This window comes from Phascolarctos cinereus, unplaced genomic scaffold, assembly GCF_003287225.1.
Source record: "Phascolarctos cinereus isolate Bilbo 61053 unplaced genomic scaffold, phaCin_HiC Scaffold_1;HRSCAF=81, whole genome shotgun sequence".
NCBI lineage: Eukaryota > Metazoa > Chordata > Mammalia > Diprotodontia > Phascolarctidae > Phascolarctos > Phascolarctos cinereus.
This window is the reverse complement of record NW_027555514.1, coordinates 105,286,423-105,553,388: the sequence shown is the minus strand read 5'-3', so window position 1 is coordinate 105,553,388 and position 266,966 is coordinate 105,286,423. Positions and strand designations below refer to the sequence as shown.

The 266,966-nt window shown below is 37.9% G+C and overlaps 2 pseudogenes; one reads left to right on the top strand and one right to left on the bottom strand.

Annotated features, from left to right (window-relative positions):
• Positions 1–46,888: 46,888 nt before the first annotated feature.
• On the bottom strand, positions 46,889–47,416 carry LOC110216151 (small ubiquitin-related modifier 2 pseudogene; annotated as a pseudogene).
• A 51,349-nt stretch (positions 47,417–98,765) lies between these two features.
• Positions 98,766–266,751, top strand: LOC110216152 (ribonucleoside-diphosphate reductase subunit M2 pseudogene; annotated as a pseudogene).
• Positions 266,752–266,966: the final 215 nt, after the last annotated feature.

Sequence of the window (266,966 nt, the reverse complement as noted above, 5' to 3'; positions counted from 1 at the left end):
TCTTTCTCTGCACAATATTTTGGAATTCAGACAATCAAATTCGATGATTTAGCTCGCCCTATGAAAAGCAATATTAAATTACTCAAAGCCCCATCCATCTCTAGCCAATTGTCTGGGCAAACTCTTCCATATCAGAAATCTGGAAGCAAACCTTCGTCATTGCTTCCTCTGTATTGATATATGCTACATGAGGCTGGCACTAACAAAAAGCTGTAATTCCTAGCCTGTGCCCACGGTTTGGTGCCAATGCAAGGGAAGGATCTCTACCATGCCATCTCTTTGCAATCACTATCCTATCTTAATCTAACTCTCACCTGTCAGGCCCTCCTCCAACCCAGTTACCAACGAGCTCATGCCCTCACCCTCCCCATTTGCCCATACTGAGTCCCTGTCAGATTATGGTAGGAACAATAGCCTAACTTCTCTCCCCATGCAAGTAGAGCTAATCTTTCCTTATAAGGTACCAACACTGGGGGCAGCTGGGTGGCACAGTGGATAGAGCACCAGCCCTGGATTCAAGAGGACCTGAGTTCAAATCTGGCCTCAGAGACTTGACATGTACTAGCTGTGTGACCCTGGTCAAGTCACTTAACCTCATTGCCTAAAAAAAAAAAAAAGGTATCAACACTTTCCTCAAGATATGTTTGGTTCAGGGAACTAAAGACTCAAATTGTTGATAACATTTCCTTATTACCCACAAAAAGCTCCAGGGCATTCTGATGTTTGGCTGGTAGGTGTCCTCCATGCCTATCCTGGTTGAATGTTCTTTTCTTGCTATGCTTAAGTAAATCTCCTTTTGTTAATGCTTAAATGACTTACAAATGTCTCATTTTGTTCAAATATCAAACCTAAATTAGCAGGGCACTCGCCTGAGTCAGGCTCAGCACAGAGCACTCTTAACATATATTAACTCATACTCTACTTCCATACTTAACCATTCTCAACTGAAACACATGCACCGTGAATACTACCTCTCTTTCAATACTGCCATGCATAACCAATACCATGCATACCAGCACTATGCCTACATCCTGAGAAATCTATCAGCAAGCTTTTTTTAAAATGACTCCTGTGTACTAGATTCCTAAATATCCACCAGGGGAATACCCTCCTGTAACTACCCCTCAAAAGAGCAAAAATCTTCTTACACAGGGGTAACATCTGGTGACTGTGTTCTCCTCTCAAATCACATGAGTCTTAAAATCTACCCCAGGTTCAAGGTATTCTGTATTAAGTTTTAGGTCTTTTAGAAAGGTAAGGCCCAAAAGTACTGTAAACTAAGGGGTTATCTGATAACTAGGGAATGGCTACACAAATTATCATATTCGAATATAAGGGAATATTATTGTGCCATGAGAAATGACAAAAGGGATGGATTCAGAGGAACCTAGAAAGACTTGCATGAACTGATGCAAAGTGAATTGAACAGAACCAAGGGAACAATTTATACATTGACTGAAACACTGTAAAAGATAACAACTTTGACAGACTTACAAACTCTGATAAATATCATGACCACTCCTGACTCAAGAAGACTGATATGGGACTCTAATTTTTTTTTGGCAATTGTTCCTTTCTGTGAATTTTTAAAAAACGTTTCACTGACATTCTTCTTTCTTCTTTTTTTTTTTGAAGCACTACAATTACCTCCATTTCCCCTCCCACATTACACTCTTTCAAATAAAAGTCTTACTTTTAAAGAGCTAGGTGTAGTAAAATGAACAGATTTATGTTGTATTGATTACAGCTAAAAATTTACACCTTATTCTACACTTCTAGTCCACCACTTCTCTGCCAATAGGTGAGAAGCATGTTCATATCAGTCTTCTTAGGGCAGCTAGGTGGTGCAGTGGATACAGCACTGGCCCTGGATTCAGGAAGATCTGAGTTCAAATCCATCCTCAGACACATGACACTCACTAGCTGTGTGACCCTGGGCAAGTCACTTAACCTCATTGTCTAGCAAAAACAAACAAACAGGGTTTTCCAGACTTCTCAACCCATGAACGCCAAGGATAGCCGAGAAGGTCAGTGGGAAAAGTCTGTTCTGCAGTGGTGAGAGAGGAGCATGGGGTCTCAGCTCCAGTTCCAGAGAGTGCAGCCCCAGGATGGCAGCTGTCTCCTGAACTTCTGGCTCACAGACTGAGGAGGAATCGGGTGGCTGATCAGAGGGGAATTTCAGGGATCTCTCTGCTGGTGCTTGGATTTGGGTCACAGTTCTGGGTGGCCGTCCTGGGGCGAGGAGGAGAGCTGGTGTGGTGGGAGCTTGTAGTGGCTGTGAAAAGGAAACCCTCACAGTTCCAAGACAGAAAAGACTGCTTGTGGTCACTCATAGACCAGAGCACAGGCCAGAAAAGGAGTAAACACCTCGCCCTTGATCATAGCACCTTGGAAGAACTGAAAATTTACAGGTCCCTGGAAGTGTCTCTGAAAATAGCTGCACAAAACCCCTGAAGCTTGGGATAGTACATTCTCCACAATGGAAACAAACCCCTACCTTAACAAAAAGTTTACAACTCAAAAAATTGGCCAGGATCATAAGCAAGCAGCGCAAAAAGAGTCAGACTATATTATCTTACTTTGGTGACAAAGAAGATCAAAAGTACAACCAGAAGACAACAAAGACAAAGCTCCTACATCCAAAGCCTCCAAGAAAAATATGAATTGGTCCCAGGCCATGGAAGAGCTCAAAAAGGATTTTGAGAAGCAAGTAAGAGAAATAAAGGAAAAACTGAGAGTGATGCTAAAGGAGACCCCCCAAAAAATACTAAAGAAAATAACACCTTAAAAAAATAGCGTAACCCAAATGGCAAAAGAGGTCCAAAAAGTCAATGAGGAGAATGCCCTAAAAAGCAAAATTGACCAAATGGAAAAAGAACTCCAAAAGCTTACTGAAGAAAATACTTCCTTAAAAATTAGAATGGAGAAATTGGAAGCTAGTGACAATTTGAGAAATAAAGGCACTGTAACACTAATCCAAAAGAATGAAAAAATAGAAAAGAATGTGAAATATCTCATTGGAAAAACAACGGACCTGGAAAATAGATCCAGGAGAGAGAACTTAAAAATTATTGGACTATCTGAAAGCCATGATCAAAAAAAAGCCTAGACATCATCTTTCAAGAAATTATCAAGGAAAACTGCCCTGATATTTTAGAACCAGAGGGCAAAATAGAAATTGAAAGAATCCACCAATCACCTCCTGAAAGAGATCCCCAAAGGAAAACTCCTAGGAATATTGTAGCCAAATTCCAGAGTTCCAGGTCAAGGAGAAAATATTACAAGCAGCCAGAAAGAAACAATTCAAGTATTGTGGAACCACAATCAGGATAACACAAGATTTAGCAGCTTCTACATTAAGGGACTGCAGGGCATGGAATATAATATTCCAGAGGGCAAAGGAGATAGGACTACAACCAAGAATCACCTACCCAGCAAAACTGAGTATAATCCTTCAGGGTAAAAAATGGTCATTCAATGAAATAGGGGACTTTCAAGCATTCCTGAGGAAAAGACCAGAGCTGAATATAAAATTTGACTTTCAAATACAAGACTCAAGTGAAACATGGAAGAGGTAAACAGGAAAGAGAAATCATAAGAGACTTATTAAGGTTGAACTGTTTACATTCCTGCATGGAAAGATGATATTTGTAACTCATGAGTCCTTTGTCAGTATTAGGGTAGTGGGAGGGGAAAAAAATTATATGTATGTATACATAGATAGAGGGCACAGGGTGAGTTGAAGATGAAGGGGTGATATCTGGAAAATAAAATTAAGGGGTGAGAGAGGATTATACTGGGAGAAGAGAAAGGGAGAAGTAGAATGGGGTAAATTATCTCACATGAAACAGACAAGAAAAGGCTTTTACAGTGGAGGGGAAATGGGGGATGGTGAGAGGGAATGAGTGAATCTTATTCTCATAGGATTTGGCTTAAGGAGGGAATAACATACACAATGGGATATGGAAATCTATCTTACCCTACAGGAAAATAAGGGGGAAAGGGGAGAAGAGAGCAGGGAGTTGATAAAGGGGAAGGCAGACTGCGGGAGGGAATAATCAAAAGCAAACACTTTTGAGGAGGGACAGGGTCAAAAGAGAGAATAGAATAAATGGGAGGTAGGACAGGATGAAGGGAAATATACTTAGTTTTTCACAGTAGGACTACTGTGGAAGTATTTTGCATGACTACACATCTGTAACCTGTATTGAGATGCTTGCCTTTTCACTGAGGGTGGGTGGGGAGGGAGGAAGGGAGAAAATTTGTAACCCAAAGTTTTAAAAACATGTTAAAAATTTTTAAAATTTAAAAAAAAAACAGAATGGTTGAATAAGTTCATAACTCTACCAACAATGTATTAGTGTCTGAATTTTCCCACATCCCTTCCAACATCTATCATTTTCTTTTCTGTCATATTAGTCAATCAGAAAGATGTGAGAGAGTGCCTCAGAGTTGTTTTAACTTGTATTTCTCTAATCAATAGTGATTTAGAGCATTATTTTCACCTGACTATAGATAGCTTTGATTACTTTGTCTGAAAACTGCCTATCCCTATCCTTGGCCATTTATCAATTGGGGAATGACATACATGCTTATAAGTTTGACTCAGTTCTCTATATAGTTGAGAAATTAGGCTTTTATCAGAGACACTTGATGTACATTTTTTTTCACAGTTACAGTGTATTTCCCTCCATCCTATTGTTCCCATTTATCCTTCTCTCTTTCTCTCCTTTCCCCCTGTCCATCTTCAAAAGTGTTTTGCTTCTGACTACCACCTCCCCCAATCCACCCTTACTTCTATCAGTCTCTCCCACCCTTCTCTCCTGTTTTCCTTTTACTTTCCTGTAGGGTAAGATGGATTTCTATACCCAACTGAGTGTGTATGTTATTCCCTCTTTGAGCCAGTTCCAATGAGAGGAAGGTACAAATACTCACACCCAATTCCCCCATCTTCCCCTCTATTGTAAAAGTTCTTTCATATCTCTTTTATGTGAGATAGTTTACCTCATTCTACCTCTCCCTTTCCCCTTCTTCAGAAGCATTCCTCTTTCTCACTACTTAATTTTTTTTTAGATATCCCATCATATTCAACTCACACCTGTGCCCTCTGTCTAAATATACTTCTTTCTAACTGCCCTAATAATGAGAAAGTTCTAGGAGTTACAAGTATCATCTTCTCACATAGGAATATTAAACTGTTTAATCTTATGATTTCTTTTTCCTGCTTAGTTTTTCATGCTTCTCTTGAGTCTTGTATTTAAAAGTAAAATTTTCTATTTAGCTCTGGTGTTTTCATTAGGAATGCTTAAAAGTCCTCCATTTTGTTGAATATCCATTATTCCCCCCCCAACCCCAAAGATTATACTCAGTTTTTCTGGGTAGGTGATTCTTGGTTGTAATCCTAGCTCTTTTGCCCTCCTGAATATCATATTCCATATCCTCTGCTTCTTTATTGTAGAAGTTGCTAAATCTTGAGTTATCCTGACTGCATGATATTTAAATTGTTTCTTTCTGACTGTTTGAAGTATTTTCTCCTTGACCTGGGAGCTCTGGAATTTAGCTATAATATTCCTGGATGTTTTCATTTTGGGATCTCTTTAAGGAGGTGATCAATGGATTCTTTCAATGTCTATTTTGCCCTCTGGTTCAGGGCAGTTTTCCTTGATAATTTCTTGAAAGATGATTCTTTCAAGGGAATTGAATTCTTTTGGGAATTCTTTTTGGAATTTAGGGAATTCTTTTGATCATGGCTTTCAAGTAATCCAATAATTCTTAAATGATCTCCCCTTAATCTATTTTCCAGGGCAGTTATTTCTCCAGTGAAATATTTCACATTTTCTTGTGTTTTTTTTTTTCATTCTTTTGGTTTTGTTTGTTTCTTGATGTCTCTTGTAGTCATTAGCTTCCACTTGCCCAATTCTAATTTTTAAGGAATTATTTTCTTCAGTGAGCTTTTGTACCTCCTTTTCCATTTGGTCAATTTTACTTCTTATAATGTTCTTTTCTTTGGTGGATTTTTATGCCTCTTTTACTATTTGACCTATTCTGTTTTTTTAAGATGTTGTTTCCTTCAGTATTCCTCTTTTACCAAGCTGTTGACTCTTTTCTCATGATTTTCTTGCATCACACTCATTTCTTTTCCTAATTTTCCTCTACCTCTCTAATTTGATTTTTAAACTCCTTTTTGAGCTCTTCCAGGAATTCTTTTTTTTTTCCCTTTAACCTGAGACCAATTCACATATTTCTTTGAGGCTTTGAATTGAGCAGTTTTGACTTTGTCGTCTCCCGAGTTTCTGTTTTGATCTTCCCTGTCACCAGAGTAACTTTCTATGGTCAGGGTTGCTGTTGTTTGCTCATTTTTCCAGTCTATTTCTTGACTTCTAACTTGCTGTTAAAGTTGGGATCTGCTCCCAGGGTGGAGGAGGCACTGCTTCAGGTTATTTGTGCAGCTATTTTCAGAACTCGTTTTGGGGGTCTGTAAGTTTTCAGTTTTTCCAAGGTGGTATGATCTAAGGAGACTCGTATTTACTACTCTCCTGGACTGTGCTCTGGTCTGTGAGTAATCCTAAGCACTCTTTTCTGCCCTGGAACTGTGTCCAGTGTGCAGCCACAAGCTCTGGCGTGCTAATTCTCCTCCTCACCCAGGGATTTCAACCTGGGACTAAGACCCAGGTCCAAGTATGGTCCATGTAACAGAGTCCTACACCAAGTGCCAGCAGAGGGACTCCTGTAATCTCTTTCTGACTAGCTTTCCAGCTCCCTTATCGTCTATGCACTGAGAGCTCCAGCAACCATTACTAATTTAGTTGCCCCCAAGGCCTGCTGCTGGTTTGCTGGGGCACAGCCTGTGCTGAACTGTGCTCCGCTCTCACCTCAGTGAGATAGACCTTTCTTGCTGACCTTGTAAGTTGTCTTGGGCTAGAAAATGGTTTTATCCCATCCTTTCGTCAGTTCTGCCACTCTAGAATTCATTTTGAGGCATTTAAAAAGTTATTTGGAGAGGAATTTGGGAGAGCTCAGGCAAATCCCTGCCTTTTCTCCACCATTTTGGTTCCACTCTCCTTCCCCCATTTTGCCTTTTCAGGACTTCTTCACTGTATTTTTGTACGTCTTTTTCCATTTGGCCAAATCTTCTTTTTAAGGAGTTCTCTTCAGTGGATTTTTGTGCCTTTTATTTTTTAACCATTTTTTTTAAACATTCGGACTCCTCTATTTTTTAAGGTGTTATTTTCTTTATATTTTTGTGTGTGTGTGATTCCTTTGCCTTGCTATTAACTTTTTTCATGATTTTCTTATATCACTGTAATTTCTTTTCTCAATTTTTCCTTTGCCTCTTTTATTTGTTTTAAAAATCCTTTTTGAGCTCTTCCAGGATTTTCTTGAGTCTGTACATGTAACAGTGTTGACTGTGCTCTGGTCCATGAGCAACCACAAGCGCTCTTCTTCCTCCCTGGAACTTTCACCAGGGTCTTTGCTCCACTGTGGTCACAAGCTCTGGTGTATTAGCGCTCCTCCCCACCCTGTGACTGTGACCTGGATCCTCCTACTGGCAGTGCAACAGAGTCCTGCACCCCCTGCCACCAAAGAGTCCCCTGTAATCTCCTTCTGACCACTTGTCCAACAACCTTACCTTCTGCAGGCTGAGTTTCAAAAGCTGCTGCTGCAGATTTAGTTGCCCCTGAGGCCCACTGCTGACTTGCCTGCTCTGGACTGCACTCCACTTTCAACCCTCGTGAGAGACTTTTCCCGCCAACCTTCTAAGTTACGTTTGGCAGGAAAATTGTTTCACCTTGTCCTTTTGTGGACTCTGCTACTCCAGAATTCATTTTGAGGCATTATTTAAAATTGTTTGGAAAACAATTTGGGAGAACTGAGGCAAATCCCTGCCTTGTTTTTTGCCATCTTGGCTCTGCCCTTAGTCTATTCTGGGGGCTCTGTCTTGCCTAAGTCATTCCCCTGGCTCTGTTTACTTCACCCCATTAGGCCACATGGCCTTGCTATTTACTTGGCCTTGGTCATTGTACTTTTCTATTTGTTCTAGGTGATGGCTCCCATTTTGTGTGCTTTAGGTGGTCAGGAGAGAACACAACAGGGATCTATGACTCAAAGTCCAGGCTTGATTATGCAGCCAGCCCCAAGGCCAAACACATCTGGAGGTCATGCCCAATTTGAATGTAAATTTAGTGGGATCAACACCATGTAGGAACTGAGCTAAATTGTACCTGGTCTCCCAATCCCCATCCACACAAAGACCTTGATGGCATAGTATGCCCCTGAGGCGCCTTGTTTCTTCTATGTCTTTGAAATAACTATCCCTTAATAAAAACTGATCGATGTTAAGTTTTAAAAGAAACTGGGACACTACTAACTGACCTCTTATAATGTGGGCTGGAGAGATAGGTAGGAAACACAACCAATGATGATGCCAGCCAATGGCAGTAGAGAAGAGGTACCGCAAGATATAACACAAAACCGTTCAGGGTATCTCAGTACCCTAAGAGGAAGATTTAGATAGCCTGTGTGTCCGAAAACAATCATTACATTTGTATACACTTATACATTCTACCTGTTATCTCCCTTTGTCAAATCTGAACTCTTTAAAGGCAGTGACTATTTTGCTTTGGGGTTTTGTCTGATGTATAGCAGATACTTAATAAATGCTTGCTGCTTATATGATTAGTTCTGTGCTGTGCTCTTTACCCACTCGTTATTTAAAATGCCATTCTATGATGGGCAAGTGGATTTCAGAAAGACTTAAGTGAACTGATGTTGAGTGAGGTGAGCAGAACCAGGAGAACATTATAATTGCACATGTATGGCCTGTATCAGATTGCAGGCTGTCTTGGGAAGAGGTGAGGGGAAAGGGAGAGGGAATTTAGAACTCAAAATCTTTATAAAAGTGAATGTTGAAAACTAAAAATAAATAAATACGTTTTAAAAATTTTTAAATAAAATGTCATTCAACAACAGTGTGATAAGAGAATTTTTCTGCTTTGGCTCTGTTCCCATCTGCTTAAGACAGCAAGGTATGTGACTGACTGTCTAGAGTATGCAGAATTTAGGGGACATCAAACTTTAGCTCCAGTGCTTAACTGGTTAGTGAGAAAGAATTTCTGGCTCAGCTTCATTGCCTCACCTTATCCAAGATGAGCATAATAAGTAACTAAGTATAGCCCCAGTGTTAATGGTGAGTCTGCAAATTCCAGTTATATCCCCAGTTTTTATTGACCAGTTTATAATTTTACTCAATGTAGATCTTCCCTTTGTGCTGCTCTTTGATATATAAATATTGATCTTTCCCTTCTTTCCTCTATAAAATTCCATTGAACCCGTCCTGCTGAGTGAGCACCCTATAGAGAGATTATTTGTACCTGACCTGTGGTATTTAGAGCCTTCCTAGCACGTATTGGTCTGATCAATCACAGCTAGACACACTGTACGATATCATTTTTTTGTCATCTTCCAGGATGAAGGACAACAATGACTAAATAATACGAGGGTACGAAAACCGAGAGCTCCATGAGGGTACTAAAAATGGAGACTTGGAACACACTGGGTTTTGTATATCATGGATCCGAGCACATAATAAACTGATTATTAAAATGTTCCTGCATGTTGAGAAGTATGATTGGCAGCAGTACCTATAGACAAATGCTGGACATTTTTTGTGTCAGCAGTCCTCATTTATGACTACTTTAGCTCTTTTCTTCAAGTTTCCTTTGTTGTTGTTTAGTCATTTTTTCAGTTTCTGATGTCTGACTCTTCATGTTGCCTTTTAGGATTTTCTTGGCAAAGATACTAGAGTGCTTTGCCATTTCCTTCTCCAGCTCATTTTAAAGATGAGGAAACTGAGGCAAACAGGGTTAAGGAGCTTACCCAGGGTCTCACAGCTATTTATTAAGTGTCTGAGGCCAGATTTGAACTCAGGTCTTCCTGTCTCCAGGCCCAGCACTCTATACACTGCACCACCTAGCATAGTTTCCTTTATTGATATTGAGTGCTATATCCATTATCTACAAAGAATATATATATATTATATATACATATATAGGTATATATAAAAGGTAGAAACCAGATACATGTATATTTTATATATTTTTTTTTCTTTAAGTCCTAACACAGGATTAATTTTTGTAAATAGGATTTTTTTTTTATAAAAATAGAATGTTTCTATTATTTACTTCAGAAATCAACACAGATCTTCTAAATCTGTTTTTCCAACATTTTGGTAGAACTCTATATTTTCCTTCTTGTTAGAATTATCTAGATCCGAAATAGGAATATTAATATCTATATAATAATCATTATTAGCAATTGTCTTTTCATGATCTAGTTAGCTTTTTCTTTAAGAATTTAGATGCTAGGGGCAGCTAGGTGGCGCAGTAGATAGAGCTCTGGCCTTGGAGTCAGGAGGACCTGAGTTTAAAACTGTCCTCATACACTTGACACTTACTAGCTGTGTGACCCTGGACAATTGCCTCACCAAAAAGAAAAAAAGAAGAATTTAGATGCTATGCTATTTGATATATATACATATATATGTGTAATATATATGTATATATATACACATTTACTGATATTGTTTCATTGTCTGTTGTATCTTTAAACAAAATATAATTTTCCCATTTTTCTTCTCTTGACTCTCAATTTTATTTGGCTTACCTGAAACTTCTGGTATTTTGTAATCACCTGAAATGTGATAAATTTTGTTTTAGCTCTTAAAAAAAAAGAACCAGGCTGAAGGAAAAAAGCAGTGTGGTAAGCAATTCTGATATGTCTGACATCCAAAAATCCATAAGCAATTGACAAAAAATTTAAATAGTGAGTAGATATGTGGTAAGTGCTCACAGGACATGAACAAGCAGTTTCTATTAGAAGAAACACAAATTATCAATATCAGGAGAAAAAAGAGTTCGCTAATAAGAGAAATTCATATTAAAATAATTCTGAGACATCACCTTGCACCCATCAAAGAGATCAAAAAAAAGTTTAAAATTATAAAATTCAATATTGCCTCTGCAGTGGAAAAACAGGCATGCTATTAGAATTCTAGTTGAGCTCTGAATTGGTGCAATCTTTTTCAAAAGCAATTTGAAATTATGCAATAAGAGCTACAACATTGTGGCTGCTCTCAGCTGAACAATTTTATAGCTCTTATTAACCCAGTGAACCCACTTCTAGGACTATTCCCTAAAGATATTATTGGCAGGAAAAGAAGATTTATCTCTACAAAAATATTCCTAGCAGCAATATTTATGAAGGGATGGCAGTAATTACATTGCTGTCAAGAATGCACAGCCAAAGAAAAATAGGACAAAGATCACATGCCCCCTTCAGTCCTTTCTACCCAGTTCCTGTGATTTATGTGACTGGCATCACGGGAGTGGAAAAGAGAAATAATCTTCTCATTCTAAGTCAATTAAGAATTCAGACTGAAAGAGCCCAAGCAATAACAGGTGAAAAGGTATACATTCAAGAGACAAGCTTAAAATGGCTGCGTGCTTCCCAACCTAGCTGAGTGGATACAGTTGTCTGGGGTATGCATCACAAAAGAGTTTAATAGAGCCCTGGGGCTCTAAGCTAAATTGCTAGTAAATATCTCCTCCTAAAGGAAAGAAGCTGTATCCCAGTTGAAGATCTGAAAATGGCAGCAGAGAGGAGGAGCAGCATGATCACATCTGAGTACTTCAATGGTCCCACAGCCCTGGAAGTATGAGTTTCCCCCAGTTGCTTGTGTTCCCTGCCCTTACATGTTTCCTCAATATGTGTCCTTTCCAACCCCCTCTCTTCAGGGAGAAACTCATATGTATTACTTAAATGAATAGTCAGTGTTCTTTTTTCTTTCCTTCATCTTCTGTGCCCCACCTTTCCCTATGTCACCAATGGCTTGACAGAGGCCAAGATTTTTTCCTACCTTTTTAGATCCTTTTTCTTCTTTGCCTTTAATTCAAAGTGCCACTTGCATTTTTTTTCAAGGAAAGAATCATTCTCCCTGATAACCTTTTGAGTTGAGTCACTTTTCTAAGTGAATCCCTTTCTCTTTCAGTAAAGAAGCTAACTTGTTCTTTGTGCAGACATAGTAGCTAATTGGCAATGGCAAAAGGACAAATATCACAAATTACTACAAAATTCCCTTTGCCCTCCAAAACTTGTTGGAAGCAAGATCATCAATCCCTATTTTTATGATTCTTAGCTCTTTTAGCCAATTCCTGTGGCAAATTGCTTGAGCACACCTGTTAGCCTTACTGCTCACGCAGTGGCCAGGGCCTCCTAAGAGAGAATTTATTTGTTGATTGAAGTCTTTTCACCTTTTCTTGCGAGATGAAGCCTGTTCAAATCTGCTTTTGATTAAAAATTAGCAGGTTCTGCCAAAACCCTGATACCAACAGAAGTTAAGCACAGCTGGTTATGATTAAGGGGGCTTACAGCTGAATACAATTACCTGCCATTTTGAACCTCCTTCCTTCGATTCTCTTTCAACACATTTTAGTTTTCACTTCTACATAGTTCCTTGTCTGTGAGATTAAGTGTGAAAGTGTTTCATAAACTGTAAACTATACAAACATGACTTTTTTGGTTTGCTATTGCATCATGCTTTTCCATTTGATTGTTTTTCCATTTACAAAGAATTCTATTCAACCAGCTAAGAATAAACGATTACTGATCATCATGCTATATTAGAGTAAGATTTTTAAAAATACAAACACCTAGATATAATTAGGTACTTTTCTTCTCCCTAATCTTCAACTGTTATCTGTTCATTTCTATGGAGAGCATCAATTCTGGTGCAACTATAAGAACCTAAGACAAACATTACTAGTTGTGGAGACCAAAATTGTCCAATCTGCAAGAAAAACCACTGAGGCAGAACTCCAAGCCAACAGTACTTTATTAAATGGTCCGTGTCCCCCCTTTAATGAAATGGGCCTCAGATCTTTTTCACAATCTGAGATTCCTCCTTTCCCCCAAGGCCTTACTTATGTAGGGTTTGATACCCAAACATGCAAAAGAAGCATGATAAAATGTAGAATTTCTTTGGTTGATAGCCCTTAATTTTAACCCTCCAGGAGGGCCAGAAATGATGTGCCTGCAGGTAGTCATAAGATGGGCAAGGCAAAGGTCATTTCCAGTGACTAAGTGGTCATAAGATGGGCACCTACTCATGGTTGGACAAGAGAGGGTGGTCCGGAGTTGGGGGACTTTTCATATCACACTACCCATGCTAGGCTTAGACATGGAATTTGAGCAAAACAGGATGAAGACATCTTTGTCAGCATTCTTGTGGTTGTGCAAGTAGGCTTTGTTAACTGGCAAACAGGTTATGAATGTTGGGTTGAAGTTTGAAGCCTACTATAAAGGCCTACTATAAGAACCCATCTTATCTGACAATCCCCATATAATTTATGTAAAAAATATATATTAATACATGGTTTTTTCTTATAGTGTTGTTAGATAACTGACTAAATGTACATTACTAGATGAGTACATCACTAATGATTGCTAATAATCATTACCCCTTATGGAATCATGCTGGACTGCTGAACACTCATTAGAATGGAGTAGAGACCCAAATGAATCATTTCTCACACAATTCTACCAAGCCCCCTCCAGTCTTTCCAATATGAAGCTTCAGAGTAGGATACGTAGCCAATGCTGACTACAAGGGGCGTGATAGTAGTTAAAAGGAATTTTCTTACTGCGATCCAGATAGCACAAAGACCTGGAATAGTGAGTGAATGAATGAATAAAGCATTTTTAAGCACTTACCACACACAAAGCATTCCAACCAAAAATAAGACGATCCCTGCTTTCAAGGACCCTCATATTTTAATAGGGGGAGACAACACACACAGAAGGCAAGATGGAATGATCCCATGGTCCTTAGGGTATAGCAGCAAAACAGATTGTAAGGCCTCTTCTTTAATGTCATTTCCACTGATAAAATATCCATTTCTAATGTTGAACCACTTGACTTTGGTGGCAAGAACTTTCTTTTCTAGTCCTTCTCTAGTTGGGGGTGTAGCACCCGCAGAAGGAGTTGCCAGACTGCATCTCCACAGGGAGTGCTTCCCAGGATGCTTTCTGAGGGCACTGGGATGGAAGTAATGATATTCCTGGGCTGTCTCCATCATGGGGCAAGGGGACATGGTGGTCAAGGTTGTTGTGGTAGTTTGATTCATCTGGCACATGCTGTCTCCTTTCTATCCCTGTGGGTGCATTGCTGCTTCCAATAGACTGGTTTGCCTGTCCTGTATGTGGCAGTTGGTTGGCAACTGATGAAGGTGGCTGATCCATTCTTCCCAGGAGCTGCTTCTCTGTATGATGGTTGTGAGGACTTGGCTGGAAGCAGGACTGGTGGTCTGGGAGTTGCTACCCCTCCCAGAGCTTCTGTGCTGATATGCCTGTTGGTGGCATGTGGTCAGCAGTTCTTGCTAGGGGTGATGAGGAAGGTGGGCTCTCTCTCCCCTCCATCAGCTAGACTGGAAGCAGATCTAGAGACTTGGTGGGCGCTGGCACAAAGGAAACAGGTTCAAAGGACACTTACTCTAAAGATACTTCTATAGATCTCACCCACAAAAGGGGTGAGATAGTCCAAGGCTATGAACCATTTCTACAAAAGATCTGGGACCCCTCTCTAGGAGGAAAGAGACTGCACAGCAGTTGCAATTCAGCAAGAAGCTAGCAAGTTAAAAGCTAGTAAAGAAGTCAAATCAGGGAGTGTCACCAGCAGTTGCAGTTCAGGGCAGCCCTGTAGATGGCAATAGAACAGAGGAGCTAGCCCAGCAACTCACAATTTACAACTGGGCAGAGAAAGCAGCCCAACAGATGATGTCACCAGGTTGGGCAGATAAAAGCAGCAGCTCTTTAAAGAAGCAGCAAGTGGCTGCTTTGAGGGCAGGGAACTGCTGCATCGGGGAGGTAACCCTAGGAGAGTAAGTCATCCAAGATAAGTGCGTTTCCCATCCTGTTCATGTTTATGAGGTTCTCCTTCCCATTGATAGCATGGGAGATTGTGCAAAAGTATGTTCCTATAGGTACAAAAGGAATTTTCCTTGTGATTTAATTTGTCATTGATTTTAATGAAATGCATTTTGATTTGAATTCATATGTTCTTTGGCTTGGACTGATAAAAGAGAAACGGTGGGGGCTTGTGACCTATGGTTTTGAGTAGATGCTGACTCAAACCATACCTTGAACCTGGGTGCAGCTTTCAGGAACACATATTTGAGGGGAATATAGACTACACTAATCAGTCTAACCCTAATTCTCCCCAGGTTTTAGAAAAGCTAACTGACTGAATCCTTCTAGGTTTCTTTGTGCTTTTCTACATTTCTGTAACCTTTTGCTGTTGATTTCTATTCGGAACCAATTTCCTTATGATTGGAGAGACCTGCTTGTCAGGCGATGAAAGAAAAAAGCCCATTCTAAAGTTTTTAGAACTCTGATACCTCCAGTACAAGAGACTTTCTTTGGAGCTACCATGAGCAGGAGTATCTGGACAGCAGAAGATATAATCACCTACATAGATCTCCCTGACCCCAATCTTAAAACTCAACTCCCACAGAGTGCCTCATACGCTAAACTCTTTTCACAAGCTATTGAAACAACTGGGTGGCGAGGTGGTACAGTGGATGGGTCACTGGCCTTGGAGTGAAGAAGACTCATCTTTGTGAGTTCAAATCTGGCCTCAGACCCTGGCTAGCTGTGTGACCTTAGGCAAGTCACTTAACCCTGTTTGCCTCAGTTTCCTCATCTGCAAAATGAACCGGAGAAGGAAATGGCAAACTACTCAGTATATTTGCCAAGAAAACCCTAAATGAGATCACAGAAAGTTGAGGCAATTAAAGAACAACAACAAAAAGCAATAGGCCATGGCAGCTAGGTGGCACAGTGGACTGAGCACTGGCCCTGGAGTCAGGAGGACTTGAGTTCAAATGTGACCTCAGACACCTGACTGACACTTAGTAGCTTTGTGACCCTGGCCAAGTCACTTAACCCCATTGTCTCCTGAAAACAACAACAACAACAACAACAATAGGCCATGGGGCAGCTAGGTGGCACAGTGGATAGAGCACTGGTCCTGAAGTCAAGAGGACCTGAGTTCAAATCCGACCTTAGACCAAACACTTGACACTAGCTGTGTGGCCCTGGGCAAGTCACTTAACCCTAATTGCTTAAAATTTTTTTTAAAAAAAGGAAAAAAAAGAATATACCAAAGCGACATCCTCTCCAGGCCTGAATTCTTCTTTAGCATAATAATAGTTAGCATCTATGTTGTCTCAAGTATTGCTATTAAGACTTTTTATTTTTTTATTATTATATTAAGACTACTATCGATAAAGAAACTGAGGCTGAGTCACACAGCTAGTGAGTATATCTGACAGGATTTGAACTGTCTTCCTAAGTCCGAACACTCTATCCAATGCATTGCATACGTGTAGTCATGCCTGATGGACTCCCTGGATAAAATAAGTCATGAAGACCTGGGTTTGAGTTCCATTTCTGATATGCCAAATGAGTGCCCCAGAGAACTGATTTAATCTCACTTTAGTTTCATCATCTGCAAAATGGGGGACCATAATATTTGCAGTATCTGCCTAACAAGGTTGTTGCTGTAAGGCATTTATTGAAATCAAAGTTGTTGGAATCACCTATGGAGGTGTTCCTAAGCTAGGGTCCGTGGAAGGGTTCATGGATAGATTTCAAGTGATTTATAAACACAGATGGGAAAAAAATTCTATCTTTATTTCAATATAATTGATTTCCTTCATAATTCTATATATTTTATTACATATCTAAAAAACATTGAGAATGGGGTTCTATAAGCTGCACTAGATTACGCAATCAATTAGCATTTATTAAGCACATATAGTATGCCAGGACTGTGCTGAGGATTGTGCTGAGTACTGCGGATAGAAAGAAAGACAAAAAAACAGTCCTTATTCTAACATAACTCAGTGTAATGGGGAAGAGTATGCAAACAGCAATGTACAAACAAAATATATACAGAATAAATTGAGGGTAGCCTCAGAAGAAAGGTATTAAGATTAAGGGTGGAACTTTAGTTGAATCTTAAAGAAAGCCAGGGAAGCTGGAAGGCAGAGAAGAGGAGGGAGATCACTCTAGGACCGTGGGACAGCCAGTGAAAATGTTCAATAGTGAGATAGTGTCTAGTAGGAGGAAAAGCAAGGAGGCCAATGTTGGGGGGGAGGGAAGAGGTGGCAGGTGGTGATAGGGAAGGGAGTAAGGTATAAGAAAACTAGAAAGGTGGGAAGGGGCCAGGGCTAAGAAGGGCTTTAAAAGCCAAACAAAGGATTTTATATTTGATCCTGGAGGTAATAGGGAAACATAAGACGTCACTGAATACGGCATAATGTGGTCAGATCTGCATTTCAGGAAGATCAGTTTGAAAGTAAGTGGAGGATGGGTTGGAGTGGGGAGAGACTCAAGCAGGGAGCCCAACCAGCAGGCTGCTGCGATAGTCCAGGCATGAGGTAGTGAGAGGCCCACCAGGTTGGTGGCATTGAAAGTGTCAGGAAAGAAGGGAGCCTATAATAGAGATGTTAGAAAGGGGAAAAGGCTAGAACTAGACACCTAATTGGACATGGTAGGATTGAAGATGACAAGTACATTGTGAGCTTGAGTGGATGGTTTATAGCCCACCCCACCCCCAAAAGAGAGATCTATATAAAGCTCTTTGCAAAACTTGAAGAATTATATGAATATTAACTATTACTATTCCCTTCTGGAGGAAAGTGGCTGGGGCCACTTGACTCTCAAGAATCTCAGGGGACCATTTTCCTGAGGGAGAGGAGAAGAGAACAGTTGGAGGAGAATATTCCCTTTACATTTTGATCTCCCCTTCCATGCATGTGTTTTTTTTTTGTTTTTGGGGAGGTTTTTAGGCAATTGGGTTTAAGTGACTTGCCCAGAGTCACACAGCTAGTAAGTGTCACGTGTTTGGTCTGAGGGAGGATTTGAACTCAGGTCCTCCTGACTTCAGGGCTGGTGCTCTATCCACTGCGCCACCTAGCTGCCCCTGGCTTATATGTTTTTACCAGACCACCCCACCTACTCAAACCCCATATTTTGGCTGATAAAATGTTTAGAAAAAGGGGATAAAAGAATTAAAAGGTATTAGCACCATGACTGCAAAATTTAGGGTCTGTGCTATGGCAAAGAAGAGTTATTAGCTGCTCCCAGCTTAGCATGCCGTCTTTTTGTGAGGAGACAACGAGGTGGCACAGTGGACAGAGTGCCAGGCATGGAATCGGGAAGACTCATCTTCCTGAGTTCAAATCTGGCCTCAGACACTCATTAGCTGGGTGACCCTGGGCAAGTCACTTAATCCTATTTGCCTCATTTTCCTCATCTGAAAAATGAGCTGGAGAAGGAAAGGACAAACCATTCCAGTATCTTTGCCAAGAAAACCCTAAATGGGGTCACAGGGAGTTGGACATGACTGAATGACAGCAGTATAATTATGTGAGGGGGTACTATGTAGATGAGAGGTCTAAGGAGGAGGAAGAATGGAACCTACCACTAGTAATTAAAAGACTGTCCCCTACTATGGAGCTTTATAGAAGACCTAGTTGCTTAGAGAGAGTGACTCAGACTCATGAAAGCCTAGGAAGGGTATGGCTACTTTATTTGGGATTGCCTGGAAACCTTCCCTGATGTAGGTATTCCTCTGTAAGTGGCATCAGAACTACGAGTGGTATCTGTTTCTGTTTCTCCTAGACGCCATGTGCTGTGGCTTAACAGATGCCTCCTCATTGCTGGGTATTAGCTTTCCAGTATAAGCAAATCTATGGTAATAAAAGCTTCCTGAGACAGCGTGAGCCATATCTCTGATACAGCAGCAGTCTCAAATCCTCCCCATCAACCTAGAAGCATGTCTGAATATACAGACAACCAAAGGGATGTAGGAGCAGCCCCATTACTTGACAGGTAAGAAAGCTGGGCCCCAGGAATGTTAAGCTTAATCTCTAAAGCTCCTTTGATCTATAAATCTTATGATCCCTAAATTTCTAAGTGATCTCTAAAGTTCATAAAGCAATTATTGGTAGAATCGGGACCAGAAACGAGTTCTCCTAATTTGTTACAGTATTCTTTATAGTTGGCTGCATTCTTTCCTTCTTAGTAATAGTTAAAATTTGTTAAGAAAGACAACAAACATTTATTTTCTTTAGAAGCTTACTTCATAGATTATCACCTTTCAAATATTATTAATTCTAATATTATTAATCCAATATTATTAATTATTAATTCTAATAATATTAATTCTAAGTTCAGCTTTTTGAGAAAATTACTTTTCTCCTTAAAAAATAGATAATGACTGGAGAAGCTTGTGCTATAGGTACGCACAGAACGTTTCATTGAGGTGTACCCTGGACGAATTTTATTTTTTAACAGAAAACATTAATAACTCAATCATAAAGGACATTATTTTCACCATAAAACTAAGTAAATTAAAACGACTTTTTTAATTTAAAGATAAATTTTTATTTACAAAAAAATGGAGATACAAAATATCAAATTTTTGCTCTTGTAATAAGGATATTCCATAAGAATACATTCAATTTTTGTGACCTTCATCTTTAACCAAATGAGCCATCAAACAGATTAATATTCCTTGATTTTCCTGTCCTAGAGAAAGATGTTGTTCACCACATTTTAAATTCCTCAAGTACATCATTGTAATTCACACCTTTGGGCTTCCATTTTCTGAACTGAGAAACGAGAGAATCGGCCTAGAGGGCCTGGAAGGGCTTTTCCAACTTTGAATCCATGATCCTGTCTTGCTCAGTGTACAAAATCATGAATGTCAAGGCTCTCATATTCAAAACTAAAAGAATATATCATGTAATGCTTTTTTTAAAGTATTTTTTTTGCAGGTGACGGGGTTGAAACATAATAGTGTGTCATCCAATATACCTTACAGACACACCTTTGCCTGACAAGCAGTATGATGTCAATGAATGGGCATTGACCTTGGAGTCAAGGAGACCAAGTTTGACTCCCAATTCTGATGCTGACTAGGGAGCTAACCTTGTCAAATTCACTTCAGTTCTTTAGGCCTCAGTTTTCTCATCTGTAAAATGAAGCACTTGGACTAAATTAGCTCAGACCTTCCCTCTAACACTGAAATGCTATGATTTTAAGCCTGTTCACTAATGAAGGCTCTAAACTGCATTACAGCAATATATATATTCCTGAGTCCAAATCAGGCCTCAGACACTTCCTAGGTGTGATCCTGGGCAAGTCATTTAACCCTGTTTGCCTCACTTTCCTTCTCTGTAAAATGAGCTGGGGAAGGAAAAGGAAAACCACTCTAACATTTCTGCCAAGAAAACCCCAAATGGGTCACAAAGAGTCAGACACAACTGAAATGGCTCAACAACAATGCCCAGATTATAGGGCTGTTCTGAGAGGTACACGAAGGTCCTGAAAGCTGAATGTGCAAACCTCAAAGGGATGATAGACTTGCATCCTAAAACTGGACTCATCATCCCCAAACTGGAACTCGTTAATTCTCTCCCTAAACCTCTTCCTAATTGCCCTACTTCTGTAGTGGTGCCATCTTTCCAATCACTCAAGTTCACCACTTCTCCCTCAACTCCCACGTTCAATCAGCTGCCAGATCTTGTCACTTCTTTTTCCATAACACCTCTCACACAAATCCAGTTGTGTCAGCTCAGTGGCTGCTGCTCTGATTTAGGCCCTCAGCCCCTCTCCCCTGGGCTATTGCAATAACAGCCTCCTCTCCCTGCCTCTGGTCACTGCCTTACACAGTCCATCCTCTATGCAGTTGCCAAATTGATAAAGCACAGATCTGTCCAGGCCGCTCTGCATCTCCAGAAGCCTTTATGGCTCCCTATGATATCTAGGATCATGTGCCAACCCCTTTGCTTGACATTCAAAGTCCTTCATAATCTGGCTCCAGCCTATCTTTCCAGAGTGATTTCACATTACTCTTCTTTCATGCAATCTCTGTTCCAGCCAAACTGGCCTTCTGGTTTTCCTCTGAGTACTTCTAGCCATCTGTTCCTTTACATGGCTGTCCCCCAAGCCTGGAATTCTCTCCTTCCTCACCTCCACTGGCTATACCAGGTTTTTCCTGACCAAATCCCTTCCCCCGCATGTTAGCTGTCTTCTCACCACACCACATCCCCCCAGATTACTATGTTATGTACAGTATTTTTAGCTTCCTCCAAATTACTCTATATTAATATATTTTGCCTTCCTTTGCAGGCAGGTCTTAGGTTCTTGTTTATGTTTTCTTTCTGTTCCTAGCACATAGCACACATTAGGTAGTTAATAAATGCTTGCTCAATTGACAAAAGAGTTACACTGAATTAGCAAAAAAAATCTAGTAGAGGTTAAAAGAAGCTAAGAGAAAGAAGCGATTTCATATATTAATACAGTGATTCTCAGTACAGGTTTTTATATATACCAAGACATCTACATTTATCTTAAGAGCCTGCCTGAAATTTTCAATATTTTTTTCAGAACAAGATCATTTTTGACTCATTTTCATTTAAAAATAAATAATTGCTAGAAGGCACTTTTAGCCTAGATGACAGTGTTAGCCCTGTCCAGACTGGGTGTTCCTTTAAAAGGATGGATCTAACGTATTACAGTCATTTTCCAGCTGGCAATCTGTGCCTTTTGCTATTGTAAGGTTTTCTAGATTATCAAAGTTCCTGATTAGAATGCTAAATCCACCTTGACCAGATGACAGAGATTTGCCCTTGGTACAGATGCCAGCTTCCATAGTATTATGTTCCCCAGAATTGGAAGTTACTTGCAAGGGAAGAAGGGAAGCCATCTTGCCCTCCATCACTGCCTAATTTGGTCTTCAGGCTTTGTTCTTCTGCCAGGGAATATTCCATTCTCCTCCACGTACCAGGTTTCAACTCTAAAGGAGTACCGAAGCCACTGTAAATGCTCTGGACATTAACCCCATCCCCCCAGGACTCAGAGGGGCTGCCTGTTCAGCCTGACAACCGCCAGGTGGCATGTGGTGTCTGAATCCAAGACAGGGTAACCATGGTAACCGGCTACCATTCCAGGTCTGCAGCTGCCATCTTTTATCCCAAATGAAGGTTTTGTGCACGCTAGGGGCTTTCTCTTTGAAATGGCTGTTCTGTGTGCTTTTCATCCCTCTCTTGGATAGACTTCCCACTTCTGGGAGGGGAATTGCTGTGGCTGTGAGATGATAAAACACTGGCCATTGAATCTATCTTCTGTGCCTTATTGATTTCGTATCTGCTTAAAGCAAGCTCCATAAATGAGGTCCTGTGAGAAGGCCACACCTTCCTTCCACAGCTGGCTTTCTCTGAGAGCCCCAGGGTTGCTCCCTATGGGGGAGGGGGCAGTGAGAGACTGAGAAGGGAAGAGAGAGAGAGAGAGAGAGAGAGAGAGAGAGAGAGAGAGAGAGAGAGAGAGAGAGAGAGAGAGAGAGATGATGGATTGGGTTGGCTCCTCCCAGGAACCTAGGGAGGAATGTGATTGCCCATCTCAGAGCTTGGGGAAAGGAGCCCGGCTTTCAGGTTGTAGGGACAATGGCTGGGAGCACTGCTCTCACATAAATGATGCCTGGAGGAAATGCTGCCCAGCTACTGAAGCCAGAGACATCTGTTTGCCAGCACCTGGGAGTACACACTGAATATGAAAGCTGGATTCCTCTTCAGAGTCTACTTTGTCTCTGCCATGCAGTAATAACCTAAAGGACAGGTGCCCAGGAAACAAGCTGAAGCTGTCAAATTTTCTCAGCTAGTGTTTTCAGGCAGGGTCAGTGGTAATAGATGGTATTGCCTCAAACCAATTCCCTAAAGACCTTTCTTTTTCCAATATGAATGGCCACACTGAAGAGACAGCATGGGTAGAGTGTTGGATCTGGAGTCAGGACGTTCCGGGTTGAAATTTCTGCCTTCTACACTCGTGGTACCATGGTCAAGTTGCTTAGCTTCTGAGAGGTTTGGTTCCCTAATTTGTAAAAACGAAGATAATATAAAACTCGGAGTGCCTACCTCACCAGGCTGTAGAGGTGGTAATGAGCTCGAATATACAAAGTGCTAGTTACACTTTAAAACATTATATAAATGGCAGGTGTTTTTTAAACAGTTGTCACACAGGGGCTCTCAGTTCCAAAAGGCCTCTAGCTAGGCTGAGTATATAGTCTCACTGAGATACTTCAGCTTAATAAATGTTGCTCTTTCTGACGGCTGGATAGAGATCAAACTAGCTACTTATTAATTTGCTCCCAGTGGGAGAGAAGGCCTTCTGAATGACTGAAAAGTCAAAATTACAGGACGTTTATGTTCTACTTGGAAATGGTACTTAAATATAAGAAATTTATACCTTTGGGGCTTTTGAATTGTTACAGTGGCTACTCTGAATTCTTCTGCTTGAGGACCAGATTTGTTATATTAATAGTTACATTTCCATTTCCCTTAAGGGGGTTGGAAGGGATAGGAGTCTCTCATTTCTGTTGGTTCAAGCCCCTACTCTGTGTGTTCCCCTAATTTTAGGAGTCCAAACACCTTAGTTTATTTAACTACTTAACAAGCAGATTAACTTTTACAAAGGTATATTTATTTCTAAGGTATAATAAGTGCAAACATAGAAACATTTCCCCTAATACCCAGGGGTAATAATTCTCCAGCCAAACCCCACCCTTTGGTGTCTTTGGGGGGCAGAGGGGTAATAGATTTACAACTAAACTCAATTCCTATACAACATTAGCCCCACCAAGTTCCAAGTCCCAAACGCCCCCCTCCCTCTTTTGTCCCCTGGCTTGTCAAGACTTTTCAGCCTGTGCCAGTTAGAATATCTGGCCTGGAATACTGGGCTCCAAGATCCCCATGGCTCAAGCTCTTCCAAGTTTGGTACTCTATGCCCTGAACCTAGAATTGCAAAGCTCAAATGAAACAGAAATAAAACTCCAGGCCTATCTGTTTCAGGGTCATGGTACCTAATGGGAGGGGAAAATCATCCTTCCCCCTATCTGCTTTATTGCTGTGGGTGAATGAGACCTTCACCCTTGGACACCACCAGAAAGACAGAAGAATAACAGTGCCTCAGTCACACAGATTTAAACAAGAAGGTAATTCTGGCAATGGTTACAAAGTCCTTGGTCAAAAAAAAAAAAAAAGGCTGCCTCCAGCCTCCTGGTAAGGAAATATAGAATGTCTTCTCCCTGAACAGTGTCCCCCATTTGTATGCCTCCATCTTTGGTGACCTGATCTTTCACTGAAGCCCCATTACATAATTATTTTTCATTCCTGATTGTGCATTTGAATATTAGTTAAGGTTATAATAAAGAGCATTAGAAATAATATATTACTTTAAAGCTCTAAAATTATACTTCTGAAAGGCATTGTTCTGGTGCTCCTTAAGAAATCAATTCTGAAAATCTCTGACTACATATCTTTATTACTCTATGTGCCTGAAAATCATTGCTGGGACAAGATCAGCTGAAGAAAAATAGTGTTTAAATTCAAATACTGTGATTATCTACAGCAATGCCAGTTTAGAAGAGGCATATTTCTCTTTTCATTAAGGGCAAAGTTACCCTCTAATTGGTGGGGGTTCTACACCCTTAGTAGCATTCTGAAACTATAATATTATCTTTTTTCCATTCTCTTTTGAGTGGAATAAATAAAAGAGGACTCGGAGGGAATTGAAACCTATGAGAAATGATGGCAGGAATAGATTGTGAAAGAGAGCAGTAATGGTCTCTCCTTCACCTTCAATAGGTGAAGTACCCAGAGTCAACAGCTCTCCTTGGGGAAGCCAGAACAATGAGATGAACAATTCCTCTGTCTTAGCTGAGCAATAAAAAACAACTCGCAATCATAGTAAATGAAATAAGAATATTGGGAGAAATTAACCATATCAAACTGTGTATAATAGTCAGTGAAAGAAACATTGGGCACAATCAGACATTTACCTCACTCTTTAGCAGATTTCAATATGTTCAGAAAAATGATAGGCACGAAATCATTGCCAGAGACTCTAAAACTGAATAAGGCTTTAGGGAGATAGGAGGTATTCAAAAACAAAATCCTGAAAATATAAGTCAGAATTATATGGAAGAGGAAAAGGGAGAGGAAATTTTTAAATGCACAATTGGATTTTTTAAAATAATATTTTATTTTTTCCCAATTACGTACGAAGATGATTTTAGCATTCATTTTCAAAATTTTGAGTTCTAAATTTTCTCCTTCCTTTCCTTCTCTTCCCTGAGAAAGTAAGCAATTTGATATAGGTTATAAATGTGTGATTATGCAAAACACTTTTTCCATATTAGTCATGTTGTGAAAGAAGATGCACACCAGAAAAGAGAAAAAAAACATGAAAAAAATTTTTAATGAATAATAGTATGTTTCAATATACATTCAGACTCCATCAGTTCTTTCTCTTAAAATGGATAGCATTTTTCATCATGAATCCTTTGGAATTGTCTTGGATCATTGTATTGCTGAGAATAGCTGTTATTCACAGTTGATCAACATGCAATATTGCTGTTTTACTGTATACAATGTTCTCCTGATTCTGCTCACTTCACTCTGTATCAGTTCATGTCTTTCTGGGTTTTTCTGAAAGCATCTTGTTCATCATTTCTTATAACACAATACATTATAATTCCATTACAACCATATACAACAACTTGTTCAGTCATTCCCCAATTGATGACCATCCCCTCAGTTTTGAATTTTTTGCCACTACAAAAAGAGCTGCTATAAATATTTTTGTACAAATGGATCCTTTTTTCCTTTTTTTTTTTAATATCTTTGGGATACAGACCTGTAGTGGTATTGCTGGATCAAAGGGTGTGCATAGTTTTATAGCCATTTGGGAATAGTTCCAAATTGTTCTCCAGAATGATTGGATCAGTTCACAACTCCACCAACAATGCATTAGTGTCTGAATTTTCCCACATCCTTTCCAACATTTGTCATTTTCCTTTTCTATCATATTAGCCAATCTAATAAATGTAAAATGGTACCTCAGACTTGTTTTAATTTGCATTGCTCTAATCAATGGTGATTTATAGCATTTTCATATAACTATAGGTAGCTTTGATTTTCATCTGAAAACTAACTATAAATGTCCTTTGATTATCAATTGGGAAATGACTTGTATTCTTATAATTTGACTCAGTTCTCTATATATTTGAGAAATGAGACATTTACCAGAGATACTTGCTGTAAAAATTGTCTCCTAGTTTTCTGTTTTCCTTCTAATCTTGGTTGCTTTGCTTTTGTTTGTGCAAAAACTTTTAAATTGAATATAATAAAAATTATCCATTTTTTGTCTCATAATGCTCTCTCTCTCTCTTTCTCTCTCTCTGGTCATAAATTCTTCCCTTATCCATAGATTTGAAAGGTAAACTATTCCTTGTTTTCCTAATTTGTTTATGTATCACTCTTTACATCTAGATCATGTGTGCATTTTGACCTTATGTTGGTATGTGGTATAAGACGTCTGTCTATACCTATTTTCTGCCATACTGTTTTCCAGTTTTCCCAACAGTTTTTGTCAAATAGTGAGCTCTGGCCCCAAAAGCATGGGTCTTTGGATTTATCAAATACTAGGTTACTATAGTCATTTAGTACTATGAGTTATGTACTTAATCTATTCCACTGATCCACCACTCTTTCTTAGCCAATACCAGATTGTTTTGATGGTTACTGCTTTATAACACAGTTTGAGATCTGGTACGATTAGGCTACCTTCCTTCACATTTCTTTTCATTAATTTGCTTGATATTCTTGACTTTTTGTTATTTTTTCTAGCTCTATAAAATAATTTTTTTGTTAATTTGATTAGTATGGCACTAAATAAGTAAATTAATTTAGGTAGAATTGTCATTTTTACTTATATTGGCTTGGCCTACCCATAAGCAATTGATATTTTTCCAATTGTTTAGATCTAACTTTATTTATATGAAAAGTATTTTGTAATTGTGTTAATAAAGTTCCTGGATTTGTCTTAGCAAGTAGATTCCCAAGTATTTTATATTGTCTATAGTCATTTTAAATGGAATTTCTCTATTTCTTGTTTCTGGACTTTGTTGGTAATATATATAAAAACTGATGATCTACATGATTTTGTTTTATGCCCTGCAACTTTGCTAAAGCTGTTAATTATTTCAGCTAGTTTTTCAGTTGATTCTCTAGGATTCTCTAACTATACCATCATATCATCTGCAGAGAGTGATAGTTTTGTTTCCTCATTGCCTATTCTAATTCCTTCAATTTCTTTTTCTTCTCTTATTGCTATAGCTAACATTTCCAGTACAATATCGAATAATAGTGGTGATAATGGGCATTCTTGCTTCACCCTTGATCTTATTGGGAAGGTTTCTAGCTTTTCCACACTATAGATAATGCTTGCTGATGGTTTTACATAGATACTACTTATTATTTTAAGGAAAGCTCCATGTACTCCTATGCTTTCTAGTGTTTTTAATAGGAATGGGTGCTGTATCTTGTCAAAAGCTTTTTCTGCATCTAATAGAGAGATAATCATATGATTTATGTTGGTTTTGTTATTGATATGGTCAATTATGCTGATAGTTTTCCTAATATTGAACCAGCCCTGCATTCCTGGTATGAATCCCACCTGATCATAATGCATAATCCTTGTGATATATTGCTTTAATCTCCTTGGTAGTATTTTATTTAAAATGTTTGCATCAGTATTCACTAGGGAAATTGGTCTATAGTTTTCTTTCTCTTTTCACTCTTCCTGGTTTAGTTATCAGAACCATATTTGTGCTATAAAAAGAATTTGGTAGGACTTCTTCACATAGTTTTCCAAACAGTGTATTATAGTTGGAATTAATTGCGCTTTAAATGTTTGGTAGAATTCACTTCTGAATCTGTCTGGCCCTGGGGATTTTTTCTTAGGGAGTTCATTGATGGCTTGTTCAATTTCTTTCTTTCTTTCTTTCTTTCTTTCTTTTTTCTTTCTTTCTTTCTTTTTTCTTTCTTTCTTTTTAAAGCTGAATTTCTTTTTCTTATTTTAGACAAATACTAAAACTTAAATGTATAATAAGAAAAGAGAAAGAAACATTACAAACTTAAATATAAAAGAAGAAAAAACAAAAAATGTCATGTGCACAACAGAACATAGGAGAGGATTCAAAATATACAGCAATAATTTTTCATTTTGAGAAAGCCTACATATGAAATACTGTGCATAATGTTGAAAGCTGTCCATCTTTTCTTTCCTTCCTTGTACCATTTTCTTTTGTTCTCTGCTGCACACATTTTACTTTGTTCTTCCCCCCACCCACCCACCTACTACCCCAAGGCTACAATTGAGCATTGGATATATTTATATATATAGGTATTGATACCTACATACTTATACATATATACACATACATACATATATATATATACATACATATATAAACATATACTTTCCCTGAGATTCTAGTCCTAATCTTTGTATTTATGTATTTATGTTTGTGCATATATCTTTTTTCCTGTCTCTCCTAACTTTACTTCTACCTGCTACCTTACCCTCTTATTACTTAACCTACTCCCACTCCAGCAATCCCTCCCTTATCCTCCTATTCCCCTAAATCTAAATCCCCTTCTATATCCCCTTTTTCACCTATTCCCACACCCTCCCCTCGAAAGATCTGTCCTTTATCCTCTCCCCCTCCATGTCCCCTTAGAGTATTTTTCTTTCTAAATTTAGAAGACTTTTATACTCTTCTAAATGGTAAACATTGTATCCTTATTTAGTCCCTTGTAATTGGTCATTGGTATGTACCTTATGTTTCTCTTGGCTCTTGCATATTAAATCTTCTATTGAGCTCAGGGTTTTGTTATCTGTTTTTTAACGAAGACCTGAAAGTCTGGCAATTGATCAAATATCAAATTTTTTTTTTCATTCAGAATTATGCTTAGTTTTGCTGGGTATGATATTTTTGGCCAGAAGCCCAGTTCTTTTGCTCTTTGAAATACAGTGTTCCAAGACCTGTGATCTTTTAGTGTCACCACTGCTAGGGTCTTGTGTGATTCTAATTGTGGTACCATCGTATATAAATTGTTTTTTTCTTGTTGCTTGTAATATTTTGTCCTTGATTTGGGGATTTCAAAATTTGACTATAATATTCCTGTGAGTTTTCCTCATAAGATCTCTTTCAGGTGGTGATCAGTGGATTTTTTTCTTTTTCTACCTTCTCCTCTTGTTTTAATGCTTCAGGACAATTTTCTTTAATTGTTTTTTGTATTATTGTTTCAAGATTCTTTTTTTGATCAGAATTTTCAGGTAGTCCAATTATTCTTATGTTTTCTATTTTTGATCTGTTCTCCAGATCCACTGTTTTTCTTAGATGTTTCACATTCTCTTCTATTTTTTCATTATTTATATATGTGTGTGTGTATATACATATGTATGTGTGTGTGTGTGTATATATATATATATATATATCCTATTTCTTCATCTCTTATAACTTCATTGGCTTCCCCTTGCCCAATTCTGATTTTCAAGGAGTCATTTTCTTCCTTAAAATTCTGGATCTCCTTTTCTAATTGGTTGACTTTCTTTTCATAATCTTCTTGTTTTTCTTGCATTATTCTTATTTTTCTTTCTAGTTTTTCCTCAATCTCTCTCATTTGATTTTTAAAGTCCTTTTTTAAGTTCTTCAATGAATTGTTTTTGGACAGGTGACCATTTGACATTACTCTTTGGGGTAGAAGAGGGTTTCTTTGTTTCATTATCCTCCTCTGAAGACCACCCAGATCTTCTCTATGCCTATAGTAGCTCTCTGTGGTTGGATTCTTTCTTCTTTGCCTGTGTACTTTTTTTTTTTAATAATAGTTTAGTTTTTATATCATCTCTAGTCCTGGGGCATAGAGAATGGTGCCTCTGACCTCTAATCCTCTTCAATTCTCCCTTCTGAACTTGAATTCAAACCAAGACCTCCAGCCTCCTGTAAGTGCCCACAACCAGTAGTATCCTGCCCCACTGCTTCTGTACTCACTGGGCATGTGCTAGTTCCTTCTCACCCCCACCAGCACAGCTGGGTCTAGCAGTTCAATCAGCAGAGGTTCCCTCCATCTTCCATAGGTCAGATGCCTAACTCACCTCACCGACCCTGGGGTAAAAGTTCCTGTGGCTGGGGCCAGGCAGCCTCCCAAACCAGCTAACCCCAGGGCTTACTGCTTGTTGTTTAAGTGGGCCCTAGCCTGGAGGTGTTTACTCTGCACAGAGAGAAATCTGGTCCTGGGATTTTTCTTCAGATCTTCTCTAATTGTCCCAAGAGGACTCCTCTTCTTCCCCTATGTTTATTTGTTTTCACCTATCTAAGTTCACCCAGAAGTGCTATTTTATCTCTTTTGTGGAGGAAAATCTTGAGAGCTTGAAATTTTCTGACTTACTCTGCCATCTTCCCAGAATCCTCTGTCCAATTTCTTTTTCTAAGATAGGGTTATTTAAGTAATCTATTTCCTCTTCTGTTAAACTGGGTAATTTTTTTTGGTAAATATTTATCCATTTTGCTTAGATTGTCAGATGTATTGGCATATAATTAAGCAAAATAGCCCCTAATAATTGCCTTCATTTCCTTTTTATTGGTGGTGAATTTACCCTTTTCATTTTTGATTCTAGTAATTTGGTTTTCTTTTTTTTTTTAATCAAATTAACCAATGGTTTATCTATTTTGTTGTTGGTGGTTTTTTTCCCCCATAAAACCAGCTCCTAGTTGTGAAATTCCCCTTTCTCCATACTTACTGGGAGTGATATCCTCAGTTCTTTATCATTCTTGCTAGTAGCTACCAGGGTGATCTACTGTGACAAACCACTTGTGAGTTCAACAAACCACTTAAGAGTTCTCACTTTCCTTACTAGAACCTTGATAGGGACACCCAACCTCCTTTCCCTTCTCTCACTAACTTCCTCCCTTGTCTTGCCAACTTGTCTTACTTACCTTGTCTTATCAACTACCATCTCATAGGATGATAGAGATAGAGTTAAGAAGCAACCTTATAAACCTCCTTTTCCTTCAGTGCTTCCCCTTCTCTTCTTTCTCAGGTATTTCTGCTTGAGTTCTTCTTTTCCTCTGCACCATTCTCTAGAATCATTCTCTTGCATCTCTGTCCTTTCTCTTCCTTCAACTTGAGCCTTTCTTCTTTTCTTCTCAAGTCCTTTCAAATTTTCCATCCCCATATTCAATCTTTGTCCTTCACAATCTCAAAGCCCTCCAAATCATAACTCCTCTCACTCCTTCTATGTGACATTTTCCTACTGAACCAGAAGTTATTAGTATTTGTCCCATCAGGACCTCAAACATAAAATGGATAAAATTGAATCATTACCTCCTGCTTTTTCCCAACTTCTCTATTTCTGTTGATAGCACCATTCTCTTAGTCACTCAAGATTGTGATTACAGTCAGCAACCAATATTAGTGAAATTGTTTTCATGGTGATCTTTTTTTTTTCATCCACAAATATTTATCATTAGTATTGCAAAATGTGATACATAGACCAGAGTTATACATAAGGGAAATTATCATGGTAGTGATGCGAAGAAGATTAGAAGAGGGAGTCAGTGGAGGCAGAAAGATCTGTTGGAAGGCCAGGTGGGAAGTATGAGGGCTGGTACTATAGTGGTGGCAGAGGGAATGGTGTGAAGAGGATGGCTATGAAAGATGTTACCAGGTAGATTCAACAGGAATTGGTGACAACTTGTATATATAAGAAAGAGACAAGAATTAAAGATAATTCCAGGATTGGAAACAAGGTCAAAAGGGGGAACTGGTTTAAGTGAAAAGGTAACATTTACTGTTTTATACACACGGAATTGGAGATGCTGATGTATCCTTAAGTAGAGATATCCTGAAAGCAGCTGGAGTTGCTGTTTTCAAGTTCAGAAGAGTTTCATGCCTGGAGACAGAGATTCAGGTTAGATAGAGATATTAGTTGAATCCTCCAAGGGAATTAATGAAAATGTCAAGGGAGAGAATGTGGCTCAAGAACACAGCATTAGGAGATGCTCACATTAAAAGATCAGAAGATAAAGGGATAATGAAGGAAAGAGAAGAGAAGCATTTAGGGGGATACCAATAGAATGTGGTGCCTTTGAGACCAAGGGAGGAAAGGATATCATAGAAGTGGTCGAATATATCAAAACAACAGAAAGAAAGGTCAAGGAGGATGAAGACTGAAAAAAAGATTGAGATCTGGGAATTCAGTTGTTCTGGGTTCAAAATTCCTCAAGAACAAACCTAGTTAATTACTCAGGGAGGTTCAGTCTACATTCCACTCTAAGTCCTTGGCCTCCTCACCCTAATTATGCCTTATAGGATAATAGATCATAGTGATGGGGGCAGGACCCAAGCCAAGATCTTCACCCCTTGCCCCAAAGGGAATCTGGCTCCCTTTTGTCTGAGCCCCAGAAAGGCCTTACTCTGGTCTCAAACGATTCCTTATCAACTCCCCTTATCTCCCTTTGAAAGTCCTAGCCCCACCCTTTGATCTTGTGCAGATGCCTTTCAAACTTCTGCCTTCTTGTTCCCCCTGTTGGCTATTCCCATTGTCTATTCAATCTCTCAGATCTCCCCAATTAGAATTCTTACCTAGACCCTTTTCCCAAACCCCCTTCTCTGGCCACCTAAAGTTACTTTAGTATTTAAGATCCACCTAGGCCCCCATTTGGACGCTGAGAATCTCAAGCTCAAAAGGCTGAGCTTTTCTCATGCCCACCTGTCCTTACGGGTGTCACCTGGCCAATGCAATTTATCATTAATAAACTTTTCCTCTGGCTGAAGAAGATTTGAGTTGAATTCATTCAGCAGGGCCCGGTACCGCGATTTTGGGTTTGCAGCACCACAAAAGTCCTAGACCTCTTCAATAGGACCACAAATCTAGAGCTGCAAGGGAGGGAGAGAGAAAGGGAGGGTGATACCTCATATACCAATTCGAGGGGAATTAGAAACATCTGAACTGGATAGTCAATTCATGGTTTGTCCTAGAGAGAATGTCTAACAGGAAACAAAAAACATAATTAAAGGTTATTAAATTAGGTGAGTGTTCTCAGCTTTGGAGAGGTCTTCTTTTGATATGTTGAAATTTGGTATAGGGCCTCCTCCCACCCTCCCGCATCTAAGCCTTTCTCCCCAGGTGATAGCCTTAGATGCTTATCAAAACAGGGAGTTTCTCTGTTGTCAGTTCCCCCCCCACACACACACACACACAGAAGACTCTTTGGTTTTTTATTGGTTCTTAATGTTTGGGAGTACTGTTATTCATATGCAGTTGTCCTCATTTCCTGATGCTGACTCCAAGTGTTTCCTGTGTTGGGGGGAAAAGGGGTAGGAGAAAAAGAAGGAGGAATTTTCTCCTGGTAATTCAAATTGGGGAAAGAAGGAGGTGCTTCTAGTCTTTCTCTAGGTTGCATTGATTTTGAAGGGAGACAAGTCCCCAGGATAACCCTAACATAGAAAATAGTCTATCAACAACTAAGCCCCTGTTGTGTGCCTAGGGCTAGTCCAAGCCCTGGGGATGCCAGGAAAGGCAAAAACAAATAAACTAGTCCTTGCCTTCAGGGAACTGCAATCTAATTGAAGAGACTAAGAAGCAAACTGCTAAGTACAAATAAAATATGACCGGATCAGTTGGAGATCGTGTCACAGGGGAAGGGCTAAGATTAAGAAGGACAAGGAAATGTTTTTTTTTTTCCAGAAAGTGGGACTTTCTTTAGCTGAGACTTGAAGGAAGGGACAAATGATATTCCAGGCTACAGATTCTCACCTTGAAGCCTTCTGAAAGGAGGGCAGTGTTAAATTTGCTTCCTTATGGATGCTTATGGACTGATTAGAGCTGCTAGCGAGTGTAGAGTTCAGACCCATCATTTTACACATGACAAAACCAAGAGCCAGAGAAGGCATGTGATTGATGAGAAGTCACACAGCAAGGTAGTTGGGGGAGGGGAAAGAGGAATCGAGGGGAAACTCTGATCTCCTGAGTCCCAGTTCACTGCATTTAACACCACAGAACAACAGTTATTTCTTCCACATTGTGGATGTTAGGGGCACAGTGCCCCCACAATCTGGAAAATCTGCATAAAAAATTTTTGGCCCTCCCTTCATACCAGAAAAGTCTAAATTGTTATAGTATTAAAAGATAAAATATATCGATATTATACAATACTTTACATGTATTTTATGCATTTCTGAGTTTCTAAACTTTTTCTGTGTTGTCTGGTGGCCTTCATATGTCATCTTCTGGTCTTCATGTATCATCTGGAGCTTCCTTCAAAAGTCTTCCAAAATTCCCAAATAATTTCTTATACTGACCCACAATATATCGAAATCCACAATGTGGAAGGGATGAGTGTACTAGCGTTTTCCATTAATTCTAATAGCTTCTTGACTCGTCCTTCATCATTTGTCTTGACTACAGTCACATCTATGCAGACAAAGGTAAAATTGGGGCAACTCCTTTTCAAAAAAATTTCTGGCTTTTCCTTTGTAAGTTGCAGGGTTGAGAAAACTTCACCTGTATATTGGAAGGAAGGCATTGATTTCCAAATACAGTATATGTGTGGGCTTATTGACAGGCTGCCTTCCTTAGAAGGTTGTCAAAGTGTCTCTCATAAGGCCAATGGAAGACCAGCACAGCACCCCCGACATAGCTTTCTTCTAGTGGTTCCAAAAGGTTTTGACAAATTGAGTCATCTTCTTTAGAAAGACAATATATGTGGGGTACAGGCCCCTGTAGTAACACTGACGCTTTTGGTATCTAGTTCCCAAATGCTGTGTTTGTACCCCCAATTCAGTCCCTGAGATCAGGATGACAGGACCAATGGTCTACATTGCCTCATCCCCTTTACCTTATCTGCTGCTATCTATTAAAGAACTGTCATCAGAAAGGGAACTTGCCTAGAGCCAAATACAATGTCTGTAAAGTTGCCTTTTCTCCTGTCATTTAAGATGTCTCCAGTAAAAAGCACTGAAAGTCATACAGGCTGAGTTTTGTTGCTCCCTGGCTAGGTGAAGTTGGGCATAGCACCTCAGTGGGCCTCAGTTTTCTCATTTGTAAAATGAGAAAGTTGGGTTAGACTATCTCAAAAATGGGTTTTTAAACTGAGGTCTTCCTAAGCCTCACCAACAAAACAAAACAAAACAAAACAACCCAAAACAAAACCTGAGGTCTTAAGCTGTTAGATGTCAGCATGTCTGTGAACTTGGATGGGTAAAAATATTTTCTTTTCACTATCCTTTGTAATTGGACTCATTTAAAACACTCCCCAGAAAAGGGACCATAGATTTCCCCAGACTGACAAAGAGATATGAGACACAAAGAATGCCCCTCTCTAAGAAAAGAAAAAAAAATGTTCTCCAAGATCCTCTCTATCTCTAAGATTCTATAATTCAAGATAAGCAGAAAATTCAAAAGGCTGTCTACTTGCTGCCAGCTTTCTCATGATGAATGAAGATGATCACATTGAAAATGACTAGCCCAGTTTTCATGTTGCTGCTGAGTGAGTCACACAAGTGCTGTAGTGAATTTCCCAGGCTTTTCAGTTTAAAATAGGAGGCTACTCCAAAGCATTCAGTTCAGTCTGGAATGTTCCCCCCCCACCCCCATCTTCATAAAAAGAATTCATTGTGTTATGATTAACCCACGCTTGACCAACCTCAGGAATGTTTTCAGGGTGACAGAATATTTATTTCTCAGAGACCACTCTAAGGATCTGGGGGGTCTGATAAGCCCAGACACAAAGCACCCAAGATTCTGAAAGAGTGCCAGCCAAATCCTCCTCCCTCTCCTCCTCCCATTCAGCATTCTTGTTATTGTTACTGCAGCCCCACTCTTTTAATGACACCCACCTTTGCCTCAGCATAGACTGGGAGAGTAATTAGTACAGCCTAATTACTGGGAGCACAAAGCCATTGAACCTTTTATCTTGCTCCCAAATAACGGGCTTCCCATGTCTTTTCAACCAAATTTTAATCTTAGCGAATTTTAAGCTCAATGATGATTAAAGTAAGCTTTCTTCCACTTGATTATAATTTTTTTTTCAGAAATGATAACATGGATATAGCATTTAAGGTTTGCAAAGTAAATTTTACGAGTATTTTCGTATTTGATACAACAGCCTTGGGAGGTAGAAACTATTATTATCTCAATTTTACCGATGAGGAAATTAAGGGACACAGAGGCTAATAATAGCAATTATAGCTAGCATTTATTTCGTGCTGTAAGATTTGCAAAGTACTTTGCATATAGTATCTCATTTTATTATTGTCACAACCCTGAGAAGTAGGTGCTATTATTGTGCCCATTATAGAGATGAAGAAAGTGAGGCTGGCAGAGGTTTAATGACTTGCCCAGGGTCAGAGCTGGTAAATGTCTAAGGTCATATTTGAACTGAGGTCTTCCTGAGGCCCACTCTTCACACCATGTAGCTGCTTCACAACTTCAGGTTTTAATTTCAGAATTGTCTTCCAGTCCAAGAGAGGCAGGATGGCATAATGGATCAAGAGCTGGTCCCACAGAAAGAAAGACTTGGTTCAGATATTGCCTCTGACACATACTGGCTCTGTGGCCTTGGGAAAATTACCAACCTCTCTGTGGTCTAGGCCAGTGGCATCAAACTCCGGTAGAAACAGTATCCCGGCATGCCTCGTATTGACTTAGAAAAACACACATGTTTATCTTTGTTTTTTTAATTAACATATCGACACATTAAAATCAGATAGGAACTAAATCTTAATTTGATTGGACTGAACTTGTCCTTCATGGTCCATCTGACATCTCTGCCCTAGGTAATTCTCTAACACTAGAGATTACAGGGAAGGTACCAACCTGTACAGGTTGCTATTTTGGGCAGGTTGGACACATTACTTTATTTGGTAGCTTCACAGTTACCCTGTTAGGTAGTAGCTTTTATTGTCTCCATTTTATGGATAAGGAAACTGAGGCTGAAAAAGGTTAATAGTGATTTGCCCAGGGGAACTCAGCTAGTAAGACTTTCCTATACCTACAAAATAATGCAGAGCTTCATATCTATTCTGATCTGGAAAGGATTTTGCTTTGTACTAGAATCCCATGTAGTTCATCCCACAGAGCTCCAAACAGTGTACTCTAAGTAGAGAAGTGAACTCAGTGGAATTCTCAAAGATTCATAGATTCTGCATTCAAGGAAACAAAAGCAAATGTATAAGCCAGGGAAGCCTTGGGGTTTGGGAACTGGTAACATGTGGAATATTTTATACGTCTGGATTTTGCAAGGCTAACCTTACAGAGCTTGTTTGTTTGCTCCTGGGTACTTTATAATGAGGATAGGAGGCCACCAAGTGGTTGATGGTACCTTCAATACAGCCTCATGGTCTGAACAACCAATCTTGTTCCCCATGGGCCAGGCTCATGGAAACAAAGAGAGTCACAGACTTTTCTGTTCCTTCCCCCAGCCTATACTACTATTATCAACAGCAATAACAAAAAAGAAGAAATTTTTTAAAAAGCAGCAAGAATATATTCAGGACTGTTTACAATCGCTGCACGCTTTTCTATACTCAATTGTTTTCATCCCCCTAAAACAGAATTTTGTGTGAAAAAGACTCAGTTTAAACATTAATAGGAATTAACGTGTATATTATTTAAAGTGATGGTACTAAACTTAGAATAAGATCTGAAGAATTAACTACAATTATATGTAACACTTGTGTCAAAGATTCTCATGTGACACAAAGGGCCTAGGTATACTTTAGGGGATTTCTGACTCTGGCTTACTGCTCTTACCCAATCTGAGGATTTCAGTATTTGACATGACCCACCCAAAGGATTATTACCAAGTGCTAGGCAAGATAATGGTTAGAGTAATGGACTTGCAGTCAGAAAGACCTGGGTTCAAATCCTGTCTCAGACTCTTACTAGCTGTGTGACCCTGGGCAAACCACTTAACCTTTTTCACCCTCAGTTTCCTAAACTGTAAAATGGAAATAATAGTTACTACCCAACAGGGTTGCTGTGAGGACTATACAAAATAACATATGTAAAGTGCTTTGCAAAATTTAAAATATTAGATAAATGTTATCATTGTTATTATTACCTTTTCAAGCATATGACTCACAAGGCTCAAAGAACAGATAGGTTTATTTATAGGTTAGAGAAAAAAACAAATGTAGTTTACAACGGAGCTCAATGAAAATAATGATACTGACATTCTGGAAAGCAATTTGTAACTATGCTCAAAAAGTCACTTAATTGTGCATACTCTTTGATCCGGTCATTCCACTTCTATGCCTATATCCCAAAGAGATCAAAGAAAGAGGAAAAAGCCATATGTACAAAAATATTTATAGCAGTTCTTTTTGTAGTAGCAAAGAATTGGAAACAAACAGGCTGCCCGTCAGTTGGAGAATGGCTGAACAAATTATGGTACGGGAATATGACGGAATATTATTGTACTGTAAGAAATGGCAAAATGAGTTCTTCATAGGAAGACATATATGAACGGATGCAAAGTAATGGGAGCAGAACCAGGAGAACAATCTAGGTGGGTCAGTGGATAGAGCACTAGGCCTGGAGTCAGGAAAACCTGAGTTCAAATCTGATCTCAGACATGTACTGGCTGCCTTAATTCCACCAGAGAAGGAAATGGCAAACCACTCTAGTGGTTTGGTCTACGGCGTCTATGCTGTGGTCTAGGCTATGGTCTACGGGGTCACAAAGAGTTGGACATGACTGAATGACACAACAACAACATTGTAAAGACAAAAACTTTGAAAGACCAGACAGAGTTCAGAGGACTAATGATAAAGCATGCTAACCATCACCCGACAGAGCTGGGCTCTAGATGAATGAGATATGTTTTTGGATATGGCCAGTGTGGAAATTTGTTTTGCTTGACTATACACATTTGTTACAAAGATTTTGTTTTTCTTTTGTTTTCCAGCAGGGTGGAGAGTTTGGGAGAGAGAGAAAATAAATGCTTGTTAGTTGGGGGGGGGGGGAGCTTTTATTTTAAAGAAAGAAAAGAATAACACCTACATATAAGCTCTGTCCTAGAGGCCTCTCTATTCTGTCACTTGTAGTCACATCTTGAGTAGGACTCCCAGCAAATGGCATTGCTTATAGTGTGGCTTTTTCTTATGTGAATCTTACTGAGGCTTTTTGCAGCAGTGGTTAGATGCCCATTGTCACTTTATGAGTCTTCCTCTCCAAGGATCCTCTAGCCTTCTCTTCAGTATAGTTCTTTCTTCTGCCAGGAGATGGTGGTCTCTCTTACCACTTCTAGCATTCCTTCTGCCTTTCTGTACAGAATCAATCTGACCAATGTTCTCCGATTGATGGCAATGGTCCTCTTCCTGACCTGTATCTTAAAGCCTTCCTTTGTACTATGGTTTATACACAAGGTACTGGTCTCCCACAAGAAAAGGGTCAGAAACACACTTCCCTGTCCATTTTTCCTAGTGGGTGACCATCTCTAATTTCATACATTAGTTCATAAAAGCAAAACTACAACAAACACACATACCTAGAATAATTCAAAAGACCAACATCTTGCTCCAAACCCCATATAATGCGTATGAAAATCAGAAGTATGTTGGTAAATATTTAACAACCAGCTTGGGTTGTATACAAATGGCACACTTTTAAGTTTAAACTGAATTATTAACATTTTCTCCATAACTTTCTTAAATCTAGACAAACAACAAAATAATAAATCAAGCCCTGATATATAGTGCTCCTGTTTTCTAAGATGTAAATATTCACATTGAAAATTTAACAGTGGGTTCAGCTGACTCCAATACTACAGTATACTGTGATTATACATCAGAACTCAAGTGCTTACAAAAAAATCTAAGCTAAAACTAAAACTGTGGAGCAGCTAGATGGCTTAGTGGATAGAGTGCTAGACCTGGAGTCAGGAAAACCTGAGTACAAAAACAGCCTCAGATACTTAATCGCTGTGTGACTGTGGGCAAGACTGTTTGCCTTAATCCACTGGACAAAGAAATGGCAAATTACTCCAGTATCTTTATCAAGAAAACCTCATGGACAATATGGTCCATATAGGGTCACGAAGAGTCAGACGTGACTGAACAATAACAAAGCTAAAACAAAAACTAAGCCATCTGCAAAAATAAATAGCAATAGGTTGTTAAAATAGACATGATACCTTGAGCTGCCCCACTCCCAAATCTAACCAGAGCTATAACTAACAGATGTGACACTTGGATACCACAAAATACCCTGAGACAGCAGAATAAAAGATGCCTCCCACTGAATTTTGAAGACAAATTCAGTTAAGGATAAGAGGGAGATCTCATAGTATAGGACATGAGGACCTGAAGAGAAATCCATCCTGGGACACTTCCAGCTCTAGGAGAGACAGAGACCCTGGAAACTTGTCTCTGCCGGGAAGGCTGCCCCAGCAGGGCAGAGCTGAGATTAGAGAGGATCTTGACTCCCAAGTTTCATTTTTCTACCTGTAGTGAGAATAAGTTTTATTACCATATGAGGTAGGAAGAATAATTTTGTCATTTTAGTATGACTAACTCCATTTTGTTTTAAACTAATATTTTGTGATTGAGTTGTTTTTCAAAAATAAGATGAGCGCTTATGGGATACGATGTTGTAAACAGAATATTGTTGTTAAGTTGTTTCCGTTGTGTCTGACTGTTTGAGACCCCATTTGGAATTTTCTTAGCAAAACACTGGAATGGTTTGGCATTTCCTTCTCCAGCTCATTTTACAGATGAGGAAACTGAGGCAAACAGGGTTAAGTGACTTGCCCAGAGTCACATAGCTAATAAGTGTCTGAAGCCACATTTGAACTCCAGGCCCAGAGTTCTATCCACTGAGCCACCTAGCTGTATGTGTTCTTAAACAACTGATAAACATGCGGATCTTCTGATGATACAAACCACCATTGAAAATATATTATAAACAATTTTATCAGTAATTTATATAGTGGTATGTGGTAGTCAACTTAAGAACACCTATAGCTAGAGCTACAAGAAATCCACTGGAGGCCCCTTCTCCTAGGTCTCAACTAGGACTGGCTCCTGCCTGCATTCTCTGGAGGACAGTGCTGATTTACTGGTGGAAGTTTGCTAGGTCCTTCGACTTCTGAGGGGGATACTTGATATCCAGCTGGGCCACCGAGGCGTGTTGTCATGAGTCTAGTATGAAAGAAAATCATTGGAGCCTCTAAGACTTAGGTCAACAGCTTGTTCTTGGAAGAGAACACGGATTAATGCATGATTGTTTGCATGGACTGATTAGTAAAATTGGATTGCATACATTGTGAAGTGTAAGTCTAATTATTGTTTCCTATCACACTAGTTGGGAATGACTGCACACTACCCATGTAAATTGGGGCCATATGCATGCACCATTCATTACACTGTCTGCTCCCTGGGCCAAATTCCCAGTGGCTGCTCTAGTTACAGCTCTAAGTTACTCCTAGACCTGACTGTCCTCTTTTGACCTGCTCTGTTCCATTGCTGGCCAAACCAAGACCTGGTAAAACTTGCTTTTCAATAATTAATTAGAAATGTCCCAAGACAATGGGACCTTGACATGGTGGAATTGCAGAACCCAAGTTTCCTTCTGAGCTTTGCCACTGGGTGACCTGGACAAGTCTCTTAACCTTTCTCAGCTTTCGGTTTTCCTCACTATAAAATGAGGGAGTTGGCCTCATTGACTGCTCGGGTTCTCTACTAGTCTACATCTGCAATTGTACAATCCTATGATTATGCAGACCAAACCGATTCAAGAATCATGGGGGGAAATGGCATCTCTTAACTTCAAATGAGTTGACTGACTTTTTGGCTGAGCTGAATCATCAAAATTATGGTCAAACCATTTGGGAGTTGGAGAGAGGCACAGTGAAGCCAGCAAGTCAGCATTAATCATTTAAAATGTCCTCAAAGCTTTGCAGCCTGGGAGCCATGACTCTGGGAGTTGTACTTAGTTAAAAAAAAATTATCAGCTGGTAAAGCAGATACTGTTTCTAACCATCTTAACTTTCCTTCCTAGTATGGCAGATGGTTTAAGCTACATTTTTCTTAAACTTTCTCTTATACTTAAAAAAAAACCCCAAGAAACCTTAAGTGTTTTCGAAGTGCTTGTTGTATGGTCATTTCTCTAATAGGGCATTTCTTTACTCTGATGCTACAGGCACCAGAGAGTGTCATTCAGGCAGCATCAGGGCACTGAGCATTTCAATAAACAAGGGTGCCTGTGCTTCCCTGGTGGATTTCCCATGTGATGGAGGGAAGAATAGGAGGAAGAGACGAACCAAAGGGTTCACTCCTCACTGGATTTCTTATGAAACTCCTATAAGGGATTTACTGTATTTTGATTAATCCATGCTTCACCCACCTTGAGCATCTCCATGGCAACAGGATATTTGTTTCCTGAAGATGGGCTTTCAGACAGTGGAAGGTTCATTCAGCTCCATACAAAAGCCCTTGTATTCCTGGAGAACCACTTGTTTGAAATTCAGTATGCATAGGCAAGACTCACAATTTCTTCTCAGTATAGCTGGTGCCAATGCTAATATCCTACGGTATCATTTTATCAATGACACAATATGATCAATTTCCATTTCTGAAGCCTCATCTCAGAGCCACTAGAGGCATCTATTTCAACCATTATTCAAGGTTGGAACACTATATATGCAAGCTAGATTTGGAGGACTGTGCAGCTTTAATAAAAGCAATGGCAAAGCTTGTTTTTAATATTTCAGGTTTTTATTTTGAAGTGGGCACAGACCTATTGCCTTCAGTAAAAACCAAACCAAAACAAATCCAAAAAACAAAAACAGCTGTGTACTTTACATACTGTCTACTTCCAATTATGCCTTGAAAGAAAATTAAGAATTAAATAAGACAAAGTAGGGAGGGCTTTCTAGGCAGGGAGAATGGTATAAGCAAAGGTTCAGAGGCAGGATTGTCTATGAAAGGTTGATGTGTGATAAATGTCATCAGTTTGTCTGGGTTCAGTGGAGGGGTCCACAGTAAGGAGCAGAGGGTGAGAGGATAGGGCCAGAGAGTAAAGGGGCTTGCATGCCAGAATGAGAGCACCAAGTATGGAATGACAGATGTCTGCCATGGCTACTCATTGTCATGTGGTGAGATGGGTTCAGATCTAAGTGGAGAAACCACACTGCTTGTGTGATGTTGCTTAAGTCATTTGGCTTCTCTGGGCTTCAGTTTCCTCATCTGCCAAATGAAGAGAACAGAGCTCTAAGACCCCTCCTAACTCTGAGTCTTCTGACCAAATGAAATGCAAACTTTTGTCCCACATGTCAAAAATAGTGCATCATTTTTCTAAACATTCCAGTTTCCAAGGGATAGGTTGTAACTAAATCTTTCATTCCATTAGGATAAATTTTCTCTTTTTAAAAAAAGAGAAAAATCTCATGTTTTCTAGTCTGTTTTGTTTTGTTTTTTCTTTAAGTAAAATGCCCTTTAAGTTGTTATTTGATGTGAAGAGGCCCATACAATTCAAAGAGAATAATCAGATTAAAATTCCTTATTCCCAGAAGCACTTAAAGTAAAATAAAACAAAATGCCCCAAATAATATGAAAACATTAAAGAAAGAAATTTCTCTAGCTTTTCCTTTATGTTTCAATAGCATCCTAGAATTGAGTATCCCAGCATCCTTTTGTAGCTCTCTCTTAAAGACCAAAAGAAAAGCAAATTAAATGACTCACCGACCTTGTAGCAACAGTATGTTAGCTAAAAAGCTCTTCTAAATACCTCAAACCCTACCCATCCTACGATCATCAGCAAGTAGTGATGCCCCAGGCTGGCTGAGTCATACTGGGAGAAACTAGAGTGGAAAAATACCATTCAGCTATTTTTAAAATAATAATTATTATTAAGAATGAGAATATCAATGATACAATAGTAATTGATATTTATTTATATAACTCCACAAGTCTTACTCTCATTTGTCATTGCAGTATAGAGGAGACCTTGGATTCTCTAAGGTCTATGCCATGGGAGCAAAAGCACTGTCCAGTTGCACGATGCTAGAATGACTTAACATATGATCCCAGCAGTAGGTTGAATCTGTTTTGGTTTCAGCACATGCTCAGAATACCTCAGGTGGTAGTACCCATGTGAAGGATGCTAGGGAGAAGGGGGCAGCTCTTCTCCTGGAAGAAGCTAAGAAGCTGCTTCTAGGAGAATCATGATGTCATGGAAGGAAAGTACCTTGGAGAAACGACCTGTGTGCCGCATGCATACACATGCCATATCTGGTTCTCACTGGCTGAAAAGGAGATTCTCTGATTGGCACTTATAAAGGCCTGTCAGCTTCATCTATTATCTCTTTGTCTCATTTGCTTATGGAGGTGAGGTGAGGAGTCTTGACAACGTCTTCACTCATGGCACCTGATGAAAAGGGTGGAGTCTCTGACTTAGAGAGTTCAAAAAGTCCAGAGGATTTCTCAGTATCCCATCATTCAAGAGTCTGAGTTTCACATCCAGGGCAGCATCAATGCCCTGAGGAACAAGGAGTAACCTTTGGAACCCTAATCTAGAAGGACCTGAGATGCAGACTTGTCCAGTAGTCATGCCACATCTGGACATGAATTTGGAGGGACCAATGTTATGTGGGAACTGAGAAAAGTTTACCCTGTTATCCCCAGAGACTGATGTAGGGAACAGTATATCCTAGAAATGTCAGTGAAATGTTCATGGGTTTATTATGGCTGTGTTTTAAAAATAAGTTTCCTTTTTCTTTTTTTCTTTCATTTTTCCTTTATTTTTAACATTTCTTAAAAATGTTGAGTTCCAAATACTATTGTGCTAGAAGAAATGATGAGCAGGTGGATTTCAGAAAAAACCTGGAAAGACTTACATGAACTGTTGCTGAGTGAAGTGAGCAGAACCAGGATAACATTGTACACAGTAACAGCAACACTGTGTGATGATTAACTGTGACAGACTTAGCTCTTCTAAGCAATACAACGATCTAAGACAATTTCAAAAGACTCATGATGGAAAATGGTGTCCACATCTAGAGAAAGAACTATTGAGTCTGAATGCAGATTGAAGCGTACTATTTTCACTTTGTTTTTTGTTTTTTCTTTCCCATAGTTTTTCCCTTTTGTTCTGATTCTTCTTTCACAGCATGACTAATGTGGAAATATATTTAATATGATTGTACATGTATAACTTAAAATTTTTTTGAGTTCCAAATTCCCTCTTTCATTTCAACCCCTGAGAAAGCAAACAACATGCTATCAATTATACATGTGACATCACACAAAGTATATTTCAATACTAGGCATGTTGCAAAAAAAAGCAAGAAAAATAAAGTGAAAAAAGTATGCTTCCATCTGCACTCAGAATTCATCAGTTGTCTCTCTGCAGGTGGGTAGCATTTTTCATGAGTCCTTTGGAATTGTCTTGATCATTGAACAATATTGCTATTTCTATGTATAATGTTCTAGTTCTGCTCACTTCATTTTGCGTGAGTTTATATAAATCTTCCCAGGTTTTTCTGAAACCATCCCCCTCATCATTTCTTACAGTACAATAGTATTCCATCATAATCATATACCATAACTTGCTCAGTAATTCCCCAGCTGATGGTCAACCCATTAATTTCCAATTCTTTGTGATCATTAATTGTAAATATCCTTTTTTGTAAAGGCTAATCAGTGTTAAGTGGTTAAAATGGAACTGCAATACTACTCACTTAGGGGCTGGGGAGCAGTTAGCAACAGAGGGAACATAGCCACTGGGGCTTGAGCCAATGAGAGTCCAAAAAAAGGTGCCCCACTAATGGTCAGGGTACCCAACAACTCTGAGAGGTAATGTAGTTTTCCTAGCCCTGAGAAAGTAGAGCTAGAAATTATACTTTACACAAGGATCAGATTAAGTATAGAGCTAAGTATCGAGAGGTTCATTACCCGTTCACTGACCTCTTGGTGATGAATTCTTTGGTCATGGCAACCCATTAAAAAAGGAAAAACAGAGTGTTCAGTATTATTCAGCTCTGTTTTACTTCTACAGTGATACTAGAAGAATGGTGGAAAAGGGAACAGAGAATCTTTTTTTAAAAATCAGCTTTTTTAGACTATATATAGATGTCAGCTTAGCTGATGGTACTCTCCACTTGGCTACCAGTGATCTTCCTGAAGATCTGATTATGTCACCTCTCCCCTACTTAGTAAACTCCAGTGACTCCCTATTACCTCTAAGATCAAACATAAAATCCTCTGCTTGGCATTTGAAACCTTTTGTAATGTGGACCGCTTTTTAAAAAAATTTTAAACAAGAAGGTTATTTAAACAAGATGTTTGACTTGAAGGGAAAACTATCTAGGATCAATTTTTTTATAGTAATTTATCCCTACTGAGAGACAGAGCTTGCCCTACATGTAACAGTTATGTACAAAAAAGTTATAAAATCATCCTTGGTTTTACAATGATAAAAGAAAAACATTGAAATTATCCAATCAAACAATGTATGCAAGGATTTTTTTGTGTCGCTGTTCTTGTTGTTGTTGTTGTTGTTGTTAAACAGTGAGAGCAAAATAACTTACTGGAATATAAAGATAAAAGTTGGATGAGCATGCCACTAATGGAGAAAAGGGATATTTTCACAGAACCAGTTTGTTTTTTTCCCTCCCCATCTCCATTTGATGTTGATCAAAACATACCATAGCCCATTTAGTTAAAAAAAAATAAGCATCATCCCTGCGGACATACACCAGTTACTTTATCTTCAATAAAGGAACGGGGGAAGGGAATCAAAGAAGAGAGAAAACTATACTGCAGTAGTCAGGATGTGGATGAACCAGATCTTGATTTTCTAATCGTGAATGTATTGTTTTCTTTGGGGGCACAGTTCTGGGGTAGAGTTGCATGTTCCCTTTCTAGTAAGCGCCTCCTGCCTGCTGCTGGAATACATCAATTCTATCTTCATCCTCCATTTCCAACTGTGCAGGTGTGTCTGTTTCATTGGTTGCCTTGCCCATCAAATCGGAATCTGATCTGCCTCATTGACAAATTCTGTCGTTCACAATAGGCTTTCATTAGTTTACTAAGTGGTGTGTGCCTCTTAATCTTAAATTGCACCACCGAACTATCTTGCCCTGCCACCTTCAAATTAATGTGGTCGTTGTTTTCGGTCTTGACTCCTTCCTTCGGCTTTTCTTCGGCCTTGGCAAGCCTGGGGGGAGGGGGGCGGGGTTTGGGGGGTCCCCCGCATGGTCCGCTCCAAGGGAAGGGGGGGAGGGGGACAGAAGCAGCAGCTGCAGGAGGAGGAGGAAGATAATGGTGGTGACGATGAGGAAGAGGAGGAGGAGGAGTGGGCAGCAGCTGTGGAGGTACTTGGCCCCTTCCTTCTTTTCCAGCCTTCTTTTACTTTATCACCTTTCATGTACTCTTGCTACACGCACCATCACCCAATTCCAAGTCGGTGCCTTTTCACTGGCTGTCCCCCACGCCTGGAATGCTCTCCCTCCTCACCCTTGGTCTATTCCCAGACTTCCCTGACTTCTTTCCAGACCCAACCCAAATCCCTGCTTCTGTAAGAAACATTTCCCAGTCTCCCTTCCCCCACTTTGAGTGCCTTCTTTCTAAAAGTACCTCTCATTTTCATTGTTATATCTTGCATGTGTCCCAAATAAAATTCCGAGAGACAAAGTTCTAGATATTAAAGATCAGTTTATTAATTAGGCTGGCCAATAATCAATAAACTGGTGTTCAGTGATCTTTCTTGGTGATGAAAGACAGAAAGGGAGTTTCTGAGCCACCTTAAATCAGATGTTTTCCTTCTGACAGGAACCTCCCCTGACAAGGAAAAGCAACCCTGATTGGTAGACATCTAATGAGAAGGTGGGCTAAGAGTTCTCAACTCCTCCTACTAAGAAGGAACCCTAGTTGTGAGATTCAGCAGCCTCTAGCAATCTGGTCAAGGGAAGCCACCAGATCTGGGTCTCTCTGGCTTTTTTTCCTCCTTCATGAGCCAGGCCACCCCAAACTCTAATGAAGGGACCAAGGTCACAATTCCAGCTCAGTTCAGTTTCTGTTTACAGGACAAATAGAAAGGCCCAGCCTCTCCCTTGGGATAGGCAGGAATGTGAGGTTATTTCTCATCCGGAATGGGCCAAGTGGGTTTTCTCTGTAAGCTAGCATAAAAGATGTTCTTTTGACAGAGAAGGGGACATTACAAATTAATATTAATAATCAAATGATATGGCATTAAAATGAATTTACCTCATATGAACATAATTGGTTTCATGTTGTCTCCCCCTTAGACTGCGAGCTCCTTGAGGGAAAGGACTGTTTTGTTAACCTTCCTTTGAAGCCCTGCGGTGCTAAGGTAGAGAGCAGAGAATATAAAAAAAACACTCGATCTTGTTTGATGCTGATCCTTCCTGGCCTAATGACCAATGAACAGACATGCTGTGTAATCAGTCTTTACATTGTCTCTATAAAGGACACCAGAAGGCAGAAGGAAGTTGAGCTAAATGAAGGCTGGTCCATTCACAGGTTCTCTCTGGAGAAGAAAAAATAAGTGGCAGAACTAGTTTTAATGTGCACACAGAGGCAACAAATGCAGCTAGGTGGCACAGTGAAAGGAATTCTGGGCCTGGAGTCTGCAAGACTCATCTTCCTGAGTTCAAATCCAACCTCAGAAACGTACTAGCTATGTGAACCCGGGCAAGTCACTTAACCCTGTTTGTCTTAGTTTCCTCCTCTTCAAAATGAGCTGGAGAAGGAAATTGCAAACCATTTTAGCCAAGAAAACCGAATGGGGTCTTGAAGAGTTAAACATAACTGAAAACAACGATATAGGCAACAAGAAACACCATTTCACGGAATACTGGATCTCCTTATATTGTGGTGCGTATAAGTATTTGCAAAGAGGGCACTATGAAAGTAACTGACATTTATGCACCAATATTATCACAGAGAACGAACTTGGTGAGACTCTCCAAATTAAATTAATATATATTCAACTACTCAGGGGCTTTTCAAAGCAAAGGTTTGGGGTTGGTGAAAAATACATCAGGAAATATGATTCAGAAGTAAAGAATGAGAGAAGCCAAAGCCTCCTAAACTATACAGCAGGTTCACACCTATCAATTATAAATACTTTCTTCTGGAAAGGAATTAGAAGGTTCTGGTCATTCCTGAATCAGTTGTCTGTTGACGATCAAACTGACAACTGGTCAAAGAAAAGATCAAAATTAGTATAACTTCAGAAGACAGAATAAGAATGGGGGGGAAAGATTATAGCATAAACTTGAGGCCACTCCCACCTGACCTGTTCACTTTTTAAATTAATTTATTTATTTTTAGTTTTCAACATTCACTTCCATAAGCTTTTGAGTTAAATTTTCTCCCCCTCTCCTCACCTTCCTCCCCAAGACGGTGTGCAATCTGATATGGGATCTACATATACATTTATATTAAATATATTTTCACGTCATTCATGTTGTAAAGATTTAGAACCAATAGGAGGAACCATGAGAAAAAAGAAACAAAATAAAACAGAAGGGGAAAAAAAGAGCAAATAATATGCTCTGATCTGCATTCAGACTCCATAGTTCTTTCTCTGGATGTAGATAGCAGTTTTCATCATGAGTCTTTTGGAGATGTCTTAGATCCTAGCATTGCTGAGAAGAGCTAAGGCTATGGAAGTTAGTCATTGCACAATGTGGCTGTTACTATGTATCACCTGACCTATTTAAAGAAGTTTTTGATGATGAAAAATAGAGCATAGAAGAAATTTCACTTGTACTAAGTACAGCAGTTTCATGTTGAACTTTAACCAGTGCAGATGGAAGGAAGCAGTATGCATGGTACAGTGAAAATGTGCAAAGTGGTTAGGAATGTTGCTTCTGCATATCACTCAATCAGGGGGTGGGCACCTATGTGACAACACTGGAGTTAGTTTAAGTTGGGAGGGAATGTGAGAAATAGCTAGTTTTCATTTCCACAAAAATGCAATCTAAGGGCTAGGTGGAAGTTAAACAAAGGAAGCCATAAAAGTGGAATTGATGGGTGAATAGACTAACCAGGGCGAAAATCAGTTCTGAGGTTAGGTATAGATGAACACATCACTATCCCAAGCAAAAGGGGTGTGGGCATACCCAAATAAGGGCCCGGGTCAACGAATTGTGGGGAGTGGGAGATGTAATTAGAGTATAGTACCCAGCCAATGGGGAAACAGGAGAAGGAAATTCCAATTGGGGGATAGGGAATAAAAAAGTATTCTTCTGTGGATACACGCGCTCTCACATGCGTGCTCTCTCACAAGTGGGATGCCTGGCCTTCACAGACCATTAGCAAAATTTCTTCCTGGTTCAACAATGGCTTTGTGAAATTCATGATAAAACTAACAGAACACAAAATTTGGAATCTGAGGGGACAGGGTCCAAATCCCACCCACCACTGAAACTTACTGTCTGCACAACATGAAGGAAATCCATGTATCATCCCTGGGCCTCAGTTATTTCTACTACAAAATGAAAGGGGTTGCACTAGATGGTGTCTGAGGTCTCTTTCAGTTATAGATCAATGATCCTATGGGAAGTTTCAATTAAAAAAAACAAGAAAGCCAAAGGAGCCTTAAAAATGCCTCAGTCGGGGCAGTTAGGTGGTGCAGTGGATAGAGCACCGGCCCTAGATTCAGGAGGACCTGAGTTCAAATCCGGCCTCAGACACACATAACACTTACTAGCTGTGTGACCCTGGGCAAGTCACTTAACCCCATTGCCTAGCCAAAACAATAAAAAAAAAGCCTCAGTCAGCAAATACTTGGATAATTGACCAAAGGGAGAAGATGTAGTAGCCAAGGAACAATACCTGTTTAGAATATAATCTTAACTCCCAACATTTTACAGAGAAAGCTGGTAGAATATTATGAGTCAGATCTTTGCATAAAAAAGTCAGAAGCAATAAAATCAGTAGAAAAAGCGCTTGATGAGTAAGTGAAGTCAAACCGAGGACATTTAAAGATGGAAGTGGAGGAGAAATGAGAAACAAAAGAACAAGGAAAACAATCCACCAAGATTTTTATAACAAACTCTTTTCACCAACAAGGAAAGTGGAGGCAACATACTTAGACCCTGGCATCACAGTCTCACATGTGATTAGAGAGGAAATCTAAATGACCTTAAAGAGATCAAAGACAGGAAAGCAGTTGAATAAAAAGAGATCTCTCCTGTATGTGACACAATTATGAGAATGTTGAGAGATTAATTCTCAAGGTGTTTGAAAGTGGAGAAGATATCATAGGCATGGAAAGCATCTTGGATCTTATTGATGATAAGAAAATATTACCAAAGAACACCGACAAAGACATAGCCTACATACCTACTTTCCCATCTAAATAAAATTTATATACGAATGTTGTATACATGCCTCAGAGGCATCTTTGATGAGGGCATTATTAGTAGGTGTGAGAAAAGATTAGGAGTTAGGCTTCCACAACAGAACAAGGGATTCTGAGGACTTCCAAGATCTTGTGGAGAGTCCCTCAACCAATCAGAAAGTGCCCCAAACATTCTGCAAACAACTAGTTCCTTAAGAAAGAGCCCTAGAGGCTAAACCAGTTGCAACCAGTTGGGTCAAGGATGGGGCCTCTCCAAAGGGCAAAAGCTTTTCTCCACTGAGCTTGCTTAATAAGCTTATTGAATATTAACTGACACACCGCAAGGGTGGAGATAGCCACCACTTTTTAACACGGGACAGATGATCCAGGTGGAGTTAACATGACGAGGAGGGACATGAAAGAGCGTGGGATGGGCGGTTTAGGAAGAGTGTAACTCAGATGAGCTGGTCAATCCTAGCCCTGGTGGGTGAATACTACTTACTAGCCATTTAAAAGCGGATTCTACCACTGAAGCAGCACGCATGTGCCATGTTAGACTTTGTTGTGCCCACTTCTCATGAGAAGCGTAATAAAGGCTTTCCATCACTCGCTCCTGTAGTAGATTTTTGTTTCAGATGTTTCCAACAGTAGGGAACAGGCCTGCTTTCACACGTGATATTCCACAGTAGAACATGGCTTTATTGCCACATACAATTCATCCAAAGATGTAACAAGTACAAGTCCCATTTTGTGTATTGCTTCTTGACTACAAAGAACAGTTGATTTGTGGGAGAAAATACTCCTTTAAATGCTGTCTTACACCAAAGTGTCTCCCATGTACTACACATCAAAATTATGCAAGATTCCTTGAAAGACAGAACAGGGATAACTTTGTTCACTGCTTGTCTGAGCATTAGTATCAGGTGAAGCTTAAAACTAGAGGCAGATGCTCACTAAAGATGTTCGCTCTATATCGCTGAACAGATCAACCCAGGGTCCAAATTAAAGAGGAATTCTATAGATGATAGGGGCAGCTAGGTGCTGCAGTGGATAGAGTACCAGCTCTGGAGTCAGGAAGACTCATTTCTCTGAGTTCAAATCCAGCCTCAGACATTTACTAGCTGTGTGACCCTGGGCAAGTCAATTAACCCTGTGTTTGCCTGGGTTCCTCATCTATAAAATGAGCTGAGCAAGGAAAAGGCACACCACTGCAGTATCTTTGCCAAGAAAACCCCAAACGGGGTCAGGAAGAGTCTGAATAACTCAACAACAACGACAATAGATGCTGTTGTTAGTAGATGACACATTGTACAAGTTGCATCAAATACTGGAAACATTACAGAGCCTCTTGGAAGTTATCCAAAACCACTCCAAAGAGCTTAACCTAACCATCTATGTGGAAAAAATCAAGTAAACGAGGGATGCCCATTGTCCAGATTAGGACATGGAGATAGTTAGAACTGTAGTGGGTGGGTGGGTGTGTATACACTGGCCTCCTGGCTGCTCCACAAAGACACTCCATCTCTCAGCTCTGCGCATCCTCTCTGACTGTCTCCCATGCCAGGAATGCTCTCCCACCTCTATTAGATCAACCTCACTGGCTTCCTTTAACTCCCAATTAAAATCCCACCTTCTACAGGAAGTCTTCCCTAACACTTCTTAATTCTAATGCTTTTGCTCTTTTAATTATTTCCAATTTATCCTGTATATAACTTGCTTTGTATATATTTGTTTGCATATTGTCTTCCCCAAAAAGGGTGTAAGCTGCTTGAGGTCAGGGATTCTTTTGGTGTCCCCAGCATTTAACATAGTGCCGGGCACATAGTAAGTGCTTAATAAATGTTTATTGATTGATTGATATATATACACACACAAAAAACGTGCAGATACATACTCCCAGTGCTTTGCAAACCTTATGGTGCTATATAAATATTAGTCCTATTATGTGTAAAAGTATATTTATTTATCTGGGACAGGCCCTGCCAATGGACAATGAGTGAGGCCCATAATTTAAGAGGAGGAGGAGAACAGGTTTGTTAGAAAAATCTGAAACAAAAGTCTACTACAGAAGTGAGTGAAGGAAAGCCTTTATTATGCTTCTTACAAGAGAAACGGACACAACACACTGTAATATGGCATGTGTGCTTTCAGTGGTAGAATCAACTTTTAAATGGTTAGTAAGATCCATATTCCACCCACCAGGGCTAGGATTGGTCTAGTTCATCTGAGTCACACTCTTCCTGAAGAGTCTATCCCATGTTCCTTCATATTCTGTTAACTCCTCCCACTTCATGCATCCCACGTTCAAAACTGGCAGCCACCTCTGCCCTCGGGGTGTGTCAGTTAATATTCAGTAATCTTAAACATGCGCAGTGGAGAAAAGCCTTTGCCCTGTCAAGGCCCCCCCCCATCCCTTCACATATACCCCCCCCCCCCATACTTGACCCCTATGGGTTGCAACCGGTTTAGCCTCCGGGGTTTGTGGAATGTTTGGGGCATTGGTTGAGGGGCTATCCACAAGATCTTAGAAGTACTCAGAATCCCCTTATTCTGTTGTGGAAGCCTAATTTCCAATCCTAACAAGATTGAATTGCCTTTGGGAAATTGCAAAGTTCTTTTAATGATCCCAAACTTTTTCCTGAGACAAAGGCCCACCTTTTTAATACCAAAGTTATTCCATTATTGTTTTATGACTGTGACCCATGGAACACTAGAGTCTCCAAAGATTCAAAAATCAGCATATGTGGTGGGTGTGAGTATATTAACACATAACAAATAAGGAATTGTGAAGAAGAACCACAGTAAAGGATTATCATCCAAGAAGTTGAAAAAGCAAATGGGCTGGTCATATTGAGAGAGTGAGGGATGGATGTGCTTTAATGGCTCTCAGAATAGAGTGGATCCCCTAGGTCAAAGTATTGGAAGACATGAACAGGAGTCTCACAAAATAGTCGAGGAAGGGTTACCATCTATATTTTTGGAGGAAGCATATATATACATATATATATATATATTATATATATATCTCAATGAGATCACAGGTCCATTTGAGTATTTGACCATTTAGAAAACATTTTTAGGTTTACAAAACACTTTACAAATCACAATCTTTTTTTTTATCCTTATAACAACTATATGCCTGGCACTGGGTAAGTACTTAGTCAATGTTTGTTGATCGATTCCATATATAGTTCAAGTCAAGTTAAACTTGTATTTTTTATGCATTAACTATTTGCCAGGTTTAGTGCTAAGTGCTAGGAATACAAATACAAGCAGAAAGACAATTCCTGCCCTCGAGGAGTTTACATTCTAAGGAGGGAAAACAACACCTAAAAAGAAGCCAAAAAGGTAGGGAGCGGTTCCTGGAGAAAGTCTGGCAAGTCAGGCATGTGTCTTGGAAAGAAATGAAGACTTGGCTAGCCTGGGTGTCCTTCTTAGTAGGAAAATTCTGAGAGAAACCAGACCAGGGGTGGAGAACCTGCAGCCTCAAGCCCCATGTGGCCCTCTAAGTCCTTGGTGCAGCCTTTCAACCGAGTGCAGGTTTTACAGATTATTTATTTATTTATTCATGACATTTTATTTTTATATAATTAAATTATATAATTTATTATTAAATTATATAATTATTTTATATAATTAAATTTATTAAATTTCATTTATTTATTTAATCCCCCTTTATTGAGGGGATTTGTTCTGTGAAGTTTGGATTCAGTCAAAGGGCCACACTTGAGAACCTAGAGGACCACACATGGGTGGCCTCAAGGCTACAGTAGGTTCCCCTCTCTTGAACCAGACAATCAGAGAAAGCTGCTGCAGAGAAAGAGGGTACTAATGATGGGGTGCGCTCAGAGATCCTCCCCCCCACCTTTACCCCAAAGGGAATCTGGCTCCCATTTGTCTACAGACCCCAGCTCCTTATCTCCCTTTGGAAGCCTTAGCCTACACCTTTTGACCTTACTAAGATGCCTTCCAGCTCCCTCCATTACAGGTCCCATAAAACATTTAAACTTTCAGGTTTCTTATTGACTCCCCTTATCTCCCTTTGACAAATGCCTTCCCTTCTCCCCATTAGCTATTCCCATTGCTTATTCAGACCTCCCCAATTAGAATCCTTACCTAGACCCTTTTCCCAGCCTCCTCCTCTGGCCACCCAAAGTGATTTTATTGTATTTAAGATCCACCCTGGCCCCCATTCAGCTGAGAATCTCTCATGCCACAAAGGCTGAGCTTCTCTCATGCCGGCTCATCCTTACAGGAGTCACCTGGCCTAGCGATTTATCACTAATAAACTTTTCCTCTGGCTGGAAGAAGATTTGAGTTGAATTCATTCAGGCAGGGCCTGGTACCATGATCTTGGGGTTCCAGCACCCTAAAGTCCTAGACCTCTTCACTTCCAGTATGAGAAGTCCAGGGGTAGAGTAACCTTGCTTGGTGAAGAGATTTCTATGGCAAAGTCGAGAAGCTCCAGAGTCAGGAGTACAGCCCAGAGAGGAATGAAGACATTTAAATATGACTATAGATAATATGAGGCAATTGAGGCTGAAAAATCTGTCACTTTTTTGGAGTTTTAAATTTCCCACAAATCTCAGTTCAGCCCCACAGTCACCATGTGAGATAGATATTACAGATGTTATTATCCTTATTTTATATCTGAGGAAACTGACTCACAAAATTTAAAAGACTTGATCATAGTCATACAACTGGTAAATATCAGGGGAGGGACATAAATCCAGGTATTCCTGCTTCCAAGTATAACACTCTACCCACCACATGCTGTTTCTTTCTATTATTTATTAAATAAATAATGTTAAACTAAATTGGATGTATTAAATTAAATTTTAAAAATTAAATAAAAAATAATACAACTTAAATAAACTATTTATTATTAAAACTCAAATCAGTGGATACAAAGCAAAGCCAGTCTGTTCAAAGACTCTATCAGTCTTCCATGCAAACACAATTCCATGTACCCTGAATTATTGACTTTTGAAGGTGGAATAGATTTAAGAAATTGTGAGAAATGCTAACAGTTTGGTTCTCACAGAATTGAGAAGTAAACAGGACAGGGGGAGATTGTTTATTGGTGTATTGGTTTACTGGTTTACACAAATATGTAAACAAGATGAGGGGGAGATTGGTTTTCACAGACTCTATAGAAACAATAGATATTGCATTGCAAACACAGATGTTACACTGGACATGCAGGAATGTTGGGACAAGTTCCCCATAAGGGAACGTACACACCCAATTCTCAAGAGAATTGACAATAAAGGTATCTCTTCTCTCACTCCACAACTGTGATTTCATTATTAACCAGCTAACTCTTGTTCGGGGAATTCACCAAGCCCAGTCTCTGGCTGCATTCTCAATTGAGTCTGAGGTTTTTATAACAAAATCACTCAGCGTAGGGGCTCTTGATCTGGGTCCAGGGATTTCCCTAACGGTGGTGTCTGCGTATAAATTTCAGGGGGTCAACAATTTTGGATGGGGGAAAAATTACATTTTTATTAACCTTTGTAATCCTATATATTTTGTTTTATTTATGTATTTAAAAATATAATTATAAGAAAGGGCCCACAGACTTCACCTGACTGCCAAGGGGTCTGTGACCGAAAAAAAAAAGTTAAGAATTCTTGATCTAATTCAACCTCCTCCTTTTACAGATGAGAGACAGAGTCTTAGAAAAGTTAAGTGATTTGTCAAAGGTCACACACATTGTGTTTGTATCGATTCAAAGACTAGAACCCAGGTCTTCTGCCTGTTGCAGTGGAAATCACTAAACTGGTCTACCTTTGACATATAAAAATAAGGAAATCCTGAAGCTTAGACCTGAAATGTCAATAATCCCTAAAGTTCCTTAAGGTACTCAGAAGTTGCCTTTAAAATTTTCACAGTAATTTTTTTATCCACTTAAATCTACTTTTTCCTCAGGCACTAGAATTAAAGCTAAAACACTTCAAATAAATTTTGGATTCCTCTTGTTGTTGCCTTATAGTCAATTCTAAATATAATCCCTTTTCCCTCAGATTTGTGAGAGATGAACTCTCAGAAGTGAAGCCTCCTGAAGGTCAATAATTTTTGATTATTATTTTCAAAATCCTCCCCCACTCAGACCCTGTTTTTAAGCACTTAACAGAAAGAATAAGCCCTACCCCACCCCCAACCTCAGCCTTTGCCCTTGGCTTCCCGCCTGTTTCCTTGTCTTTGAATTTTGGGACTGGAATGTAAGCCCCACCTCTTTCTCCCTCTCTCTCTCTCTCTCTCTCTCTCTCCATGTGTATCAAAGGAGCAGACAGCCATCTCGGGAGATTGTAATAAAGGTAACCTTTGCTTTTCACCTTGGGTTAGGGTCGCCATCACACACAGATTGAACCTTCCCTGGTAACAAAGAAAAACAATTAAGCAAAACCAACCAATATACTCACTGATTCTGACACATTATAAAACCTTTTTCTTACTTAACTTCCAGGATCAAGATTGTCTATTTTAATTACTCAGAGTTCAGTTTCCTTTTGGTGATGTTTCTATTTATATTATTATATATTGTAAATATTGTTCTTCTGATTCTGCTCATTTCATTCTGCATCAGTTCATCCAAATCTTCCCATGTTTCACAACAATATTCTGTTACATGCATATTCCAGTTTGCAAAGCCATTCTGTAGTCGAGAAAAATATTTTTTACATCCTAATGTAATTTGCTTGTCCATTTTGTTTAATTTGCTAGTATTACAACAATCTTATAAAATTTTATGAAATCATATTAAAAAAAATTAAAAACCTTGGGAATTGAAGCCAACTATTGTCTACTATTTCAAAACAGACCCCACCTGTGATTTGAAAACATTCAAAGCTTCCAAAATGGGAATTCTATTTCTGAATTAACTCTAGGACATTAGCTAACTGTGACTAATGTGTTATCTTGGGACCTTGGACCAGATTTTTAGAGTTGAAAAGCCAGTGCCCAGTTCTGATCCTGACATTCAATTACTAAGAGTAATGACCATCTGCCAGGACTGTGGAGGACACAATGCACAGAGTACAGAGGGCCATATTTTTGCATGACAAAGGAAGGTCACTGAAAGTCAATACAATTGAAGGCAGTCCCCAGGTGGTAGGAATGATCTGCCAGCAGCTTGCAGACATAGGGCATATTATGTAGCACAGGAGCCCTGTAAAATCTCTTTGGTGATGCATTTCTCAAGAAGTTTTGGTTTTTCTTTATTTATTTTTTAATTGCATTTAGAATACATTTAATCAGATGATCTTAAAACACTGCATATTTAGGGGAAGGAAAATTGCAAGATAATACCTATCTCTTCCATGTTAAATGCCACATAATCAAATACTTTAGTTTTTCATTTCTGTGTAGGCTTACCTTTCATTGGTGTTAGAGTATTTGTATGAATGCAGTTCTCCTGTTACTTGCCAGAGGTAAGCATGAATTGCAAAGATTCAATTCAATAAAAAGGTTAACAGATTTAACACTAGCATTACAATAAGGCTGTATTACAATAGCGCAGTCTTAAGGTGGTTCTCGGGTTCCACTCCATTAACAGGTGCACCTGGTTTGGGTCTGGGTGGAAGAAATGCCTATTCTAAGAAACAGCTGGCTCCTTTTAGGCCAGGAGATTGAAAAGGAACTGAGGGGACTGCCAGTGGACTGGTCAGTCGCACCACAACAGCCTATTTCTTTCCAAGTTACTCCAGCCCCAGCGGGTGGCAAAAGAAAAGAAATATAGTCAGAGCTTAAGTAGACTGCCAGATGGCAGGTGAAATCTCCTAGGAGAGAGGGAAGAAGAGTTTCTAGAGCATCGTAGCAGGGGGAGAAGGAAGGGAGTTTGTTAAAAAGGCTTCCTCTAAGCCTGTTTTCTAAGGCTATGCAACAGCCAGCTGAAATTAGCCAGCTGTGACTAAGACCAGAAGAAAAGAAAGGCGTTGAGGAGCTCATCCTGATCTTCCCCACTGTGGTCTCCCTGCGGTCAATGAATAGGGAAGGTATGGGAAGAATTGAATAGACTATGACTCAACTAGAGGGAAGACTTCCAGGGTTACTACAATTGGCAGCCAGGCCCCTATGTCCCCTTTCATGCCCAATGCTCTCTCATATCAGTGCCATCTTTTTGATTCCCATGGCCACTATCTTGGTACAAGCCTTCATTATCACCACTCTGGACTAGAGCAAAAGCTTTCTAACTGCCTGGATTCAATTCTATAGGCTTTTATTAAGGGTTTCCTGTGCACAACATCCTGTGTTAGGTGCTGGGAATATAAGTACAAAAAAGCAACCCCAAAACATAAACAAAACTGGTACTTGCCCTTAAGGAGCTTACATTCTACTGGGAGACACAATGTGTAAAAGGATGAATAAATACAAATAATTTTATTAGAGAGGGAGTACTAACCACTGGGGTGTGGGGGGATCAGGAAAGATTTCCTATAGGAGGTGGAGCATGATGTGAGCTTTTCTGTTTTCTTTAATTCACTAGTATTATATTTAATTTGTTAATTAGTAAGCTAAGGATGCTAAAAGGCCCACAAAAATGAGAAAGTACATTCCAGACATACGGAACAGTTACACAAAGACACGGGGTCAGGAGATGGAATGCTGAGTGGGGGGTACAGCCACTAAGTCTGTCAAGTCTTGAAATAAGTCAAAGCTGTGAGCTGAGGAATAAAGCATCTTTAATTGAGGTAACCGGGTAGCAAAGCTTCTACTCTGTAGGATGTCCAGTGGGTTTTCCAAAACTAGAGGCCCATGGAAAAGTCCCTTGGGAGGAAAAGGGGGAGGAGACAATACGAGGTAGTAAGGCCTGGCCACAAGATCCCAGCCACCCTCAATCCAAGCCATCTAAGCAAGGAGAACCACTTCATTCTGACTATTTTGTCCTTCGTGACATTAATTCTGTTGGAAGGGGGCAAGGACATCAAAAGCCTAGATCAGTCTTGAGCTGGGTTCCCCACAAGGCAAGATCTCAGGAAGGGACTTAAGGTCTGACTCAGCTCAACCTAATCAACACTGTCTTGCTGGGAATGCTATTGACATTCTGACATTGCTAAGGTCATTTAGGGAATGGCAGGTAACATTATACATGGTATTAACATTACATTTGGTATTTCGTCCTTATGTTAACAATTTTCTGTCAAGTCAGTATGGCTGAAATATTGATTTACCCTGAAAAGGTAAACTAGAAACAGATTGTGAAGGGTTTTAAATGCTAGGCTAACAAGTTTGTATTTCTATCCTAGAGACAATCTGTTTTGACTTGGTAGAAATGGGGAGCCACTGAAGATTCTTGAGGAAGAAAGTGGGCTTTAAGAATATTATTTTGGCTTCATTGGCTTCAATAAAAGCTTCAGAAGAATGCATTTAGAGATGAAGAGGCCAGACAGAGGGAAAGCAAATTAAGAGGTTGTTGCATTGATCCAGGTAAGCAATGTCTTTGGACTTTTTGAGTGTGAAGTAATTATAAGATGCTTCGGTGAAAGTGTGAAGAAGATACTTGATGATACAAGATGGGGGTTTGAGAGACATTAGCAGAAATTATATAGATTTAGTTTTTTTTTTTTTGCATGGAGATGACAGTTCCATTGGGCTTATGCTGTTGGGGGTGGGGGAGGGAGGAAAAGAGTATCCAGAACAGAGCTTTTGCCTGCAGCTGGGGACAGAACAAGGATGATAATCTAGAGAAGGAAGCCCAGAAGTAGTCAGAGAGGTGAAAGAAGATCCAGGAGAAAATGGTATCACAAAAGTCAAGGGAGAAGAGGATTGTAGATTTCTAGTTCAAATGGTCCTTAGAGACCATATTGTCTGAACCCCTTGACAGTGTTAAAAGCTACAGAAAGATCAATAAAAATGAAGACTGAGAAAAGACCATGGAACTTAGCAATTAAAAGCTTGGTTTATAACTTTGGAGGGAAAAGTTTAAGTTGATTGGTGAGGTATTAAGCCTCCAGTCTCTCCCTTTTCCAATCCATCCTTAACACTACTTAATTAATCACAATTAAGTAGATTTATCTTCCTCATGCAGAAATCAGATCAGATCAGTCCTCTCTTTGAAATCCTTCCCAGACTTCCTTATTACCTAATGAATAAAGACCATAATTCTTAAATTGACATTCAGAGCCCTTCAGGACCTCACATTTCCATGCTTTTCCAGTCCTATCTCTCACTACTCCCCAACATGGTTGGCTATGCTCTAGCCAAATTGGACTACTTGTAATTCCTTATACTGGTCCCATGCTTTTCTGTCTCTGTGGCTTTGGTCACACAGTTCCTTCTTCCTCAAGTGACCTTGCTGAAATCCACTTACCCTTGAAGACCCAGTTCAAATGCTTTGTTGTTGTTCAGTTGTTTCAGTCTTCTCCAACTCTTCATAACCCCATTTGGGGTTTTCTTCGCAGAGACACTTGGGAAGTTTGCCATTTCCTTCTCTAGTTCATTTTACAGATGAGGAAACCAAGGCAAACAGGGTTAAGTGCTTGGAGTTACACAGCTAGTAAATGTCTGAGGCCAGATTTGAACTCAGGTCTTCCTGACTTCAGGCCTGGCACTCTATCCACTACACCCTCTAAATGCTACTTCGTCCATAATGCCTTTATTTATTATAAATAGCCTTATCTTTCTTGGTCTCTACATTGTACTCTGCACCACACATCCTTTACTTTGCGCTGTATAGTTAATGTAGACAGTATATGTTGGTACATATGTCATAATCCCTTTGCTAAATTGCAAGCAGTTTGAGTGTAGAGAGAATGTCTTAATTCTTCTTCTAACTACCTAATCAGTACTTTCCAAGTAGTAGGTGCTTAATAAGTTGTTGAATGAATGAATGGATGAGTGCAAGAGCTTAGAGAGGAAGGTAGAGACTATTGTCTCAACTCTTGATTTTCCTTAGTGTGAGATTCTATTTCCTCTTTACACTAACACCTAAATTTCATGAGCACTAAAACCAGCAAGAGGTAAAAGAGTTGCTAATGCCCATGTGTCTCCCAAGGGTGTGGACTGGACTAGGTACTCTGAGGGAAATCTCCTCATAAACCACCAGGTGGTGATCTGCACCTTAACTGCAAATTCTAGGCATTCTTTGTTCAACCTTACACATGTGGGAAATCAGCCAATCCAAATCTTGGCCTTGGTCTGGGGTTCTAGTTCACCTCTTTTGGTCTAGGTTTTAAAATACATCGATCATATGATATTTCATTAAATTATCAAATTTGGCTCAGGCCCCATTTCCCATTAAGATTCTTATCTCCTGCCCAATTTGCTATGGCCCAAGGGAATACATACTTGCATTATAGATTACATTTACTAAATGGAATCAGAAATGAAGAGATGGAACATTGAAACTTCCAGCTGTTCCATCAGTCTGGTAAAGGTCTGAAATCTTTGTTCTTCCCCTTTCAATCTTAGGTGAAATCGCAGTTGCACCTGAATGGCCATTTAGGGAAGCACATTATTGCATTCCCATTTAAAAATCAGTGGAAGAAAGGGTAGGAATCATTTCGCCAATATCCACTGCTGTTCCCAGTGCTTTTGTTAGCTGGTCTTTGGAGGCTCCAAAAATGGAACCCTCATAGTCTTCTCTTAGGTGTCAACTGCTGCTCCCCATTCTCTCCCAGAATACCTGCTTAGCACATTTAGCGTGTGCCATAGCTGCCTTCTCTTGTGGGTCCCTGGCTATTTTCTGTAGCAATTCTGACATTCAAGGGGCCTACAGTATTTCCAGCAGCTCATTCGCTGCTGGGTCTGTTCCCTGGATACCTCAGAAATAGAAGGGAGTTCCTATTCAACAAACAGAATGACCCCCATCCCATCCCCCACAGTAGGTTCACTGCCCATGCTGTGTGTCCCTCAGACAGGTCTGATGCACTTGCCAAATCATGCAGCTGTCTTGATTTAAAGGGTTCACCCAAAGTGATATTGCATGAAGTTATGCAAGTACTGGATGCTACATTTGTACTTTTTTTTTCTGGTGCCTAGAGATTTGGAAATTATAGGGGAAACCCAATCTGTTTCAAAATACAGGTTACATTAGCAATAAGCATGAAGGCTGAGAGGTACAAATGCAGCTGGACACCAGAGAAGAGGATTGGGGGTTCCAGCCAAATTCAGCAGAATAAAAACAAATGTTTAAGCTGATTTGCACTGTCTTCAATGCTGGTGTACGGAGGTCTGGAAGAGCCAAACACATAGGCCACCTACGTAATATGTGTGTGTGTGTAATGTATGTATGTAAATATGTATATATAGTATATAAATGTATATATTATATGTATGTATGTGTATGTATGTATGTTATCTAAGTCAAAACGAAGCCTGTAAGGATCCTTATGTACTGTTTAGCGGCCCCTGTTTCTATCTGAGTTTGATACCATTGTTATCAGACCAGCCCAAACTTTGGAGTGAGTTATAGTGCAGTGAATGCAATGAGAAACAGGTCAGCCACCCAGAAAAAGGCATGGTTCAGGAAGGATAGCCTGGGGTTTTTCCCTCTAGAAGCTCCCTAGTACTGTGTGTGTTCATGGCTGCTGTGGTGCTAGGGTACAGCAGTCAGAAGCTAATATGACATGTCTGTGTTTCCTTGGGAGCTTCTTTGGTCCATAACTGAACCATGTACTGCTTGGGAGTGAGGATTTGAAACTAAGAGAAGCAATTGGTGTGGTTTGAGAGGTCGAGAGGTTGTGACCTCTCAAAGACTGAAGTACACAACAGGGTCACCTGGAATGAATTCACAGACTCAAGCATTCTTTAAGTCAAGGTGGCAAAAAGCTTATTATAACTGGGCAAGGATTCTTAAGGATCCTGCAACCTTAGAGAGGTACAGTTAAAGTTTGTATAGGATAAAATACAATAAAACATGTGCCAAATATGCTAACTAGGGGATTCAGGGTGGGATTAAGGAGTGGTCGGTTCTTAAAAGAACATGCACTTCTTGTACCTACTGAGCAGGAGTTTTACCCAGAGTTCACTGGGAAAAGCCCACAAGGAGGGCCACATGGAGGTGCAGTTTTAGGCCTGCTACGTCACTAAGTTAACTAGTGGTCAGGGACAACTGAGAGTTGTCCAGTCTGCCACCAATCAACGTCTTGTTTGACAAGATAGATGTAGGGAGTATACATATGTCTTAAGTCTAGAATACAGTTAATGAGGAGCCCAGGATGGAGATAATGAGGTAGGGTGGTAGGAGATAGTCTAGTGGTTAAGAATGTCTTTATGACCCAGTGCAAAGCCAGTTTAAACTAATAATTCCTTCAGGCGCTGTTTGGAACTTCACCAGGGAGAGAGATAAGGGTCTTGCTGGGGCCCACTAATGAGTAATTGCTAGGCACAGAGTCCTTGGACTGGGGAGAAACTGTCAGGGATAGTGTTTCTGAGGTTAGGGAGAAATTGGGGTCCAAGCACAAGCACCCAAACACAAGCACCTAAGCAACCCATCACAATGACTGTGTGTCTTGCAGATTTGTCTTCAGAGTTATACACGGAAGCATTGTGCACAGCCGAACACAAACAGAGATTGGTAGCTTCATGACTAAATTCACACCCAGCTCTGCATAAGGTTATTTGTCTATGGCAATGATAGTTCAAAGGCTCTCATTTAGAAGAAAAGCACAGGAGTCAAAGGACCCAAGTTCAAATATGCTTCTGATGTTTATTACCCATATGACACAAGGCATGTTAAGTTCCTGGACTTCAGTTTGTTCATCTGTAAAAATGAGGGAGCTGGGCTACATGACCTCTGGGGTCCCTTCTAACTCTCAATCTACTTGTAGAGGCCAAAGCAAATGTGGGAGGATAGGGTATAAGTAAAAGAACATCATGAATAAAGATCCATTTGAAATTAGTTTGAGAGCCATAATCAAGTTCAATTAAGCCTCTATTCTCCAGAAAGAATCTTGAAACACCACCCCCTGAACAGAAAAAAAAAGCATAACAAAGGAATATGCAAATAAAAAGGCAAAGTTGAATAGGATTCTCCTTTGCTAGAGTACCTTCTTTTATGAGATCCAGTTACAGATCAGAAGGTTGCTTATTGAATGCTGAGTTAGAGAAAATGGTGTTGAATGTTCTTAAGGGTCACTTTGAATTAGCTATGTTAACCTGAGGCACTGGATTTCTTCATTCTTGGCATAGCATATTTCTTTCTATTTAAAAAAAAATTTTTAACTTAAATACACAATAAGAAAAGAAAAAGAAACATCGTAAACTTAAATACTAAAATTTAATACAAAATAAGAAGAAAAAAAAGCATTGCCATGTACACAGCAGAACATAACAAAGGATTCAAAATACACAACAACAAATTTCCATTTCAAGAAAGCCTATATGATAAATATCACACATTGTGTCCTAGCTGTCCATCTTTTCTTTGCTTCCTTGTAAGTTTTCTTTTATTCTCTGCTGTGCACTTTTTACATTGTTCTTTTTTTCCCCCTTCCTCCCCGCATCCCCCCCCCCACCTCTCATCCCCTGCCCCAGGAAGGCTACAATTAAGTGTGGATACATACATACATACATACACATATACATATACATATGTACACACAAACATATATACATATATACTTACACTTACATATACATACATTTACTTAGATATCTATAATCATACTCTATACAGACATACATTCATATACATCTATGTAAGACCATACTATACTTCTTTGTTTCTGTTTCTCTGAGGGTGGATAACATCTTCCTTCATAGGTCCAAGCCTCTCCATATTTTTCTAAGTCCCCCAATTCATTGTTTCCTATGCCACAGTGTTAGAAAAATCTGAAACAAAAATCTGCAGCAGTGAGTGAGTGAAGGAAAGTCTTTATTACGCTTCTCCTGAGAGAATTGAGCACAATGCACTTTAGTAGCACGTGGGCACTGGTTCCATGGTAGAATCAACTTTTAAACCATTAGTAAAATCCATACTCCACCCATCAGGGCTACAATTGGTCTGGTTCATCTGAGTTACACCCTTCCTGAACCACCCATCCCCTGTTCTTTCATGTTCTGTCTACTCTGCCCCCTTCGTGGATCCCATGCTCAAAAACTGCGGCTATCTCCACCCTTGGGGTGCGTCAGTTCATATCCAATAAGCTTATTAAGCAAGCTCAGTGGAGAAAAGCGTTGCCCTGTCAAGGCTCAGTCCTTGAATCCGGCTGATTGCAACCGGTTTACCCCTAGGGCTCTTTCTTAAGAACTAGTTGTTTATAGTAAAGTTTGGAGCACTTTCTGATTGGTTGAGGGACTATACACAAGATCTTAGAATTTCTTATCCTGCTGTGGAAGCCTAACCCCCTAAAATCCTTCTTACAACAGCAGTATTCTAACCTCATACTGTCTAGTTATAGTCCAAAACAATTGATTAATGTGGCTGATATATAGTATAGTTTCCTTATTTTTCTCTTTCGAAAAAATCAATTTTAGCTTTAACTTTGTGTGATATCATGATTACTACTCCTGCTTTTTTTCCCCTAATGAATTCTACTCCTGATCTTTATTTTATATTTGTGTGTATCTCTTATTCCCTATCCCTTCTAATTCTTCTACTTTACTTCTACCTGCAATCCTTGCCCTGCTATTACTTCATCTACCCCCTACCAAAGATCTCTCTCTTATCCTTTCTCCTTACCCTCCAACCCCTCCCTTATTCTCTCACCCCTCCTTATCCCCTTAGCCTTTTATTTATTTCTGAATTCAAAAACTTTTATGCCTATATATATATATATATATATATATATATATACACAACACACACATACACACACACACATATATAGATATAGATATAATATTGTCCATCTTTAACCCATTCCTGATGAGAGCAAGTTTCCAGAACTACCAGCCCTCCTCTCTCATCTAATTCCTTCCTGTCATTTCTTCCCCTTATACTTAATTTATATAAAATATTTACTCTTTTAACCTCTTTCTAGATGGTTTACTTTTTAGTATCACATCATACTCAAGTCTACCTGAATCTTTCTTTTGAACTACCCAATTACTAATAACAATCTTAGACATATGATTTACATTTCCTCATAAAAAGTAAATAGCTTGTCCTTATAATTCTCTTGGATCTTGTATATCAAACTTTCTATTGATATTAAGTCTTTTCACAACAAAATTCTGAAAGTCTGACAATTCATTCAATGTCCTTTTTTTCATTCGGGATTATGTTTAAGTTTGCTGGGTATGATATTTTTGGCTGTAACCCAAGCTCTTTTACTCTTTGATATATATGGTTCCAAGACCTGAAGTCTTTTAGTGTAGCTGCTGCTAGGTCTTGTGTGATTCCAATTGTGGCTCTGCCATATTTGAATTGGTTTTATTATTCTTGTTGCTTGTAATATTTTCTCCTTGAGCTGAGGGTTTCAGAATCTAGCTAGGATATTCCTGTAGTTTTTCTTCATAAGATCTCTTTCAGGTGCTTATCAGTGGATTTTTTTCTATTTCTATATTCTGCTCTTGTTCTAACACTTCAGGACAATTTTCTTTAATTATTTATTGTATTCTTGTATCAAGAGTCTTTTTTTTGATTGTAGCTTTCAGGTAGTATATTTCTTTCTAAAGCTGAACCAACCTATTCCCTAGAATCAGAGCATCATAATAGTTGTTCTGTCCCTTTCCCCTTACCCTCTACCTATTGAAAGAAAGAAGCCAGGGGGGGGGGGTGTTGGAGAAGAGAATGGGGAGAGAAACCCTTGTAACAAATATGCATAGTCAAACAAAATAAATTCCCACACTGCCTATATCCAAAAAATACGTGTCTCAGTCTCTAGCTAGAATGTTTCATCATTTGTCCTTGGAATTGTTGTTCATCACTAAATTGATCCAAGTTTTTAAGTTTTCCAAAGTTGTTTGTCTTTATGATATTGTTATAGTACAAATTATTCTCCTGGTTCTGTTCGCTTTACTCTGTATCAGTTTGTACAAGTGTTCTCATTTCTCCGAAACAATCCCTTTTGATATGTCATATGGCCAAAGAGTATTCCCTAACATTCTATACTATAATTTATTCATCCATTCCGCATTTGATGGGCACCCTCTTAATTTCCAGTTCTTTGATAAATCCTTTACTCTTCAATCTCCTTCTTTAAATAATCCTTGTCCATCACCAAAAACTGTTACTACCACCCCCTTCTAACAATGTCCTAGGTTACAGTTTATCTTTTCTTAGTTGGCTTTTTATTTATACAGTATTCTCAACTTCCTAATGAGATTTTTAAGTTGTTATTTTTATTTCATCAGTAACACCGCAACATATTAACATACATTTAAGATGGATTTACTCCTAGAAAGATTTGTGCAGGTGTTTAATCCTATCCTATGTAAGTTGGTTCTTGTAGTTTTTGAAGGTACAACTCTTCTACTATTTGTAGAACATAGTTCTTTTTTTTGGGGGGGGGTCTTAATATCTTATATATACTTATCAGTCAAATTGTAAACCCGTGTTCTTATCTTAGAAAGCCTAAAAAAAATCTGACAGAGTATGTCCAAATCATTATTATGCCTACTTAAAATGATAGAAAATGTCACATGGTCTTCTCATCTTATGTTCAATTTCCCTTATAGATACAAATATAGCAAACATTTATAAAGCACCTACATCAGTATGAGTTCTATTTAAGTAAGAAATAGGACTTCTGGGACCCAAAATGGCAGAAGAAGCAGTAAGTCACTGTAACTCTCCCATATTCACCTCCAAACAACCATAAAATAGTGCCCTAAAACAAATCTTGGAATAGCAGAACCAGCAAAAAGATGGGGTGAAACAAACTTTTAACCCAAGAAACTTGGAAGATAAGCAATAAAGGTCCATCTCACTCTGGTAAAAGGGGAGTACATTCCAAGGCAGGAAGTATCCCAGCAAGCCAGCAGCAAGCTCCATCTCAACAAACCAGCAAGAAATCCTGAGCACCAGTGTGGTTGGCATATGCCAACAGCAGGACTCCCCACATGCCTTAGCATAGCCAGGGAAACTAGTAGACTCCAGCTCCAGGAACCACCATGTGCTTCAGCCTCGCCCCAGGCAAACAGGCATCCTCCGGTGGCCAAACCTCCACATGCTTCAGTGTAGCCTCAGGGAAATGCAAAAACTCAGGCCTCAGCACATGCCAGACACCACCACTAGGACCCCAGCTCAACACCAGGTAAGCTGCCAGACACTCATGACCTCCAGCAGCACCAGCTACCTCTCATCCCATACCCACAGCACAGCATCAGACATGAGGATCTCAGGGCAACATCAGTGCAGCACCAGGTAAACAGCCAAGAATGCTGACACAAGAAGCCTGTGCCCCTTCCACCCTGGGAGCAGAGCTCAAATTTAAAAGAAAAGAACTTAAAAAGAAGAAAGACTAGCAAAAAACAACAAAAAAAAGAATCTGACCATAAAAAATTATCGCGGTGACAGGGAAGACCAAGACACAAACTCAGAGGAGGACAACAGTATCAAAACACCTATAGGCAAAACCCCGAAGAAAAACAGGAAGTGGTCTCAAGCCCAGAAAGAACTCATAGAAGAGCTCAAAAAGGAGCTTTAAGAATCATGTAAGAGAGGTAGAAGAAAAATTGGAAAAAGAAATCAAAGTGATGCAAGAGAATCATGAAAAAAGAGTCAATAGCTTGGAAAAATGCTTAAAAAGTACACTTGGTCAAATGGAAAAAGAGATACAAAAATCCACTGAAGAAAACAGCTCCTTAAAGGGTACAACTGGACAAATGGAAAAGAAAGTACAAAAGCTAATTAAGGAAAACAACACCTTAAAAGTGAAAATTAGGGGCAGCCAGGTGGCACAGTGGATAGAGCACCGGCCCTGAAGTCAGGAGGATGTGAGTTCAAATCCGGCCTCAGACCAAACACTTCACACTTACTAGCTGTGTGACCCTGGGCAAGTCACTTAACCCCAATTGCCTAAAAAAAAAGTTAGAATTGGGCAAGTGGAAGCTAATGACTCTGTGAGCCGTCAAGAATCAATCAAACAAATTCAGAAGAATGAAAAAAATGGAAGAAAATGTAAAATACCCGATGGGAAAAACAACTGACCTGGAAAATAGATCCAGAAGAGACAGTATCAGAATCACTGGACTACCTGAAAGCCATAGTCGAAAGGAAGACCTGGACAGCATCTTTCAGGAAATTATCAAGGAAAACTGCCCTAATGTCCTGGAATCAGAGGGCAAAACAGGCATTGAAAAAATTCACCAATCACCTCAGGAAAGAGATCCCAAAATAAAAACTCCAAAGAACATTATAGCCAACTTTCAGAACTATCAGGTCAAGGGAAAAAATTCTACAAGTGGCCAGAAAGAAACAATTCAACCATCAGGGAGTCACAATCAGGATTACACAAGACTCAGCAGCTGCAACATTAAAGAATCAGAGGTCATGGAACATAACGTTCCAAAAGGCAAAGGAGCTAGGATTACAACCAAGAATCACTTACCTGACAAAATTAGGCATAATACATCAAGGGAAAAAAATGACTATTCAATGAAATAGAAGTATTTCAAGCTTTCATAAGAAGACCAGAACTAAACCAAAAATTTGACCTCCAATATCAAGACCCAGGAGAAGCACAAAGAGGTAAAAAGGGGAAAAAATAAGTAAGAAATAATCCCAGCCATCAAGGAAGTCATAGTCTAGTAAAGGGATAAGACACATATCCAGATGACCAACTGTCACACGCTGGGTAGGCAAGCCAGGCTAGCTCAAATAACAAGGGACCCTGAAGGAAAGACAAGAAGCAGTATATGCAAGGCAAGTTAAATCAGCATATCTACTACCACCATCTTGACTACCATCTAACCTCAGACCCTGGGGAAGGTAGCCCATGACCCTGAGCCCAAGAGCCTTGGGAATTCACTGTCCCACCAACCACCAGAATAGTGGTTGCAGCCATCACTGAGGGGAGAGATCATTATGAAGAAGAAGCCCACCTTCCTCATCACAACTGCCAACAGCTATTAGCCAGCTACTACTAACATGCAGATTATCACAGGAGTCCTGGGAGTGTCAATGGCCCTCTGAACAGCAGTTGGGCTTCTAGCCCCATCCCTCTAAGCCATCTTCAGGGAAGCAGCTCCTTCAGAGAAGGAGACAGACAACTCAATATACTGCCCACCACTGGTCACTCATAGGGCAGGCAGGCCAGCCTAGATGAAGCAGCAGAACATTGCGAGGGAGAGATAGGAAGGAGCCTGTGTCAGACAGGTAAAACGCCCACTGCCTTAACCAATATCTCCCCTCAGACCATAACAGAAATAGCTCAGGACCACGGACCCAATCTGGGAAACAACTCTGTGGAGATGCAGCCTGGCAAATGTTCCTGCAGGTGCTATAATAACATATATTGAAGACTCAGAAAAGAAAGTTTTCACCACTAAAGTCCTTGGTCCTGTCAAGTGGCTCAATATCCAGAACTGATATGATTTCATTGGTGAAAATAACATTAAAAAGATGAGTAAATGATGTGTGTGGGTGTGGGTGGGTATGTGTGTGGGTGTGGTGTGGTGTATTTTTCATACTGGTCTATAAAGAAAAACTAGGCTCAGCAAATGAGTCTAATAATAAACTGCTAGGTAAATGCAGTGGGCTGCAACAGTTTAGAGGTAGACTCTGGGATTACTATAAACAGTTATAATGTGGTCAAGACTGGCTGGAGGGTAGCAATCCCTGAGGCTAATATATAAGCCCGAGGTATTCACATAGCAGGAGGATTCACTATTGATGACAGCTTGGATCTCCTCTTAATACTTGTAAAGTACTTAACACAGTGCCTGGCATGTGGTAGTTACTATATAAATGTTTATTCTCTTTCTCAGAGAATTACTTAGACAAAAAGATGGTTTGGTATACAGTAGGCACTTAATAAATGCTTAGGGATTGATCAATTGATCAGGCAAGTAGATTTGTTCACTACTTACTTCAGCACAACCAATGGAAAAATAGAACTAAGAAATCCAGTCAACAGCTTCAAGGCAGTCAGTAGTGTCAGAGGGTCTAATGTCCTACCTTTTTCTCATCTTCTGCCTAGATCACATTAAAAAAAAATCATATCCCACATCCTTCCTCCTCCTTCCAGTCTATTCTGTTTTGTGGCCTTGTTGTCAAGAGCCATCCGCCAGAACAAATGGATACCAATTGTTATTTCCTGCTTGAGGTCATTTCCTCATCCTGAAGCTGAATCTGAGTAGATGACTCATTCACACTGTTCTATTTAACAAATGAATACAAGTTTCCTGTTAGAGCTATACTTATTGAGATGACTCAATTACCTTGTCCTACTTAACCCTTTACCTTCCTCCAATAGTTGACATAGTGGTTTCTGCATCTATCAAAACAAGTTCTGATGGTGTTGCTCAGTATTCTATCATCTCAATCACATGCCCTTGCATTTCTTTCCCTGTGGGACAGTAAAAATGTGGACATTAAAGAAAACTCCTCTCTAATGTTACTATCAAGGGTTCTGGGGCTACCACAAAGTAATAAAGCATAGAAGATTCTGGAACCTCAGCTTGAATGCAACAAGGCCCATGGTGTTGCAGGCCAGGCCTAACTCAAGCCAGTCTAATATTTCAGGTTTGGGATTGGAATGAAGTGAGATGCTCATATACCAAGTTAATAAAAGGAGATTTATTTGCCTAAAGCAGGGAAAGGATATGCACAAGGATAGGGAATTAATTGACTTGAGCACAGCTTCCCTGCTAATATGTTGGCTATGTTCTGCTGGTTAGATGCCTGAGGGAGAAACTCATACCTTGACTTCTACCTTTAAATCTAATTAACATGCAAGTCAAGACATCACCCTCCTAAAGTCATTGCTCCTCTTCAAGAATGAAGATCCAACAAAATAGCAATGTAGGCTACCAGAAAGCTATGCCATTGGTTCAAGCCTTAGGTCTCTGGGCTACTGAAGTCTAGAAGACAATTTTAAGAAACTGCCTAGCCTATGGGGTAGTGTACTAGATATTGCTTCTATCACAACAGGCGAGTATTGGTGGTGACTTAGGAGGCTCTACATTTTTAAAGGCACTTTATTGACATCAGTGTATAACACTTTGTGACAATCTTTTATTGACTTGTTGGATACGAGTACTTAAAATGGTTTGTGATCTAAGTGGTCAAGATCAATCAATCAATATATGCACATCAATGACAGGCAAAACTAGGAGTTATTCTATCAGTGGATTTAATTCACTCCATGTTATATTTTTGCATTCACACATTCTCCTTAATTAATGTCAAGCCATTAACATCAGTCAACATAACACTCAGTTAATCTCCAAGAGGAGAAAATCCTTTTCTCAGGTTTGCATAACACATAATGGAAACTACCTAATTTACCTAAGATTGGCAAGTTACAATTTTACCACCCTTGTGATTGTGGGAACAATGTTTGAGAGCTGGAAGTAAAGTCTGGGAGTGTGGAAAATGAAAGTCTGCATCTAGGCAGTAAGGTCCAGGCCGTGGACAGTAATGGCTAGGTGCAAGAGCCTACCTGTTCCACTCTGTGAGTTTATGAAGCCCCAATAGGCTCCTGGGAGGATTCCAATGTGGCTTCTTCTTGGGTCCTTCTGCTTCCACTGATGGACTCCAAGCCTCAGTTTCCTCTATAACACCAGAATACTCTGTCACAATCAGGAATAATCAACCAGAGCTCCCTGGTGCCTACTTTTATGGAGACCCATCCAATCAACTTTGGGCTAATATAATCAACAATGTCTGTAGTGATTTTTGTCAATATGTTAATGTAGTTTCATCATCACTATAAGGTGGTTATCATGTATTTCAGAAACTCCTTATGTCAAACAGGTCAGGTCATCCTGACTGGTACAAACAACACATCATTGTTATAACATGCACAATATATTGTTTCACAAACTTAGATGTTTAGAATATATGTACTTATTATGAATTCAAGATAGAGTTACTCATCTTAAAATCTTTTTTCTTGTTTTTTTTATTAATTTATTTTGATTTATCAACAATCACTTCTGTAAGCTTTTGAGTTTTAAATTTTTCTCCCCTTCCCTCCTCACCTTCCTCCACAAGATGGTGTGCAATCTGATATAGGTTATACATATACATTCCTATTAAACACATTTTCACATTAGTGATGTTGTAGGTAAGAATTAGAACCAAAAGGAGGAACCACCAGAAAGAGGAAACAAAACTCAACAGAAGAGGAAAAAAAATAGCAAATAGTATGCTTCAATCTGCATTCAAATTCCATAGTTCTTTCTTTGGATGTGGATAGCGTTTTCCGTCACGAGGCCTTTGGAGATGTCTTAGATCCTTATATTGCTGGGAAAGGTTAAGTTTATCCATATTAGTCATCGCACAACATGGCTGTTATTGTGTACAACGTTCTCTTGGTTCTGCTCACTTCACTCAGCATCAGACCATACAAGTCTTTCCAGGCTTTTCTGAAGTCTGCCTGTTCATTATTTCGTTTACTCATCTTAAAATTTTAAACTCACCTTAAACTCTTCTTGACCCTTGTTTGGCTTTGGGTCTATTACATGCATGATACTTAAGTCCATTTCCCCCCACTATGTGTATCACCAAGATCATTGCAGTTGTCTTTCTTGAATTCCACTGGATCAATTTATGGTGCCATTTCTTCTGGTTTCTTGGGTGTAAATGATGGTTCTTCCTGAATTGAAACATTCTTCTTTTGATAATCTATGGTTCACAGCCTTTTCAAATATGAGGACTTTTTAATACTTTGTAAAATGTGCTGTTAATATTAAAATAGAAGTTGTACTATTAGCATATGTTGAAAAACAGACAAAATGACAATGCTTAGTGCACACACAGATTCTTAGAATCTGTATTGGGATGATTGATTAAGGCTTAAAAAATGAATCATAGAATATCCTTGAGTTATGGAGGGTTTGGATAGCTAACTTGTAACTATAGGTGAGTATCCCTATATGGAAAACTCCCCTTTAAGACTATTATAAATTTTTTGTTTGCATAAACTCTCCACTTTGCCCAGCAATTTAAGAAAGCTGATGCAACCACAAAGACAAAACTTCCATTTGGGAGATTCTTCCCAACCCCACATGAAAAGAAATAGGTGTACACCAATATAAAACTTTCACTGACTTCGTATTCCTGATGTCTTCCTGAAAGTGCCTCATCCTATACAGAATAAAAAGTTTTGCTAAGGCCACATAGGCCTAGGCTATGTGCCACAGTCATCCCATGAGCAAGTCTATGACCAATGAAAAAGCTGAAAGATCTCAAAGTGAAGGTCCAGTGCTTTGTTTCCCTACCAAGCAAAATTCCAGAAAGTCCAAATCAGTACCTGGGAAGACTGAGATAACACCCCAGAAGGAAGTATAAAGTAACATAGATGGGCGATGAGCCTCTGGGTACCAGAGATTGGTATTTTGCTACCCAGACCTATCCTTCTGCCCACAAGGTAGCTCCTGTGCTCCTCCTCTTTTTTTTGTATTTCCCCTTCACAAATAAGGAAGCACAAAACCAGGAACAAGATCAAGCCTTTATTTATCTAGCAAATTCCAAACCTAATAAGCAGAAATAATAAAAATAACTTAAAAGAATGGGAAAACGAATGATTTTTAAAAATATACTGTCCCAGGGGCAGCTAAAAGAACTGATCTGACACATGCAAGGCCATGTGCCTGGGATCCCATGGGACAGATGTGGCATGGGTATCCTTCTGGGTGTCACTGAGTAAAAGTGGGATCAACGACATGTTAAGCATATATATGGTGTTGGTTTTGTCCTATGAGCAGGCAGAGTATTTCATGACTGAACGATCTCAAAGTGGTAGGGAATAATCACTCTGCTTAATTGCCCAGAGCAAGAGTACCATGTATTTCTTCCAATAACTGCATTCTCAGGGGCAGTTAGGTGGCTCAGTGAATAGAGCACCAGCCCTGAAGTCAGGAGGACCTGAGTTTGAATCTGGCCTCAGACCAAACACTTGACACTTAGTAGCTGTGTGACCCTGGGCAAGTTACTTAACCCCAATTGCCTAAAAATTAAAACAAAATTTTTTTTTAAATCCCAATAACTGCATTCTCAAAGGATCCGTGACCCAAAGGTTGGGTCACACTATAATAGGGAGTATCTAAAACCAGGACCAAGGGAAGACAGCCTCTGTCCAGAGACAACAGTCATAGAAAGAGTAGTTTGTTGCCTGAACCTGTCTCTCTGCCTGTTCTAGAAGTGAGATGCTGTTCCCAGGGGTCTAGTCTAAACTATATTCCCTGCTCGTTTCCTCATGTGAGTTTTAAATCTTGAACCCTGACGTATACATGTTCATTGAGACTCTTTTGCTGCCTGGGCCCCTACCTGACTTGGACTTCTGAGTGTCAAGACAAGACAGCCTATTTGTCCAATGTCCAAAACATACATGTTTTTTTTTTTCCAGTGACATGGTCAGCCCTGAACTTTAGGAAAATCATTTTGCTGGCTGAATGGAGAATGGATTGAATTGTGGAGAGACTTGAGGAAGGCAGACCCACAAGCATACAATTTCAATAGTCCAGGGTAAGGTAGTCCAGAGAGCAATGGTACTGTCAGAGGGGAGAATAGGAAATGGGTTGATAGGAACTTGACTGCAGAGGTAAAAATCCCCATACGTGCACCTTGGATACAACTCATGAGGACATTGATCTTCTGCCTTCTGTCCTCCATTTTCTCATTGGGACAGTATATACAAAAAAAAAATATATATATATATATATATATATATATATATATAATATATGTATGTATGTATGTATGTATGTACATATGTATGTATTTTTTTGGTCTAGGCAATGGGGTTAAGTGACTTGCCCAGGGTCACACAGCTAGTAAGTGTTATGTGTCTGAGGCTGGATTTGAACTCAGGTCCTCCTGAATCCAGGGCCGGTGCTCTATCCACTGCGCCACCTAGCTGCCCTGGGACAGTATATTTTTAAAAATCATTAGTTTTCCCATTCTTTTAAGTTATTTTTATTATTTTTGCTTATTAGGTTTGGAATTTGCTAGATAAATAAAGGATTGATCCTGTTACTGGTTTTGTGCTTCATTATTTGTGAAGGGGAAATAATACAAAAAAAAAGAGGAGGAGCACAGGAGCTACCTTGTGGGTAGAAGGATGGTGATAATTCCAAGGAAATAAGGAAGCTAGAAGGGAAAGTTTGGGGCAAAAGATGTGTTTTATATCATGCATGTAGAGTTTGAGTTGCCTATTAGACATTCAGCTGTGGATGTCCAGCTAATAATAAGGAGAGAAACTGGTACTCAATACATAGATCTGGAAATTTCACTAATTAATATTGATGCAAGACATGTAAATAAAATTATAGGAAGAACACTACAGAGAACTATGCAGAAAATAATTTAATACCAAAGTTGGATTTGTGCCAGGGATAGAAGAATGGTTCAACATTAGGGAAATAATTAAGATAATTAATCATATAAACTATAAAGATAATAAAAACCCACAGGATTATTTCTATAAATGTAGGGGAAAAACTTTCACAAAATACTGCACTCATTTAAGTTAAAAAAAATCCAAAAAACATAAACATGGATGATACTTTTTTTGTTTTGGTTGTTTTATCTTAATTCTTATATTTTTTTAATATCATGTTTATTTCCAGTTATATTCTTCCCTCCCTTCCTATCCAGAATAAAAAATAAATGAATAAAAAGTTGTTAGGCAAACCTAACCCCACAATCAACCAAATATGACATTATATATACACAATATTCCACACTTACCTTCCCTCACCTCTATAAAGGGGCAGATACAGAGCTACAGAAAATAGTCTGCCCAGGCACTTCCAATGGGGGACATATTCTTTGAGACCTGAGGGTTTCAGACATGCTGTTGACTCCCTAGAGTAAGTCCTTACTACTGGGAGGCAAATCCCTGGAGAAAGCAACCTAAGAGTAGGAGTTTATCACATTCTCCTGTACAGGAGAAACTCAGCTCCATGTGGGCTAAGATATTCCTAATAGTTTACCCCTTCAGATTATATAATTCTGGGCTCCTAAGACACTAATTAGCTGAGATAAAAGAGGCTAAACTCAAGTTTGGGAGCTACAATTGACTTCCTAGTTTGAGGCTATAGAAGTTCTATAACCAGAGCTAGAACACAACCAAATAGATGAATCAGGGACCAAACGAGTATCTCATTATTTCTCATCCAGGCTATTGCCTTAGCTTTCTTACTACCTACATAACTTTGTGCAAGTCATTTAAACTCTCTGAGCCTCAGTTTCATTGTCTGTAAAATCAAGGGTTGAGAGAGACCAGCCAAGATGGCAGAGTAGCAGGAAGAAGTATAGCTGGATCCTCCCCACAAAATTGGTCCAGCACACCAGACTGAGTTCTAATTGATCTCTCAGAAAAAACATCACAATGAGGCATTTTTCTGCCTATATCAACACAGACAGAGAAGATTAATAAAAAAGAGGTCTAGTCAGGAGCAAGAGGCATATAACCTTCTGGCTTGGAGACTATTCTGAATAAGACCTGGCTGGCAATTATGAAACAAGACAAGAAAAGTTTCCAGATATGGCGCAGAGGGGCCCTGATCTTGTACAGGGAACAGGAATTTTGTCAATGGGCTACTCTGTTGCACAGGACACAGTGCTGGATCACAGATCCAGGGAGGATTGAAGAAGAAAAAATACCTAGAGATGGTGGTCCAAGATAAGGGGTGATTGTAGACCCTTGGGTATATACCGAGCAAGGAAGGAGTACAGAAGCAAGCAACAGCTATGTGGCTCTGACCCTCTGACTAAAGTGAGTCTTAGTTCTAGCCCTCAGCTCAGTCTGAAGCCTGCAACATAATAACCAAGATAGGAATCTCAGACTGAAAGGGAGCCTATAGTTCTACCATGCTGTACCTTCAAGGATTTCCGGATGGCTAATGGTGGCTTAGTCCAGCAGCAGTTTACTGGAGCTCTAATAGGGGCAAGCCAATAGTTGGGTTCCTCAGACCCAAACCCCAGGTCTGAAACTTACAGAACTCAGACTAGAAAAACAGGACTCAGACTTCAAATTAGATGTGATCCCTTTGCAGGACTAAAAGTCCATAGGTCCTCAACCTGAAGTATCCCTAAGATCCTGGAATAACAAACATTCAATATCTTGAAAAATTAGCATTAGGACCCAAGAAGACACAAACATGGCCCAGACCTTCCCTCCTGAATTCTGTATAGCCTAGCCTATACCCTAATATAAAATTTGAATTCAGGATTTAGCTAGAAGAATGAATAAACAAGAATATTATGGGTAGCTAGGTGGTTCAGTGCATAGAGTGTCAGGCCTGAAGTCAAGAAGACTCATTTTTGTGAGTTCAAATCTGGCCCCAGAAATTTACCAGCTCTGTGACCCTGGGCAAGTCACTTAACTCTGTTTGCCTCAGTTCCTCAATTTGTAAAATGGGTTGGAGAAAGAAATAGGAAACCATTCCAAGCAAACCCCGAATAAGGTCACAAAAAGTTGAATATGACTGAACAACAAAAAAAAGCTCTTGTGTGACAGGGTTGCTTAAGGCACAAACTCAAAAGAAAAGAATGAGTCCAAAACATCTACAAGCAAAGTCACAAAGAAAAATACAGTTCAGTCACAAGTTAAACTAGAATTTCTAGATGAGATGAAGCAATAGGGTTTTTTTTCAGTTTTTAAAATGGTTTTTATAAATGAGATTGGTAGAGGAAAAAATTGGAAAAGAAATAAAAATTATATAAAAAAGAACTGAAAAAGAATTGATAGCTTGGCACAAGAGATACAAATCCTTACTTGAGCAACAGACTTCAAAAATCAGAATGGATCAAATAGAAATTAATGACTTCGTGAGATAACAAGAAATATTAAAATAAAGTGAAAAGGCTAAAAAAAATAAAAGAAAATGTAAGTATCCCATAGCAAAAACAGCTGAACTGGAAAACAGATCAAGGAGAAATAATTTCGGAATTGCTTGGACTACCTGAAAGGCATGATTAAAAAAAAAATCATGTTTCAAGAAATCATGACTCAAAACAGTCCAGATCTCTTAAACCCAGAGGGCAACTGAGAATAGAAAAAATCCATCAGTCACATTCCAGAAGAAACTCCAAAATAAAAACTTACAGGAACATTATAGTAAAAATTCAGAGTTTTCAAGTCAAAGTAAAAATACTGCAATCAGATGGAAATAAATAATTGAAGTACTGAGGAGCCACAGTTAGGATAACATAAGATTTAAAAACCACCCCTATAAAATCAGTGAAGATCTTGGAATATAATATTTCAGAAAGCAAAAATACTATACATATAACCAGAAATAACAAAGACAGCTTTGGAAAGTCTGAAGGACACAGGTAGGCCACATTTTCTTCATAGAACTATGAAGAGTAATGAAAAGGAATAGAAAGGCTTTTAGCTATTTCTCAGCTGTTCATGGCAGTGTTACAAAAATTAAACCATGTAGTAGATCATGAAAATCTCACAAAAGCAGAAAAGCAGAAATGGTAAACACATCTTGTATGGACTATAATGCAAGAAAATAATATTAAATAAAAGGTCACTACAGAACAATAAAAAATTGATTAAAGACTAAATGACCAATTGTTAAAGAATAGGTAGATTAAAACCAGATAACAGAAATAATAGATAATTTCATTAAAGTTAATGACAATAATGACACAATATAGCAAAATTTGGGGGACGGAGCAAAGCAATCCTTTGGAGAAATTTCATACATTTCTAAATGCTTTCATCAGTAAAAGATTAATGAATTGAGATACAACTAAAAAATAACAACTAGAAAACCAACAAATTTTAAAACTATAATTAAACACCAAAAGAGAAATCCTGAAAATCAAAGAGGAAATTAACAAAATTCAGAGCAAACAAAAACAAAACAAAACACCAAACCAAAAACAAAAAACAGCTAAGCTTGAAGCTGTTTTTTGGGGGAAAAAAGTTAGCTAATTTCATTTGAAAAAGAAAGCAAAAATTCAAAATACCAACATAAAAAAAATGAAAATGGTGAATCCACAAGAAATGAAGAAGAAATAAAGGGTAAAATTTGAAATTATTTTGCTTAATTTTATGGCAATAAAATCAACAATCTAAATGGAATGGATGAATATTTATAAACATATAAAATTCTAGATTAACAGAAGAAGATATAGAGGACTTAATTAATTCAACCCAAGAAAAGGAAATGAAAGAAGCCATTATTGAGCTCCCAAAGAGGGTGTGGGGGAAACCCTGGGACCAAATGGATTTACAAGCAAATTCTATTAAATATTTGAAGAAAAATTAATTCCAATACTACAAAAGGTATTAGGAAAATATAGGAAAAGAAGGTTTTTATGCCCTAATATATGATCAACTTGGCAAGATACATATATGGTCTTGATACCTAAACCAGGGAGAATCAAAACAGAGAAAGAAAACTATAGGCTAATATCCTTAAAGGATATCGAAGCAAAGTTTTAAAATAAAATATTAGCAAAGAGACTATAGCAACATATCACAAAAATTATACACTAACATCAATTAGATTTATACTGAGAGTGCAAGGGTTGATTTAATATTTGGAAAATTATGATTGTAATTGGCCACATTAATAAAAAGAATCACACAAATTATATGATTATATTAATATATGCAGAAAAAGCTTTCAACAAAATACAACACCCATTCTTCTTAAAACACACACACACACACACACACACACACACACAACACTATGATGCAATAATAGGAATAAATGGATTTTTTCTTAATGATCTAAGTAGTAGCTATCTAAAAGCAAGATCCAGACTTATATGTAATGATGATAATCTAAAGGTCCTTTCAGTAAGATCAGGGATAAAGCAAGGATGTCCATTATCATAATTACTATTTGATACAGAAATGCTAGTCAAAGAAAAAAAGAAACAAGAAAAGGAAATTGAGGGATTAAACATAACAAAGATGAAACAAAATTATTGCTTTTTGCAGATGATATCATAGACTACTTACAGAAGTCTAGAGAGTAAACTAAAAAATAAATTGAAACATATAACAAATTTAGCAAAGTTGAAGAATATACAACAAATCCACATAAATCATCAGCATTTCCATAAAATATTGATAGCAAAATGCCAGCAAGAAAAGCTAGAAAAAGAAATTCCATTTAAAGTAATTATAGAATATGCAAGATATTTGGGATCCTACCCACCAAATATATGGATATGATTGCAGAATATTCTTTATGCAAACAAAGACCTAAATAATTGAGGAAATGTTAATTATTCATGAATGAAATGAGCTAATAAAATAAAAATGACAATGCAACCTAAATTAATTTACTTATTCAATGCCATACCAATCAAGTTACCAAATGATTACTTTATCAAGCTTTAAAAAATAATAAAATCCATCTTGGGGAGCAAATCAAGAATTGCAAGGGAAACACTGAAAAAAATAAAGTGGGCAGGAAGGGATCCTAGCAGTACTAGATCTCAGTCCATCCTACAAAGCAGTAATGATTAAAATATTTTGGCACTAGTTAAGAAACAGACTAATCAGTACAGATGAGGGGCACAATAGATAGAAGCAAATGAGCACAGTAGCCTACTGCTTGATCAACCCAAAGATCCCAGGTGTGGGCATAAAGATTATTTGATAAAAACTCTTGGGAAAACTGGAAAGCAACCTGTCAGAAACATCTCACAATATATCCTACAATAAGCTCTGAATGAGTACATGACTTAGATATAAAGACTGATATCATGAAAAAAAAATTAGAGTATCAAGAAAGAAATTACCTATCAGATCTATGGATAGGGGAGGAGTTTATGACTAAATAAAAGCTAAAGAGATACACAAGGGGGAAAATAAACAACACTAATTATATAAAATTTAAAAGTTTTGTTCAAACTGAACCAATTCAGCAAAAATGAGAAAAGAAACAGGTACATAGGAGAGAAAACTATTTACATCAAGTTTCTCTGAAAAGGTTCTTATTTCTAAGACATATAAGGAATAGCTTCAAAGTTATAAAAATAAGAGCCATTCCCCAGATGATGAATCATCAAAGGATATGAACAAGCAGTTTTAAAAGGTCGAAAGCCAATTTATCAGTAGCCATATTTTTTAAATGTTTCAAGTCCTTGTTAACTAGAGAAATGCAAATTAAAATAATTTTAAATTCTACCTCATACCTCTCAGATTATAAAAGTTCCTCTTACCTCCCCCCTCCCAAAAAAAAGTAAAGGAAGATGATGGATGCTGGAGGGGCTGTGAAAAAAATAGGTGTATTAATGTTGGTGTAACTGTGAACTGGACCAGTCATTCTGAAAAGCAATTTGGAACTGTCTCCTAAAATATTTTAAACTGTTTGACCCAGCAATATCATTACTAGGTCTACACTCTCAAAGAGATGAAAGAACAAAGAAAAGGATTGATATGTACAAAAAATATTTATAGCAGCTCTTTTTGCAGTGGCAAAGAATTTGAAACTGAAAGGATTCTCATCAACTGGGAAGTGGCTGAACAAGTTATTGTATATGAATGTGAGATAATACTATTATCCTGTAAAAAAAAATTACAGAGGATGATTTCAGAGAAACCTGGGGAGGTTTGTTTCAACTGTTACAAAGTGAAATAAGCGGAACCAGGAGAACAGTTCATACTATAATAACAATATTGTAAAGACAAATATCTTGAAGGACTTGAAAACTCTGATCAATACAATGACCAACCATGATTACAGAGGAGTCATAATGGGACATACTACTCTCCTCCTGATAGAGACATGATGGACTCAAGAGTGTGATTAAGACATATGCTTTTTTGGATATTTCTAATGAGGGAAATTGTTTTGCTTGACTGCACATTTTTTTAAACAAGGGTTTTCTTTTTCTTTCTTTTTTAATGGAGGGAGAAAAGGGAAGAAGAGAAGACAGATTTTTATTATTTTAAAAATAAATGATTTGCAATGCATACATTTTTTTTAAAAAGGAAAATAAATAGAAGGCCTGCTTAATGTTTCTAGACACTATTCATAGTGAATGGGACAAAACTGACAGAAGATAAAGAAGGCTGCACTGTTCAACTCTTATTCTGCTTCTATTTTCTATGTCAAAAAGAACAAAAAAATGGAATAACTCCCTGGTTGCTACCAAGGTAAGTATGGAGATAGTAAGAGAACATCTGACTATTTTTTACAAACTGTCACCAGGCTCAGAGGAGCAACAAAAATCCCACTATAATGAAAGAGCTTGCAGAAGATAGAAGTTTGTTGAGGTAGGGTTAGTGATCTTTCAACGATCATGGAGAACTGCTATTTTTATGCTCAAAGAAGGCCAATGTTAAAAAAAAAAGGTGCCATATTCAGCAGGATATTTATAGCAGCACTTTTTCTGTAGAAGTAAAAAAAACTGCAATGGGTACTGATTAAACAAGTTGTGGTACATGAATGCAGCTGAATACTATTACACTATAAAAGAAACAGTGAATGTAAAAGAATACAGGGAAACACAGAAAATGCAAACGAAGTGACGTAAGAGGAAATGAGCCAGTCCAAGAAAACTACATGTATGTCATGACTACAACACAAAGGCACAGCAAATGAACACAAAACACAACATGAAAACACAAAAAATACCACCAATAAATACTGCAAACTGAAGACGAATTATAAAGACCAGGTTTAACCTCAAAGAAGAGAGGTGAAAACATGATGAGCTCTCTTCTTTGAGTTGGGAGGGACTATGAATGTGGGACACTGCACAAAGTGGTGAACTTGACTGATGTATTGATTGGATTTTGGGGGTGTTTTTGTTTTTGGGCTAGGCAATGGAATTAAGTGACTTGCCCAGGGTCACACAGCTAGTGAATGTTAAGTATCTTGAGGCCAAATTTGAACTTCGGTCCTCCTGATTCTAGGGCCAATGCTCTATTCTGTACTACCTATGTATTGATTAGTTTTGCTGAACTGCTTTTTTCTAGCTCTCCGGCTGGAGGAGAGAGGGATATACTGATGATTTTGTTTCTGAAGGTGATGCAGAAACAAAATGTACTAATAAAATGAATTTTAAAAAGAAAAAAATAAATGAGATTGAACTCTTTTGGAAAATATTTTTAATTGTACTGGAAAAGTCACTAAATTAAACATGTCTGTAGGCCCATTCATATCACTCCTAGGAGTATATGTCCAGTAGAATCACTACTTCCTGCTTCTCATGGGAGCACGTCTCAGCAGAAGAAACTGTAGAGAAGACTTGGAGTTAATACAAAGGAGAAGGATTTTATGAAGGTGATTTGGAGGGATTTGGATTTATCAAGAAGTCTAGAATTTGAATCTGGGGAAGAAGAAATTTGTAGTACTTTCGAAGAACATAAGGAAAGATTTAAAAAAAAATAATTGAGCCAAAGGAAGAGAATGTCTCAGCCTGAAGGGCTAAATCTAAAGGACAAAACACAATAAATATGAAGAACTCAAAGAGAAGGGAAAGGTAGGTGGCAAGACAAGGTAAGTTAGAAAAAGTCAGTACAACAAATTGGTATAAAAAAAGAGGTTAGTGAAAGAAGGGAAAGGAAGTTAAGTGTGGCTGTCAAGAAGTTAAGAAGGTATAAAGTTGTAAAGGTTTTAAAGAAACAGGTGGTGAGTTGTAAACAACTACTGGTTGTTGGAAAAACAAGGCAATGGTTTTCAATCAACTTCAACAGGCTTCTTTTGAAGTGTCCCTCTTAGTTCTGTGCTATTTAGCAATTTTATCTATGACTTAGTTGATGTGTTGGTAGACATTCTCATTACACTTGCAAATAAAACAGGTTTGGGAGGAGTAATTAGCACACTAAATAGAAGGCATTGTCAGGATTCAAAAAGATCTTGACAGGCTACTTTGGCCTACATCTCCTAATATGAAATTGAATAGGGACAAATATGATTTACAATTGGGCTAAAAAGCCAACATCACAAAAAGACTTCCCCAAGACTGGGGGAGCTTTGTCAGAGTGCAGTTTTTCTCAAAAAGATAGGAGGATTTTAGTGAACTGCCGCTAGTACAATGTGCGTCAACCTCATGATTCAGCAACTCAAAAAGCTAATTCAATATTGGACTACATTAAAAGTGGCATTCCAGGAAAAGTGATCATCTTGCTATATTCTGCACGTGCTCAGATAACATCTGGAGTATTGTGTTCAATTCCAGGCCATTTTTCAAAAGGACATTAATAAACTGGAGAGTGTCCAGAAAAGAAAGAATAAGAATAGGGTGGTGAAGGGCCTGGGGATTGCCATATGAGGATTGGTTAAAGGAACTGGGAAGTTTTAACCTGTTGAAGAAAAGACTCAGCAGCCATATGATAGCTTCTTCAATTATTTAAAGGGCTGTCTTCTGATGGAAGAATTGTGTTAGCTATACAGGTAAGAACTCAGAGCAAAGTGGAAATTCCAAAGAAGCAGATTTGACTTGATGTGAGGAAAAATAACAATGAAAGCTGTCCTAAAGTGTAATGAGTTGCTATGATGGACTGAGTCTGACTCAGTCCAGTCCCCTGCCATTTTAGGTTCACTATTAGAGCACAATGAAATACCCACAGGTCATTCAACGGTTGACAAAAGGAGTTTTACTTAAGTCATATCTTAAAAAGGATATAGCACTTAGCTTGAGTAGAAGTGTCTTCTCTTACTTCTATGCTGAAATATCTGTCAGCAGGACAGGGTATAGTTACTTACAGAGCTCTTAGGATAACTCACCAAGTCTGAAGGGCCCTGACTCCACATAGGAAAGCATGGTTATGCTCTTAGGTAGTCAGGAAGTCATGTCAACATGAATTGAGACCAACTGAAATCAATGGCAATGCAGCTTGAGCCTTAGCCCCCTGGCCAATCAAGTCCTAGGGATGGCTTCTTTACCTTTTAGAAAAGGAATTAGCCTAATCTATATGGCAAAAGGATAAGGAACCTTATTGATCCTTTTACAGCTGCCTTGAGAGTTACTGGGTTTCACTTCATCAGAGGTCTTCAAGGAAAAGCTATATAGGAATGATTAATGAGTTTGCTGTGGTGGGGATTCTTTTCTGGGAATGGATTATATGGCTGCTGGGTTCCATTCAAACTCTTGAATTTTCTGATTCCAAAGTCAAAGATATAGTGAAAGGTCATTATAAATAGATAGATATAGATATGTGTGTATGCATGTATGTGTGTGTATATATTATATACTTTTGTGGTCATTATATATTATATATAAATGTGTGTATGTATATACCTTGTGTATGTATACACACATATATACATATTATATGTGTGTATGTGTATGTGTGTGTATATGTATATGCTTTTTTGGTAACAAAAAGCTGAAAATAAAGCAGGTTCCAAAGTTTGTCCATATTGAAGCCTAAAAAGCAAAAAAAAAAAAATGTAGAATTCAGAGAAATAGAAAAACATGTATAAACTAATGCTGAGCAAAGCAAGCAGAATCAAGGCAACAATTTATACAGTGACCACAATAAAGTCAAGGAAAATAACACTGAAAAAAATACATCAGAACTCCAAACAATATAATGACTAATCTTGACTCTAGAGAAGTCATGGTGATATATACTTTCCTTATCTTGGTAGAGAGCTACTGGACTATAGGTGCATACCTTGTTAGACCTGGTCAATGTGGCAGTGTGCTTTGTTGTCTTATACTTCTGTTACAAGGCAGGGTTCCATTAAGGGTAGGAAATGGAAGTGAGGTTATTAGGAAGCAATGATCTTGTTATTTAAAGCATCAATAAAACATTTATAAAAATAATCAAAAACTAAATGTTGGATTGGACCTCTATCATCTCTTCCAGCTCAAAAATCATGTCATCCTATGATCCTAACTTATTTCTCCACCTCTGATCTCTCCCCTCAGAAATCTATCCTTTCTACCACTGCCAGATTAATCTTCCTAATGCACAGATATGAGCATATTTCTCCACCACTTAAAACCTTAAATGGCCCTCTGCCAAATCCAGCAGAGTGCTACACTGTTAGGCTAGTTCAATAAAACTTTAATTCCAAGTGTGGATTTTGAGCCAAGGAAGAAATCTACACCCACCACTCAGCTGATTAAAGCTCTGTATTGGCAAGTATTCTCAAAAGAACATGGACACATTTTCTGCAGTCCCTTTTGGCCCATAGATTCCAAATGCAGTAGAATACATTGCAATACAGCGTTTGCTTTGGATGGGAATTCGCAGTCTTCCATGAAGTGGCAGAAGGCTCAGTTGGGTGACTGATGGACGTGGTGGTAATAGCTCTAGGCAGTGTTTCAGCTCTCAGAGGCTTACAACTTCAGGCAAGTCACAGCTTGTAGCTCATAAATCAAGGCAGTGTTACTGATTAGTGGTCTGGATTCCTTGGTCTTGGATTCTTCTCTGGCCTTGAGGAATTGGTTGTCCTAGGTTGTTATCTAGGCTAGCTGAGTATTTACATTTTTATACATTTCTAGTAGCATGAGTTAACAGAAGTTACAGTCATAAAGTGATCAGCCTTTCCTATTATAAGCTTCAGACAAGGGTTAAGAATTGTAGAATTTGTATGTGGGTATGGGTGTGAGTGCACATGCCTCTGTTCCTTGCAATTTTTTTTTGGTTTTCTCCTGTACATTTAAAAATGTTTTATTGCTGCTCATTTAAAAAAAAATTATTGCTGACCACTCACCTGCAACTCCCTTTCCTTTGTAGCAAATGTGTATGATCTAGCAAAACAAATCAACACATATACCATTCTGAGAATGCACATCTCATTTTAAATCTTTATTCCATTACTGCTCTGTCAAGAAGTGGGAGGTATCTTTCATCATCTGTCTTTTGAAGTCTTTTTTGGTGCACTGCTATGATGAGAGTTCTGAAGTTTTTTCAAGCTGTTTTTCTTCATATTATTGTTATCATCATATAAATTGTTCTTCTGGTCCTGCTCACTTCACTTTGCATCAGTACGTACTATTGGACCCAAAAATACTAGTGTTAGCCACATACCCCAAACAAGTCAAGAACAGAGGCAAAGAAACCACATTCACAATACTTGGAATAGTACTTTTTTCTATTAGCAAAGAAGCATAAACAAAATAGGTGCTCTCCAGTTGAAGAATAGCTGAACAAACTGTGGTATATGAATGTGATGGAGTATTATCATGCCATAAGAAATGCTAAATATGATAGTTTCAGAGAAACATGGGAGAACTTAAAGAATTCTCAGATTAGGAAACACTCTTGCAATTACTCAATCAATAAGCTTTTATTTAATACCTACTATATATCAGGAATTGTGCTAAGCATTGTTAATACAGTATGAAGGATGAAATAATGTCTACTCACAAGTAGTTTGTAATCTCATCAGGGGATAAAGTACTTATAAGGTAAGTTAGGTATTATGTCAACCAAGATCTCCTTTATAGGAGGGTTTTATTTTGATCCAATGTAGGATGTAAACAGAAGAAAGAAGCAATTTTAGAAAGTGATGGGGAAGATTCCCAAAAATGGGAAGGTGAGTATTCTTGAAAAAATTTGAAACTATACCCAAGAGTCTACACAGTTGTGCATACCCTTTGACCCAATAATACCACTACTATATCTGTATCTCAAAGAGAGCAAAGGAAAAAGGAAAAGAACCTATACGTACAAAAACATTTATAGCAGAGTTTTTTGTGGTGACAAAGAATTTGAAACAGAGGGAATGCCCATCAACTGAGGAATGGCTAAACAAATTGTAATATATGATTGTGTTAGAATGCTATTGTGGTATAAGAAATGATGAAGTGCATGGTTTCAGAATAAACCTAGGAAGACTTACATGAACTGACACAAAGTGAATTGAGCAGAACTAGGAAAACATTGTAGGTAATAACAGCAACATTGTAATGATGATAAACTGTGAAAGACTTAGCTACTCTGATCTTTTAATCAGATCTCATTTTGCTTTTGCTTTATCTGAGATCATGAGTGTCACCCCTTTTACTTTAATTGAAGCATAATAGATTCTGCTCCAACCTTTACTCTGTGTGTGTTTCTGCTTCATGTTTCTTACAAACAACATATTGTAGGATTCTGGTTTCTAATTCACTCTGCTTTCCACTTCCACTTTATGGATGAGTTCAACCTGTTCACATGCAAAATTATGATTACTATTTTTTTCCATCCTATTTTTCCCATTTATCATTTTCTCTCTTTCTCTTTTCACCCTGTCTTTCCTTAAAAGTGTTTCACTTCTGACCACTACCTCCCCAAATTTGTCATCCCTTCTATCAGTTCTCCCCTTTTTCTTATCCCCTTCCTCTCCTACTTCCCTGTAGGGTTAGATTTCTATACCCAACTGAGTGTGTATATTATTCCCTCTTTCAGCCAATTCTGTTGAGAGTAAGGTTTAAGTGTTGCCTGCCACCACCCCCATTTTCCCTTCCACTGTAAAAAGCTCTTTTGTGCCTCTTTTATGTGAGATAATTTACCTATTCTACCTCTCCTTTCCCCTTCTCCCAGTACAACCCTCTTTCTCACCCCCCAATTTTTTTTTCTGTCATCTCATCCTAGTCAACTCACACATGCGCCCTCTGTTTATGTATATTCCTTCTAACTGCACTGCCCTAATAATGAGAAAGTCCATAGGAATTACAAGTATCATCTTCCCATGCAGGAATGTAAACAGTTTAATCTCACTGAATCACTTATGATTTCTCTTGCCTGTTTACTTTTTTATGTCCCTCTTGAGTCTTGTATTTGAAAGTCAATTTTCTGTTTAGCTCTGGTCATTTCATCAGGAATGTTTGAAAGTCCTCTATTTCACTAAATATTCTCTTTTCCTCCTGAAGGATTATACTTACTTTACCTGGGTAGGTGATTCTTGGTTGTAATCCTAGTTTTCTTCAATGCATTGTTTTACATCTTATTCCATTTTATGTGCTTCATTTATCAAGTTGTTGACTCTTTTTTCATGATTCTCATTTCTCTTCTCAATGTTTCCTCTCCCTCTCTAATTTTTAAAATCCTTTTTGAGCTCTTCCAGGAATTTTTTTGGGGGGGCCTGGACCAAGTCACATTTTTATTTGAGGCTTTGGATGTAGCTGTTTTGACACTATTGTTTTCTTTTGTCTTTGTGTTTTGCTTTTCCCTGTCACTGTGGTAACTTTCCGTGGTCAGGTCTTTGTCGTTGTTATTGTTTGCTCATTTTCCCAGCCTATTTCTTGACTTCTAACTTTATGCTAAAATTGGGCTTTGCTCTTGAGGCATGGGGGGGGGGGCACGCTGTACTAAGTTTCAGGTTTTTTGTGCTGCTGTTAGCAGAGCTAATTCTGGAGACCTCTAAGTCTTCAATTCTTCCAAAGTGGTGTGATTTAAGGAAAGGTGTGGTCACTGCTCTCCTGGCCTGTGCTCTTGTCAGTGAGTAACCACAACCACTCTTTTCCACCCTGGAATGATGAACGGCATCCCTGATCTCCCACGGCTGAGAGCTCTAGAGTACTAGTACTCCTCATTGCCCTGGGAGTGTGACTCAGATCCCTGTCCTATACCCAGTGCCAGCAAGGTGTCCCCTGTAGTTTCCTTCTGACCAGCAGTCCAGCCTCCTTACTGTCTGCGGGCTGAGAGGTCCAGAAGTTGCAGCTGCTGATTCAGTTGCCTCCACGGCCTACCCTGGCTTGCCAGGGCACGTCCTTTGCTGGACTCTGTTGGACTGTGCTCCACTCTCACCCAGTGAGACAGATCTTTCCTACTGACCTTCTAAGCTATCGCGGGCTAGAAAATTATTTCCCCCCACACACCCTTTTGTTGGTTCTGCCATTTCAGAATTCATTTTGAGGTATCATTTTAAAATTGTTTGAAGGGGAATTAGGGAGAGTTAAGGTGAGTCCCTGCCTTTACTCTGCCATCTTGACTCTGCCCCAGCTACTGTGTTTAATACAATGATCCAAGACTATTCCGAAGGACTCATGATGAAAAATGCTCATTATCTCCAGAGAATGAACTTTTATGGACTCTGAGCGCAGATTGAAGCATATTGTTTTTCGTTTTCTTTATTTTTCTTGCTTTTTTAAAAAATATGGCTAATACAGAAATATGTTTTTCTATGATTTCCTATGTATAATGGGTATTATATTGCTTGCATTTTCAATAGGTTGCACAGGGGCTAGAGGGAGGGAGAAAATTTGGAACTCAAAATTTTAAAAATAAATTTTAAAAAACAAAGAACAGGTTTGGGAGAGGAAAGGGATGTCGAATTATGGATCAAGGATAAAAAATATGTTACAGAAACATGCCATAGCCAGGTCCCCTAAATTGCTAGAGGCTTACTTTTGCCTACTAAATAAAGATCAATTTCTGAGCCTTGCATTCAAGGCCCTCTAAAATCTGGCTCCAACCTACATACTCATTGTGATTTCAAACTACTCTGGGACTACCCTCCCACTCTAGGTAACATCATAATTTCCCAGGAGTTTAACTATCATCTCCATGCAGATGATTACCAAATCTATATAGTCAACGCCAGTCCCTCTCCTGAGTTTCAGTCCTGTACAACCAATTGCCTATTGGACATTTCAAACTTGACGTCTGGAGACATCACATCATTATTTCTTTCTAAACCCTTCCATCTTCTAAATGTGTCTATTTCTCTTGAAGGCACCAACATCCTTTTTAGTCTCCCAGGTACGTAACTTCAGTATTATTCTGATCTCCTTGCTCTTCCTCATCCCACATATCTTGCAAAATCTTATTATTTCTACTTTTGCATCTCCCATTGAACTCCTCTCCACTCACAGTTACCACTTTAGTCTAAGCCCTTATCAACACTTATTTTAATAACTGCCTAATTGAGCTCCCTGTCTCAAGTGTCTCATCACTCTAGTCCATCCCATACACTCCTACCAAAGTAATTTTCTTTAAGCACTGCTCTAATCATGTGACTCCCCTACTCTACGAACTCCAGTACCTTCCTGCACTAGGATAAAATAAAAAGTCCTGTATTTATTTCTTATTTGTTTTATTTTACGAGGCAATAGAGGTTAAGTAACTTGCCTAGGATCACAAAGCTAGTGAGTATCATGTGACTGAGGCTGGATTTGAACTCAGGTTCTCCTGACTCCAGGGCCAGTGCTTGCTGCGTCTCAACTTGGCAACAGCCCTCATAAATGTGAGGGGTCTAGAATGGAAACATCTTCAAGATGTCATCTGACAAGGAGAGAGAACAGCAGGACAATGGATTCTCTTGAACGAAATGGAATCAAAATCAGTCAGATACAATCACAGATATAAGAGAAAAGGCAAAGTGCCACCTATAGGCTGGGCAGGCAGTCTGGAATCCGGAAATACACATGGACCAGCAGCCATGAACCCAGGACAGAAATCTAATAAACTGGGTTTGGGAAGCAAAGATTTTTGGCAACACTGGAGTTCATAACCCAGACAAGTACTTGGAACAGCTTGCTTAGAACATGAGCAAAAAAAGAATTTTGATCCCCAATCAGTAATATTCCTACTCCAGTGACATTTCCCATATGAGTCACTTTGTACCTCTCTTGTAAAGTTATGTAGGCTAGTGTCAGGCCAGTAGCTAGGCCCTAGGTGACAGAAGGGACTCCGTATTTGACCAACTGATTGCCCTAGCTATGTACCCCAAAGTTCCTATATACCCATGTGGTTTAATTAGCTACCTTTAAGCAATAAATGCAATTTAGTGCTAATCGTAATAAATTTAACAAACATCATCTCATCCAGGTATGCAAAGGTATCAGACTTTTCTAATTCCAATGCTCTTGTGGTCCATAAGGGAGATGGGGAATGTTGTAGCCCAGGTCATCCTCTGATTAACTGCCCCTAAATCTCCCTCCCTTTCAGTTAGGAGATGCATCCCAATAAATGCGCGTGCTACCACCTGTGTTTTGTCTATGAAACTGTAGAGCTGGGGCACCACATGTTTGCATGTCCATGAGTAATCAACTGCCGTGATCCTCTAAGTGCTTATGCTCCCTCTGGATAAATATGATTTCTTCACTTCTAGTTTTATTCCCCCACGATTGCCTTCATTCTGGATTTTGTTTCTGTGAGAGAAAGCAGAGAGTAAAGGAAGAAGCTCTAGTTTTAGTTTCCTAAGACCTAGGTCCAAGTCTTGGCTTTGTGACCCAGGGAAAACCAATTTCCCCCACCCCATACCCTAGTTTCTTCATTCATGATTAGGGATGACACTACACTACAGCACAGGGTTATTGAAAGAGAAGAGTTTACAAACATGAAAGTGCTATACACATATGAGATACTGTTACTGTTATCTATACATCTCTCTTCTATACATTTTAGACTAGTCCAGGCAATCCAAGGGAATGGTAGACTTGAAGTATAGCAATGTCAATGTGTGGTCAGACCTTTGACATAGAAATGTTGTTGTAATTCATCTCACCACATTTGGTAGATTCTGTTAATTTATGATAGACATGATGTAAAATAAACATTCAGAAAACTGCAGCCAAATGAATTGGATAAATGTTTTGAAATCAACCAGACACAGTCTAAGACTGTTCTTTTCAATGTTGGACCCAACACTAAATGTAGGGAGAGAACCCTTTGAGCTGCTTTACTAGGTACTTTTAATGATTTGGATACCGGGATGGGGAGTGGGGGAAGAAGTTGTTATAATAAGCATACATTAGCAGCCCATTTTAATAGAAATAGAAATTCACTCATGGAAAATGTTTGCTATTGATTTATTCACACTAGATTTCAAGATTATAATATACAAAAGAAGAACAATATGGCAAGTGAGAAAAGAATTTTGGACCACATTGTTTGAGTTCATTCCTCCTGCTTGAAATAGCATGTCTCCTTGTCTCAGTCTGCTGAGATCCTGGCTCATTTTCAAACCCTATATCAAATCCCACCTCTTAAAAAGAAAAAAGTCTTCCCAACCACACAGACCAATAATCGCTACTCATCTAAATTCTTGAAATACCTATTGTTTGTAGCTTTCATTCAACAAACATTTATTAAGTGCCTACTATGTGCTAGGTACTAAGGATTCAAAGATGGATAAGTTACTTAACCTCTGTGTGCCTCAGTTTCCTTCCTAAAATGAGACGGTTGAATAAGATTACCACAAAAGTCCCTTCTAGCTCTAAATCTGTAACTCTGATTCTAGGAAGAAACATACAGTTCCTGCCTTCAAGGATCTTCTAGTTGAACACTATAACCATAAACAGATAATTATGTTAGAATATAATGAACAATTAGCATGTATTTGTGTTTTGAGGGAGAAGAGGATTGTGAATATGTTGTGTATATACATAAAAGCTTCAGGAAGATAGAGAATATATTTGAATCTTCGTGTCCAGCATGGTACATGGCACAATGCCTTGAACACAATAGATACTCAATAAATGTTTGTCAGTCGACAGAATCGTATTTTACCTTAGCATTGCTGGTTTCACCTTCCATTAGAACCAGTTTTGTTTCTTTTCTTTATTTGTGTCCAATGTTTAACAGTCTGGGCCCTTTCCAAGATACATAGCTCTGTATCCTTGGTATGCTGTCACTATCTTAACATTCATCTGAGTTAGTATTTGTTTATTTCATGTCACATGACAAGGATGGGGAACATTTTCTCAAATAAAGATAATAAATCTGTTATAGAATCAGAATCTGATTGTGTAAATTCCTGTTTCCAACACAGAATCAACCTGAACATTTTGAGTATATTTGTATGCCAAAAATAAACCATTTTATTATTAAGCTAGATTGATTTTCCCCCCTCTATTCATTCTTCATTTCCAATCATAGTATTTCTCCCTCTCTCCCAGCTCCAGCTATTATGGAAGTTGTTTGCAAGGGTAATTCAAAGTAAAACACAAAGGCGTCTGGTAGTTTGGTCAAGTATTATAATTAAGATATTATTTCAAGAGATTTAATAACATCCAAAGTGGTGATTTCTATGATTTGTAAAATGGTTTTATATGTTTGTAACATATATAAAATGATTTCTAATATATTATATAATATATATATAATGATTTATATAAAAAGGGATAATAATCCTTTTTAAAACAAAGAACCAAGCTATATCAGAATTCAAGAACAGAAACTAGAGAAGGTGATCAGGGTTTTATTAGGGGGCACTGAGCTTAGATGGTGCCAGTTTTAGAAAGTGGTGAACAGGAATTATAGTATTTTGTTGTATTGGGTGAGCTCCTCTCACAAAACCATTCTACCCTTCTCCTTCCTCATCCCCAATCTTTCTAGTAGTATCCTTGAACAGGTGTCCTGGAGTCTCTGAACATACCTGGGCAAGACAGTATCCCCTTCCCCCACCTTTAACTGAGGTCATCTTTCATGTCACTTGGCCCTGACAAGGTTTGTCATGCTTACCTCATGTGCAAAAATTCCTAGTTACAGCTCTGAAATTTGGAATAAGTTGTCATCAGTTGACATAAGAATACCCATTTGCATGATTTTAAAGGGCAGTTTTCTATTATTGAGAATACTTATCACACTAGACAGTCAAGCATCATGACAAACAAACAAAATGTTTTAGACAAAAGATTTTAGAGTCATTTACATACTTGAGAAGTAATGGACCAAATAGAAAGGATACTGGATTTGGAATCAAAGGACCTAGATTTGTATCCCAGTTTTACACTTACTCCTTTGTTACCCTGAGCAGATCACTTAACTTAACTTTTGGCCTCAGTTTCCTCATCTGTTAAATGCAAAAGTTGTACTAGATGACCACTAAGTTCCCTTCTAGCTCAAAATCTATAATCTTGTCATTTGTTCAATAAGACAGAAATTTAAGAGGACTCACACCGCATTTTTCCTATTTTGTTGAGGCTGATCCCATAGCTAGTCAAACAAAACTTCCCATATACATTTGGATTGTCCTCTGTCAATCTGGAACGAAGACAGTCTATGTGATACCAATGGTAGAGAACCTGGTCACAAAGGTGGAGGTAAATGCTAACAGTTTTCACTTGCAGGGCCAGTGTGGATAGAGAGCTTCTTCCCCTTCAGCAAAACCTTCCAGCTCTTGAAATACAGATAGGCATTAATTATATAACCAGCCTGGGTAGATGCACACAAAAAGTTGTTTAAATCTATTTGTAGCCCATGGCAAAGAACAAAGTTTTCAGCTGCAAGGCAGAAGGAGAGATAGAATGACAGCAGATTATGAACAAATAAAAAGACTTTTGGAGTTTGTGAACACGGATGTGAAACACTTGTGGGTGATGTCAAGATAAAGAGATGATCATTTCCGCATATTGCTGAAGTGGGGTGGAGGGGTCATAGAAAATGAATACACTGAGGAACTGGCAGACTAAGGTGTTTGAGAGAATATCGCTATGTATGTTTAGATCCCCTAACATGAGAGCAGTAGCTGGAAATGGAGGAAAGATAGTAAGCCAGGCAATGAACTTCATTGAGGAGAGGAGAGTTTTCTGGAGGTCAGTTGATAACAGCTACCAGAATCTCGACTGGGTAATAAATATGGATTGAATGAACCTGAAAGGAGGAAAGATTAGTGAGTGAAGATGGTAGAGGGAGAGCCAGGAAGTGGCAATGGGGAGCAAGGAGTATTCCAACTCTACTGCTACAACTAATGAGTTGAGGTGTATGAGTGAAAATGCAACCAGTAATGGAAAGGGTGGTAAGGGAAGTTGCATTGCACCTTCAGGAGGAAGTCAGATCTCAGTGAGTGCCAGAGATGAAAACTGACATGAATAGATCTATACCTAATGAAGACTAAACTGAAAACTATATGAAGGGTTGGATAGATAAAGGAATGAATAGGAAAGTGGAGGTAGGAGATTATTGCAATAGTTTAGGTGATTGATAGTAAGAACCTGTACCAATGGGAAGAGATAGGAGAGAATCAATGTAAGAAATGTTAGTGATGGAAACTTTAAAGGAGTTGACTGCTTTTTGAATATGGGAGATGAAGAAAAACAAGCAATCAAAATGATCCTAAGATGAACAATGTGGATAATTGCCAAAAGTAGGGAAATCAGAAAGAGGAATTGATATGGGACAAAATATTAGTCCAGTTTTGTACATGAGGTAGGAAGAAAGGAAGGAAGAAAAAAATAATTAATTATTAAGTGATTTACTTTGTGCCAGGCACTGTTTTTAAATATGATCTCATTTGATCTTCACAACAACCCTGGGGGATGGGTGCTATTTTTATCCCCATTTTATAAGTGAGGAAACTGAGACAGACAGACATTGAATAACTTGCCCAGGGTTACCTCAGTAATGTCTGAGGCCAGATTAGAACCCAGACCTTCTTGACTCCAGGCCTAGTTCTCTATCCACTGTATCACCTAGCTGCCACCTAAGTAAGTAGCCCAAATAGAAGTGATAGTTGAAGCCTTGGGAGTGAATGAAAGCTAAAAGGCAGAGAATATGGGGAAAGAAGAAAAGAAGATCCCTGGGGAACACTCCTATTAAAGCATTGGGAAGATGAACCAGAAAGAAGACAGAACAGGGACAGTGAAAGAAAAGGACAAGGAGAGCTTGATGATTCAGGAGCTGATGGCCAACAGTGCCAAAAGTCAAAGAAAAGTCAAACAAGATGAGAACAAAGAAAAGACTATTGGATTTGGCAATAAGGACTTTGCTGGTGATCTTTGAGAGAGCAGTTTCAATCACATAGGGAGAACAAAAGCCAGATTGCAAAAGGAGAGGGGATTTAGATTCCAAATCAAGTGTTCCTTCCGCTGTTCTTCCACTGCCTTTCCAAATCAAATGAATGGTTATGAAATATTCATAATCGTTCTTCTTCTTGTTCAGTCATTTTGTCACACCCAACTCTTCATGACCCTGTGGAATATATGCCATGCTAATACTGTGCATGGGATTTTCTTGGCAAGGATATTGAAATGCTTTGCCATTTCCTTCTCCAGTAGATTAAGCCAGAGATTAAGTGACTTGCCCAGGGCCACTTATCTAACTGTCTGAGACCAGATTTGAAGCTCCCATCTTCCCAACTCCAGTTCCAGTACTCTGTCTACTGAGCCATCTAGCTGCCTCATCAAAAATCCTTCTAGGTATACAATATTAACAAACACTTTTAATCCTTCTACGTAAGTCAATATGTCTATCTCAAAATCATCGAACAAAATCCATTTTGACTCCAGTCCAAACACTTTCTTCCATAGTTAGAATTATATTTCCTTGCCCTTGTAACTTAATCCTAGATCATTCAAATGACCAGCAATATTGACAAGATCACCTTAGTAATCAATCATAAACTAGAAGCTCAGTGTGTCGATATAAATTGGATTTTTAAAAGTGATAACCTTTTTAATGCAGGCAGCAAAATGACAAACAGCCCTTGAACATTACTGTGCATTCATATATTGAGACATTTAAAATATGCCTCTTTAAATAGTGTCTGAAACTGATGTTGATTAAGTGCCCCAGGTAAGAACCTGACATGCAAACAACCAGTTCTTTCCTTGCTTTTTTTCCCTTTTAAAAATTGTATTTTACCTTCCATTCACAAATACAGTTATTCAAATATGTCAACAAGGATAGGAAAAAAGAAAATAAGAATAACCAAATATGTAAGGTGAAAAAACAAAAAGCAAGTGATTGTAAACAGGTCTAGAAATCTCTGCTCTTTAGTAAATGTTAGAAAGAATCCCAAAAGAAGAGGACTACAGAAGGCTAGTTACCCATTAGACTGACTTATAAGTCCCATATCTATAATCCCCAATGTGACAGTTGTCTACCATTCATCCTTAGCTACTATAGACCCTTCCCAAAGATAAGTCAAATCCTTCATATTTCTCTTATCCCTCACCTCCCCTAAAGTGCTTTGCACAAAACTGTCCCAGGAGAAGTCATGAGAACACCACCAGTGTTTTCCTGTCTAATTCTCCTTTGGGGAGTAACAACCTTGCTTTTAAGAGAGGCTTTGGGTCAGTTCTGCAATGGGAGAGTGCCCTGCCTACTGCTACAGACGTTCGAGGTCAGTAATAGGCACAGCACACGTCAGAGTGCAGGAAGCTGAGACTTACGGCCAGCTCTGCTGTTCCTGAGCATCCTTCAATAAGCTTCTCTAGTTTTGTAAGTCTCTTGTGTGTGTCATTTATGGTACCTTGAAACATGAAGCCAGGCACTAATCCATCAGGCTGACAGGACAATCCATGAGCCTTCTTTTCTTGATCTTTCTGTCCTTTGTTTAGGGTGTTATTATTCTTGACTACATAGCTGAAGTAAATTCCTTTTCTGGTTCTGTTTTCTTCACCTTCTATTGCTTCACATGTGTTCCCATGTTTATCTGAATTCTTCAAATCCATCATTTTTTCTGGAAAAACAAATATTATTCCATTATATCCATACTCCATAACTCGCTCAGTCATTCTTCAATTGATGGAGACCTAATTTGTTTCTAGCTTTTAGCTATTGAAAATAGAACTGCTAGGAATATTTTGGTACAGATCGTCCCACTCCTTTTCTAAGCTCATTTTCACAAGGATGTGCACAAAGGGCCTCCTGAGGCGAGTGACAATGAAAATTCAAAAGCAAGTGGTTAAGCAGCTCTAAAAAAATAATAATCAGGCTCCTGTCTTTGTCAGCCATGCTGGGTATGCCATCTGTGCACAGAGACATGTGATTATCCAAATCAATTTTTTTTCCTCATTTACAAAGTTCACCATATTTTTCAAGATATCTTTTTGAGCCTTGTTTGATTTGTTTGGTTTTTCATGATTCATATTACAAAGGTGGTTTTTTTTCAACATATGGTACATATTTCAGTACTCTAGGGATCCATGACTTCATCCATGTGGGCTGTCCCTGTTCCAATGTCAACCAGAACCCTTTAATAGAGGGGTTTCACCAGTTGCCATGGATGACCCAAAAAATCATCACCTGGTGGCTACCCTGCTAGTGATGAGCCTCTCCATATTTAACTAGGCTGAATGAATGAATGAGTGAAAAGGCATTTATTGAGTGCTTACTATGTGTGGGGGAAACTGCTAAATATTAGGGACACAAATACAAAAAATAACTAATTCTCAAGTATTTATTAAGCACTATGGTAACCACTGTAGATACAGATACAAAGGATGGAATAAGCCCTGCTTGCAATGACTTTGCACTCTAATGAGGAGACATAATACACACGCACACACATACACACACATATACATATGTATGTATATACATACATATATATATGCACACACATGCACATATATATAATAAAGAAACATGCATATATCATGTATGTTTATATACAAAGTAGTTACATAGAAGACAGTTTTGGAAGGAGATCACTAACCATTGAGGGAGATCAGGAAAGGCTTCATGGAGAAAATGGTGCCTGATCCACATCTTAAAAGAAGTGAAGGATTCCTTGAGGCAGAGGTAAGAGCAGAGTGTGTCAGAGGCACTGAGGACAGCCAGTGTAAAGGTGCTGAGACAGAAAATGAAGCATTTTGGGTGAGGAAAAGAGAAAGTCAATCTGGCTGGATCACAGAATGTACTCTTTGACCTCAAGGAGCTTACATTCCAGTAGGGGAAGATAACACATATAAGGGAATGGTGGTTGCGGAGGGATATTTTGATCTAGGAAGTCATGGGGATGGTGAGTGGAACCAGAAAGGAATTGATTGACATCCCTGTTACAGTAAGGGGAATATTAATTTGATTTTGTATTTGTACTTCGTACCCAGAACTAGAGGAGGAAATTGGAGGAGACAGAGGCTGATCCTTAAATGGCAAGATTATATGTAACATGTATTAGGTTGCTCAGTTGTCCACTCTATGCTACCATCAGTGATTCCCTTCCCTGAAGTGAAAAGAGCATTGGCTGTGGAGCTGGGGGACCTGGGCCCCAAATCTTGCTTCTGACATGTGTGACCTTATATGAGACACTTAATATCCTTGGGCCTCAGTTTCCTCATTTGTAAAATAAAGGCATTGGATTAGATGGCATCTGAGATCCTTCCCCATTCTGTATCTATGACCTTATGAGCCAAGATCGTTGTTTATGATGTAGATTTTGTTCCAGCTTTTGTCATTACTTTCTCCACGGTGACATATACTGTGTGAGGTTTTGGGTATCCAAGCCTCAAAAAATGACTGAGTTGTGTGAGGAGATGGTGAATGAGCCACCTTAAAGAAACTCATGGCAGCAGTATGACTCTGAAGCCCTCCAGTCCCACAGGCAAGGACAGGAGGTGGCATAGCTATAGGATGGGATGCATATCCTAATTGAAAATTAAGTTCTCCAGCTCTCTGCCATTATATCGTATTCTTGTTGCTGGGCAGGCTCACAGGGACTATGTAGAAATGGGACCTTTGGGGCAGTCACTCAGCCAGTAGCCCCATTGCAACCTTACCAAACACAAAGGCATTGTTATTAGGAAGGTTTAATAACTTTGTATAAATGGCTTGGGTGAAGTTTGCAAAAATGATTATGATCAGGAGAGTGTTGCATTCTTTGCCTCAATGCGGTGGACTAACCACTCTTGAATACATAGCAACCTCCAGGTTCATAAGCAGGTCAGCCAGGAGTCAAACATGGAGTCACTCCTGTCCCCTAGAGCCTAGCAATTGGTCACTCCTCACAAGATGCCCACAGAGCATTCCCTGCAGAATCAGTCAATAATCATCAATAATCAATTGCTCTCTTCCCCAAGTGAAGGATGGAACAGCCACTCCAGCAGGAAAGGGAGTTGTGGAAGTCATCTGCCCCTTGCAAGTGGCCACATTTGAACTTTTGAATCTATTGACAATAGCTCCTTTCAGAGGCTTCTCTTGCCCTTCTGCTCCCCATGACATGGGGCAACCCTTTCTCTCTCCAAATGCCCCAGAGAGGGAACTTGCAAAGATACTACTTATTTAAGGTTGCTCCATTGTCTTCATCAGGCCAATTAATCTACATAGGAGGCTTATCCCACTGATTTTTTGTTCAAGAAGTACTAAATTTCTCTTGTAGATCTTATCCCCTCAAAGACATAAATAGTAGGTAGGTGCACTCATGCATGTATGGTAAATATTTAACAACTGGCTCTCTAGGGGAAATATATGTACAGCACACTTAGAAATTTAATCTACACGATTGTTTCCTTAACACTACACAATCAACAAAACAATAAAGCAAGCCCTGATTTGCAATAGTTGCCAATTTCTGGAGTGTGAAATTTAATCTACATTAGGGACAGTTTTCTTCATCACTTTCTTATGTCTAGGCAAGCAATAAAATGATAAATCAAGCCGAGATTTATAGTGTTTGCCAATTTCTGAGGTGTAAGTGCTCACGTTGAAATTTTAACAATCAGCTCTGGCTCCAGGACACCCCTGGATGTGATTCAGATCCTCCAAAGGACTACAGTAAAAACCAAAGGCTTCAGGAAGAAGGAAACAAGCCTCAGAGCCCACTGCTCATTGCTTGTAGGACAAAATTTTAAAAAAGGAGGAGACTTGGTTGTGGAAGGAAAGGACCTCAACATAATGAGGTAAATAAAAATTAAAAAGCCCAACCCCTCCCCCTATCTCCCTCCCACTTCAAGGAAAAGGCTCCGCAAGGTCTCTTTCACCAGAGGAAGGAGGATCTTGGATTTAAATAAGGATTGAAAGAAAGACTTCCCCTTCCTCTCTCTCCTCATCCTAAGAAAATGCCTTCAACAAAGGCTGATCCAGGAAGGATGGGGAAACATAGGTGTCCTGAGTAACAGAAACCAACCGAAAGAAGGATCCCTAACTTAGTCTGATATTTGAGGAAATAGTGAGTCTGGGCCAAGAAAAGACTCCCCTAGGGTAAAGGAAAGGGTGCAGATGCAAAGAAAATGGCCTTAACTTGATCTGAGATGTGGAAAAGGTAAGGCTTGGTATTCAGCTCCTGAAGCTCAGAACCAAATGTGAGTCAACAGAATAAGTAAATGAATGAATTAATTAATTAATAATATTTAAGGATGCCAGGGATAATCAAAACACATCCCTGGAAGATACAAATAAAAAAAAAAAACACCTACACTCAAGACCCCAGGGGGGAAAACACCTTGCCCCAAAGAACAATTAAAATTTCTAGCAGTGTAAAAAATGATAGCATAAAAGACATGAAAGCTACACAGAAGAGACTTAGAAAAAGACTCACCAGCTTAATGTGGGGGGGGGGGGAAATTCATTGTAATAACCTTTTATAACTGTATTGTTGTAACTTTTTGTTGTGATAACCTTTATCAGAATGCTTGTACCTCACCTGATCTCTTTGTTTAAACCTCACCCAAAGCTTGTACTTTGAACTCACCCTTAAATGTTCAGACTTACCTGCTGATCTACATCTCAAGCAACCCTTGTGCCTTATCTGGAAACTGCCTACATGTAGCAGTTGTCTTTGTGCTGTGGAAATTGCCTGTGTGCAGTGGTTATGTCCTTGTGCCCTTGTTTAAACTCTATATAATGTAAAACTTAGAGAAACTCAAGGGAGCAGGCCATACCTTTCCTGGCTTTCCCCTCTGCCAAATGACTTAATAAACTTCTTTCTAAAACTTTTTAGATTCTGGGTTTGTTCTCAATCAACATTAACACACAATGTACAAAACTTTACACTAGTAAAAGATTCCTCAAAAATTACAATGGACCAAATAGAAGTTAACAACTCCAAGGGACAAGAATTATTTAGGTCAAAAGAAGAAAATATAAAGCATGTTATATCAAAACCAACTGATCTGGAAAACATATCAAGGAATGATAACTTAAGATTTATTGGACTACCTGAAATCCATAAAGAAAAAATGAACCTGAATTTTATATTAGAAATTATTCAATAAATCATTCAATAAAACTACTCAGACATATTGGAACAAGAGGGCAATGTGAAAATAGATTCTACTAGTCACTGAAAGAAACCCCAAAATGAAAACTCCCAGGAATGTCATTAACAAAATCAAGATCTTCAAGATCACATAAAAACTACTTCACGCATCCAGAAAGAAAGAAGGCAGATACCAAGGAACCATAGTCAGGACCACATAAGATTTACCAACTAGCACAATAAAGGAGCAGAGAACATGGAATGAGCTATTCTAAAAGGCAAAAGATACATATCTATAATCAAGAATAACTTACTTAGCAAAATTAAGTATAATCCTACAAGGGGAAAAAATGGATTTTCAATAAAATAGAGGACTAAAATAATTAAAATAAAATAGAGGACTTTATTCCTGATTTAAAAAAAAAAACTGGACCTGAAAATAAAACTTTGAAACACAAATATGAAAGTGAAAGAAAATTTTAAAGGTAAATATATGTGAACAATTGGAAGGGAATTCATAATGATGAACTGTCTCCATTCTAAAGAAGGTGGAGTTGGGGGGAGGGGAATGACAAGAAAGTCCTTTGAGAGCCCTAATGTTATAAGGGGTCATAGTTAGTCAAACGAAATAAAAGGTCTATAAGTGGTTTTGTTATGTTTTGATGATGCTGATAAATGAAAGAAAAGAGGTGGAAGGCAAGGATATACTTTTGGGGAAGGGGGAAGAAAAGTTTGGGGTAATTTATCCCACATAATTGAAGAGTGAAAGTAGAAGTATATGTAAATGTGGAAAAGTGTGGGGAGTGGGCCTCACTTGATTTTCACTTTTACCTAAATATATCAGAAGGAAGAATACAAATATGCACAAACAGTTTCTTGTAGGAATACATTCAATTCAAAAGGGATACAGGAAGGAACAGGAAGAGGGGAAAGTTGGGTATAAAAGAGAGGGTATGTTAAGGGATGGTTTAGTCATAAAAAATATAAATCCTAAGTTTGGAAAGGAAATAGTGAATAGGGAAGGAAGGAAGGAAAGAAGGAAAAGTAAAAATTTTTAATAAAGAGGGATTAGGGAGCAAAGAGAATTAAAAGAACAAAAGTTCAAGTTAGAGGGAAATGTCCAATTAAGTATCAAAACTGTAAATGTGAATGGTTTGAACTCACCTATTAAACAGAAAAGGATAGCACAATGAATTTGAAAGCAGAATCCAACATTATGTGGTGTAGTAGAAACATACTTAAGACATAAAGATTTAGAGTTAAAATAAGAACTTTCAGCAAAATCTATTAGGCATCAAAAGAACACAAAAAAGGGAATAGCAATTATGATTTTGTACAAGCAAATAGCAAAAATAAATTAAATTTTAAAAGATAAGGAAAATGTAATTTACTTAAAGGTTCAATAGACCAGCAGTTCTCTAGGTGTGGTTTGAGAACCCATGAGGGTCCTCACAGTCTTTCAGCACAGGGTTAAAGCTATCTTTATATTAATATTATAATATTACATGCCTATTAAAATACTTCTCCCTCTTCCAACTACATACCTGAGTAAAGTTAGATTTTCTTCATAAAGTTCAAACAAAGCAATATATCAAAACATTGAATGCTGTAGCAGACATGAAAATTTAGCTCTCTTCTGTTAAGCCAGATATTAAACAGATTCGCAAAAAAATATGCAGAAGAATGACGTTCTTGTCAATAAGTGTTGTCATGGAAAATAGTCATTTCCATAAAAATGTGTTGTTTACATTATTGTGTAGTGATTGGTTGTTGTTTTAAATGAATATATAAACATATTTTAAATTGTCAGTTTTAATTTCTAACATGTTAAATATTGATAGAAATAATTCACATAAACAAAAGCTCTTTGGGGCCCTCAATAATTTTTAAGTGTAAAGGGGTCCTGAGACCAAAAAGTTTAAGAAACAGTACCATAAATAATTAATTTCAATATTTAAAATATATGCACTAAAAGGCCTAGTACCTAAATACTTTAAGGAAAACCTAATTGAATTATAAGAAGAAAAAGATAGTAAAACTTTACTAGTCGAAGACCTCAGTATACCCATTTCAAACACAGATATATATATATATATATATATATATATATATATATATATATAATATATATATATATATATATATATAATGAAAAAAATAAACAATAAAGAAGTTAAGGACCTAAAGTGATATGTATGTATGTGTATATATATATATATATATATATATATATATATATATGCATATATATATATGTATGCATATACACATCAGTTGTATATGTTACCTTCACAAAAATTGACCATGTAACTGGTTATTAAAACCTCACATAAATGCTAAAGTAGCTGAAATTTAAACATGTCTTTTACTGACCACAATAAAACAAAATTATATGAAGTAAAGGGTCACTGGAAAATGTATTTAAAATTAACTTAGTGACTTAACAACTTCATCTTAAAGTACTGGTGGGTCAAAGACCAAATCATAGAAATGATAGATAATTTCATTAAACAATGTTTTTTTGTTGTTGTTTATTTAAATTTTTATTTTAATGTAGGGAAAAATCAAACATACATTTAACCCAATTTGGTTGCAAGTTCCTTAGCTTTTGCCTGTTCCAGTATAAGCCACTGATTTTGGACCCAGAACATTACCACCCCAGTGACCATGGATCTCATATCATTGTAATTGGTTTTGATGTCTTCACCCAGCTTAGCCAGGGCTCCCTTATCTTCAGGGTTAATCTATGTGGAGACAGCGCTCCTACAGGTCTTTCTGTGAACTAAGCAACCTAGTCTGGCTGTACCTTTGATAATACAGTAAAGAATCCCCATTTTTTCAGCACTAGGCAGGTAGGAAGACCACTAACTCAATGGGGTCCAACTACTAATTGTGCTTTCTTATTTTCTACCAGGGTAGTAAAAGTGTTAACATTAAATCATTAAATAATCTTGAAACAACATACAAAAATTCCTGATATGGAGATGAAGCAGTTCGGGGGGGGGGGTGTGAATTATACATTTTTACACTTTAATAAAAATGAGAAAGAATAGATGAATGAATTAGGCATGCAATTAAAAAAAATCAACAGATTTTTAAAAAATTAATCACCAAAACAAAAATCCTGAAAAATTGAGGAAGAAATTAACAAAATTAAGGTTTTTTTAAAAAAATAAATCGTGAAATAAAACTAGGAGCTTTTTTAAAAAAAGAATGAAATAAACTATTAGCTACTTTTGTTTTTAAAAGAGAAAAACCAAATTACCAATATCAAAAAGAAAAAAGGAAAATTCACAGCAAATGAAGAAGAAATGAAGATTATTATATACTATTTTGTCCAACTACATGCCAACAAAAACAACAACTTAAATGAAATAGAAGAATCTTTTTAAAATATAAATTAACTAGATTAAAAGAACAAGAAGTAGGTAATTTAAACAACCCATCTCAGAGGAAATAATTAAACACCATAAATGAACATGTAATAAAAAAAGATGGATTCATAAATAAATTCTATCAAATATTCAAAGAATAATAAAATTACAACATTGCCTAAACAGTTTGTAAAAATAGCAAAAGAGATCCTGCCACATTCTTTCTGTGGCACAAATTTTGTCTTCATCTCTCAACAAGTGAGAGTCAAAACAGAAGAAAACTACAGATCAATATCCCCAGTGAATATTTATGCAAATTTTTAAAATAAAGTATTAGCAAAGAGGATAAAACAACAAATAACAAAGAATATGCACTGTGACTAGATCGGATTTACATGGGGAATGCAGGGTTAATTTAAGAAAACTATAAAGTTAACCATGTTAATAATAAAAAATAACAAAAATCATATTAAATGAATAGATGCAGAAAAAGCTTTTGACAAAAATACAACACTCACTTCTGTTATCAAAAAAAACCCCCACTAGAAAACAGTCAATAAACATTTATTAAAGTGTTCACTGTGTGCCAGACACTGTGCTAGGCACTAAGGATACAAAAAAAAGGTAAAAGCCAGTCTCTGCTTACAGTCTAATGGGGGAGATAACACGCAAACAACTATGTACAATTAAGTCATGTACAAGATAAATTGAAAATAATCAATAAAGAGAAGGCACCAGAATTAAGGGGTATCAAGAAAGATTTCCTGATTTACGTAGGATTTTAATCATGACTTGAAAGAAGCTAGGAGGCAGAGCTGAGGAGGAAGAGAGCATTGCAGGTATCTGGGACAGCCAGAGAAAATGCCTAGAGTTTAGAGATAGAATGTCAGTGCTGGGACAAATGGATCTTTCTTTGATTTTGAAAAAAATGATATACACATACATACATACATACATGTGTGTATACACACACATATATGTATGTAAATAAATATTATGTATATGTATATATATAAAACCAAAAGTCAGCATTGTATGATAATAAGGATAAATTAGAATCCTTTGCAATAAAATCAGGGTGAAACCAGGATGTCCATTGTCACCACTTTTATTTGACATAGTAACTGAAATGCTGGCAATAACAATAAGACAAGTAAAAGAAATTGAAGGGGATAAGTAAAGAAGAAAGAAAATTATCACTTTTTTGCAGATGATATGATAGTATACTTAAAGAACCCTAGAGTCAACTAAAAATTAATTGAAACAATTAATTTGTTTCAGCAAAGTTGCAGTATATAAAATAAAAACACACAAATCATCAGCATTTCTGAATAATACCAATAAAACCCAGAATACAAAGATAGAAAAATTCCATTTAAAATAACTACAGAATGCATAAAATACTTTAGATCTACCTCCCAAGATGTATACAAGAACTATATAAATGCAACTATGAACCACTGTTTGTAAAAACAGACCCAAATAATTGGAGAAATATTAATTTCTCTTGGGCAGGCCAAGGCAATATAATAAAAATGACAAAACTAACTAAATTAATTTACTTATTTAGTGCCATATCAATCAAACTACCAAGAGCTTGTTTTATTGAGCTAGGAAAAATAATAATGAAATTCATATGGAAGCACAAAAGGTCAGGAATCTCAAGGGAAATTAATTCTCAAGTGGGAAGAAAAGGGACCTAGCAGTACCAGACCTCAAATTATGCTGCAAAGCAGTAATTCTCAAAACAATTTGGTATTGGTTAAAAAACAGAGAGATTAATCACTGGAACAGACTAGGTACATAATATACAGAAGCAAACAAACCTAGTAGCCTAGTTTTTGATAAACACAAAAGAGCCCAGGTACTTGGATAAGGATTCATTGTTGGATAAAAAAAAACTGCTAGGAAAATTGAATATCAGAATAGAATAAATTAGGTTTAGACCATTGCCTCATAATTTATCTGAAGATAAGCTCCAAATGGATATGTGAACTGGATATAAAAGGTCACATCATAAACAAATTAGATAAATAAGGAAAAAATTATCTATCAGATCTCTAGACAGGGGAATAGTTCATAACCAAATAAGAGACACAGAGGAACAGGAAGTTCTCAAGGGAAAAAACCCTGGCTTTCTATAGCCATGTGAAAAAAAGATGCTCCAAATTACTAATAATTCCAGAAATCCAAGTTAAACCAATTCTATTCCACCTTAAGACTGGCAAAGAGGGGGGGAAATAGAATGACAAATGTTGGAGGTATTATGGGAAAATGGGAATGGATCCAACCATTAAGAAATGTGGAATTATGCAGAAAAAATTACTAAATGATGTGTGCTCTTTGATCCAGTTATACTGCTACTATGCTTATGTCCCCAAAGAAATAAATTTTTAAAAAAAGATAAAAAGTTCCTATATATTAAAAAATACTTATAGCAGCATTCACTCATGGTGGTAGAGAATGGAAAACTAAGGAGATATCCAACAATTGGGTAATAGCTGAACAAATTGTGGTATGAGAAAGTAAGGGAACAGCATTTTGCTGTAAGAAGTAAGTAACAAGGCCATTTTAAAACACAGAAAGACTTGAATTGGAACAAAACAAAGTGAGCAGAGCCAGAAGAATAATTTATACTGTGACATTCATATTATAAAAAGAACAGTTTTGAAGGACTTAAGAACAATGATCGACTAATGATTAATCATGATTTCCATAGAGCTACCCACTTATGATAAAGAAATAGTGGACTAATAAGCAGAATAAGAAATTCATTTTTGAATGTGACCAATTGTGAGAATGCTTTACTTAATTGATATGTAAATCAGAGGCTCTGTATTCTTTCTTTCCTTCCTTCCTTGTGGATAGGGAATATGGGAAGGAAAAATAAATGTTTGATCATTGAAAAAAATAAAATAAAAAATATCAAGTTAAAACCACTGCTACAATCATTCCCCACTCCTGAAACCCCTTCATTGCTATCCTCCCTCCTAGGAGTTTCTATTTCTCTCCACTGTGCCACAGGTCTACAATTGCCTGGAAAATGGAGTCCTGGTTCTAATTCAATGAATGTTGGCATTCCAGGCCTAGGCATGCCAGAAAATATAGTTTTTTTCCCCACATCTGCCATGTCTGCTACATCTAGATTTTCCATAAAGATAGAGATATTGCTGTCTGTACCACCAGACCAAATGACTTTGGCCTCCAAATCAGAAACATGGGTCAATTCAGTATAGTCACAGCCTGGGGAACCAATGCCTTTGGCTTATCTGTCATAGTCAATTCCCTACTTTCTCCTGCTTCTCCACAGAATCCCCTAAACACAGCACCACAAACACTAGCAAAGTAGAGGCCTCAGGACTCCATACCAAAAGCATAGCTCATGGTATGTCCATTATTGTCAAGCCTTGGAAACCTGCCCAATTCCTAATGTCCCAAAATATCCCTCATGGAATTGAAATCATACACATCCCTCCTTAGCATCCCCCCCACAGTGGCTGCAGTTCAAGCAGTAGCCCTCTCTCAAGAGTGTTCCTCTCTCTCTGTCCAACCTTGTAGGCTTTTACACTACTCACGCTCTGTTGTCAGGCCTGTAATCAAAACCTTTGTAGCTCAGAAGATCTTTCAGGGTTTTTGTTTCTCTGGCACTGCCTTCAAGAACCCTTTGGGCTTCAGGGGATGTCAACATGTGACATTTATACAAATACGTAATCCCAGAATACCTGGCTAACCAAAGAGTAATTATATCTGTTCTCTCAACTAGATAAATACCTTACCTTATGTTTGTATAACTTTCCTATTTACAAAGAGCCTGTACATGTAAAATGTCATATGATGCCCCATAACAATCCTATAAGTTATGAGTGTTTTTATCCCTAATTTACAAATGAGGAAACTGAGGCTCAGAGTGGTTGCGACTTCTCTAAGAACGCAGGTAATAAAAGGAAGAGCTGGTATTTTTGATTCTGAATCCTCTACTCTTTTGTAACACATACTGCCTCCCCAAATCAAATGAAAAATGGGCAGCTAGATTCAAATTTGACGTTTGTTACCTGTTGGTTTGACTGACATTTTCACAGAGCTGTCACGGACTGGGATTTCTTGCCGATAATGGCATCGTTAATTTTTCTGGTGTGGGGCCTTTCATGTGTGTAGCAAAAACCAAACAAATGCCTGAAGAACTAAACTGGTGAATTTCTCCAAGATTTTCCCCAGCTTCAAAAATGGCTTAGTGAATTCCCAACAAATGTTTAACACACATTTTTTAATAGAACACGATCAGATAGTCTTCCCCTTCCAAGGTAATGTTGGGTGGCCTCACAAAGCTTGCTTTGCATAGCCTTTTCTTGACTTTGCCCAAGGTATGATTCTAAGATTGATTTTTTGGCTGTAGAGCCTCACTGGCTTTCTTTCATGTTCTGCTACTGAGGTGTTTCATAGAAAATAATGCATTTGGCAAGAAATGTCCATTTCCAAAAATGTACACAAATTTTAAAAATTTGATGATTTATCAACTTTCTCTTTATGATGTTAATGGATGACAGGGTTCAACATCACATTAAGAAAATTCCCATTTCTCAACTAATTAACAAAAAGAATATGCATATATGGAAATCACTTTATAATTGTTTAAACATTGTGGTGTCATCTAATTAAATAATATGTACATGATATGTTGTTAAAAAAAAAAGACTTACTTTGTCTCACAAAAGCCTATTCCAGTGATTTATCTTGGTATAGTGTTGACCCTCAGATCTTAAAAGTCTTTGCCAGTAGAACACAAACTTTGACAGGTTCTCTCATGCTGAAATAGCTTTGAATACATTCCTGGAAACAGCCTAAGTTTACTTTCCAAGAACCTGCCTAACTACCTATGGAGATATTCATCACTTGTAGACTTATCACTTACTAATAAATTCTTTAGACTTGTCAATCTATAAAAATAAGAAAAATATGAAATTGCCCCTAGGTCTATGTGGCCCTCTTCTACTTTTGTAGTAATAATAATAGAGTAGCAGAAATGCTAAGAACCATATAGTTTTTGAACCACCTATAAATATTAACTTAACTGTTAGTATTTTAAATGTGAGAACCTTGACCAAGGAACAACAGGCAGGTATACTACTAGAAGAAGTGACTCAATCAATCTCAACATTCTTGTTGTAAATAAAAGTAGAAAGTAAAAGAAAATTGCCACTAAATGGGAGGATGCCTTGCAGGCTCTCCCTGGAAATGTTAATGAAACAATTGTTTTTATTATGTATCCAAATGTTATAAGAAATATCTTTTTCTGTGATGTTTGGTTGCTTCATATTGCAAGTGCTCATGATATGCATTTGCAAGAAGCCTATAAGGAAATAATTGCAGCTTATGAGACGATATTTGTTACAGAGGATAAAGAGCCAAGAAAATTCTATGAAGAATTCAATAAGACCCTCCAAATTAAATCAACATGTGGCATCCTTAACATTTAGTAGTGTCAGTATAAAGATGGGAATAAGAAAAATTGCAAAAAGAAAATACAGGTAAATTGTAAGAAATGAGAAAGGTCAAAGGCCTAGAGATGGCACAGAAATCTCATACATACATCATAAATATTTTCTTAGAGAAGAGAGTTAAAAGATGCTAGACGTAGTACACCACAAATAACATCATCAAAAAAAATTCGTTTTTTAACAGACAAGAAATGACTGGATACCAATATGGAAGTCATTTCTGAATTAGCCGTCTATGAACAGTCTGATAATTGATTTGTCAGAACAAAGATGAAACTCAATATCTATCTAGAAGAAATAATAAAAATAAGAAGATTATATGGCATACAATTTAGGCAACTCCAACAGGAAGTATTTAAAGAAGCTGTCCACCCAAAAAAATGGGAATTGGATTGAAGAATGAACATCAACACAAACTATTACCATTTTCTAAGAAAATTTAAGTAATGTAAATCATTCACCACAACAAAGGAATGAAAAGAACCTTAGATACTATATTGATCACAAAATATTTTGTCTTCTTACTGAGTTGAGAGTCATGGCAGCCAGGGGCAACACTAGTTTAGGGTACAAATTCATTTTTTGAATTAATTTTAAAAATGTTTTATTTTGTAAAAGTCTGCCTTCTATCCTTCCTACCCCCTACCCATTTGAAAATGAAAGAAAAACAAAACCCCAGTTAAATATATGTAAAGTCGGTTCAGCTAGGTGGCGCAGTGGATAGAGCACTGGCTCAGTAGGACTTGAGTTCAAATCCGGCCTCAGACCAAACACTTGACACTTACTAGCTGTGTGACCCTGGGTAAGTCACTTAACCCCAATTGCCTAAACAAAACAAAACAAAACATGTAAAGTCAAACAAATCATTTCCACATTGGTCACATCCAAAAAGAAAGATAGACACCTCATTCCACACTTTGAGTCTTTCACTTCTCTTTTAGGTGGGTTACCATGTTTTATCATCATCATTTCATCTGGAATCATACTTGGTCAGAGTTCCTAAATCTTCCAAAGTTGTTTGTAACATTTTTGTAATTGTATAAATTGTTCTCCTGGTTCTATTCACTTCATTCTACATCAGTTCATATGAGTCTTCCCAAGATTCTCTGAAATCATCTTCTTCAATCATTCCCTTCAATCATATTTTACAATACAATAGTATTCCAGCACAATTATATGCCGTAACTTGTTCAGCCATTCCCCAGTTGGTGGTCATACCATCAAATTTCCATTATTTGTTACTTCAAAAAGAGTTATTAGGGTGTAATGTTATACACAGGGAATAGCAGGTAGGTTAGTTTGACTGGAATGTAGAGTATGTGAGGGGAAGTAATACACAATCATTCAGGAAATGTAAGTAGAATGAATGTAAAAGCATTTACAGAAATACTAGTATTATTAATTCTATTACTATTTGCAGAAGGGAAAGCAAGGGAGAGAGTATGTAGTGAGATGGCAGGTAATAAGATGATTTAAGTAAAACATTGGGGGTTGAGTCTGAGATATAGTGGGGTCTCACCACTTAGGACAGTATGGCTCCAAGATAGAAGTTCCCAAAATGAATGCCTTAGTTTCTTCAGGGAGATTGGAGTCAGTTACGTGAAGGTCTTTAAATGATAAACAGAAGAATTTTTATTTTGTCTTAAATGCAATGGGAAGTCGCTGAAGCTTGTTGAATAGGATAGCAACATGGTCAGAAATACCAACCTGGCAGCAATATGGGGGATGTATTAGAGAGGGGAATAACTGGAAGCAGAGAGACCAATTAGGAGATTAGTCCAGTGGTCTAGGCAAGAGGTGATAAAGGCCTGCTAAATAAGTCAAGAGAAGAGGATGGATGCAAGAGATTGATTTCTAGAAAACATCTGTTCTAGTTTTAAAAGATCAAAAGGAGGTTTATAAATGAACTTGAATCTTTATAGAAATTACTACAAGGAGAGTTAATGGATAACATTTTGGACATGGCCAATGTAGGGATTTGTTTTCTTGAATGTGCTCATTTGCACAAGGATTTTTCTTTTCTTTTCTTTATTTTCCCGTGTCAGAGAAGGTAGAGAAAATGGTAGGGAATGGGGGAAAATGCTTGATAATTCACAAAAATTAAATTTGGTTAAAAACAAACCAAAAAAAAAAAAGAGTTAATATATAAGCTTGGATACACAATGTAAATTAGCATTTAGCTAGGAACCAATGAGCTCAATCTTTATGAGCATGTGTAGAATGCTTGACTAATACAATCCGTACAGGAACTTTGGAGTGTGCATAGACATTTTATAACCAATTCCAGTCCTCTAACCATGTGGTAAGTAGAAGTTATTTTGATTGGCTATAGAACAGAAACTGGAGTGCATTCAAAGAGCACTAGTCAGCCAGAGCCTGAACTTGGTCAGTCTTTTTCTGACTGGTTAGATTTCAGTGAAAGAGACAAATACGTAAGGGGAGAGGCCTCTCCATCTGAGGTCACCATGTGGCCAGTAAACTTGTGATTCTTTTCTTTCCTTCTTTGCATCTGTTATTTCCTGTTTTAGGTGAAGGAAATAACTATGACCTTATGAGCTTGAAAAGGTCAGTAGAGTGAGCCACCAGATTCCCAGAGCTAGAATCCACGCAGGAATTTGCCCAAAGCCAGATGGTGAGGAACAAAATCCCCAGTGATTTGCTTGATCTAGCCTAGCAGTTGTGGAAATGCAGAAATCTACTTATTAGCCATGCTGCATTTGGAAATAGAAACATGGGTGAAACTGAGCCCACTCTACCTAGGAACCAACTTCATAGAGGGGATAGAGTGCCCCTAGATATGGGGGGGTAGGAGGAAGAATGTTTGTCCTGGTCTTACTATACCTTTCAAGTAAATATTCGTTCATAAAATTTAATTGATGGCAATTGATTAAATGGAATTGGGATGATAATTATTAGCTGCTGATAGTGGATAGAATGCACAAGAAAGGCCCTCAAGGCAATAACATTAGAGAAGAAATACTCTAACCTCCCAGGGACTTCACTGGAACATTGAAGGTTAGATATAGCAGGCCTCACTTTGGAAGAGTAAGGCCACAGTGTAGCTACAAAGATTTATGCATATTCTGGCTTTTAAGAGTCGGAAACTGAAGAAGAGAAATGTCCTAGAGAAAAATATCTAAACTAAAAAAGCAAAATCATGGAAATTCTATGTTCTCCTACCTCAACTCACACTTAACAGAAGACCTGGAACCTAGTAAGCACTTAATAAATAATCTACCTATCTATCTATGAAGAAGTCATTCTGGAAAATATAGTATACAGTAGTTATTGCCCATGGGTCATCCAATACTCACCCCTCAGGGATTTAAATTCATGTTTTGGGGGAGAATTTTCTGGCATTTGTTTTCCATGTGGCTTGATCCTCTGCTGCAGTGTGAAACTGGGAACCTCTAAAGTCAATTAAGTAAAATCCAAGAGAAATATAAGGCACACATTAAAGACTAATTATAAGTGACTCAGTAAGGAGAGACTGTTTACTTTTTATATGAGGAAATGTAAAACGTATGTATAAGATTATTACTAATGGGTAGCTCAAAAGAAAGATTGGGGTAGACCTGAGTATGATGGGATTCTAAAAAGTAAAACCTTTCAGGAAAAGGTAAAAAGAGTAATTATTTTATACAAATGAGGTATAAGAGGAAGAACTGACACAGAGAAATTAGATGGGGGAGGAGGGCTAGTAGTTCTGGAACCCTGCTCTCATCATCAGGAGTGGGTCAAAGGGGGAACAATACATATATATTTAGAAGGGCATAAAAATCCTATAAATTCCGAAAGAAATAGAAGGCTAAGGGGATATAGAGGGGGGAAAGGATAAGTAAGGGATTTTTTTAAGAAGGAACCCTCCTCACATCAGATCTGGGTTAAAAAGAGAAATATATATATATATATATGTGTGTGTGTGCATGTGTGTGTGTGTGTGTGTGTGTGTGTATATATGTATGTATATATACATACATATACACACACATACATATATACACACGTACACACACATATATATACGCACACACATTTAGAAGGGAATAAAAGTCTTCTAAATTTATAAAAGAAATAAGAAAGTGAGAGAATAGGATGGGGGTATAGAAAGATGTCTAGATTAACAGGAATGGGATAAAGAGGAAATAATATGTATTTGGAAGGCTATAAAAGTCTTCTAAATTCAGATAGAAAAAAGAGAATAAGGGGAAAAGGTGGGAGAGGAGAGGATAAGGGAAGGATCTTTGGAGGGGGGTAGGTTAAATAAGAGGAGAGCAAGGTAGCACGTAGAAGTAAAATAGAAGAGTCAGGAGGAATAGGAAATACAAGATACACACAAACATAAAATAAGTATTAAGAGTAGAATTTGTTAGGGAAAAAAAGCTGGGATAGTAATCATGATCTTAGACAAAGTTAAAGCTAAAATAGATTTAATTAAAAGAGAAAAATGAGGAAACTATACTATATGTCAGCCATATTAATCAATATTGTTTTAGACTATTTTAAATAACTAGACAATATAAGGTTGGAATATTGCTACAGCATAGGAAATGCTGAGTTGGTGGACTTAGAAAAATGTGGAAAGACTTAGACTTATGAAAGAAGAGGTTATCCACCCTCAGAGAAACTGAGGACAAATAAATATAGTACAGTCTTACATAGATGTATACGAATGTATATGTCTCTATAAGTATGATTATAGATATCTAAGTATATGGAAGTGTATGTATGTATGTGTATGTATATATATTTGTGTGTGTGTGTGTGTGTGTGTGTGTGTGTATCCGTGCTTAATTGTAGCTTTTGGGGGAGCAGAAAAGGGGGAAAAAAGAACAAAGTAAAAAGTAGACAGCAGAGAACAAAAGAAAACTTACAAGGAAGCAAAGATGGACAAGCTCTGAATGCAATGTGTGATATTTATCATATAGGCTTTCTTGAAATGGAAATTTATTGCTCTACATTTTTAATCCTCTTTTACATTCTACTGTGTACATGGCAATGGTTTTTTTTTCCTTTTCTAATTTTGTATTTAAGTTTTAGTATTTAAGCTTATGTTTCTTTTTCTTTTCTTATTATGTATTTAAGTTTAAAATAGATTTATTTTAAAAAATAAAGAGATTGAGTAAACCTAGTCATTTTTATGATAATAAAAACGTAGGCCAGCAATAGCATAGAATCAACAAAACTAATTGAAGCACTCTCCTATTCCCCAATATAGTCCAAAAAAGAAAATCCTCACTTACAAAATGGGGGAAACAGTACAACCTCCAGGAAGCCATGAGTCCTATTTTTATGGTTCTTGGCAGTCACTCTGACCAGGCTATACCTGTGGTGATCTCCAGAGCTGTCTCACTTCTAATATTCCAAAACCTAACTAGAAGTTGTGGCAACTAGGTGGGGCAGTGGTTAGCATGCCAGGCCTGAAGCTCCTGAGTTGAAATCTGGCCTCCGACATTTACCAGCTGTGTGACCCTGGGCAAGTCACTTAAGCCTGTTTGCCTCAGTTTCCTCATCTGTAAAATGAGCTGGAGAAGGAAATGGCAAACCACTCCAATATTTTTGCCAAGAAAACCCCAAATGGAGTCATAATAGTATCAGCATGAAGTAGTAAGGATCTGCACTACAGTGGTTGTGTTATCAGAGGAGAAAAGGGAACATATATAAAAAATGTTGAATTTGAGACTCTGATAGGGTAGAACATACAAAAGAAGGAAGTATTTGAAAGTGTCAAAAGCTACAGAAAGATCATGAAAGTTGAGAATTGAAAAAAGCTACCATATTTAGCAATTAAGATATTACTAGTAAACCTTAAAGAACACCATTTCAGTCAAATGGAGGGATTGGAAGCCAAATTGCAAGGGGCTGAGAAGTAAGCAGGAACTGAGGGAGTAGAAACAGAATGTAAATGAGTTTTTCTAGGATTTTAGCTATTGTCGAACCCCAATAAATTACAGTCTGTTCTAAGAAAGAGACAAATGAAATTAGGGCATGTGTGTCCACGGTTTAATTTCTCTCAAGCTGTCTTGACATGCATTGCATGGGAGTTCAGTCCAAAACTGGGCCTCCACTCCTTAGTGGAGTGGACAAGTTCAGAACTGGCTCACTTTGGGATTTGGGGGTACAGAGATATATGCCCTTCAAAGAATAGGTGTTCCCAAGAGATGCCAATCAACCTTGATTAGTCTACACACTAGCAAGTGGGCTACGTTAAAATGAGGGTCTTGAGTAAGTTACTTAGATCACTTAATCCTGACCTGTTCTATCAGACCACCCCCAGTCTTGGGGTATGTAGGCAGAAGAATCTGTCTCCACCCAAACCTGAGCAGATTAAATCAATTTAGGCCTGGGTTTGGAGTTTGACCAGGATAAGCTTATTATCACTATGAAGAGGAGAGATATAAGATGATAGCATGAGAGGATGGAGGGTCAAGTTAAGGTTTTTTAAAGATGGAAGAGCTTAGAGCCAGCTTGAAGATAGCTGAGAAGGAAGGAACCAATATTTAAGGAAAGAATTGGAAGATGAAACAGGGGTGTTTTCAGGTGTGAAGTAGGAGAGAAGAGGGAGCTCATAGCAGGTGACCTCAATTGCTCAGTAAAGTAGGAGAAAATGCCTTCTCCTGCAAAGCAGCGAAACATGGTATTGAGGCCATGAAGAAAGAAGAGAAGATTTGAAATGGAAATGAGATAGTTAACTTGGAAAGAATAAATTTTCCTCTAGTAATGTAGGCCCAGCTGAGATTAGATAAGATAAATTTGAAATAGAACAAATCAATATAATTGCATAACATCCTCTAGTGATATTCAATAGTTTATGAGTATGAGTAGAGTAGGCATGCAATGGGTATCAGTCAAAACTGAGGTTTAGCAAGAAATGAGAGGTGAGAAAACAAGGGAAAAGGGACTGAAGGAAGAGTACAGTATATAGTTGAACTGGTTAACTATAAAGACTGTGAAGGGAGGAAGGTGAGACCAGAGCAGGGGTAATGGAGTGGGAGAACAAGAAGGGATAGAGCCTAAGGGAGAATCTCCTGGTTGTTAGTAGATGCTACAACTGAGATCAAGATAGGATGATGTAGATAGAGTTAACCTCAAAAGATAAGTGATGATGGCATAAGAAGGGCCTTAGAAAGGGCAATAAAGCGTTTCCTCCTCCTTCTGGCCTACTATACAGAGGAGTGCATAAAAGAAGTCTCACCCAGTACTGGAAAGGATGTACAGGATAGAGTCTTCCAGAGGAACTCAGGTTTCCCTGAGTGCAAGAAGGTGGAAAGACCTTTGATCATCGGTACAAAAATCCTTTCCACCCTAAGAAGGTAGAAAGAGTGTGAGACGACAACATCTAGGACTGAGAGAAGTTTATTAATGATAGAATGGGAGTTTTTTCAGGGCACAATGGAATGGAAAGGACAGAGCAGGAGAAAGCCTTTTCTATGGTTATTCTCCATTTGCTTTGTATGTATCGTATTTGTACCAATTTACCTTATGTCTCTTCTCCTATTAGAATATAAGCTCCCTTATGAACAGACAGTTCTCAGATGAAGAAATTAAAGCCATCTATAGTCATATGAAAAAATGCTCTAAATCACTATTGATTAGAGAAATGCAAATCAAAACAACTCTGAGGTACCACATCATACCTATCAGATTGGCCAACATGACAAAACAGGGAAATGATAAATGTTGGAGAAGATTTGGGAAAATTGGAATACCAATACATTGTTGGTGTAGTTGTGAAATGATTCAACCATTTTGGAGAACAATTTGGAACTATGCCCAAAGGGCTACAAAAATGTGCATACCCTTTGACCCTGCAATAGCACTTCTAGGCCTACATTCCAAAGAGATCATACAAATGGGAAAAGGACCCACATGTACAAAAACATTCATAGCAGCTCTTTTTGTGGTGGCAAAGAACTGGAAATGGAGAGGATGCCCATCCATTGGGGAATGGCTGAGCAAGTTGTGGTATATGAATGTAATGGAATACTATTGTGCTATAAGAAATGATGAACAGGTTGACTTCAGAAAAACCGGGAAAGACTTGTATGGTCTGATGCTGAGTGAAGTGAGCAGAACCAAGAGAACATTGTACACAATAACAGCCATGTTGTGTGATGACTAATATTGATAAACTTAACCCTTCCCAGCAGTACAAGGCTCTAAGACATCTCCAGAGGCCTTGTGATGGAAAATGCTATCCACATCCAAAGAAAGAACCATGGAAGTTGAATTGCTATTTTTTTTCTCTTCTGTTGAATTTTGTTTCCTCTTTCTGATGGTTCCTCCTATTGGTTTTAGTTTTTACTTACAACATCATTAATGTGAAATATGTTTAATAGGAATGTAAATGTATAGCCTATATCAGATTGTGCACCATCTTGGGGAGGGTGGTGGGGAGGAAGGGGGAGAAAAATTTTAAACTCAAAAGCATATGGAAGTGATAATTGATAAATCAAAATAAATTAATAAAATAAATTTTTTAAAAAAGAATATAAGCTCCTTGAGGGCAGGGACTGTTTTTGTCTTTCTTTGAATCTCCAAGCTTAGCATAGAATCATCATATGGTAAAGGCTTAATAAGTGCTTGTCGATTGGTGAGTTGACTTCAGAGGAGAGGATTAAAGTGAGTGAGAATGAGCGAGAGGGGAAAGGTAACAGAGGAAGAGATTTCCAAGAGATTAAATTGTGAGTGTGTAGCTGAGGAGATGGGAGTCTGTTAGCCATAGGATGGGGCCCGTCCTAGTTGACTGGGGTTCTCCTTCCCAAGGCTGATAATAGGGAATGGTATCCATTTGTTTTCTCCCAAACACCAGGGAAGAAGGTACTAAGCCAGCAGGGATTTAGGTATCTGGGTTAGTAAGGCAGCCTAGTTTCTAGGGGTGGTAATGATGTCACACATTTAGCCCCAGTTCTTTCGCCTCATCCTAAGATGGCACACTGCCAGAAGATGCCCTTGTATGTTGAATGTTCATTTGGCTCACTGTTAGGCCTGAGGTTTGAGGCCCTGGTCCTGAATAAGGTCATCATGGTAGGGGCAGGGGGGTGGCCCTTATGTCAGATTGCCTATAATATCTACACTATGTATGTTTTTCTTTAACCTGGACTTCCCTTTTATGAATAGTATGAATTTTACTTTTTATTATTTATTTATTTACTTTTTCTTTTATTATTCTGCCCTTACCTTTTTGTCCTCTTGGTTTATTTCCCCCCCCTCTCCTTTCCTCCCCCTACCCATTTCTCTCAAATAACCTTCTGAAACAATTAGTGATTTAACCAGTACAATTCTCAGAGGATTCCCACATTTTGTTAGTGGAATCTGCCTTTGCCATTCATACAGATGTTGCCATGGAAACTTGGACCATAGAAGCCTGTGGGGACCCGAGGCAGGCATCTGTTTATTGGTTGGGCAGTTTATCCATCAATCCTCGAAGTTCAAATGGTTTTATACTTGACATGAGAGAGACAATTCAGAATGCCTAGGACATTAAGCAAGGAAATATTGGTGTTGCCACTAAGTAGCAGAGTCCCATGGTGCCTGTCCATGGACAGAGTGTCCAGGACAGTAAGGGAGGAGGCCAAACAGAGCTGCCAGGAAGCCCAACCTGATCTTTCAAGCATGAGACAGAATGGTGGGGTAGGTGCCAATGGACAGAGGCTTTCAGACCACAACCTGTGGAGGTGCTAGGCCTGCACTTCTGACCAAGTAAACTGAGGAGAGCAGAAACAGTGACACTTTCCTCCTCCCTTCCTTCCTCCAAAGAGAAGACAAGTTCATCTATTTGGGAGCCAATCATCTTATTATCTGTTTGCCATTGTCTCTTTGGATTGTTCTCCCTGGTGCTCTCCTCTCTCTCTAGGCTTTCTCCTGCTCTCCAGTAAGCTGACCTACCAGTGCTTTCTCAGAGTCCTCTGCTGAGTTTCTATCCAGGTCACTCTTGCTAATAACGCTTGTCTCCTAGGTCTTTGTCCTGGGCCTCCTCTCTCCTTCTTCTTTATTAGTTCACCTGGTGAATTCATCAGCTTCCATGGGTTCCATTATTATCTTTTTGTTGATGATTCTCAGATCTACTTCTTCAGACCTAACTTCTCTCCTGAAGTCCAGAACTGTGACTCCAGCTGCCTCTTTGACAGATTGAACTGCGGGTCCCAAAGATATCTTAAGTTCAACATACCCAAAATGGTATTCACTATCCCCAAATCCTCCCCTCTTCCTACCTGCCTTATTACTTTGAAGGTACCACCATTCTCCCAGTTACACAGGCTTACAACAAACTAAGTTCCTCTCTGTTCCTCTTTCTCTCTTTAACCTGGACCTCCCTTTTATGAATAGTATGATTTTTATTTTGGTATTATTCTGCCCTTACCTTTTTGTCCTCTTGTGTTTTTTTTTCCCTCTTCTTCTACCTCCCCCCTCCCATTTCTCTCAAATAGCCTTCTGAAAAATTCAATCTGTTGCCAAATTCTGTCAATTTTACCTCTGTAACATCTCTCTAATAGGCCCCTTCTCTCCTCTGACATTGAAACCACTTTGGTGCAGGCCCTTATTACCTCATACCTAAATTTTTGCTATAGCTTTCTGGTTCCTTTCCCTGCCTCTAGTTTCTCCCCAATCCAGTCTATCCTCCACTCAACTATCAAATTGACCTTTCTAAACAACACATTTGACCATATAACTTCCCTGCAACCTCATTTAATAAACTCCCTTTTATCTCCAGGATCAAATATGAAATCTTCTGTTTGGCTTTTGAAACCCTTCATAACTTAGCCCCTCCTTCCCTTTCCAATCTTCTTGTACTTCATTCCCTCTCCACATACTCAGTGATTCAGCGACGCTGGCCTCCTTGCTGTTCCTCACATCAAACACTCTATCTCCCAGATCTTGACTATCCCCCATGCCTGGAAAGCTTTCCTTCCTCATCCCCATTGCCTCACTTTCTTGACTTCCTTCAACTTTCAGCTGAAGTCTCACTTTCTGCAAGAAGCCTTTCCCAGTCCTCCTAAATCTCAGTCTTCCCTCTGAAATTATCTCCAACATATCATTCATATATTATAAATATATACACATATGTATATATATACATATATATATACATACATATACATTTGTGTACATATAATTTGAACATTTTATTATTTTTCAGCCATTTTTCAGAGGGAAGACTCTTTGTGACCCCTTTGGGGTTTTCTTGGCAAAGATACTGGAGCGGTTTACAGTTTCCTTCTCCAGCTCATTTTACAAATGAGGAAACAGAGACAAACAGGGTTAAATGACTTGTCCAGGGTCACACAGCTAGTAAGTATCTGAGGCCAGATTTGAATTCAGGAAGATGCATCTTCCTGACTCTAGGCCTGATGCTCTATACACTGCACCACTTAGCTGCCCAGTTTGAACATAAGTATTTGCATATTTTTCCCTTATTTGACTATGAGTTTCTTGAAAACAAGGATTGGGTTTTTTTGTGCCTTTCTTTCTGTCCTTAGTGCTTAGCACAGTACCTGGTACATAGCAGATGCTTAATAAATGTTTGATAACTTGACTTGCTTCTGTAGTGCTGAGAATTTTGATTATCCCATCTAGTTTTGTGTCTATGCCATTCAAAGGACTGCCATTTTAAAAAATAATTATCAGCCGAAAAACTTGAAGTGTTTATGCTGGTTATTTAATTTAAGGGAAGGGGAGATGATGCCAACATAACCCCTTCAAGGGGCAGGAATCTATTTTTGCTGTGCAAAGCTGTTCTGGGGGCAAAATCAAAGCTAGAGAGAAAATAGTACTCTTCTTTTCCTTAAGTCTTTTGATGTATATATTACCTTGCAAAGGTAATCAAGACCAATGGAAAACCACTAGACTTAGTCAAGAAAAGCAGGCCTGAGGCTGCTTCTCACACAGAAGTTTGAAGAAAAAGTCTAGCCCAGCAGTTCTCAAATTGTAATCTAACCCTGGGGGTCACAGAGACCACTGCAGGGGGTCTGCAAAGTCAAAACTATTTTTATAATAATGCTAAAATGTTATTTGCCTATTGTAAGGGAAACTGAGGAGGATAGAGCCTCCCCAGCCCCCTGTCTAACTATCTTATGACCTAATGGTGTAACTGCCTCATAACCTGACATAAAGATAAAATGGAGTCATCAAAGCGTGGCCAGGATCAAGGAGACTAGAACATTAAATAACAACTAAACAATGTTGCCTGGGAAAACAATCTATCTCAAGGAACATTTTTCTTGAGAAAAGCATGTAATTGTCCAAGGAATTGATCACTCTTTGAACAATTACACAATAAATAGGTAGTTGGAGCTCTGCTCAAGCTCCAACCATTGTTAGAATGTATACATACTCTGGATCTGAGTACTCACCAAGGAGACGTACACAAAACAAAGTATTAAGATAGTTTTTCCCTGGTTTATATGGGTATAAAAATGGTCGTTGGAAAGGGAGATTTTGGAGACTTTGGCTGCAAAGATAGGGACACCAATTCTTTGCCAGAAGCAGACCATGTGCACGACTTCCGTTGTGTTTGGGAGTAGGACGCTCCCCGTTGCCTCCCTGACCAGACCTTTTGACCATTCTCCCATCTCACCAGTCTATTAGGTGTTTGAGCTCGCCTGGTCAGTGAGTGTGTATCCTTTCTTTTCTTATTCCTACTTTCCTTTATGTTGATTATTACTTATTGCACTGAATGTTATTCTTATCTTTATTGCTTGTGTGGTTTTTAATCATTATTAATCATTGTAAATAAATGTGATTATTTGTTAAGTTTATCCTGAGTATGTGTCATTATATCTTGAGATCTGAACCTAAATTGAATCTGCCCAGTAAGTAATCCTTTCGATTACACCTATTAAAATACTCCTTCCTTTTCCAACTGTATAGCTTTGTGAAGTCAAATTTTCTTTACACACTTTATTGCCCATTGGAGCCTTTCATTTGCCCATTGGGATAAAATATTTTTTTAAGAAAATGTAAAAATAATCTTAAAAAATGAAAAAGAAGAGGAAGATTTTGAGTATCACATAAAAAAAGGAAAAAAAGCAGGATGTTTGCAAGGGAAGGGTGGGCAATCCCTAATGCCAATCCCATATGAATCAGGGATAAGGATTTATCCCATTTATGAAAAAACAAAACTTAAAGATAATATTAAAACATATAGAAACTCCTTTATTGTTCAAGTGTGAACTTATAGTAAGATTGTTGTTCAATCGTTTCAGACTCTTCATGACCTCATTTGGGGTTTTCTTGGCAAATAAACTGGGGTGGTTTGCCATTGCCTTCCCCAACTTATTTTCCACATGAGGAAACTGAGGCAAACAGGATTAAGTGACTTGCCCAGGGTTTAAGCTGTTGTTGTCTGAGACCAATTGTAAGTGTCTGAGACCAAATTTGAACTCATGAAGATGAATCTTTCTGACTCCAGGCCTGGTACTCTATCCACTGGGCAACCTTGCTGTCCTAAAATGAGATAGCTTGTATTCCTTGCTGACAAAAAATAATTAGAACTTTGAATGTAAGTTTTTTTTTAAAGAGCCTTACCATTGAGGTTTACAGGTTGGGGTGCTGGGACCCCAAAATCACAACACCCGGGTCCTGACCAAAAGGATTCGACCCAAGCCTTCTTTCAGCCAAATTCAAGGTTTATTAGAACATCCCTCATATTGGGCAGACTCTTAAGGAATTTTAAGCATTAGTGAGCTATTGGCTAGATAATAAGAATCTGAGCACCTTAATAGACACAAGATGGACCTTATATACAAAAAGATATATAAGGTGGGAGAGATCTAGGGATCCAAGGGAGAATAGAGTCTAGATAGGATTATGGGTGGGAAGTGGCCAGGGGCAATTGGGAGGTAACAGAACAGAATTGGAAGATTGGGAGTGACCACAATAGGGCCAGTTTATAGGATTATAGCCTTAGGTGAACCACCAGAAATTTGGCCCAGTGGGAAAGTTCAGGGTTTTCCAGATCCCAGAGACATGATCTTTTCCTTTTAGGGGTTCAGATCCCATCTCCATCATTACCAATGTATCTTTAATGGCAATCCAACAAAATATTGTTTATAGGAAACACAAACTTAAATTGAGGGAATATGCTAAATTTATTATTGTTGAAGTTTAGAGGTTTAGGGGTGCTGGCACCCCAAAACCATGACATACGAGTCCTGCCCAAATGAATCTGACCCAAGCCTTCTTTCAGCCAAAGATAAGGTTTATTAAAGATCAGCCATATTGGCCAGACTGTTAAGGAATCTAGACATTTGTGATGCTGGTAAAGAGGAGCCAGCATTAGGCTCTAAATGGCAGCCAGGATGGATGTTATGTACAGAAAGACTATGAAAGGGATCTAGAAGTGGCCAAGTATCTTGATGGGAGTGGCCAGTAAGCTGGAGGTGACTGGAGGAGGGTCTTGGGAGGATCTGGATGGAAGTGACTGGGAGGTTGAATGGGATCTAGATAGGATCAAGGACTAGAAGTAGCCAGGGCTATCAGGTGGTAATAGGCAATGGAAGGCTAGACTCAATTAGGGTAACAAAGAATTAGGAGATTGGGTGTAGGCCATAAGGAAAGGCCAATTGATAGGACTATAGATTCAGGCTTCAGGCCAGAGAATTCTAGGAAAGTTCAAGGAGGGTTTTTTGGGGGCCTGTCTTGGTCCCATACCGCATCATTATGATTGAGCAGATTCCAGAAAATTACGACTTGGAGTTAAAATTTGTTATAAATATTAATGATAAAGCATTAAGAGCAATGAAGGAACAACATGCCAATCAAGACCTCTTTGGGCCCACAGGTTCTAGATGTCGAGGATCCAAAGCCATTTTCCACTGAACCCTCTTTTATCTTCAACACTAGCATCCCAGGCCTGGTTCCTCCCACCCCTATTCCTACATTATCCACCTCTGAGCCAAGGAATAAAAGTCTCTCTTGGAGAAGGGGGAGCAGGGGGGAAGAAGAGGTGTCTGTTCTGCCTCCCCTGCCACCACATACAAATACAGCCTCTTGCCGCATGTGGTCCCTTTTTTCCACTTGGGGTACCATATCCTTACATGTGTGTGCTCTGTCCATAAGAATATAACTTTGGTTGCTTTATATTTTAAAAGACATTTTAGGATTTGAGGGCTAGGTTTTTTTGTAAAGGCTGGGACAATTTACTTTTTGTCCACAGCTGCTTCAGTATATTTTCCCTGGACCAGGCCATTGTGTTTCAAATGGAGCTACTTGATGAAACCTTTAAACCTAAATCATTCTGGCTTTCATTGAATAGCCAATAGTAGCCCCCAACCCAAGCCTCTATGGCTCTTACTTTAAGTTTTGATGGCTAAAAATAAGCATAAATAGCAATTATTTTCTGCTCTGGTTAGAAACTGTTAAGGATCTTTCCTTCCCAGATTGCTATTTTTATGGTGATAAATTAGGCCATCTTTTGCCTCAATTCTTAGTCATTGAATGGACATGGCCTCAGACAAGCTGAGGCCTGAGAAACGACCTTGATTTAGAAAGGCCAAGGTCATCCACTGCATCGAGGCCCAATCTTGACTTTTATCTTGCCACTGGACTTCTAAGATTCTGGAAGAAAGAGTGAAGCTGACAACTTTGCACAACTCTGTCTCACTTAAATTCAATTTATGTGCAAGGCAAAGCATCACCTTGGTGATGTCACTGGTCCTCTTTGAAAACAAAGAACTAGTAACAACAACAGCCCCTCAGCAAATTGTCTACCATCTCATGGACCAGAATCTCCCTGTCTTTAAACCCCCAGGATCCCAAAGAAACAAACTCATTCAGATTGCAGAGAGTTTAGAAAAGAATTATTCTTGAGGAAATCGAATTGGACTACAATTTGGCAGAAGGAGAAGGAGAGGGAGAAAGAGAGAGAGAGAGAGAAATGGGAGAGTAAGTTGGAAAGGGAAAAATTAAGATTCTGGAAAGGGACAAAATAGTGTAGAAGAAAATTGTCAGGAGAAAATAAAATCTCAGATCAAAAGTTTAAAGGGAAATACCTCTTACTCTGAGGATAGAGAGAATGGGAGACTATATAAAGAAAGACACATGTTGAAGTGGAGATGAAGGTAGGTCACTTATTCCTTATAGTCTCAGTGTTTTCTTTGAAGGAATAAATTTGATTTGATGGGTATAAAACAGCATGAGAAAGTGGGTAAAGAAGTTGTAGTCTTTGAAAGAATCACTTGATATATCTGTTTTCAAAGCTCATTTTATTTGTATGTGTTTTAAAAGTTATGCCCTCTTATAGCTTGTTTTTGTCAAAAACTCATTAGCAGGAAGTAGTCAGTATACATTGTCAAGTTCCAGAGTTTCAGCAATAAAGGAGGGATTTTGAAAATTGCTAAAAGCTTTATCATTATGAGGTCTAGAGATTTAGGTGTGCTGGGACCCCAAAATCACAACATGCAGGTCCTGCCAGAAAGAATTTGATCCAAACCTTCCTTCAGCCAGAGACAAGCTTTATTAAAGATGTATCATATTAGCCAGACTCTTAAGGAATCTGAGCATCTGTGAGCTATTGGCTAGATTATAAGAATCTGAGCACCTTAATGGAGACAAGATGGACCTTATATATAGAAAGACTGTGGGAGAAATCTAGGAGTGGCCAAGTAGTCTGCAGGGGTTGGGGTCAGGGGACTGTGAGATAATAGAATGCCAGGGACCTGGGCCCGTGGTCAAGGGAGAATGAAGTCTAGCTAGGACTAAGGGTAGGAAGTGGCCAGGGCCATAGGGAGATAAGACAATGGAGGGCTAGGCTAGGTTAAGGGTAATAGAGAATTGGGAGATTGGGTATAGGTACAATGAAAGGCCACTTGATGGGATTATAGCCTCAGGTGAATGCCAGAGATTTGGCCATGATGTGGGAAAGTCCAGGGCTTTTCTTTTTTGGGGTCCAAATCCCATCCTCGTGAGTCAAGATACTGCAGTTAACTAGTTAAGATTATCTAACAAGAAAATAAAGTAGAATAGTGCAAAAGTCAAGGGGAAATTGGGCTTTACCCTAGAACCATTCATCCAGCCAATCTAGGAATAATATTTTAAAATTTAAAACTATGTTTTCAGTTTTCTACAGCATTTCCTAGCTTATCTACAGGAAAAAAAGAAATTTGAGCAAGTCTTTGAAATGCAAATCAATCCAAATACACATGTCTAAGTAATTACTGGGGAGGGCTTGCTGGGTGGAGACATTAGTTATGTAAATCAATGGTGAGCTTTAAGTAAAGCTAGTTTTACAATTCTGAATCACCAGATCACTAATGGGGGATTTAGTATAAATGTACTAGGTTAGCAAAACAACAGCGGGGGACGGGACGGGGAAAGGGGGGGAGGGCTCAGTTAAGACTGGCAATTGTATCTGGGAGGAGTACATAGAAAGGGGAGTGGGTATGTTAGTGGATTTGTTACTTGTTGCTCAGGATGAGGAAAACTCCAACATGATTTGCCATCGGTCCCGAGGGATAGGAAGCAGCCAGTTGGAGTGGCCTGTAATTATCTTGTATTGGGATTCCAGAAGAGGGATCAGAATGACAGGAAGTTTAAGTATGATTTCCTTGATTGGAGCCAACATAAGTGAATGCGGACTTTTCTGTTGATAAGTAAAGATTTCAAATAGGTTTGAGGATAAAGGAAAAGATGAAGAAAATAACAACAGAAGAAACAAAAGTAAAGGGAGGGAAGAGTGTGACAACATTATTTTTAAATAATGAATAAGAAATATTGAATAAATATTGGAACAGACAAAAGAAATAGGAAGAGTAGGTAATCTGAAAACAAAAATCATATCAGAAAGGGGAAGGAAAGGGATGGTATAAACATCAAAAAGAACTACAGAGGTAAGCAAACAATAGGATTTAGTTCTATGGGTAGGGGCAAGTATGTACGTAGATAAGACTGGGAATGAAACTGCATCTATTGCTAGGAATGCAGATTTATACTAAGGTCTCTCTCTGTGCAAAAGACCCTGGGGATTTACTAAAAGAAGCAGGGTCAGTCATTCATTTTCTTGATAGAATAAATAATATAGTTAAGTATGAGGTAGTAGAAATCTAATTTAATAAATAAAATCTTACCATGAGCCATTCATGAAATTAAATATAAAGAAAATCAGTCATAGCTTAGATTTTTCTTTAAAAAGAAGGGGGGAAAAGACCTCATAAGACCCAACAATATATTGCCTACATAAAAGTCTCAAGACAGAATGACACTTGCAGGTTCAAAATGAGAGGTTGGAAAAAATAATATTATGCCTCCGCCAGAAAAATCAGTTGTTGCAGTCATGATTTGAGGTAAATCTAATTTCAAGACAGAAATCAATGAGAGCAAAGTATTGCAACTGTACAATTATTAGCAGCACCAATGACAGCAAAAGTATTTCTAGCCACATACACGCCTAATGAGAAAACAACTCAGGTCTTAAAGGAAAAGCCTGAATTGGAAACAGTCTAGGTAGGAGAACATGAATACAGAGAACAAAAATGAGTTTATTAAAGAATCAATTTTTTCAAATAAACATTTATCATATTCTATGACATAAGGAATTTGTAAATGCAGAAAAGTTAAATAGTATTTTTACAATTCATAACAGAATAGTAATCAATAAAGGAATGATAAACAGAAGGTACAGACCTAAAGGAAGACTCAAAATTATTTGCTAAGCATGATTTGGTACACAGAAGAGAATAGAAAGAAGTTCCAAAGAGGACACCAACAAAGAAGGCATTTTTGATGCTATCATGTTACATGTAATATAGACTTCACAATGACTTAGCTTTTTTCAGTGATACAATGATCCAACACAGTCCCAAAGGACTCATGATGAAGCATACTGTCTGCCTCCAGAGAAAGAACTGATATTGTCTAAATACAGACTGAAGCAAGCTATTTTTCATTTTCTTTCTTTTGTCTTCTTGTACAAAATGACTAATATGGAAATGCTTTACATGATTGCACATGTATAACCTATATCTGATTGCTTACTTATATCTGATTGCTTACCATCTCAGGGAGAGGGGAGGGAAGGAGGAAGGGATAGAATTTGGAATTTAAAACTCTGTGTGTGTGTGTGTATACATACATACACACATACACACATACATATATATATATATATATATATAGCTCACAAAAAATAAACTATATAGTAGAAGTTCAAAGAACACATGGAAATAATTTTAAATTAGAATAAAGATAACAGCAATAATAAAACATATCAGAACTTATGAGAGGAAGCTAAATTTTATTTCCCTGAATGTCAATATTAACAAAAGAAAACATGAATGAGTGGCTTATAGTTTAAATATTTATATAAGCAACAAATTAATGAACCCTAAATAACAGAAAGAAATGGCTCCTTATCACCTTCAGGAACAAATTATAAAATCCTCTCTTTGCCATTCAAAGTCCTTCATAGCCTAGTGCCTGCTTACCTTTACAGTTTTCTTATACCTTACTTCCTGCCACATATCCTTCCATCTAGTAACCTTGGCTTCCTGGCTGTTCCATGACCAAGACATTCCATTCTCAGCTCCAGACATTCTCTCTGGCTGTCTCCCACACCTGGAATAATCTCTCTCCTCCACTCTTAACTATTGACCTCCCTGGCTTCCTTTAAGTCTCAACTAAATTCCCGTCTTTTAGAGCAAGCGGCTCACAAACCTATTTCATTCTAGTGCCTTCTCTCTTGTTTCCTATTTATCTGTATATAACTTGTTTTTACATATTTGTTTGCCTATTGTCTTCCCCATTTGACTGTGAACTTTTTATACTTCACAGCCAATAAGAATACTAATGGCATACATTATAGAATTAGATAAAATAATGACAAAATTCATACAGAATAAGAAAAGGTAAAGCTAAAATAAGGCAATATCAAGATGTGAAAACATTAAAAACTATCCTTTTTATTTCTACTGAAGCATGAATAAATATTTCTGTAGTCTAGAATCCTTTTGGCTTTTCCCATTTCTCATTTCCCAGAACAAAAGCTAAGAAAAGGGCAGCTGTATTGAGTAATAACCAAATTTAGCACACAAAAATATCTCTTTTCTAGTTGAGATACTGTCCTTCCCTACCCTTGAAAAGAATGAGATTTATGACCCATCCAAGAGTAGTGCCCCTTCATTCTAAAGGGATTAAGGTATTGATCACAGGAAAGAGGATCCTTTGTACCATTTGGAGTAGTCAAAAGAGGGAGTTGGGAAGGCTTAGAAAAAAGATAGTGTGATTACTGTTTTGTTAGACAAGGTGTTCTTAACCTTTTTTGCGTCATGGACTCCTTTGATAATCTGGTGAAGCCTATGGTTTCTTTTTCAGAATATTGTTTTTAAATGCATAAATGATATCTAAATACAAAAGAAACTAATTATGTGAAAGTACTGTTTATCAATATTATTTACTTTAATATTATTTATTCTACATCTTATGTATTATTTGTTATATAATATTTATTTTATAATATTTATAAAAATTTTTCATAAACAAGTTCATGGATCTAAGGTTAAGAAGCTGTATTAGATGAAATACAATGTTAATCTAAAACTATATTTCAAGATACTGTGAACTTTTCCTTGTTCCAGTTTCCTATAAACATTACTTCAAATTGTATTGTAGCAGAAAAATGTCTGAGGACATAAGGGACTATTCTAGTTTAGGAAATTTCACTTCTGGTAGACTTAATATGCCTAAAATAGAAAATACAGTATTAGTATTTTTATTCCACAAGGGGAAATTACAAAAAAGAAAAATAAGATGAGGAACTTGGATTTTGCAAATGTTAAATTGCTTCAGAAGTGCAAGTTATTATTATTTACTATCTCATTTTTGATCATTTTTGTTATATAAATATATTTATCATTGGAAATTAAAATATATATACCTATATTATATATAATATATAAAGCAGTTTATATGTGTGTCTGTATATACATACAGACACACATACACATATCATTTGATGCTGTGAAAGAGTTGCCTTAAAATGTACAATTCCTAGATTTGAAAATCAAAAGCTGGTCCAATAAAAGTTGACCATTAACTCCTAAGGGCTAAGACAGAAATTGTACTAGCAACTTTCACATGAAATATAGTACCCAGTTAGTCAACAGTTAACAAGTATTTCTTAAAGAACCGTCCTAATACCTAATACAAACAAAAAGAAAGGTAGTTCTTGCCTTAAATGACTTTACATTCTAATGAGGCAAAATAATACATAAAAGCGGAGCTGAAAAAGCAACGGGGCGAGTTAGTGAGTCAGTCAATAAGTATTTATTAGGTACCTACTGCCTTCTAGGCAGGGGTAGATAGGTGGTACGGTGAATCGCGCCTGGAGTAAAGAAGACATGAGTTCAAATGTGGCCTCAGACAGATAGCTGTGTGACTCTGGGCAAGTCACTTAGCCCCTACTTGCCTCAGTTCCTCATCTGTAAAATGGGTACACACTGGAGCAAATCACTCCAACAAAACCCAATGGACAAGTCCATGGGGCCACAAAGAGTCAGACATGACAGAATAACTGAATAAAAAAATGTTCAAGGCACTGTGTTAAGCTCTGGGGATACAAAGAAAGGCAAAAGACAGTCTCTACCCTTGAGGTGACCACACTGTAATGGAGAAGATAATATGCAAATGAATGTGTCTGAACAAGCTATGGGGAATTCCTCAAAAAAAAGGAAGAAAGGGAATTCTCATTTTTATAGCACCTACTATGTCCCAGGCACTATGACAAGTGCTATTTACATATATTATCTCATTTGATCCTCATTGGCAAGGTAGGTGCTATTATTATTTCCACTTTATAACTGGGGAAACTGAGGCAAACAGAAGTTATGACTTGCCCAGGACCACACAGTTAGTATCTGAGGCTGGATTTGAACTCAGTTTTTCCTGACACCAAGTCCAGAGCTCTATCCATTGTGCCACTAGCTATCTGTACCCAAAGGTCCTAAGACCTTCCCAGAGAGTTATTCCTCTCATCTTGGTCCACTTGACTGGTGGTCAAATAAGTTGATGCAAGGCTAGAAGATAAAAAGTTTAATTAGCATCAGCTGATGGGCAGTGGATGGCAAAGGGCAGAACAAAGAGAGATACACATGTATAGGGTTTTTCAAAGCTCTAGGGCTACATTACAGGTGGCAAAAGGAACCTATCAGATATGACTATTCAGCCACTTTCCTCTTTTGGGAAGTTGAGTAATAGGAAAAGGATGTCAGGTGATTTGGAGGAAAATGTGTTAACTTTGGGGTGTCAGGAATTGCCAAATATCAGGTTTGCTCCAGCAAAATGTTTTCTCTGTAGTTAATCTTATCAGATATTCTGGTAGGAAATGTATAAGACAGTGGAGACCTCCTTCAAGATACAAATCAGTAAGACTCATCCTGACCTTGCCAGCTGGAAGTTCTCTATTTATAGATTAACCCATGGCCTTGTTTCTTTGGCCTCTAAGATTACTTTTTTCTGGGGAGAAGATGTTTCCTTAAAACTAACAGGATATAGGTCTCATCTATTTCTTCCACATAAAATAAACAGAGGGAAGGGATTAAAATTAAAAGGGATTAAGAAAGTCTTCCTATAGAAGGTGGAATTTTAGCTGTATCTTAAAGGAAGCAGAGAAATGAGACAGTGAACAGGAATGAAGAGGAAGAGCATTCCAGGCATGGGAAACTGAAAAAGTGCCCAGAGAAGGAGTATCTTATTTGAGGAACAGTGAGAAGGCCAATGTCACTGGACTGAAGAGTACATAATGGGGTATAAGTGTTAGAAGAGTGAAAGGGGCGAGGGGGATAATTTGTGCCTTGCAAAACTTAGTATATATCAGTTATCAGAAATATGAAAAAAAATTCCTCTTCTGTGATTCTCATCTCTATAATTCTAGTTGACCAGTTTGTTGAGTTTATTCTAGTGCAGATATTCAGAAACTTTGGACTGCATTGGGCAGAATGATATTCCTACAGAACTTCTAAATTACGTCATTTTTTGAAGATATTTTCCTTGTATCTTCTCTTCATGTGAATTGATATGCCTTGCCCAGGTTCAGAGGCTTAAAAGTTACTGATCCAGGACAGGGCTGTCTTATGTGTTCCCTGAAAGAACAGGGGTTTTTTGTGAAAGCCAGTTGGTATCTCCATAATACCAATGGTAGCTTGAGGGAGTTTTTCTTTAAAGTCACCAACCAACTCAGTTTGTCATTAAGGACCTATTTAAGACAGAACGGTCTGAAAACCCACCTTACTTAGGAGAGGGAAAGAATAACAGGGGAGTTAATAATTAAAATAACTTAATAAATTATTAACAACTTCTATTTATCACCTTTGGTTTACAGTTTAGGGTAAAAATGCTATATAGAAGAAGATTTAAAGAAATATAATATGCCTGGGTATAGATTGTCACCTTTTCTCACCAAACTTTAGTGGTTTTTAGCCATTATGTAAAATAATACTGGGTTCACTTCTCAGGCAGAAGTATAATTTGCCCTGACCCTTCACATATGGTTAGAGACTTTCAATGCTGTACTAGTTTTGGACATCTTCACAAAAGCTTTTCTCTCAGACCAGCTTCTTTAGGTTTAGCAGACCTGCTTTAAGTACTTGACAGTTGTAGGTAAAAATCAAAAGGCCTCTTTGTTCTGTCAGAGGCAAGACATACGTCTCCCACTGTAAACTCTAATCATTTATTAAATGTCTGCAAGAGGAATTTGACCTTTCATTTTATCATTCTGCCACTTTAGCTCTAAATTGACATTTCAATCTTCCTAATTTGTGGTCACCTTTGCCAAAGAGAAAACCATACCCCAAATACAGTTATGTGGTAAAAAGGATCATAAGATCCTAAATCCCTTCAATGGAAAGGGAGACTACCTAATCTAATCCCCATTTTATAAGAAAATTAACACCCATAGATGTAAAGTAACTTGCCAAAACTCAAACACGTTTCATTTCTCTATGACCCCATCATTTCCCAACATGGAAAGAAAATGGTTTTGACATTCACTCTAGTCCCCCCACCTCCACCCCAACTAATCTGCTGACTTTGGTATTATTTGGTTCCATTTTATTTTGTACAGATTGTCCACTAAGTAGACTGATCAGTCAGGTTACCCATGTGATATTCCCCCCCCTCCCTTTTTAAACTCTTGTAAAGAATCCATACTTAGTTTTTCTCCTGAATGTTTAAAACACTATTTAAGCAGTTTTTAATAGACCTATTTATTCAAAGGTTTCCTCAGAGTTCATAAAGGATTAAAAGAAAATAATCTATCAACATCTAGGAATTATATACTTGAAGCAAAGAGATACAGGTATCTTAAAAGCTTGCTGGCCGGAAGATAAATGACTGAAATTAGCATGGTATTTTCTTACATACTTACATCATCATACTGCCATAGAACTTTTTGCTTTCCTATGTGACAAAATTAAGACACAAAAGAATGGTGGGATCTTCTAGCAGATCAACAATACTAGGAAAACTAAATAAAGCTAAATTTCAAGGCTATAATGGGTTGATAAAAATTTAAGGGAATTTGCCAGCAATGGTTTTCTATGCCAAGTTGACCTGATACACCCAATACAGCAGAGCATATAAATGACTAACATCAGTTAAAGATCAGTGACTGAAGTACCTAATTCATAGGATCATATTTTTTAAAAGTTCACAGACCCTAGATTAAGAAGCCCTGCTCTAAAGTCTGTCTTTGAATAAAGTTGATGTATGTCAAATAAATGTTTGTACATAGTTCTAATGAATTTAAACTTTTTATAAAAGATAAAATAAATTATGGAAATGTTTTGCATGACTACACATGCATAAAACATGTATTGAATTGCTTGCCTTCTCAATGAGGGTGGGAGGAAGGGAGAGAATTTTGAACTCAAAGTTTTGAAAATGAATATTTTTGCAACTGGGAAATAAGATACACAGGCAATGGGGTATAGAAATCTATCTTACTCTACTGGAAAATAGAAGGGGAAGAGGATAAAAGAAGTGGGGGTGGGGGGAGGGGAGAGAATAGAAGGGAGGGGAGATTGGGGAAAGGAGTAATCAGAATGCATGCCATCTTGGGGTGGGGGGAGGGGAGAGATGGGGAGAAAATTTGGAATTCAAAATCTTGTGGAAGTGAATGTTGAAAACTAAAAATATATATATATTTTTAAAAAGATAAAATAATTAAGTGAAAAAATATGCTATATTTTTTCTGTTTTTCTTTGGAACTGTAGCTATTTAGACAAATAAGGTTATCTATTTTTAATTTAAAATTTTTTAATTTATGGAGTATTTTTTTCTAACAATCTTCAAGGCTAGAATAGGTGTGAATGATTTTAGCATTCACTTGCCTGAAGCCAAATTGAGAGAAGAAATAATTTGTCTGAAGAGACATTTATTATTGACTTTAAAATCAGTATTTTGTATTTGGAAGGGCCCTCTGTTATTATCTAGTAGGTTCTCTCATCTTACAGATAAGGGAACTGAAGTGAAGTGAACTCTTAAAAGGTTACAAAGGTTGTAACTGGTAACATGGATTCAAGCCCAGATGTTCTCATTCTAAATTCCCTATGATCCTCTCACTTATCTTCTCCAGATTATTCTGGGAAGCCATTACTACCTATACTTTGTTATTTAAATCTTTTTTTAAAAAAAAAATTTGGCTCTATAAGATTATGGTTAAGGGATCTCAAAACTTCTCAATGCAGTTTTCTGTGTGGAGTGGGTTAAGGTGAGGAGGAAGAGATAGTCACAGTGCTTGTTTGATATCATATAAGCAAAACAGTGGATAGAGTGCCAGGCCTGTGGTCAGGAAGATCTGAGTTCAAATACAACCTCAGACACGTCTAACTGTGTAACCCTGGGAAAGTTACTTAACCCTGTTGCCTTCAGTTTCCTCATCTGTAAAATGAGCTAAAGAAGGAAATGGTAAACCACTCTAGTATCTTTGCCAAGAAAATCCCAAAAAGGGGTCATGAAGAGCCAGACACAACTTAAAAATGACTAAAAAACAACAAAGCAAAACAACCAGTTGATTGATTGAATTTTTCACTTTTCAACCAATTTGTGGTATACTATGGCACAATCATAGGTAAAACTACCAGCTTCCATAGTGCTACTGACCAAAAGAGAGCAGTTACCAGTACAGTGAAGAAATTTCTAGAGATTTTGTATAAGGGAGCACCATGGTGAAATTGTGTTTATGGGCATCAAATTCAAAAGATGCCAAGTGGTCAGAGGTTGTATTTCTTTTGGAATGACAGTTGTGATGAATGAAGAACCTGAGAGAGAGTTTCTGGGCAACTAATAATCAATTTATTAATTAGGTTAGCTAATAATCAATACATTGATGGTCAGTGGTTTCTCTTGATAACCAAAGACAAAAACATGGAGAACCTGAAAGACTTGAATATTTTTTTGAAAGGAAATACCCCTGACAGGTGGAAATCAACCCTGATTGGTGAACATTTAACGAGCAGGTAGGTTAGAACTCTTCAGCTCCTCCTGCTGAGAACGTAGCTTGATCTTGAGACTCAGCCACCTCCAGCAGATTGCTAGAGAGGGGAATCCATCTCCACCCAGACTATTCTGATTAGTTTTCTCCTTCATTAGCCGGATCACTCTAACCTCCAATGGAGGGGTACGAGGACAAGGGCTCCTTTCCTTGGGACAAAAATTTGCCTAGATTAAGTTATAATTATACTTTAAACAGAAGTAAGTCTCCTAGTTGGGTGGGGTTCAGCCCAAGATCAAGAAGCATGTTCCCCATGGGTTAGGGACAGTCATGTCCTTCAGAGACTGCCTGACTGACTGACCTACAGGGGCTGGAAACTAAATGAGGAAATAAAGAAGAAAAAGCCTTCATCCTAATTTAATAACTGGTTGTTAATATAATAACAAAGTAATCATTTCTCTCACACTTAATTTCAAATGTGCCTGGCAACAGGAAGGCAGGAAGTAAGTATAATTGATAAGGAAGTCAGAGTAATTAATTAGACTAAGACATTGGACCTCACCAAGCATCCTCATATCTCATTATCTCACCACTTTACCACATCCTATTTGGTTCCTTCTTACAAAATTCTAATGCTGAATTCTGTAAATAAGCCTTTAATTTTTATAATACCTGAGAGGCAGGTCAAAAACCAGAAAGGCTAGATGCTCTTTGATGAAAATGGCAGAATAGTTCCAAGATTATAATACATTCCTCAAGATTGCCAAATGTAAGACAGCATTTCAAAAGAATTCTAGTGAATGTAAAGAGGGTAATAATCCCTCTGAAAGCAATAAAGAATTCATAAAGCAGGTAGCTTAATTAAGCCAGCTGCTCTTATCCGTAAGATGTTTTCAGTTACCATTTTCTTGGTGTTCTACCCTTCATGGCCAAATCCAAAGAAATAAATAGGATATATTTTGCCTCCATATCCTTGACATTCTCTCTCTTCTTGGACTTATTCCACAGCTGGCCCCATCCTTATTATTTCTCTGACTCTCATATTACCAGCAACCTCCTTGCCAAAACCAAAATGGTCTTTTGTCAGTTCACCCCTTTAACATTTCTACTATACTTGTCACTTGTCAATGAGCCCCCTTCTTCTTAAACTTTCTCCTCTCCCTGGCTTCCTTCATACTTTATTTTCCTATTTCTATATCACTAACTTTTTTGCCTCCTTCATGAATTCTCCCTTGTACCCAAGACTAACCCTTCATGTAATCAGAATAAAGGTTACTTATATCAATCAATCCATTAATCAATCAACAAGTATTTAAATAATCATTTAATATGTGCTAGCACTATACTAAGGACAGATTATATAAACTGAGTATAATCCTTCAGGGTAAAAAATGGTCATTCAGTGAAACAGGGGACTTTCAAGCATTCTTGATGAAAAAACCAGAGCTGAATATAAAATTTGACTTTCAAATACAAGACTCAAGTGAAACATGGAAGAGGAAAACAGGAAAGAGAAATCATAAGAGACTTGTTAAGGTTGAACTGTTTACATTCCTGCATGGAAAGATGATATTTGTAACTCATGAGTCCTTTGTCAGTATTAGGGTAGTGGGAGGGAAGAAATTATATGTATGTATGTAGATAGATAGAGGGCACAGGGTGATTTGAAGATAAAGGGATGACATCTAAAAAATAAAATTAAGGGGTGAGAGGATTATACTTGGAGAAGGAGAAAGGGAGAGGTAGAATGGGGTAAATTATCTCATATGAAACAGACAAGAAAAGGCTTTTACAGTGGAGGGGAAATGGGGGAAGGTAAGAGAGAATGAGTGAATCCTATTCTCATAGGATTTGGCTTAAGGAAGGAATAACATACAAAATTGGGTATGGAAATCTATCTTACCCTACAGGAAAATAAGGGGGGAAGAGGACAAGAGAGCAGGGGGATGATAGAGGGAAGGTCAGATTGGGGGAAGGGGATAATCAGAAGCAAATACTTCTGAGGAGGGACAGGGTCAAAAGAGAGAATAAAATAAATAGAGAGTAGGATAGGATGAAGAGAAATATACTTAGTTTTTCACACTATGACTACTATGGAAGTGTTTTGCATGACTACACATGTATAACCTGTATGGAGTTGCTTGCCTTTTCAATGAGGGTGGGTGGGGAAGGAGGAAGGGAGAAAATTTGTAACCCAAAGTTTTAAAAATACATGTTTAAAAAAAGAAAGAAATAGAAAAAAAGAAAAGAAAAAAAGAAAATTCCAGCCTAAGTTGATGCTATGCACCAGGATAAGTAGAGGTCCAAGATCTAGCACAAAAGGGCCCAGACTTGTATAGGGTACAAGAACAGATTTAATTAGTAGGTCTATCGCTTACTACCCAGTTCTGGGTCACATCCAGGATTAATTGAGGAGAGAAGATGCACAGAAGGGTAGTCAGGGTGAAGAGTGGTCCTTGGCCCTAGACTGAGTACCAAGCAAGGAGCAAATTCAGAAGAAAGCAACAATTGTTGCTGGAACAGGGTCTCAGTTCCAGCTTTTAAACAAATTTAAAGCCTGAAAAGGAATAACCAGGTCAGAAATCTCAGACCAAAGGGCAACTTACAGTCCTGTCACACTGAGTTAGCCAAGCTTCCCAGCTAGCTGATAGAAGCAGAATCCAATAAAAGTCTACTGGAACCCCAAATGGCGCAAGCCCACTTGCATGTTGCTTAAACACAAACCCATGTTAGGAACTTGCAGTGCTCAGACGAGGACAGGGCAGGGATCAGACTCTGATTTAGCTCAGACCATTTGGGGAATAAATATGAACAAATAATCATAATGGACTAAATTAAGAAAAACTATTTACATTCTAGTATGAGGAGATGACACCTGTATCCCCTCTGAACCTTATTATCTAGAATTGTTGAAGGAGCCTAATTAGACAAAAGGCTTGAAAGTTATATTGAAACGTTATAGCTTCATAATCTTAAAAGAGGGATGAAAGGGGGAAGAGGAATGTACTGGGAAGAGAGGAAGAATAGAGAGGAAAGTTAAGGGAAATTATCTCATATAACCAGGGTATAAAATAGAAGTATATGCAAGCAATAAGAGGTGAGGGTAGCAGCTGACACTTGAACCTCATTCTCACTTAAACTGTTCAAAGAAAGGAAGAATATACTGACACACTTGGGTACAGAAATTCGTTTCACTAAACATGGAAATGAGAGGAAAAGATGAGAGTAGAGAGAAATAAGAGAGAGGGTAGCTTATGAGAGATAGTCCTAACAAAATGAACTTTAAATAAGGAAATGCAAAAATATTTATAGCAGCTCTTTTTGTGGTAGCAACAAATTGGAAAATGAAGGGATGCCCATTAATTGGAAAATAAATGAGCCAATTATGATATACAAATATGATAAAATACTATTCTGTTGTAAGAAATGATGAAGGATATGGTTTCAAGAGAAACCTGGGAAGTTTGTAAGAAGTGATATAGAGTTAAGTGACCAGAAGCAGGAATACAATTTATATAATAACAAAAATGTAGTAAAGACAAATGATTTTTAAAGACTTAGGACCTCTGATCAGCATATTCACCAACCATGATTCTAGGAGAATCATGATGAAACATGCAACCTACCTCCTACTAGAGAGGTGAGAGACTCAGAATGCAGAATAAGACATAATTTTCTAGACATGGACACTATAAAAATTTGTTATGCTTGAGTATATACATATTTATTATAGGGGTTTTTCTTTTGCTTTCAATAGGGAGAAGTCAGTATAGGAGGAGAAAAGTCAGATTGTTTATGACTGCAGAAAATAAAAATAATAACCAAAAAAAACTCTACAGAATGTATGAAATAATTTGAGATTCTAACTACTAAGTCATGAACAGCAACCATATAAATGTAATTGTAAAACACATTATAGAAATAAAGACTGACCTTAGTATTTGGTTGGTTTGTGTCATATAATAAAAATGGCAATAAGGTCTTACTTAATTTACTTATTTAGTGTCATAACAGGTAAATTAGCAAAGGATCATATTATAGAGATAGAAAAAATAATTATGAAATTAATCTGGAAGAAAAAGTTTTAAAATATTAAGGGAAGTCATAAAAAAAGAGTCTAAAGAGATCCTAGCAATACCAGGTCTCAGATTATACTACAAAGCCATAATTATCAAAATGATTTGGTGCTTTTTAAGAAATAGAAAGGGAGATGAATAGGAAAGATTAAGTATACAACATACAGAAGTAAATGAACTTAATAGCATAGTGTTTGGTAAACTCATGTACCCCAACTACTGGGGTAATGACTATTTGACAAAAATTGCTGGAAAAACTAAAAAGCAGTCTAGCAAAAATTCAGTTTAGATCAATATCACACATCAGATACCAAGGTAAGTTCCAAATAGGCATATGACTTAGATTGAAGAGGTTACATCATTAAAAATTAGAAAAATGAGAAGGAAATACTGGTCTACTATGGATAAGGGAAGAGTTCATTATCAAAGGAAAGAGGTGATCACAGAAGATATAAGATGTTATTTTTGATGAGCATTAAAAGTTTTCATACAAATAAAATTTACAGCTAAAATTCAAAGGAAACAATTTACTTGGGGAAAAAAAATCTTAGCAGCAAATTTCTCTGAAAAAAATCTGACATCCAAGATATATAAGGAACGTCTTAAAATTTGGAAGAGGAGAGGATTCTAGGAAGATGGCAGAGTAGTTCAAAAAATTCCAAACTCTCCAGATTTCCCCCACAAACAAGACAAAATAGTGCCTTAGGGCAAACTTAGATCTGGTAAAAATAAACAAGAGTTGGGGCAGAATAGCACTTTTCCTGGGACAATCAGAGAAGATTCAAAGAAAAATACCGGAACCAAAGTTTGGTCCCCAGGCTGGTTGTGCTGAAATAGGAAGTGGTGAGCCCTGAGGCTAGCTAGGTTGAGAGACAGCCTTATCCCCAGCCACAGGAACTTTTACCCCCTGGACATTGTGGGAAATTGGGCCTAAGGGGGTGGGGGTGGGGATATTGAGGGAACCTCTACTGATAAGGGACACCAGACCCAACTGAGATGTGGAGACACCACCACAGGTGAGAAGTAACCAGAAAAGGCCTGGTGAGTGCAGAAGCATTGGGGCAGGGATGGCACTGGCTGTGGACACTTACAGGAGGTCATAGTTCTTGGTTTCAGTTTCAAGCCAGAGGGGAGAACTGAAGGAGGATCTGAGGCCAGAAACACTATTCCCCATACCCCAGGACTAGAGATGATTACAATAATAAGCTACTATAAATTTTAAAAAATATATATTAATGAGCAGGCAAAGAAGAAAGAACCCAACTATAGAAAGTATATATGGGAATAGAGAAGATCAGGGTTCATCTTCAGAGGAGAATACCGAAGCAAAAAAAGCGTCTCCTACCCCAAAGAGTAATGTTAATATTATGAAAAGAAAGTTAACCAACTGTAAAAGGAGATCCAGAATCTTAAGGAAGAAAATGACTCCTTGAAAGTTAGAATTGGGCAAGGGGAAGCCAGCAAAGTTATAAGAGAACGAGAAATAAAACAAAATATAAAGAATAGAAAAATAAAGAGAATGTGAAACATAACAAAAACAATTTGATCTGGAGAACACATGAAGAAGAGAAAGCATAAGAATAATCAGACTACCTAAAAGCTATGAGCAAAAAAAAAAACACCCAAGAATCTTAATATAATAATACAAGAAATAATTAAAGAAAACTATCCTGAAGTGTTAGAAGAAGAGGGGAAAGTAGATGTAGGAAAAAATCCACCGATCACCACCTGGAAGAGATCCTATGAGGAAAACTATAGGAATATCATAGTCAAACTCCAAAAGTCCCAGCTGAAGGAGAAAATACTACAAGCAACAAGAAAAAAATAATTCAAATATGGGAGTGCCACAATTAGAATCATGCAAGACCTAGCATGAGTTACACTAAAAGACTGCAGGTCTTGGAACACTATATATCAGAGAGCAGAAGAACTGGGGTTGCAGCTGAAAATATAGCTAGCAAAGGTAAGCATAATCTTGAATTTTTTTTTAAAAAAAAAAGAAAATTCAATGAATTGCCAGACTTTCAGATTTTGTTGCAAAAAAAAAAAAACCAACCCTGAACTCAATAGAAAATTTGACATACAAGATGCAAGAGAAATATAAGGTACACATCAAAGACTAATTACAAGGGACTCAATAAGGACAGACTGTTTACTTTTTATTTGAGGAAATGCAAAACATATGTCTAAGATGGCTATTAGTAATTGGGTAGTTTGAAAGAAAGATTGTAGTAGATTTGGGTATGATGTTATTCTAAAAAGTAACTGTTTAGAAAAAGTAAAAAAGTAATTATTTTATACAAATGAGGTTCAGGAGGAAGAAATGATACAGAAAAACTAGATGGGGGAGAAGGACTGGTAGTTCTGGAACCTTACTCTCATCATGAAGAATGGGTTAAAGAGGGAACAATACATATATATCTAGAAGAGAATAAAATGTTCTAAATTCAGGAAGAAATAAAAGTCTAAGGGGATAGGGAAGGGGAAGAGGATAAGGGAGGGATTTTTGGAGGAAACTCTACTCATATCAGATTTGGGTTAAAGAGAGAACAATATATACATTTAGAAGGGAATAAAAGTCTTCCAAATTTATAAAGAAATGAGAAGGTGAGGGAATATGATGGGGAAAAGGGGTATAGAAGGGTGTTTAGATGAATGAGAATGGGAGAATAAGGGAGGGCTCTTTGGAGGGGGGGTAGGTTAAGTAATAGCAGGGCAAGGTAACGGTAGAAGTAAAGTAGTGGAGTCAGAAAAGATAAGAAATGAGATACACACAAACATAAAGAACAGAAGTAGAATTTATTAAGGAAAAAAAGCAGGGGTGGTAATCATGGTCTCAGACAAAGTTAAAGCTAAAATAGATTTAATCAAAAGAGAAAATAGGGAAACTACATTATGTTAGTCATATTAAGCAATATTGTTTTAGACCATTTAAAATAACTAGTCAGTATAAGGCTGGAATATTGTTGTGGTGTAGGAAATAGTGAGTTGATGGACTTAGAAATTTCTAATATGGAAAAATTTGGACTTATGAAGAAAACATTATCTACCCCCAGAGAAACAGAGGACAAACAAGTATGGCATGGTCTTACATAGATGCATATGAATGTATATGTCTATATATAAGTATGATTATAGATATCTAAGTATATGTATGTGTAGTATATGCATGTGTATACTATGTATATATGTTTGTGTGTAGAGGTAGATTAATGTGTGCATAATACATATATCCATGTTTAGTTGTAGTCTCCTTGGGGGAAGGGAATTGGGGAAGGGAAAAAAAAAAGAACACGGTAAAAAGTACACAACAGAAAATTAAAGAAAACTTACAACAAAGCAAAGAAAAGATGGACAGCTAGGAACACAATGTAAAGTATTTATTGGAAATTTATTGCTGTATATTTTGAATCCTCTCAAGTTCTGCTACACATGTGACAACACCTTTTTTCTTTTCTTATTTTGCATTTAAGTTTTAATATTTAAGTCTGTAATGTGCTTCTTTTTCTTTTCTTATTGTGTATTTGTTTTAGTATTTAAATTTTTTTAAAAAATTTAGAAGACTAAGAGTAATTCCCAGCAAATAATTGATCAACAAAGGCATAAACAGGCAATTCTCAAAGGAATCAATCCAAGTTATCAACAGTTAACTGATACCAAATCACTAATAATTAGAAAATACAAATTAAAAGAAAAGTGAGGTTCTACCTTTCTCAATCAGATTATCCAAATTATAAAAAGGAAAATAATAATTGTTGGAGGGGCAGTAAAAAAAACCAGGCATACCAATACATTGCTGGTGGAGCTATGAATTGGTCCAGCCATTCTGGAAAATAATTTGGAAATATCCCCACCCCCCAAAAAACATACACATAAATCCCTAAACTGTGCATACTTTTTGACCCAGTTATATCACTATTAGCCTATACCCTGAAAGAAAGAAAGAAAGAAAGAAAGAAAGAAAGAAAGAAAGAAAGAAAGAAAGAAAGAAAGAAAGAAAAAGAAAGAAAGAAAGAAAGAAGGAAGGAAAGAAGGAAGGAAGGAAAGAAGGAAGGAAGGAAGGAAGGAAGGAAGGAAGGAAGGAAGGAAGGAAGGAAGGAAGGAAGGAAGAGAGAGAAAGAAAAGAAAAGAAAAGAAAAGAAAAGAAGAGAAGAGAAGAGAAGAGAAGAGAAGAGAAGAAAAGAAAAGAAAAGAAAAGAAAAGAAAAGAAAAGAAAAGAAAAGAAAAGAAAAGAAAAGAAAAGAAAAGAAAAGAAAAAGACCCTGTATGCTGTTGTTGGAGCAATATCCTAACCTTAGACAAATCGAAATTAGGCTAGTTTTTCTGTAAAAGGTACTGAAACCATCCCAGAGATTTGATTGACTTGAAGGACTGATTCTTGGCTCAGGCTCTGAATGTCATTTCTGTCATTTCCTGGTTTCGTGAGTATGAAAATAGCCATGGGAAGGTGTAAGACTTTCTCCAATGCTTGGCTAGCAGAATACAATGGGTAACTGCGGCCAGGGAACTGCATCCAACTGAATCAACCTGGAGTATCCTCAAAATACTCTCCGTTTCTGGCTAAGTAAATCTCCTTTTGTTAACTGCTAAATGATCTATGAATGTCTAAATTCATTCTGGTGTTGAAATTAAACTACCAGGCAACTGACCTAAGTCAAGCCAATTCCACAACATGGACAAAAATATTTACAGCAACTCTTTTTGTGGTGGCAATACTGGAGAAGTAAGGGGAGGAGAGCTTGCCTATGAGTTGAGAAGGGCTGAATAAATTGTGGTATATAAATGTAATGGAATATCGTTCAATAAGGAATTTGAAAGAGGTGGTTTCAGACAAATATTGGAAGACTTGTATGAAATGATACAGAGTAAAGTGAGTAGAACCTGAAGAAAAATTTATACAAGAATATAATGGGCAGTCCAAATTAGTCCCGTCCTTAGCACATGTATGGATTTGCCCTTTCTCCTCAGTGATTCCAAGCATTTGCATTATTCCCTATCTGGATTCAATCCAACAGATAGGGACTTGGTGGACCTATTTCTGGCCATGAATGATTATGGGGCTGATACTGTGATGATGAAATGTCTGCCTTCCAAGAGCCAGAATATAAGATACATACAAAAGGTTTGAGTATATGAATTTTCATTTACTTTCCAGGCAGCTTTGGAATGGGAAGGATTTCTGTGAGCTATCAAGTGAAACTTTCCTACCCTGATACCATGTGATCGTGAACACAAGCCATCTCTGCTTTTTTTGTTTGTTTGTTTGTTTTGTATATATTCTTTCTTAATCATAGATGAATGAATGTAGAATGTCTCATTCTGTGCTCTTGAGTCCTTCACCTCTCTTTCAGGAAGTAGGTAGCATGTTTCATCATTAATGTTCTGGAATCCTAGATGGATATTATACATATCAGAGTTCCTAATTCTTTCAAAGTTTTTTATCTTTACAATATTGTTACCATTGCTCTCCTGGTTCTGTTCACTTAACTCTGCATCAGTTTATATAAGTCTTCCCAGGTTACTCTAAAACAATCCTCTTCATCATTTCCCATAGTATGATAGTATTCCATCACATTTTGTATGCCATAGTTTTTTCAGCCAATCCCTATTTGATGGATAACCCCTCCTGGGATTCTCAATGAAGCTCACCTCAATAAAGCCACCTCAATGAAGCTCTAAATTTTTTTTTATATCCTTAGAGTTTGTTTAGTTAGGGCTATTCCCTTCCCTAATCTATTCCCCTCTAATTTCCCCTTCCCGTCTCTTCTATTTTCCTATTAAGTATATTTCTCTCCCCAACTGTGTATATGTGTACATGCATTCTTTCCTCCTTTGATCAGTTCAGATGAGAATGAGGTTCAAATATCAGCCATTAACTCCACCCCCTCCTTCTTGTTTGTAGAGATATTTATTTGTGCCCTCTGATTATGTGAGATAATTTTCTCTAACCTTTCTGTCTCCAATGTATTCCTCTTCCCCTCTCTTTCCATTCTTCTTTTATAATCATCAAGACATAACAGAACCACTCCCAGGCCTTGTCTAATTAGACTCTTTCTATGACTCTTGATGAGGATAGAGTTCAGAAGGGACATATGTATTATCTCCCCATATTAGAATGTAAGCAATTTATCCTTGTTTAGTCTCTAAATGATTGTTCACTATGTTTACCTTTTTATGTTTCTTTTAACTCCAGTGTTTGAACTTCAAAGTTTCTTTGCAGTTCTGGTCTTTTCAACAGAAATACTTAGAAGTCCTTTATTTTATTAAAGTTCCATTTTTTTCCCCTGTAGGATTATACTCTGTTTTTCTGGGTAAGTTATTCTTGGCTGTAAGCCTATATCCTTTGCTTTCTGGAATATCATATAACATGCTCTCCACTCCTGTAAACTCGTAGCTGCTAAATCATTCATGATCCGATCCTGACTGTGGATCCTCAATATTTTAATTCTTTCTTTCTGGCTGCTTACACTATTTTTCCTTAAACCTGTAAACTCTGGATTTTGGCTATAATGTTTGTGAGAGTTTTCATTTTAGAGTTTCTTTCAGGAGGTGATCAGTGTATTTTTTTTTCTATTTCCACTTTTTCTCTCTAGTTCTAGGAAATATGGGCAGTTTTCTTTTAAGGTTCTTCAGATATGACATCTAGGTTCTTTTTTTGTTCATGGCTTTCAAATAACCCAATGATTATTAATTTTTTTTTCTCCTTGATCTGTTTTTCAGGTCAGCTTTTTTGTACTATGAGGTACCTTATTATTTTTTCCTATTTTTCCAGTCTTTCGACTTTAATATTTCTTGGTGTCTCATGGAGATGCTGGCTTATTTTTTGTTGTTCAGTAGTTGTCATGTCTGATTCTTCATGACCCCACAGATCCCAATATGCCAAGCCCTTCATCTCCCAAAATCTGTTCAAGCTCATGTTCTTGCTTCCATGACACTACCTATCCCTGTCATCCTCTGCCATCTCCTTCTCCTTTTGTCTTCAATCTTTCTCAACATCAGGGTCTTTTCCAATGAGTCCTGTCTTCTCATTATACGGCCAAAGTATTTAAGCTTCAGCTTCAGTATTTGACCTTCCAGTCAATAGCCTGAATCAATTTTTTAAAGTATTGACTGATTCTATGTCCTTGCTATCCAAAGGATTCACAAAAGTTTTCTCCAGTACTACAATTCAAAAATGTTGATTCTGCAGCACTCAACTTTCCTTATCTCTCACTGCCATATGTTGCTACTGGAAAACTATAGCTTTGATTGTAAAGACCTTTGTTAGCAAGGTGATATCTTTGCTTTCTATGTATGCTGTCCAGATTTTCCATAGCTTTCCTTCCAAGGAGCAAACATTCTTTAATTTCACTGTCTGTAGTAATTGTCACTGTCTACAATGATCTTTGAGCCTAAGAATATAAAATCCAACACTGTTTCCATTCCTTCTTCTATTTGCCAGGAAGTTGGAACCAGTTGCCATAATCTTAATTTTTTTTGATGTTAAGCTTCAAGCCAGTCTTTACATCCCCTTCTTTTACCTTCATAAAAAGGCTTCTTAATTCTTCATGTTCTGCCTTCAAAGTGGTATCATCTGCCTATCAGAAATCATTGATATTTCTTCCAGTAACCTTAATTCCAGCTTTTGATTCATCCAGCCTGGCATTTCTCATGATGTACTCTGCATATAAGTTAAATAAATAAGGGGACAATATTCAGTCTTGTCATACTCCTTTTCCAATCTTTTTTTTTTAATTTTTGTTGTTGTTGTTGTTGTTTTTAGGCAATTGGGGTTAAGTGACTTGCCCAGGGTCACACAGCTAGTAAGTGTCAAGTGTTTGCTCTGAGGCCAGATTTGAACTCAGGTCCTCCTGACTTCAGGGCTGGTTCTTTTTCCAATCTTAAACCAATCAGTTGTTCCATGTTTGGTTCTTGATCTGCATCCAGGTCCCTCAGGAGACAAGCAAGACAATCTGGTACTCCCATCTCTTTCAGAACTTGCCACATTTTGTTGTGATCCCCACAAGCAAAGACTTCAGTGTAGTCAATGAAGCAGAAGTAAATCTTTTTCTGGAACTCCCTTGCTTTCACCATAATCTAGCAAATGTTTACAGGTTGGTGTCTAGTTCCTCTGACTCTTCAAAAACCAGCCTGCTCATCGGTAATTCTTGGTTCACATTTTACTGAAGCCTACCTAGCTTGCAGAATCTGAAGAACCTTGCTGATTTGTGAAATGAGTGCAGCTGTTTGGCAATTTGAACATTTTTGGCATTGCCCTTCTTTAAAAATGGGACGTAAACTGATCTTTTCCAATCCAGTGGCCACTGATGAGTTTTCCAAATTTGCTAGCACAGTGAGTACAGCACTTTAACAGCACCATCTTTTAGGATTTTAAATAGCTCAGCTGGAATGCTGTCACCTCCACTAGCCTTATTGTTAGTAATGCTTCCTAAGGCCAAGTTGACCTCATTCTCTAGGATGTCTGGTTCTAGATCAGTAACCACACTATCATGGTTATGAGCACTGTTAAGATCTTTCTTAGGTAGTTCTTCTGTATATTCTTGCCACCTCCTTTTTTTTTGGTGGTGAAATCAGTGTTAAGTGACTTTCCCAGGGTCACATAGCTAGTATCAAGGGTCTGAGGCGAATTTGAACTCAGGTCCTCATAACCCAGAGCCAGTGCTCTAACTACTGCACCACCCAGCTGCCCCTTACCACCTCTTCTAAATCTCTTCCGCTTCTGTTAAATCCCTACCCTTTTAGTCTTTTCTCTAACCATTTTTACGTGAAATGTTCCCTTGATAAATCTAATTTTCTTGAACAGATCGCTTCTTTCCCATTCTATTATTTTCTTCTATTTCTTTGCATTGCTCATTTGAGAAAACCTTCTTATCTTTCCTTACTATTCTTTGGATATAGCAGAATATTATTCTGCATTCAGTTGGGTATATCTTTTCCTTTCTCCTTTCCCTTTTGCTTTCCTTCTTTCCTCAGTTATTTGTAAAGTGCATCAGATAGTCATTTTGCTTTTTTTAAAAATTTTTTCTTTTTTTGTCTTTTAGACAAATGCTAAAACTTAAATACATAAGAAGAGAAAAAGAAACATTGTAAACAAATACAAAATGAGAATAAACAAAAAATGTCACATGCACATCAGAACATAGGAGCAGATTCAAATTATATAGAGATAACTTTTCATTTCAAGAAAGCCTGTATGTTAAATACTTTCATTATGTTGAAAGCTGTTCATCTTTTCTTTGCTTCCTTGTAGGTTTTCTTTTGTTCTCTGCTGTATACTTTTTACTTTGTTCTTTTTCCCCCTCCCTCTCCCCTACCCACCACCCCAAGGCTACAGTTGAGCAATGGATATATTTATATATAGGTATTGATATATACATATACATATACATATATACACATACATACATACATACATACATATACTTTCTCTAAGAGATTCTACTTCTAATCTTTGTTTTTATGTCTGTGGGTTGCCATTCAAATTAAAAAAAAAAACACAGAGGTATTCAAGGAGAAATGGAAAGTTAATTTATTATTATTATTATTATTTCAAATTTTGAGATTTAGGTGTCCCTCCACCAGTATACTCTGATGAGGGGAGACAAAGACACAGAAACAGAAAGCCAGGTTAAATAGCCCTAATGAGTAAATTCCCCCTCCCACTAGCTGTCCCTTAGCCAGGCCACCTTGGCAGAAAGATGGTTTACAACTGTTTTGGAAGGTCTGAGAGATTGAATAGACAATGGGGATAGATAATGGAGGGAACTAGAAGGCATCTGAGTAAGGTCCTTTCAAAGGGAGATAAGGGGAGTAGATAAGGAACCTTGTAAGGATTTTCTGGAGCCAGATTCTTTTTAAGGGCAAAGGTGCATCTGAATAAGATTAAAAAGTAGGCTAAGGTTGAACAACTGGACAAATTTTAACTACTGATATACGGCACTAAAAAAAACCTTACAGAAATCTATCCTCCTATTCCCCTAAATGTAAATCCCCTTCTATATGCCCCTTTTAAGCTATTCCCACACCCACCCCTCTAAAGATCCCTCCTTTATCATCTCCCCCCTCCATATCCCCTTAGAGTTTTATTTCTTTATAAATTTAGAAGACTTTTATACTCTTCTAAATGTGCATGTATTTTCCCTTCTTAAACTCATTGCCAATGAGAACAGGTTTCCAGAACTAACAGCCCCCTTCCCCTGTCTAACTCTTCTGTATTGGTTCTTCCTCTTGCACCTCATTTGTAAAAGATAATCACTCTTTTACCTATATTTGAATGGTTTTACTTTTTGAAGTTATATCATACTCAGGTGTACCCCAATCTTCCTTGTAACTTACCTAATTACTAGTAACAACCTTAGATATAGCTTTTACATTTTTTATACATAGAAGATAAACATTCTATCCTTATTTAGTCCCTTGTAATCGGTCATTGTTATGTACCTTATATTTCTCTTGGCTCTTGTATGTTGAATCTTCTATTAAATTCAGGTTTTTGTTCGTTTGTTTTTTTAACAAAGAACTGATAGTCTGACAACTGATCAAGTGTCCTTTTTCTTTTTCATTCAGAATTATGCTTTTGCTCTTCCATATACAGTGTTCCAAGACCTGCAGTCTTTTAGTGTTGTCACTGCTAGGTCTTGTGCGATTCTAATTGTGGTACCACCGTATATAAATTGTTTTTTTCTTGTTGCTTGTAATATTTTGTCCTTGATCTGGAGGTTTCAGAATTTGACTATAATATTCCTGTGAGTTTTCCTCATAGGATCTCTTTCAGGTGGTTATCAGTGGATTTTTTTTATTTCTACTTTCCCCTCTTGTTCTAATGCTTCAGGACAATTTTCTTTAATTATTTCTTCTATTATTGTATCAAGACTATTTTTTATCAGAATTTTCAGGTAGTCCAATTATTCTTATATTTTCTCTTTTTGATCTGTTCTCTAGACCAATTGTTTTTCTTAGGAGATGCTTCGCATGCTCTTCTATTATTTCATTCTTTACATATATATTTTATTTCTTTATCTCGTATAACTTTGCTGGCTTCCCTTTGCCCAATTCTGATTTTCAAGGAGTCATTTTCTTCCTTAAGATTCTGCATCTCCTTTTCTAATTGGTTGGCTTTCTTTTCATAATCTTCTTGTTTTTCTTGTATTATTCTTATTTTTCTTTTTGGGTTTTCCTCAGTCTCTCTCATTTGATTTTTAAAGTCTTTTTTTAAGTTCTTCAATGAATTCTTTTTTGGGCAGGTGACCATTTGACATTACTCTTTGGAGTAGAAGATGGTTTCTTTGCTTCAGTATCCTCCTCTGAAGACGAACCCTGATCTTCTCTATTCCCATAATAGCTCTCTTTGGTTGGGTTCTTTCTCCTTTGCCTGTGAAGTTTTGTTGTTTTTGTAAAAATTTAGTTTTTATAATCCCCTCTAGTCCTGGGGTGTGGGAGATGGTGTCTCTAATTCTCTTCGATTCACCCTTCTGACCTTGAACTCAAACCAAGACGTTCAGCCTCCTGTAAGTGCCCATAGCAGAGGCATCCCCACCCCACTGTTTCTGCACTCACCAGGCTCCGCAGCATAGCTAGGTCTGGTGTTCCTTGTCAGAAGAGGTTCCCTCAATCTTCTCCAGGTCAGATGCCCAGCTCCCTTCACTGTCAGGAGGATAAAAGTTCCTGTGGCTGGGGCCAGGCAGCCTCCCTAACCAGTTAGCCCCAGGGGTACGTTCCCTACCCCTGCTCTAGGATTCTCTAAGTAGACTGTCATATCACCTGCAAAAAGTAATAATTTTGTTTTCTTTTTGTTTATACTAATTCTCTCATTTAATTTTTTTCATCTTCTTGTGATAGTAAACATTTTGTGGTGAGAATGTGTTTTTTTCTGTATGATCTTTTGATGCTTCTTAAACCGGATGACTCTTTGATGGCTCTTAAATCCTATTACTGCTTGGGACCCAAGCTATAACCTTGACTTGTGACAGGGTTTTAATTTGCTGTGAAAACTTATTAGCTGACTTGCTAGAATCCCCCCCCCCCTTGCCTTGGCTTCCATTGACTGTGTGATCTGATAGGTTGCTACTCTTGGCATATAACCAACATAGCCAACGTAGCCCAAAGCTAGAACATTGGGTGGTCTTTTACCTACCCTACATCTGGAAATAAAGCTTATAGTTGCTTAGATGTTCAGAGAGAAATGACCTATCTCCACTTTGAGGTCATAGAGGAATGCCCCTCCTCACTTTGAAGTGAGGAGGAATATACTACTCCCATTCAGAAAGTTGGGAGGGGGGACACCCTAGGGAGAAAAAAAAAAACCCTGTATAAATCTCACTGAAATCCCCAGGCAATGGTACAATCACTGACAATCTCTGAACTGCATTATTTTCTCCTACCCTTGGTTAATGCCTAGATTCTTCCTTCTCCATCCCTCAGGGATCATCTAAACCCCCATATTGTACTCTTCTGGGCTCTACCCTTCTTCCTCTCCTCAGTCTGCATTTAGGTTTTGCTGTTACTGTATCTCCTGCCTCTGGAAGTACTGCGGTCTATACACTGATCACCATACTGGTATGTGTCTAAGTGCCATTAATAAAACCTTCTGTAGTGACTCTAAAAGTCGTTCCTTCTTGGCAGAATACAAACAATCCAGCTAGATGAGTAACAGGCAGGGCAGAGCCACAAGAGTTTCCCTCTGATCCATGAGCTGCTAATCAGAGCTGTGACTGGGTTTCTTAGCCACCCCACCTCTACAGACAGAAAAGGACAACATCCCAGCTTCTACCTTCCATCCCTCCTGGACAGAGTGAAAGCTGGGTCACTGAGCCACATGCTCCATTGATAGGGTCCTACATAACCCTCCCACCCCCTTCTTCCTTCACAAACCATTTTTCCAAACGAGGACTCATCCACTAGGCAACTGCCCCAATATCTTGAAGAACATGGTGCAGTGATTCAGGATGTAAATACAAGGACTGGTGGTCTCAACCCTCAACCTTCAAACCTCAAGGAAAGGTAACTCCTTTTCCCTCTTAGACCCATGAGTGCTATCTCTAGAGAATATCTTAGACTAGGGTCTCTGGGAACTATACCTTCATGAGCAGGACTGCTTGCTGTCATCAAGGAAGTCCCAGAGCTGAAGCCTGTACCACATACCTCAGCAACAAAGAATCCCTCCTTCTCGTGGTCGAGGTAGGCCAATGCCCTTCAAGTGGCCACATGAATAGTATGGCCACTTAGGAAACACATTTCTAGAAATAAATAATAGTGGAGATAATGGCCATTCTTCCTTTACACCTGATCTTATTGGAAATGCCTCTGGTTTATCTTTACTACATATAATAATGTCTCTTGAATTTAAATAGCTATTATTTACTATATTAAGGAAAAAATCTATTTCTATGCTTTTTGGTAGTGTAAACAGAAATGAATATTGTATTTTATCAAAAAACTTTCTGTATCTATTGATATAATCATATGAATTTTATTATTGTGTTGTTCATATTATCTATTATATTTACAGTTTTCCTAAAATCAAACCAACTAATATATTTTGTATAAATCTAAACTAGCCACAGTGTATAATCTTGCTAAGTTACTGGAGCCTCTTCACTAATATTTTGCATTAATATTGGTCTATATTTTATTAGAATATTGGTCTATATTTTCTTTGATTTATCTCTCCTGGGTTGGGGTGTCAAGACCATATTTGTATAATAAAAGAAATTTATTAGTAGTTCTTTTCCTATTTTATTAATAACTTATATAGCACTGAAATTAATTGTTCTTTGAATATTAGCTAAACTGACTTGCAAATCTATCTAGGACTGAGTTTTTCCCCTTTGGGGAAATCATTCCTGATTTGTTCAATTTTTTTTTCTGAGATTGGGTTTTTGAATTCTCTGTTTCTTTTTCTCTTAATCTGAGCATTTTTTATATATCGTCACTTTACTGGCATATAACTGCACAAAATAGTTTCTAATAATTCTCTTTGTTTTCTCTTATGTTCTGAATAATCCTTTTTCATTTTTTTAATATTGACACTTTGTTTTTACATTTTATTTTTAAAAATTGGACTAGTGAATTGTCAAGTGTTGCCTTTTAATGGAAATCTCAGGGCCAATCAGCCCTGACCCAGCCTTGGAAAGTCTCAATACTTTTAAAAAGGCTTTGGCTTAACTGAATATAATCCTTCAGGGGAAAAATAGATACTCAGTAAAATAGAGGACTTTCAAGCATTCTTGATGAAAAGACCAGAGCTGAATATAAAATTTGACTTTCAAATACAAGACTCAAGAGAAACATAAAGAGGTAAATAGGAAAGAGAAATCATAAGGGACTTAATAAGGTTGAACTGTTTATATTCCTGCAGGGAAAGATGATATTTATAACTCATGAGACCTTTGTCAGTGTTAGGGTAGTTGGAGGGAAAAAAATTATATGTATGTATAGATAGATAGATAAATAGAGGGCACAGGGAGTGTTGAAGATGAAGGGGTGATATCTAGAGAATAAAATTAAGGGGTGAGAGAGGATTATACTGAGAGAAGGAGAAAGGTAGAGGTAGAATGGGGTAAATTATCTTACATAAAATAGACAAGAAAAGACTTTTACAATGGAAGGCAAATGTGGGAAGGTGAGAGTGAATGAATGAATCTTATTCTCATAAGATTTGGGGAATACCATACACACTCAATTGGGTATGGAAATCTTATCTTACACTACAGGAAAATAGGAGGGGAAGGGGACAAGAGAGCAGAGGGATGACAGAGGGGAGAGGGCAGATTGGGGGAGGAGGTAATCAGAAGCAAATACTTCTAAGGAAGGACAGGGTCAAAAGAGAGAACAGAATAAATGGGGCAGGATAGGATTAAGGGGAAAAATAATCAGTTTTTCACAACATGACTACTATGGAAGTGTTTTGCATGACTGCACACATATAACCTGTATCAAGTTGCTTGCCTTCTCAATGAGGGTGGGAGGGGAGGGAGGAAGGGAGAAAATTTGTAACCCAAAGTTTTAAAAACTTATGTTAAAAATAAAAAAAAGTTAAAAAAAACACGTTAAAAATTGGTTTTCACATGCAACTGGGAAATAAGATATATAGGCAACGGGGTATAGAAATCTATCCTGCCCTACAGGAAAATTGAAGGGGAAGGGGTGGGGGGTGGGACAAGATGGGGAGAAAATTTGGAACTCAAAATCTTGTGGAAGTAAATGTTGAAAACTAACAATAAATTAATTTTTTAAAACGCTTTAGCTTCATTATGGTAATATATAACTTCAAACTCATCATTAGAAGAATATTCTAAGTGAGACAGAGATACAATTTCAGAGCTGATAGGGACAATATTCTTACATCTTAACCTTTCTTCTCTTAGATGGGGAGTCTAGCAAAACTCATATTTTTTTTTAAACCCATATTTCTTAGGATGTATTTTATTTGTTTAATTAAATTTTAAAACTGTGGTAGGAGGGGCAGCTAGGTGATGCAGTGGATAGAGCACCAGCCCTGGAGTCAGGAGGACCTGAGTTCAAATCTGGCCTTAGGCACTTGACACTAGCTATGTGACCCTGGGCAAGTCACTTAACCCCAATTGCCTCACAAAAAAAAAAATCCAACAACCTGGTAGGAGCAGTACCTGTTTTGTTTATACTGTGGTGGTTTCCTTTGATGGAAAGATGCTGTCCTGAGGACTTGATTCATCAAAGGGGCTGGGATTACACAAAATGCCAGCCTATATGTTATCAGTATCCCAAAGACTTTAGAGGAACTGCTATCACCATGCAGGGATTCAGGATAGCCTACTAGATCACATACTACTGATTGTTGTGGTAAAAATGCAAAGGAAGAGGGAAGTAGTGTTTTATTTGAATTGAATTCAGATGTGTATCCTTTTAAGTACTATCACAAGGAAATTTATTTTTATGCCATAACCTTAAGTCTGAATCACTGGGCTAGCCTATGTCAGGCCTGGCCCAAAATAACAAAAATATTTATCTACTTATCTATATGCAAGTCATTAAGAGAGGAACTGGAAATGCAATCAGAGTTAATACACATTCCCTGTTCTCAAAGAACTCATGAACTAAGGAGAAGGGGGAGGAGGGATTGTGCAGAGGAATGGAGGGCAAGTACTGAAATAACTATGATTATTAACAGAGAAAATAAGAAAAAGATAAAGGAGAGATGGGGATGGGGGAGGAGTAAGAGAAATCAGAGAAAGAAACCTGAAAGGAACAGAATATAAGAGTTAGGAAGGGCTTTTGGACTTTGAAAAAAGTTTTTCTTCAACAAGTAAAACATGAGTTATTTGGAAAGGGAGGTGGGGAGAAGGCAAGGGAGCGGGGCGGGGGGGGGGAGGTGTCCATTTCATGGTGCTGCTCTGACACTACTATCCCAATTCCTACTTGATCTAACGAGTTGGATTCCCCAGAGCATGACTATTTTTCTCAGGGCTTACCCAGGCATAGATAGCAGAAGAATGGGGAAAAAAGAGTAGTCCAGTTTGGTACAGTTTGAAGGAAGAATATGAAATAAGGAGGGCTAATTAGACATTTACTGTGGATACATATTGCTGAGGCCTTCCAATGCCACACATTTCTCTAAAGCTTTATCCAAGCCAGTGGTAATCACCCAAGCAGGATTAGTGGCTGTTCAATGACAGAACTAATGACAGATGAAAGAAAATGTTACAATTCTTCAGCTATGCTGCAGCATATCTGGAATCAGTTTTTCCTTCTTATGGGGAGGAGAGGGAGGCAAAAAACTTATTATTGCTTAGTTAATGGGAGCTGCTTCCCTGTCTGATTCAGCAGCAGGAGGAAAGGAAATTGTCTTTTAGGGGGCTCTTGGGTTAACTGCTCAATAACTGTCCCTATCAGCAGCAACACCCTCATTGGCCATGGTTTCAGCGACAGCGGCAGAGGTCTGCACGGCCTCTTAGCAGAGGAAGGTTGGGGAGCAAAATGTCAGGGGCCCTATATTCCTGAGATGGGGGAAAGTCTCACCATCCCTGAACTTTTTGTTCCCTATTCTTCACCTTCCAGCTTCTTTCTCCCAGAAATCTTTGCAAAACCCTCCCAAAATTCCCAATTACACAATGTCACTAATTGGTAGACTTCTGGGACAGCAGCTGCTTGGGCCTCTCTTATCTCCATGGCAACCCAGGGTTACACATACAATCCAGTCAATTTCACTGCTTCTATAAAACAGACTGCCATAAAATAATAAACATGAATATTATCTATTCACTGATTACTAAAATTTGCATACATGTTTATATTATGAACCTAAGCAATTTTACAGGTAATAATAAACATTAAATTCTATTTAAATCACTGCAAACTCTCTTTTAATCTTTCTTAGTATATATGTATATATGTGGCTTTATGTAGTTTTATTAAGTATGTACATACTAAATAGCACATTTTTCTATATAAATTAATATTCAAATAATTTTTTTCTGGTCCCTATTGTGAATTCCCTTAAAGAAACAACTCTCTAATCAAATGAGATAATGCATGTAAAGAAATTTGCAAATATTAAGACACTATAAATTTCAGCTATTTTTATCTAAGAATAAATTACAAAGCAGGGGCCAATCTGCATTGGTAGGAGTTTCCTCAGAAAGCATTCCTAATGCTAATGAAATCACAGATCAAGTAAAAAAAATAAGTAAATTGAACCTTTTTCTCATTGTGTTTTCTATCTGTATATTTCTAGTGTGTTGCAGTACTTTTGTGAATTTATCTTAGATCTCAGACTTGAAGAACTCGTTATCATAGCTAGCAGTTTGGGGGATTGATTTCCATGGCTTATTTGCATAAAAATATGTGGGTAGCCTGTCTTTCATCCTCAGTTCTGGTCTTGAGATATTACCATCTTATAATCCTATTTTCCTTTTATGAAATGGGAACACTTTTCTCTGATTAAATCGGAAGAGACATAACTATTGGCTATGCTGAAAATTAGCCATATGCCTGGAGGCCTTGAAACAGCTAAACCTAGAGTCAGTCATTGAAGTGTGAGAGTTCAAATCGGTCCAGGCCAGAGGCAGATGTGGAGATACGTAGTGGAGGGAGGGGTTTTGTGTGCATTTGTGTGTCTTTGTGTCTGTGTATCTGTGTGTGTCTGTGTATAAGGGAATTTTTCTCTTCCCCCTCACTCCCACCATTAATCATGGTGCTCTGAATCAGAGCTATTTGTTGAATAGAAGATACCACAACCAGAAAGGAGCAGAGACACATGTAGACACAGAAAGGCAATATTCTAGCAGCTTCAAGGAGCAAAGAACTAGCTATGGATTCGAGAGAACTCGCCTTAGCAATTGACATTTGAGATACAGAGAAGAATAGACCCTGAAAGCCCAGCTAAGATAAGTAACTAGGGAGAGATGTTATGCCTTGAAGGACACCATGAGCAACGAAAGGACATCAAGAATCTCTCTGTGGGGGCAAAGAATTGGAAATTGAGGGGATGCCCATCCACTGGATAATGGCTGAACAAGTTGTGGTATATGAACCTAATGGAATACTATTGTGCTGTAAGAAATGATGAGCAGGATGACTTCAGAAAAACCTGGAAAGACTTGTACGGTCTGATGCTGAGTGAAGTGAGCAGACCAGGAGAATGTTGTACACAGTAACAGCCACGTTGTGTGATGACTTACTTTGATAGACTTAGCTCTTCTCAGCAATACAAGGATCTAAGACATCTCCCAAAGTCTCATGATGGAAAATGCTATCCACATCCAAAGAAAGAGCTATGGAGTTTGAAAGCAGATCAAAGCATACTATTTGCTCTTTTTTTTTTCCTTCTGTTTGGTTTTGTTTCTTCTTTCTTATGATTCCTCCTATTAGTTCTAATTCTTCTTTACAACATGACTAATGTGAAAATATGTTTAATAAGAATGTACATGTAGAGCCTATATCATATTGCATGCCATCTTGGAGAGGGAGGCAGAGAGGAAAGGGGATAAAATTTAAAACTCAAAAGCTTATGGAAGTGAATGATGAAAACTAAAAATAAATTACTTTAAAAAAAAAAGAATCTATAGTTCTAGAGATGAGCTGCTTGGCCATGTCTGTTCACTCTATATGTGCCATACTACTGTTGTATTCTAAGTCTGTGCCCATTCTTCCCAAGGATACTGTATATTTTGGGGAGAGTATGTCCCAGATTTTGGGGGTAGGGGGGAGAGAGTGAATGTTTTTTACTTACTGTTCTTACTATAATATCTTAGAAAATGTCTTTGCTATGACTTACTGTGTCTCCTGAATAACTATTGAGGGAGAAATAACTGGTAGGGGCTCATAAGTGCTAACATTTGGAATCCCACTTCCTCAGATTTCCCCCTAGAACCTGAGAATACTAGCTACTCTCCGAAAATCCTTCCCATAAAAGCTAATATAAATTATAAAGACAACCCAGAAAGGGACACTACATAAATAGAAACCTTAAGTAAGCAAATTTTTATCAACTACTACTTAATTTAACTATGACACTCTCTTTGACCTAAATAAAAAATTTATCCTCATGTTTCTTTTAAAATCAAAAGCCCTGGGATAAATTCACTGTTCTTAACTCTCTGGTTTTACTCTAATAGACTTTAGGCAGCTCAGAATTAAAATGTCAGTTATAGCTTGCTTTTTTGTTTTCTTAATATTAGTCTTTAAATGCTCTAAGGGAAACTTGATCCAGGATCTGGTCTGCCAACTCCTGGAAAGGCCTTGGGATCTTTAAGACCTTTGAATAGCATTTCACCTATTTCTTCCTTCACATTCCATAAAACAGAATTTTTGTTCTACATAACTGTTTTGCTTCAAATTGCTTTTTAAAATATAACTTATTCTATTCTTTGTTCTTTGCTCCAGTTCAAGACAGAAAGAAAACAATGAAGAATGTACCTACACCATATGTAGGGGGAACACAATGTGCAATTAACCTTTTCCAATCAGGAGGTTTTCTAAGCAACCACCCTATCCAAGGTCTGGTCCTCCATAGCATAGATTCCTTTTGAGAGAAGGGATATTTTCAGATTATGTAATCAGATACTCAGCTGTTCATTGAACCTGGATTACCATGGACTATTCCCAAAGTATGATATGCTTCACTGTGAAATGGTTAAATAGGATGGCTGCGGATGGGGAAAATGCCCAGAGCTCCAAGCATCACCTACCCCCTGATTACTACTAGAGCCATAGAGTGAGGCACTCAGCAGAGTAACCAGACTGAGCCTCCTCTTGCATGAGGACATGCATAGAAAACTGATTTCATTGCTCAGCCATGCCTGAGAATTCTATCTGGATCCTCTCTTCACTCTCTGTGTACCATTCCTATAACTGCATAACTGTGAAGGCTGATCTCATAACTGGCAATGTTTGTATTACCTCCTTTTTGTAAAGAACCTTGGAAATACATTATGAGGCTAAATTGTCCTTGCTAACCTGCTCCAGCCTTAAAAACGATGAAGCTACTACTCTTCTCTCCATGCCTTTGAAATCACTTAGTCATTATTATGACTACAAATAATAACGATTTATATAATCTTCATATACATAAAAATAGAATAACTAAAGGCCTGAGTAGTCTTTAAAATTATTAGAGTTCTTCAAAAGAACCAGCCCTCTCTGAAGGAAGCAAACAACCAATAAAACACCCCTGTAGGGTCTTTTTTTTTTTAACTAAAGCCCATCTGACACAGTATAGAATCTGCCCCACCTCAACTTTCCCACAAATTTCAGGAACCCAGCCACTGAACCCAGATCCGTAGCATTCAGCTGAGGCATTGGGCTCATCCCAGTATACTCCTTTCAATGGTCCTTTCATTGTGCCCCCACCCATCCAGCCCAACTCTTCTATTCTGTTACTTCCAGACAACCCCAGGCTACTTTCCACCTCTTAATCCCATCTAGATCCCTTTCTCAGTTACCTCCAGATCACCCCAACTATTTGCCACTCTTTAATTCCATTCAAATCTTCCCAAGATCTTTTACCCTATAAAAAATATCTGTCAAGTACACAGACCCACAAGGAGTCTGGCCAGCTTGTTTTGGCCTCACAAGTAAACTTGCTACTTAGACTGAAGGCTAGACCTGTGCCCTGTATCCTTGCATTTTGGGGTTCCCAGCACCCCTAAATCACAACACATCCACCTTTGTGAAATGGTATTTGGAGCATTTTGGGGAACATCTCTGCCTGCTCTGGAGGAACATGTTTTAGGAATATGCAGTCTATCTGAGTGCAAAACACTATAAATTCCTTCACTCTCAGGGACTTAGCATTGTGGACACTCCTACTCTAATGCAACTCTTTGGACAAGTAGATGGTATAATGATAAATCACTGGGCCTGGTGATGAGGATGGGATCTAGACCCCAAAAAAGAAAAACCCTGGACTTTTTTCCCCACAGGGTCAAATCTCTGGTGTTGGCCTGAGGCTATAATGCCATCAACTGAACACCCAATCTCCCAATTCTGTTACCCTTAACCTAGCCTAGCCCTCCATTGTCTTACCTCCCTATGGCCCCAAACCACTTCCCAACCTTAATCCTATCTAGGCTCCATTCTCCTTTGGCCACTTGTTCCAGGTCCCTGAAATTCTATTACCTCATAGACTGCTTGGCCACTCCTAGATCCCTCCCATAGTCTTTCTGTATATAAGGTCCATCTTGTCTTCATTAAGGTGCTCAGATTCTTACAATCTTGCCAATAGCTCACTAACATTCAGACTCCTTGAGAGTCTGCCCAATATGATGGATTTTCTAATAAACCTTGCCTTTTAACTGAAAGAAGGCTTGGGTTGGATTCTTTCAGGCAGGATCTGTGTGTTGTGATATTGGGGTACCATCACCCCTAAAACCCCAAGCCTCATCACTGGGATCAGGCCTAAGTGTGTGACACTGAGCAAGTCACTTTACTTCTGTCTGCCTTAGTTTCCTCAACTATAAAATAGGGATCATAATAGTACCTACCTCACAGGGCTGTTGTAAAAATCAAATGACCTAAGTAGGTGCTTAATAAATGTTGATTATAATATACTAGAATATTTTAGGAATATTACAGATACAAAGGCCTCCTGTTCTGATAATTTACAGTTTACCCTACTATCCTCCTTCCCTAATAGCTACACTCAAGGAACTTCCACAGGATAACACACAGCCCATGACCCGAATGTTTATCAAATAAGATACTGCATCTAAAAGAAGTTAGAAAAATATAAAATGTTAAAACTACAAATATGACATCATCATCATCATCATCATAGGCATCTCATCTGTGCCATTTGGCCCCAATCAGGGTTTAATCTCCACATCATATTGTAAAGGCAAAATTCTGTTTAGGCTATGATCAATTTTTGGGTCCCCATCAGCTTTACAAAAGCTGTTTGCTAAGGGTAAAGATCCCCAAGAGATACCAAGCTGTGCTGGATCAAAAGTAAAGAAATAAGTTGGAACTCTATGCCCAAGGTTCTTTCTATGCCCTATAGCTATGGCACCTCCAGAATCCCACTCTTGGGCATGTTGAATTGACAAAGAATGATGGGGATGGGATCTGAACCCCTAAAGGGAAAAGACCATATCTTTGGGATCTGGATCCAAAAAAAAGGACCTGGACTTTCCCACATGGCCAAATCTCTGGTATTCCCTTGAGGCTATAATCCTATCAACTAGCCTTTCATTATTGCCTGTGCCCAATCTCCCAATTCTTAACTTCCCATCCATCCTATCTAGGCTCCATTCTCCCTAGGTCTCTGGTGTTCTATTCCCTCACAGTCCCAAGTTCCCCTCATCCCACCACCACTACCACCCTCCTCCCCTGCGCTAGACTACTTGGTCATTCCTAGATCCCTCCCATAGTCTTTCTGTATATAAGATCCATCTAGCCAATAGCTCACAGATGCTCAGATTCCTTAGGAGTCTGGCTAATATGGTGGATCTTTAATAAACCTTGTCTCAGGCTGCAAGAAGGCTTTAGTCGAATTCTTTTGGATAGGACCCATATGTTGTGATTTTGGGGTCCTAGCACCCCTAAACCTCAACAAGAAGACCTCCCTTCAAAGACACACAAATGTATTTCAGGAAGAGATAAACAATATAACTGCAGACATGAAGTTCTGCTATAATATATAAAGGCAATTCTTAAGGACACAGAAGATATTTGGTAATTTTCATTTTTGTAAATCCCTTTAAGGTGTGTGGAGTAAGTAGTATAATCATCATTAGCTCCATTTTGTAGATGAGGAAGTATTCATTATCACACAGCTAGTAAGTGTCTGAGAACTTGAATCTTGGTCTCCCAGCTCCAAGTTCAGTTATCTAACTGGTACACTATGCTGTGATAGATGTAGTAAGGCAATGGAACACATTCTCACCAACTTCTTTTCCTTTCTATTGAAAACAATCTGACTAGTCCACAAAATCCAGCAGCAGCAATACATTGCTGGTAATCTGACCTTCCCCTTATGTTACTCTTTTACCTTAGCACTGTTGCTAAAATAAGTCATTGTTGGAGGGAAACAATTTTTTTTTAATGGCAGTTCAAAATTGATGAGAAACAAGAAAAAACCATGGATGTTGCTTGAGTTAGTAAAATTGCTTAAGGAGGTAACAGAATAAATGTTACCAAAATCAGAGCTAAGGGAGCAGGAAGATGCTGTCAAAGAAATAAATATCAGCCTATGCATTGTGTTTCAGTATTCTATTAGAGTTACATATTTATTATTATTTCAGACAATGGCAAGGAACATTATGAATTCAAGCAAGGTTCCCCCTAAATCAGCCAAGAATTATGACTTAAAAGGAAATCTAAGAGTTTACATACCTGATGAAGGGAGTTCTAGAGATTTCTAAACAACTATCTTCACATGTTAGAGTTATAAATCAAGAACAAACTGTCTAACAGAAAGGAAAAATAATTCAAATATCTATCTGCAGTGTTGTCACATTGTTGAGGTTTAGGTTTAGGGGTACTGGGACCACAAAATCACAACAAATGGGTCCTGCCCAAATGAATTTGACCAAAAGCCTTCTTTCAGCCAAAGACAAAGATTTATTAGAACATTGATAGGGGTGGGTGAGATTTACAGAATCTGCCATATTGGCCAGACTCTTAAGGAGTCTAAGCATTTGTGTTGCTAATGCAGGCAGGCCAGTGCTTAAGGATCTCAGCCACTGGCTAGATTTTAAGAATCAGAGCACCTTAATGGAGGCCAGATGGACTTTATATACAGAAAGACCGTGAGAGGAATCCAGGAGTGGCCAAGTAGTCTGGGGTGACTAGAAAGCCAGGGACCTGGACCCAGTGGCCAAGGAAGAATGGAGCCTGGATAGGATCAATAGTGGGAAGTGGCCTGGGGCCATAGGGAGGTAAAACAATGGAGGACTAGGCTAGGTTAAGGGTAACAGAGAATTGGGAGATTGGGTGTAGGCAATAATGAAAGGCCACTTGATAGGATTATAGCCTCAGGTAAACACCAGAGATTTGGCCATGTAGAGTTTTTTTTGGGGGGGTCCAGATCCCAAAAACATGGTCTCTTATTTTAGGGGTTCAGATCCCATCCCCATCAATATCAGTAACATATAATATCAGGGACTGCAGGATAAGAGCAAACATTACAGAAATCTAAAAAACTGTAAATTATCAGAACAGGAGGCCTTTGTATCTGTAATATTCCTAAAATATCTAGTATATTATAATCAATTGGCAAGAAAGCAATCAGTCTTGAATCTGCCATTAATGGCCTAAGTCGGAGGCCTAGTTTATTCAGTGATGCTATTAATATCTTTTAATTCTACTTTATAAGTTTGAGACTTGAATAATCTGTTTCTTCAACCATTCTCTTTGACCATTAGCCATAATAAGGACATCAGCCTCTCTCCTCTACTCACTGCTTTCCACTTTTCACATCTGGGTTGCTTTTCTTAAGATGGCACTTACGTTGTGGCTGACAGTTGATTGTCTTAATAAGGAGGGCAAGGGAGTTGGCTGAGACCTCTCAGAGGCACAGCAACGTGGCTTCAGGCAGATCTGGTGTTCTGGTAGCTTTCTTTGTGTCTCTATGTTTGTATTCTCCTACGATGTACACATATCTGGGAAAATCTCATATGGTTTTATAGACTATGGGGCAAGTTACTATGCTGAAGTATTGAGAACAGAGAATACCTATAAGACTTCATAGTGATGTCTCTTTGTCTCAAGGTCAACAGAAGCTGAATCCTTGACCACATCTTCTGCATATTTTTTTTTTTTGTCTGAAGTCCTAGCCCCATGACAGTGAATTGTGATACCAGCTACATGTGGTCCCTCTCTCCACTTGAGGTGCCATATTATTACATGTAGGTGCTCTGTCCAAAGGAATATAATTTTTGCTTGCTTATATTTTGTAAGATATTTTGGGATTTGGAGGCTAGATTTTTTTCTAAAGCTGGGACAATTTACTTTTTGTCCAGGAGCTGCTTCAGTGTATTTTCTCTGGATCAGCCCATTGTGTTTCAAATGGAGTTACTTAACTATACTTTAAATCCAAATCACTCTGGCTTTCATTGAATGGCTAATAATAGCCCCCTGCCCAAGCCTCTATTGCTCATGTTTAAGTTTTGATGGCTTAGAATGAGTGTAAATAGCAATTATTTTCTGTTCTGGTCCAACTTGAGGGTCTTTCTCCTCCCAGATTGCTATTTTTGTGATGGTAAATTAGGCCATCTTTTGTCTCAATTCTTGCCTAGCCCTGAGTCAATGAATGGGCTTTTCCTCAGACAAACCAAGGCCTGAGAAACAACCTTGATTTAGAAAGACCAAGATCATCTACTGCCTCCCAGGCCATAGCCAGTCATCTTGACTTGAGTCTTGCCACTGGACTTTTATGGCTCTGGAGGAGAGAGTGAGGCTGACTTTTTGCAGCTCTGCCTCACTTCAATCCAATTCACACCAAGTCAAGACATCACCCTTATGATGTCATTGGTCCTCTTTGAGAACAAAAGACAAATTATAACAATACTTTTCCACCTTCCAGAAAACCTTGAAGAACTCATTTCTTCAACTGTTGGGGTGTTTGGATGCTTATGTTTGGGTGCTTGTACTTGGACCCCAATTTCTCTCTAGCCTCAGAAGCACTATTCCTGACAGTTTCTCCCCAGCCCAAGGACACTGTGCCTAGCAATTACTCATGAGTGGGCCCCAGCAAATGTCTTGTCTCTCCCTGGTGCAGTTCCAAACAGCACCTGAAGGATTTATTAGTTTGAACTGTCTTTGCACTGGGTCATAAAGATATTCTTACTCACTGGACTATCTATACTACTACCCTACCTCATTATCTACATCCTGGGCTCCTCATTAACTGTTTTCTAGACTTAAGACATATGTATACTCCCTACATCTATCTTGTCAAACAAGACATTGTTTGGTGGCAGATTGGACAACTCTCAGTTACCCCTGAACTCTAGTTGACTTAGTGACGTAGCAGGCCTAAAACCACACCTCCATGTGGCCCCCCTTGTGGGCTTTTCCCAGTGAACTCTGGGTAAAATGCCTGTGCAGTAGATACAAGTGCATGTATGAAAGTTACCAGTAAAATCATCAAGGAAATAAAGGACTAAAGACCTCACAAATGGGCTTAACTAGGATAGAGACCCCTAACAGCAGCAATGAAACATCTAAGTAAAAACTATCCCACCCAGTGAGGAAAATTAACATAGGATTATATTAACTATTACTATTATTTCTATGTAAATCCATCTGTTTCCTCAGATCCCTAACCTCTGAAGGTCAGGCAATTTTTGAAGGGTGAACCTGGGCAGGAACCCTTACTTTTTTTTATCCTGTAAACAAAAGCCAACTGGGAGCTAGGTAGTCCCCCAGGGACATGTCCTTTTGTTCTTGCTACTCCCCTCATTAAGATTTGGGGTGACCTGGTCTAGAAAAGGGAGACCAACCCAGTAAAAGCCTGGTTGAGATGGCTTATGTTTTTCTGGCCAAGTTTGCTAGAGGCAAGCTGGATTTGGGTTTCATAAACCAGCTAACATTCCATTCCTTAAGTTCCAGAGAGGGGTGGGTCAGCCACATTTAAAAGCTATTTTCCCTAGTTGTAGATTGATCTGCCCAAGTCCTCCCTCTCCAATATGAAGTAATGAGGAGGAGCCTAGGATTCTTGACCCACCCCCTCACTGAAATATTCACCAATCAAGATTGCTGGGTGAGGTCCCAATGATATACTGTCAGGCCAATCAGGAGGAAGACATACTGAGGTATAAAAGGCTTGATGGGACTTCACTCTGTGTCTTTGGCACAAATGAAGGTATGCCATTGACTTGTCCTTTATTAATAGATCACATGCCCTATTAATAAATGATATTATACTCAGGAAAATAGCTTAATTTTATTCATTGGTTAAATTTCACTTTCTACACCAGAATGAATCAATTTAATTCAATTCAACAAATACTTACAGTAATCCTGTACTATGCATAAAGTACTCTATTAGGTACAAAATATAGAAAAACCACAGGGGTTAAGTGAGTTGGGATACTCCTTATCAATTGATTCCTCATCCCCACTCCTGTTAATGTAATCACAAAAAGGGTAGGTAACAGAGATGAAGTATTAATGTGAAGTATAAAAACAGTCTATGATATTACCCTCCCCCCTTTACAAGGTGGAAGAAGTTTTCTCTGATGTAATTATAGGTGTTGTTTGTCCTTTGTTTTTGAAGAGGACCAGTGATGTCACGGAATGATGTCTTGACTTGTGAGTGAGTTGGATTTAAGCGAGGCAGAGCTGCACAAAGTCATTAGCCTCACTCTCTCTTCCAGTGTCCAGTGGCAAGATAGAAGTCAAGATGACTGGTGATGGCCCAGGATGCAATGGATGACCTTGGTACCTTTGATGTCTGACCCAGCTTCAGCTACCTTCATGCCTTCATGATGGTTGGAACAAATTGTTCTCATCTACCCATTCTGCCAGGAGAAGTCTTCACCTGTTTGGGGTAGACATCCCCCTAACTCACCGATGGGTTTGGGGCCTGTTAGTTACCCTCAGAATGGGTTGGCCTGTCTGCCAAGGTTTACAGAGATATGGCTGCTGTACATATTACAGCTTCTTGGAGCCATAGGTGAGAGTCGGGTGAATCAAGTGGACATCAAAAGTAGATGAGGGAGGGGGCAGCTAGGTGGTGCAGTGGATGAAGTTCCAGCCTTGGAATCAAAAGGACCTGAGTTCAAATCCAGCCTCAGATACTTGCCACTTGCTAGCTGTATGACCCTGGACAAGTCACTTAACCCCAATTGCCTCACCAAAAAAAAGCAAAAAACAAACAAAAAAATGTTAAAAAAAAAAAAAAAGGAGATGAGGAACCCTGATAAGGGTCATCTCTAAACAGACAGAGTCCAGTGAGGAAGCACCCCCAAAGAATACAACCCATGGTGATTTAGAGGAAAGCCAACTATGAAGGAAGAATCCAGCTGTTGAATGGAAATCATTCTTTGCCTTTCTTTTTATAATTCTGCCAGAATGAAGAACTGAGGGTAGGGGATTTCTCCCCCTTACCACAAGCCATGGTGAATTACATCAGAGTCACTCAACTAGCAGTAGACAAAGGCAAATAGCGGAACACTTTCCAAAGAATGTGACCTTTGGCCTAAGCCTTGTCAATAAGGAGTCAAGCTACAGAAAAAAGTCTCAAGGAGGCCTGCTGGAGTGATCTGCAACTGAGCAACCTACCCAGCAAAGATACTATCCCCATAGGGAACAGTATAATAATACTGTATAGTATGATAATACTACCAGAAAACAAATGATATTAGGGGTACTACTGTGCAGGAGTTTTGAGTTGCTTTGGCCATATTATATGTGTACCTCATTATGAGTATATTCTGTGCGCCCACTTTTCCCACTGATGTTACATGTATTTATTGGAGAGTGTACCCCAGGTTTATGGGGGGATTATTTTGTTACTATAATCCTAATATGCTATTTTAGTAAATGCCTTTGCTTTGAGCTGATTGAGTATACTGGCTGACTATTAAAGATAAATGCACCAATGGGGGCTCCAAAACTATAGATTTAGGAATATAGACTCGTATAGAACTTTGAATCTGGGGTATTTGCCCTCTAGGGACCTAACTACAACCCATATATGTGAGTTGAGGAATATACCCAGAGAGAGTGCTACAAAAACAAAAAAGAAAGTTCTCAAGGAGATTACATTCTACTGGCTGGCAGGGTATGGGGGCAAATGCGACATGTACACAATGCAATATAGTATAAAGAAAAGTGAGGAGGGAGAGAATACTAAAAAGAGGGGAAGAGGAAGGAAAAACACAAAAGAGATCGTATCCAATCTGAGAATGTCAGGAAGACAAAGATTCCTCAGGATAGAAGTGAAATGGAATTATATTCTAGGCAAAGACTTGTGTGACAACTTGGAGGTTGACTACAGAGTGTTGAGTTCCAGAAATCCTGATAGTGCAGTTTGGCTAGAATAGAGGGCAGGAAGGAGAGTAGGATGAAATAACACTAGAAAGAAAGATGGGAGCCAGATTGCGGAGGGTTTTCATTGCCAGGATAAGTTCATCTTTTATACTATAGACAGTAGAAAGGCACTGATTTTTTTTTTTAGCAATAGAATGAAGTAGTCAGACCTGTACCATAGTAATATTATTTTGCCAACTGTATGGAGTATATATTTGAGAAGGGAGAGACTGGAGGCAGAGAGATTGATTTTAAAGCTATTAAAACAATCCAGATTAGTGGTGATAACGGCCAGAACTAAATTGGTGGCCCTGTGAGTATAAAGAAGGGAATGGATACAAGAAAGGTTGTATAGGGAAAATCAATCATTCTTAGAAAGTTGAGAGGAAAAGAGAAATAGACACAGAAAGGAAGAAACAAATGAATGATCAATGAAGGTAAACACCTTGAGGAGATGAGAGGGTTAGGGCACAGAGAGTTTGGCCTTGGCAAGAAGGGTCACGTCTTCATGGGCTCAAGATACAGAAATAAGACGTGTTTTTGGACATAACCAATGTGTGGACTGTGTGTGTTTTTGTTTTAATGGAAAGAAAAGGCAGGGCCAGGGGTGGGGATGGAGGGTAGGATTAGCAATAGAAATGGTAAAAAAGAAAAAAAAAGAAAGAAAAGGTTTATTGAAGTGTGTTTTAAGTGCATAAAAGAGAACAGAGGGAAATTCAGAAGAACACACAATCACAACAGCTTTGATACTAATATACAGAATTTTATCCTTTTTTTAAAGCAGCTGTTTACAATAGATTTATGTTCTTTGTACATAGAAATGCTCATGTTTGTTGAGTTCAGATTTTTTAAAAAGAAAGGCCATTTCTTCTTTAGAGATAGAAATAGGAAGGGATAGGTAAAGATATAGAGGGATTTTGAGTTATGAAGTGGGAGAGAAGAGGGAATGTCCTCTTCTTTCTCAATAGCTATATATATCCACATGGGTTTGTCTAGAGGTGGTTCACAGTGAAACATCTCTAACATTTCCTTCCCTTACTCTTCTCTAAGAGAGATTTTGATTCCTGCAAGAAGGGAAGGTGAGATTAGGGCCAGAGGTAGACCAGTCTGCTCTCTTCAGAGAGAGGGTGTGCTGGGATAGAATTATATCTATCTGTTCCTTTCAATATATACTTAGTGTAGGGGAGGTAGTTTTTCAAATTCAAGCTAAGCTCCTGATTGATATTCCTTAATGAAAATGGCATACCATAAGCTTTACATCCAAGGCTTTGCTGTATGTGTTTATTGTAGAACTGGCCCCCGTGGGAAAGAAGGTTAAGCCTTGGATACACACTGTAATAGGTGCTCATTGTTTTTTTCATTTACTTTTAAATGGACCTAGAATGCAGGCCTTATGGTAAAAATTAGTCCAGCTAGGTTATCTGAGTCAACAATTCAGCAAGCATTAATTAAACACTTACTATGTACCCAATACCTAAATATTGGGGATACTAAAAAAAGCAAAAACAACCCCTCTCCTCATGAAGTTCACATTCAATAATAAATGTTGGAAAGGATGTGGGAAAATTAGAACACTAAAACATTGTTGGAGGAGTTGTATACTGATCCAACCATGCTGTAGAGCAATTTGGAACTAGGCCAAAAGGATGCAGATCCTTTGATCCAGCAATGCCACTACTAGGTCTGTATCCCAAAGAGATCATTAAAAAAAAGAGAAAAGAAGCTATTTGTATAACAATATTTATAGCAACTCTTTTAGCGGTGGCAAAAAATTGTAAATTGAGAAGATGCCTATTAATTGGGGATTGGCTGAACAAATTGTGGTATATGAATGTAATGGAATACTATTGTGCTACAATAAATGATGAACAGATTTCAGAAAAAACCTGGAAATATTTACATGAACTGATGCAAAGTGAAATGAACGAACCAGGAGAACATTGTTGTAACAGCAACATTGCAGGATGATCAACTATGAATGACTTAGTTCTTCTCAACAATACACTGATCCAAGACAATTCCAAAGGACTTATGATGGAAAATGCTATCCACATCCAGAGAAAGAACTGATGGCATCTGAATGCAGATCAAAGCATACTATTTTTACTTTATTTTTTGTGTGTAGTTTTTTTTTCCCCTTTTGGTCTGTTTCTTCTTTCACAACATGGCTAATATGGGAATATGTTTAAGTGATTGCACTTTTTTAACCTATATCAAATTGCTTACCATTTTAGGGAAGGGAAAGAAAAATGGGGAAAGGAAAGGAGAAAAGAGAAGGGAGAAAAATTTGGAACTAAAAAAAAATTTAAATGATGTTTTTAAATTGTCTTTATATGAAATTGGAAGAAATAAAAGACTTTTTTAAAAAAGTTCATATTCGAATGGAGGAGACAAAATGCAAATGACTAAATACATACAATATTTGTACAGTGTAAATGAGATGTCATCTTGGAGATGGAGAACTAGCATTGAGGGGGACTGGGAAAGGTTTCTTGTAGAAGGTGGGATTTTTGTTGAGATTTCAAAGAAGCCAGGGAAGCCAGAAAGAAGAGGAATGGATGGAGAGCATTCCAAGCTTGGGGAACAGTCAGTGAAAAGGCATGGGGTTCAGAGATGGAGTGTCTAGTGTGAAGAAGAACAGAAGGCCAGTGTTCCTTTCTACCTCGTCAGCCACTGACTCATAGAGTATGTAAAGGGGAATAAAGTGTAAAAAGACTGAGAAGGTAGGAAAGGTTAAGGTTACAAATAACGGTCAGACCTGTGCTTTAAGAACATCACTTCGATAGTTAAGTGCAGGATGGACTGGACTGGACTGGCAATAGACTAGAGAAAGGGAGGCCAACCAGAATATCTTCATGGATTGTAGGTACACAAGATAAGGCGTGCCTGCTGGCCTAGAAATCCCAAGTCAAAAACCCTGTTTAAAGCCATTGAAGGAAGGTCCACACCTCTCTCAAGGTTTTTCTGAGTATGTCTCCTCTGGATATGCTTTCCTCTGCTTGTTCTAGTGAGAGAGATAGATAAGTTAAAAACTCCATTTGGATTGCCTTGGCAGTGACAAGAATCTATGGGATAGGGATCCCCAGGTGAAATTTTAGTAGATCTATATAGAATTTTGTCTGGATCCCAGCCAGATGGTCTCCTGTGCTGAGTAAATCATACAAGAGTGTTCACCTAGGACCATTTGGCTTCTCACTTGAAGGGGGTCGAATTCCAGTCAACCCAAGATTACTAATCCCTGAGGGAAAAGGCCCCATGCATTTTTCTTTCTAAAACAGGAAACTTGTTTTCTATTCCTTTGTAAATTAGTCTATGATTAAACCTTGCTTGTGGTGGGGGATGGGGAGGCATTTAGAGTAGAGGGATCCCTTATTAGGAAAGAAAGAGGGCAATATCTTAGTCTCTCCTAAACCTAGTGCCCATTTTGTTATAGCATTGGTACCCAGCAGAGCTCAGAAAAGAGGCCTTCTCAGAATATACACATACCTCCCAAACTGATATCTCAGTTAAGGTTAGAACTGAAAAACCATTGAACAGATTAATCTCTGTAGTATCCTTTCACATGGGCCTGAGAGACACTTTTTCTAAAGAGAAACTTCAAAGCTATATTTTGCTTCTTTGAATCAATTTTTTCCTTAAAATCAATAAGCAATGAACACAGCAAGACCTATTCTTTACATTTCTCAGGCAATTGTATGAACATAAAGATATGGCTGACTGTTAAAAAAAAAAAACACCTAAGAAAGCCTGTTTGTTCCCTTGTCATATTTTCTTCAAGTATTACCTCTCAGGCTACATAAACCACTTTTGTAAATATTTTATAGAGTTTAGAAAGCAGACAAATGATCTGTAGTTGCTAATATCTTCTCAGTAGTCTTTTTAGTTTTTTATTTGTTTATTTTTTAGGGAGTGGAAAGAGGGCATGGACTTTTACAGTTTTTGGAGTTTTCCTCCTTTTTGAGATATCTTGGGAATCTGATGGGGTGTGGCCCAAACCAAGGTCTTTGCCCCTTGCCCTAAAGGGAATCTGGCTCCCCTTTCCTCTACAGGCCCCAGCCCCTCATCTCCCTTTGAAAGCCTTAGCCTACCTTTTAATTTCATTCAGATACCTTTCAGTTCCTTCATTATCTATTCCCAGTGACTATTCAATCTCTTAGACATTCCAGTCTCTGCGAATTCTCACCCAGACCCTTTTCCCAGACCCTTTTCCCAGATTTTCCCAGACCCTTCCCTGGTCACCCAAAGTATATAAGATCTACCCTGGTCCTCATTTGGGGCTGAGAATCTCATGCTCAAAAGGCTGAGAACCTCTCATGCCTGCTCGTCCTTAGGGCCCTAAGTGTTTTATCACTAATAAACTTTTCCTCTGGCTGAAGAAGATTTGAGTTGAATTCTTTCAGACAGGGCCCAGTACCATGATCTTGGGGTCCCAGCACCCCAAAACCCCTAGAAGTCTTCAAATCCACCCCTGAATGCTTTTAAAATTGTGTCATCTCCAGCAAATATTTCTTCTGTATAGTCATATTAAGACTTAAAATACAAGCTCATTTGCAAAACATTATAGAGGAAGAGAATGTTTCACCAATAGGCAAAATAATCTGAAGCCATATTATCTTTCCATCCTTATCTTCTATTAATCCCTTTATGGGAGGATGCATTTCTTTGCCCCTTCAAGCCTATGCAGAGCTCAGGAGGTAATGATGCCACCACAATCTGAACTCTGACTAGATGGTGGTGTGAATGAACAATCAGAAGAGATCATGGGAAAGGAATTGAAGTGGGGGATGGGAAGCAGAACAGATGTATAGTTGGGAGGCTTCTCTTAGATTCAGCTAAATTCTATCTCTACAAATAGGGTGCCCCTTAATCATATACCCTTTGGAACAGTAAGGCTGCATCCCTTAGATATTTTGTGTTCTTGCTCCTCCTCCTCTTTTATAATGGAAACTCCACAAAACAAGGCCTTTATTGTATCTATTTTTGCACCCCTAGCACTTTACACAGTGATTTTATCATACTTTGATATTTAAATTAATCCAAGATCTTATCAATATGGATATTCTTCACCTATGCAAAGTGAAATTCTCTATGCTTCTCTGTATCTCCTTATATATTCCATAAAGGATTAATAAATACTTGTTGCATTTAACCTACCCAAAGTAATGGAGACCTTTCTCCTTAAGTTTCCTCCTTTCCTTCTAATTTTGGCTTCACTGGTTTTTTTTTTTCCCCTGCAAAACCTTTTTGATTTAATGTAATCAAAATTATCCATTTTACCTCCTCTGATCATCTCTATCTCTTGTTTAACTTGTTTCCTCTCCATAGATCTGACACGTAATTTTTTTCTGTGTTCCCCTAATTTACTTATGATGTCACCCTTTATGTTTAAATTATATACCCATTTTAAGTTTTCTTGGCATACAATGTGAGATATTGATTTATGCCTAGTTTCTGCAAAAGTGATTTCCAGTTTTTCTAGTTCTTACCCCAATAGGTGGGATCTTTGCGTTTAACAAAAACTAGATTCTGTGCTCACTTTTCTTCTGTGTATTGTGTACCTAATCTATTCCATTGATTAACCATTCTATTTCCTATCCAATGATAGATTGCTTTGATGATAACTACTTTGTAACATAGTTTGAAATCTGGTACTGCTAGGCCCCCTTCCTTCATTTATCTTTTTAATTAATTTCCTAAAGGAACAAAACTTCCAGATAAATTTGTTATTTTTTCTAGCTCTATAAAGTAATTGTTTGGTTGTTTGATTGGCATGGCATTGAATAAATAAGTTTATTTAGGTAATATTGTCATTTTTATTATATTGGCTTAATATTTCTCCAAAGGTTTGGATCTATCTTTATTTGTACAAAAAATATTTTATAATTGTGTTCCTATAGTTCCTGTGTATGTCTTGGCATAGACTCCCAAGCATTTTATACCGTCTGTAGTTATTTTAAATAGAATTTCTCTTTTTATCTCTTCCTGCTAATTTTTGTTGGTAATACATAGAAATTCTGATGATTTGTATAGGTTTATTTCATAGCCTATAATTTTGCTTAAGTTGTTAATTATATTAACTAGCTTTTTACTGGCTTCTCTCTAGACTAAGTATACTATAACATCATCTGCAAAAAGTGACTTTTTCTTATTGGAACCATATTTGTGTCAGAAGGAATTTGGAATTAGTTGGTCTTTAAATGTTTGGTATAATTAGCTTACAAAGCCACCTGGTCCTATGTTTCTGTTTTTCCATAGGCTGCTCATTTATGCCTTGTTCAATTTCTTTGTCTAAGTTATTTAAATATCTTTTTTCCATTTCTGTTCATCTGGGCAGTTTATATTTTTGTAAATATTCATCTATTTCATTTAGACCATTTTATTGACATAAAATTGGGCAAAATTGCTCCTAAAATTATTTTAATTTTATCTTTATTTGTTGTGTAGTCATTTTTTTTTTTTCATTTTTGATACTGGTAATTTGGTTTTCTTCCCTTTTTAATCAAATAAGTCAATAGTTTAATCTATTTTATTGTTTTGTTATTTTTTTTCCCCATAGAATCAGCTCCTAGTTGTTGTTTTTTCTGTTCAATGGTTATTTTACTTTCAATTTTATTATTTTTTCTTTTCATTTTTAGGATTTTTATTCCGATGTTTGGGGACCTTTCATTTGTTTTCTATATTTTTTTTAGTTGCATGCCTATTTCATGATCTTTTCTTTCTCTCATTTATTGATATAAGCATTTAGAGATATAAATTTTCTCCTAAGTACTGCTTTTTCTACATTCCACAAATTTTGGTGTATTATCTTGTTGTTATCATTATTTTTAACAAAATGTTTTATTGCTTCTATGATTTGTTCTTTGATCCACTCATTCTTTAGGATTAGATTATTTATTTTTCAGTTATTTTTAATCTATGCTTCAAAGGACCTTTATTGAATGTAATTTTTATTACATTGAGGTTTTAGAAAGGCACATTTAATATTTCTGCTTTTCTGCATTTCTTTGTGAGGTTTTTATGTCCTAATACAGGGTCAGTTTTTGTGAAAGTGCCATGTATAGCAGAGAAATAGTCATATTCCTTCCTATTCTCATTCAATATTTTCTAAAGGTCTATCACTTAAGTTTCCAAAGTGGGTGATACTGGCCACCTAGGAGTTGCTGGAATGATCCAGGGGGGCAGTAGTAGCTTCGAGTGCAATTGGAGGGCTTTGAATAAAAATAAGAGGGTGGTAGAAGCATAAGGAAAGAAGAGAAGAAAATTTTGAAAAACCACTTGTCCATGTTTCATCTGTTGTATAATAAAGTTAAAGTCACAATGATTACACTATTTTCCAAATAAACACACAAAATGCAAGTTATAACTGATTGGTGGTCAAGTCCACCAATATGTCTTTTCTTTTCTTTTTTTTTTTTTGGTTCTAGGCAATAGGGTTAAGTGACTTGCCCAGGGTCACACAGCTAGTAAGTGTTAAGTGTCTGAGGCCGAATTTGAACTCAGATCTTCCTGAATCCAGGGCTGGTGCTCTATCCACTGCACCACCTAGAAGCCCCTACCACCAACATGTCTTAACAAGCAAGTGTTGATAGGCAAGTGTGTTGCTCATTGTCGCATCAGCATGTATCAGCAGGAATATGTGTGTGTAATGATTCATTTACAATATGATGCCATACAGTTACATGACACAATATTGTGTCATCAAAGTTTCAATGCAAGAAAACCCCTCACAAATTTACAATAAATTATTAAATTTAAAATGTGTCTTTTTTAAAATTATTTTTTAAGTGGTGCAAATTTTTAAAAAAATGTTAAAGAGTTAAAGAAAGTAGATTTCCAGGGGGTGCTTAGTAGTTGGTGTTTTGGGGTTTTTTTAAGGGGAAAGGTAGGCCAAATAAGTTTGGGAACCTCTTGTCTATCATTTCAAATTTTTCTAAAATTTCTATTCATCTTTTTAACTTCTTTCCTGTCTATTTTATGATTAAATTTACCTAAGTTTGAGAGGAGTACATTTAGGACTTCTACTCTCTATTTCCTCCTGTATCTTATTTAACTTTTCCTTCAAGAATTAGGATGTTATGCTCCTTGGTACACATATATTCGTTATCTATAATAATTTGTCTATGGTACCATTTAGCAAAATGTCATTTCCCCAAATGTTCTTTTAATTGAGTCATTTTTGTTTTTGCTTTCTCTGAAATCATGATTGCTACCCCTTCCTTTTTTTGCTTCAGCTTAAGCATAGTAGATCCTGTTCCAGCCCCTTATTATAATTCTATATGTGTTTCTCTTGTAAGTATGTCTCTTGCAAACAGTTTCTGTTCTCTAATCCATTCTCCTCCCTTCTTCCATTTTATGGATGAGTCTACCCTGTTAACATTCACAGTTATGACTGCTAACTACATATTTCCCTTCATCCTATTCTCTTCTATTTATCCTTCTCTTTTTAACACTGTTCCTTTCTCAAAAGTCTATTTTGCTTCTAACCACTAATTCCCTTAATTTATACTCCCCCCCTTTTTTTTTAGGTCCTTCCCCTCCTACTTCCCTGTTTGGTAAGATGAATTTCTATACCCAAATGTGTGTGTATATATACTTTTCCCTCCTTGCACCAGTTTGGATGAGAGTAAGATTCAAGTGTTGACCATTTCACCTTTTTTCCACTCTATTATAAAAACTCTTCCTTTAGTACTTCTTTTATGTGAGATAATTTTCATTATTCTTCTTCTCCCTTCCCTCTTCGCCGTGCATCCTCCCTCTTCATCACATAACATTGTTCTTTTGAGATCAACCCAACATAATAGACATATACCCATGCCTTCTGTCTAAGTAGACTCCTAGCTGCCAATGATGATAATGTTTTTAGGGGTTACACATATCATCTTTCTATACTAGAATGTAAACAGTTTAATCTTATTAAATCATTATGATTTCTCACTCATATTTACCTTTTTATGGTTTTCTCTTGTGTTGGAATGTCAAATTTTTTATAGAAAAATCTTTATTATATTGTTGCAAAAACCTTATTGTTTATTGCATTGTTTGAATCTAACCTCGTGTGGCTAGACATTGTTTAACCCATGATGTGCAGGATGGTAGGTTGTGCTGACCCCAGAGACCTTATAGAACCTTATAGGAGGACCAGAGATTGCTGCAAGGAATCCTTGGATCCCATCCAGGTCTTATTTTGGGTTCATCCAATAATTGTGTTTGGGTTTTGCCTAATCTTTATTGAATGTTTATACTTACTTGCTGAGATGCATCTCAAGCAATCTACAGTTACTTACCTGGAAACTGCTCTTTTCTATAAACTGCCTACATGCAGGTCACTCAGTAATTGTCTATATAATATAAAATATAAAACTCATACTGGTTCAAGGGGGAGCCAGTCCTACCTTCTTCCTGGTCTCCCCTCTCCCAAACTAACTTAATAAAATTCTTTCTAAAAGTATTTTCAGATTTGGGTTTTGTTCTTGACCAAGAACATCTCTGGTCTTTTTATCAAGAATGCTTAAAAGTCCTCTATTTTATTAAATATTGATTTTTTTACTCTGTAGAATTATACTTAAGTTTTGCTGGTCATGTTATCCTTGGTTATAATCATAGCTCTTTCCTTCTAGAACTTCATATTCCATACTCTCTACTTCTTTTTGGTGATAGATGCTAAGTCTTGCATGACCCTAACTGTGACTCCACAATATTTAAATTATTTCTTTCTGGCTGCTTTCAATATTTTCTCCTTGACCTAGGAGCTTAATATTTTGACTATACTATTCCTGAGAGTTTTCATTTAGAGATTTCCTCCAGGAAGTGATTATTGGATTCTTTCAGTGTCTACTTTGTCTTCTTGTTCTAAGATATCTGGATGGTTTTTCTTTGTCATTTCTTGAAGTATGATATTTAGGCTCTTTTTTGATCATGGCTTTCAGGTAGTCCAGTAATTCTTAAATAAACTCTTCTCAATCTGATTTCCAGATCAGGTGTTTTTCCTATGAGATATTTCACATTTTCTACTATTTTTTAGTCTTTTGACTTTGTCCTATTGTTTCTTGATGACTCACGGAGTCATTGGCTTCCACTTGAGCAATTATAATTTATAAGGAGTTATTTTCTTCAGTGAAATTTTGTATATCATTTGCCATTTAGCCAATTCTACTTTTTAAGGAGTCAACTTATTCAGTATTTTTGTGCCTCTTTTATCAAGCTGCTAATTCTTTTTTCATTATTTTCCTGAATAGCTCGCATTTATTTTTCCCATTTTTTCCTCTACCTCTTTCATTTGATTTTTAAAATCATTTTTTCTTTTTTAAAAAAATCTCTTTCTTTAGCTCTTATTCTTGTTGGGCTTGTATACAATCTGTATTTTTTCTTTGAGGCTTTGCTTACAAAATTTTCAAGTCATTATCTTCTTTTGAGTTTGTGTCTTGAACTTCCCTGTCACCATAGTATTTTTTTTAATGATCAAGTTCTTTTTTATTGTTGTTTGCTCATTTCCCCAACCTATTTCTTGACTCTGGATTTTGTGTTAGAGTTGTGTTTTTCTTACCTCTGAGGGAGAGGACTAGCCTGCATTTCTGTCTTTTATATCCCTTTGCTATTTTCACAGCTCAGTCTGGGGACCTGTAGGGTTTTGGTGCTTCCAGAATGGTGTGATCCAAAGAAAAGTTCGGTCACTACTCTCCTGATCTACACTTTGTTTTTCACTCAGTTAGGGCCTCTGCCCCCTCGTGACTGTGATCACTTCTCTCCACTCTGGGACTGTGACCTGGAATTGGGTAATGGGTGACAAATGGGTGACCCAATCCTATGCCTAGTGCTAGAAGAGGGGGACCCTAGGATCTCTTTCTGACCAGATGTTCAGTCCTCTTACTGTCCCTGGGTGCTAGTGCCACTGTAGATACTGCTGATGTATCCCATTGATGAGATTGAAATACAGCAGCCAATGAGAAGCTCATTATTTCAAGCATCACTTAAAGCCACTTTAGGAGACAATGAGATTCAAGCAGGCTAGTCAAAGAAATACAGAAATTAAGAGGGGCCCTGGCCCTTGGTCCCTGGGGTGAACAATGGAATAGATAATGCCTGAAACTACTGTCCCTGGTCACCTCATCTCCCTGCCCATGGCAGGTTTTACTCTATAAAATCCTAGCCTCTCCTGGCTAGAAGGCATCCTCCTTAAGTAGAAGGCATCCCCCTTAAGTGGGGGCCAGGGCATCTGCTTACTCAGACATCTTCCTTAAGGGGAGGGCATCCCCCTTAAGATGGGGTCTCCCTTGATGGCATCTCCCTTAAGGACTCATCTCCCTTAAGAGGCCCTCTCTCTTGGTGGGGCTGCCACCCCCCCCATTAAGCTGGGGTCTCCCTTAAGCTGCATCTAACTTAAGGGGCAGGGGAACCTGCTTGGTGTGTTGTGTTGTGTGTTAACCCCAATAAATGCCTATACTTGATTTGGAAACAGTCTGAGTGAATTCTTTCCAGACAACCTTGTACCCTAACATTTTGGGGTGTCCTGAATCTCATCACCATAACTGCTGCTTCCCTTGAATCACGCTGTACCAGCCCCCATACCAATTGTCTTCCTAAGTTGCCCTTGGCTTTAAAAATGATTGAATATGACTTTTCCTTCTCTTTCCCACCCAGAATTCTTTTTGATGTTTTCTGTGGTCATTTCATAGGAGAGGTTATGGGAGAAGTCTGGCAGTTGTGACCTTTCACTCCACCATATTGACTCTGCTTCCGTTTTTTAATACTTTGAATCTACCAGTGTCTCATTCAGGTCCATCTCTGCATAAAGCATTCTCTTATCCCTTCTTCTCTATAGCACCTCACTTTTACCAACTGACTTGTCTCCATGTTGAGGTAATGGTTACTGGGAACCCAAAATAGTGACACAGGTCCTGCCTTGAAAGAATTCAACTCAAGCCTTCTTTCAGCCAAAGACAAGTTTTATTAAAACATCAGTTGAGGTGACTGAGATTCCTAGTGAGTCTGTGCTATTGGCCATAATTTAAGAATATGAGCAATTTAATGGAGGGCAAGATGGACCTTATATACAGAAAGACTATGGGAAGGATCGAGGAGTGGCCAGTAAGCTACGGTGACTGGGAGATAAAAGAGAAGGATCCCAAGGGCTGGGTGCCCAAGGGGAACACAGCAGGTGGCTAGATAGAATTAAGGAGTTGTGATCTAGGGTGGGGCCAGATAATGAGGGACTCAATGAAAAGCTAGTTGATAGGATTATAGCCTCAGGTGAACGTAGAGTCTTGGCCAGGTGAGAAAGTTCAAGGAATTGGGGGGGGGAGTTTCAAGGCCTATACTTCCTCAACTGTCCTAGGCATATATGTCCTAAGAAATATCTATTACACCAGTTATGACCCTAGATTTAGAGCTGGAAGGGACCTTAGAGAACATCAAGTCCAATCCTCATTTCTCAAATATAAATCATCTTTGACAGGACACAGCAATCTATTTTTATCCACCAAGCATATTTCCATTTTACTTAGGGCCAGTTGACATATTTATTCTTCAGAGTTAGTGGTATTTGATAATTCACAATCATATTGCATCACTGCAATATTGCTGTTTAAAAAAAAAAAAAAGATGGTCTTTTGCAGCAGGGAGCACCTTGGAAATTGCTATTTAAATTCCCAAACTTGATAAAAGATAATCTCATCCTCCAATTCTACTCTGGTGTGGTCTAGTTAAGTAAATATTTCATAAGTATTTGTAGAATTAGATGTAGATGTAGTCAAATTTTTATTGCCAACAGGAATATTGGACAAAAATAACCAAAGCCTATGTACCCTTTTAGTCTTGAGAAGACTCCAACATGATATACATGGCCCTACTATTAATGACCAAATGGATAAGGAGAGCAGAAAGGAATTTTCTCACTCCAACCCAAATAATAGGCTAGGGTAATATATGCTGAGGCAGAAGCAAAGCAATTTAAATTAGACTTGACTAAAAGGCTTTTTATTTTCTTCGTTGGAAGGGTGTGGTTGTATATTTGACTCACAAAAGAGCTAAAAAGGCCTTAATTATGTGGTAGAGGGGCAGCTAGGTGGGGCAGTGGATAGAGCACAGGCCCTGAAGTCAGGAGGAGCTAAGTTCAAATCTGGCCCCAGACCAAACACTTAACACTTACTAGCTGTGTAACCCTAGGCAAGTCTTTTAACCCCAATTGCCTAAATAAATAAATGCTTGTTTCCTTCCTTATTTTTTTATATAAATTTATTTTCGTTTTCAACGTTTACTTCCACAAGATTTTGAATTCCATATTTTCAACCCATCCTGCCCCTCCCCCCACCCCAAGATGGCATGCATTCTGAATACCCCTTCCCCTAGTCTGCCCTCCCTTCTATCTCTCCCACCCTTCTCTTATCCCCTTCCCCTTTTATTTTCCTGTAGGGCAGGATAGATTTCTGTACCTCATTTCCTGTATTTCTTATTTCCCAGTTGCATGTGGAAACTTTTTTTTTATAAAGATATGTTTTTAAAACTTCAGGTTCCAAATTTTCTCCCTTCCTCCCACCCCACCCACCCTCATTGAAAAGGCAAGCAAGTCAATACAGGCCATACATGTTCAGTTATGCAAAACACTTCCATAGTAGACATGTTGTAAAAAAGTAACTCTATTTCCCTTAATCCTATCCTGCCCCCCCATTTATTCTATTCTTTCTTTTGACCCTGTCCCTCCTCAGAAGTACTTCCTTCTGATTACCCTTTCCCAATCTGCCCTCTCTCTATCATCCCCTGCTCTCTTGTCCCTTCCTCCCTATTTTCCTGTAGGGTAAGACAGATTTCCATATCCAATTGAGTGTGTATGTTATTCCCTCCTTAAGCCAAATCCTGTGAGAATAAGATTCCCTTATTCCCTCTCACCTTCCCCTGTTTCCCCTCCACTGTAAGAACCTTTTCTTGTCTGTTTTGTGCAAGATAATGTACCCCATTCTACCTCTCCCTTTCTCCTTCTCCTAGTATAACCTCTCTCACCTTAATTTTATTCTCCAGATATCACCCCTTCATCTTCAACTCACCTTGTGCCCTCTATCTATTTATCTATCTATCTATCTATCTATCTATCTATCTATCTATCTATCCATACATATAATTTTTCCTCTCCCACTACCCTAATATTGACAAAGGTCTCATGAGTTATAAATATCATTTTTCCATGCAGGAATGTAAACAGTTCAGCCTTAATAAGTCTCTTATGATTTCTCTTTCCTATTTACCTCTCCATGTTCCACTTGAGTCTTGTATTTGAAAGTCATATTTTACATTCAGCTCTTGGTCTTTTCATCAAGAATGCTTGAAAGTCCTCTATTTCACTGAATGACCATTTTTTCCCCTGAAGGATTATACTCAGTTTTGCTGGGTAGGTGATTCTTTGCCCTCTGGAATATTATATTCCATGCCCTTCAGTCCTTAATGTAGAAGCTGCTAAATCTTGTGTTATCCTGATTGTGTTTCCACATACTTGAATTGTTTCTTTCTGGCTGCTTGCAATATCTTCTCCTCGACCTGGGAACTCTGGAATTTGGCTACAATATTCCTAGGAGTTTTCCTTTGGGGATCTTTTTCAGGGGGAGATCAGTGGATTCTTTTAATTTTTATTTTGCCCTCTGGTTCTAAAATATCAGGGCAGTTTTCCTTGATAATTTCTTGAAAGATGATGTCTAGGCTCTTTTTTTGATCATGGCTTTCAGATAGTCCAATAATTTTTAAATTCTCTCTCCTGGATCTATTTTCCAGGTCAGTTGTTTTTCCAATGAGATATTTCACATTGTTTTCTAATTTTTCATTCTTTTGGATTTGTTTACTGTGTTTGATTTCTCATAAAGTCACTATCTTCCAATTGCTCTATTCTAATTTTTAAGGAAGTATTTTCTTCAGTAAGCTTTTGGACTTCCTTTTCCATTTGGCCAATTTTGCTTTTTAGGGCATTCTTCTCCTCATTGGCTTTTTGGACCTCTTTTGCCATTTGGGTTAGGCTATTTTTTAAGGTGTTATTTTCTTCAATTTTTTTGGGTCTCCTTTAGCAAGCTGTTGACTTGTTTTTCATGATTTTCTTGCATCACTTCATTTCTCTTCCCAGTTTTTCCTCTACTTCTCTTACTTGCTTCTCAAAATCCCTTTTGAGCTCTTCCAGGCCTGGACTGATTCATATTTTTCTTGGAGGCTTTGGATGTAGGAGCTTTGACTTTGTTGTCTTCTTCTGGTTGTATGTTTTGATCTTCTTTTTCACCAAAGTAAGATAATATAGTCTGACTCTTTTTGTGAGGTTTGCTCATGATCCCAGCCAACTACTTGAGTTTTAAACTCTTTGTTAAGGTAAAAGTCTGCTTCCAATGTGGAGAATGTACTGTCCCAAGCTTCGGGGGTTTGTATAGCTGTTTTCAGAGATACTTGTAGGGACCTGTAAATTTTCAATTCTTCCAAGGTGGTATGATAAGGGTCGAGGTGTTTACTCTTTTCCTGGCCTGAGCTCTGGTCTTTGAGTGACTGGCCACAAGCAGTCTTTCCTCTCTTGGAACTGTGAGGAGGGGTTCCTCTTCAAGGCCACTACAAGCTCCACAGTGCCAGTGCTCCTCCTCACCCCAGGACCACCACCCAGAACTGTGACCCAGATCCAAGCACAGGCAAAGCAAGAGATTTCTGCCTCAGCACTGGCAAAGAGATCCCTGCAGTCCCCCTCTGATCAGCCACTTGATTCCCCCTCAGTCGGTGGGCTGGAAGCTCAGGACACAGCCACCACTCGGGCACCCGCGCTGTGCACTCTGGAACTGGCTCTGACCTAGCTCTTCTCTCACCCCAAAAACAGACTTTTCCCACTGACCTTCTAAGTCTTTGTCTTTGGCGTTGGTGGATTGAGGAGTCTGGAAGCTGCTACAGCTGCCTGTGATTCAGTCCTCTGAGGCCTGCTCTACATTTGCTTCGGCCTGTGCCCACACCAAACTGCGCTCCTCTCACCGCCCAGCGTGATATGCCTTTCCAATCAACCATCCAGGCTGTCTTGGGCTGGAAATTTGTTTTACTCTGTCTTTTTGTGGGTTCTGCTGCTTTAGAATTTGTTTAGAGCCATTTTTTAATGGGTATTTGGAGGGGTTTGGGGGAGAGCTCAAGCAAGTCACTGCTTTCATGCTGCCATCTTGGCTCTGCCCCTCCCCTTTCTTCTTTCCTTCCTCCCTTCCTCCCTTTAAAAAAAAAAAAAGAATGTGGTAGAAAGAGATCTAAGGTTATCTTCTATCTAAGATAACCTGCCCTGAGAAGAGTCCTCATGGGCACTATAATTCAGTGTAGAACCAGAAGATGAACAGCAGAGCAGAGAATCATTCATAGAGAACAAGTGAATGGTAGTAAAGTAGAGAACATAAGCCAGAAACTCATAGCTCAACAGAAAAAAAATCACTTAAGGCTTAGCAGAGAAAGACACACATATGAAATCAACAGCCAAAGCTTTGGAAGTAGAGGTGAGGTTCCACTTAGACACAGCTCCCAGAGCGTGAGTTGCCCTGGCTATGTATATTCCTTTATGCAGTTGCACCTAGCTTCACATGTTCCTTCTACCACTGGTAACATGAGAATCTGTAGAAGGATGTTCTTTATGTGTACGAGTGGGTTTTTTCTGATGAATTATTTTATTGTTGTGTTCAATTACGTCCCTTTCAGTTGGAATTAATGTGTCTCCTGGTTTGATTTGCTGAAAATGAAACATCAGTGGGGGCTCGTGAGCTGTGGAGTTGAATAGATACTGACTCAAAGTATGCCTGGAACCTTGGACCTATAGTTGAACAGGCCTTGGGCTATATGAAAATGAAACCAGTATTTTTACAATGATCTATTCTCACCAATGATACTATAACATATAATAATATATATAATAATATACAAATATATAATATAATATGTATTATATGATATATATCATATATATACATATCCTATATAGATATATACATACAATTTATATAAATATATATGATATATATCATATATATACACATATCCTATATAGATATATACATACAATTTATATAAATATAAATAACTATAATATATAAATTATACTGTCTTTGTGATGGGGTTGGGATCTGGACCCCAGAAAGGAAAAACCCTGGACTTTCCCACATGGCAAAATCTCTGGCTTTCACCTGAGGCTATAATCCCATCCACTGGCTTTTCATTGCCGCTACACCCAATCTCCCAATTCTGTTATCCTTAATCTAGACTAGCTCTCCAGTGTCTTACTTCCCTTGGGCCCCTGGCCATTTCCCACCCTTAATCCTGGCTAGGCTCCATTCTCCCTTGACCAAGGTGCTCCATGTCCCAGGAGTTCTGTTTACCCCAGTTTACTGGCCACTCCCATCCAGATCCTCCATAGATTCCTCCTCCAGTCACCCCAAACTACTTGGCCACTCCTCGATACTTCCCACAGTCTTTCTGTATATAAAGCCCATCTTGTTTCCATTAAGGTGCTCAGATTCTTATAATTTAGCCAATAGCTCACTAACATTCAGACTCCTGAAAACCAATATGACAGATGTTCTAATAAACCTTGTCTTTGGCTGAAAGAAGGTTGGACTCAAATTCCTTCAAGCAAGATCCATGTGTTGCGATATTGGGGTCCTAGTGATGGGGTATAGGCCCAAGCTGAGATCTTAGCCCCTTGCACCAAAAGGAATCTGACTCCCATTTGTCTATAGGCCTAAGCCCCTCATCTCCCTTTGAAAGCCTTAGCCTTAGCCTTCCCTTTTAATCTTATTCAGATGCCTTTCAGTTCCTTCATTATCTATTCTCATTGTCTATTCAGTCTCTTAGACATTCCAATCAGAATTCTCACCCAGACTATTTTCCCAGACCCTTCCCTGGTCACCCAAAGTCACTTTAGTATATAAGATCTACCCTGGCCCCCATTCAGATGCTGAGAATCTCATGCCCGCTAGTCCTTACAGGAGTCACCTGGTCTGTGTGATTTATCACTAACAAACCTTTTCTCTGGCTGGAAGAAGATTTGAGTTGAATTCTTTCAAGCAGAGCCCAGCGTCGCAATTTCAGGGGTTCCCAGCAGCACCCCACAAACCTCTAGACCTCTTCACTAGCACCCCTAAATCTCAACATATGTACCCAATGCACTACATGAAAAGGTGATATTTTGCATGGGGAACCAGTGAGCTTAGCATCTACCTTGTGCTGGAGTGTTCTGCATGGTTCTCCATGTCAGGATTCCTTGTGGGGACAGTGTCCTCAGTATCTACACACCTGTCTGTCTCCCTATGCCAACCTGGGCTGGACAAAAGACTCACTGTCATTTACCACCTAACTGCTTTCCTGTACTTCATGATCTCCAGAAACTCATCATTGTGCAAGATGAAATCAACTCTAAAACTCTCACCTCTTCAAATTATCTCCTTCCCCAATTGTAGGATTTCATCATGTCCCTACACTGGGTAAACCCCCACTCCCTGCTTTTTCACTTCTTTCTCTGTGTTGCTCCCCTATTAGATTGTAAGCTCCTTGAGGGGAGGGACTGTCTTATGACTTTCTTTGTAAATTGTTTCTTGAAAAAAATCAATTTTAAATTCTAAATTTAATTTAAAGCATTAATTTTAAACCCAAATCTGTCTGGAGGTTACTTAGTAGAGAAGATTTGTTTGTTTGTTTTTTAACTTGCATCCCGGCAGTGTTTAATCATTAAATCAATAAATACTTATTGAAAGTCTATTCTACTTACTCTTCTTAATGCTGTGGGAGCACAAGGACCTAAGACTAGGACTGCTCTTCACAGCTTAGCACAGTGCCTGGCACATAGAAAGCCTTAATAAATGCTTATTGACTCTGACTGACTTTTTCTTGGATTTCCTTGCCAAGATTTGGATTTAGGCATTTTCTGGATCTGTTTGAAGGAGTTTTGGAGGTGGAACTCTCTGTACTTATTGCTGCTTCTCCACCATATTCTCAGATTTCAAATGGCACTTTCCTTTGTTCCTTTCCATTGGGCTTCGCATGTATTATTTAGTGAGATATATATACATATATATATGGATATATGTATATCCATATATATATGTATATATATATATACATATCTGTAATATTTAGTGAAACATATATATACACACACATATCTATAATACTCTTAATAAGTGTTTGCCAAATTGAATTGATTTAAATTAGGAAGAGGAAATCAGGAAGGAAGATCAGAGGAGACCAAGTAGAAACTAAAAAAAATATCTGTGCTGGAGGGGATAGAATTGTAAAAGCATTTGTCAAACTTACTTTAAACCGCTTTCATCAAGTCCCTCCCTTGTTTCCATGGCCCAGCTTCCCCTCTTGCTTTTTTGAGGGAAGGGATAACTCAGCCAGCAGATGGTAGCTCTGTGAGTATATCCCCTAAATGAGCCTCTGGTGAAGAACTCCCCTGTCAATGCAAAGTGCTACTTTCTTTGCAATTAATAGTCTTAGAGGGTCATACAGCCAAGTGTCTGAGGGTCTTGACAATCTCTTTGTACCCCCAGTGTTTAGCACATAAATAAATGCTTATTGAGTATTTCAAATTTCACCTTTTCTATGAACACTTCTCAAATGGCACAATTTAGTAGTCAGTTACTTATTGTAATGTGTACAACGTCTTAGATGATTGAGATTCTGAAACAGGTAAAAGCATTTCCTTCTATCCTCTCCCCCGTTTCACTTCCAGTCATTTCCAGTCATGTCCCACTCTCTGTGACCTCTTTTGGAGTTTTCTAGACAAAGACACTGGAGTGGTTTGCCATTTCCTTCTCCAACTCATTTCACAGATGAGGAAACTGAGGCAAAATTGCCCAGTGTCACACAGCCAGTAAGTATCCCAGGCTGGATTTGAACTCTGGTGTTCCTGACTCTAGAACTCATGCTCAATCCACTGTACCACCTAGCTGCCCTTCCCCAGGGCATTTAGCAAATCTAAATCCCAGTCTTCAAGCCTTCACAATCTACTCAGGCCCTCCAGACCTCTGACTTCTCTCAATTCCTACACAGCACTGAAATGCTAAATAGTCTGTACCACATAATTTGCATTTAAATGTATGCTATCTGTAGCTTAATCTTCTAACTGATTAGTAAATATTATTCCAGGACCTAGTAAGGTGGGAAATCCCCTTCCAGCTAAGCCTTGTTCTTCAGTCATTTTTTCTATCTTTGCAGTTTTCTTGGCAAAGATACTGGAGTGATTGCCAGCTCATTTTACAGATGAGAAAACTGAGGCAAACAAGGTTAAGTGACTTGCCCAGGTCATATAGCTAGTCTATGTCTAAGGCCGAATTTGAACTCAGAACTTGACTCCAGACCCAGTGCTCTTTCCACTGGGCCGCCTAGCTGCCCAGCAGCCAACCAGTGCCAAATAGTAAAAGAGTTAGATTTAGGTGAAAACTAATGAAGCTAATTTTATTAAACAAACATTAAGCTTCTACTAACTGGAAGGCTTAATTTGACTTGTTAAGAAGTTAGGATTTCAAGAAAGCCTCTTTATACTACTTCCTCTTGGACTCAGACTTCTTTGTCTTGTTTAAGATTGCAAAACATTTTCCAATGAAAGTTTATTTTCCCATTGAATTCTGGAGGTTTTGCATTACTTTACAAAGGGTAGGCTGAGCTTTCACATTTTGGAACCTAGAGATTTACACACCCCTGGAGTTATTTGATACCATTCATATTCAAAATCTGTCTGGTTACATTTTATAGATATATAGATACACACACATATATAGATAACATATACATGCTATATATGATATAGACAATGTGGGAATTATTTTTGTTTGACTGTGCATATTTGTTGTAAACATTTTGTTTTGCTTTTCTTTTTCTTCTCAATGGGAGGGACTATAGGAAGGAGAGAAAATTGTTTATTGAAAAATTTAAATTTAATTAAAAATAATTTAAAACCCCAAATCTGTCTGGGGGCTATTTAGTAGAGCAGTTTCGTTTGCTTGCATCCCTGTGTGCTTAATCATTAAATCAACAAATACTTATTAAATGCCTCTTATATTTACTCTACTAGATGCTGCAGGAGCACAAAGAATTATGACCTGTATTGCGCCTCTCTTTGGGGACAACTCATGTGTAGGCAACTTAAGACAGTAAAGTGCACTTTGGACTTGGCATCAGGGGACAAAAGAAAAAAATCCTGCTTCTAATACTTACTGTGTGGACTCTGACAACTCATATCTCTTCTCTGAGCTTTAATTTCCTCATCTGTAAATTGTAATAATAATACTTCACTATCCACATCAAGGGTTGTGAGGAAAGATCTTTATAAAATTAAAACTATATGTACATACATGTGTTTATATACATAATAATTAAATATACTTAATTCTGAGTTACCAATATGTACATTCAGCATCAGGCAGCTCAAAACATCCCAAAATATGGCAGAAGAGTTTTAGAAGTTTTAGTCCATCCACATTCCTGTGGATTCAGCATCTTATTATTTAACACTGAGCTCTTCTTTCAAGTAAAATCCAGCAGCCAGGGTCAGGTGAAGGATTTGGGGGCAGGGCCTCAGTGTCTGAATCGTGGCCCTTCTGGGAATATGGCTCTCCTTCCATCTCCTCTTTTATTTTTTTTAATCGTTCAGAGCTTTCTCTTTCTCTATCCCACCCACCTATTGCTTCTCTCTTTCCCCCTCTCCCTCCCTTTTTTTCTGTGGAGAAACCACATTTACTCCTCTTTTCCTTGTTTTTTCCTTTCTTTCTCTTCTTCCTATTTCTCCTTTGGTATCTCCCATGTCTCATATCCCATCCCTCCTCACTTTCCCTTGTTACCTAGTTTCCCTTTCTCCAATCTTTGTGCTCCTCTGTCCCTTTTTGTTCTCTCCATTCCCCTTTTTCTCTCTTCATATGATGTGGGTAATCTTAAAGCTTTTGTGCTTCTGTATCAACTCTGTATGAAAATGAGTTCCTTTTTTTTTTCAATGCATAGGGCTCCTCTTCCACTTGACATAAGGCCTCTGAATGCCTTTTGTACTTCTCAGCAGCACTGAGCTCTTGGATACAAGTAGTCGCTCAATAAATATTTGCTGATGGATTGATTGATCTGTTTCTTTTGTATCCCTCATAGCATTGTGCAGTGAGGCCTCCAATAAATGCTTATTGAGTTAATGCATGACACTGAACTGCCCATTAAATATTTTGCACAGCCAGCCAATTCTCCCCACAGGTCCAGAGTCACAGAATGCTCTCTTTGTAACATACAATCATATTTTAACAGTAAATACAAACCAAAGTGGGAAAAACATGCTCTCCCTCTTGTGCAGACTACCAGACTGATCAGTTTTCACTTGGGTCAACTATAATGGAAAAAAATCTTCCAAAACGTCTGTCCGAAGTCCTTCCATTTGTTGTGAGCTGTCCCGCTGAAACTCAGGGCCACCTAAGCACGTTTTCTGGTGAACAATAGGGGTGATTAGAGGAGCTGATCTCCTTCACTCTACCCACTAATTGGCTCCTTTCCATTATACTCTAAGTGCCCAGCGTAATCTTAATAAGCTCATCTAAAATGCAGCTTTTGAAAAATCATCCAGCCTTTGTGAGAGCCATACAATGTATGTATCTGTGTTTCTTTGTGTAGTAATCCTCTGGACTCACTCTCCCAGAGTAAGGCTGGTTACATCTCCCACTCAAGGTGTCAGGGAGCGTTCCAATGATTTCAGCTTGAGCCTGGATTCCAATGTGTTAACTGCCAGTGATTAGCACCCCAATTCCATCTAACCAAGTAATATCAATTGGCTTTTGAAAGAGAATATTTACTACAGAGATACAGCAGGAACAGAAATGACAAACATTTTCCCCAACACCTGGGGCCACATTTTCCCTTATACCATTTGGGTCCCTGGGAAAAGCAGATTCGGACTTAATGTAATTTCTGCGTAGCATTTACCCCACTAAGTTCATTTCCAAATGTGGTATGGCCACAGATAGATGAAGCTCCATCTCTGCTCCTACTGAGCTGGGTGAAACAAATCACTAGGGACTTCTCTCTTTATTATCTAGCTTCTAAGCAAATCCCATCATGGACTCTAGCTTCTGGTCCCCAGGTGGCCCACTCTCCTGATTTTGGGGAGCTCACAAGCCATCTCCAATATTCACATAAAACTAGAAAGAATAAACACAAAGAGGCAAAGAACACAAATCAATATTCATGTGGCAGCCACATGGGGCAGTCAACCTCAGATGGGCAGGGCTCAAGGCCTTTCCCCATTCAGAGGCTTACAGCATATTTCTCTTTTAATGTTGCCAGGGACTAAAAGAACAAAAACTAGCCTTCACTTTAGTCCCCCCATTTCTTACTCTACCACCATTCAAAAAGATTCCAGAACCAGTTACACAGTGTGTGCATGCTCCAAAGTCCATTTAGGAATTTTGTAAGCAGCTGAACATTCTACACATGTTCATAAGGCCTGGGCTCTCCCTCCCCTGCCATTACAATGACAAAGCAATATATGCACAGGAAATCCAACCCAAACCTAATTGAGTTTTATTCTCCATGGTATGCTTTTTTACAAATAGCATGCATATCTCCACAGTAAAGTGGAAATTCTACGCCGTCAATAACTTCCTTTTATGGTATTCTTAATGACCATAATGGTCATAATGGTACTGACTCATCTTTTTCATCCACTAAATGTAGACATTCTCCAGGGTTCTGTTATCTGTTCTCTTCTCCTCATTCTATACATTCTCCCTCATCAATCTCTTCTACATAGGTGGCTTCAAGAATCATCACTAATTAGATAATTTTTAAATCTATTATTCCAGTCTCCCTCCTGAACTTTAGATCGACCTTTCCAATTGACTCCTGGACAGTTCTGTCCAGATCCATCATTGGCACCTTAAACTCAACATAGCCCCCCAAAACCATCTGCTTACCCTAACTTCCCTATTTCTGTTGATTGTACCTCCATTCTTCCAGTCATCCATGTTCAAAACATAGGGATGGTCTTTGACTCCTTCCTCTCCTGACCTTGTCAGTGATATTGGCAACAATTATTGGCATCCCAGCTCAAAATAGAGGTTTTATTTAAATAAGACTGGTATAAAGCGCTGACAGCCAACATGATGGTTCTTGTTTTTAGAGAATGGACCATTCCAGACACCTTACAGCTGAAATGCTCCTGACCCATCCCTCACCTTGGCAAAGTACCTGGCGCAGAGAGAGTACCTAATAAATCCCTGGACTATTGCAATAGCCTTCTCCAGTCTCCCTGCATTCTAATCTGTACACTGAGATTAATTTCCTAATACATGGGACAGGTTACTCCTCTGCTCTAAAACTTAAAATGGTTCCTCATTGCCCACCAAATTAATACAAAGTCCTTGATATAGCATTTAAGGTCATCAAATAACTATCCCTAACCTATCTACAGATCCTTATTCAATAAAATGCAAGCTCTTCAAGAACAGGGACTGTTTAGATTTTATCTTTGTAGCTCTCCGACCTGGGACTGTACTTCGCTCTTAACAAGTGCTTTAAAAAAAAGTGTTGAATTAAATTGCTTCTACTACCAACTCGATACATCCTTTGCACCATTAAAAACACGTATTACCACAGGAAGGGAAGCTGGCCAAATATCTATAGAGCAAACTATTAAAATAATCCAGAGAAGGTTACAAGTCGTTTTGTCCTACGAGGCTACCTGTAGTAAGCTATAAAAGCAGAACTCCCAAAGTTACATAAGTTGTTTACCAAAGTTATGTAAGCTGTTTATCAAAGTTATATAAGCGTGTCAAAACAACAGGTGTTTTTCATCTAAGCTACTTATACCTAAAATGAATTCCAGTTATAAAATGGAGTCATTTATATCAATTATGTCAAACATCACAGCGATCTTTTATATTTAGGTAAGGTGTTCATTGGAACTTATTTTGGTATATAATGTGAGATATTGGTCTAAACCAGTTTCTTCCATTCAGCTGTTGTTCAGTCATTTTTTAGTTGTGTCCAACTCTTTGTGACCCCTTTTGGGGTTTTCTTGGCAGAGATACAGGAGTGGTTTGCCATTTCCTTCTCCAGCTCATTTTACAGATGAGGAGCTGAGGCAAATAGGGCTAAGTGACTTGCCTAGGGTCACACAGTTAAGAAGTGTCTGAGGCCAGATTTCAATTCAGGAAGATGAGTCTTCCTGACTCCAGGCATGGCATTCCATCTGCTGGGTCACCTAGCTGCCCCAATTTCTTCCATACTGATGTGAAATGTGACATATCAGTGCCACAAATAACTCAGGTCCAGCCCAATGTGATGCTCAAAACATGATATATAGTTAGTATATAATAACAGACGTAAATGCTTAAGACCAGATATCTTTCTGGACAAGACTGCTCAGAGTTGTCTGCCCTTAAAGGGGTGCAGGTGGGTCCTGCCAAGCTGCCAGCAAAGCCAGGTCACTGCTCCCCTTAGACAGAGTTTTCTCCTGAGGAGCGAGAGCCATAGACAGTATAGCAAGGGTACAGGATCAGCCTGTTAAGTCTGCTAGCAAGACCAGATTGTGGCTCCCCTTGGTCAGAGTCAGGTAGACTTCCTCATCCCAGTAGAGAGAGACATCCTTGGTGACCAAGCTGGCTGATCTTCTTCTCTGGCTGAGGACTGGCTGACCAGTAGACAAAGCACGGGTTTTTATACAGTTATAAGTGTAAGGTGAGGAGTATACACACACACACACAAACACACACACACACACACACACACACACACACACACACAGAGCTCAGCTGGTGCCTTGGCCTTAGCTGAGTTTATTTACAATTTTCCCTTCCACATGGAAGGTAGGGAGGGTATTAGCGGCACTGCACCCCCATGATCAGGAAAACACAGGTGATATTTTTTGGTCCTACATTCATAGCAGAGAAGTCTGAATTATTATGGTATTAAAAGATAAAATATGTTGAAATCATACAATACTATATATATATTTTATGCATTTCTGTGTTTCTAAACTTTTTCTGTATCATCTGCTGGCCTTTGCATGTTGTCTGTGGCTTCCACAAAACTCCTCCAAAATTTCCATTTAATTTCTTATGCCAGTTCATGATATATCAAAACAGCAGTGAGGAAAGTTGCAATGTGGAAGGGATAACTGCATATGATACTTATGCCTATGAGGGTGTAACTGTGTTATGAGGGTGCAAGTATGCTAAACTTATATGCTTCCATATATTTAAAAAGGGTGTGATTTTGCTAAGCAGGTAGGTACATGCCTTATGGTTTCACACACACATAATATGGTCACTTAGGAATATGGCTAGGTTGAGTTGGCTGAGGAAACAGCTGACAGGCCAATGTCCTCTGCTCTACTTATGGCTCCACTCTCCACCTCCATGGTCTAGGTTTCATAAGTATTGTTGTCCGTGTCTTCATAGAGGTATTCTCCATCACACTTGGTTTACTCATTTAGGGAGAGGAGATTATAGGTTTCATGCTGATGTCCAATTTTCCCAGCAGTCTATCAAATAGCAAGGCTACAGTAGCTGGTGTTTGTATTTATGGAACTCTGGGCTGCTAGTCAACTTTTATATGCTGTGTGCCTAATCTATCCCACTAAATAATTTCTAATTTTTAACTAGTACCAAATGATTTTTAAAATTTATTTTATTTTTTATTTATGGTATACAACAAGCATTTCTATAACATAGTACAATTAAAAAAAGATGATTGCACATAAAACTGCAAATATGCTATGTACAACTTGCTATTCCTTTCAACAAAATTATCATGTAAGTTTCTTTTTTTTCCCCTTTTTTTCTTCCCTTCCCCTTGCCCTCCTGCCCTAGAGATGGCTACCACTAGACACACACATACACACACGTACACATATATGTATATGCATATATGTACACATATTTCTATTTATCAGTACCAAGTGATTTTGAGAATTATTGCTTTGTTGTACAGTGTGAGATCTGGCGCAAGTAGGACCCTTTCTTTACCACTTTTTTTCATTACTTCTCCTGATATTATTGATCATTTATTCCTCTATATAAATTTTGTTATTATTTTTCACTCAATTGGGTATAGAAATCTATCTTACCCTATAGGAAAGCAGATGGGAAGGGTATAAGAGAAGCAGGGGGACTGGTGATAGAAGGGAGGGCAGGTGGGGGAGGGGATAGTCAGAAGCAAAACACTTGAAGAGGGTGAAAGGAGAGAGAATAGAATAAATGGGGAAAATAGGATAGAGTGAAATACATTTAGTAATAGTAACTACGAAAAAAAATTTTGAAGTAAGTTTCTTTGATAAAGGTCTCATTTCTCAAACATGTAGAGAATTGAGTCAAATTTATAAAAATAAGAGCCATTCCCCAATTCATAAATGATTAAAAGATATGAACAATTATCAGGTGAAGTAATCAAAGCTATCTGTAGCCATATGAAAAACTGCTCTCACTCACCATTGATTGGAGAAATGCAAATTAAAAGAATTCTGAAGTTCTACCTCATACCTATTAGATTGGCTAACAGGACCAAAAACAAAAATGACAAATGGTGGCAGGGATGTGGGGAAAATGAAATTAATGTACTGTTGGTAGAGTTGTGAACTGATGTGACTCTCCTGTAGAGCAATTTGGAACTATACCCGAAGGGCTGTAAAACCATGCATATCCTTTCATCTAGCAATTCCACTGCTAGATCTGTATCCCAAAAAAGATAAAAAAAGAAAAAGGAAAAGGACCTATATGTACAAAAATATTTATAGCAGCTCTTTTCGAGGGGCAAAGAATTGGAGATTGAAGGGATGCCCATCACTTGGGGAATGGCTGAACAAATTGTGCTTTGTGATTATGATAGAATACTATTGTGCTATAAGAAATGATGAGTAATATGCTCTCAGAAAAACCTGGAAAGACTTACATGAGCCAATGCAAAGTGAAATGTACCATGTACAAAGTAACAGCAATATTGTAATACCGTCACCATGAATGACTTGGCTATTCTCAGCAATACAATGATCCAAGACAACTCTAAAGGACTTATGATGAAAAATGCTATCCATCCCCAGAGAAAAAACCATTAGTTCTTTCTGAATACAGATTGAAGCATACTTTTTTTACTTTCTTAATTTTTCCTGAAGTTTCTTTTTAACCTATGTTTTCATTCACATGACTATTATAGAAATGTTTTGCATGACTACACATTTTTTAAAATTAAAACATATAATTTAATAAGAAACTATTTTATTATAGTTTTTTAATTAATTTATTTACTTTTAGTTTTCAACATTCACTTCCACAAGATTTTGAGTTCCAGATTTTCTCCCCATCTTGTCCCACCCCCGACCCCAAGATAGCATGTATTCTGAATACCACTTCTCCTAATCTGCCCTCCCTTCTATCTCTCCCTCCCCCTTCTCTTATCCCCTTCCCCTTCAATTTTCCTGTAAGGCAGGATAGATTTCTACACCCCATTTCCTGTATATCTTATTTCCCAGTTGCACATGAAAACAATTTTTTTAAACTTTTGTTTTTAAACCTTTGAGTTCCAGAATCTCTCCCTTCCTCCCTCCCCACCCACCCTCTTTGAGATGGCAAGCAACTCAATACATATTGTACATACGTATGACTGCACATTTATAACCTATATTAAATCCCTTGCCTTCTCAGTTGGGCAGGGGGTGGGGGACCAAGATGGAAGAAGGGAGAGAATTTTGAACTCAAAGTTTTAAAAATAAATGTTAGAAATTGATTTTACATGTAACTGGGGAAAAAATAAAATACTAAATATAAATTTTATTATTATTTTTCTGGTTCTATAAAGTAATTCTTGGGTAGTTGGATTGATATAGGATTAAAGAAGTAAACAATCAAGGAAAACTGCCCTGATATTTTAGAACCAGAGGGCAAAATAGATATGGAAAGAATCCACCAATCACCTCCTGAAAGAGATCCCCAAAGGAAAACTCCTAGGAATACTGTAGCCAAATTCCAGAATTCCCAGGTCAAGGAGAAAATATTGCAGGCAGCCAGAAAGAAACAATTAAAGTATTGTAGAAACACAATCAGGATAACACAAGATTTGGCAGCTTCCACATTAAGGTACTGCAGGGCATGGAGTGGAGGGCAAAAGAGACAGGATTACAACCAAGAATCACCTACCCAGAAAAACTGAGTACAATCCTTCAGGATAAAAAATGATCATTCAATTAAATAGGGACTTTCAAGCATTCCTGAGGAAAAGACCAGAGCTGAACATAAAATTTGACTTTCAAATACAAGACTCAAGTGAAACATGGAAGAGGCAAACAGGAAAGAGAAATCATAAGAGACTTATTAAGGTTGAACGGTTTACATTCCTGCATGGAAAGATGATATTTGTAACTCATGAGTCCTTTGTCAATATTAGGGTACTGGAAGGGGAAAAATTATATGTATGTATAGATAGATAAATAGGGGGCACAGGGTAAGTTGAAGATGAAGTGGTGATATCTGGAAAATAAAATTAAGGGTGAGAGAGGATTATACTGGGAGAAGGAGAAAGGGAGAAGTAGAATGGGGTAAATTATCTCACATGAAACAGACAAGAAAAGGCTGTTACAGTGGCAGGCAAATGGGGGAAGGTGAGAGGGAATGAGTGAATCCTATTCTCATAGGATTTGGCTGAAGGAGGGAATAACATACACAAAGGGGTATGGAAATCTATCTTACCCTAAAGGAAAATAAGGGGGGAAGAGGACAAGAAAGCAGGGGGTTAATAGAGGGGAGGGCAGATTAGAGGAGGGGATAATCAGAAGCAAACACTTCTGAGGAGGGACAGGGTCAAAAGAGAGAATAGAATAAATGGGGGGTAGGACAGGATGAAGGGAAATATACTTAGTTTTTCACAACTTGACTACTATGGAAGTGTTTTGCATGACTACACATCTATAACCTGTATTGAGATGCTTGCCTTTTCAATGAGGGTGGATGGGGAGGGAGGAAGTGAGAAAATTTGTAACCCAAAGTTTTAAAAACACATGCTAAAAATTAAATAAACAAACAAACAAATAAATAAATAAACAAATAAATGAATGAATGAATGAGCTTTAAAAAATTTTTTAAAAGAAGTAAACAGATTTAGGGTATCATTGTCATTTTGTTATATTGCCTTGGCCTACCTATGAATAATTTATATTTCTCTAAGTATTTAGGTATGTCTTTATTTCTATAAATAGTAGGTTGTAGTTGTCTTTATATATTTCTTCTGTGGATCTTGGTAAGTAGTTGCCCAAGTATTTTATGCATTCTTCAGGCAATTTAACTGGAATTTCTCTTTCAACCTCTGTTAAGTTTTATTGGTATTATACAGAAATACTGATATTTGTATAAATTTATGTTCTACAACTTTGCCGAAAGTTACTCTTTGAATGATTTTTTTTTAGTTGGGTCTCTAGTGTTCTTTAATCACACCATCATATCATCTAAATAGATAGTTTTGTTTTTCCTTTACCTATGCTTACTCCTTCAATTTCTTTTTCTTGTCTTGTGATAACTAGCATTTCTAGTACTAAATCAAATAGAACTGTGATATTGAACATCCTTGTTTCACTCCTGGTATTACTGGAAAGGATTTTATTTTATTACCATTAAATATAATGCTGGCTCTTGAATTTAGATATATATTATTTGTCATGTTAAGGGAAGGTCAATATATTCCTTTGTTTTTGGTTTTGTTTTTAAACAGAAATGGGTGTTGCATTTTGTCAAAAGCCTTTTCTCTATCTATTGACATAATTCACATGATTTTAATGTTTTGTTTTGTCTGTAATTTTCCTGATATTAAACAAATTTTATATTCCCAGCATAAATCTAACCTGGTCATATATTATGATTTATGAAATGTTATTATAGCCTTTTTGCTAATACTACATTAAATTATATTTTGTTTCATTGTTCTTTAGGGATAGTGGTTACTAGTTTTTTCTCTCTAGTTTAGGTATCAAGACCATATGCGTGTCATAAAGGAATTTGGAACATCCCTTCTTTTGCTATTTTTGCCAATAGTTAACATAATATTAGAAATAATTATTTTTGGAATTTTTTTTTGAGCCCACGTAAGTATTTTTTTTAAATTTGGTATTCTATTTCCCCCCAGTTACACGTAAAAAACAATTTTTAACATTTATTTTTAAAACTTTGAGTTCTAAATTCTCTCCCTCTCTGTCTCCCTACCTACCACTCCTCATTGAGAAGGCAAGCAATTCGATATAGATTATACATGTGTAGTCATGCAAAACATTTCCATAATGGTCATGTTGTAAAAGACTAAGTACAATTCCCTCCACCCTATCCTGCCCCCCATTTATTCTATTTTCTCCTTTCACCCTGTCCCTTCTCAAAAGTGTTTGCTTCTGATTACCTTCTCTTCCAATCTGTCCTTCTTCCTATCACCCCGCTCCCTTTTCTTATCTGCTTCCGCCTTACTTTCCTGTAGGGTAAGATAGATTTCTATACCAAATTGAGTGTGTATGTTATTGCCTCTTTAACCCAATTCTGAGGAGATTAAGACTGACTCATTCCCTCTCACCTCCTGCCTCCTCCCCTCCACTGTAAAAGCTTTTTCTTGCCTCTTTTATGTGAGATAATTTACTCCATTCTGCCTCTCCTTTTCTCTTTCTCCCAGTACATTCCTCTCTCTCACCCCTTAATTTTATTTTTTAGATATCATCCCTTCATATTCAACTCACATCTGTACCCTGTGTCTATATATACTCCTTCTAACTGTTACCGTAATAATGAGAAAGGTCTTACGAGTTACAAATACCATCTTTCCATGTAGGAATGTAAACAGTTTAACTTTAATAAGTCTCTTGTGACTTCTCTTTCCTGTTTACCTTTTCTTGCTTCTCTTGAGTCTTATATTTGAAAGTAAAATTTTCTATTTAACTCTGGTCTTTTCTCAAGAATGCATCAAATTCCTCTATCTCATTGAATGTCAATTTTCCCCTCTCCTGGATTAAACTCAGTTTTGCTGGGTTAGGCAATTCATGGTTTTAATCCTAGCTCCTTTGACTTCTAGAATATCATATTCCAAGCCCTCCCATCCTTTAATGCAGAAACTGCTAAATCTTATGCCATCTTGATTGAGGTTCTACAATACCTGAATTGTTTCCTTCTGGCTGCTTGCAACATTTTTTTTTGTCTAGGCAATAGGGTTAAGTGACTTGCCCAGGGTCACACAGCTAGTAAGTGTCAAGATTCTGAGGCCAGATTTGAACTCAGGTCCTCCTGACTCCAGGGTCGGTACTCTATCTACTATGCTGCCTAGCTGCCCAGCTTGCAATATTTTCTCCTTGATGTGGAAACTCCAGAATTTGGCTGTAACATTACTGTGAGTATTCATTTTGGGATCTCTTTCAGGAGAAGATGAGTGGATTCTTTCAATTTCTATTTTACCTTCTGGTTGTAGAATATCTGGGTAGTTTTCCTTGATAATTTCTTGAAAGCTGATGTCTAGGCACTTTTTTTGATCATGGCTTTTAGGTAGTCCAATAATTTTTAAATTATCTGTCCTGGATCAATTTTCCAGGTCAGTTGTTTGTCCAATGAGATATTTTACATTGTCTTCCATTTTTTCATTCTTTTGTTTTTGTTTTATAGTTTCTTGATTTCTCATAAAGTGACTAGCTTCCATTTGCTCCATTCTAATTTTTAAGGAATTATTTTCTTCAGCGAGCTTTTGGACCTCCTTTTCCATTTGGCCAATTCTGATTTTTTTAAAATTAATTTATTTTGATTTATCAGCAATCACTTCCATAAGCTTTTGAGTTTTCAATTTTATCCCCCTCCCTCCCTACCTCCCTACCCAAGATGGCATGCAATCTGATATAGGCTATACGTATATAAATTCCCATTAAACACATTTTCACATTACTGAATAAGAAGTTGTAAATAAGAATTAGAACCAATAGGAGGAACCACCAGAAAGAGGAAACAAAACACAACACAAATAAAAAAATAGCAAATACTATGCTTCAATCTGCATTCAAACTCCATAGTTCTTTCTTTGAATGTAGATAGCATTTTCCATCATGAGGCCTTTGGAGATGTCTTAGATCCTTATATTGCTGAGAAGGGTTTAGTCTATCAATATTAGTCATCATTGATGAAAAGACCAGAGCTGAATAGAAAATTTGACTTTCAAATACAGGACTCAAGTGGAACATGAAGAGGTAAACAGGAAAGAGAAATCATAAGAGACTTATTAAGATTGAACTGTTTACATTCCTAAATGGAAAGATATTTATAATGCATGAGACCTTTGTCAGTATTAGCGTAGTTAGAGGAAAAGAATTATATGTATGTATATGTAGATAAATAGATAGAGGGCACAGGGTGAGTTGAAGATTAAGGGGTCATATCTGGAGAATAAAATTAAGGGATGAGAGAGGATTATACTCGGAGAAGAAGAAAGGGAGAGGTAGAACGGGGTAAATTATCTCACAAAAAAAAAACAGAAAAGAAAAGTCTCTTACAGTGGAGGGGAAACTGGGGAAGGTGAGAGGGAATGAGGGAATCTTATTCTCATTGGATTTGGCTTAACAACGGAATAACATACACATTCAATTGGGTATGGAAATCTGTCTTACCCTACAGGAAAATAGGGGAGGAAGGGGACAAGAGAGCAGGGGGATGATATAGAGGAGGGCATATTGGGAAAGGGGGTAATCAGAAGTAAATACTTCTGGGGAGGGACAGGGTCAAAAGAAAGAATAGAATAAATGGGGGGGCAGGATAGGATTAAGGGAAATAGAGTTAGTTTTTCACAACATGTCTACTATGGACGTGTTTTGCATAACTGCACATGTACAACCTATATTGAGTTGCTTGCCTTTTCAGTGAGGATGGGTGGGGAGGGAGGAAGAGAGAAAATTTGAAACCCAAAGTTTTAAAAACATATGTTTAAAAAAATGTTTTCACATGCTACTGGGAAATAAATACAGGAAATGGGGTACAGAAGTCTATCCTGCCCTACAGGAAGATAGAAGGGAAGGGGATAAGAGAAGGGGAGAGAGATAAAAGAGAGGACAGACTAGGGCAAGGGATATTCAGAATGCATGCCATCTTGGGGTGGGGGGAGGGGGGAGCTGGGGTGAAAATTTGGAACTCAAAACTTGTGGAAGTGAATGTTGAAAACTAAAAACAAAAAACAGACAAATAAATAAATAAATAAATAAATAAATGGATGAATGAATGAATGAATGAATGAATGAATCAATGAATGAATCAATGAATGAATCAATGAATGAATAAATAAATAAAAACATTAGTCATCACACAACATGGCTGTTATTGTGTACAATGTTCTCCTGGTTCTGCTCACTTCACTCAGCATCAGACTGTACAAGTCTTTCCAGGTTTTTCTGAAGTCTGCCTGTTCATCATTTCTTATAGCACAATCGTATTCCATTACATTTATATACCACAACTTGTTCACCCATTCCACAATGTTTTTGGAATTTTTGATAGCATTCACTTGTGAATCTATCTCTTTATTTTCTCTTTGGGGTTCATTTGAGGCTTGTTCTATAGATAGATAGATAGATAGATAGATAGATAGATAGAATAGATAGATAGATATAATACACACACACACACACACATATATATATATAGAGAGAGAGAGAGAGAGAGAGAGAGAGAGAGAGAGAGCGCTGTTTAAATTCTCTATTTCTTGGTCTATTGATTCAGATATTTATAGTTTTGTAAATATTCATTTATTTTATTTAAGTTGTCAATTTTATTAGCACACAGTCGGGTAAAACAGTTTCTAATAATATTCTTTTATTCTTAATTTATTTTGAATTCTTTTTTTTTAATCTTCATTTTTGAAATTGGCCATTTGTTTGAGAAGTACATTGAGGTTCCTCTATTTCTCTTTGTAATTCAATTAGCTTTTCCTTTAAGTATTTAGATGCTATACCATTTGGAGTATATATGTTAAGTATTATAATTAATTCATTGTCTATTGTGCCTTTTGGGGCAGCTAGGTGATGCAGTGGATAGAGTGCTGGGACTCTAGAAGTCAGGAAGACTCATCTTCCTGAGTTCAAATCTGGCCTCAGACATTTACTAGCTGTGTGACCATGGGGAAGTCGTTTCACTCTATTTGCTTCCATCTCTCATCTGTAAATGAGCTGGAAAAGGAAATAGCAAACCACTCCGGTATCTTTGCCAAGAAAACCCCAAATATGGACACAAAAAGTCAGACATGACTAAAACATGTCTGAACAGCAACAAAATTCTGCCTTTAAGCAAAATATATTTTTCCCATTTGTCTTTTTGAATTAATTCTATTTTTGCTGTTGCTTTGTCTTAAATCATAATATTTTTTGTGTGTGTTCAGCTGAGGCATAATAGATTTTGCTCCAATGCCTTATTTTAACTGAGTCTTTATGTTTGAAGTATGCTTCTCATAAATAACATATTATTGGATTCTGCTTTCTAATCTGTTCTCCTTCCCTCTTTTCTTTTTTGGACAATTTCATCCATTCACATTCACAGTGATGATCATTAACTTCTGTACTTCCCTTCAACCTATTATCTTATACCTTTTCTAACTCTCCAGTGCCTGTTTCTTGCACACTCCTACCTTCCTCTCTTTCTGTTTAAACCTCTCCTTACTCTCCCCTTTGCAAATTTAGGATTTTGTTTTGCTTGTGACTAATCCTCCTCTTTGCCCCTCCCTTTCCCTTCTTCCTGTTCCTTCTTGTATCCCTGTTGTGATTAACATATTCTTATGTCAAACTCTTTGTGATATGCCCTCTTTTGACCAGTTTAGATGAAAGTGAAACTCAAGTAATACCCACTCCTTCCATTTCTGCATATACTTCTATTTGTATAAAATAAAGTCCACCATTATTCCTCTTATATTTTCCCCTAGTGCATCTTCCACCACCACCATCACCCCTCCCTCCATACATACACATGCTTCTTCTTTTTTAAGTATCATCAAAATATAACAAAACCACTTTTAGATCTTCTGTCTCATTTGACAACCTTCATGACACCTTATGACCCCAAAAGGTCCCCAAAAGGACCCTTTTATCATCCTCTTTTGTTTTCGATACAAATATTAATTTTATAAAATTCCTTATGATTGTTCAGTTGTATTTGCCTTTTTATTTTTCTCTTGACTCTTGTATTTGTAGTTCAAATTTACTATTCAGCTCTGGTTTTTTCATTAGAAATGTTTGAAAATCCTCTTTTTAATTGAAGGTCCAAGTTTTCTTTTGTAGAATTATGCTTAGTTTTGTTGGGGAAATTTGACTGTGATTCCTTGGTATTTGAATTTTTTGTTTCTAGCTGCTGGCAGAATTTTTTCTTTGATCTGACTACCTCTTAAAAAATTAGTGAATTAGAAAGGCTACTTCCAGGAGCCAAGATGGCAGTGAAAAGGTAGTTGCTCTCACTCTCCCCTATCAACCTCTGAAAACCCAGAAAATATCACCCCAGAAAAAAAACCCTGAAACACCTGAACTAGAAGAAAGACGAGGAGCAGCAGTGCAGCAGCACAGCAAATGGGTCTCCCAGTGCCTCAGCAAAAATAAGGGAGGCAGAACTACAAGGGGCCCCAGGCAGATAAGTACCCTGCAGCATTCATCTGAAAGGAGGTGAAGAAAACAACCTAAAGGCTTCCTAAAGCCCCGGCCTTGCTGATTCCAACCCAACACCAGGTGAGCTGTAGGAGCCCTTAAGCCTCCAATTGTGAAGAAATCCTGAAGCCCAGGTGGTAGAGCAGGCAAACACCAACACCTGGACCTCGAGTGCCTCAGTGAGGGGGGGAACCGGTGGAAACCAGCTCAGAAAACCACCAGGAGTCCTCGGCACTCCACCAAAGGAATCTCCCAGTGCATTAGCAGAAAGGAGGGAGACAACACTGCAGGGGGCCCCAGGCAGATAAACACCCTGCAGCACCCATCTAAAAGGAGCTGAAGAAAGCTAAAGGAAAGGAAAAGCAGGCAACCTAGAATTGCCTGAAAGTTCCAGCCTTGCTGATTCCAGCCCAACACGAGGTAAGCTGCCAGAAACCTACAGCCTCCAATTGCCAGCATAAGAGGCCCCAGCACACAAAGCCAGTGACCAAGACCTAGGCTCCCAACACAAGAAGCTTGGGTCAGTACCCTCTGTTCCCCAGCAGGAGAGCTCAATCTCTTTAAAGGCCAGGGAATAAAGAAACACCATGAGTAAAAAGAAACGTACCATAGATTCATATTATGAGAAGAGTGAAGATCAAGACAGAAATTCTGAAGAGGACAACATTGTCAACAAACCCACATCTGCAACAACAAAAGGGAATATGAACTGGTCTGAAGCCCAAAAAGCCTTCTTAGAAGAGCTCAAGAAGGATTTTAATAGTCAAATGAGAGAGGTAAAGAGTCCTTCAAAAATACAATTGGCCAATTGGAAAAAAAATACACTGAAGAAAACAAGTCCCTAAAAAACACAATTGGCCATTGAAGAAGGAAGTACAAAAACTAACAGAAGAAAACAATCTGTTAAAAACTAGAATTGGACAAATGGAAACTAATGTCTCTATGAGAGAGCAAGAATCAGTCAAACAGAAACAAAAAAATGAAAAAATAGATGAAAATGTAAAATACCTCATCAGTAAAACAACCGACCTGGAAAATCGACTCAGGAGAGACAATTTAAAAATTATTGGACTACCTGAAAATCATGATGAAAAAAAGAGCCTGGACAGTATCTTTCAGGAAATCATAAAGGAAAACTGCCCAGAAGTCCTAGAACCAGAAGGGAAAATAACCATAGAAAGAATCCACCGATCACCACCTGAAAGAGATCCCAAATTGACAACGCCAAGAATATAATAGCAAAATTCCAAAATTACCAGATGAAAGAGAAGGTGCTGCAAGCAGCCAGAAAGAAACAATTTAAATATCATGGAACCACAGTCAGGATTACACAGGACCTTGCAGCTTCTACATTAAAAGACGCAGGGCATGGAACATGATATTCCGTAAGGCAAAGGAGCTTGGAATGCAGCCAAGGATCAATTACCCAGCAAAAATGAGCATCATTTTTCAAGGAGGAGGTGGATATTCAATGAAATAGGAGACTTCCAAACTTTCCTGATAAAAAGACCAGAGCTCAACAAAAAATTTGATCTTCAAGTACAGGACTCAAGAAGGACTTAAAAAGGTAAATGGGACAGAAGATACAATATGTTGTTAATGGGGGGGCTGTTTAAACCCCTACAAGGGAATATGAGACTTGCAACCCTTGAGAACTGTATTGTTATTACACCTTGTTAAAGGAGTATACATAAAGAGGGTGGATATTAGTTGACTTTGATGTAATGATAAAAAAAAATCTAATCAAGTGGGTTAAATGGATCCAAATAAGTGGATCAATCTGATCTTAGAAAATGTACTGAGAAAGGAGGAGGCAGACAAGGGTAAATTACATTACAGGAAAAGACACAAAATCCTATTACAGCAGAGGGAAAGAAGGGAGGGGGAGCATTGTTTGAACCTTACTCTCATCAGATTTGGCTCAAGAAGGGCATAATATAATCAGTTAGGTATAGAAATCTAACTTGCCCTATAGGCAGTAGGAGGGAAAAGGGGAAAGAAAAGGGAGGGGGAAAGAAAAGGGGGAAAGAAGGGAGGGAAGCAGCAGTAAGACTAAAGGGGAAGAAAAGGGAAAGGGATAATAAAAGGGGAAGGGACTGAAGGAGGTGTGTCAAAAGCAAAACACTAGTGAAGGGGAGAAAGGAAAAAGGAGAAAGAAAAGCATAAATGGGGGGAAAGGATGGAGAAAAAGACACAGATAGTAATCATAACTGTGAATGTGAATGGGATGAACTCTCCCATAAAACGGAAACGGATTGCAGAATGGATTAAAAACCATAATCCTACAATATGTTGTTTACAGGAAACACATTTGAAAAAGAGTGACACATACAGGGTAAAGGTAAAAGGCTGGAGCAGAATATATTATGCGTCAGCTGAAGTAAAAAAAGCAGGGGTAGCAATCCTGATCTCAGACAAAGCAAAAGCAAAAATAGATCTAATCAAAAGAGATAAGGAAGGAAACTACATCCTGCTAAAAGGCACCATAGACAATGAAGTAATATCATTACTAAACATATATGCACCAAATGGTATAGCATCCAAATTCTTACAGGAGAAGTTCAGGGAGTTACAGGAAGAAATAGACAGCAAAACTATACTAGTGGGGACCTGAACCTCCCCCTCTCGCACTAGAAAGTCTAACCACAAAATAAACAAGAAAGAAGTTAAGGAGGTGAATAGAACATTAGAAAAGTTAGGTATGATAGACCTCTGGAGAAAACTGAATGGGGATAGAAAGGAATATACTTTTTTCTCAGCTGTACATGGCACATACACAAAAATTGACCCTGTACTAGGGCATAAAAACCTCACAGTCCAATGCAGAAAGGCAGAAATATTAAATGCTTCCTTTTCAGATCATGATGCAATAAAAATTATATGTAATAAAGGGCCATGGAAAGATAGACTAAAAAATAATTGGAAACTAAATAATCTAATCCTAAAAAATGATTGGGTCAACAACAAATCATAGAAACAATCAATAATTTCATTCAAGAGAATGACAATAATGAGACAACATACCAAAACCTATGGGATGCAGCAGAAAGCAGTTCTTAGGGAAGTTTTATATCTCTAAATGCTTACATAAATAAAATAGAAAAAGAGGAGATTAATGAATTGGGCATACAACTAAAAAAACTAGAAAAAGAACAAATTAAAAATCCTCAACTAAACACCAAATTAGAAATATTGAAAACCAAAGGAAAAATTAATAAAATGGAAATTAAGAAAACTATTGAACTAATAAATAAAATAAGAGCTGGTTTTATGAAAAAACCAATAAAATAGATAAGCCTTTGGTTAATTTAATTAAAAAAAGAAAGAAGAAAACCAAATTACTAGTATCAAGAATGAAAAGGGCGAAGCTACCACCAAGGAAGAGGAAATTAAAACAATAATTAGGAATTATTTTGCCCAACTATATGCCAACAAATTTCACAATCTTAGTGAAATGGATACATATTTACAAAAATATAAATTGCCCAGATTAACCAAAAGAGGAAGTAAAATACTTAACCCCATCTCAGAAAAAGAAATTGAACAAGCCATTGATGAACTCCCTAGGAAAAAATCTCCAGGGCCAGATGGATTTACATGCGAATTCTAGCAAACATTTAAAGAACAATTAATTCCAATACTATATAGACTATTTGGGAAAATAGGTGAAGAAGAAGTCTTAACCAAATTCTTTTTATGATACAAATATGGTGTTGATACCTAAACCAGGAAGAGTCAAAATAGAGAAAGAAAATACCAATTTCTCTAATGAATATAGATGTAAAAATTTTTTGGGTGGGGCTAGGCAATGGGGTTAAGTGACTTGCTCAGGGTCACACAGCTAGTAAGTGTTATGTGTCTGAGGCCGGATTTGAGCTTAGGTCCTCCTGAATCCAAGGCCAGTGCTCTATCCACTGTGCCACCTAGCTGCCCCTATGGATGTAAAAATTTTAAACAAAATACTAGCAAGTAGATTGCAGCAACTTATCACAAGAATAATACACTATGACCAGGTAGGATTTATACCAGGAATGCCGGGTTGGTTCAATATTAGGAAAACTATCATTGAGCATATCAACAACAAAACCAACAGAAACCACATGGTCATCTCAATAGATGCAGAAAAAGCTTTTGATAAAATACAATACCCATTCCCATTAAAAATACTAGAAAGCATAGGGTATAAAAGGAGTCTTCCTTAAAATAATAAATGGCATATATCTAAAACCTTCAGAAAGCATTATATGTAATGGGGACAGACTAGAAGCATTTCCAATAAGATCAGGGGTGAAACAAAGATGTCCATTATCACCACTGTTATTCAATATTGTACTGGAAACCTTGACTTTAGCAATAAGAGAAGAAAAAGAAATTGAAGGCATTAGAATAGGCAAAGAAACAAAGCTATCACTCTTTGCAGATGACATGATGATATACTTAGGGAATCCTAGAGAATCAAGTAAAAAACTACTTGAAATAATAAACAACTTTAGCAAAGTTGCAGGCTATAAAATAAACCCACATAAATCATCAGCATTTCTATATATTACCAACAAAACCCGACAGCAAGAGATAGAAAGAGAAATCCCATTTAAACTTACTGTAGACATTATAAAATATTTAGGAGTCTACCTCCTGAAACAAACTCAGGAACTCTATGAACACAATTACAAAACACTTTTCACACAAATAAAATCAGATCTAAATAATTGGAAAAACGTCAGTTGCTCATGGGTATGCCGAGCTAATATAATAAAAATGACAATCCTACCTAAGCTAATTTACTTGTTCAGTGCCATACCAATCAAACTACCAAAAAATTATTTTATAGAGTTAGAAAAAATAATAACAAGATTCATTTGGAAAAACAAAAGGTCCAGAATATCAAAGGAACTAACGAAAAGGAATGCAGGGGAAGGTGGCCTAGCAATTCCAGATCTTAAATTGTATTATAAAGCAGCAATCATCAAAACTGCTTGGTACTGGCTAAGAAATAGGGAGGTGGATCAGTGGAATAGGTTAAATATGCAAGACACAGTAGTCAATGACTACAGTAATCTATTATTTGATAAACCCAAAGACCCCAGCTTCTGGGATAAGAACCCACTCTTTGAAAAAAACTGATGGGAAAACTGGAAAAGAGTATGGCAGAAACTAGGCATAGACCCAAATCTCACATCATATACCAAAATAAAGTCAAAATGGGTTCAGGACTTAGATATAAAGGCTGATACCTTAAGTAAACTGGGAGAACAAGGAGTAGTTTGCCTATCAGATCTATGGAGAACAGAAGAATTCATAACCAAACAGGAGATAGAGAACATTATGAAAAGCAAAATGGATAATTTTGATTACATTAAATTGAAAAGTTTTTGCCCAAAGAAAGCCAATGTAACTAAGATTAGAAGGAAGGCAGAAAATTGGGAAAGAATTTTTACAACCAGTCTCTCTGATAAAGGCCTCATTTCTAAAATATATAGACAATTAAGACAAATTCATAAGAACACAAGCCATTCCCCAAATGATAGATGGTCAAAGGATATGAACAGACAGTTCTCAGATGAAGAAATTAAAGCCATCTATAGTCATATGAAAAAATGCTCTAAATCGTTATTGATTAGAGAAATGCAAATCAAAACAACTCTGAGGTACCACATCACACCTATCAGATTGGCCAACATGACAAAACAGGAAAATAATAAATGTTGGAGAAGATGTGGGAAAATTGGAACACTAATGCATTGTTGGTGGAGTTTGGAATGATCCAACCATTTTGGAGAACAATTTGGAACTATGCCCAAAGGGCTACAAAACTGTGCACACCCTTTGGTCCAGCAATAGCACTTCTAGAGCTATATCCTAACGAGATCAAACACATTGGAAAAGGACCCCCATGTACAAAAAAATTCATAGCAGCTCTTTTTGTGGTGGCAAAGAATTGGAAATTGAGAGGATGCCCATCCATTGGGGAATGGCTGAACAAGTTGTGGTATATGAATGTAATGGAATACTATTGTGCTATAAGAAATGATGAACAGACTGACTTCAGAAAAACCTGGAAAGACCTATATGGTCTGATGCTGAGTGAAGTGAGCAGAACCAAGAGGACAGCCACGTTATGCAATGACTGAGATTGTTAAACTGAACCCTTCTCAGTATTACAAGGATCTAAGACATCTCCAGAGGCCTCGGGATGAAAAATACTGTCCACATCCAAAGAAAGAACTATGGAAGTCAAATCTCTATCACTTATTTTTACCTTCTGTTGAGTTTTGTTTCATCTTTCTGATAGTTCCTCCTATTGGTTTTAATTTTTACTTATAACCTCACTAATGTGAAAATATGTTTAATGGGTATGTAAATGTAAAGCCTATATAAAGACTGTGCGCCGTCTTGGGGAGGGTGGGGGGGAGGAAGGGGGAGAAAAATTTTCAACTCAAAAGCATATGGAAGTGATTGTTGATAAATCAAAATAAATTAATAAAAAAAAAATTAGTGAATGAGTGCTTACAGCTGGGGTGAGGGAGGGGAGAGAGGGGAAGACCTTGTGTAGAAGGCAGTACCTGAACTATGATTTGAAAGAGTTAAGTATTCTACAGGATGGAGATGAGCAGGGAAGTCTAAGACTTGGGAAATGGCAGGGAAATAAGAGATAGAATGTCATAACCAAGTAACACTTTGCCTGGAATGGAGAGTGCTTAAAGAGGAGTAATACGAAATAAGGTGGAAAATATAGGTGGAAACCAAATTGTAAAGGGTTTTCAATGCTAGACAGAGGATCTGAGGTTTGATCCTAGAGACAACAGAAAGCCATTAGAATTTTTGAGCACGGGGTTCCATGGTGGGATACCTGTGTTTGAGGGATGTTGATTTGACATCTTGTGTAGAAGACTGATTGGGGATAGACAGTATTTGAGGCAGGGAGAAGTCTTATGGCTGTTGAAATAATCCAGGACAGTGGTAAGAAGGTTTGAGCTAGGCTAGAGGTTATATGAATAGAAAGAATAGAATGGATGCAAGACTTGTCAATCTCATTTTATACAGACTAGAGAAGAAAGACTGTGTAAGGAAGAGGGAGAAAATCAAAGAGTTACTCTGGGGTTTCAAAGTGGAGTGATTAAAAGATGAAGGTGCCATCAACAAAAATGGGTGTTGTGATTTGAAACGTGAGATGAAAAAGAGGACCAAGCATGATCAATTTATTGATAAAACTAGCAAATGCCAATAATGGGATCCAAGGTTCCTCGGAAACCAAGGATGCCTCTGGGGTTTTACAGAGTTCTTTGATAGTCAATAAAGAAGAACATCAAAGACATTGAAAGCTACCGAATCTTGAGTATTATTGAGTCTTGATCGGCTGCAGCATGACACAATAATTTGTGATTGGGATATTAGGGATATATGGAACTGAAGACAGGGAGCCTTTCAGGGAACAGGGAACTGAGCTGATTTGTAATAATAAGCTACTGGGTGTGTCAGGGGAGCGGCAGTATTAAGCAGTAAACACTTGTTCCTATCAGTTAGAGCATTATAAAGGTTATGGCAAGTGGGATGTTTGATGTCATGGAAACCTGTGTCCTGCAAAGGGCCTGGTTAGGACTAGTCAGAAAGAGGGACTTGGAGAGGATTCTGGGAAGATGGTGGAGTAGGTCAGAACATTCCAAGTTGCCCGGAGATCCTCTACAAACATAGAGCAATAAAAACAAACATAAATCGGGGCAGAATAGTAGTCCTCCTGGGACAACTGGAGAAGATTCAAAGAAAAATCCCAGATCCAAGATTGGGTCTCTGCAAAGTGTAAATACCTCCAAGCTAGTTCCTCCAAAAGTAAACCCTGGGGCTAGGTGGATTGAGAGGTAGCCTTCATCCCAGCCACAGGAATTTTCACCTCTTGGACAGTGTGGGGAGTTGACCATCTGAACAGGGGAAGATTGAGGGAACCTCTGCCGATAAGGGATGTCAGGCCCAGGTATGCAGCCGAAACGCAGCCCCATGACAGAAGGAACCAAGCATACCCCTGGTGAGTGCAGAAGCAGTGAGGCAAGTACACTGATGGCTGTGGGTACTCACAAAGAGGGTGAAATTCTTGGTTTTGCTTCCAGGCCAGAGGGGAGAACTAAAAGAGGATCTAAGGCCATAGACATAATCCCCCATACTTCACTACTAGAGGTTATTACAGTAAGAACTGCTATTTTTAAAAAAAGTGAGTAGGCAAAAGAGAAAGCGCTCAATCATAGAAAGTTACTATGGGACTAGAGAAGGCCAGGGTTTTCTTAGGAGGATATTAAAGCAAAAAAGCCTCTCCTGCCCAAAAGAGTAACATCAAGAGTCCTGCTTCTGGGAGCCAAGATGGCAAAGTAAGAAGTAAGTCACTCTTACCCTCCCTTATTGACCCCTGAAAACCCAGAAAATATTGCCCCAGGAAAAACCCCGGAACAGCTGCACCAGAAGAAAGACGGGTGTAGCAGTCTTGTAGCCCAGGAAGCTTGGGAGACTAACAGGAAAGGCCCCTCTTACTTTGGGAGAGGGGGGGTAGTACAGAATGGGAGGCATTGCACCTCAGCATACCAGGGAGAGATCCTGAACCCAAGGTTGGGGGAGCAGGCAAGCACCAACATCAGGACGGGCACGGGAAATAGTGGACACTGGCTCAGAAGGCTACCCTGTGCCACAGCGTTTTCTGGCAGCCAGGTCTCCTGGCGCTTCAGCAAAGCTCTGGGAAGCACAACTCGAAGAGGTAAAGCTCTAGGCTGAGAGACATTGTCCAGCAGTGAAACATCTCTGTGGAAGGCCTGAGTGAGCAGGAGCCAAAGAAAGGAGCACAAGGCTGGGGCCCTGCTCTAGGGGCCAGACTCCCTACCCCTGCCCCTAAAGCTCCAGTGTTGCTGATTCCAGCCCAATACCAGATAAGTTGCCAAAACCCTACAGCTTCCAAATGCCAGCACACAAAGCCAGTGACCAGGCCCTGGGCTCCCAGCACAAGAAACTTGGGTCAGTATGCCCTGCTCTCCAGGAAATAGGCAAACGCCATGAGCAAAAAGAAATGTACGATGACCATAAATTCTTATTATGAGGACAGGGAAGATAAAGGCAGAAATTCAGAAGAGGACAACATCAACAATTTACCCACATCCAAAACCTCAAAAGGGAATATGAACTGGTCTCAAGCCCAAAAAGCCTTCTTGGAAGAGTTCAAGAAGGATTTTGAAAGTCAAATAAGAGAGATAGAAGAAAAATTGGGAAAATAAATTACAGGTATTCAAGAGAGAGTCAATAGCTTGGAAAAGGAAGGACAAAAATTAACTGTAGAAAACAAGTCCCTAAAAAATACGATTGGCCAACTGGAAAAACAGTACATTTAAGAAAACAACCTTTAAAAAGCAGAATTGGCCAAATGGAAAAGGAGGCACAAAAACTCACTGAGGAGAACTCCTTGAAAAGTAAAATTGGCCAAAGGGAAAGGGAGGTACAAAATCTAACAGAAGAAAACAATTCATTAAAAAATTAGAATTGGGCAAGTAGAAGCTAATGACTTTACGAGAGAGCAAGAATCAGTCAAACAGAAACAAAAGAATGAAAAAAATCAATGAAAACGTAAAATGCCTGGGAAATAGATCCAGGAGAGACAATTTAAAAATCATTGGTCTACATGAAAACCATGATGAAAAAAAGAGCCTGGACAGCATTTTTAAGGAAATCATCAAGGAAAACTGCCTTGAGGTCCTGGAACCAGAGTATAAAATAGTCATTGAAAGAATCCACTGATCACCTTCTGAAAGAGATCCCAAATGGAAAATGCCAATGAGTATAACAGTCAATTTTGAAAATTACCAGGTCAAAAGAGAAAATACTGCAAAAAGCCAGAAAGAAACAATTTAAATATCATGAAACCACAGTCAGGATTACGGAGGACCTTGACACTTCTAAATTAAAAGATCATAGGGTGTGGAATATTCCATAAGGCAAAGGAGCTTGGATTACAACAAAGAATCAACTACCCAGCGAAAATGAGCATAATCTTTTAAAGGAGGAGATGGTGATTCAATGAAATAGGGAACTAACAAATTTTCTAGCTGAAAAGACCAGAACTCAACAGAAAATTTAATCTTCAAATAAAAGACTCAGGAGAAGCACAAAAAGGTAAACAGGACAGAAAAAAACAACATGTTATTAATAAGGCAAACTATTTACATTCCTACAAGGAAAGATGATACTTGTAACTCATTGAGAACTGTATTGTTATTACAGGATTTTAAAGGCGTATACATAGACAGAGGGAGTGGGCATAAGTTAACTTTGATGTAATGATAAAAAAAAATCTAATTAAGTGGGTGAAGTGGATCTAAGTAAGTGGATTAAGTGGATCTAATTAAGGGATTGTACTGGGAGAAAAGGAAAGGAGGAGACAGACAAGGGTAAATTACATTACATGAAAAGGCACAAAAACCTATTAAAGTAGAAGGGAAAGAAGGAAGGGAGATGAGCATTGTTTGAACCTTACTGTCATCAGATTTGGTTCAAAGAGGAAATAAAATAATCAGGTATAGAACTCTAACTTACCCTATAGGAAGTAGGAGAGGAAATGGGAAGAAAAGGATAAAAGTGTGGGCAGACTGAGGGAGGTGGTGGTCAAAAGCAAAACACTAGTGAGGAGGGAAAGGTAGAAAGGAGAAAGAAAAGCACAAATGGGGGAATAGGATGGAGAGAAAGACACAGATATTAATTATAACTGTGAATGTGAATGGGATGAACTCACCCATAAAATAGAAATGAATAACAGAATGGATAAAAAACCATAATCCTGTAACATGTTGTTTACAAGAAACACATTTGAAACAGAGGGATATACACAGGGTAAAGGTGAAAGGCTGGAGAAGAATATATGTGCTTCAGCTGAAGTAAAAAAAGTAGGGGTAGCAATCCTGATCTCAGACAAAGCAAAAACAAAAATAGATGTCATTGAAAGAGATAAGGAAGGAAACTACATCCTGTTAAAAGGTACCATAGACAATGAAGTAATATCATTAGTAAATATATATGCACCAAGTGGTATAGCATCCAAATTCTTAGAGGAGAAGCTCAGTGAGTTGTAGGAAGAAATAAACATCAAAACTATACTGGTGGGGGACCTCAACTTCCCCATCTCTGAACTAGATAAATTTAACCACAAAATAAACAAGAAAGAAGTTAAGAAAGTGAATAGGATTTTAGAAAAGTTAGATCTGGTAGACCTCTGGAGAAAATTGAATATACTTTTTTCTCATTGGTACAAAGCACTTACACAAAAATTGACCATGTACTAGGGCATAAAAACCTCACAATCCAATACAGAAAGGCAGAAATATTAAATGCATCCTTTTCAGATGATGCAATAAAAATTACATGTAATAAAGGGCCATGGAAAGATAGACTAAAAATTAATTCAAAACTAAATAATCTAATCTTAAAGAATGAATGGGTCAAACAATAAATCATAGAAACAATCAATAAGTTCATCCAAGAGAATGACAGTAATGAGACAACATACCAAAACTTATGGGATGCAGTGAAAGCAGTTCTTAGAGGAAGTTTCATATCTCTAAATGCTTACATGAATAAAATAGAGAAAGAGGAGATCAATGGATTGGACATGCAATTAAAAAAACTAGAAAAAGAACAAATTAAAAATCCCCAATTAAATACCAAATTAGAAATTCCGAAAACCAAAGGAGAGATTAATAAAATTGAAATTAAGAAAACTATTAAACTAATAAATGAAGCTAAGAGCTGGTTTTATCCACAAAAACAACCCCCCAATAAAATAGATAAACCTTTGGTTAATTTAATTTTAAAAAATAAAGGAGAAAACCAAATTACCAGTATAAAAAATGAAAAGGGTCAATTCACCACCAAGGAAGAGGAAATTAAAACAATAATTAGGAACTATTTTGCCCAACTGTATGCCAATAAATTTGACAATCTTAGTGAAATGGATGAATATTTACAAAAATATAAATTTCCCAGATTAACAGAAGAGGAAGTAAAATATTTAAATAAACCCATCTCAGAAAAAGAAATTCAACAAGCCATCAATGAGCTCCCTAAAAAAAATCTCCAGGGCCAGATGGATTTACAAGCAAATTCTATCAAACATTTAAAGAGCAATTAATTCCAATACTATATAGACTATTTTGGAAAATAAGTGGAGTACTACCAAATTCTCTTTATGGTACAAATATGGTGCTGATACCTAAACCATGAAGAGCCAAAACAGAGAAAGGAAATTATAGACCAATTTTCCTAATGAATATAGATGCAATAATTTTAAATAAAATATTAGCACATAGATTACTTATTAGTAACCTATTAGTAATTAGGAATTAGTAATTAGGAACTTATGAGAATAATACACTATGACCAGGTAGGATTTATACCAGGAATGCAGGGCTGGTTCAATATTAGGAATACTATCAGCATAATTGATCATATCAACAACAAAACTAACAGAAACCACATGATTATCTCAATAGGTGCAGGAAAAACTTTTAACAAAATATAACACGCAGATATTAAATTAAGAAATTAAAGCCACCTATAATCATATGAAAAAATGCTCTAAATCACTATTGATTAGAGAAATACAAATCAAAACAACTCTGTGGTACCACATCACACCTATCTGATTAGTCAACACGACAAAACAGGAAAATGATAAATGTTGGAGAAGATGTGGGAGAATTGGAACACTAACACATTGTTGGTGGAGTTGTGAACTGATCCAACCATTCTGGAGAACAATTTGGAACTATGCCCAAAGGGCTATAAAACCGTGCATACCCTTTGATCCAGCAATAGTGCTTCTAGGGCTGTGTCCCAAAGAGATCATAAAAATGGGAAAAGTACCCACATGTATGAAAATATTTATAGCAGCTCTTTTTGTGGTGGCAAAGAACTGGAAATTGATGGGATGCCCATCAATTGGGGAATGGCTGAACAAGTTGTGGTATATGATTGTAATGGAATGCTATTGTGCTATAAGAAATAATGAGCAAACAGACTTCAGAAAAACCTGGAAAGACTTGTATGGACTGATGTTAAGTGAAGTGAGAAGAACTAGGAGAACATTATACACAATAACAACCCACATTGTGCAATGACTAACTCTGATAGACTTAGCTCTTCTCAGCAATGCAAGGATCTAAGACATCTCCAAAAGTATCATGATGGAAAAAGAACTTTGTAGTCTGAATGCAGATGGAAGCATATTATTTGCTCTCTTTTTTTCTTATTGTTGTTTTGTTTCTTCTTTCTTATGGTTTCTCCCATTGGTTCTAATTCTTCTTTACGACATGATTAATGTGAAAATATGTTTAATAGGAATGTATATGTAGAGCCTATATCAGATTGCATGCTGTCTTGGGGAAGGAGGTGGGGAAATAGGGAGAGAAAATTTAAAACTCAAAAGCTTATGGAAGTGATTGTTGAAAACTAAAATATAAATTAATTTAAAAAATAAAAAAGAATAACATCAAAAACCCCAAAACGAATTTATAGAAGAACTCAAAAAAGACTTTAAAAATCAAATGAGAGAGATTGAGAAAAAATCTAAAAAAAAAAAAAGAATAAATAAACAATAATCCAAGAAAAACAAGTAGATTATGCAAAGAAAGTCAACCAACTTGAAAAGGATATCCAGAATCTTATGGAAGAAAATGACTCCTTGAAAATTAGAATTGGGGGCAGCTGGATGGCACAGTGGATTAAAGCACTGACTCTGAAGTCAGGAGGACCTGAGTTCAAATCCGACCTCAAACCAAACACTTGATACCTACTAGCTGTATGACCCTGGGCAAGTCACTCAACTCCAACTGCCTAAAAAAAAAATTAGAATTGGGCAAGGGGAAGCTAGTGAAGTTATAAAAGACCAAGAAATAGCAAAACAAAATATAAAGAATGAAAAAATAGAAGATAAAGTGAAACATCTCATAAGAAAAACAACTGATGAAGAACAGATCAAGAACAGAAAACATAAGAATAATTGGACTATCTGAAAGCTACGATAAAAAAAGAAAGAATCTTGATACAGTAACCCAAGAAATAATTAAATAAAAATTTCCTGAAGTGTTGGAACAAGAGAGGAAAGAAGAAATAGAAAAAAAATCTACCAATTGCTGCTTTAAAGAGATCCTAGGAGGAAAACACACAGGAATGTCATAGCTAGATTCCAAAACCACCAGCTTAAGGAGAAAATATTATGAGTGCCAAAAAAGAAACCATTCAAATATGGCAGAGCCACAATTAGAATCACAGAAGACCTAGCAGTGGCTACATTAGAGACTGCAAGTCTTGGAACACTATATATCAAAGAGTAAAAACCTGGACTTGTTGCCGAAAATATCATACCTAGAAAAGTTAAGCATAATCATGAACACACACAAAAAAATGGATATTTAATGAATTGCCAGCCTTTCAGGATTTTGTTCCAAAAAGACCGCAATACAAAATTTGACGTACAAGACCCAAGAGAAATATAAGGTAAACATCAAAGGCCAAATACAAGGGATTCAAAAAGGACAGACTGTTTACTTTTTATACAAGGAAATGTAAATAGTATGTTTAAGATTGTTATTAGTAATTGGGTAGTTCAAAAGAAAGATTGGGGTCTAGCTGAGTATGATGCAATACTAAAAACTAAACTGTCTAGAAAAAAGTAAAAAGAATAATTATTTTGTACAAATGAAGTGTGAGAGGAAGAACTGACACAGAGGAATTAGATAGGGGAGGAGGACTGGTAGTTCTGGAACCCTATTCTCATCAGGAAAGTGTTAAAGAGGGAACAATACATGTGCATAAATTATAATTTATATGATATATTATTAACAATGTTATTGTATAATATAACATAATCAATAATATATAATTAATAATACTATACATGTAGACATAATGTCTTCTAAATTCAGAAAGAAATAAAAGGTTTACAGGATAGGGAGTGTGGGAAAGGATAAGGAAGGGATTTGAAGTGGGGGTTGGTTAAGTAATAGGAGGTCAAGGTAGCAGGTAGAAGTAAAATAGAGGAGTCAAGAGAAATAGGAAATACAAGATACACACAAACATAAATAAGGATCAGGAGTAGAATTTATTAGGGAAAAAAAGCAAGGGTAATAATCATGATCTCAGATAAAGTTAAAGCTAAAATAGATTTAATCAAAAGAGAAAAATAGAGAAACTACACTATATGTCAGCCATATTAATACTGTTTTAGACTATTTTAAATAACTAGACAGTATAAGGTTGGAATATTGCTGTGGTATAAGAAACAATGAGTTGGTGGACCTTGAAAAATACGGAAAGACTTGGACCTAGAAAGGAAGACATTATCCATCCTCAGAGAAACAGAGGACAAATATGTATAGTACTTGTCTTACATAGATGCATATGAATGTAAATGTCTATATATGAGTATGATTAGAGATATCTAAATATATGTATGTAAGTGTATGTATGTGTGTGTGTATGTATATACACATATGTTTCTGTGTATATATGTAGGTATATGTATATATATGGTGTGGGTGTGTATATCTGTATGTGTATGTATAACTGTGCTTAATTTTAGCCTTCTTGGCAGCAGGGAGGAAGGAAGGGCAAAAAACAGAACAAAGTAAAAAGTGCACAGCAGAGAACAGAAGAAAACGTATAAGGAAGCAAACAAAAGATGGACAGCTCGGAATACAACATGTAGTATTTATTATAAAGGCTTTCTTGAAATGGAAATTTATTGTTGTATGTTTTGAATCCTCTCTTACATTCTGCTTTTTTTCTTTTCTTATTTTGTATTTAAACTTTAGTATTTAAGTTTATAATGTTTCTTTTTATTTATTGTGTATTTAAGTTGAAAATAAATTAATTTTAAAAAATAAGAACTTAACCTGCAAGAAAAGGGAATTTGGCTAGTACAATATTGACCACAGAAACAGGGAACTTAAATTCCTATTCTAAAAGCTATAAATCCTGCTTTGAAAGCTAGTTTAATTATGCCTTATGAACTAATCTACTTAAAGCTTTTATGATTTATAATGATGCATACTAGATAATTGTCAGATGCTAAATTGATTGTTTCATAGGGAAACTTGGAGGTGGGGGGAGGGAGAGAAATATAATGGATTCCATTTTATACATGCTGAATTTGAGATACGTACAAGAGAAGATGCAGCATCAATCTTCCATCTCTATGCCTTTATATTCACTAACTCCCATACCTGGAATGCACTAAATCCTCATAGCTACCTCATAAAATTCCTCATTTCCTTCAAAATTCAGCTCAAGCATCATCTTCTACATAATGTCTTTCCAGATCCCTCTAAAAACTATTGTCCTCTACCCCTAAATACTGTATATTTAAGTACCTAGAATTTATTTTTTACTTATTCGGTATATTTTCATTCTGTATATATTCATGTAAAGGTAGGACTTCATTGATTATCTCAACCTACTTAAAAGTAATTAACTTTATTAGGTTGGAATTCTTCTTGATTGAATTAGTCAATTAAAATTTAGTATGAACAGGACCTGTATAGCTCCTTGAATCAATTAAAACCATTGCATGAGAAACTTTTCATGAGCCCTGAGGTACTTGCATAAATGACTGTTGGATTTGTACCAGGAATGCAGGACAGATTCAACGTTAGGAAAACACTAAACATAATGGATCATATTAAAACAAAACAAAATAAAATAAAATCTCATGACTATGTTAATAGATGAAAAAACTTATGATAAAATACAACATCATTTATGTCTTTTTAAAAAAACACAGTAGAAAGCAAAGGAATAAACAAAACTTTCTTTAATATGGTAAATATTATCTATCAAAATTCAAGGACTAGTATTATCTTCAGGGGAGAAATATAAGGGAACCTACTAATGAGATCAGAGGTAAAGCAATGATATCCATTGTCATCACTATTATTTAACTAAGAATACTGGAATATTGAATATTCTAAAATAAGAATATTGAATATTTAACTAGGAATACTGGTTGTAGCAATAATACAAGAAAAAGAAATTGAAGGAATAAACAAAAGCAAAGAGGAAACAAAATTATCACTATTTGCAGATGATATAATTTCCTTGGAAAACCCTAAAGATTCAACCCAAAATTAATTGAAACAATTAATAACTTGAAACCCAGAAAAAATATTAGCATTTCTCTATATTACTAATAAAACCCAGCTAATAAATCCCATTTATAATAACTACAGAATATATAAAATATGAATCTATTTATCAGTACACACTGAAGACTTATTGAATACAACCATAACACATTCTTTATAGAAATAAATGAAGACAGTCAATAAATATTTATGAAGCACTTTCTATGTGCCAGACACTGTGCTAAGCGCTGGGGGTACAAAGAAAGCCAAAAGATCGTCCCTGCTCACAGGGAGCTTGTGATGGGGAATTTGTAATGGGAGAGACAACATGCAAGCAATTACATACAAGTAAGCAATATAGAGGATAAGTTGAAAATAATCAGCACAGTGAACACATTAAAATTAAGGGGGATAAGTAAAGGCTTCCTACAGAAGATGGGATGTTAGGTGGAATTTGAAGTCAGCTAGGGAAGCCAGCAGGTAGAAATGAGAAGAGAGAGCATTCCACACATGGGGGGACAGCTAATGGAAAATGTCTAGAGATGGAAGATGGAGTGTCTTGTTTGAAGAGCATCAAGAAGGCCACTGTCACTGGACCAGAATTCATATAAGGTATGAGGAGAATGAAAAGGTAACCAGGAGGCCAGGCTATAAAGGGTTTTGAATGCCAGAGGATTTTATATTTGATGCTGGAGGTGATAAAAAGTCACTAAGTTTTACTAAGTAGGAAGGTAATACTAATCAGAAATGGGCTTTAGTAAGATGACTTTCACAGAAAAGTGGAATATGGGCTGGAGTGAGAAGAGACATGACAGGGAGACTAACCAGCAGGTCATTGAAGTAGTCTCAGCATAAGGTGATTAGGTCATCCCTGCCTGAATATCCTACAGCCATCTTAAATTTAAAACATACAAAATAGAACCCATTATCTTTCCCCCTAAATCTACCCGCCTCTAAACTTTCCTATTTCTACTGAGAGTATCACCATCCTTCTAATCTCAAGTATCACAACCCTAGAATCATACTTGACTCTTTCCTCCCTCTCAGTCCCCAATCACAAACAGCTGTCAAGTCTTGTCAATTCTACCTTCACAACATCTCTCATATCGATCTTCTTCACTCCATTCCCATAGGCACTATCCTAGTTCATGTCCTTCACACTTCTATCCTGGACTATTGCAATAACATCATATTGTTCTCTCTGCTTCCAGTCTCTCCTTTCTCTAATCCACCCCATATTTTCCTCAGCCAGTCCAAACACTTTTCCTGTCAATGTCATATCAGTTCACCCAAGTGCATTTCAAATCTAAAATGTCTGATTAATTGATTGGTTGATTAAAACATTCTTGCCTCATTAAGTTATCTGAGTTATCTTATGATTATTTAAAGTGAGATGGGGTGACTTTATTGATTTATTCAATCAACTGTACCTTTATATACATATGAGGAAAATGAAGCCCAGAGAGATAAAGTCATTTCCCCAACCTCACAAAGATACTAAGTAACAGAGCTAAGATTCAAACCCAGATCCTCTAATATCAAAATCAAGTACTCTTTCCACTACCCCATGTCACCTCCCACATGCTGCATTCAAGCCAAACTCTCCTATCAACTGTTCTCTAGATTCAACATTTTATCTCCTGTTTCCATAATTTACAGACCATGCCCAATAACTGTAATGGACTCCCTTCTCATCTCCACCTCTTAGAATACCCCTAATTGCTTTAAAGCTAAGGCGCCACCTATTCCATGAAGCCTTTCCTAATCCCCTTATTTATTAGTGCTCTCTCCCTCCTTAAATTATCTTGTATCTATTAACCTGTATAAATAATCTGTATTGTGAGGCTCCAAGTAGAAAGTGAGGGCCTTGAGGGCAGTAACTGTTTTAATTTTGTCTTTGACTTGCTAGCAAGGCTAAATGGAATACTGGCTGGAGTACTGGCCTTGGCATAAGCAGTACTGGGCTCCAAGTCTCATCTCTAATGTATACTGATTGTATTATTCTGGGCAAATGACTTACAACTCTCTGTGTCCCAGGTATTTATCTCTATGCACAGAAAAGGGGAGTTCCCTATACCAAGGAAAAATCACAGGCCCAGACCAAGAGTAAAAAAAAAATCCCCCCTTTAATGCCTTGCCCTTCCTTACTGGCTCACGCCCACAATCTCCTTCACCTCTACACAGGCTGCCTTGCCCCTCTGAGGATGACTCCACCTTGAGGCCTGCTCAGGGATTGGTGAGTCCTTGCTTGGAACTTCCATATCATCAGAAGTCCCCGCCAAGATGCTCCCTTGCTTCCATCCTAGCTCACTCTCACTTTCTACCCTGTACCCACCTGCAAATTGTTTTGTATCCTCAGTGCTTAGGAGAGTACATAGTACTAGTACATGGTAAGTATTCTACCTATCTGTCTGTCTAGATGCTTAATAATTTTTTTTAATGAATTCTATTCTAAACTTTCAAGAAGAGTGGCCTATACTTGCTACCTCCTTTTCCTTATTCTTATCAAATGCCTGCAATCTGGTTTCTAGATCCTTTCCACTAGTGAAGTTGCTCTCTTCCAGGTGATCGATGACCTTCTAATTGACATATCCAATGGCCTTTTCTCAATGTATTTTTCTCATGTATAAAGTGAATAATCTGATAGTAGGGAATTCCACTCCTAAGTAATGCATATTTTCATTTGCTACAGAAAAACTAAGCTTATTAAGTAGAAATAATTTGGAATTTATATAATAGTCTAAGATGTAAGGGATTTCTGGAACAATCTATCCAAGTATGAAGCAAGGCTTCATATTACACATTTATTATATTGCCAAATCTCATGTGGAGGATGATTCAATTTAAATATTTATGAGCAATGAATAATGAATTGAGTATAATAACCAGTTATAATTTCCCTTAATAATTGATACTCCTATAAGACAAAGGAACTGTTCTCAGGGGGTAAGATGATATTGACCTTCATAATCTTGACATGGTCTTCTTTTTGTTTTTACGGAATCTCAAACTAGGGCTAAGATGATAGATTGGAAAAAAATTAATTTATCTTCTCTCTCTCTCTCTCTATTTATTGGGTGAATGAAAACTGAAATGCTAGAATACACAGAATCATGAGTAAGGACCAAGATTTAGGTTCCAGCTTTATCATTTAACTGCTTATGTGACCTTGGTCGGGCCATTTCATTTGTCAAGGGCCTTCCACTTCCTGTGTGTAAAATGAGTGGGTTGGGTTAAATGATTTGTAAGGTTACTTCCATTTCTAAAATCTTATAGTTCTATGATCCTCTTAGGAAAGATTTCTAAAGATAGAAAAGAATGAACCAGAGTGTAACAACTGTGGGGGATTCCATTATCTAAAAAAAGAATTCCATTATAGAGGATGACAAGTAAGAACATTGTTCCAAAATGATGACATTTGTCATAGGGCAATGGCGATACTGCTGACATAAGGCTTTGGGTGACATAAAGGGAAAAGAAACATCTGTAATGAGACATTACAGTGAAGATAAAGTGAATTCCAGGGGATAAATCCTGAGGCAAACAGCCTATCTAGTTTGCCTCTGACTTGATTCTAGACCCACCCTTGGGCATGTAGGATTGGGTCAGAGAGACCTTGGGAGACCTAGCGTGTTTTGGGGTCATCCCTAGTCTTTAGGGGCAGCCTAAAGGGCTAACAATATATGTGTTCCTAGGGAGTACCCATGAAGGAAAGGGAGCAGAATCTGGTTCTCTTGGATGGATGTTGATTTAATGTCATTGTAATAAGTTTATAAAATAAACATTTAGATGTGACCTGGCATAGTGGAAACCACTGAATTAGGAGTTAGAAGACCTGGATTCAGCTAAAGCTATGCTCATTTACTAGCTGTGTGGCCCTGGGCAAGTCTCAGCTTCAGTTTCCTTTTCTGTAAAATATGAAAAATAACATGCCTCATATAATGCAACATATATTTCTGTGAGTTTTAAAGGAGATAAGGGTTTGTTTTTTCCCCCAATCTACAAAGTGCTATATAAGTGTTAGCTACTTAGATTATTATGCAGTTGTGTGCACAGTTCTTCATCTGCTATGCCATTCTCACATACCATATATCTTTGTTTGTTTTATTCTTCCTGCCATCTCCTGTATACATGAGACCTGCCTCACTTCCTTCCTCTTGCCCACACCAAAAGCCAGGTTTCTAAAGGGATTGGCTTAAATCTACCTGCTACTCTTGCTCACCCCCCTCCCCCCCAAAAAAGAATAGAAATAAGAAGGAATATTTGTCCATCAATTCAACAAACATTTATCAAATACTTGTCATGTACACATTGCTGGGCAAGGCACTTTAAAAAGCTGCTGCTATCTATACCACATTTTATGCAGTTACAAAGGATTTTATATATATTATCTCATCGCAACCTTAAAATAACCCTGTGAATTAGGTAGTGCAAGCATCCTTTATTGTGCTTTAAAGTTTGTAAAGCACTCTAATTTTTAAAATTTAATCCCGGTTTGGTTTTGTTTTTTTCTCAATGAACAAAAATATATTTTTTCTGCCTTCTATCTCTTTCCAATTAAAAAGAAAAGGAAAAAAAGGGGGAAAAAATCTCGTAACAAATATGCAGTCAAGCAAAGTAAATTCCTGCAGTGGCTATGTCTAAAAAACATGTCTCATTCTGTAGTGCAAGTATTTTTATGTACATTTTACAGCTAAGGAAACTGAGACTCAAAGATATTAAGGTCACATAGCAAAAAGGGAGTTCTGGTGCTCTGACTCAAAATCTAATTTACTCTCCATTGTACCAGACCATCATATGACTTACTCCAAAGGACCTTAATTTAACCTCTTATCAGTCACCAGGGGGTCCTACTATAGCTGTATAGAACAGATGATATAACAATAAGTACCTCTACAACAAAAATCTTTTTCTAATGAAGAGATATCTCTAAGTCCCAATCAGTTGTCCATACAATTCAAATAATATTGATAAAATAAAATAGTATCCTATATAAATAAATTGCAGCATATTAATAAAGATGGATTACATTGGGGTGAAAAGTGGTATAAAAGGTATTATTAAAGAGACATATGACCATAAAAGGAAGAGACTCTGTCTTGTATCAAGAGTTAGGGATGGCAGTGGATTAATCCGTATCTTGTACTAGCATTAGACCTAATGAAGGATGGATCCTCTGTTGAAGACATCATCTTTATGACATTGGGCAGACCCTGTGGAAGACACTACCTGTGAGTAAGTCACTTAACCTTTTCAGGACTCAGTTTTCTCATCTGTAAAAAGGAGTTAGACAAGATTACCTCACAATTGTGATCTGTGCCATAACCAACAATAAATGTGGAATTCCAGGAAAGCTGGACAAAAAACTTATCACAAATCAACTTTTTAAAGATCATTTCAGTTGAGGAGGAGTAAAAACTAATGCTGGGAGGAGGCATAAGTTAAGACCAGAGAGGGGAGCACTTTACGAATTCTATCTCATTTGATCCCCATAACAACCCTGGGAGGTAGGTGCTATTATTATCTCCACTTTACAGTTGAAGAAATTGAGACAGAAAAAGGTTAAGTGACTTGCCTAGGGTCATACAAGTATTATCTGAGGTCACTTTTGAACTCAGGTCTTCCTAACCCCAAGTCCAGTGCTCTATCCACTTCATTACTTACCTGCTTTTGAAGGAGGGGCACCAGAAAAAGCAGGACCACAGTATAGATGAGGATGATACCTCCACACAATCACTTATTCTTTGTAGATCACTGTCATCTGTAGCTAAGAGATCATGCATGCAGCCTATTCCAGTGTCAGAGTTCATATCAAGACTCCCCATTATCACCACCACTCAGTGTTCCATATCCACTGGGGCCTTCTCCATCCCCATTAACATTATGTCATCAATGTAGTAGTGCATATCTATGTCCTCTGGAAGGAAAGCCTCTTTCAGGTCACTGTCCACCAGAATGTGATAGTATGAAAAAGAGTTCAGGGAGTCCTGAGGAAGGACTACTGCTGACTAGTCTCAGCCACAGGAATAGGGGGGGAAAAAAGGATTGTGAAGGTTGATTATACAAATTAAAGGAAGTAGAGGTTGAGAGGGGGAAGACTGGGATGGAGAGTGCCTCATAGATCCAATCCATCAAATACATGCCCTTTATGAACTCCACCACCTCCTCTCTTGCAGACCCTCATTAAGAGCTAGTTGTAAAAGCAGTTCCTTGTCATGGGGCCACATAAACAAAACCTTCTACCCCCTTAACCACCAAAAAAGGGCCAAGTACTCTCTCCCTACACTGGGCATTTGTCTCACCAGACCACGCATGTCCTCATTGCTCTAGTATGTCATCGGGTTGCTCATTAACATTCTCTTGCAACCATCCTAGTTTTTTGGTGGTGAAAGCCAACCTGCCCTTTTCCTCCCCTGTGAAGGAAATCACACTCTAGAGCGCAGGAAATAGGAAAAGCTCATGACTTTCTTAGCACCATTTCCTAAATCTCATCTTCACTTTCACCTTCATGCACCTGTTTTGTTAGATCTCAGTTCAATGCTGGGAAAACTTTGGTTCTTACCTGAGGCCTTTCAGTCCTCATCGCTATCAGTACTGCCCCTTTGACCTGTGCTGTTACCCTTTTGTATTCACCTTGGCTCTCTTTGTTTCATTAAAAGGCCTCTCCACATACCACTAGAAGGGCCTCTGACACAGGGTGCCACACTGCTGTATCTGACAATCTGATAACTTCTTCTGTTTCTGGGCTGCTGATTTCTAACCAAACCTCTGTGTTCTTCAATAACTACTCAACTGGTAGCCTTAAGTCTTTCTCATGTAGTAATTTCTGACACCTTGTAATTTGAACCCATTACAGAGCATAGAGAGCCAACGTTCTAGGGAATTATCCGGACATCTGTGGCAAAGTTGAAGAAGTGAGTAGATCCTCTTGGATAATTTAGACTTGCTTTTGTGTCCTTATCCCTTGTGTTTTTGTGTCTTCTATACTGTTACCCAATTAAAAAAAAAATTAAGCCTTTCTCACTGCTTTACCCAACCCCCTCTTCCCAGACAGGGCTGAGGGCTAGAGCCCTGGAAACTGTCTTCGCAGTAATCCTGCTACACCTCTCTTATCAACTCATTGTCCCACTTTCTCTTTTCTTTTTTTCTTTTCCTTCTTTTCCTTCCTTCCTTCCTTCCTTCCTTCCTTCCTTCCTTCCTTCCTTCCTTTCTTTCTTTCTTTCTTTCCTTCTTTCTTTCTTTCTTTCTTTCTTTCTTTCTTTCTTTCTTTCTTTCTTTCTTTCTTTCTTTCTTTCTTTCTTTCTTTCTTTCCTTCTTTCTTTCTTTCTTCCTTCCTTCTTTCTTTCTGGCAAGATAATTGGGGTTAAGTGACCACACCATTAGTAAGTGTCAAGTATCTGAGGCCAGAATAGAACTCAGGTCCTCCTGACTCCAGGGCCAGTGTTCTTATCTACTGCCACCACAGCATCTCTTCCAAACCTCTTCATCCTTCCTCAAACCTCCCATGGCTCTTCTCCCCCCACTCTCTCAGCTGAGAAGTTCACCTCATATTTTACAGAAAAATTTGAGGTCTTTCACCAGAACCTCCCTCTTCTCCCTTCTTCTCAGCTCCTATCACACAAGTGCCTTGCACCACTATCTCTTCCTTCACCCCTGTCTCACATGATGAAGTGGCCTTATTCCTGACCAAGACTAACCCCTCTACTTGTTCAACTCTTCCATCCCATCTCCCCAACAGATGGCCCCTTCTGTCATCCCCACTCTTTTACTTCTCCCTCTCTACTGTCTCCTTTCCTCCTGCATACAAACATAACCATGATTCCCCTATTTTGGAAAACAAACCAAAATAAAGCAAAACCCTTCAGTTGATTCTTCCTTCTCTGATAACTATCTAACTATGGTCCTAAATCTCTTCTGCCCTTTATAGCTAAACTCCTTGAAAAGGCTATCTATAATAGGTTTCTCCACTTTCTCTCCTCCTCACTCTCTTTTTAAGCCCTCATAGTCCGTCCAACTTCCAACCTTATCATTCCACCAAAAGTTCTTTCTCCAAGGTTCTAATGATCTCTTAGTTGCCAAATCCAGTGGCCTTTTCTCAGTCCTCATTCTCTTTGCAGCCCTTAACCCTGTTGATCACTCACTCTCTCCTCCTCAATATGATTTTCTCTCTATGTTTTTGGGACTCCACTCTCCCCTGGTTTTCCTCCCACCTATCTGACCACTCTTCCTTCTCTGCTAATCATGTCCTTGAGGTTCTGTCCTAGGCCCTCTTCTTTTCTCCATCTGAACTCCTTTACTTGGTGATCTCATCAGTTCCCATGGATTTAGTTACTATCTCTATGCTAATGATTCTCAATCTACCTTTCTTGTCCCAACCTCTCTGCTAACTCTCAATTTCACACTCCAACTTTCTTTTTTGTTTTGTTTTTGTTTTGTTTTTTTTATTAATTTATTTTGATTTATCAACAATCACTTCCATATGCTTTTGAGTTGAAAATTTTTCTCCCCCTTCCTCCCCCCCACCCTCCCCAAGACGGCGCACAATCTGATATAGGCTTTACATTTACATACCCATTAAACATATTTTCACACTAGTGAAGTTGTAAGTAAAAATTAAAACCAATAGGAGGAACTATCAGAAAGATGAAACAAAACTCAACAGAAGGTAAAAATAAGTGATAGAGATTTGACTTCCATAGTTCTTTCTTTGGATGTGGACAGCATTTTCCATCCCAAGGCCTCTAGAGATGTCTTAGATCCTCATAATGCTGAGAAAGGTTCAGTTTAACAATCTCAGTCATTGCATAACGTGGCTGTTATTGTGTACAAAGTCCTCTTGGTTCTGCTCACTTCACTCAGCATCAGACCATATAAGTCTTTCCAGGTTTTTCTGAAGTCAGCCTGTTCATCATTTCTTATAGCACAATACTATTCCATTACATTCATATACCACAGCTTGCTCAGCCATTCCCCAATTGATGGGCATCCTCTCAATTTCCAATTCTTTGCCACCACAAAAAGAGCTGCTATGAGTATTTTTGTACATGTGGGTCCTTTTCCCATTTGTTTGATCTCTTTGGGATATAGCTCTAGAAGTGCTATTGCTGGATCAAAGGGTATGCACATTTTTGTAGCCCTTTGGGCATAGTTCCAAATTGTTCTCCAAAATGGTTGGATCATTTCAAACTCCACCAACACTGTATTAGTGTTCCAATTTTCCCACATCTTCTCCAACATTTATTATTTTCCTGTTTTGTCATGTTGGCCAATCTGATAGGTGTGATGTGGTACCTCAGAGCTGTTTTGATTTGCATCTCTCTAATCAATAACGATTTAGAGCATTTTTTCATATGACTATAGATGGCTTTAATTTCTTCATCTGAGAACTGTCTGTTCATATCCTTTGACCATTTATCAATTGGGGAATGGCTTGTGTTCTTATAAATTTGTCTTAATTGTCTATATATTTTAGAAATGAAGCTTTATCAGAGAGACTGATTGTAAAAATTCTTTCCCAATTTTCTGCCTTCCTTCTAATCTTAGTTGCATTGGACACTCCAACTTTCTTTCAGACATCTCAAACTGGATGTCCAGCAGACATCTTAAACTTCATTCCTATCTTCACTCTTACTACTTCCCTATTAGGGCAACATCATCTTCCCAGTCCTTCTGGTTCATAACCTAGAAGTCATCTTCTACCCTTCACTATCTCTCACCTTCCATATCCAAGCTGTTGCCAAAAACCTGTTGATTTCACTTTTACAACATATGTCTCCTCTGACACCACCACGATTTTAGTGAAGGCTCTCATCACTTCACACCTTGATTACTGCAATACCTATTGGTGGGTCTGCCTGCTTCTTCCCAGTCCAATCCATTCTCTATTTACTCGCGAATGTGATTTTCCTAAAATGTATGTCTGATCACATCATCTCCCTACTCAATAAACTCCAGTGGCTCCCTATTATTTCCTCCAGGAACATATGAAAAAAGCAGTGGAGAATTCTTACCTATATCACCATGTTGAAGGGGAGAATAGCAAGAAGAAACACAAGTAAATATCTAGACCTATTTGATTATTCTTTGTATAGACCATAGAAGAACTCTGGAGGAAAAACCTTTCTGTACCCAAAAAATCATAATGCGAATACATAGGCACCATCAAATGAGAAGTGATCTAATAATGTTCACTGGAAGAAGAGATGTGTAGTGTGGTCATTGGTGGTCACTAGGGAACACTGAGGCAGTCATTTGTAGACTTGATATGCACAACAGAAGTCTACTATCTTTCTGGGACCTATTAAGTCTACTGAACACTACTAACTTCTGGTGATTCATGTGGGGACAAATAATATAACCAGAAGGAACCTGGAGGGCATTGCTAAGGCCTACAAAGAAAACCTCAGAGATACAAGAACCATTTTCAACAATACTTCTCAGTAAAGGCTACAGAATCTCAGAATTGGAAGTGACCTCAGAGGCTATTTGGTCCAAACCATATCTGAACAAAAATTCCCTCTACAATATTCTGGGAAAGTGGTTATCTATCCTTTTGATGATTTCAGGTGAGGGGATATTCACTACCTTTGAAGGCAGTCCACTCTACTTATGGCCAGTTCTAAATATTAGGAAGTTGGTCCTTATTTCAAGCTGAAATTGGTCTCTCACTGCTTCTACCCATTGCTCCTAATTTTGTCCTCTGGGCAGGTTTAATCTTTTTTTCATATACCTCTATTCAGATTTTAAAGGCAGTTATCACGGCCCTTGCAAGTTTTTTCTTCTCCAGGAGAAATCTATTTCTCCAAATAATTCTCATGTCATGATTTTCAAGGTCCTTCACCATTTTGGCCACCTCTCTACCTCATAAATGTCATTTGTAAAACGTGGTGCCTATAGCTGTCGGTCGAAATGAAACCCAAACCTGAAAAAATTTTAGAAGGAAGTTTATGAAGTCAACAGCAAAGGGGAAAGTCAAAAAAAGCATAACCTGGTCCCCCAAGCATCTATAAATTTTATGTTATACAGAGTTCAAACAAGGGGACAAGGAAATAGCTGCCGCATGTAGGCAGTTTCCAGACAAGACACATAGGTTGCTTAAGATATATATCAGCTGGTAATTCCAAACATTTCAGTGAGCTTTGGGTGAAGTCCAAGAATTCCAATAAAGGTTATCATAATAAAAGGTTATTATACTATAAAGTTATAAAAGGTGATTGCAATGACATTTTCCCTACAATTTCCGTTTTGCAGGCTTCTAAAGCCCAATATCCTTATACTATCAGGAGCGCAATTACAGAAGCAGAGAGCTAGGTTAATATTTAAAAGGAAGTTCATTAAAATAATCTGAGTCAATGGAGGCACCCTCCCCACTACTTATCTAGATCTTGATAGAATTCCTTTAAGAAGAGATAGGGGCCTAATTGGTAACAAACATTTTCAGTGTAACAGTTTGGGTGATCAAATCGAGTATGTATCAGGGCTATAGGGCTTAGACCAGGAAACAAATGCACTACATAGCATAGGGAGATTTGCAAGGCAATGAAAGCAATTGCAGAGAAGAGAAGAATGCATATGGCTACAAGTATTGCCAAAAAAGAAAAAAGTTAAAAACAGATTAATAACCCCATGCTTCCATTAATGTCATAAAAGTTTAATAAACTTAGTTAAGCAGAATCATAATCTCATACACCTCCTAAGGAAACAAACCTAATTAAACAGACACTATAGGTAATCTAAGTCAGGTTACAGATTAAACTACCTTTAGAGGGTTCACAATTGTCTGATTCAGAGGAAAGAGTTACATATGATCAAAATAATAGAGAAAACTCAGTCACAGAAATCCTTCCTTACATGGTTAGCTAAGACAGCTAATAAATAATAATAATAGAAGACAGGCTTTTATTTAAGCAAAAGTTGTAGGAGGAATGGCTCTGTGCCCCAAAAAAGTAAAATTAATAAAAGGAAATCAAAGATGAAAAATTATTTTCTATGCCTATATATTTAATCACACATTTAGTAACTGGTGTGTCTGCATTAGAATTTGGGCTTATGTTGCTGCAGAAAAACATAAACACCAGAAAATACTAAAATAAGAGTAATATAACAATGATCATCAATATTAAATAACATAAAATCTGTCCCATTTAGCTATGTGATCTTGGAAACATCTTCTCTTGGAAATTCTGGAATAGGCCTCATTCCCAGGGTAGTTCTGAACAAGTGATTCCCCCTAGTAGATCTACTTCCCTGGTTCCAAATTACTTGCAGAGATTCTTTGTGTAATGCCATGAAACCTGCCATTAATAAGACTTAATCCAATTCAGTAAGGCCTGGCACAATCTCTTAAATTTGGTCTTCCAGTAAAGTTCATATGGTAAAAACCAATTTAAATTTTATGGAAGCTAATCTTATTAACAACAGAGCTATAAGAAGAATATTAAATTAGGAACCCATAATTCCCTTGGAAGTTCAGAGAATTTCAGTTTTTACATACCATTTCCTCTTTCTATCTTTACCTGAACTTTGTATATGTGTGTGTGTGTGTGTATATAGACATAGATATAGATATAGTCACAGTATCTAAAAAAGAGGTGATATTGTACAGACCTGATACTAAACACAAATGCATAATTATTGACAATGGGATGAATGCCAAGCCTAAAAACTCATTTATCGGGGCAGCTAGGTGGCACAGTGGATAGAGCACCAGCCCTGAAGTCAGGGGTACCTGAGTTCAAATCCGACCTCAGACCAAACACTTGACACTTACTAGCTGTTTGACCCTGGGCAAGTCACTTAACCCCAATTGCCTAAAAAAAACAAAAAAAAAAAAAAAAAACCTCATTTATCTAGTTGCTTAGGATAGGAAGTTGACCACAAGTTCAGAAAAGTAGAATTAAAAACAGCAAGGGCCTTCACATTTGTATCCCATTATAGTAACTCTAAGATTTTTCAGTATTACAACAAAAACATTCATCATATATTAAAAAAAAAAACTTTTACAATTCATATACCCTGATCATAGAAATTTGTTGTGAAAGGAAGAAGGATGGACATAGTTATAATAATATCAAAATTGCCCATTCAAGGGCATAGACTAAACTGACATAAGCATAATGGGGAAAACTCCTTAGCTCTGTTTTATTCCAGGTAAAAGTCATAGCAACCTTTATTTTGGAACAGTCAATCATATGGCAAAGTTCTACATTATTCATAGGGTATCATAGCCAGGCTCAAAATTAACTAGGTGGAAATTTTCCTGTTCTGAAAGGAAATAGCATAATGGGAAAATTGAGTCAAGAGGTTTCTGCCACCCCCTATGCAACATCATCTCCTCAACCTTCCTAGGCACCTATAGCAGTTCTCAGATCACACTCTCTTTGAGCAGCACTTAGCATTTCCCTTGAATGGTAGATTATTGGCTTAATAACACTTCAGACAATTATACCTGAAATTAAAACTCAGAAAAATATAAATTACAGCCCCAAGAGATTTTTTCTCAAATAGCAAGTTTCACTAATCACAGCTTAGGGCTAGATATAGTTATTATTATTTTCCTCATGTTATTGCAATAATATTGAACTATAAGCATATACAAGCCCTTATCTTATTCATTGTTCTAGTATAAATCCATCCTACAGCAGAAATCAATCATTAAGAATTAAAAATTCTTGATATAACAATTTAATTAATTTAATTTAATTAATTGAAAATTATCACCTTCTGTGATTACACACATACGTGAATATATGATAGTTCACTCAAAACCTAGAAAAACATTGGTTACTTACTATAAGCCTCCAGACTAACAGAAGTCTGTATCTGAAGGTACTGCATATTAATCCCTAAGGCAAAAATAAAATCTTTACATCTACTGTCTGTCAATACTAAGTTGGGTCAAAGGTATTTAACTTCAATACATAATATTCCAGGTGCTCTTTCATAATTTTCATAAGTAATGATCAAATAATCAATCAGATAAATATTATTCTTTATAAAAATAAATTTAAGTCCTTCCACTTTGGCTGTGAGTGTTTGTGATGGAGAAGGGGATCTCAGTTTCTCAATAAACCATCATTTTAGAACTTCATAACATTTATTCAGTAACTTCTATCCCATGAACCTGCCCAAATAGAAGGCCCCAAAGAACTTCACAGATAAGGAGAATTTACAAAGTCTGTGGTACTTTTCCCAAACACTTAGTAGTTATTATTCATTTTAAAGGAAAATATACCCAATTAAATACTTGATAGTCTTTTTAAGCATTAAAACAATAATCTCTAGTAAGTGATTGCTTAAATTCATAATTTCATAGCATTCTGACCAAAAGATGAGTTATTTTTCTAATGCTACAATTGTATCACCCTCTACATATCATTTTTCAAGTTAACAGCATTTCTTATACAATTTCTAAAAAATCAAAACATAAGAAAAATTAGAAACCTAACAGCAATGTAAGTAATATTATAGATTTTAAAAACATGACACAAAACTTATTGCCAGTCAGATATCAACTCATTTAAATGTATTTCCAAATAATCTTACAGATAATCACATCATCCATCTATCAATTTGACATTCTATACTAATTGCATTTTTTAAAAAGCCAGTAAAGAATAATTTTGGAGCAATTACACTTGTAATTCTTATTTATGGAGTCTGTAAGCATATCAACTTAATGCCAATATCAAGTGTATTTTTTTGTTTTTATTAAGTTCTGATTTACCTATAGAGGGTCAAACATCACAATTATCCTAACAGGAGAATACATCACACTTTAAATGAGACTACATTACAATCTAGTTTTAGGACAAATTCAATCAAATCAAATCTATATTTACATTCACAGATGTATCATTCAAAATCTCAATTTTTCTCAAGGGCCATTAGCTGTCAGCACCTCCAATTATAGGGCTCACTGCTTTCAATTAAGCTTACTTTCATAGATTTATGGTGACAGTCTCACATTCTCATCTCCCTCTTTTCGGGCCCATGAGTCTAAAGATTGGAGCATAGCCTTCTAATGATCCTTTAAAGGCATAATTTTAGTAAGCTATACTCAAATAATTCATGCTGCAAATTTATTTCTATTGTTACCATCCCATAAACAGTGTCACTCGATAGAATACTGTCTACCTTAAATTGCTAACAGGCATTTCACCAACTGGTGTTCACAAATTTAGAGGCATAGAAAGTTTCTCATATCTTTTTTACCTTAATGAGATTAAAAGAGCAAAAAACAAAAAACTCCTCAAATCTCTCTTTCCAGAACTTCAAATACTCACTTCTAAAACCTCCATTCACACAATGAAAATAGACTCCACCTTTCTTGAACTTTCCAGTCATTCTCCTCTCATCTCTGTTTACTTAAACTTTCTTTTTCTTGCTTTTTTTTAACCCCTGTGGACTTTGATTAAAGCCCTACAAACTTCAGTACATTTCATCTTTATTTAACAATCATATTTTAGTATAAAACTTTACTGAATCTCTTCTGTAGAGATTTTCTTACTGTATTAATTAGTTGCAAAGCTTTTACTTGTCTGGTTGCATAGTCTATTTCAATTTCTTTACATGACTTTCCTTCTAATTTGCCTAAATAATTAAGTTTCCTTGAGTCATTCACAGAAGTAAATACAATGGTAAGATAAATCATCCTCCTAAGAGTAAATTTTTATCTGATAAGTCCTAAAGACTACTACCCCAACCCCCTTTCTTTGCTTAGTATTCTCTAGGAGGTGAAATCACCTTCTACTAAAATAATGAATCTTTCTCCTGGCGAAAGGGTGATAAGGAAAAAAGGTCTTGAGTGCTGTTTAAACATAATTTCAGTCCTAAGGAGTCCCAAAAAATCCACTAAAATATTTCAGTATTTACAAAAGCATTCAAACCATAATTTAGAATTTACAGTAAAGAGGTCACATTTCAGTTACAAATTTGCTCTCTAATTAGTTTGTACTGCCATACATTTCTACAAGCCAGGAAAAGGATTTCCTTTCTTTCTTGTCTGACTTTATTTCTGCAAACTGTACCAGGCCAGAGTCGAGAGGACAGAGATAGTATCTCGCAGTTTCTCTGACTGTTCTATAACCAGTCTTCATGACTTGACTAAGTTTTTCCCTTCAAAATCTCCAAGGGAAATATAACCTTATGCTTTCAGAACAGCTTCAATGGAAGCTCCAGTTTTTCCTACCTTAATACCTTATTCTTATCTCTAGTAATCATGGGAGTGTTGAGAGAAATACAAGTAAAGAAAGAAAGGGAGAGAAAAAGAGAGAGAAAGATCTTCCAAAGGACTAGCTGGGCTCTAGCCAATTGTAGTACTTCCCCCAGAGCTCTCAGGTGATTGGTTCAGATCAGGGTGGCTAGACTAGTTCTAACCCTTCTGAATCATTCCCTGGCTAAGACCAAACAAAGCCACTTTGCATTCTTGACACCTAGAGTCTTCAGTTCTAAAACCTAATCCAGGGCTTTGACTGTGTTTGAATTGAAATCTAGGCTACTCACCAGATTCTTGCCATGCCTGATTTGATCCCAAATAAGTTGGTCCTGTCCATGTTCAATCCTGAGTTCATGGAGATTTACTTAGCATCTGAGGTCCAGGAGAAACTTCAGGTTTACTCAGACTATCAGGGATCCCACTTGTTACACCAAATTATTGGTAGAAAACATGCCCAAACCTGAAAAAATTTAGAAAAAAGACACTTGGCAAAGGAGAGAGCAGAAAAAAGTGTGTCCCACTCCCTCAAGTCTCTGTAAGTTTTATATTATATAGAGTTTAAACAAGGGTACAGAAATAGAATTGCTGCATGTAGGCATTTTCCAAGGTGCAAGAATACAACCACTGCATGCAGGCAGTTTCCAAATAAGGCATGTGAGTTATCTGAGATGTACAACAACAGATGATTCCAACATTTCAATGAGCTCTGGGTGAGATCCAATCATTCCAATAAAGAATATCACAATAAAAGGTTATTTTAATATAAAATTATAAAGTTATCACAATGAAATTTTTGTCACAGAACTAAATACAGTATTTCAGACATGGTGTGACTTGGGCAACATACAATGGGACAATCACCTCCTTAATCCTGGACACTAGGTCTCTTATTGACATAAACTCTTTTGGCTGCCATATCCCACTGTTTATTTATACTGAGCTTGTAGTCCATTGAAACAAGTAGATATACTACTCTCTGGCCATGGTTCCACATCTTACTCTTGTAAGTTTGATTTTTTTTAACCTAAGTGTAAACATTTTACATATCTTTCTTTTAAATTTCATCTAGAACCAGAATTACAACCTGTTTGAAATCCACTGCATTAGCTATCCTTCCTATTTTGTGCAATCAGTTCATTTGATGAATGTGCTATTTTTTCTTTATGCAAGTCAATTAGGTGAGGAATCAAGGATTATCTAAGTCAGAGCTGTCAGACACATAAAATGGGGAACCAGAATAAAATGTAATTGGGAAATATTTAACAAAATAAATAAAAGCACTATAGAACATAAATAATGTTAATATGTGGTTCTAAGCCAATATGGTACCTGAAGCAGGGATCTTTATGTAAGGTTCAGTGACTTCCCCCATTTCTATTTTATTTTTGCACCACTGATCTAAGTCGTCAATAAAATATTAAGCAGCATAGGGTCAAGGAGAGACCTCTTAGGCATTCCACTAGAGTCCTCTGTACAACTTGAGATTGAAAATTAATTACTCTTTGGATCTGGCCATTCAACTTGTCTCATGCCCACCTAATTTACTTTCTCTTAGTTTACTTGCATTTCTCCTTCTTTTGCATAAGAATAGCATGAGAGAGTTCATCAAATACTTTGGTAAAATCTAGATAAACTATATTTACAGCATAGTTCTTATCTGCCAGTTTAGTAACCCTGTCAAAAAGGAATTCATGTTAATCTGGCATGACCTGTTCTTGATAAAACTCCATTTGAAATGCTCACTAAACATCTGAGTAATAATATATCCCAGAGGGTTTTTGTTCGTTTGTTTTCAGAAATTGGAGTCAATCTCACTGGACTCTTCCCCCCCCCTTTTAAAAATGAGAACAATGTTTTCCTTTCTCTTGTATTCCTCTTCTATTCTCCATACTCTATTAAAAATTATTGGTAGTGATTTAGAAATCACATCTGTTTAATAATCACATGCAAGACCCTGGAATGTGGTTCATCTGGGCCTGGTGATTTGACTTGATCGAGGGCAGCCAGGCACTCTTTTAGTATCTCCATACTTAACTAGGATTTCAACACCCTATAAACCATTTTTTGCTTTATCCCTTGTAGTCCAAAGTTCAATCTCCTTAAGCAGAAAAAACAGAAGCAAACTAAGAGGTAAGCATTCCCATCTTCTCTCCCTTATCTATTATCATTGTTCCATCCATCCCTTTTTTGAGCCTCTTCTTTTCCCCCATGTAGCTTTTTTAAAAATACCTTTTGGTCATCCTAAGCTTTCAATAGCTCATTTTGAGCTTTTGTATCCTGGGCTACTCTTACAGGATCATGTAGCATTTGTATGAATCTTCTTTTTTTTTTGTATGTATCTTCTGCTGCCCACCTTCAAGTCCAACTTTAATGAAGGTATATTTTTAAATCAATTTTATTTTTACTTCTACTGATAAGTACATGCATTCAGATAGATGAAAAAGAACATTTGCTTGGGGATAAAAAGGGCTCCATGTGTGTGATTTCATCAAATGTGTGGAATTCCTAATATGGAAACCCTCTCTACCAATGAAGATATGCAACTTTTCTGTGAGTTAGAGTGTCCCAGGGCCCTTGCCCATATTCATATAATCAGTGTGTGTCAAAGGCAGGTCTTCCTGACTCCAAGCCTTATCCTCTATCCACTAAGCCATGCTGCCTATTTAGGAAAAGAAAAAAAATGAGCATTCAAATTAAAATCAAATGCAAAGGTTGGTAATTATTCATGTGTCTGTCATTTACATTATTTGTTGTTGTTCTTCAGTCACTTCAGTTGTGTCTGACTCTTTGTGACCCTATTTGGGATTTTCTTGGCAAAGATACTAGAATGATTTGCTATTCCCTTCTCCAGCTCATTTTATAGATGTGAAAACTGAGGCACACAGCTGGTAAATGTCTGAGGCCAGATTTGAACTCAGAAAGATGAGTCTTCCTGATTTTAGAGCCAAGACTATTCTCTGTGCTACATAGCTGCCCTTTACATTATTTACCAACCATTAATCCTCACCTAAATAATGTTTGTATTTACTTTAATGTAGTAATATTTGCAATTTCCCTAAATTTTTCCTAATCCTTCTCTGACCTTCTTTATATTGTGTATATTATAAGTTGGTTTCATTATTGTTGCCTTTACTTACATCATTATAGTCAATATGAATATTGTTCTCTTTTTTTGGTGCAGTATCATTTTATAATGTTTTTCTATATTTCTTTGAATTCTTCATAATCCTTATTTCTTACGGCACAAGATTGTCTCATCAGATACCTATACTATAATTTCATAGGTTCATATACCTAGTTCTAGAAGGGATCTCAGAAGTCATCTAATCCAACCTTCTCATTGTACAGATGAGGAAACTGAGGCCCATGAAGTTTAAATGACTTGGCCAAGAGTCAAAGACTGGATTTAATGGGAGTTCTGGAAAGATAGCAGGCCAGAAGTTCATGAAAGGCTTAGCTCCTCAATCTTGCCTTCCTCGCACAATGTATAGAAACTTCCCTTACAAAAATAAATACTCCAGTGAATCTGGACTCATATTAATATGGGTTCTTGCTCCACACTGCGGATCAATACCTATGTATGCCAGTCCATCCTGTATGATTCTGTTTATATCTTTCTATATATTCATGTAGGAGGCCCAAACAACATGCTGTAAAGTCTTCTTCTTTGACTCTTACCGTTACATGTGTTAAATAATTAACCCAGAACTCTGTAATTTCTGCTTCATCAAAGCATTTCTGTTTCTTATATAAGAGAAAAGCTAGACACACACTAATTGGGCACCATAGCCAAACCTCTTTGTCTAGGCTGAGTGTATCTAAACAATTAATAATCTTTTGAAAATAGAGAAAAACAAAATAAAGATAGTACAATTGATAGGAGATAGGGAGGTACAATGTTGGGAGTTGGATAAGTCTTCATAATGCTAGTGACAAGGTCTAGAGGTTAGGGGTGCTGGAATCCCAAAATCACAATGCTTTGGTCCTGTCTGAAAGAATTCAACCCAATGCTTCTTTCAGCCAAAAACAAGGTTTATTAAAGATCTGCCATATTAGCCAGACTTTTAAGGAATCTGAGCATCTGTGAGCTATTGGCTAGATTGTAAAAATCTGAGCAGTGGCTAGATTATAAGAATCAGAGCATCTTAATGGAGACAAAATGGACAAGACTATGGGAGGGATTAAGGAGTGGACAAGTAGTCTATGAGAATAGAACTCTAGGGGTGGCCAAGGGAGAATGGAGCCTACATAGGATTAAGGGGGGAAGGAAGTGGGGGGATATAGGGAGGTCTAGGCTAAGTTAAGGGGGTAACAGAATTGGGAGATTGGGTATAGCCACAATGAAAGGCCAGTTGATAGCATTGTAGCCTCAGGCAAACACCAGAGATTTAGCCATGTGGGAAAGTCCAGGGTTTTTCCTTTTTGGGGTCTAGCTCCCATCCTCATCACTAGAAGAGCCATTCAGGCTTAGTGACCATGTGGGAAGGTTTGGGGAATATTATGAGAAAGGTAAAACATTAATGACAATTAATAATAGCTAATTAAGCAGATGCTTTCCAATGTTCTGCTTGGAGCCAGGAAACTTTTCCTTGGGAAAGAAATGTTCTTATAGTCTTTCATGAGTAGCAATGTCTCGCCAGTCCATGGTCCTTTCGTAATTTCAAACTTTGTAGAAGCACAGCAAAAGAAGAAAGACCTATATTCCTGTTTCCATACATGGATACCTGTCCCAGTATTTGGTGCAATGGATCACACAAACAGTTTTCTTACTCAAAACATATTCTAAAACTCCCAGACATTTCCAAACTAGGTTAAAAAAAAACCAGCTCTGGAAGATAAAAAGTGACAAAAGCCACTGTTAAGAAGGTTGAAAGTAGTCAGCAAGGAGGTTTTCTGGAGTCTTAAAGCTCTTTGCCCAAAGACCTAAAAATTGCTTTTATGTTCTTCTTATCCAAAGGGCCCCACATCTAGGTCATTGATTGGTCTACTTTGGGGCAAAGTAAACTCAAACTGTCCCAGGTCTGTACCACAACTTCCTTGCTTACAATAGTCCCAGGTGTTGTTGTTTGAATAATGAAGATTAACTCAATCCTCCCCAGTGCCATTAGTATATTGACCAACAACAACAGTAAAGGAATATGAGGGCTGACCATTGATTATCTTTAACATTCATTAGAGTTTTCCTTTCTGGGGCACAGATCCCAACCCCTCACTACTACTCCTACTACTACTAGCTACCATTTATAGAGCCTTACTATGTACCAGGAACAGTGTTAAGAAATTTATAATTACTATCTTTTCATCTCATCTTTTTTATGGTCCTATATTTCTCTAACATAGTTTATGTTTTCTGATTGCATAATTCCTCTTTTGTAATTCATTGGAGCCTGCTCACTTCCCACTTAGTGATTCTCAGCTGCCCTTTGGGTGGCACTCAACTCAATTCTTCATTAAAGAATAAGTAAACATATAAATGAATAAAGAATGAAAATGAAAGAAAAGAAATGGTATGACCTAAGAGCCTTGCTTATGAATAGCCTAACCACCAGGAAGTTAATGATAAAAGAAAGGCTCCATATACAACAAAACATGAAGTATTGTTTGTAGTAGCAAAGAACTGGAAACAGAGATTCCCATTAATTGAGGAAGGGCTAAAGAAGTTGTGGTTCACTAAGGTAATGGAACACTACTACATTGTAAATTTCAAAGAAACTTGGGAAGATTTATCTGACTAATGCAAAGTGAAGTAAACCAAACCAGGAAAATAATAGACATAATGACAACAGTGTAAATGGAAAAAGCAACAACAAAAACCAATTGAAACTGAACGTTGCAAAATTATAATGGCTAAATTTTGTCTAAAAGAACAACAATAATAATAACTTCATGTAGCACTTTAAGGTTTGCAAAGCACTTTACATACTATCAGATTGATCCTCACAACAATCCTGTGGGAGTAGGTATTATTCTCACTATTGTGAGAGATGGCCTAAAGTGCAGTTTCCTCAGGCTTAAGCCCTGAGTTGAGTTTCACCTTTCTCAAAAATCCACGTCAGCACAGGCAGTTCCTGTACATCTAGTTCTCAAATATGGGTATGTTTGCTTCTGTTGGGTATTAGTTGCCAAGTTTAGATTGTATGCCTTGAGTACCCAGCCAATGGGGGAAAGAGATAAGAGAATGGGAGGGAGCATGTGTTAGGGCTATAAAACTTTGCTTCTCACAGCCAGCTGTGCACTCCCCTGGCTGCCATTGCTTGAGCAGCTACAAGGGCTGTGCCCTTTCTCATGAGAAAGAATAAAGACCTTTTCTGATCTCTGATTCAGACTCCAAACTCTTGATTTCAGTGGTCACTGTCCCACACACTATACAGATGAGGGAGCTGAGGCTGAGGGCAGCTAAGTGACTTTGCTAGTCATAGACCTATTTTCTCAGGTAGAATCGAAGTCAAGTCTTCCAAACTCTGAGTCTCAGGATAGAACAATGTATAAGTCAGATTTTTTTTTTCCAGTACATTAGATAGTTTTGTGGAAACTTTTTATTTTTCCTCTTTTTGATTGTTACACCAGTTGGCTTTTTTGGGGGAGGCATTTATAAGGATACAAAAGAAAATGCAGGTGATGTAAAAACAAAAGATATCAATACAATTTTATTTTAAAAAGAAAAAAAAATAACCTTTCAGATCAGAAAAAAAAAGAAAGCAATAAGGATTAGATAGAGCTGTGATTTCACTGGTACAAGGAATTCCCAGGGAGGAAATCCCATCAGCTATTGCAGGTTTGCTGTCTTCTTTGCAACATAGTCTTAAGAGTTCCCTAGAGCAGTAGGGTCAAAACTCAAGTAGAAACAGATCCCTCCAGGCCCATATTGACTTAGAAAATCATAAATTAACATTATCTATGTTGTATTGTGTTTTTATTTATTTTGTTAAACATTTCCCAATTGCATCTTTTTTCCTTAGAGACTAGAACAGTTTTAATTAGCTTATGTCATGAGAACAGATAGACTCACAGCGGGGTCTTCCCACAATCCTATGCTGTAGCACCAAGACACTTTCTTTTTAAAAATTGCATTTTAATATAGTTCTCATTGTACTTTGGAGTTCTGTCTGGCTAGCTGACCTGAGTCTGACATCTATGACCTAGAGCATTAAGAGGTTAAGTGACTTCCCAGTCACTTCTACTAGCCAGTATGTATCAGGAATGGGACTGAATGTAGGTCTTCAAGGTTGGCTGTCTGTCTGCTACTGCCTCAAGGAGAAAAATGACAAGAAGATGAGCGAGCATCAGGGGGAAAAAAAGTGAACATTCTCTGCCACATCTTGCCCCAGGCATAGAGACCTCTCAATTGTTAAGGTCTGATTGACAAATAATTGCCTCAGTAGCCCTGAGCAGGGAGTTACCAACCACTACTACTAGTTTCTTCTTCCTTTTATCTTTACTGTACTGATGGAGTCATGTCATCATTCCTCAGAGGATAAAAAGCTGTTTCCTCCCAAGGGATGTAATTTCCTCCTCTTCATGAAGAACCTCATATCTCTTGCCTAGTTCTGAGTGGGTCTTCTTTTTCTCCTCTATGTTACCTTCTCCCACCCTTCAACCTCCTAATTGTAGTTGGGATCCTTCCTTTTCTCTTCAGATCTTTTTCCTTCTTTGCTTTCACATCAAAATATTTTTAAGGTGTGATGGGGTCTGGTACATGCACAGACCCCATCAGTTTAGTCGGCTCATGCAACCTCACAACATAGAAGATGCACAGTAGCTTGCTTCTGGGAGAAATGTGGTATTGGTATGGGAAGAGACTGTGGAGCATGTGTAGGCCATTCTGTAATAGGTTCTAATTAGCTAACCAGAAGGTGAAGAAGAGGTAGCTCTTTAGTAGTCAGAAAGAAAGTAGTAGCTGAAGTATGTTAGTTTCAGGACTTCCTCTTTACCTCATTTGGTGAGTCTTTGGCTCCCAGAAATACCATGGTAAGGTTAAATTCCTTAGGGCTTTTTCCTCTCTGAGCCCTTGTGGCTCTAAGAAACAGGCTCTGAATCCCTGGTCTTTTCAAAATTTTATTTTCCCTGTTCTGAGCTAAAAGGTCTGGAGAGCGAGCCAAAGAATCCAGGAGTTGGTATCCAGGCCTGGCATTGCAGCCAGCCCAACACACATGCCCTGAGGAGCATGGGGTAACCTCAAGAGATGGTATATGTCCTTTGAGACTTCAGACCTGTGGCTACAAAAATAATCCTCTAGCAATGTTGCAACATCTGGACTTGACCTAAGTGGGACTGATGTAGGTAGGAACAAAGTTAAGTTGAGCTTACTCTTCCCCAGGAAGTATGGGGGAGGTATATGCCTTTCAGTATTAGATGAAATGTTTATATATTTGTTCTTGCTATATTTTTAAGTAAATTGCTCCTTATAAAAACTAATTGATGATAAGCAGTTAAATAGAACTAGGATAGGCCCTTTAATAATGAAGGAAATGCAGCCAGTGTGGGCTTAAGCCAATGACAGTAGGCAAAGAGAAAATCCTAACCTTTCAGGGTTACCCCTACTAGAGGGAGATGTACTCATTGCAAAGGGACATCAATTCTCTGACAACCTGGGAAATTGGAGAGACATTTTCCTACCCTTTTACCATTTTTGGGGGGAAGTAATCCTGTTTGTACCTTATGCATAGAAAACAATTACTTATCTGAGGCAAAAGAACATCATATACATTATGTGGGACAAGTGAAAGTTTCTCATGTGAAATGGAAGCTATGCTCCCAAAAATTTAGTTAGGGGCTTTAGCATCAGTAGGGCCAAGGTTTCGTTTTGTCCATGTGATCTCACACACGAGTTGCCCACCCTCTCCCTTGTTTTGTAACTACCACCCCAGCCTTATCTTTACCAAATAAAGCAATCTTCTAGCTCCCAAGCTTGTTTTGGGTAAAAAGTATCTCTTAGTTTCTAAATACCTCAACCAATGAGGATAAAGAGATTGAGGTAAACAAGTGGGGGCGGGGGTTCTTAGAGTTTTTTGTCTAAGGGTATAGAACTGCTTGTTTGCTGCCTGTATCTTGCCTCCCTACTCCAGTCCACCCTGGGTAGGTGATGATGAATTCTCTCACGAGACTTGCTAAATAAAATTTCTGTTCCTACCTAGAGAAGCCTCTGAATTTTATTTTCGGTAAGGGGTCTCTATCACACTCAACATGACACAGGTCACTGCAAAATTCTACCGCTTCTCCATTTTTCTCCAAACAAGAGCCCAGGTCTTTTGTATTTCTTACTAATAACTCCTTTAGCTAACCCTCTAAGAGAACTACTTTAGCAATTCTGGAATGGCTAGGCACAGCCAAATACATTTTAGGAAGTGCACAGACAAGCTAAAATATATCCAAAAAAAATTACCAAGATGGTGAGATAAGTGGAGACCATGATAAATGAAATTCAGTTAAAAAGCTAGAGATCATTAACCTGGAAAAAGGAAGACTTAGGTGGGACATGATAATAGTTTTCATGTTTTTGAAGGGCTAGCAAATGAAAAAGTTAATTATATTTGCTCTGCTTATCCCCCGAGGACAGAATTAGGAACAATGCCTAGAAGTTTCAGAGAGTTTAGGTTTAATGTAAATTCAGCATAAAGAAACCTCTTAAAAGAGCCAACAGGGGCTGGGACGTTTACCCTACTCTTACCCATACTAATCATTGTGGTATATGAACATATTTCAGTGCTGGGGAGCCTGGCTATTAATAAGAGTGCATTCTTTTCTTCATACTAATTAGATCATTAACAACCCAACCCCCACCCCCATAGCCCAGGTACAGTGCTACATAACCCCACCACCACCAAAGGGCACTCAGTGTATGATATGAATCTTCAAGTATGAGACAGATAGTTTATTCCCACTCACAAAAAGGAAAGATAAGCACAAAATAATCAGCTCAAATTAAGAGAATGATTAGAATAGAAATCAGTAACAATTCATAACTCTAGTTATAATCTGTTGAGAGGCTAATTAAGCTGCATCAGAGCATAGCATCAGAGCAAGACTGCTAATCAGAAATTTTATATTTCACCTTGGCATTGCATTGTCTAACCACTCCCCTGCACCAATGTGCTTTTAACATGGGTCATAGTTGGGTCAATTCTCTTGTCCACAACCATCCCTTCTGAGTTTCCCCCTGCTACTAGCCACCATCAAGTTTCAGGGACCTCTATCATGCCACTATTCAGTTCCAATAATGATGTGACCTCTGAACCTTTTGAATTCACAAAATCCTCAGGACATACTCTGCTTGAAGTATCCAGTAACCTAAGGTCAGAAAAGAACAAACATAGGAGGGGCAAAAGCAACCAGAAGCCATGGTGTAATCCTGCCTAGCCAAGTTTATATTCCATGTGGACCCAGCAGCAGACAGGGAAAAGAGCACCTCTGATCCCCCATCCTACCTTAGTAGAAAGCCAAAGCAGAGAACACAGTGCTTGCCTTGTGGGAGAGTCAGAGCTCAGAGGGCTGAGCCAGAAACAGCTTATTTTAAGACATAGCACCATGCTGCCCCTCCCTGATGCTGCCACAAGACAGGGAAAGGACTAATGGATAACTCAGGGTTTTTTACATAATTCTAAGTGGCCATGTCCTTTTAATGTACCATATGGCTAAAAGCATCCAGGAACTCTATCCTCCCCAGAAGTCCAAGCAATGAGTCACCATAGCCTTAGAGTCTCCAGAAGTTTCCAATGGATTTCTGTGTGAATATTCCTATAATGTCTCCTATAGTCTCATTCAGCCCTAACACGCATGCGCGTGAGCGCACACACACACACACACACACAAAACAAAAAAACAAAACAAAACAAAACAAAAAAACTTACTAACAGTGAGAGGTATCCAAGGTGAAATTGGCTGCCTTGAGAGGTAATGATTTTCCCTTACTTGAGATGTTTAAGCAGAATAAATGGCTACATGTATGGGATGGTGTAGAAGGGATTAATGAAAACACAGGATATGAGCTTACAGCCAAGAATAATTTACCCAGGAAAATTGAGTATAATGCTTTAGGGGAAAAAATTGATTTTTAATGAAATAGAGGACTTCCAAGCATTCCTGATGAAAAGACCAGTGCTGCAGAGAAACTCTGAAGTTCAGAGAAACATAAAAAGGTAAACATGAATGATGTTAAAAGACTAGACAATGATAAACTGCTTACGTTCAAATATGGGGAGATGATATGTGTGTCCCCTCTGAACTTTAACATAAATAGAGTTCATAGAGGGAATCCAATTAGACAATGCCGGAAGTGGTTCTGCTATGTCTTGATGTTCTTAAAGCAACAATGGAAAGAGAGGGGAAGAAAACACTCTGAGGGAAAGGAGGAGGGAAGGAAAATTAGGAAAAGTTATCTCACATAATCAAGATACACAAATAAACATTTATATAAACAAGGAAGAAGGGGTAGGAGGGAGCAGCTGATAACTTGAACCTCACTCTCATCTGGTCAAAAAAAGGAAGAATACACATACACACAGTGGGGTACAGAAATACATTTCACTCAACAGGAAAATAGGAGGGAAAGGCAAGAAAGGAGGAAGAGAAATTTGAGGTAGTCTCGATTAAGGGAGGGATTAGTTCTAAATAGAACAAACTTTAAAGATGTGCAAAGATGTACAAAAAATATTTTAAAACTACTGCCACCTCTTTTTGAGGTGGCAAAGAATAGGAATCTGAGGGGACCCCTATAAATTGGGGAGTAAGTGAATAAGTTACAGTATTTAAATGTTATGGCATATTATCATATTGAACTCCTATCAGCATAATGACCAACAAGGATTCCAGAGGACTAAGAATGAAATATGCCACAGGGTCCTATGGCTCAAAGAGAGGGAGGAATAGATATATCTCTAGCATCTCCTCCTACTCTTCTCCAAGGGAGACTTTAATTCCTGCCAGGAAGGGAAGGAAGAAGTTGGAACAGAAGCTGGCCATTCTGCTTTCCTTAGAGAGAGAGGGTACTAGGCTAGAATTATATCTATCTGCTTCATTAAATATTATTAGCGTAAAGAATGTAGCTTTCAGGTTCAAGCTAAACTCCTGATTGCCATTTCTTAATGGAGGAGAAAACCAGGGTCTATATCCAGAACTTGACTTCCTTCCCGCCAGATACCAGTTCCGTAATGAGTGCACATAACAAAAAGCAAAGAGACCCACTTACCCACGTCACCTGCAAAACAAAAACCAGAGAAAGTATACATATGAGAATAGAGAGGTAAAGGACTTAGAATGAAGAATGAGACAAATTTTGGGGGAACATGATCAATGTGGAGATGTTTTTTGATTAACTATAGCTGTAGCTAAGGGGTTTTGCTTTTCTTGTGTTCTCAATTGAGGGGCAGGATTAGTGTAGAAGGGTAAGAAAGTAGAGCTTGGCTAATTAAAACAAATTAAATACTTTTCAAAACAGAAGAAAGGATTCATGATAAGATCCATGAGTTAGACACATGACCCTGAGTCCCTTCCAACTTTTGGATTCTAAGGGTCTTCCAACTCCAATCCTGTGACAATTGAGTGCCAAAATATACAGACAGTAACTTATCACCTGCTACCATTAGAGAATATGTCCTCTTCCCAACTTCTCCATTTTTATGGATGCTACCATACAACTAACATTCACTCCAGATCAAAACCTGATTCATCTTTGGCTTTTTCCTTTCCCTTACTCTGGATATCTCATCAGTTGACTATTCACATTGCTGTCATCCTGTTATAGACTCTCAGCACCTCTTGCCCATTCTAATAAGTGAGCTTCAGAATCATATTTCTGAAATCAACTTAGAAGAATGGAAGGAGAGTATGGAAGTAATTTTGGGTTGATTTAATATAATTAAAAGTAGAACACTAAAGCTTTTCAAAAAGGAATTAGGACACTATTATACCAAGTCTATCTTAATTACTGGCTGTTTAGCACACAATCCCATTAAATCTTACGTGCAACATGGTTTAATGGACAGTCAACCAGCCTTAAACCAGGGAGACCTGAGTTCAAGTCCCACATTTAACACTGGCTATGTGACCCTGAGCAAGTCATTTAATGTTTCTATATTCTGAGAAACTCTCTAAGACTATAAATTGAAAAGAAGTACTGGCCTGCAATGGTAGAAGGAATTTCTTAATCCAGGGAGTTCTGTAGGCCATGGAAATTACAGGCCTAGTCCCAACTTCTATCTCTATCCATATCCCTACATATAACATATTCGTAACCCCCTAACCTTACCTTTCAAGTACTCTTTAACTTGAGACATCTAGCTTTGGAATACCCTCCTTATTATGTTCTAAGAGACAGAGTAGGAAATCTATATTAAAAACTGATATTCTTAGAGCTTTGGTTCCTTATAACCCTAACCAAATAACCACTTTCATTCCTGTGGGCAACTGGTTACCTGTGGGACTGGGATAATCAGATATACCCATGCTTACTGGGTACATTACAAATTAGTGTTATCCAGTTTCAATTGAGCTTTCACTGAAATAATGCAATCCTTTTATTCCTTTTAATTGCTTCCCTACCTCCATACCCACAGAAGCTTTTCCAAACCTTTTTTCTCCTCAAGCCTCCCACAACTTCTCCCACCTTCCCCACCCTCACTGAGGACCTAGCCATTTACCTTACTGAGAAAGTTGATATCATTCCCCATGAGCTTTCTCTTTGACCCTTCTCTTTATCTCAAAATACCTCTCCTCCTTGCCTCTAGTCTCAGAACATGAAGTAGCCTTTCTCCTTACAAAGGTTCTACATATACCATTAATCCTGTTTCCTCCCATCTTCTCTAACAGATGGCAACCTCAATCATGACCTCTCTCTAATCTTCAATGCTTCCCAGCCTACTTGTTCCTCTCTTACTTCCTTCAATTATGTCCAAGTCTCCCTCATCCTTTAAAAAGAAAAGAAAAAAAAATACCTTCAATATCCGTCTTATTCCATTGCCAGACAAAACCCTAGAAAAAGCTGTCTATATTCATTGCCTTCACCACTTGTCCTTTTACTCATCTCTCCACCCTTTGCAATTCTCAACCCTCTGGCTTTAGACCTCATCACTCAGCGAACTGTCCTCTCGAAAGTTAGCAAAAATCTTGTTAATTGCCAAATTTGATGGCGTTTGCTTAAGTTACCAATTTCTCAACCTAACAGCTGCATTTGACCCTGCTAACTAACTACTCTCTCCTCCTGGATAGTCCCTCCATGCCAAGTTTTTGTGGCCATTTCTACTGTTTCTTTTCCATATCTTTTTCTGGCTCCTCATCCATATCAATTCCCCTGACTGTGGGGGTTCTGCAAAGCTCTGTCTAGGATATTTCTTTCTTCTCTCTCTACACTCTACCCTGGTGATCTCCTCTGTTTTCATGAATTGAATTATCATCTCTATACGCATGACTCACAGATCTATATATCAAGTCCCAGTCTCTCCCCTGAACATCAGTCTTGAAAGGCCGCTTGCCTTTTGGACATTTTGATCAAGATATATCAGAAGCACCTCAAACTCAGCATATCCAAAACAGAATCCATTATCTCTACCCTCCCATTCACGCCCTCTTCCAAACCCCTATTTCTTTTTAAAAATGTTTTTTTTCTTAATATAATCAATGACTCCCCCAGACCCACATTTCCACATATAAAGTGGAACAGAATAGGAGAATTATATGTGAAGTCACAAATCTATATATGTACAGCTTGCTTTAAAAAAAAAGTTGTCCTGTTTGTTTCCTTCTGAATTTCCTTCTGTTTTCTTCAACGCAGCTTTAAAATATTTAATTGACTATTTTTTTCTTATTTTTTTGGCAACACAGTTGCTAACTCCTCTCTCCTTCCCAAGTCCAACCCCTCAAATTTAAAAAGCCACAAGCCTGTATATATGTGTGTATATATGTATATATGCATACATATTTACATATGCATAGTCAAGCAAAACAAATCTACACATTTGCCATGTGTTTTTGAAAAGTGTATATATCATGGCTCATAGGATACCTTGAGGTCAATCACCCTCTTTCAGGAGGTATCAAACTACAATAGTAATCCTTTGATTGGTTACTGAATTAATCAGAAGCCTGATTGAGTCTTTTTTTTCCCTTTTTGTTTTAAAAACATATATTTTTTCTAATTGCATGTAAAAACAAATTTTAACATTCATTTTTTAAATTTTTGAGTTTCAAGTTTCCTCCTTCCTTCCCTCCCCCCACCCCGGAAAACAAGCAATTTAATATAGGTTATACATGTGCAGTCATGTGAAACATATTTCCATATTAATTATGTTGTGAAAGAAAACACAGACAAAAAAAACAAGCAAAACTAAAAATAAAGAAAGGTTTTTTAAAAAAGTATACTTTGATCTGCATTCAGTCTCCATGAATTTTTTCTCAGGAAGTAGATACCATTTGCCATTATAAGTCCTTCAGAACTGTCTTGGATCATTGTATTGCTGAGAATAACTAAGTCACTCATGGTTGATCATTTGTCCAATATTGCTCTTACTGTTCTTTTGGTTTTGTTCACTTCTCTTTAAATCAATCCATGTGAGGTTTTTCTGAAAGCATCAATGCTGTAGTGTCCCAATTTTCCCACATCCCCTCCAACATTTGTCATTTTCCTTTTCTGTCATATTAGCCAATCTGATAGGTATGAAGTGGTACCTCAGAGTTGTTTTAATTTGCACTTCACTAATCAATAGTGATGTTCAGCATTTTCCCATATGCTACAGATAGCTTTGATTTCTTCATCTGAAAACTGTCTGTCCAAATCCTTTGACCATTTATCAAATGGGGAATGACTTGAATTCTTATAAAATTTGACTCTGTTCTCTATATATTTGAGAAATGAGGCCTTATTAGAGAAAATTGCTGTTAATTTTTTTTTCACAGTTATGATTACAGTATCTATTTCCTCTATTCTGTTTTTTCTTATTTATCCTTCTCTCTCTCTCTCCTTTCACCCTGTCCCTCCTCAAAATTTTAAAAAATGAAAGTTAAAAATTGTTTTTACATGTAATTACAAAAAATATATTTTTTGTAAAACAAAAGAAAAAAAGGTATTGTTCTTCTGACTACCATCTCCCCTAATCTGCCCTCTCTCCCATCAGTCCCCTCACCCTTCACTTTTCCCCTTCTCTTCCTATTTTCCTGTACGGTAAGATAGATTTCTAGACCCATCTGAGTGTATATGTTATTCCTACTTTGAGCCAATTCTGATAAGACTAAGGTTCAAATGTGCACATCCCCCTGCCATCTTCCCCTCCATTTTAAAAGCTCTTTTGAGCCTCTTTTGTGTGAGATAATTTACCCCATTCTACCTCTCCCTTCCCCCTTCTCTCAGTGCATCCCTGTTTCTCACCCCTTAATTTTATTTTTTTAGATATCATCCCATTATAGTCAACTCACACCTGTGCCCTTTGTCTATGTGTATTCCTTTTAACTGCCCCAATAATGATAAAGTTCTTAAAGTTCTTAGGAATTATAAATATCATCTTCCCATGGAGGGATGTAAACAGTTTAACTTCACTTATGATTTCTCTTTCCTGTTTAGCTTTTCATGTTTCTCTTGAGTCTTGTATTTGAAAGTCAAATTTCCTGTTCAGCACTGTTCTTTTCATCAATAATGCTTGAAAGTCGTCTATTTCATTAAATATCCATTCCTCCTCTCCTCCATCCTCACCCCTCCACCGCCACCCTCCACCCGAAGGATTATATTCAGTTTAACTAGGTAGGTGATTCTTGATTGTAATCTTATCTCTTTTGGCCTTCAGAATATCACATTCTAAGCCCTTCAATCCTTTAATGTAGAAGCTGCTAATTCTTGTGTTATCCTGACTGTGGCTCCACAATATCTGAATTATTTCTTTATTGCTGCTTGCAATATTTTCTCCTTGACCTGGGAGCTCTGGAATGTGGTTATAATATTCCTGGGAGTTTTCATTTTGGCATCTTTTTCAGGAGGTGATTGGTGAATTCTTTCAATTTCTATTTTATTCTCTGGTTCTAGGATATCAGAGTAGTTTTCCTTGATAATTTCTTGAAATTTGATGTCCAGGTTATTTTTTTGATCAGGGCTTTCAGTTAGTCTAGTAGTTCTTAAATCATCTCTCCTCAATCTATTTTCCAGGTCAATTGTTTTTCCAATGAGATATTTCACATTTTCTTCTATTTTTTCTTTTTTAAAAATCATGTTTGCTTCTTGATGTCTCGTGGAGTCATTAGCCTCCAGTTGCTCCACTCTAATTTTTTTTTTTTAGGCAATTGGGGTTAAGTGACTTGCTCAAGGTCACACAGCTAGTAAGTGTTAAGCATCTGGTCTGAGGCCAGATTTGAACTGAGATCCTCCTGACTCCAGGGCTGGTGCTCTATCCACCACACCACCTAGCTGCCCCTCTACTCTAATTTTTAAGGAATTATTTTCTTCAGTGAGTTTTTATACCTCCTTTTCCATTTCCAATTCTACTTTTCAAAGGAATTCTTTTCTTCAGTGGATTTTTGTGCCACTTTTAGCATTTAGACTATTCTGTTTTTTAAGGTGTCATTTTCCTCAGTATTTTTTATGCCTCCTTTACCAAGCTGTTGACCCTTTTTTCACTATTTTCTTGTATTACTCATTTCTTTTCCCATTTTTTCACCTTCCCCTCCTATTTGATTTTTAAAACCCTTTTTGAGCTCTTCCAGGAATCCTTTTTTTTGGACCTTTTTTTGGAGACCTGAGGCCAATTCACATTCTTCTTTGAGATTACGGATGTAGCAGTTTTGACATGGTTGTCTTCTTCTGAGTTTGTATTTTAATCTTCCCTGTCCCCATAGTAATTTTCTATGGTCAGGTTCCTTTGTGGTTATTGTTTGCTCACTTTTCCAGCCCATTTCTTGATTTTTTAACTTTATGTCAATATTGGGTTCTGCTCCGGGGTTGAGGGAGCACCATCTCAAGCTTCAGGTTTTTTGTGCAGCTGTTTCAGATTTCTTTCTAGGGGATCTGTAAGTTTTCAGTTCTTCCAAAGAGATATGATCTCAGGAGAGGTACGCTTACTTCTCTCCTTTGCTCTGGCCTGTGCTCTGGTCTGTGAGTGACCACAAGCACTCTTGTCCACCCTGGAACTATGACCCAGTCCCTGCTCCCCTGTGGCCACAAGCTCCAGCGTGCTAGTGCTCCTCCTTGTGTGACCTGGCACCATAAAGAGCACCGTACATTCAATGACCGCCAAGGATCCCCTGTAATCTCCTTCTGACCAGCTGTCCAACCCCAACCCCCTTACTATCTGTGGGCTGAGAGGTCCAGAAGGCACTGCTATCCATTTAGTCACACCCAACACCTGCTTCTGGCTTGCTGGGGCACAGCTGTGTTGGACTGTGCTCCATTCTCATGCCAGTGACACAGACCTTTCCTACTGATCTTCTGAGTTATATTGGGCTAGAAAATTCTTTCACCCTGTCCATTTGTTGGTTCTGTTGCTCCAGAATTCATTTGAAGGCATTATTTGAAAATTGTGTAGAGGGGAATTTAGGAGAGCTCCGGGAGTCCCTCCTTTATACCACCATCTTGGCTCTGCCTCCTGATTAAGTCTTTCAAAGATACTTTACAATGTTGCTGTTACTATGCTATAGTCCTACATATTATATTGTTCTCCCTATTTCTGCCAAAGGCATATTTATTCTTTCAGTCTCCTGGGTTCTTAACCTTCCTATTTTCTTAGTCTTTCATCCCACTCATCCAATTATGCCATTTTTTCCTCCACAAAGCCTCTAGCATCAGATCCCCTCTCCCTACTCACACAGCCACTACCTTAGACCCTCCTGACTTTTTACCCAAATGATTTCATTATTTCAGAGAATGTATTCTCTTTTTATCTCACAGAATCCCTCTCTTCAAGATGCCTCTCAAGCACCACTTTCTACGTGAAATCTTTTTGGAACCTCTGCTACTGCCCTGTCCACCAATCTTTTATTTAACTACTTCGTATTTATCTGTTCTCTTTGCATTTCTTCAATATATACATACATATACACATACATACATTTATCCATATACACACACACACACACATGTGTGTGTGTGTGTGTGTGTGTGTGTGTGTGTGTGTGTGTGCGCGTGTGTGTGTTGAATTCCCTATAAGAATGTAAAGTCCTTGGAGACTGGCAGACATAGTGGAGTAGAAGGAAGCAGTATAATTCAGATCTCTTCTGTTATTATTCCAACAGAGGTCTAGGATGTGCATCAGATAGAGTAGTGATTAGGAAATCCAAGGAGAAACCACAGTGAGTCATTTTTTTTTCAGCCCAGGTCAGCATAGGAAGACAGCAAGAGACCTGTGGGGATTGGGGAGAGGATCCAGACAAGAAGGCCCCAGAAGAGCCTTTGAACATGGGGACTGGACTGGGGTCTGCAGCTGTGTCATTCTGACCTCTGAGCTAGGTCACTGATACAGTGGGGACTGAGGTGGGGATAATTGGTTGGTATCCAGTTCAGACCTGGCCTAAAGCTGTATACTGGGCAAAGAACTGGAACAGAAACAAACAGTAAGTACTCTCACCTAGGAGCAGGGTCATGGATCCATCCCACAAACCTGGCCCTTTAACTGAGTAACTTGGATAAGGAGCTGAGACCCAAGCAGGAAAGAAGTGAATAAATAAGAAAGGGAGAGAAGCCTGCATCTGTTTACCCTGCACTTATAGAACCTTCCAGCTAGCTCAAGCAGCTGGTGCCATTAGCAATCTTTTGTTGCTCTTCTTCAGTCATGTCTGAACCCTCATGATCCCATTAGGAGTTTTCTTAGCAAAAATATGGAAGCAGTTTACCATTTCCTTCTCTAGCTCATTTTACAGATGAGGAAACTGAGACGAAGAGGGTTGAGTGACTTGCCCAGGGTCACAGTGCTAGTAAGCGTCTGAGGCCACATTTGAACTCGGGAAGATGAGTCTTCCTGACTTCAGGCCTGGCACTCTATCCACTGTGCCACCTACCTGCCCCAATAGCGGTCTACCGGAGCCAAAGGATCTCTGCAATTATGTCACTCAGACCCAAAACCAAAACAGGGACAAGAGCTTGTAAAGATGGGCAGCAATCAGACTTGACCCTTGATCAGACCACTTAGGGAGCACTGAAAATTTGCACATTCCCAGCCTGAGCCACTCCTGGGATCCTTTGAAGAACAGAGCACTCACCAATTGGAGAGACTAGCAGCAGGGCCCCAGGAATACAAATCAGGATCAAACAATGCCCTGACATCCTCCCTAGAAATGAGCAGATTCTGGGCCTAACACAAAGTCCTAATTTGAGGAGATCAAAGGTTGGAAGAATGAATAATTTTTAAAAGAGTCCCTTGATAAAGAATTACTATAATGCCAGGGATGCCCAGGACTTAAACCCAGAAGAGGAGAATAAATCCAGACCATCTACAAACAAAGCCTTAAAGTGAAACACAGCTTAGAAGGACAACTGGAATTCTTAGAAGAAAAGACATATGAGTTGGGTTTTTTGAGAGTTTAAAATCATATTATAAACTAAATGAGAGCATCAGAGAAAAGAATTAGATAAGAAATGAAAGCTTTGGAGAAAAGACTTAGGAGAATTAACATCTTAGTACAAGAGATGTAAAACCTTTCCCAAACAGCAGAGTCCATGAAAATTAGAATCGACTGAATAAGTTAATGACTGAGACAACATGAAATATTAAAAATAAAATCAAAAGACTAAAAAAATAGAAGAAAATATATGGTATCTCATATTTTAAAAAAACTGACTTGGAAATCAGATTAAGGAGAAATAATTTTAAAATTATTGGGCTACCTGAAAGCCACAACAAGAGAAAGACAGAGAGAGAGCCTACATATCATATTTTTAAAGATGTCTTATTTTAAGAAATCATGAAAGCATTTTAAACCTTTCATCTCAGATTTGTCTCTCACTTTGCCCAGCCTGCTCTTCTACCTACTCTTGCCTCACGTACCTAAGGCATTCTTGCTCTGCTCACAAACCCTGGCTGTCCAAGTCACCCACCTGCAGCAGCTTTGCCTTTCATCCTTAATGGGGATCAGCTTCACAGACAAAGAAAGCTCCATCCTCTTCCCTGAATCCTGATGGAGTCAGGACCAGTAAAACAGTGCAAACAATTTTTGGAGCTCTTACAGCTGGTAAAAGCCAAAGCAGTGAATTCACCAGGCCTCACTGGTTTGGAAGGTGGAAACTTGCAGAAGGAGAATCCTAAGCACTTTGTCTTCTTCCTCATTCAGTACCACCATATCTGACAAATTTAAAAGAAAACACAAGTCTCCTTCTAGACAGCTGGGGTGGGGATTTGTATAAGAATATTCAGTATAGGGAAGCTTGGAAGCTTGAGGGGAAATATTTTATTTAGGGCAATATTTATTGAGGGGAAATATATTTATATACATTGCATGTATTGGCTTTCTTTGCAGCACAGGATGGCAGAGTAAATGCAAACTTGGTACTGCAGTGAGCCAACAAATACAGATAACCTAAGCCTGCTGTTTCTATGGCTTCCAAATTACCACGGAAAACACATTCTGAAATGTAGTCTCCTTATTGACACTTATATTAAAGACTCAAAAGAAAGGAATTTCTCTTCAATGGCATTGAAACACTACCTTGTGTTAAAAAGAAAGCTGGACTGTGCTGGATTGGAGACAAAGAAGCAACATATGGTGAATGTGTGGTAGCCTTTGCAGCTGTTGAAGGAATCTTTTCTGATTCTTTCACATCGATATTCTGGCTCAAGAAAGGTTTAATGCTTGGCTTAGCTTTTTCCAATGAACTTATTAGTAAAGATGAGAGTTTATACTGTGGCTTCACCTGCTCAATGTTCAAACAACTATTAAGCAAACCTTCAGAGGAAAAAGCAAAATGAATAATCATCAATGCTGCTAGAACAGAACAGGAGTTTCTAATCGTGACTTTGACTGTGAAGTTGATCAGAATGAATTGCACTTTAATGAAGCAGTACATTCATTTTTAGCAGACAGACATGTTGGAACTGTGCTTTTGCAAGATTTTTAAAAATAGATTTTATTGATATCTTTTGTTTTCACATTTCCAAATTTGTCACAGTATCCCTCTCCCTTCCCCTCCCAGAGAGTCATCCCATATAATGACATTTTTTAAAGAAAAAAAAAATAGGGGGGAAGAAGAGGAAAAAAATCCACAAAACCAACACATTGAAAAGTCTGAAAATAAATGCAATGTTCCACACTTGTGAGTTTCCTTCCTTTGACAAAGGAGTAAGGCTCGTATCTTTTTATAACTCTTCATTGAGGTCATGCTTATTCTCTATAATTTTGCAAGATTAGTTTTATTTTGTAGTTGTTTCCATCTCTGCCCATTCCTGGTTTGGAGACTTGGCCTCCTGGAACAGCCTGCCCACCCCAAAGGACAGAATGTGATGCCTCCCCCACCCCCCTTCACAAGTTGGACCTCTCCCCAGCCTGGACAGGCCATCACTACTTAAGGTAAGTCTGTCTTTCCCATTCCCCACTGTGTCTGTTTGTGCCTCAAAGGCACGACGTTTATATCTGATTGTATCAAGACTTTTATTTAAAAGTTGCAGTAATTGTGTGTATTTTTTCTTAGTTCTGCTTATTTTATGCCTTATCAGTTCATATAAGTTTTTCCATGCTTCTTTGTATCCACCATGTTTGTCGTTTCTTACAGCACAAGAGTATTCTATTATATTCATGTACCACAATTTGTTTAGCCATTTCCTAGTTGATGGGCATCTTTGTTTCAAGTTCTCTGTTCAGCAAATGTTTTAAAGTAGAAAATCCATTTGACTATATGGAGAATATTTCATTAGAAGGGAAAATTAACTTCTTTGAGAAGAGAGTAAGAGAATATCAGAGGATAAGAGTGATGCTAGTCCAGCTAAGGATTCTTTTACTTTGGATGTAGACTTCTAGATGAACTGAAGACATGTTATTATTTAGCTGGATTTTTTTTTTCCTTCACCAGAAAAAAAAATGCTTGTGTTACTTCCTTTGGTTTTTTGTTTGTTTGTTTGTTTTAGCATTAATTTTTTTTAAATGTTGATTATTTATTTAATTTTAACTTTTTTTTTAATTTTGAGTTCCAAATTTTCTCCTTCTCCCTAGCCACTCTCCCATCCA